General features: G+C 42.2%; 4 protein-coding genes and 1 long non-coding RNA gene across 10 annotated transcripts; 3 read left to right on the top strand and 2 right to left on the bottom strand.

Moving 5' to 3' along the window:
* Positions 1-4399: 4399 nt before the first annotated feature.
* DHCR7 (7-dehydrocholesterol reductase) lies at positions 4400-30497 on the bottom strand. The gene is made up of 8 exons (XM_054025937.1): positions 30449-30497; positions 15338-15438; positions 13445-13667; positions 11489-11579; positions 10701-10914; positions 10121-10325; positions 7975-8106; positions 4400-5829 (listed from the first exon to the last, which is right to left on the bottom strand). Exons 2-8 carry the CDS (start codon positions 15430-15432, stop codon positions 5365-5367), a joined length of 1425 nt encoding a protein of 474 aa, XP_053881912.1. The 5' UTR covers positions 15433-15438; positions 30449-30497; the 3' UTR covers positions 4400-5364.
* Positions 30498-34283: 3786 nt separating this feature from the next.
* On the top strand, positions 34284-62411 carry NADSYN1 (NAD synthetase 1). Of its 5 annotated transcripts, XM_054027857.1 has the most exons (22): positions 34285-34429; positions 35606-35666; positions 36182-36298; positions 38580-38633; positions 39075-39164; positions 39959-40010; positions 41033-41121; positions 42744-42861; positions 44272-44403; positions 45207-45281; positions 45455-45579; positions 47441-47489; positions 48997-49099; positions 50351-50519; positions 50929-51064; positions 51308-51414; positions 53642-53773; positions 54992-55061; positions 55900-56028; positions 57030-57206; positions 58080-58124; positions 61336-62411. In XM_054027857.1, exons 1-21 carry the CDS (start codon positions 34345-34347, stop codon positions 58098-58100), a joined length of 2091 nt encoding a protein of 696 aa, XP_053883832.1. In that variant the 5' UTR covers positions 34285-34344; the 3' UTR covers positions 58101-58124; positions 61336-62411. The 5 variants fall into 5 exon arrangements, with proteins under 5 accessions (XP_053883834.1, XP_053883832.1, XP_053883830.1 ...); XM_054027855.1 differs by lacking the exon at positions 58080-58124 and having other exon boundaries at positions 54992-55092; positions 55874-56028; XM_054027856.1 differs by lacking the exon at positions 58080-58124 and having other exon boundaries at positions 34286-34429.
* Positions 62412-69564: 7153 nt separating this feature from the next.
* On the top strand, positions 69565-134317 carry TPCN2 (two pore segment channel 2). 2 transcript variants are annotated; one of them, XM_054025974.1, is made up of 25 exons: positions 69565-69798; positions 79890-79954; positions 80621-80697; positions 81320-81497; positions 86229-86345; positions 91253-91359; positions 99613-99685; positions 102616-102715; positions 103474-103539; positions 104607-104671; positions 109397-109494; positions 109935-110016; positions 115650-115736; positions 117183-117302; positions 117760-117819; positions 117903-118031; positions 119774-119823; positions 123735-123834; positions 126716-126787; positions 128779-128852; positions 129350-129440; positions 129546-129628; positions 130626-130707; positions 132407-132492; positions 133181-134317. In XM_054025974.1, the coding sequence occupies exons 1-25, from the start codon at positions 69666-69668 to the stop codon at positions 133257-133259; spliced, it is 2274 nt and encodes a 757-aa protein (XP_053881949.1). In that variant the 5' UTR covers positions 69565-69665; the 3' UTR covers positions 133260-134317. The 2 variants fall into 2 exon arrangements, with proteins under 2 accessions (XP_053881949.1, XP_053881951.1); XM_054025976.1 differs by lacking the exons at positions 69565-69798; positions 79890-79954; positions 80621-80697; positions 99613-99685 and having other exon boundaries at positions 81408-81497.
* A 48022-nt stretch (positions 134318-182339) lies between these two features.
* LOC128835527 (uncharacterized) lies at positions 182340-190928 on the top strand. Its single transcript, XR_008444666.1, has 3 exons — positions 182340-182454; positions 182996-183093; positions 185911-190928. It is a non-coding gene; the product is annotated as an uncharacterized LOC128835527 (long non-coding RNA).
* A 6540-nt stretch (positions 190929-197468) lies between these two features.
* Positions 197469-202726, bottom strand: LOC128836147 (uncharacterized). The gene is made up of 3 exons (XM_054026165.1): positions 202183-202726; positions 200757-201187; positions 197469-197516 (listed from the first exon to the last, which is right to left on the bottom strand). Exons 1-3 carry the CDS (start codon positions 202583-202585, stop codon positions 197469-197471), a joined length of 882 nt encoding a protein of 293 aa, XP_053882140.1. The 5' UTR covers positions 202586-202726.
* Between the last annotated feature and the right edge of the window lie 85632 nt (positions 202727-288358).

Genomic DNA, 288358 nt, shown 5'->3' on the forward strand with positions numbered 1-288358 from the left:
CGGTTGGCCCCACTGGGAATGGCCATAGGCTTCGTAGTTCCTGCTAGCCTGCGCCCTATGGGCATACCCGCCGTACCGGCCCGAGTCAGTCTCCGAGACCACGGACGGTGACCTGGAAGGCCACGGCGGAGCCGTAGGATGGTGCTGGTCCGGGTTTGGGGAGTAGCGCCTCCGCGACCAGGACCTGGAGCAGCGTCTCGCCGACCTGGACCTGGATCGGTACCGGTGATCGCGGGACCGGGAACGACTACGGCTGGTCGGCCTCGGGTAACGTACCGCCGACGCCTCGCGGTGCCGACTCGTGCTTGGTTGCTGAGTCGGTGCCGACCGCTTGTTGAAGCCCGACTGCTGCGGTGCTTTCTGCGCCGAGGGCAACCGGGAGTCTACCGAGGCGGAGCTCGACCGGGACCGGTTCCCTGAACGGTGCCGAGACGGCGACCGTGATGGGCGCACCATCACCGGCTTGCCTCTGTGTGGCAGCTTCGGTGGAGCGTCCACAGTACGTGTAGGGGCCTCAACGGACAATGCGATGAGATCCTTAGCTGCCTCAAATGTGTCCGGAGTGGAGGGCTGTTCCAAGAGCTCCTCCAGCCCTTCGTCCTCACTCGACGCGCCTATCCCGGGGCTCGACGGGCCTTTCGGCGCCGGAGCCACTACCAGGGTCTGTGCCGGGGCCGTAACGGCCTTAGGCTCACTCGAGGTCTTCACCGGCGCCGCCCTCTTATGTGGGGAGCGTTCTCGGGCTTTGGGTTGGCCCTTCGATTTTGCCGGCGAAGACGACCGGTGTCGTACATGCCCCCGTTAGGTCAGTGCCGTGGGCTTTGGGTGACCGCCGGCACCGGTTCCCGCACCGATGCTGGGGCGCTCCGCACGGAGGCAGACGGTGCCGCCAAAGTGGAGGGCTGCAACGCCGTCTCCATGAGCAGCTGCTTAAGGCGAAAGTCTCTTTCTTTCTTAGTTCTGGGCTTAAAGGCCTTGCAGATCTTGCAGCGCTCTTTCTGGTGAGCTTCCTCCAGGCAGCGGAGACACGAGTCGTGGGGGTTGCTCAATGGCATAGGCTTGCGGCACGTGGCACAAGCCTTGAAGCCTTGGGCGTGCGGCATGCCCCGCCACCCAGGGCCAGTGCCGGGGTTGACCAAGCAACCACAGCAGGAACTTTAAGTACCTAATGAGCTGTTAACTACTAAGCTCAACACTACTACTACTAACTGATAACTGTTTGCTAAATAACACTAATGACTATGCTAAGGGACACTCTCAGGCGAGAGACAGAGTTGTTCCAACGCCGCCACAGACGGTAAGAAGGAACTGGAGGGGTCGGGTCGGCAGGGATATATATACCCTGGAGTGGGGCGCCGCTCTGGCGGGAAGGAGGGGGCCCTGCCGGCCCGACGGGAGCCGCTAAGGGAAAAAGTTTCCGACGTCTGTGCACGCGGCGCACGTACACCTAATGTGTAATGGATGTGAACAATCACTCGAAGAAGAAGTTACATTATAAAAGATTACAAAAGTCATATATAGAAAACTATACCTGTTCAAACAAGTCAGGGTTAAAAAGTTATACCTGACGTAGAAAAGAAAACAGAGAGAGAGAGCTGGGGGTCTCACCACTTCATGAAGCTTGAACTGGTCAGGGTTCCCAGGTGATAGTGGTAGCTCAGGGTCCTGAGTGCTGGACAGAGCCCCCAGCACAATCAGTCAGGAGAAGATGAAATCCCAGTGGAACTGATCCAGAGTTTGGATCCATACATCAGAACACTTACTTGAGCATGGGTAGGTTTTTTTTGTAGGGAAACAGCTATGGGTCAAGGGAGAACCCTAGATTTGTTTATGGGTAAACTGATGACTCAAGGGTTTTCTTTAGGCTAGACAATAGGAGCTGATCACGCCTAGCTATGGGTGGTGTTCCCTCCAGGGAGCTCACAATGCAATTAGGCAGCTTCAGTATTTTGGATATCAATCAAGGATTCATTACTAGAACTGGTCTGATAACTGCTGAGCTGGGTGTGTGCAGGCGTGGGTTCATTAACATCTGGAGCAGAGATCCCCCATCATGCAGTGCTTTCCTTTTTCTGGTCCCAGAGTTCAGTGCAGTTCTTGCCTTGGAATCTCTGTTCTCCATTCTGTATGCTAATGGAGATGCCTCCCTGTCCCATCTTTGATGCACATGAGGCTAGGGGAGTTGCCGTAATCCTATCACCCTTGTCAGGAGGGGTTTAGGTGTGTCTCCCACTGCCTTTTCATTGCTTTCTGTAAGTCTTTCCTCTGATCGGTTTTGGTTCAAGCAGAGGCTAAAAAGGGAGTGGGTCCTTCATGAGTCAGACAGTCTGGATACTGTGCCCTGGGTCCCCAAGAACACAGAGCTGACTGGTATCAGTCCACAAGGAAATGGCAAACTTTTGTGGATCCTGTCTTGAGGACCAATAAGGAGCACCTAAAGGACACCTTCAGGCTCCCTTCATCCCTTACCCCTTATAAATACACCATTTGAACACATAGGGCTAGAGATAGTGGAGACATGGGGGGAAAGTGCAAAGGGGCATTAATACTTCTTGGTTGTAGAGGATTATGCAACCTGCTATGCTGAGGCTGTTCCCCTCCACTCAATAAATTGTTAAAGGCCATGGTCAGGTTCCTAGTCCTGCTTTTCTCATGGGTGGACTTACCTACTGAAGTCCTCATAGATCAGGGGACTAACTTCACTTCCCTCCTACTGCAGAAGGCATAGCAGCTCCTTAAAATTATATCCCTCTGAACTTCAGTATACCATCCCCAAACTGATAGGTTTAGCTGGATTTTTAAGCAAATGCAAAAGAAATTTGTGAAGATGGACACCAATGATTGGAATAAGCTACTCTCTCCTCTGCCATATGATAGGTGCCCCAGGCCTCAAGAGGCTTCTTGCCCTTTGAGCTATTATATTGCCAACAATCTTGAGGAACCCTGGACCTCCTTACAGAGGTCTGGGAAGAGCAGCACTCACACTCTCAAAAAGTGTCTCAAGTGGGTAGGACAGTTTGCAAAGAAGACTCACTTGTAGGCCCAACAAACCCAGGACCAACACTATAATAAAGGTACCTGGGAGAGGGATTTCAGCCAGGGGACCATATGCTGTTGCTTCTCCCCAGCTTGGAGAGCAAGCTCCTGGCCCAATAAATTAAGATATCCCATCTCCTAGAACTGGAAGGGACCTTGAAAGGTCATTGAGTCCTGCCCCCTGCCTTCACTAGCAGGACCAAGTACTGATTTTGCCCCAGATCCCTAAGTGGCCCCCTCAAGGATTGAACTCACAACCCTGGGTTTAGCAGGCCAATGCTCAAACTACTGAGCTATCCCTCCCTCCCATTGGCTAGGAACAGCGACCCGTGGCCACTGGGAGCTGCGAGCGGCCGTACCTGCGGACGCTCAGGTAAACAAAGTGTCTCGCGGCCCGCCAGGGGCTTACCCCGAACAAGCTGCAAACCAAGTTTGGGAACTCCTGATCTAGAGAGTGCTTAGCTATCAAATAGGCTGTGGGGGTATTATGTAACTATCATTTAGAGGCTCCCTTTGACCTAATAACAGACAATATACCCGTTAAATGGTTGCAAGTGATGAAGCACACACATTCTCACATTATTCAGTGGTATTTGGCACTGCAACTATGTGCCTTTCCTGTGAGACACTGACAGGGTTCTCCGTACCTGAATGCAGACTTCTTTTCCAGGTAGGGGATGAGATTGGGCCCTTTGGGTCATTCTGTGGGTAGGAGGATGTGATGGGGGTCTCTCAAGTTGTCTTTCCCTGCTTCTAGAGACATCAGTGCCCTAATACTCCCCCATCAAGGAAAATCTAATCAGGCTACCACCAAGATAGTCCTCCATAGGCCTAGAGGAAATACTGACAGCTCAAGAGCTAGCGGGGCAGTTAAGAACACTTGCCTGCCTCTTCTCAGTAGTGGAGTTGGGTGACAGAGGAGGAGAGCCTCAGTGCTAGCCTAGAAGCAGGCCAGGGCCTTGCCTTCAAGTGCTGAAACTAAGCACTTTTCTTTGATTGTTTTCTTCATTTAAAGGCATTGACAACCAGTTCTGAGTTTTGTTACTCAACTGTTTAGAGACTGATGCCAAGCTTACGGCACAGACCACCCTATGCCCAGCAGATGGCCTAAAATTTATGGACTAAGGCAGGGCGTGCCTGTAATACCAAGCTTGGCCCTACAGTCGGTGCTATGGAGCAGCCCCACCTCCCACTGTAAATGTCAGTAAAGGCACAAGCAAGTTTAATGACTTAATATTTCACAATTTGTATTATCACTTTTGCATTGATGTTGCAGTCTCTCCTCTACACCAGATTGCAAAGCCATCATCTCCTCATTTAAATCCCTCACCAAGATTAATTTATTTTGTGATGCCTTCAAGAACCCAGTTGACCAAGTCATATATTTATTTGCTTATTGTAGGAGTTAACTATTCACGTAAGTGGAGAACTTAGTATTTAATGTACACGCAACCATCAGAGTTTTATTTGACAAGACATATGCTTATCAGCTTGATCACTTTTGCTTGCATACTGTATCTGTCTTTGCCTTTTTTAGGGTGTATACTGGTTAGGGCAAGGACTGTATTCACTCTCTTTGAACAGGTCTATCCCATAGTGGGGGATATTGTTCATGCAGTAATAGGTGGTCCAATGGAGGAGAGGATGCTCAGAAAGTTGAGGGGGAGGGAGGGGAAACATATCCATTGTTTTAAAAATGTATTTAATAGCATTGCTTCCCCCCCTGCCCCTTCATCCTGAAACCAGGGTTTTAGGCTCTTTGGTTGTGTCCACTTACAGATATGATTTTGGTCACAAGTGATAAAGATTCAAGTCTCTCACCTGCAGTGGAAAAAACTGTTTCCCATTATCAAATATTTGTTTAGAAACTAATTCACATTGCAAGCAAACTGTGCCAGACTAAAATCGGAACATCTGGGCTACATCCTCCACAGCTGCATATTGGCGTCTCTATTGGCCTAATTCCAGTGATGTCTGTCTATACCTGCTGAGGATCTTGCCCAATATTCCTCCCCCCACCCCACCTTCATCTTTTTCATATAAAGCAACACAATGTGGGAAAGAACACTTCAGGAGCTAGATTATAACAAAAGTTCTTCAGTCATTAATTTCGGTTTTATGGAGAGCTGGCCATTTTTGTGCTGCAATGTTCTAAATAGCTACTGGGAATGTGTTACATTAGAAGGTGAAGAGTTATTCTTCAAACCACGCTTTCTCCCCCACAAGATGTTCTACAGAAAACGGGAAATAGTTTTTGCTGGTGTCAAGCAGCGTGTGTGAACACCGCTGTCCTCAAAAAGGGGTATGTTTTGTCTGGAACTCTCAGTCTTAAAATACTCCTGGTATTAGTCGGTAAGGAACTGCAGTAGTGTAGCGCTTCCAGTCCTTGCCGTATTTGCTGGAGCAACGGTGTTCATCCCTGATGCAGCGGTGGGTCAGCAAAATGGTCATGTAAATGATGTAGAAATAAGGCAGGATGTGCCCAAAGCCACAAGTCAGGCAGTATGCCAGGGAGCCCATCAGGTCACCTGTGTAGTTAAAATGGCGCGCCACTCCCCAGAATCCTGAAATCATCAGCTTGCTGTAGTATTTGGTCCCATCCACTGACGTGTAGGAGCATTCAATATATTCTGGCTTCTTACCCCAGATCTTGCAGTTCCCATCTGTGCGACGGAAGAGATCTTTTTGGTGGTTGGTCATCCTGAAGATATAATAGCCAACCAGCCCCAACAGCAGGATCCCAACTGCATTAGCTGTTGAGAGCTGTACAGGATGGTAAACTAAATATAAACCCTGCAGAGTGAGGAAGAGTTAGAGGTTTCAGTGAATTTCAGTAAACAAATGTTTCCTCCAAACTGAGTGGCACCCCCTTTGTCTGGAGGATGCTAGACTACTTCTCTAAGCAAGTGGGGACCCAGGGTAGAGGAGAGGATCAGTGTAAGTAGGGAAACCTGCAAGACTACAGACCCACACTACAAATTTATGGCCATCTCTCCAGGTAAAGCCACAGGTGGTTCTTAGAAAACCACCCATTTCTCTCACTGTGATGGCATTGTAGGTGACTGTAGGAACAACTCATACAGCATTAAAAGCTCAGGCAGCAAGTAGCCTGTGTGCTGTACTCTGCTACCATGGCATTTAGCTCAATCTTGGATGGCACCAGTGATCTTCACACCCCAGAAATAATAAGCTTTCTGGTGAAGCTTCCTGGGGACCAGGACAAGCGAGAGGCTAGAGGGGTGGGGGGTGTGCACTGGGGAACAAGAAATAATTAGAAACAAAAAACAGAGAGAAGAACTAAAAAACCCTGAAAAAAATACACAAAAGGAAGACAGTGAAAAACAAGAAAGATGATGGGGGTTGGATGGGGAGAGGGGAAGGAAGAGGACAGAAAATGAACAGAAAAAATAAGGAAGATGGCAGGTAGGACAAGACAAATAGTAGGACATGGTGCTTGGAGACACAGCGGGGCCCCTATCCACTAAATCATCCCAATGTGGGGGTGTGACAGAATGCATCCCTGTATTCACACCCTACACACTCTTGTAATCACCTTTGTACAATGTGTGCCTTGTAAGGTGTCATGTGAAAACTCATAATTTGCTGGTCAGCACTGCCCTGTTAAAATATGTGTGGCAACATTGAATGTGAAGTTATAAGATTCCCCTTATGTTTCAAACTCCACAGCCAAGCCCAAGCAAAAGTTGGCAAACAGGTCTGTACTAAACAAATAAATGTGTGTGCTGCTTAATTTGCATTTAAGCAGTAAATAGAGTCATCAAGCAGGAAGGGAAGACAAAGGAAATTCAAACAGCTGAAAAAACCAGCAGGGAATATCCACAAAGACTCTTTGGCTCCTGGGTCTCAGCTGGAAATGTGTTTCCACACAGGTAACTGTAACTATAAAAAGGAGGAACAAATATTCAAGGCACCCCTCTCTCTACCTCTGCTTATCACATTCAGTGCATCTGAAGAGACAAAGGAAACAGGCACTGGACTCTGGGGGAAGGGTCCTGACCTAAAGGGGTTGGTCAGTTTAGACTGCTGAAAGCATGTACTGAGAAAACAAACTACATTAGATTCAAAGCACAGTTAAGTAAGGCACCAGGAGACATATCATCTTTATTTTTCCGGTAACCATTTCTGACTTTTATGCCTCATTATTTGTACATAAAATCTCTCTCTCTGTAGTAATACACTTATTTTATCTAACCCAGTGTGTTCAAGTTGAAGTGTCTGGGAAATGCCATTTACAATTTATGTGCATGCATATTGTTCCCTTAAGGAAATAACAGGCTCAATATATCTGTACTGTCCAGGAGAGGGCTGGGCAGTACAGGACATACATTTTGGGGGGAAGATCTGGGACTGGGAATGTGTTGGGGTTACCTTGTGGTAATTTTTAAGCCTGGTAAGACCCAAGGTGTGACTGTCTGTCTGCAGCACACACACAGACATATCTGGGAGTAAATTACTGGTACATGCTGGAGGCTGTTTGTGAGCAGCAAGGCATTGTAAAGGGCACCCCATGTCACAGGGTGCCTAACAAAGGAATGATAGCTAACAGTAGTGGTTCCAATCTATTACATTACTCAACTAAGTTTACCTAGAAGCCATTTACACCTCTACCCCGCTATAACACGACTCGATATAACACGGTATTCGAATACAATGCGGTAAAGCAGTGCTCCAGGGGGAGGAGTGGGGGGGGAGGGGGAGAGAGCGGGGCTGCGCACTCGTTGGATCAAAACAAGTTCGATATAACGTGGTTTCACTTACAACGCAGTAAGATTTTTTGGCTACCGGGGACTGCGTTGTATCAGGGTAGAGGTGTATTTCGGATGCTAGTCATGCTGCCAGGGAACACATTTTTAGGATTACTTTTAACGTCTTCTGCTTCCAGGAAAATGCTATTAACAATACAATTGTATTTTTTACCTGCAGAGTGTAGAGGTAAGGCAGCCAAACGCAGTCTCCCCAGCCCAGGTACCATCCAAAATGATCATGGCAGATATCAATAGTTTTCAAATACCAAGCTTCATTCCAGAAGAAGTCCAATACATAAATACCCTGGAAATAAATGTCTTGTGCTTAGAACAATGCTCTGTTGCTATTAAAACGTCTGTCATAGTCACCCAGTCTCATTGTACTAGAATCAGGCTGCTGGTTTTATCTTGTGGCAACAGCGTGATAATCTTTCTGCATTTTTACAATGGCAAAACAGAGTATTTTTTAAAATATTACCACAATTGTACTAATGCGCACATGTATAATTGGAATTCAGTACTTTTAAGGTGACTGCTAAACCAATGCTAATGTTCCTAGCTTATTACTTATTAGGGCCAGCCCATTCTAGGCAGACAACAGTAACAGCACAGCCCTGCTGTGGAATGGAATGTGATGTTTGCAGGCAAACAAAACCAACTTAAAACCACAGACACCCTTTTGGCATCTCACTGTACCTAGATAATGTTGATCATCTGATCACGAGATCCAGTGCTAACGTAATGTACACAAAGGCACAGTGGTGCACTTCAAGACACATTTGAGTGTTAGTCTTTGACTTTGTGTTGGTTTAAGTTAGATCCTTTATCTATGTAGTTTGTCAGCTTTTACCCAACAGAGATTTCAACATATCCTGGTCACAGCAGGACTGCCAACAGCCACAGCAGGAGATGGAGTGACTTTCTGGTCTTTCAGCCCATCTCCTTATTCCCCAAAATGGACCAGAATAAACTGCTCTGGTCCAGTGGTCTTGATTCACATGCCCAGGACCAACAGCTTTCAAAGCCTCATGGCTTGTCTACACTCCTGCTTAAATCGATGTAAGTTACGTCGCTCAGGGGTATGAATAAGCCCCCGAGCGACGTAACTTACATCGACTTAAAGCGATGTCCACACTAGCGTTATGTCGGAGGGAGATGCTCTCCCATTGGCATAGCACGTTTTCACCAGACACGCTACAGTGGCACATGTAGTGTAGACTAGCCCTTAGTCTCTTGGCTGTTCTCTTTTGCTACGCTCTCATCTGCCCCCTCCTTTATTTTGGTCAATCTAATGCCTTTGTCTCCTCTCTGTTCCAGTTCCTGCCTACTCCTTTCCAAAACCAACCACCTCTAGAAACATCTATTTTATCATTAGCTATCTCACTCAAAAAGCCATGTGATGATTTTAGGCTCCCAAAGCCATTCTAACATCTTTGGTGCCACATGGCTGAAAATGATAGCAAGTTTTTTAAAAACTGAAAAAGTTCTGTGCCTGCACAAGGCTGGGATTCTAGCTGTTATCAGCCAATATCAGTCCTCAGTCAATGAATCCAAATTATTAACTTTTTTTTTTTTAAAAAGCGTGCTTTTTTTGATTACACAAAAAATATATTATAAATCTGGAAGTCTTGAGATTTTTTTTTTTTTTGCGCATACGTTATAAACAAAGCAGAGAATATTTTTTAAAAAATGAGTTAATCATTTGGATACCAGGAGTCACGCCAAAGGGATTTTGCAGTTCCACAGGTGTAAACATCTACATAGAAATATTTAACCAACACATTTTTTTAGCAGTCGCTAGCACTATTTTAGGCTCCATGCTGGGAAGGTGCAGCGTCTTCCCCTACAGGGTGCTGAATGTCTTTTGGCAGTGAAGGCAACAGAAGTTCTGTGCACTGAGAATCTCAAAGGAGGGAGATCTGAATATGGTTGGGGAGGGAAAAAAGAAAAAAAAAAAAAAAAAAGGGACATGTGGCCTTAATCTTGATCCCATTGAAGTCAATTGGAATTTTGTCAGAGTCCAAAGGAAACAGTATCAGGCCTGTTTCTAGAATATAGACTGAAAGACAAATGTATTTCTTAGCTTAAATAGGTCCCTGATCCTGCATCAAGCTCTGCAGATGTGGACATGACTGTGCCACTGACTTCTGTGGGACTCTGCATGAGTGTAAGGGCTCACACTAGCAGGTCCCGATGCATGATCATGGCTGAGATTATTCTATGTCAACAAGAAATAAATTAAATTTTATCATGAGGATTTAGTCTATTTTAATATCCACAGTTTCCAACCAGGTTTAATTCCACCATTCCAGACTTACCTGTAGGACATTGACAAGGATCATCGAGTTGGTCACCTGACCATACAGTTCCTGTTGTTTGGCAGCGTAGGAGAGGTTAATTAGAGTCCAGGCTACAATACCAGGCCGGCCATTGAAGAACAGCTTGAAATCAAACCACTTCCCTATTCGAGGGTTAAATTCAATCCCCATCATATAGTCATAAAATAAATTGCCGGTGAATTTGCTAAAAGTATAAAAAAATTGAAAAGGTGATACAGCTGCATGTGAATGTAAGTTTGAATATAGGTTTCAGTTCATTTTCCAATACATGAACTATTGTCATTTTGTGAACTGAAGTTGTGTTAATACATAAAACCAAGTAATTATTAAGATGATACAGGTTGATCCAATGATATAATAAGTACATTATAAAGGTAAGTTCTGACTCTAAGATCTTCCTAGTTTAGTTTTGATATGATTTTTGACCAGTCATAGCATTTTCTAGCCAGATTAAGATTAGTCAAAATGCATTTTTAATCACTGTACTGAAGAAGATTCAATGTTCACATGTCAAAGTTCCCCATAACACTGCACTATATGAGTATTAACAACAACATACCAATCTTTGGGGTTACTGGGGAAAAGGTAGCTTTTAATCATGGCAAATGTGGAAGCTGAGTATCCCAGAATATTAGCACACCACAGGAGAGGAATCCAGTTGTCAAAAATGATGGTGGGTGAGAACCAGTGGAAGTAGTAAGCATTTGCAAACCAGAGAGCATGGGTAATGATCCAGGCTTGAAGTCCATTGATTTCATATTTATTTACTGTGCCTAAAGAGGAAGAGGTAAATTGTTCAACATTCTGTGATACTGCATGAATTAGGTATAAAAGAAGCATGCCTTTTATTAGCTCTGGGCATAGACACTATCCAGGAGTGCAGATCCACTGTCCATTATGAAAATGAGTCTTTACATTATCCTCTTTGATCCTCCTGAAGCACTTACGGATCTCCTTCTCCCAAACACTTAAGTCTTATTGTGGCTTCCATCCTTCAAACCAATGAAGACCTGATGACACTCTAGTGTAGTCATCAACATAGCTGCCTAGGCCTGGTCTTGACTTCAGAGAGGGGATTGGAGGTGAGCAGGGAAACATGTTTCTTAATTGAAGTTAAATAGCTCAAGATAAAATCCCAGTGAACACAAGGAAGTGTGTAGTTTTCACACAACCTAATTCTCTAAAGTACATTAGAAGAGTGTTTGTCTACATTTCCCACTTCCAAATATGTATCTGGATTATTATAGAAGTTCAATTAACTATAGCGGGTAAGAGATCTAATGGAAATATTCTTATTTAGAAGGAAATACAGATTGTATGTGCTAAGGGAAAAAAAAAAACCCTTACCAGCAGGAGTCAGAGCACCTTCTTGTACTCCTCCTACATATCCAGGTAGAAACTTGTGGCAGAAATCAGGAACTAATATATATAACATCACCTACATTGCAAAGAATGTAAGAACAATAAGTAATTGGCAGGGCATAAAACACTGAACACACACACACACACACACACACACACACACACACAAGCTATGCATAAATATTAACCTGTAAAAGACCTCAGTATTGAGAATGCACCTATGCAGACCCACCAAAAGGTCAATTCACTTTAAATGTCATAAACCAGCATTCCTTGCAGAACTGAATTTTTGTATACAATTAAAAGTATATCAAATTTATCTCAAATAATATTTTATAAAAGCTAATACAATAGAAACGTTTCCATGAAATAGAGGAAAAAATTGGAAGAATATTTTTAAATAAATGTTTTTCTTCAGTATTTGCAATCATGCGTTAATGGATAAGAATCTGAGGTTGATTAGGAGCGGACTATAAGCAAAGTTGAAACTAACCTACTGAATAAGATGAGAAAATAAAGCTCAATAAGAGAGAGAGAAAGAACTGCATACAATATTGCAAGTATATTAGATGTAAAAGTAGCTCAATTTTAGTAATCTAAGCATAGTAATAGTCTATGACCACAACAGCCAAATCCTGAAATATTTACTTAGCCTTTACTTAAACAGCTATAGAAGCTACTGGGATTATGCCCAAGTGAGAACTCCGGGTAACGCACAAAATTATGAAGCTTGATTTTTAACCTGTCTATGACCCTTTAAGCTCACTTCACCTGGCCTAGTGGATAAAAATTGATATTTTATTTAAAATCAGATTTTTGGTTTTGTTATTTAAATGACAATAAGTTTTTCTTTTCTAAAATAGACCTGTTGTATTAAATTCAGATTTTATTTTAACATATGTTACCTTACTATACTGTAGTTGTAAAATGTGAAACATGTTTTGATAAGAGAAGTTAATGTATCCAAAAGATTTAAGGTTGTTTTGTTTAATAAAAATAAAATGTATATGCTATTTTGTGTGCTTAATTAAATTCCAATTACCATCCTAATGCAGCTTGACACAAATCATGAGCAAATAATGAATTGGCTAGTAAATAACCAATATATCATTCACCATTAGCTAACATAGTAAAAATGTACAATTAACAATCTGAAACTATAAAGCTATATAATTAAGTAAATGTATGTTACAATGTACTGTCCTAAGTAGCAAAAAAGTATACCAAATCTAATGAAATGTTCTATTTAGTTGTAAATCAGCATGTTTTAATGGTTTCATCAAGAGAATGCACCTTTCTTTACAAAATAACTGAAGTACAAATGGAGCAGTTCAATGCTTTAGACTGATTCCATTTGGTGATTTAAATCACCTTGATTTAAATCCACCTGCCATCACCCAGTTATCTTGTGTAACCCCCATCAGAGCGCATTACATTGCAGTGCAGTCATATCACCTCAAGCTGTGATCTTGTCAGTTCTTGACAGAGGGGCTAAGTCTGAACTTGGATGAGATATTCTTTTTTTAAAAATGCACATTCTGCAGGAAGTGATGTTGGGGATTCACTTGATGGCATCCTTCCCCTTGAGTCAGTCAGTACTGACCCTAGTGTTCCACAGGGTGTGGAATGAGATTGGGGAGGAATGCTGCCTTATTCTAGAAGGCTTCCATCACATGAGGCATAAGTGATATCCAAACTACAGTGATGGTGAAGCAAACCAGAGCGCGTTACACTCAGTTTGCCAAGTACTTAAGATCTATTCGGATGTCAGAAACTATATTCATTTAAGATTGTTAATTTATTTCTTCTATCCTTTTCACATAATAGGGTTCACTAGAAAAGTAGTCATGAAAGGAGATACTGTAAGCAACGTATGTCTAGGTCAAAGATGTGGAGTAATTATCTGACTTCAGTCTGTAACACAGAAATGGAAAGATTTACCTGGAAAGTGACCCAACATATATAGATGTTAGCAGCTTTCCAGCTCAGGGAAGGTGTCTTGTTCCAGATGTCGGAGAGATGGGAATTACCCATGAGCACATCAACGACGGGGTCCGTCAGAGAGCAATGGTACTGATCACATGACATTATAAAGTAATATACGATGAGTGGAGAAAATGTAAGCAGGAAGAGGACGCTGGCCAAGGAAAACCAGTCTACTTCCCTGTAACAGAGACACAGGTTATCTTCTGAAAAGAATTTTGCACTGAAACAATGGGTCTGTCCCCATCAAGTTTTAGAGTTCGTCAGTTACACTAAAATGTGCTGCTTTGTAAAGCATAAATTCATTTGCACATTAGCAAAAGTATAGAGCACAGAAACTACTATGGTAAAAACAAAAGTCTGAAGAAAGCGAGCAGGGAGAAGTTGTATAGTTTGTGGAGTGCTCTCTAGGAAGTAGGTTTCAGAGTAGCAGCCGTGTTAGTCTGTATCCGCAGAAAGAACAGGAGTACTTGTGGCACCTTAGAGACTAACAAATTTATTAGAGCATAAGCTTTCGTGGACTACAGCCCACTTCTTCGGATGCATATAGAGTGGAATAAATATATTGAGGAGATGTATATATATCTCCTCAATATTTATTCCACTCTTCTTCGGATGCATATAGAGTGGAATAAATATATTGAGGAGATGTATATATATCTCCTCAATATTTATTCCACTCTATATGCATCCGAAGAAGTGGGCTGTAGTCCACGAAAGCTTATGCTCTAATAAATTTTAGTCTCTAAGGTGCCACAAGTACTCCTGTTCTTTCTCTAGGAAGTAGCTATTTGTTGCCAAGCCGAGGAGGTGAAGGCTGGGCTTGTGTTTAAGGCACGGGGTTGAAACATAGGCGACTTAGGTTCAAATTTCTGATTCTACCACAGACTCTGTGTGACCTTGGGCAAGTCATTTTTGTGTCTCTGTGCCCAGTTCACAACTTTCCATCCCAAAAAGGTGGTTTGAGGTCTAATTATTTAATCCACAGTGGAACAGCTTTAATGGGAGAAACCTACATCAGCACATTCCATAGCTCAGTGATCAGAACACTCAGCGAGGATTTGAACAGGGGTCACTCGCTTCTCCCTCTCTGGCAGGGGGGTGGGATGGAAATTGAACTTGGGGCTCCCACATCCCAGGGTGAGAGTGGGAACCACTAGGCTAAAAGTTCTAAGGTGGGCACTATTCCAGACTGACAATAGCCTGAATGAACTTACTGAATTAAGTTAAACCTTACTGAATTAGAGTTAATAGCTCTAGGGCACCTTATAGTAGAAATACAAATTTTTATGTACTATTGTGAGATTGTATGGAACTTCTTTAGTGGGAACACAGATTAATGCAGTCTCCAGGAGGGAGGAGGAAGTTCAATAGTCTTTTTTGGAACAATATGAGTGAAATGGATTTCCTAGGAAGTACCTCAAAGTGAGGGGAACGCAAATTCTCCCCTCCAAAGCCAACTTTTTGAAGCTACACCTTTGGGAGAGAGACCCACTGTATATTACATTACCTTCTTCTGTAAACTCCAGATCAAAGACCCCTGATCTGGACTAAATTTGTTACGAGTTTGGTAGGGTAACTCACAAAGACTCCCTTAGGGCGGGTGGGCTGAAGGATATAAACCATCTAATAGCCCCCAATAACAAGTTTGTGCTATAGCTGTACTTCAGATATGTTGTGTTTAGATCATTCATACTGTAATTCTGAATTGAAGGCTAGTGCAGCCTTTGTTTATTGACGGGCCCTAGTCTTTTGAATATTGGGGTCAAGTTTGTAAGGAGCGTGGTAGTAGCAGTAGTGGATAGCATCACATTTGGAGTCTGTTCAGTCAGAGTGACAAGCCTTTCTCACCAGGCTCTTCCCCATTGGCCTTGAGATGCTCCAGAACCATTTGGGATGCTCTTATGTTTCCTTTCTTCAGATTTTCCTTCGGGAAAGGCCGCCATTGGATCCTACATGAAAGACGATTACATTGTGTTATACCACCTGGTCCTCCAACAATTAGTTGTGCATTTTCCTTTATAAATGAAATTTCTGATAATCTTTAATTGTATCAGGCAGCTGGACTCTGATTAAAAACAAACAAAAAACCTTACATTTGCCTGCATATAAGACTGTAACCTAAGATGCCAAGGGGTCTTGTAAAACTTATTGCCCAATCCAAGTTTTTTATTAACACTGTACAATACCTGGGAATATTGTTAAAGATGACCTGCAAAGGAAAAATAAGATTGGGATTGTACCTTAACTGCCCCCACCTCCCACACACACACTTGGGTTTTTTTTAGCACCTTGCAGAGATTGCCTGAAAGGGTTCTGCCTCCCTCCACCTGTCCAACTAAAGAGGTTTATGCTGCTTGGTTTTCTTTACCTTGATTTCTAATCTCTTTGAGAGTTCAACCCCCATCTCCCCTCTAGGCTTTCAATCGAGCTGCTAGCCTTTGTTAAAAGCAGAGCAGTGTCTTCACTGCTATTTTAACCTGAGTTAAACAACACACCCTGAAGGGGTGAGACTGAGTCATTATTTAAAACAAAAATAAACAAATAAACCAGACCATCTTTAGGGTGACCAGATGTCCCGATTTTATAGGGACAGTCCTGATATTTGGGGCTTTGTCTTATATAGGCACCTATTACCCTCCACCCCCTGTCCCGATTTTTCACACGTGCTGTCTGGTCACCCTAACCATCTTACAAGTATGTCAGGCATTTGACAAAAGTTAAATAATTATTTGAAGTTTTATAGTCACACCTAAGGGCTTGTCTACACTGACAATTTACAATGCTGCAACTTTCTCGCTCAGGGGTGTGAAAAAACACCCCCCTGAGAGCAGCATGTTTCAGCGCTGTAAAGTTCCAGTGTAGACAGTGCACCAGCGGTAGGAGCTGCACTCCCAGCTCCTCATGGAGGTGTTTTTTTTAAGCGCACTGGGAGAGAGCTCTCCCAGCATTGCACCGTGACCACACAAGGCATGTTAAAGCGCTGCTACGGCAGCGCTTTAGCGTTGCCAGTGTAGACTAGCCCTAACACAATGCCAGAGTTTCAAGCACTATGGCTGGTCTACACCTACAATTTAGACTGTCCTAGCTACATCACTCAGGGGTTTGAAAAATTCACACCTGTGAGAGATGTAATTAAACCAATCTATGCCCCAGTGTAGACAGTGCTAGGTTGATAGAAGAATTTTCTGTTGACCTAGCTACTGCCTCCTGGATAAATAGATTTATTTCAGTGATTACCCCATTCCATCACTGTAGTGTCTACCACAGTACTACAGTGACTCCATGGTAACATTTTTAGTGTGGCCATACCCCAAAGATCCCTTACTTTCTCAAGTGCTCATGTTTCATTTCCTTTGTACTAGCAGACCATTATAATAGCCTTCCAGTCAACCACAGAGTTGTCCTTGGAAGACAATTACATGTAGTAGTTACCCTTCCCCCCCTGCTTACCCCAGCCTCAAAAAACATGCTTTCAGACCTTTGGTCATCAAAAAGAGCAGTCACCTCTAATGTATTCAAACACCATTTTTCAAAGTAATGGCACATACTCCTTGCCCAACTGAGGGCCCAACCCTGGGACCTTGCTAGGAACCAGTGGGCTACACCAGCTTTCCAGCAAACCTCCTCTTTAATTGAGTCTCCCCATCTTCAGTGTCATCTCTATTCATCCAGAAACATAGAAAAGGTCCCAACTAATCAAGCTGTAATCTATTACCAAGCAGAATTAATAATAATAATAATTAATAAAAAAATCACATTTACTTCTCCAGAGTAACTGCCTGGATAGCACAGTCTCCCTCTCCATACAGGCCCAGCTTGCAACACAACGGGGGGGAGAAACAATCACAGCAATATGAACCATCTCATTAGGACTCCTGTTAGCACTAGCTAAATGTCAGGTTGATAAGGTTGATATTCTTTCCCCTCATTTCTAGTTGTATGTGCCACAGGGTGCTTCTCCAGCTATCCCAGTGAGCAGCACTGCTTAGCCTGTTTTCATGGTCTCCCAGGCTGTTTCCTTTCCAGCACCCATGTATTTAACCTTCAGTTTCAACACATACAGCATATGAAAAATATACAGCTAGAGGAGACTTCCACACAGCTTCCCTCTTCTCCCCAGCTCACCCTCTGAACTCTCCATGACTTTCTCTCCCTCAAATATGTATCCACCCTGTTACTGAATGAACTGTCTTGTTATTAGCCCAGCAATTACCACCCAGTAATCTCCCCTCTTCTCCCCCCACCCCAAAAATGGTTAATTGCTTCCAAATAAGCCTGGAGGCCTCTCTGTGCTGCAGAAACCCAGTGACCAGGCTGCTACTACAGCTAGCACTGTCACAAGATGTCAGTTCATAAATACCTTTGTCCGGAGGAGTTAGCTGTCTGGGTGTTGCTTACCTAAACTTTCTTCTATATATGTAAAGGGGTAACTGTTGATTTAACACTCCCAGTGGACCCCATACACCTTACTTACACCTTCATCAGCAAAACTGCCATAGACTTCAATAAAAGTTTTGCCCAGCTAAGGAATGCAAATTAGGTCTCTACTGATAGCAACATTTCTGACCTGATCACGAGAGATGCCAAGTACTAGAAATCAGCGGAGTTACACTGGTGTAAATGACAGGATTATCCAATCCCTGATCTAGAGTTAAATTCAACAGACTCCTTGGTGTAGGGGAACAGTTTTTCTGCATAGACTCCCAGGACTAAATAGTACTTGGGTTGTTTGCTTGCTTGTTTGTTTGTTTGTTTGTAAGGGAATAGGAAGTGCTTATAAAATTTTATTGCCAAACATTTTCTCTTCAAACATGTTCAAAGCCACTAGGTTCTCACTGCATAGGAAGCCTAGGGAAAGTCTTTTTTTTTTTTTTTTTTTGTCAGAGTTAAACTGTGCCTCCCCCACAAAAGGCACATGATTCAAACAGCCAAATAGAATGTTACCATATTTGCCCAAAGTTATAAGTCTCTGAAAATAAGGATTTGTAATGAAATGCCTTCTTAAGCAAAATCGTTGCTAGTACACTGATGGTACCGTATGGCTTGTAATGTATGCTTCAAATTTGCTTTCTGAATGGTATGCTGAAGGGTGTTTAGTCTGCTCAATGCAGGCCAGCTACCCACATTCTGGTTCAGTGTGTGTTGAGAGCAGTGAAAACTGGAAAGTGGGGGTAGAGAGCAAGAAGACAAAGGAGAAGGTAAAGCAAATTAAGTATCGTAAAAATAATCAGAAGTGTCAAATTCAGCCAGACCTGGAATTAACATTTTTTTTCCATCTCATGCTTTCTTCCAAACTGTATTTCCTTCAACCTATTCCAAGGTTTGCTTCTTTTTCTTGTTCATGTAAACCAGTACAAAAAACTTTTAAGCACCACTTCTCCTTTCACCTGGTGGCAAATGCATCAGTGGCCCATGTACACTAAAGTTTCCTCCATTGTCAGCACTGGTAGAGCTGCACCTTTGCTAGAGCAACGAGGGGAAGGGAGGGGAAGGGCTACTGTAGACGAGGCGCTGGCTACATCAGAATCATACAAATTACAGATGAGACTAGGGTGACCAGATCACCAAAGACAAATATCGGATGCGGGGGGGGGGTGACGTGGGGGGGGCGGGGCGGGGGGCGGGGCCAAAAAAAAAACCAAAAAACCCTTCCTCCGCAAGCGCTGGAGGGAGGCCCGGGAGACTCAGGGGAAGCGCGGGGCCGGGGTAGTGAGAGTCCGGCCTGGTCCCTTGCAGGCAGGACTCAGTTGGGTGGTAGGGCGAGGAGGGGGGCGGCCCGCGGGGCCAGGCGGTGGCTGTTCTCACCCCCGGCCAGCGGGACTCGGGAGCAGCCGCTGCTGCAGCTCCCACTGCCGCGGGGGAGGAAGCGGCCATGGCGCTCCGCGGCTGCGGCTCTGGCGCCCCCGAACCTCCCGAGCCGGGGCCTGCTGCGGGGACCCAGCAGCGCGCACGCTGGGCCCAGCCCCTGGCCCGTCGCGTCTGGGCTGCTGCCCAGCTGGTGCTATCGCGCGGCGGCCCCGGAGTGGGGGCAGCAGGCCCCAGCCCCCCCGTCCCGCAGGGGAACGAACGGGGCTGGGCTGCCGATGCCTCCGCCCCGGGACCGCCGCGGGATAGCACCAGCTGGGCAGCAGCCCAGACGCGACTGGCCAGGGGCTGGGCCCAGCGTGCGCGCTGCTGGGTCCCCGCAGCAGGCCCCGGCTCGGGGGGTTCGGGGGCGCCAGAGCCGCAGCCGCCAAGCGCCATGGCCGCTTCCTTCCCCGCGGCAGTGGGAGCTGCAGCAGCGGCTGCTCCCGAGTCCCGCTGCCTGGGGGTGAGAACAGCCGCCGCCTGGCCCCGCGGGCCGCCCCCCTCCTCTCCCAACCACCCAACTGAGTCCTGCCTGCTCAGGGCCAGGCCGGACTCTCACTACCCCGGCCCCGCGCTTCCCCTGAGTCTCCCGGGCCTCCCTCCAGCGCTTGCGGAGGGAGGGGGAATGGTGAGCCCGGGGAAGAGGCGGGGATTCGGGGAGGGAGCCAATCGGGGGAGGAGGGGGCGGAGTCGGGGCGGGGGGGGGTGCGAGCACTTCCGGGCTCTAGGCTCCGGGGCATTTCCTTGTTTGTCCGGTTGTTCCGACCGCATGTCGGTCGGGACGCGGGACAAACAAGGAAATATCGGGACGGTCCCGATAAAATCGGGACGTCTGGTCACCCTAGATGAGACTTACTAGGACACATCTAACTACCTACAAGGACCACACACTTTAGTTTTTCTTCTGCTTTGTCCTGAATTTCCCTTTCCTTAGAGGTCACGATCTGGTAACTTGAAACATCCCTCAATTACTTTTGCACCTGAACTGCTCTTCCTTCTCCTTAACTCTGCATTTTCTCTCTCTTGACAACACAAGAGATAAGCAGATTTCCTCCCCAGGCAAGTCTAGATATTTGGAATCTGCTTGTTTACCGCTCAGACAGGAATGCGCTGGTTGCTACTAATGATGTAAGTTTTAGATATCTGAAGTTTAATTTAAATATATCCCTAAAGTTTCCCCCATTGTCAGCACTGGTAGAGCTGTACCTTTGCTAGAGCAATGAGGGGAAGGGCTACTCTATTATTCCTCCATGGAAACAAAGACCACCATATGTATGTATTTGACATAAAGGGAATTATATCTGGTTAGAAGGTGAAGAGATCTTAAATACCATCAGTAGGACCACAGGAATGATACACTTGTTGTACAATCAAAACATAGGGAAAAAAAATTTCTACCCCATAAATTTGAATTAAAGTGTACTTCCAGAAATAATTAAAGATGCATTATGTGTAATCTCCCTTGCTGCAGATTATGGCGATTACTTCTTGTCCTACCTTCAATGGACATTGAGAACAATTGATCACCGCCCTCTATCTAGTTAACATATGTGAAGACTGTTATCAGGCCCCCCTTCAGTCTTCTTTTCTCATGACTAAACATACTCAGTTTTTTTAACTTCTCATAGGTCAGGTTTTCTAAACCTTTCATCATTTTTATTACTTGCGTCTGGACTCTCGTCAATTTGTCCACATCTTTCTTAAAATGTGCTACCCAGAACTGGACATATAATCCAGCTGAGGCCTCACTAGTGTTAGAGCAGAACAATTATCTCTTGTGTTTTAGCCATGACGCTCCCGTTAACACCAACCAGAATGTTAGCCTTTTTTTTCTACTGCATCACGTTGTTGACTCATATTCAATTTGTGATCCGCTATACCTCCCAGATCTGTAGTACTGCTGCCAACCCAGTTATTCTCCATTCTGTAGTTGTGCATTTGATTTTTCCTTTTTAAGCGTAGTACTTTGCACTTGTCTTTACTTAATTTCATTTTGCTAATTTCAGACCAATTCTCCAATGTGCAAGGTCAGTTTGAGTTCTGACCTTGTCCACCAGAGTTTTTCTACCCCTCCCAGCTTGGTGTTATCCACAAATTTTATAAGCATACTCTGCACCCCATTACTCAAGTCATGAATGAAGTGGACAAGCAAGTGCACATGAGCTCCCGGGGTGATGCTGTGGCAAAAGAGGCTAATGGGTCTTTGGATGGTTTTCTGGAATCAGATTATGGACTTTAAAAACCTCCTTATGGAAAGGCAGACTGCACCAAATTATGCAACAATTTTATGCAGAAATTCATGAAAAAACTTCTCTTCTGTGCAAAATGAGGTCTTACACAAACCTTAAATGCTTAAGGAATGCTTAAAATATAGGGGTCACTAGTGATCAACACTAACCACAAGAGCAACTATGGCTCAGTTAATTACAGTATTTTTATTATAATAATTAGCAACTTCTTTACTTATTTTACAATTTTAGTGTCAAAGTAAACAAGTGCAATGGGTTATATCAATTGAGTACACATCAATACTTAATTAATGGAGAAGTATGCATCTTACTCATTTCACTTGCAGTTAAATCTGTTCACAGAACAATTCTAAAATTTGACCCTGGGCTATTTCCATCAGAGATTTCTGGTCATGAAAGTAAGTAAGTTGAAAGAAAACAAGAAGTAATTTTGGTGAATCATAGACTTTAGACAATCATAATGGTCCCTTCTGACCTTAGTCTGACCTCCTGCACAATGCAGGCCACAGAATCTCACCTACCCACTCCTGTATCAAACCCCTAACCTATGTCTGAGCTATTGAAGTCCTCAAATCATGGTTTAAAGACTTCACGGTGCAGGGAATGCATCTCAAGGTAGCAACCTCCATCTTTTAGCATACCATCCTCTGATTGTTCAGACAAAAATGAAATGTCCCTACTCCATAAAAATCCTTTATTTGCCCTCTGTGTAGCACTTTGCCATGCCACTTAAATATTGCATTAATATTTAAAATGTTTCAAATATTGATTAGTTCAATAAGTCATCCAAATTATTTACAAACCAGTAGAACTTATTAAAGCAAAGTTGTTTTCATTATAGGTAAAAAGTTATTGGGATAAGATACAAACACTGGGAACCATTTTGTATGTTTCCACAAACTTGGTCAGATTGAGGGCTGGCATTTCTATGATGGAATGTTGGAACTGAAAGGAGGTGGAGATATACTAGCCACAGACAGAATTCTCCAAAATTCTATGAAAGAGCACCAAGCCACATTGCTGCTGTATGTGTCTCACAGCAAATATTAAAGACTCTAGTTGGTTCAACTAATTGTAGTACAGTATATAGTAATAGGATACTATTTGTTTAAGCTGTTTGTAAGCACACTAGTGGTGTTCACTGTTTTCTATATTTGAGAAACTATCACAAATCACTCAGAGCAGCAGTAGGCATTAAGCAAGCCTTGTATTTTTACTTATAGTTGATAAACATGATATTAGGGAACAGGGTTGCCAACCCTCTGTGACAGATTCAGACCAGTGGGGTACAGGAGTCTGGTAGAGGGCAAATATACTGGTCACTGGATGAGTAGTTTTCTGTTCCCTGAGTGACCAGAGCAGAGGCTGCAGTAGAGTAATCAGGAACCTGCTAGAACCAGTTAAGGCAGGCAGGCTAATTAGGACACCTGGAGCCAATTAAGAAGAAGCTTCTAGAATCAATTAAGGCAGGCTAATCAGGGCACCCTGGGTTTTAAAAAGGAGTTCAGTTCACTTTGTGGTGTGAGTGTGAGGAGCTGGGAGCAAAAGGTGCAAGGAGCTGAGAGGGTGTGCTGCTGGAGGACTGAGGAGCACAAGTATTATCAGACACCAGGAGGAAGGTCCTGTGGTGAGAATAAGGAAGGTGTTTGGAGGAGGGCGCCCATGAGCCTAAAGCTGGCAATGCTAGCTGCCCAAGGTAAGCATTGCCTGGCTGGAGCCTGCACATATCCCAACCTCCTGCCCCAGCCCTGAGCACCCTCCTGCACCCAAACTCCCTCCTAGAGTCCACACTTCCTCCTGCAATCCAACCCATAGGTGCTGACTTCCCCTTTTTCCTGAGGGTGTTTGACCCTCCTCTGCCCCTGGCCCTGCCCCCACTCCACCCCTTCCATGAGGCCCTGCCCCTTCCAACCCTTCTCCAAAGTCCCCACCCCAACTCCATCCCCTCCCTGCCCCTGTTCCAACCTCTTCCCCAAATCCCTGGGCCCTCCTCCTCCCCTGAGCGTGCCGTGTTCCTGCTCCTCTTTCTCCCTCTCCTGGAGTGTGCTAATGCTGCCAAACAGCTGTTTGGTGGTGGCCAGGGTGGGGGGAGCACTGGGAGGTAGGCAGAGGAGTGGGGATGTGGTGTGCTCAGGGGGTGAGGAGGAGGGGGGGTGGGGAGAGCTTGGCTGCTAGTGGGTGCAGAGCACCCACTAATTTTTCCCCATGGGTGCTCCAGCCCTAGAGCACCCATGGAGTCGGTGCATATGGCCCAACCCTCTGCCCCAGGTTCAGCCCGGCGCTGCCTCCCACACTCTGAGCCCCTAGGCCCCACCCCCCAGTCCAGAGCCCACATCCCCTCACGCACCCAATGCCTTGGAGAAGGGGCGGGGCCTCAGGAAGAGACATGGCAAGGGTGTTTGGGTTTGTGGGATTAGACAGTTGGCAACACTATTAGGGAACCAAGAGTGCCCAAGAAGTGTTTACATATAATTGTAGCTGTATAATGAGCAAAAAACACACAATCCTAACAAAATAAAAGTTTTTATATCCACAGACTGGCTTGGACAGAGACTGGCTAACATAGTGAGGAGGGCTTTAAACTAGGTTGGATGGGGACAGGTGAGCAAAGCCCACAGGTAAGTGGTGAACATGGAGACCTAGGAGATGGATCGGAAACAAGAGGGAGAGTGGGCTATAATGGCAGAGAGAAAGGAAGGTCAGGGCAAAACTGGGAGGCAAGATCAAACCAGTATCTTAGATGCCTATATACAAATGCGAGCGGTATGGGTAATAAGCAGGAAGAACTAGAAGTGCTAATAAATACAACTATGACATTGTTGGCATCACTGAAACTTGGTGGGGATAATACACATGACTGGAATGTTGGTGTGGATGGGTACAGCTTGCTCAGGAAGGATAGATGGGGGGGGAAAAGGGAGGAGGTGTTGCCTTATATATTAAAAATGTACACACTTGGATATAGGAGACGGAAGTGTTGAGAGTCTCTGGGTTAGGCTAAAAGGGGTAAAAAAAAACAAGGATGATGTCATGCTAGGAGTCTACTACAGGCCACCTAACCAGATGGAAGAGGTGGACGAGGCTTTTTTAAACAACTAACAAAATCATCCAAAGCCCAAGATTTGGTGGTGATGGGGGACTTCAACTATCCAAATATATGTTGGGGAAAATAACACAGCAGGGCACAGACTATCCAACAAATTCTTGGACTGCATTGCAGACAACTTTTTATTTCAGAAGGTTGCAAAAGCTACTGGGGGGAGGCTGTTCTAGACTTGATTTTAACAAATAGGGAGGAACTCATTGAGAATTTGAAAGTAGAAGGCAGCTTGGGTGAAAGTAATCATGAAATCAGAGTTTGCAATTCTAAGGAAGGGTAGAAGGGAGTACAGCAAAATAGAGACAATGGATTTCAGGAAGGCAGATTTTGGTAAGCTCAGAGAGCTGATAGGTAAGGTCCCATGGGAATCAAGACTGAGGGGAAAAATGACTGAGGAGAGTTGGCAGTTTTTCGAAGGGACACTATTAAGGGCCCAAAGGCAAGTTATTCTGCTGGTTAGGAAAGATAGAAAATGTGGCAAAAGACCACCTTGGCTTAACTATGAGATCTTGCATGATCTAAAATAAAAAGGAGTCATATAAAAAATTGAAACTAGGATCAATTACAAAGGATGAATATAGGCAAACACAGGAATGCAGGGGCAAGATTAGAAAGGCAAAGGCACAAAATGAGCTCAAACTCCCTACAGGAATAAAGGGAAATAAGACTACTTTTTTATCAATACATTAGAAGCAAGAGGAAGACCAAAGACAGGGTAGGCCCACTACTCGGTGAAGAGGGAGAAACAGTAATAGGAAACCTGGAAATGGCAGAGATGCTTAATGACTTCTTTGTTTCTGTCTTCACCAAGAAGTCTGAAGGAATGCTTAACATAGTGAATGCTAATGGGAAGGGGGTAGGTTTAGCAGATAAAATAAAAAACAAGTTAAAAATCACTTAGAAAAATTAAATGCCTACAAGTCACCAGGGCTCAATGAAATGCATCCTAGAATACTCAAGGAGCTAATAGAGGAGGTATCTGAGCCTCTAGCTATTATCTTTGGAAAATCATGGGAGACAGACTTCAGAAGACTGGAAAAGAGGCGAATATAGTGCCCATCTAGAAAAACAGAAATAAAAACAACCCAGGAAACTACAGACCAGTTAGTTTAACTTCTGTGCCAGGGAAGATAATGGAGCAAGTAATTAAGGAAATCATCTGCAAACACTTGGAAGGTGGTAAGGTGATAGGGAATAGCCAGCATGGATTTGTAAAGAACAAATCATGTCAAACCAATCTGATAGCTTTCTTTGATAGGATAACAAGCCTTGTGGATAAGGGAGAAGCTGTGGATGTGTTTCAGAGTAGCAGCCGTGTTAGTCTGTATCCACAAAAAGAACAGGAGTACTTGTGGCACCTTAGACTAACAAATTAGCTTATGCTCTAATAAATTTATTTGCTGTGGATGTGGTATACCTAGACTTTAGTAAGGCATTTGATACTGTCTCACATGATATTCTTATTGATAAACTAGGCAAATACAACTTAGATGGGGCTACTATAAGGTGGGTGCATAACTGGCTGGATAACCATACTCACAGTTGTTGTTAATGGTTCCCAATCCTGCTGGAAAGGCATAACAAGTGGGGTTCCACAGGGGTCTGTTTTGGGTCCAGCTCTGGTCAATATCTTCATTAATGACTTGGATATTGGCATAGAAAGTACACTTATTAAGTTTGCAGATAATACCAAATTGGGAGGGATTGCAACTGCTTTGCAGGACAGGGTCATAATTCAAAATGATCTGGACAAATTGGAGAAATGGTCTGAGGTAAACAGGATGAAGTTTAACAAAGACAAATGCAAAGTGCTCCACTTAGGAAGGAACAATCAGTTTCACACATACAGAATGGGAAGAGACTGTCTAGGAAGGAGTACGGCAGAAAGGGATCTAGGGGTTATAGTGGACCACAAGCTAAATATGAGTCAACAGTGTGATGCTGTTGCAAAAAAAGCAAACATGATTCTGGGATGTATTAACAGGTGTGTTGTGAGCAACACGAGAAGTCATTCTTCCGCTCTACTCTGAGCTAGTTAGGCCTCAGCTGGCTTGTGTCCAGTTCTGGGCACCGCATTTCAAGAAAGATGTGGAGAAATTGGAGAGGGTCCAAAGAAGGGCAACAAGAATGATTAAAGGTCTTGAGAACATGTCCTATGAAGGAAGGCTGAAAGAATTGGGTTTCTTTAGTTTGGAAAAGAGAAGACTGAGAGGGGACATGATAGCAGTTTTCAGGTATCTAAAAGGGTGTCCTAAGGAGGAGGCAGAAAATGTGTTCACCTTGTTCTCTAAGGATAGAACAAGAAGCAATGGGCTTAAACTGCAGCAAGGGAGGTTTAAGTTGAAAATTAGGAAAGTTCCTAACTGTCAGGGTGGTTAAACACTGGAATAAATTGCCTAGGGAGGTTGTGGAATCTCCATCTCTGGAGATATTTAAGAGTAGGTTAGATAAATGTCTATCAGGGATGGTCTGGACAGTATTTGGTCCTGCCATGAGAGCAGGGGACTGGACTCGATGACCTCATGAGGTCCCTTCCAGTCCAGAATCTATGAATCATAACACAGTTAGATCCAAATTATATCCATAATACAAAGTTTTGTATCTGTACCTGCAGATTCCTGGGCAGTATACAACTAGGAATCTGCAGGTGTATATTGCCCACCAAAGTCACAGTATGTAAATATCCTTACCTGAGTGGGCAGAAAAATGGTTTCCTGACCCCACCAAGTGGGGCTGAAGAGGAAGTAGAGAAGTTCACTAGCTAGCAGGGTCTAGCCCCTGGGTATCAGACAACTTAATAGTAACCAATTCAGCCCCTGAAGAAAAATACTTTCCTATTTTAGTGATCTTTGAAGTACCTATGACCGCAAAGATTCAAAACTCATGAGTCAGGCCCCCACATAATCACGATATTTAAGTCATGAGATTTTAAAAATAAGCTTTGGGTTATTTTTATTTGCCTTTTGGTGTTTGAGTCTGTAGGAGTCATGCTTTCAAACTTTTCCACACAATTCTTTTTAATGAAAGTTTCTAGTTTTCATAGTTATCAGGTAACATGACTCTAGAAGCTGAGGCTTGAAGAAAAACACTAAATATTGAGATGTGATAAAACTGAACAACTTAGCAGCATTGTATTTGCAGCAGTATAACAATAGAGGTATATCAGCACAAACGTCTCATGTAGACATCCTACACCAAGCTTACTGCGGTGCTTACTCCAGTAACATGTGTAAAGCTAGCTTTACATTACTGCAGCATGTTTATGCTTGAGGGAAATTACTGCACTGGTGAAAATTTCTCCAATGGCAGAAAGATCCTTATTCAGGAAGGTGACTAATGCTTTCAGTCAGTGTTCCTCAATAAGAACAAGAGGCAGAAACAGAAACTCAAACTAGCTATAAGGGGGTAGGTGGCTGGATCCACAGCACTTAAACCTGTTCACCAAGATCAGAATTTTCATAAGGGCTCAGTTTCCATTTAGTACTAAACTCTTTGTGGCACTTATGACAAGATTTTTCTAATGGGAATGAAGCACTTCTGAAAATCAGACCCCAGTTGTGAGTGCCAAGCCCTTTCAAATCTAACCCTAGGTTCTCCTTCTCCCCAAAACAAGAGGTCTGGGGTGTTTGCTGATGCTCCTGCCCAGCTGGTCTATCATTAATAACCCCATAATCCACAGATATGTGACTAATTGACCTACCACCAAAGCACAAAAAATAGTTTGAAAACCAGATAGAAAGGAGAGAGAGAGAGACACATCCAGAGCAGTCATGCCGCCTCATTGGCTTTCAGCCCTCTACCTGCTAACGCATCTCAGCAACTGTCTACATAGGAAAGTTTTGCCAGTTTTTCTGACCTAGTTATTCTGGTATAATGGAGATGGACAGTCTAATTTCATATGAGTGACTTATTATGGTATGGCTTAAACCCCTTTCCTGACAATATAAGATAAACAGAAAAAACAAAACCCCCAACATTCTTATACTTAAGGCTTGGAAGGCCTAGATTTTTATTGGTATGTATCAGTAAACAGGATTTCACCATATACACACAATTGATTGAAAAATTTTCCATTGATAATAATTACTTTATCAGTAAGAAAAAATGTTGTTTAAAAACCTATTAGTTTGATTTAAGGATATTTACTTTCAATATTTTGACAAGTGATATTGACAATTTGGTTTTAGTTGATTTCAACCTTTAAATCTCAACATTTATTGCCATTAAATAATTGTCTAACTTCCCCATTGTTTGACCTACCCCCATAATTTCCCACAAATTAGAAAATTTAAATAGATGAAAATGCTTTAAAATAAACACCTATATTAACCATTTAAATTATAAAACAATTTAAAATCTAATTCTGCTAAGCCTACTTATGCTGGAATAAGAGTGTACGTGGGTGGGGTTTACAGATATAACAATATGGGGTTAAATTCACTTTCCCATGTAGACAAGTCCCACTTAAATAAATATTGCATTAATATTTAAAATATCATCAGAGTGCTTTATAAAAGATGTACAGCACTACTGAAATGCAACCACCTCTGGAATGGCCGGAAGCATTCAACAACTGGCAAAAAAATGCTATAAAACTGAGATAGGTGGAGAAATTTTGACAAAGGACATTTGCATGAAGTGTGGTGAGACTTTTAAGTCACAAAAATAAGACAGGACCTTGGTTATTTATTGATTTTTTTTTTGTTTGTTTTTAGATGAACCCTAACTCAAATCAGCTCTCCTTTAGGATACTGTAAACTATTTTGCAGGTTGAAAGAAAATAGCAGCTGTATGCAAAAGACTCATTCAGTAAAAATTAATGGATCATGGATGGTTAACTAAAAACCATGATAAGTTACAACGGTTTCACTAGCCTTGTATGTATTAAACAGGAATTTTTTAGCACGTCATACAACCTCCCTCCCCCCCCCCAAAAAAAACCCTACATAAAGCTTCTCTATTTATTACACAACAGTTTAATCTTCCAGTTTCTTTCACGCGGTATGGCTTCGAACATAATATTTAACAAAAACCATACAGTATATGTGCAGATAAGTCTTTAACAAATCAAGAATCAGCTAGTTCCTGCAAGCATGAAGCTTGTTTTACACAGTGTGTGTGTGTAAGTGTGTGTGTGTGTGTGTGTGTGTATATATATATATATATATATATGTGTATGTATATATATAACAGAAGTTGCATAAACATATGTTCTTCTTAGATTTCTACAGGGAAATTGGATCAGGTAGCACATCTTTTCCAACACCAGTCTCTTATTCCCTTGCTGTGTTGCGCAAATTGCTTTATTTAACTTTGCAAACAAATGCTGCTTTACCAAAAAAAGCTGTAATTCTCTATCAGAATTGGAAGATGCTGGCAAGGCAGAGAAACGAGGCTGCAAAAACAGCCTCACAATATGGAGCAGACTACCACCAAATCAGAAATAAACTGCAATGCAAAATGGTCACATTATAAAGGACCACAGCTACCCCCATTTCTAGCGCAGGTCAGAAAACAGGATCTGAGACAGAAGTTGAGGAAATCAAAACAAAAATCCTTTTTTGGTGGTTAAATTTTCATTTTTGTCTGTTTTCTATCCATTACTGCCATGAACCTGTTGTAATACATTTTGTAACATGTATATGCATACTGTTGCTTATTAAGACAGGAGTTATACAACTGATTATCAGAGTAAATCTGATACTGTTTCAAATATGTTTCTATTCCAATTAGAAACCCAATTATAATATAAATACTCCTTACCCCTTCTTTGCTTGTGCTTCCACCCAGCTGAACTCTTACAAGTACCCAAAAAAAAAAGGCTACTACAGGCTGGTTAAAGCTCTTTAGTCTTTGCCACTCCCTCAGGAGTTACATACTAAACCTACTGTCCAATCACCTGCATGTTCTCTTAAACATCACATGGTGCTACACAGCTGGATTGGTGCAACTGTTTCAAACCACCAGCCAGCTCATGAAATAACCATGACAACCACCACCCTATGAATATTTTATAGAAAAAAAAATCTAGAGAGACAGGGGTGCTGGAACAATTTGTGTGGGGGTGGGGAAGATGGGAGGGAAGGCTGAGAGCCATTGAACCAAACTGTAAACCCTATCCCAGCAGCACCTCCAGCACTCCTAGTTCCAGCATGTATGTAGACAGATAAAAAGTGAACTATTTATCTTTTAATCTGAGCACTCTATGCACTTGCAGTCTTAAGGTTAGTTCAAAGTACTGCATTTGTCTGTGCCATTTATGACTGCAGCAGAGATCTTTGCCTGTGCTTTGTGGTGCAAAACTTTAAGTTAATGATTACAGGAATAATCCATTTAATTTTTGAAGTAATCATACGTTGTACATCTATAGCACCTTCCATCTGAGAATCTCACTGAGATTCACAAACATTTTAAAAGTCTCACAAGATACTTAACTATGGATCAAAAAAGTAACATAAAAACATGTTGGTATTATTAACCAGTTGAGTCACAGAGAGACTAAGGCCTACATTTTATGATGTTTAGGGTGACCAGATGTCCAGATTTTATAGGGACACTCCTGATATTTGAGGCTTTTTTCTTCTATAGAAGCCTATTAACCCCCCCCCATCCTGATTTTTCACACTTGCAGTCTGGTCACCCTAGAAGTGTTCATTAAATTTGGGCACCCAACATTAATGGACATTTTGAAAATGCTGATTTTCACATATAAGAGAGTGGTGACTAGGGAAGCTGCTGTTTTCCGTGTTCGTCCATGACCTTTTATGCTTCACTGAGTCCCTTGCAAGCTGCTATGTTCTTTCAGCCTGCAATGTATTTTACTGTATTCTATTGGATAGCAGATTTGATTCAGAATTATTTAAACAAACCCTCAAAATCCAAGGACCTGTCTGCTCTGTGTGGATTAAAAATCCCATAGCACTAAATCCCAGTTTATCTGGCCAAAATTTCCACTGCCCATAATCACTCAGTTGGTTGTTGCCCTCCACCCTAGAACTGGCTGCATTTCAGTGGTGCAGTTTCAGTGTTGCTACTTTTGCAATTGTATTATGAGCCCTGTGATATCTGGTGTTTTTCTTAAAGTCACAACTTCTGGATTAACATGATTGCATGAGATTTTCAGCTTTCATTAAAAACCCTAGTAAGTTTCTGGCCTTCATGGTTGCAGAGAAGTCTGAAAATGTGACCTGAGGAGTTTTCAGCCTCAGAAGATAAATATGAAGCTCTCCAAATTATTAATTTTAAAAATCTTATGATTTTTACAGCAATCTGATGATTTGGGGGGCACAATTCATGACTTTTGAGTGGTTAGGTTTGGCAACACTGTATGTAATTTATAAAGTGCCTTAGGATTCTTTGGGAATGGATACCATCATATAAATGTAAAATATTTTTAAAATGTTCACATTGCTATTATTGCTGTTATTATTACAGTAACATGTTGTTATTATTACGTTAACATGTATAGGTTCCCTCTGAGATTGGGGCCCCACTGTGCTATGGGCTGTACAAACACATAGAGAATGTCCCTGCCTCAAAGAGTTTAGATCAGAATCTAAATTGACAAAAGAGAGAGGAAACAGAAGTGAAGTCACTTTTCAAAATTCACATAATAAGTGAGAGGCAGAGTCAATTAGAACTCAGTTCCCTGACTCCCTCTCTATGTAAATTACTACAGCACACTGCCTCACTACAATATATTTTCCACTGCAAACCCAGTTGTGTTCAGTAGTTCACACAGCTGGGGAACCAGGAGAGATTACTTCCATATCAAATGAGGGGTGAGATGAAAACATAAACCATACCAAACTATACCATTTTTTTCACTGGACTGTAACTAGGAAACTAATCTAACTTTATAATCAGTCCATACATAGAAAAATCATATTTATGCTTTTGAAATAAATGATGATGCTTCTGGATTTGATGGCTGAGCTGATGGCCACTACAATCCTACCATCCACAGAGTTGGCACGTTACATACAATGGCCACCTTAAGGGCTTGATTCAATGTAATCAGCGGTCAGAGGAAAAAGCACTAAAAGGCACAAAGGTTTTAAGAGAAGGAGAGATGTGATAGATGAGACAGCACAATGTAGGGCTTATCTACATGGTGGGGGCAATGCACTCTACAGGGGTGTGATTTCTTAAGCACTAATGAGTTACACATTAATTGATCTGTGCAGACCCTGCTGATGCACACAAAAAGTTCCCTAGTGCACTTTTCCATACTATGGAACCTTCAGTACACACTAGCAGGGTCTACACAGATCAATTCATGCACAACACGTTAGTGCATTTTAGAAACCACTGTCCTGTACAGTGCATTACCCTACCATGTGGACAAACGCTCAACATGACCCCCAACTGTGGAAGAGTGGATGCTAATGAGATTTGTGGGGGCTTTGAAAACCTAAAGGATAACTGGACTGAGAGACTGATTAGAAGCAACAAAATTAGTTTGAGCCCAAGCCCTAAAATTTGGGAATCTTGAATTGCCCCTGGAGTCTTTGGATCTTAGGTTTTGCTTTGGGTTCATCTCTATTAAAGAAGATAAAAGACAAGACAATGGAGTAGTGTTGGCAGTGTTCTGGGCTCAGTGGATTCAGGGAGACCATATGTGAGGGAATCATAATATCTGAGAAATAGTTAATACGTGAACAAAGATTCTAGCAGGAGAAGTCACGCTCAGGATTTTGGCTGCATTCTTCAGTAAGCTGCTATTGCACAAACCACTTTAATACCTAATAATTAGTCATGTAAACTGTCTGGGTGGGGAAACTTCATAGATCAGGGTGTGGGATGGGAGTACAATTAAGTTTCATAATACAGAACCTTATTCTATGATCTTCTGAACACCCATATCAACTGCCACTTAACGGAGTATGAATTGGGCATGTTCAGCACCAATCAGAGGGCACTTAGCCATTGGGCCCTAAATGAAGAAATGGACCCAATCCTGTTCCCACTGAAGTAAAAGGGCATTTCTGTCTTTGATTACAATGGGAGCAGGATTAGACCTACTATTTACAATCTTTCACCTTCATTTTATTTGTTAGAAATGTATATCAGTTGCCACCACTAAAGCATTTAGGGGGCCTTACACCTTGTATTTTAAACAACAAAACATAAGCTTTTTAAGTTGAAAAGCTCTATACCAGAACCCTGTATACACTGAATGAATGGCACAATCCAAATATTACATGGATTAGCTGGTCAAGCAAAAGCTTGCTTGTTTTAAAGGGGCCCCCTAAGATAGTTTAGACTGAAAGCTGTTTTTAAAAAGTTTTACTAAAACCTCTACTATTAATACATATGTTTTCATGACCACTCCCTCCCCTTCCCATACAATTTGCTTGGATTCCCTTGCGGAGTTTAGGTCCTTCTTCAAACATTGCAACCTGCTGCTAGGGCCTGAGAGCTGGAAACTGACGCGAGCAGCCGGGGAACAGAAGCCTGCCAGGGGCCCTTGGACGCTGTGCTGAAGGTTCTCGCCTCAGTGCCTGGCACCCAGCCCGAGCTCGGATCTGGGGGAGGAGGGAAGGCAGGAAGTAAAACAATGTCAGCCCCGCCGGAAGCGCTTAGTAGTGCAGTTTGTTGCTGCTGGCCGGGCGGGGGCTGCTTTGCGTGCAACCAACTGCAGGGGCGGGGCAGCAGCCATGGGCAGGACCGTGACTGTGGCTACCTGTGCCCTCAACCAGTGGGCTCTAGATTTTGATGGCAATTTGGCACGGATTTTAAAAAGCAAGTGGGGGCAGGTTAGGGGCAAGGCTTCAGCCGTCACCTAGCGCGGAAGCGGTGACGACTCGGGGGAGGGAGATTTCTCTCAACATCTTGGGACTGCAGCTGCAGTGGGGGAGCGGGGGGGGGGGGGGTGACTAGAGAACTGAGTCCCAGGCAGGCGGTCCATGAACTCCTGAGCCACACTGGTTTCTAGCTAAACTCAGCGCAGGGGGTGATGTTGTTGCCCTGATTGAATTAAAATGGGATTTTTTGTTTTTGAGCCAGAGTGGGTCAGCTGACAGGACAGTTTTAGGCTTTCCAGGTCCCCAGTGTAGCTCCCTGTGTCTCTTCCCTGCCATGGGAAAGTGATACCAGGAGCTACTCTGGGGACCTGGAAAGCCTAAGTTTGTCCTGCCAGCTGACCCACTCTGTATGAAAGGAAGGGAAAAGGAAGAATGGGAAGAAAGGAGGGAGGTGCTGCTTGGAAGGAGAAGAGTGAAGATTAAGGCCCAATCCCTTCCTGACCAGAGCAGAAAGGACCCTTTCTGAGCAGCTCAGAAATTGCCTCTATGATGCCCTCCTTTGTGGCAGGGCACAGAGAGGCAGCTGAAGCTCTCAGTGGTCAAGCCAGCATCAGTGTTTGCGCAGTAGATTTTTAGCCCCTCTTTTCCAGGAGGTGATCTGTTGTGCAAGGCCTGTTTTCTGGTTCTTGCACCTGTGGAACTCTCGCAGTATGTTATACTTGTGTGGAGGAGCTGCTGCAGCCTCAAGTGTGTAGCAAGCACTGCACCGAACCACTGCTTTAGTTTGTACAGCCCCTTCTGACCCATTTCCTTATATATTAGCTTCCCTCTGTCATGATAAGGCTCTAATGGCTAAGGCTCACAGTTAGGTATGTAAATGAAGAGGTTATTGCTAAGCACTTTGGAAAATCTGGCCATTTTGTTAAGGTGCTAAATGGAAACTGAGCTCTTCTGAAAAATCTGCCTCTAAATAAACTTGAGACAAAAAGGATAGTGACACTTCAAATGAACTAAAAGATTACAGATGACACTGTTATATGGATGGAGACCATTAAAAGAAACCTGGGACTATATGTCCAATGCTGGGATCCTCTCTGCACACTAACAGGTTAGATTACCATTTAATGTTTTCTGTCTTTTATCTCTTCCCCCCCCCCCCCTTGCCATTTTATAGGTATTGAAATAGCAAAATACAAAGGAGCAAGATACAGACTTGGACCAGAGCTTGAAATTTGGTGAGACCATCTTAATTACTGTATATTTGGTATCTTTTCAAGGGGGAGAAGTATATATTGCTCATCAACAGAATAACTAACAATAACAACGAATGGTCAAGAACAAATTGTAATGCAGAATACTCTGTGTAATAGTATGCAAATTGCAGTTTAAACCCCAGGATTGGCTATATGAGCAAAAATGTGTTAATGGTAGCGAAGGGTGCAGGATTGAGTTCTTTGTTTTACAACTTCCAGTGGCATCAATTATTAAGTTTATTGTAATGAAAATTCCAGATGGTAAATATAATGTTCAATTCTGTCCTTTAAACCATGTTATTTTTTGTGAAAAAGAATACTTCAACAACAATACTGTAGAATTTTAAATGCTGTCAATGTAAATGATAAACTATATAGTTTCTTTGTGTTCTGTGCCCATATGTTTGGGAGGTTGTTTTTATCTTAAGTGGTTGTGGCTTCTTGTGTCTAATTCTGATCTCATCTGAATTTTTTGGCTCGTATCTTTTTCTACACAGTGGCTATGGCTGTTCAGATCACTATTATGAGTCCGATACACTCTTACATTCATTTGAAGTTCTGGCAAAGCTTTTGGAATCTCCTGCCACTCAAGACATCATCTGTGACGTGGGAATGTAAGTGTTGTGTAATTATTACGGAGGGGTAGCTGCCTTGGAAAAAGATGACCTGGCTGTCTGAGCAGACACTACTGGATAGCAAGGACTCTAAAGCAGATGTGGGCAAACAACGGCCCGCGGGCCACATCCAGCCCACAGGACTGTCCTGCCTGGCCCCTGAGCTACTGGCCGGGGAGCCTAGTTCCCGGCCCCTTCCCCGCTGTCCCCCCTCCCTGGCAGCCACGTCTCCATGTGTAGGGTGACCAGATCAGAGGAAGAAAATATCTGGACACTGGGGGGAAGGGGAAAAAAAAATGCCGAGTGCTGCTGGCGGAGCAAAAAAAAAAAAAAAAACCCGCCGGCGGAGCGAAATATCAGGACAAATTGCATCCCGACCAGAGAGCAGTCGGGACGCGGGACAAACAGCTAAAAATCGGAACAGTCCCGATTTTATCGGGATGTCTGGTCACCCTAGCCGCGTGGGCCATGCTCTGGCCCACCGCTCCCGTTGGGCAGCGCAGCTGGCTCTGGCCAGGTGTCATGGCTGCGAGCTCCTGGTAAGGGGGCAGGGAGCGGGGGGTTGGGTAAGGGTCCTGGGGGGGCAGTCAGAGAGGAGGGGGCGGTTGGATGGGGTTGAGGTTCTGGTGGGGTGGTCAGGGGATGGGGAACAGGGAGAGTTGGGAGTGGGAGTCCCGGGGGGCCTGTCAGGGGGCGGGGATGTGGATAGGGGTCAGGAGGGCAGTCGGGACAGGGAGCAGGGCGGGTTGGATAAGGGGGTAGGATCCCGGGGAGCAGTTGGGGCGGTGGGTCCCGGGAGAGGGTGGTCCGGGGATGAGGAGCAGAGGGTGATTGGATAGGGGGTGGGGTCCTGGAGGGGCTGTCAGGGGGCAGGGGTGTGGTTAGGGGTTGGGGCAGTCAGGGGACAGGAAGGTTGGATGGGGGCAGGGGTGCCAGGAGGAGGTGGTCAGGGGACAAGGAGCAGGGGGGTTGGATGGGTTGGAGGTTTTGAGGGGGGCAGTCAGGAGGCGGGAAGTGGGAGGGGGCAGATAGGGGGTTGGGGCCAGACTATTTGGGGAGGCACAGCCTTCTCTACCCAGTCCTCCATACAGTTGCGATGTGGCCCTTCGGCCAAAAGGTTTGCCCACCCCTGCTTTAGAGCTACAGTGGCCCAGCTGTAGCATTGCAGCTGCGTTGCTGAGCACTGTAGCATAGACAGTACAGCAACAGAAAGGGTTTTTCCGTTGCTTTAGTAAATCCATCCCATCAAGAGGTGGTAGCTTGGTCGATGGAAGGGTATACAGTGCAGGTTAGGTTGACCTAACTACATTGAATGGGAGGTGAAATTTTTCGTAGCCCTGAATGATGTAGCTAGTTGACCTTACTTGTAGGTGTAGATAGGAACATTTTTCAATAGTGCCTTAGTGACTTAGACTCCTAAGCCCCACTTTGAAAAGTGATTTAGGCTTCCAAGTGCCTAAGTTGTTTTAAAAATGGGGCTTGGGCTCCTGAGTCATAAAGGCACTTTTCAAAACTTATCCTCTGTATTTAATGTTGTTGTCCAGTACCAGGAGCTTTGCTACTGTGCATGAAGTTTTTACATGGGAAGAGCTGCAGTATGAAAGTGAAAAAAGAACCATTAGAAATCTCTCTTTTTCTTCTGGATACAAACTAGGTAGTTTCACTATTTTTAAGTTTGAAAAATAAAAAGCCCAGTTTTTTCTTTTTTAAAGAGATTTGAGTGGAAGGATCACTAGGATTTAGAGCATACTCTTGGGAAAAGTCTGGGTTTTATTTCTAGGTGATCATGAACTTGTGTGATTATATGCAATTCTTTCAACCTTTCTGTACCTCAGTTTACCCATCTGTCCAGTGGGATTAATGCTTGCATATATCCCAGGAATGTTGAGGCTCTATTTATAAATATGTGTCAAGGGCTTTATGATCCTACCTAGCTATCACAGAGAAACTACCTTCATGAGTAGAAGCAACCTTACATTGACATTAGGGAAAATGTTTTCAATTATGTGCTGATCCCTAGTCAGGTTTCCTGAATTAAGTGAAGTGTTTCTGAATTGCATCCTTTAAATATATAAGGTCAGCTTTTCTACTCTGCTGACTCAGCTAGAGGTACCACACAAGTCAAATGTGGCAAAGGATGCTAAAATATATATCACATTTACAGCAGATCTCCTGTAATGTAGTAGATATTTTTAATTGGAGTGTTTTTCAATAATCAGCTTGTTTTATTAAATTAACTTAGCTTCAGGTAACACTGATTTTTTTTTTCTTCTTTGAACAGGCCTGTTATGTGCAGAAATGTTCGCTACAACTGTAGAGTCATCTTTTTAAACAAGTATGTATTTCTTATCTAGATAATACCTTTTGTAGTCACAGGTTAGGTTAACTTCTTGGTATATAGTTATCAATAGAAAACAAATCATATGGCAACACATTTATATTTAAAGGGACAACACCAGCTTCATGTCTGTTAATTTCAAAGAGATTAGCAATTTTTGTGAACTTTCTATTTACAATGACATCTTACTTTTTAATGGAAACATCAAAAATTCCCCACTGCTGCATGACAGACCCACAAAACCAAGAGAGGAAGCTGAAACAGACTATGCAAGGGAAAACAGTGAAAATGGCTATATACAAATTGCTTTCAAATATGCAAAGTAAACATACTGAAAAAATAAATAGAAACTTAGCATTTGTTAATACTCATTTGCCCTTGCTGCAGTGTAAGTACTTAAACTCCCTCTCCATATTTTTTTTTTTTTTTTTTATAAAGGAAAATTCTTCTGATCAGACCAAAGATGATACTGGCAAATGCAGGAAATTACAGGGAACTTCGATGGTTTACTCCGTGGAGCAGAGCACGGTGGGTTGTCTACAGCGTACTTCTAAGGCTGCTAAAAAGCATGGATTTGCCATTGCAGTCACAACAAAGGGATTGAAATGCCCATTCCAATGCATTATTTCTGTTGCAGGTTCAGCAGCAAGGGAAATCCATTTAAGCCACCTAATGGTAGCTTAAGGAGGGGGGAGGGATAGCTCAGTGGTTTGAGCATTGGCCTGCTAAACCCAGAGTTGTGAGTTCAATCCTTGAGGGGGGCAGTTAGGGATCTGGGGCAAAAATCAGTACTTGGTCCTGCTAGTGAAGGCCGGGGGCTGGACTCAATGACCTTTCAAGGTCCCTTCCAGTTCTAGGAGATGGGATATCTCCATTTAAAAAAAAAAATGGTATTTCATTTAGAAAGCTCTTTAAATAGGACTAAACTTATATCCCGTACTGCCATGCATGGAGGGGAGGCTCTTTGGCAGCAGACTCTCATCCTTAATGTGGCAGTGTTCTTCCCCCCATACCGCTTCCCCTGACTGCCTTCAGACCAAGCAGAAGCCTTTCCATGGAGTCTAGGGTTGGAAGGGTCCCAGCCTGTTTACGGATCTAAACCCACGTCCAGCTGGGTATCTTCTCTAGATGTTTACAGAAGATTCTACCTCAAGAATTGAGCATGGATTTCTGTCCACCTTGTGGCACGATCCACGTGTATTGATATAATGGTCCCTTCTGACCTTGAACTCTATGAAACATCAGGTTAGCATGGACTATAGCATTGAGTTAAAGCAGAACATTTATTTCTGAGAATTGCTGATTTGTATAATTTGTTTTAGGTTTGTGGAGGAATATTTTCTCCCCAGGATGATACAGGAGGTGACAGGACAGGTGCGTTTAAGGAATGTATTTTCTGATCTTGTTTTAGTATCAACTAGACATAACTGAATCAAAAAGAACTTAATGACAGTATAAAACTGTTAGGCCAAATTCGGCTGTCAGTCACAACAATGCAAATTCAATGGTTTCAGTGAAGTTTTAATTACTTGTGAGAATGAGTGAATAATTTAGCCTTATTTACTTAAATGTTAATGTTCTGCAGCAAGGCAAGGGGGTCCAAAGTTTTCCCAACAGAGGATCACATTGGCTGCTTACCAGGAGCTTGAGGATCAGACCTGAATTTCCCAAAATAGAACAGGTTTTTCTCCTTGCTTCATGCACAAGTGCAACCTGCAACAGTTGCATGTTACAGCACAAAGTGCTCCATCTTGATCTCTAAGGCCGTGGCTACACTGGCGCTGTACAGCGCTGCAACTTGTTGCGCTCGGGGTGTGAAAACGCCCCCTCCCGAGCGCAGCGCTGTAAAGCACCAGTGTAATCAGCGCCTGCAGCGCTGCACGCTCGCTCACAGCACTGCAAGCTACACCCCTCGGAGAGGTGGAGTACATACAGTGCTGCGAGAGCTCTCTCGCAGCGCTGGCGGCGCGACTACACTCGCGCTTCACAGCGCTGCCGCGGCGGCCCTGTGAATTCCCGAGTGTAGCCAAGGCCTAAGTAGACAGCTCTGATTTATGGCCACACCTTTTTGTTAAATCTGAGGGTGGCTTCTAGAACTGCATGAGCTACCCCTGTTCTCCAGAATCTTTAATTAAAAAGAGATGGGCCTGAACCAAAACCCTAGCTCCTAACACCATTGTAACTCTGGGAGAGGTAAGAATCTGATCTGGATTTTTCAGTTTGGCCCTATCTCTAAATAAAATCAGTTTGAGATTAGACAATGTGCATTGTGCTTTTGCTTTGATACTAATTTTATGTAGTTCAGTATTTTTCTTTTTTGGGGATTACTTTTTTAACTCCTATTAGACAAAGCCCCCTGTTTAAACATGCATGTCTGTGTTCTCTGTTTTCCTCAGGAAACTGTTCCTTTTGGTGATGCAGTGCTAGCAACCAAAGATACATGCCTAGGGAGTGAAATCTGTGAAGAGCTGTGGGCACCAAATAGGTAAGGCAGAGAGATGAATGAAAAATAGGATGAAACATGTTCTGAAGCTGCCAAAAGGAGAGGTGCCTCTGCAAAGCCCGTTAATGTTCCTCTATGGAAAAAATCTTTCAGAAAATGTCAGCATAACTTGGATTATCAAAACATAACAAGGAGCAAGAAATGCATGCGGGGTGTGTGGGGGAGTGTCTAAGTAAATGGGACAAAGAATTTTGTTGTCTTTATGTATTACAGTTTCAGTGTTGACAACTCTGTGTGCCCGATGGGATGACAGATGAACTTGAGAGTTTTAATTAACCAGTTCGTAAACCAGGAGTTTCATTGTACTACAGTGTCTCAAAGGATAATACATAAGGAACCAAACCTTTCCACTATGGTTTTGTGTGTCTTGTGAAGAATTAGGAAAGATACTCCCAATCACTGTTCCATATTCAGAGAACCTTACTAATTCCACACTGCAGAATTCTACCTCCCTCATTATATCACTTGCACACTCATCTACAGGTGTATTATTCACTCTTTAATTTAGGTTTTATTCATTTTTAATTATCAGCTTTATTTTTTTTAAAAACTTAATAGTGCAGGCAGTGCATAGCGAGATAGCTTAAGCTAACTCAGGACATGCAAAATTCAAGACATACTATTTAAAGGGTATTCAGCTGAGGTTCTGGAAATTTCTTTCCTCCTTATGGGGAAAGTAAATTCCAGTGCCCAAATTAAGTGCCCTTTAAATAGAGTGTCCTGAATTTCGTTGTTTTAATTTTTAAATTCCTTAGACTTTTATATAAGAGTTTTTCTGTTCTCCTGTAGAGGTTTAAAATTCTTTACAAGGGAGAAACTACCTAGGGTCCCGGTCTTTTCAGATTAGCAGGCAGGATTGGGGAACTAATTGACATGCAGGGGAAACAGTGAAACTGACTATAATACAAAATGCTGTCAGATGCATAAATTAAACAAATAGGAAAAAAAAAAAAGTAAATGTTTCTCTAAACTCTTCCAGTTCTAGTCATCCTTTGTTCCTTGTAGCTATAGAAAGTGCAAAATTTTCAATGATGTGATTGATTGTCCTTTTAATAACAGTATATTTTCAACCGATTTCCCATAAAAAATAATTAAAAATAAAAATGCAGCATGCTCATTTTCTCATCTCCATGTCATGTGACTGTAGTCGATCTATTTGTTTGTGCTGTGGGGTTTGCTGAGAAGGAGAGAGTAGAGCTACAGACCTTGGAGGAATGCTTTCATTTCCTCAATGTTAGAAATAATCTTTCTTCTCGAAGAAGGATCATCTGATCTTTTTGCTTTGCTGGGATCAATATATTCAAATATATGAACAGGTGACTTCCTTTGAATTAGAAGGATGGCATTTGATAACCTAAAGGAGGATGATGAAAGCCCCTCCTTTTCTCTGGAAACAATCCATCCATGACAAAGGAACAGAGCAATGCAGGGAAATAAATATGATGCTTTAGCAAATATTTTCATTATTTGAACTAACCAAGACATGTATTAAACTGGCAGTGGACTACTCTAGGCATGGCAAAGAGACAAAATTAGTGGCAACTAATGACAAATGACACAGAGGAAATGCCAGCTGAGTATTGTACTGTCTCTTATTTTTACAGCCCTCATATTGAAATGGGGCTTGATGGGGTAGAGATCTTCACTAATTCGTCAGGGAGTCACCATGTGCTGCGGAAAGCTCACACCCGTGTGAATGTGGTAAATTCTGCAACAGCAAAGGTAGGTCTTTTTAAAGACCAACTTATCTCTTCTTTACTTACCCCAGTTTTTCAGGGTAGTCTCCTCTACTCTGAAAGGGCATAGTTTTGCCTGCTTGTGCTAGTAATTAGGCTTGATGGCATTGGAAAGCTAAATCTGTAATCTTCTTTTCATATATATAATCTACAAAGGAGAGTCAGCAAAATCTTAAACCAGGGTGTATTTAATTCAACCAAACCCCAGGGAGGTGAGATCCAAAGAATGGGCACCTTTGATTCTTCTCTATCTTGGTTCCTTTTAAAAAAACGGAAACAAAAACAAACAAACAAAAAACTATAACAGTAAAGAGACAAAACCACCATTCAGAGTGACTAATTATTTTACTGTTGAAAGCATGAAATGTTGTATCCACTTTATGCAGAAAAAAATTGTAATCAATTGTAAACCGATATAGCTCTAAACAAAATATGCATGCATACTGTATGGTGCAAATTTAGCAGGATTGACAGCTCATTACTTGGCTATAATCCCCTCAGTGAAGGGGAGAGATTTCCTGGCATGGGCACAAGTCTCTGTGGTTCCCTTAAAGCCACAGGCTCCTTTCTGATCTTAATTAAAATGTTCATATTGACATGAGAGCTGAAGAAATATCAGTAATTATACCATTAAGAGAAAATAAAGATCTGGATTTACATTGAAACCTTGAGGCTTTTCCCTGCCACCTCAATTTATCCTTTTGCCTTCAGAGGTTTATAAGTGCAGAGGAGATTAGCAAGATGATAATTTTTTCTAAAGCAAATTATTTTTAAAAAATTAAGATGTTAGGATGTTTTGCATTTTTTATATCTAAAAAAATATATATTCAGTGATTAGGTAAAAACTGTATCTGTTTTTAATAGAGATGGGGTGGAGGGGGAACAAGCCAGTGAATGGCAAGCTAAGCCATGAAAAGTGATTAGTATGTGTATGATTGTCTCTTCATAGTAATTTAACATGCTTTGCTTGCTTAACAGTATCTGCTGTGGCCCCAAGACATCCAAATATAATTTCTTCCTCACTTTGCCAAGCTCTCTATTATAAAGAATTATTGTTATTTTTGCAACACCCGCTATCTTGAACTTTGAATTTCAGTTCTAAAGTAGAGGCCTCTACTACTTGAACTAAAGAGGCAACTCCATCTGCCAGTAGCAGCCATCTGAGGGAGATGTAACGCACTTAGCCAGTGTGTTATATTCTTTGTTTTCACAGGGCCCACAAAGTGCTGAGCACATTTTTCAAATGAAAAGGAAGGAATGGTCCCTAAATTAGTCACAATGTAAAGATGGAGAGTGGACTTGGGAGGGGGCAAAAGAAACCAGTAGTTTACCTTTTAACAATCCATAGTTTTCAAACTGTTATTTTGAAAAAAAATATATATTTTTTTCTTCTTAGAGTGGTGGGATTTACGTCTTAGCCAATCAGAAAGGCTGTGATGGTGATCGTCTGTACTATGATGGTTGTGCCATGATTTCTATGAACGGAGACACTATTGCTCAAGGATCCCAGTTTTCACTGAATGATGTGGTAATAAACTCAGGCTGACTGACACTGCGAGATTCATTTCACTCCTTGGTCTCCCTCAGCATGGCATTGCTATCCTTCTCTCAGACCTTGTTGCAAGGTGAAGTCAGTGGGACTGCTTCTACACTGAGGCTTTTCAGAAATTCTCCTGCCATTAGTCTAGCACAGGTTCAATTCCATTGGTGCTAGGAAGGCTGGATGTCCTAATATAGACCAGGCAAGTGCCTTTTTACTAAGTTATCCAACCCTGCTCCAAGGGGGTCTAGATGTCACAATGGCACAATTGGGGGCAAGCAAAATAATCACTTGCCCCCAATCCACACTAGCACTTCTTGTTTTGCCTGCAGCGATGGAACTGCAGAAGGGGAAGAATTTCTGAAAATCCTTATGTAGACCAGGCCTGGAGGTTTGGATATCACTGTGGTGAGGAGCAGGCCTTGTTGGTTTATATGTGCTTATTTAAGCAATTGGACACAAAGGTGTCAATTAGAGTGTAATAATTATAGGCTCAGTTTTGCAAACCCTTATGCAAACAAGAAACTTGTTAAGTCAGTATGAACTTTCTCGTGCAGGGATTGTGGGATAGTCTATTGTCCAGTGCATTCAGTATAAATTGTTCTTATTTAATTAATGTGAGGAATCCTATTGAAGTCACTGGTTTTATGCTCATAAGTAGATTGAGCAGGAAATATCTACAGTGTAAATGACTGAATCCCTTTTTAAACAATTCTTTGTACCGTACATTTGGGTTTGGAAAGCCATTCTGTACCTGTGTCGGATGTCTAATTTTAAATGCCTTTCACCAGGAAGTCTTGGTTGCTACACTGGATTTAGAAGATGTTCGAAGTTATAGGGCAGAAATTTCATGTCGTAACCTAGAGGTAAGAATTCTTCAAAAGTGTTTGAACTTGTGCTCTTTGATGAATTTCAATAAGTCATTGAGTCAACACATCTTCAATTATTGAAAGAGAGACTGTTGAAATACTTAATGCTTTTATAGATAAATGCTACAGTAAAACTGATGACTTTCTAAATTTTCTATTCTATTAATTAGGCAAGCAAAGTGAATTCCTATCCCAGAATAAAAGTGAATTTTGCTCTGTCATGTTCTGATGATATATATGTACCTATCTGTGAGCCAATCCAGTGGAGATATCATAGTCCTCAGGAAGAAATCTGGTAGGCATAAATGAGGTGGGGAAATGAATTTACTCAAAATAAAAATATAGTCTGTTGCATAGTTTATTGGTAAGGTTAAAAAAATTTGGACACTAAAATTATTTCTTGATGGTATGCAAAGTCCTAACGGGAAAGTGTCTAAACAAAGGAGATCAATAAAGATGGATTTTTAGATATGAAATAGTTCTTATCTTATAACTGTTCTGGAGTATTTATTAGGGCTGTCGATTAATCGCAGTTAACTCACACGATTAACTCAAAGAATTAATCGTGATTAAAAAAGTTAATTGCGATTAATTGCACTGTTAAACAATAGAATACCAATTGAAATTTATTAAATATTTGTGGATGTTTTTCTACATTTTCAAATATATTTATTTCAATTACAACATAATACAGTGTGTACAGTGCTCACTGTATTTTATTTTTATTACAAATATTTGCACTCTAAAAATGATAAAATATTATTTTTCAACTTACCTCATACAAGTACTGTAGTGCAGTCTCTTTATTGTGAAAGTGCAACTTACAAATGTAGATTTTTTTTTTTTCCTTTTTACATAACTGCATTCAAAAACAAAACAATGTAAAACTTTAGAGCCTATAAGTCCACTCAGTCCTATTTCACGTTCAGCTAGTGGCTAAGACAAACAAGGTTTTTTTACATTTACAGGAAATAATGCTGCTCGCTTTTTATTTACAATGTCACCTGAAATTGAGAACAGGCATTCGCATGGCACTTTTGTAGCTGGCATTGCAAGGTATTTACATGTCAGATATGCTAAACATTCATATGCCCCTTCATCCTTTGGCCACCATTTCAAAGGACATGCTTCCATGCTGACGACGCTCGTTAAAAAAATAATGCGTTAATTAAATTTGTGACTGAACTCCTTGGGGGAGAACTGTATGTCTCCTGCTGTTTTTCCCACTTTTTGCCATATATTTCATGTTGTAGTAGTCTCGGATGATGACCCAGCATGTTGTTCATTTTAAGAACACTTTCACTGCAGATTTGACAAAATGCAAAGAAGGTACCAATGTGAGATTTACGCAAAGAAGGTACAAATGTAAAGATAGTTACAGCACTCGACCCAAGATTTAAGAATCTGAAGTGCCTTTCAAAATCTGAAAGGGATGAGGTGTGGAGCATGCTTTCAGAAGTCTTAAATGAGCAACATGTCGATGTGGAAACTACAGAATCCGAACCACCAAAAAAGAAAATCAACCTTCTGCTGGTGGCTGGTGGCATCTGACTCAGACGATGAAAATGAACATGCGTCGGTCCATATTGCTTTGGATTGGAATGGTGGTTAAAGCATTAAGGGACATATGAATCTTTAGCGCATTTGGCACATAAATATTTTGTGACACCGGCTACAACAGAGCCATGCGAATGCCTGTTCTCACTTTCAGGTGACATTGTAAATAAGAAGCGAGCAGCATTATCTTCTGCAAATGTAAACAGACTTGTTTCTCTGAGCGATTGGCTAAACGTGAAGTAGGACGGAGTGGACTTGTAGGCTCTAAAGTTTTACATTATTTTGTTTTTGAATGCAGTTTTTTTGGTACATAATTCTACATTTGTAAGTTCAACTACAATACTTATAAGGGGGGAATTGAAAAATCCTATTTCTTTTGTTTTTTACAGTGCAAATATTTGTAATAAAAAATAGCTAGAAAGTGAGCACTGTACACTTTGTATTCTGTATTGTAATTGAAATCAATATATTTGAAAATGTAGAAGACATCCAAAATATTTAAACAAATGGTATTCTATTATTGTTTAAGTGTGCGATTAATCACGGTAAATTTTTTAAATCTCTTGACAGCCCTAATATTTATATTTTATAACTTTCAGCCTTGGCCCTGCATGCTGGCTTTGGGACTACTTAAGACGCAGTAATCAGGTAAGAACTCTCTTTTCAACATTGTCTTCTTATGTTTTAACCATAAGAACGGTATAGGTAGCTTGCCTCTACCTAGATTTCTTTAGAGCAAGATTATTCTGGGAGACTTTTCACTAGTATCTTCGGTTCAAGCTTAAAGCACTTATTCAAGGTGTGTCTAACTGTTCTCTTCAAATCTGTTAGTGCCCAGTCCTGCTTTCTTTAAATTCAATACAAAACCCCCATAGACAAAGGGATTTTTTTGTTTGTTTTTGTTTTTTTGGTAACCTAAGTTGGTGCTCCAGTTTCCTGCAAGCAACATATTTTTAATGGCATGATAAAAACATCCTTTCTACCCTGTACCCAGAAACAATACACCAGATTCATTGCTGACTTGCAATCTGATTAAAGTCAGTGGAATTGTGTAGGGTGTAAATCAGCACTGAATCTGGCCAGATTGTTTAGGATCCCTCAAGAGAAATTCCTTCTAAGAGCTTCATGCATGAATCTGTTTCCTTTGTGTATTCATGTTGCTGTTGACTTTTTTTTCTTCTGCTTAGTTTTGGGCCCTCTTTTCATCATGCACATCTCTATGCTGTACATCACACAAGTGCTGAATTGTGATGCTTGTATTCTTGCCAGTTCTGGGCTTGCTCCTGCACCCGTTGAAGTCCAGTAGAAAACTGATATTGACTTCTGTGGGAGTAAGACTGGGCCCATTATGGCTGTTATTGGGAGAGGCGCATTACTCATGCTTTCCCTGTAACATGAAAATGGAGGGTGACTATCATGTAAACTATTGATGAATAGGACAGTGAATTTAAGATTTAACCCACAACAACAGTTTATTGCATCTGCAACATATTCAACTATTGCTAACATGCACACAGATGAAATCTTAGTAGAAGTTGAGTGCCTACAGAGAGACATGAAAAAGTACTAGTCAGTTACAGCTCTCTAAAAATAGATGGTCCCTAACTATAAAGAAAACATACTGTATCTATTGCAAGGTAACTGCTTTTACCATTCCTTGCCAAAATAATGCTGATGATCACCTTCCATCTTCTCAAAAGCCATTTTAAGTAGATGAACAAAAAAAAGTGACAAACATACTAATGGCTTGATTCCAAAGATTGTGTTTTGAAATAAGCAGAAGATCACATTAAGCAATGATCCAAATTAAACAGCGTGGGTTGGATACTAAGAACGCCATCCTTCTTAATTGGCTTTCCTTAACCACGCTAGAGGGTGAGGATCTGTTCAGCAGCTTTTTCTAGCCGTCAAAGTAAAAGGTTTAACCTGAGACTTGGCTTGGTTAGCCAATGCAAAGTGATAAGGGTGTGAAATGCTTTGCTAGATCTGTTTTCCAACGAAGTACTACCAAACTTGACTGGCCCTGCTGGCTGGAGCATGCATAACTCACCTGAGGGAGGGACACAGGAATGGGCTGAACATATTGTTTCTGAAGGGTAAAATACATTTTTACAATGGCACTTCTTACAGCTTTTTCCATTGTTTGCTGTTTAAGGCAGGATTTCTCTTACCGCTTAGTGGTGGAATTGACAGCTCTGCTACAGCTTGCATTGTGTATTCTATGTGTCGCCAGGTTTGCCTTGCAGTCAAGAATGGAAGTAAGTTGGTGTGTATGTGTGTCCTTGTCAAAGTAACCAAGCTTGCTAATGGTTAGAGGTAGATGAATATTAGCCATTAGTATAGTACATAAGGTGCAACATACTGGTCATGTGCTTAATTAGAGATCAGGCCCAAGCGCTACATTTCAGTGGAGTGTGGTAGCTAATTGCCTTAGATGCCTTTTGAGAAACCCAGCCAAAATGTGGATCCAGATTTCAAAGATCCTCCAAATTGTATGTATGGGTTTTGGTCAGCTATGAAACTCAGGCTATGTCCACACTTATGGCGTGTGGAGTACACATGCAGCATGCCTGCTAGTGGGGATATAAATAGCAGTGTAAATAGTGAGGCATGGCTTAGGTGAATAGAATAGAGTGCCCTACATGCCTGACCCTTGAGGGTGTACTCTACATGGCTCTCTATATGCCCAAGTAGTGCCTTCTACGTTGACACTGCTGTTTTCAGCAGTGTAGTGTCTCTCTACCTCCCTGCTGCCAGAGCCTTTCCCTGCCACAATGTAAAGCTGCAGTGGGGGGAGGAAGGGGAAGAGCAGCAGGGAAAGGCTTCAGCAGGAGACGACAGCAGGGAAGGGCTCTGGCAGAAGGGAGCTGCCAGAGCCTTGCCCTGCCAAGATCCCACTGCCAGAGCCTTTTACTGCCGTGTGTAGCTACATGTGTAGTGTATATCTTCACTTATGGGCAAGGCATAGAATACATTGCCATGGATCTGGATTATTCTTTGGATTTATCATCCAAATTTTGGGATGTTTGGGTCTGGTGTTCCAGTTTATTGTGGGAGAGTTTGTTCATTTTGGGTGAAATTCAACTGTGTACATCGGCCAGCTCAGTTCTTAAGCCGTGCTTAAATCTCACACACATACTTAAGGAAAGGTAAGCCCTGAAATTGGGTTGAAGTAGTCCATAAGCTTTGTACTGGATTAGCATTTCATCCTTATGAAGCCTCTTTGTAATACATGGGACAAAACTTTTTTATATTTATAGATGCAAAACCAGCAGCAAACTCAATAATTCTCTTTGATGGAGTTGAGAACATTTGAAATGCCAACAAATGAAGTGTTACCTTATTTTGTGAAGGGTTGTTGGGAGGCTTAGTTCCTTTATGATTGTAAAGTGCTTTGAGATCCTCTAATAATTGGTGCTATGGAAGAGTGAAGTATTATTAGCAGTAGTACAAGGTATCTGTGATGGTTCATCTGATTTCTCATTTTACTTTTACTGCATTGTCTGCAGATCAAGGTGTGCTGGCCGATGTACGTAGGATAGTGAATGATGAGACCTATACTCCTGAGGATTCCCAGGAATTCTGTGGACATATCTTCACCACTTGTTACATGGCTAGCGAGAACTCCTCCCAGGATACATACAACAGGGCCAAATTGTTGGCTGAACAAATAGGCAGGTATACAATAAGAAATACTTGGATTAAATAATGTTGCAGTTAAGATTTCATATACAGTTTCAGGTTTTCTAAAAGACCAGTATGAGAGTAATAAAGGTGGTAAGTAGAATATTACAGCCCTTAATACCCGAGTGTATGTGTGGGGGTAGGCATTGGGGGAAGAATAAGGAAACCAGTCAACTGAACTTAAAAAGTCTGCATTCCAGGCTCCCCAAGTCTAGAAGCCAGATATTAGGTGGTGGTAGGCTTTAGTGCCTTAGTCCTGTGTCCTTGATTTACATGCTAGAGAATTGAGGGTTTGATTATTTTCTTCACATAAGGAAGACAAAATTAAAACCATTTGTTTTTATACTGTTTTACCTAGTCATACGCATGCAAACTGATTTACTTGTGCTTGTAATCTTCTCAGCTATCATATAAATCTAAACATAGATGTGGCAGTGAAAGCCATTGTGGGGATTTTCAGTATGGTGATGGGCAGATCTCCCCAGTTTCGTGTCTATGGAGGGAGCAGCAGGGAAAATCTGGCACTACAGAATGTGCAGGTATGCTTTTGTTGCCCCAAAGGAACCACCCCACACAACCCTTCTGATACTAACATTTGGGGATTAAGTGACACTGGGTTGCGGTCTTCACTAGTCAGCTGTAGAGACCGGAGTTCTAAATGTGGCTTAGTTCTGAAGTATGCTGGGCTCATCGTAGTTCCTAGTGGACATTTGAATTTGACTTTGAATTCTGTTTTATGAAATTTGCTTTGTAAATCTGCTTTTTCTCAATTTGATTTGTAGGCTAGAATAAGAATGGTCCTTGCCTACTTGTTTGCTCAGCTGAGTCATTGGGCTCGCGGGATGCCTGGCGGGCTTCTGGTGCTCGGATCAGCCAATGTGGACGAAAGGTTGGTGAATATTAGAAATCTATTAACAAGTCATTGGGAGTCAAATTCACTGCAGTCTTTTGTAACTCCACTGGATGACAGTATATACCAATGCCCCAGAAAATATAATTAATTTAAGAATGAAATGAGTGTACTGGAATCAATGAAAACATGAACTGAACCAAATCAGTAGACATTTTTCAGATGCCCATTAGAGAATTGGTGCAGTAATTTGATAAAAAGAACAGCTGTTCCTTTCTCAGTAATCTTCAGTAGCGAAGGTGACCCATATAGTAAATAGAAAACGAACGTGAAGCTAATATTTTGTCTTTTTAATGCCTTTATTATTAGAGATTTAAAAAAAAAAAAAACCCAACAACTTTGGAAGCCATGCAATATATTTAAAAATATCAGGACCAAGCTTAGTAGCTTGGTCACAGTATGATGGGGCATCACAAAGGACAAGGTGACCTGTGACTATGGGAGCCTGGAAAGGTGGGATTTTAGTTGCTATTGAGGTAAGTAAGGAAGTATTTTAGTTGTTTTTGTGTGAAATGCCCTGCTTCATTGGTTGGTGGAGGCATCAGAATTAGATTTACAGTTTGCAGATCCTCACATTGTAAATGGGGGAGTTGGGCATCAATACATTGCAATGTAATACAAAACAACAGTCAGACATACTTAAGTAAGCCCAGGGTTAGTGGGACTCACGTTAGCTGACTTGTGTTACAGAACCCTGGGCTTAAGTGTCTACATTGTATTTAAACCCTACATTGAGACTTGTCTAACCTAGGGCTCAGGCATCCACACTGCAGTGCGCAGACTTGAGTCAAAGTTACCATATCCCAAAGTCTCCTGTAATGTGACCACTCTAGCCTTAGGACTGTGATGCACTGTGGGAAAACTTTACTGCCTGCCCTGCATGCTTTACATAGACTCATAGACTTTAAGGTCAGAAGGGACCATTATGATCATCTAGTCTGACCTCCCGCATCACGCAGGCCACAAAGCCGTCCCAACCCTTTCCCTTGACGCTGCTGTAGAAGTCCCCAAATCCTGTGGTTTAGAGACTTCAATCAGCAGAGAATCCTCCAGCTAGCGATCCCCGCCCCATGCTGCGGAGGAAGGCGAAAAACCTCCAGGACCTCTGCCAATCTACCCTGGAGAATTGAGGGGTGGTTGTTACAGGAAGTTTGAATAACCCACCTAACCCAGGATGCTCTCTGACAGTGTGCTTGCAGATGGGTGATCAGAAGAGAATGGGTTAATGCTGACCTGAGCTGCTATTGTTAGCTAAGGGTATGGGGGAATGGCTTCCCTTTTCAGTAGAGTGGACTGCAGATTGTTGGGATAGAGAGGACTAAGGAAGTTGTCCCATGGAATTGTGGGATACTTTTGGATGAGTCCCAGGACCCAAGTCAAGCAGCGCTGCATCTACACTGCAAAGCAATAGGGCTTGGACCCTGGGTCCCGGTTTCATTTGAGCTTTGACCCTAGAGCTCTGCAGAGTCCTGGGACCCTGGGTCAGTGTAATTGGAGTGTAGACCCAAGTGGGGGTTGGCGTAAGCCTGGGCTAAAGCATAGTCTTATGTTGGAGTGTAAACATTAGAGACCCCAATCAAGATCAGGGCCCCTTTAGTCCAGGCTCTGTACAAACACACACTGCATTAAAGCTGTCCCTGCAGAGGGAGCTTACAGTCCAAATAGAGGCATAGAGACTTTCCCAAAGTCATGCTGAAGCTCAGAGGCAGAACCCACAGCTCCCAAGTCCTAGTTCAGTGTCCTATTCACTGGACTATTTTGCCTCTCCTCAGAGTAGCCTGTAAATTACTTACCCCTCTGATTTCCCAAGAAGATGAGATCAGGTGGTCTCTGAGTGGTTGGATTATCCAGGAAAGTTGAGACTTCAAGAGGGAAGGGCTCTAAGAAGTGGCTCATGCCAGTCCTGGGAGGCAGTCAACCTACATTGCTTCAGGAAATAGAGTCTTCGTTTTGTTTTTATTTGCAATTCACTTGTAATACATACAATGCTAACTGCAGTTGCAGTAGGCATTAAAATATTATCACCTCCCTGCCAGAGACATAATGGGCATTAGAGTAGCACTACCACATCCGAACAATAATCTGTTTAGCCCTTAATGTCCCAGTGACTTTAAAAAAATGATAGCCTTATAAATACACATGAAAACATAAAAGGCCCTATTTTTATAATCTTGGTTGTTATATAAAGTTCCTTATTCTCTTTCAGTCTTTACGGATACTTGACTAAGTACGATTGCTCCAGTGCCGATATCAATCCTGTTGGTGGAATCAGCAAGACTGACTTGAGAAGTTTCATACAGTATTGTATGGAAAACTTCCAGCTTACAGCACTCAGAAGGTGAGTGGTCAAGTAATGATTCTTAGGCCCTGTTTTAGCATCCAGACTCCTCTTCCTCTCCTACAGTGTGTGCACATTTGTAACATAATGGAACTCCAGTTCTGAACCTCTTACGCCACTGTAATACATGTGATAAATAATAATAACTTCTGTGTTTAAATGTAGCTGCAGCTAGTATATTTTTCCTGATCAGTGTGGACAAAGATTTTTCTCTGAAAACCAGGCAGCCTAATAGCACTATTAATATTGGCCCTCTATACCTACCAAAACTCTGTAGTCTTTAGCATAGCTTTAAAACAAGGATATATTATGGTTCTTGCAAAATAAATCCAAGTGAATATTTGTCAAGGAAGTTATGCCATAACTGTGCTAGCAACTATGTTTAAACATGATTGCTACTAGGGCTGTATCTACATCAGGGTTTATTTTTGGCAACTTTTTTCTATCATTGCTAACACCAGCTGGTTGAGGGTGCTAGTGGAGACCATGCTGCTATGACTGCCTACGTTTTTACACTATATTACCCCTCTACCCCGATATAACGCTGTCCTCGGGAGCCAAAAAATCTTACTACGTTCTAGGTGAAACTGTGTTATATCGAACTTGCTTTGATCCTCTGGAGTGCGCAGCCCTGCCCCTGCTTTACCGCGTTATATCCGAATTTGTGTTCTATCGGGTCGCGTTATATCGGAATAGAGGTGTATTTAAAAGGGACAGTGTTAATGCGGTCAGCTTCAGGAGCTGTTCTATACTAGCTTTCCCAATGTTGTTACCATAAGGGGAGCTTCAACAGTGAGAGACTCTTGGCAAAAACTCATTGTAGGCAAGGCTATGCTCTTTTTCAGCCTTAGCCTGGACAGGGATTTAGATGGACGCAAGACTGTTTATTTGCTGTTTCTGTGAATGTAGCACAAACTATCGAAAACTTTCAGTTGCAGAACTGATTGTTGTTGTGTTTGAATCCTGAGGTCCTTATTCCATTTATACTCAGACTTGACTCAGGAAAATATATTATAACTATGATTTTACAATAAGCGTCACTCTGTGCATCTGGGAGAGCTTTTGGCACAAATAGCAGTAGTCTAGTAGCTGTCCCATTTTCTTTTCGCGATCATTTTGCAGGTTGTGCTCCCCAAATGAACTTAAATAAAGCACTTGATATTTAGCAGGCCAGTCAGTTAACGGGATTGGTTTGAATGAATGCTTTTTCCTACACAGTATTATATCAGCTCCACCAACTGCAGAGTTAGAGCCCCTGGCGGATGGACAAGTGTCTCAAACTGATGAGGTAATGGGCAATGACTTTAAAAAATGCTCTGGTAAGCCTTATTCACAACTTGTTTTTTGTTCAGTAGTGGCGTTGCTGTCCCTCTTCAAACTATGACTAAGATAAGTTTCTCTCCTTTTTGAATGGTCTCATAACCCATTCCACAAAACAGGTCTGTAAACATTAATATCTGGCACCAGGCTTGTTTATACAGGCCAAGAGTTTCAAAAGTAATGCGTTTTTGGATGCCTTGAGTTTTGGGTGCTCCACTCAAGATATCTCAGGGGTCTGTATTTCAGAGGGTGAAGGCACAGCCCTTTCTGAAAATCAATCCCCTTCAAGGCCTCTCAAATTGGGCCCCCCAAAATGGGAGTCATTCAGAATCACAAGTCACTTTCGGAAATATTGGCCCCAGAACTTTGTTTCTTCATTTCCTTTATTTAGTTGGATATGAGATCAGTGTTCAAACTTACAGAACTCCCCTGAAATCAAGGATGGTCTAAATTCTAGGGAACTGTAGAGTGTTTCTAGGAAAGTGGAGGGTAAGTCAGGGCAGAAGTTCGCTTCTTGTCTTCAAGCAGAAGGCCAACATCTAAGTTTATCTTGCAGACTTGAAGCCTGTGTTCAAGTACCACAGAAGGAAAAATCCTTTTTATTCAAGAAGTGTTCTTGCTAGCTAGACGCAATATATTCCCATAAAAAAATTCTGAAATTCCACTGCAGTCCTTATTTTAAATGGAGATGGATTTTCTAATTAGTATTTCTCTGATTAACTGAATTTATTACAGTCTCCTATAAAATAATGCAATCTGACTCATGTTCTACATTTTCAGTGCCCTTTTTGTGTGTGATATTTCAGGAAGATATGGGGATGACCTACACAGAGCTCTCAGTCTATGGCAAACTAAGGAAGATGGCCAAGGCTGGACCTTACAGCATGTTTTGTAAGCTGATCAATATGTGGAAGGAGATCTGTACCCCAAGAGAGGTAACAATTAAAAAAAATCTTGTATTTAAAATCCTCCATTAACAGAATTTGCGCTTGGAAAAAGATCACGTGTAGTTTTCATAACTTAAGAGGAACAGCTTAATCAGTCTCTTGTATTTAGAAATACCCTAGAAAGGTTAAAGGAGAAAAGATCAAATTTCAAGAGAAATCTCTCTGTGGAAACCTGCCCACTGACACTGATCACACAGCAGCCACTGTCTGTGTTGTGTTTTGCTGTTTTCTGCTTTTACAAGCTGGCACAGATCCTTGAGTGATTCCAGCCTTTTGTCTATACTGCAGACTGTTAGATCAACAGTTAGGTATTCTGAAGGGAACTGTTTATTTTTAGATCTATACATGCAAGGCCAAATTCTGCCTTCCCTTATATGCGCCCAGTCCCCATGAAGTTAATGGGTGTACCATGAATATATTGCAGGAGAGAAGGTGGCTCTTGATTTTCAAAACACCTAAAAGAAATCCACGTCCACATATCCTGTGACAGAGTTGGTTGGAGGGGTGTCATTTCCATGACATTTCAATGGGCACTTGCTTTTATCCCAGCAGTGCCCTTTTTGGGACCTCTGTGAGGTAGGGAAGTTCTATTATTCCCATTTTACAGATGGGAAGCTGAGGCACAGAGAAGCTAAGTGACTTGCCCAAGGTCACACAGGAAGTCCATGGCAGAGCAGGATATAAAATTTGGGTCTCCCACCCAGGCTAGTGCCCCAACCCCTGGGATATCCATCATCTCCCTTTATAAGAAACATTTACAGCAAAATAGTACAGATGTGTGTTTCATTGTGACACTTTTGTGCATTCTGATACTTTAAATGCATATTACATAGCTAGCTTCCTCTGTAGTAAGATACATTAGTAGTGGTAACTAATATATATAAATTTGGATTTGTGAATTAGCTCTCTCCAGAGTAACTTGCTCATCTAGAATTGTGTTTAAGTTCTGAGAAATTTCAGTTGACCTGAAACTGTGTTTTGTACACCAGGTGGCATCCAAGGTGAAGCATTTTTTCAGGATGTACTCAATTAACAGACATAAAATGACCACCCTCACACCTGCCTATCATGCTGAAAACTACAGTCCTGACGACAACCGATTTGACCTGAGACCTTTCCTTTACAACTCCACCTGGTCCTGGCAGTTCAGGTCTATAGATAAACAAGTAAGCATAGTTCATTTCTTCTCTAGGTTTATTTTAAATCATTTGTGATGCGATAAGCTCAGTTCCAGTATGTCTACATAGACAAGTTTCCTATGATCTAATTCTTAGGAGAGCATAATAACTTTAACTGTTACTTTAACAGGGGCATGGAGGAATGTTTGGGGGAGCCTCCACGGAAGGGCGGGGAGGGAGTGCCACCCAGCCCTGCTCCTCACCCAGCTCTGCTCCAGCCCGGCCCTAGCCCTAGCCCCCAATGCGGCCTGGCCGGGGCTCCTTTTACCTCTGTCCGGGTGTCCCCACCCTGACCCCAGAGCCACGTCCCTTGCCACAGCTCCCTGGGGTGGGGAAGACAGGGTTAAGGGGGGACACAACCTCGAAAAGTTTGGGGACCACTGAGCTATGCTTATGAACTCCTGCCCATTCAGAGCAACGGGCCAGCACACAGTAACAGAAGTCTATCTACACGGACCTGATTGCAGGATTGGGACCTAAAATGGTGTGACAAATTCAGTAAGAGCTGGGAAATTGAGTGAAGGTGTCTGCCCATCTGCCTTTACAGCAATCCCCTCTTTGAACCTTGAAGTCAGTGGAGTTACACTGAGGATTAATTTGACCTTGTATGCCTGGATATAGCAACTGTTTTTAGACTGACACTGTGAGGTGTGTAGAGGATTGAGTGGTAGCTGTAACTACGACTTGCTTGGCTTTCTGTGGGCTTCAGTCACAACCTTAACATTATTTCATAAAAGTGCTTGGCTGAGGAATTTTAACACATCGGCATTTTCACTGCCAAAGATTTTACATTTCAGTTGCTTTTAAGAATATGTTTACATATGGAACAAAATATTGATTCCCACCTCTCTCAAATGTCAGGCATGCTGTACTAGTAGCTGACTCCCTGGAAACCTAGGATAAAAGGTACCATATGCTGCATTCCTTTTTTAGCCCCACCCCACAACTCATAATTTTGGGCCTTTTCCCATTAAAGCATAGGGCAAAACTCCTTTTGGCTTCAGTGGGAGCTGGATTGGATATTTTTGTAGGATCAGACTGTAAAAATCTGGCCTCTCTTTTTGTGCCTGTAAATATTATGGGCACAGTGAATATCACTTAGACTTGTAATGACCCAATGTGTTGGCATATGCTTCCCTGTGAGATCACTTGATCATTGCCTGTTAGGCTTGGTCTACACTACCCCCCCCCAATTCGAACTAAGGTACGCAACTTCAGCTACGTGAATAACGTAGCTGAAGTCGAAGTACCTTAGTTCGAACTTACCTTGGTCCACACGCGGCAGGCAGGCTCCCCCGTCGACTCCGCGGTACTCCTCTCACCGAGCTGGAGTACCGCAGTCGACGGCGAGCACTTCCGGGTTCGACTTATCGCGTCCAGACTAGACGCGATAAGTCGAACCCAGAACTTCGATTTCCAGCCGTCGAACTACCTGGTAAGTGTAGCCAAGGCCTTAGGTTCACTCCCTCTGGGGCACCTGGCATTGGCCACTGTCGGTAGACAGGATACTGGGCTAGATGGACCTTTGGTCTGACCCGGTACGGCCTTTCTTATGTTCTTATGTACTTGGGCCTGCAGGTATTTGCCATTGCAAACTGTGTGCAAAGAGGTGGGCTAGTTTAAAAAAAAAAAAAATCCATTCCTTAAGTTTTTCTTATCCAGTAGATTACAGCAGCAGCCTGTGCTGGTAACTGTTTCAGAAAGTTTTTCACAAGACTCAAAAATAAGGGCATGTTACAGGGTTCACTCTGCACTGTGGTGCCTCCTGCTGGCTGTTGTGGGGATTAGCTCTGTTCAGTGCACCCTCCTCTGGTGGTGTCTCGCCGCCGTCACTCTTATTCTAGGACCCACGTCTCTCCAAGGACCGTGGCATCCTCTTCAGCGACACAGCCCTCTGGCTATGCTGCACTCTGTGCTCCCCACTTCCGAGGGACCTGCAGTCTGCTGTTCAGACACTTCCCTTAGTGGCTACTGCAGTATATTGTCTGGCCACTTCCTCGTGGCCACAGCATCCTCTTTATCCTTGTCTTAGACATCCACCTGCAAACCCCAGCAGCCAGCCAGGAGCTATCTCTCGCTCCCCCAGCCGCTGCTAGCAGCACTGCTCTGTCTAGGATGCTGGCAGTTCTCTCAGCCCTCCAGAGACACAGTCCTTCCTCCCTGGGCTCCCTGCAGAGAACTGCCTTTCTGTGCTCCGCAGTTCCCTTTTTATATGAGCCTGCTTGGCGGCTGCTCCCTTCACCCCTTCTCTGATTGGCTGCCTCCGGTGCAGCCTCCCTAGGGCTCTATTAACCCCTTAGAGCCAAGTGTGGAGCAGATGCCCCATCACAGGGCCTCTTTTAATACTGCAAGGCAAGGCTGGTCTATTTTGGTAAGTGAGTGCACTAAGGGTTTCCCTTGGCCTGGAAATTCTGCACTTGCAGGCCACTCACTTGTAATTCCTAAGAGAATCATCCTCGAGGACAATGTCATGTGTTGTTTGTAGCACAAAGCCCAGAGATAAGATGTTAATTGGAGAGAACTTGAGACAATGGTTTTATTTAGATTCGCCAGACCTGCAGTTATGGCTCATTTCATCCTCCAGCACAAAGGGGCTGTCGCCCTGGTAGATTTACCAGTGTGAGGGAATTCCTAGGTGGTGCAGCTCTGATGCCACCCTCCATGGCCAGAGCTCTTCTGCACTCTACTACTACCTGGCTTCCAAAATGGCCCCTGGGGCCTTGAGCAGCTGGCATAATTTAGAGCAGTTGTGAGGTGATTGGGGCATGGGCTGACACAGAACCTGTCGGAAAGATCAGGGACTGAGGGTGTATGCAAATCTTTTGCATACACCTTTCTCTGCTGTTTCCAGTGCTTATTGGGCACAGCTGAGAATCTGGCCTATGGCTTATTGTTCCTTTGTTCATTGTTCATGCGGAGGTATAAGAAGAAGGGGATATACATCAGGGCCCAAATGGGGCTCTGGGTGATCACTGCTTCCCACCACCCAACACAGATGTAATGAGGTTAAGTGGTGTCCGTATAAAGAAATGAAAACTACTGATTATTCCTCAGGATAGGCTTTTAATGATTTACAGCTATAAATGCAACATAGAAGACAAGCACAAGTAAACTTTTACGACTATTTTTAATACTGCAGCATTAATATAATCTGAGATCAAATTATTCCGACACTTATTTTTTTAATACTATAGTGTTAGTACAACTTGAGATCAAAACAGCTCGAGCAACCCAGACTTCTTTACTCTGTTACCTTATTTTACATGCAACCAGACTATTTTACTTTAAAACCTTACCCTGCCGAGAATACGTTACCCTTTAGTCGACTGCTCTGCATTGGCCAGGTGCGGATAGTCGGTGCAGTTCAGGTTTCCTTGGTTCAGGGGGTGCGGGTCAGACTGATCAAAGAGAATAACTTCTTAGACCAAGACACACCCCCACCCCCACCCCCACCTGAGGTTCTACACATTTAATCTCATCTGCCCGTTGTGCTTTGAAGCAGTTCAACCAATCAGGTTAGGCCAAATTTAGTGTTGTCGCTTTGGCTGTATAATTCATGCTTACTTATTTTCTTGTAGCCAATTATTGTTTTAGTTTATAAGTTATGCTCAAGGAGATAGCTTATTTCTGTGTAGCCCGCTGTGGTTTCCCTTAGTTTTCTAGGTAACTTACCTCTAAATGGGCTATTAGCTTGATTGTGGGTGAGGTTATTTTGATGATCTAAAGGCCTAGCGCATCAAATCCACATAGGAATCAGTTTTTTGGCTGCAGCATCTCTTAACCACAAGTTCCAAAGGTGGTTTCAATAAGCCATACCTGGGGGCATGACCTATTATACCATATAAGAGTCAGCATAAAATGTTGTCTGGTTGTAGGTGTCTTTTGACCACAAGTTGTAGCTTCATTTTGCAAAGCTTGCTTTTTAAAGATAATTTTGCAAAAATTCTATAAAGCTTCCAGAAGTTTTAGGCCTAATACTGGTGTTCATCTTAAACTTGACAACAATCTTGCTCAAATTAATCACAGTTCACTACCCCAATTCCTTGTGTGAATCTAAAATTCATAGCAGAAATTAAATGCAGATTTGTTTTTACTTCTGTACCTTGTTTACTTACAGGTTTCCAATCTAGAAAGTAAGGAAGGGAAACCTGTACTTGAAGATGTGGACTGACTACTCTCCACTCCTATACTACTGACTTAATAGTGGTTCTACAAACACAACATTCAAGGATAGAGTATATTCTGAAGATCAGCATGGTTCCAGTGACTGAACAGACTATAGAGCTGGTCTATCTTTTTGTTACCAGTTATATTTGTAATTAATCAAACCCAAATTAGTTTGGACAAATAAGTTTCAAGCTGTATTATTCATGATTCTGAATGGTTTGCTTCAGCTATTCACTATTTTGTTCTTCATGGTGTGTGATTGGTCACATATTTCACATGGTCATGGCTGAAACTTTTAAAATGTAAAAATAAAGATTGGACTTTTGGGTTTTAATTTTTGGATAATTAATCATTCATGATTCATTAATATTTTCACATATACCCAAAGATTGTCTGAATACTTGGAAATAACAAGTGATATGATCCCTCCAATCATAGAAACCCAGGTCAGTACTTTTGTGTGAAAATGTGTGTGCCCATATAAAATTTGACTGGGCCTAATGAATGGTCTGCATGTGATTTTTATATAACATGTTGAACTGAAAGCAAAAATCTTTATAGTCTCTGGCACATGCTGCTGTAAAAAAAACTAAATTTTTATTGTGGAATAAATTCACATTTTTATAATGCTAATTGGCTCTGTTCTTAACATTTTTTAGTTACATAGAATTAACTAACTCATCTGGTTTAGTGATTGGAACAGCAGAGGAGGTTCCTAATTTAACAAAGGTATTTGAGCATGGGCCAAATTTTACATACATGAGTAGTTTCTAATGTGGCCCAGATCAGCACTCCTAAGGTCAGTTTCTGGCTCTGCCATCTACTTGCTGTGTAACCTTTGAAATTCACTTTAATCTCTGTGAGTTTCAGTTTCCTCATTCCTAAAATAGGGATACTGCCTAGTTGATACAATGCTGAATGCGCTCTGAGATCCTCAGATAAAAGGTACTCTACTATTATCTGTAAAACATTATTTAAAGGTGAGCTGTAAATAAAATTGGGCATGTGCCCTTTTTTCCTGCTTTATGATTTATAAAGAAAACTTTGGTATACATGACATGTAAAATGTTCCCTCAGTGCCTGGCACTTTTTGAAAAGAGATGGGGATAAGGCTGGTATTCTGGCTAACATTTCTGTTTCCACTTAACCTGGTGCTACTTTCCAAGGGTGAGTGTGCACTGTCATCAGTGAGTGAATAATGGCTGCTTTTACTTGCCTGTGTAGTCACTATGTTAATGAAACTGAGCTCGCTACTCTGTAAAACACTTGGGCACAGAGTGAGCATAGGAGAGATGGTTATAAAACCAGCTTTCCCTTAGCATGCAGTAAGGCTGCCTTACCCACCCTCCTCTTGCTCTTTGCTTATTTTAAGCTTCACCATCTCTTAAATGTGTCCTAAATTGTAGACAGATACAAAGGGAATGAAGGCAAGAGTGTTAGTCATATGTGTCCCTTTTCACCTGTTGCCTTAACATTTAGCCACTTCTTACTTGCATTCACTGAAGTTATGTATGATGCTCTTTGATTAGGACCTTTGTCCAGCTCTGAGCATAACAATGTTGTGATGTTACAGTAGAGAATTCTAGGCCTAAATCATGCCTGGATTTCTGCTGTTGAAATAGACTGCAGGCAAGGTGGTGGATGGACACAGGGCAAGTTTCCCACCATTCCCTGCTTGCTGCAGCCCCAGAAGAGAGTGGAGCCATTCATGGAGACAGCAGGCTGGTCCCATAAAGTCCTGGTTGGAGTCCTTCAGCGTCAGGTGGCCTTATTGGAATCCTGGGAGGTGGGTGGGCACAAGCCCGCCCACATCCAAAGGCTCCTTCCCCAGCCTTGCAGGAGGGACCACTGGACCTGGGAACCAACTGAATACAGGGGACAACGAATGAATAACAGGGTCAGGAGTGAAGGTCACAGGTTCAAAACCAGGGATCCAGAGGGGGACACGGAGCAGACAACCCTGGTCAGCGCCCACTGCTCCTCGAAGCTGTCTAGGGAGCCAGTGGATGCTATTCAGAGGAACTCTGCCTGGATGCATGAGACCAAGGAGGAGCAGAAATAGGCCCCACAGTCGCAGAGCACCCCGTCATCTTGCATCCTCTTCCTGGTGTTGAAGAGGGCCACTTTAGCCAGTTCCAGGAGGAGGTTGACGAGGAGGTCCCATGATTTTGTGGGGCCACAGACAGAGCGTGCAAATATAAAGAGGAGTGGGGAAAAGTGCAGCCAAAACCTCAACAGGAGGTTCTGGAGGAGCCAGAATAGGGGCTGTAACCTGGCGCATTCAAGATAAGTGAGCGCCAGATTCTCCCTCACATTGCAAAAGGGGCAGGTGTCAAAGATGGGGGTGAACCATGCCAGGTACGTGCCCGTGCTCATGGTTCCATGGAGGAGCCACCAACCAATATCCCCGGCGGGCCGTGGAACTAGGGTGGAATAGATGCTGGCCCACCGGGGGTTCCTCATCCTCCACAGGTGGTAGATAGTCCCGCCATTTGGTATCAGGGCAGGACGTGAGGGTGACCACTACAGCCACCTACTCTCCCAGTAGGGGAGAAACCTGGCTTGGATGCAGCTGCCTCTGCAGGCACAACAATTGATGCTCTGTGAGCCAAAAGCAGCAGAATTTAAAAACAAAGGTTCTGATCTAACTTTTCATTTTCATATGGCCTGGAATCTGTCAGAAATGAGAGCTCTTTCTTTTGCCAAAGTTATTGCTTCCTGCCTCTTTTGACAATCATAGGAGAAAAGGAACAATGAAGGGCTGTTCGCTGCAGGGGTCCTCAGTGTGTTTCCAACTTGCAAAGGAGAGAGTGAGAACAGCCAGAATCACATAACTATATCTTGTCAGGCAGACTTTCTGCTGCTACTCCTATACTATTAAGTATTTTAAACACTTAACAATTAAGATGAATCTGTCAGACTGTTCTTGTGTTTCCATTGTGGTACTAACACTGCAACTGACCATTCTCTACCACACCACTGTCAGATGCTGGTTGAACCAATCAAATGTATCATTTTAACATTTGTTTTTGAAGTTCTCTCAGTGTTGCCCTTAGCAGCAGATGACACCCTTCATTCAGCATTTACTAACAGTTAGCCCACAGTGCTATTAGCCATACCACCATTTCCCCCTCTGTTGTAAAGGGAAATAACTGTGGTCAGCTGTTGGCAAATGCCAAGTTAATCATGATCACTCTATCAGTAACTCACCAAAGGGAATGTCACGTAGTTATTTCCAGTGTTTAAGAAACAGGTGGAGAAAAGTGTTAGGCCTGCTGCTGCTCCCTTGGAAGTCAATGGAAAAACCTAATGAGAGCCAGTTCTGGCCCATAATAAATGGGAGCTAATGCTGTGTTTCTATTGCCAAAATATACCAACTCATTTTCCCCCTGTTGAAATGTCAAATTAAACAGAACAAGATAACACCTTCAAAATTCCACTAGGTGTCTCTTAATGCTATTTTTTTTTTTTTTTTTAAAATAAATGGCACGTTAGCACTATGTCATCATTTCTAATAGTTGAGTTCAAGTTCTGGCTGGTCTGGACTTGTTCTGAGCTGATTGTGGTGGAGAGAAAAGAGAAAGAAAAGGGGGAGAGTTGGCAACTCACCTCAGATGTCACAATCCTATTATCACCATTGAGTGTTTAGAATTGAGTGTTCAGACTAATTGGCTCTGTCTGCAGTTTTATCTTCCCTGCCTATTTGCTCTTGCAGACCATCTCCTTTGATAAGTTCTTCTCTCTCTAGTGTCCTATAAAAACAACCATGTCTTGGACTCATAAGTGATCACTGCTGAGGCTGGGTACACAGAACAAACCTGGTAGAATGCCTGGAGAAGGGGTGTGGTTACCTATTGAAGTTAATGAGACTGAACCAGAGTAATGACTGCAGCATCAAACCAATCGCTGTTAGAAACCAGCACACTGGGTGGGATATTGAGGCACACAGGTCTACTTTAATTTTTGAGTTTGGGACTGCATCCAGGTCAAGGATTTTGGCTGTCCCATTATAAAAACAGGTGATGTGAAAAATTGACATAGGAGTTCAGATCCTAAGCACACACCAAGGTTTAGTTCAGGCCCAGCTTTCATCAAAATGGATAATATACTTCTGAAAAGTTAGTGTTTCTAACTATAAATATTTCACAGTTGGAACACTGACTTGTACAATAGAAAAGATCTTTGTTGCCTAACTTACCCTATAGTTGAACTGTTATTCAGTAATACATCATATAATTTATTGCGTAATCTTAAAAAGAAAATTGCCTAAATGATTATTACACAAATCTCAGTTAGTTTTGGAAAGTGGTTTTTTTTCATAAGGCAGTAACTTACATTTTAAAAACAAAATCAGGGAAACAATTACATCTCAAAAATTTATTGACAGTTCAATGATGCTCCCACACAAATAGCCATATTGGTACCATTGGGTATGAAAAAGCTACTTCTCACAGTAGGATTTTGGCTTAATTTTTGAGGCTGTCCTACTTATCAAAGTAGGCTTTAAAAATTGAAAAAAGTCATTTAAACAGTGGAAAAGTTTCTTTGTTAAAACAAATAAACCATCCCAAACAATTTTAAGTGAACATTTGAGATGGTGAAAAATAGTGGCAAGATAATGCTAGAGACTGAAGTTGTTCTACTGAATAAATACAGCACATAGTGACATTGCAACCTTTCCCTTACTGCTCTGCAACCTCAATTCTGTCCTTATGGAACTGCTTCCAAGGGTAGGGAGATAGCAAGGACTACATGGGCATTGAGACTGAGCTGAAACTGCCAGCCCCAGTACTAATTACAATAGTAGTACCTGTCCACTAAGGATGATCTCAGACCATCAGTTCATTTCAGTGGAAGAATATTTTTAACATTGCATTTTTCAAAAGCCAATTAGGAGGAGCTAAGCACTCTGGGTATGTCTTCACTGCAATAAAACACCCATGCCTGACTCATGTCAGCTGATTCAGTTTGCAGATCTATAAAATTGCAGCACAGCTGTCTAGGCTCAGACTGGAGCCACGAGGATCTCAAAGCCTGGGCTCCAGCCCAAGGCCTACACTGAAATTTTATAGGCCCGCAGCCTGAGTCAGCTGACATGGACCAGACACAGGTGTTTAATTGCAGTGTAGACATACCCGGAGTGTCACAGCTAAATACAAGGTGGAACAGATTGTTAAGCATAAGAGAATAGACCATTCAAGGTGAAGTAGGACTACTATTGCAGGGGTGTTAAATGTCCACTTCATTTATTTAGTTGTGACACTCTGAATACTTTTCCCAGATCTGAAGAGCTCTGTATAAGCTCACAAGCTTTGCTCTTTCATGATGAGAAATTGGTTCAATTAAAGATATTACCTCACTCACCTTGTTGCTCTGTTATCCTGGGACCAACATGACTTCAACAGTGCAAACATTAATAATTATCAAACCAATTCAAATCACAGTTTGAAGATATTGAACCACGAAAAGTATACAAGAATTCCCCCTAAAACTATCAGAAGAGCATTCCTCTAGGTGATGCTTCTGTCATCTTTGCTTACCATAGTAGACATCTGAATATGAATCAAGTGACAAAAGGAAAAATATCACCTACTACAGGCCTTGTGAAAAACCCTCTTCTTCCCCCATCACTAAAGAGAGGAGGGCATATAGATTTAGAAAAATGGGCAGGTTGTAAAATAAATTGACCATCAGCTGTGACTACGTAGATTTATACTAACATTCCATCTTAAAAATATCATGGCCAGAATGGCTGTATGTAGTAATTTCCCCCAACATTCTCATATAGCTGGCAGATTTCTCTTAAATACTATATTTTGTTTATGTAAAATCAGTTCTTTGCTGATCTCTCAATTCTTTTATATTTCAAAATTACCTATATTTCTACAAATTAAAGTCTCTCAATCTGTTTTAAATTTTGGAGATACATTGTAAAGTCCATAAGAACTAGAGATGCATAGAACCTTGTTCAGATGAGACATACTGTTAATTTAATTACACTGGACATATTGCCCATTAATAATTTTACTATAGTTCACACTATATTTTACCCTTTCCAAACTGCACCTGTAGTTGAAACTGCATAGTAAAGAATTACAACAAAAAACTGTGTAATCCTACAAAGTCATCTAGAACTTTAAAGTATCAGAGGGGTAGCCGTGTTAGTCTGAATCTGTAAAAAGCAACAGAGGGTCCTGTGGCACCTTTAAGACTAACAGAAGTATTGGAGCATAAGCTTTCATGGGTGATGAAGTGGGCATTCACCCACGAAAGCTTATGCTCCAATACTTCTGTTAGTCTTAAAGGTGCCACAGGACCCTCTAGAACTTTAAAGGCATACAATAGAAGGGAAATCTGATGCAACCTGTGGATGAGGTGTGAGAATGGAAGGTTTAATTATTCTGAATCACACAGCCTGGTGGAAAATACACTGCTTCTGTGAAAACAAAGAGAGGTTTTGATGGAAAGTGTAATTTCCAGTGAACTCCTTGGCTTCCATAAATTGTTTGTTTCTAAAAACAATGTTGCAGGTAAGTTCAGTACATGCTTCAAAACATTTTATTATAATAATGAGCATACATTCTTCAGGGCGGGGACCGTGTCATCCTAAGTGTTTGTATAGTACTCTATGGTCCTGATCCTGATTGGGAATTGTGGGTGATACTTTAATACAAATAATAATCTATATTGTGCTTTACATGTTCAAAGCACTGCACACAATTAATTGTCACTAATTCTCAGAACACCCCTGTGAAGTGAGTGCATAAGTAGTCATATCTTCATTTTAGACAGTACAAATTGAGACAGAAGGTGAAATGACTTGGCCGAGGCTATACAGTGAGTAGGTGGCAGAGACAGGACTTTCCAACTCCCAACCCAGTGCTCAGTCCTCTGGAAAAAATGTTATGGATGATATGACAGTTAATAAATGAGGTTCTTAATTCCATCTGTGGTCACTCAGTGTATAGTAAGCCCACTCTTACCTCATGTTATTGGATTCTACTCTAAAGAAGTTTGCCTAATGCCATGTATCAAATATTAGTGAAAGGCTTTCACATAGGTCCAGATGCTCAAATATTTAGGCACCTAACTCTCCAATGGTGCCAAAATACCTTTAAGAACCTGGGCCAGGGTTAGGCAACCTATGGCACGCGTGCCAAAGGCAGCACACAAGCTGATTTTCAGTGGCACTCACATTGCCCGGTTCCTGGCCACTGGTCTGGGGGGCTCTGCATTTTAATTTAATTTTAAATGAAGCTTCTTAAACATTTTAAAAACCTTATTTACTTTACATACACCAATAGTTTAGTTATATATTATAGAAAGAGACCTTCTAAAAACGTTAAAATTATTACTGGCACGTGAAACCTTAAATTAGAGTGAATAAATGAAAGGTTGCCAACCCCTGATCTGGGCCATATTTACTGCAAATGAAGTACTGTGCTGTCTAGCTATACAGTGGTTTGGAGAGACGAATGGCAGCAGAACTACTCCAGGATCAGGCCAGGTAATTGATCTGTACTGTCCAGTTAAGCAGATTTTTTAAAAATTGGATGCTGATTTGCTGTCTTGTGCAGCTGTGACAATAGTGCTTTACAGACAACAATCATGATGATGTGTTAGCAATGTAGGCTCCAGCCCTTTAGGAGATTTATAGTTCTGCTCAGCGTGAACCAAGGCAGTAGGAGTGACTGTGGGATACTCTCCTGTGGAGAGATGAAAGTGTTTATCACCTATGTCCTGACTCCCCTGCACCAGCTGAAGCAGAGAGCCTGGTACAGCAGCGATCACGCTGATATATCTACAAAAACAACAAGGAGTCTGGTGGCACCTTAAAGACTAACAGATACATCTGTGAGTCACCCAGTCAGGAAGAGGGGCTCCAGGGCGTCACAGCAGCCACGAGACCCAGCCCCCCTACTATCTCCCGCTTCCACTGGCAGATCCTGCACCCCACTGCACCCAGGACCCGTCGGAGCTCCAGCCCGTCGCACACTGGAGCCCTTGGCTACCCCTGCTCCTGGTCCCCGCGAGTCCCCCTGGAGCGACCGCCGGTGGCGCAGGCTGGGGCGCTGCACTGCGGTCCCCCAAGAGTACCGGGCTGGGGTCAGGCGGCTCCTCCTCCCGCTGGCTGCCGGGTCACGTGCGGCGGGCGGAGCCGGCTCTCCCGGGGCAGAGCCCCAGGCGGAGTGCGCGCTGTTGCCTTCCTTCTCCCTATGAGCCGGGCGGCCGCGGCTGGGGACTGCTGCAGGGGAGCGCCTGGCGCAGCCGCCGCTGTCCATGGAGGAGGAAGCCGGCACCGAGAAGGAACCCCTGCTGCCTGCCCGGACAGCGGCCCGCGGCCACCCGCCCAGGGGAACCTTCGGGGCCGGCGACTGCCCCGATCCCGCGGCCTTCTGCGCCGTCCAGGATGGTGAGTATGGCTGGGGGAGCCTCGGGCATGGTGCCACGGGCTGGTGCGCGGCAGAGGGGTCCCGCTGGGGCACGGAGATGCTGGGGCGCTCCGCGGCCTGCCCCAGGGACTGGGCTCTGTAAAGTGGTACCTATATAAGCGCCTGCCCCTCTGGGGAAGCCCATAGTAGCTAGATTTTGTCCCGTAGAGCATAGGCACTGCAGCCCATGTGGGGGAGCGAGAGCACCTAGAGCGTGGTGCTTAAAAGACCCCTTAGATCAGCGATCTCAGTGCCCGGGGGTATTGCCTAGACAAGCCCACAGAACAGGGACTTCAGCGCCTGGCGGTGCCTATAGCATATGGACTAGAGCCTGCAGAACCTAGGCCTTGGTGACTCTAGGGTGGGTGGCAGCTGCAGAACAGAGATTCAGGGCCAATGGAATGATGCCCGTAATCATTCTAGACTGAGGGCTTGTCAGCAGGGGGAAACTGATGAAGTAGTTGATGGTGGAATAAAGTGCACTGATGTAGCTCCCCATCTGGACACTCTGTTCTGGGATAAAGGTGATTTTATTCTGGAACAGTTTGTTCTGCTTTGGAAGTGCACTGTTTATTCCAGAATAAAGTGATTGTTTATTCCTAAATAGAATGTCCACACAGGCAGCTCAGCTATTCCAAATTAGCTGTGGTGGAATAAGATAGTTCTGTCAATTTCCCAGTGTAGACAAGCCCTGGTGTATTGGGTTTAATGCCCATAGACTGATAGTGTATATACATAGCTGGCATGTGGATTTCAATTTAATTTGTCACATTGCATTACTTACTGTCACTATGCCACTGATTTATTTACTGACTTGTTTTGGATGAGCCTAGCTGACTGGGGATAATGAGTGAACAAAAGCAAGAAGACTTGAGGTTTAACCTATTTTCAATCCCCCATTCCTGCGTCATGCTGTTTTCTTTCAGATGTTTTTTATGTTAAGAGTTAAATGCTTTCCCCCTCTCTCTTACAAGAGATGTAGATGTCTTAAGTGGGCGCTTAAGATGGTCTTTATGATGAAGGGAAGGTGTCATGTGGAAAATTGTATAAACTAAACTTCACACTGTCTTTAGGCTGGGATTTTCAAAGGAGCTAAAGGGAGGTAGGTGCTTAATTCCTATTTGAAATTCAACAAGAGTTGGGTGACTAACTCTATAACTCTTATCAAATTTCAGTAGGAATCGAGCACCTAACTCCCTTAGGCTTCTTTTGAAAATCCCAGCCAAAGGCCTGGTCCACACTAACCCCCCCCCACTTTGAACTAAGGTACGCAAATTCAGCTACGTTAATAACGTAGCTGAATTCGAAGTACCTTAGTTCGAACTTACCGCGGGTTCAGACGCGGCAGGCAGGCTCCCCCGTTGATGCCACGTACTCCTCTCGCCGAGCTGGAGTACCGGCGTCGACGGCGAGCATTTCTGGGATCGATCCGGGATCGATTTATCGCGTCTAGACAAGACACGATAAATCGATCCCAGAAGATCGATTGCTTACCGCCGGACCCGGAGGTAAGTGTAGACCTACCCTTAGATCGCAAGCTTTTTGTAGCAGGCACTTTACATAATTGTTTCACAGCGGCCCAGTTTTTTGTTGAACTCAGTAGCACTCGTGAACTGAATGCCACTTACTCGCCATTGTGTGCCTTAGACCTTAGTCCATCCCGTGCTTTGATGCACATTGGGCTACCCACATTTGCCATTCTTGCCTGTCAACTGCCCTTCTCTCCAGATCTTCCCATTTCATGTTGAGGTGCTTGATGTCGTGCAGAACTGTTCGTTTCCATGTTATTCATGGTCTTCCTCTCTTTCTCCTTGCGTTTTCTGGCTTCCATTCAAGGGCGGTATTTTTGTTACGCGTTCTCTTTCCTTTCTCAGCACATGTCCCAGCCACTGATGTTTTCTTTTGTAGATTATTTGTGGGAGGGTGCCTTGTCCAGTAACTTTTCTGACTTCTTCCATTGTGTGACTTCTCGTGTTAAATACTTCTCAGTATAAGGGTAGAAGAATTGGGCCCAATCATGTTTACGCTACGGCTCCTATAGCTGCATTGCTACAGCTATGGCTCTGTAGCACCGTTGTGTAGATGCTTCCTACATCAACAAAAGAGGTTTTTTTTCTGTCACTGTAGGTAATCCGTCTCTCTGAATGGCTGTAACTAGATTGATAGAAGAATGCTTCCATTGACCTAGCTGTGCCTACGCTGGGTGTTACGTTGGCTTAGCTATGGTGCTATGACGTGTGATTTTTTCACACCCCAGAGTGCTGTAGCTATGTCTCCCTGACTTTGAGTGTAGACTAGGTCTCTGAGTAGCGCATTCTTGGTAGTGCATAAATCACTCACAAACTATCTTTACTAGAACTGCAAACACATTTATTTTAATATAAAACCTAAGGGTGGGATTTTCCAAAGTGCTCAGCATTGCCTTAACACTACTCTTACTGAAATCCGTGGGAGCGGAATTAAGTCAATACTTGGTGCTTTTAAAAATCCCATCCTAACCGTTCCCCTCCCTGCTTTCCCCAGTTCCTGACAATATTTCTGTAATCAACTTTGCCCTTATTGTTCTGTGGTCACACAAATGGGGAATCCAAGATTTAAAAAAATAAGACTAATAAAGGCCTTTTCTGCTGTTTGGAAGCAGCCTCTGTATTTTTTTCAAAGCAGTTTAATCCCTGTTGCATTTGTCTTCATGGTTGATGTCAGGGTCTGTTTAAAAAAGATGTGGTTGTTACGCACAAATATGCAGTGAAATTTTTAAATTGTTTGCTGACCTCTTAGGAATCAAGGGAGATTATGCCAGGCTGGGGAAGACGCTTCAGGAAATCGAGGCTCGGATCATCTTCAGTGGGATTCTGCCTGTTCCTAGAGAAGGGCAGTAAAGGGGTGACAGGATTGTGATGATAAATAGTTGGCTAAGGGAGTGGTGCTATAAAGAGGGCTTTGGGATGTATGGCCACTGGGAGGCTTTCGGGGACAGAAAACTGTTCTCACGGGACGGACTTCACCTAAGTAGGGAAGGAAATAGACTTCTGGGAGGGAGGCTGGCACATCTCATCAAAAGAGCTTTAAACTAGGAATTTGGGGGAGACGGTTGGGAGATGTCCAGTTAATCTCCACATGAGATTATAACATTGAGAGGGAGGACGATGAGATAAGAACGGATATAGCCGGGGGGAAGAGATTGGACATAAGGAGGAGGGGTAGTATGGATACTAGACTAATAGGTCATACTGGCGGTACGGTGTCCGTACCAAATTGGACAACGAATGTGAGAGAGGCCAAACGGCATAAATTAAGATGTTTATACACCAATGCGAGAAGCCTAGGTAACAAAATGGAGGAATTGGAGCTCCTGGTCTGAGAAATGAAACCGGATATCGTAGGAATAACCGAAACATGGTGGAACGGTAGTCATGACTGGAGTACAGGTATGGAAGGGTATGTTCTGTTTAGGAAGGACCGGAACGAAGGCAAAGGTGGGGGAGTAGCATTGTATGTCGATAATGAGGTAAACTGTAAAGAAATAATAAGTGATGGAATGGATAAGACGGAGTCTGTCTGGGCAATACTCACACTGGGTAAAAGGACTACTAGAGCCTCCACTGGGATAGTGCTTGGGGTGTGCTATAGATCGCCGGGATCTAGCCTGGATATGGACAGAGAACTCTTTAATGTTTTTAGGGAAGTAAATACTAATAGGAACTGTGTAATCATGGGAGACTTTAACTTCCCGGATATAGATTGGGGAACAAATGCTAGTAACAATAATAGGGCTCAGATTTTCCTAGACGTGATAGCTGATGAATTCCTTCATCAAGTAGTTGCTGAACTGCCGAGGGGGGATGCCATTTTAGATTTGGTTTTGGTGAGTAGTGAGGACCTCGTTGAGGAAATGGTTGTAGGGGACAACCTTGGCTTGAGTGATCAATTCGGTTTAAACTAAATGGAAGGATTAACAGAATTAAATCGGAGACTAAGGTTTACGATTTCAAAAGGGCTAACTTTAATAAATTAAGGTGACTCGTTAGGTAAGTGGATTGGACTAACATATTTATGGATCTAAAGGTGGAAGGCGCCTGGGATTATTTCAAGTTGAAGTTGCAGGAGCTGTCGGAGGCCTGTATCCCAAGAAAGGGAAAACGGTTCATGGGCAGGAGATTTAGACCGAGCTGGATGAGCGAGCATCTCAGAGGGGTGATTAGGGAAAAACAGAAAGCGTACAAGGAGAGGAAGATGGGAGGGATCAGCAAAGAAACCTACCTTATTGAGGTCAGAGCATGTAGAGATGGAGTGAGAAAGGCCAAAAGCCGTGTAGAGTTGGACCTTGCGAGGGGAATCAAAACCAATAGTAAGAGGTTTTATAGCCATATAAATAGGAAGAAAACAAAGAAAGAAGAAGTGGGACCACTTAAGACTGTAGATGGAGTGGAGATTAAGGATAATCTAGGCATGGCACAATGTCTAAACGAATATTTTGCATCGGTCTTTAATGAGGCTAATGAAGGGTTTAGGAATAGTGGCAGCATGACGGATGGGAATAAAGAAGGGGGGGTTGACATTACCGTATCCGAGGTAGAAGCCAAACTCGAACAGCTTAATGGGACTAAATCGGGTGGACCCAGATGATCTTCATCCGAGAATATTAAAGGAACTGGTGCAAGAAATTGCAAGCCCGTTAGCCATAATTTTTAATGAATCTGTAAACTCGGGGGTGGTACCGTTTGACTGGAGAATAGCTAATGTGGTTCCTATTTTCAAGAAGGGGAAAAAAAGTGACCCGGGTAACTACAGGCCTGTTAGTTTAACATCTGTAATATGCAAGGTCTTGGAAAAAATTTTGAAGGAGAAAGTAGTTAAGGACCTTGAGGTCAATGGCAATTGGGACAAATTACAACATGGTTTTACGAAAGGTAGATTGTGCCAAACCAACCTGATCTCCTTCTTTGAGAAAGTAACAGATTTTTTAGATAAAGGAAATGCGGTGGATCTAATATACCTCGATTTCAGCAAAGCGTTTGATATGGTACCGCATGAGGAATTATTGGTTAAATTGGAAAAGATGGGGATTGATATGAAAATCCAGAGGTGGATAAATAACTGGTTAAAGGAGAGACTGCAGTGGGTCGTACTGAAAGGTGAACTGTCAGGTTGGAGGGAGGTTACCAGTGGAGTTCCTCAAGGTTCGGTTTTGGGTCCGATTTTATTTAATTTATTTATTACTGACCTCGGAACCGAATGTAGGAGTGTGCTGATAAAGTTTGCGGATGACACAAAATTGGGAGGTATTGCCAATTCGGAGAAGGATCGGGATATCCTGCAGGGAGATTTGGATGACCTTGTAAACTGGAGTAATAGTGATAGGATGAAATTTAATAGTGAGAAGTGTAAGGTTATGCATTTAGGGATGACTAACAAGAATTTCAGTTATAAGCTGGGGACGCATCGGTTGGAAGTAACGGAAGAGGAGAAGGACCTCGGAGTCCTGGTTGATCGCAGGATGATTATGAGTCGGCAATGTGACGTGGCCGTGAAAAAAGCTAATGCGGTCTTGGGATGCATTAGGCGAGGTATTTCTAGTAGGGATAAGGAGGTGCTGGTTCCGTTATACAAGGCACTGGTGAGACCCCATTTGGAGTACTGTGTGCAGTTCTGGTCTCCCATGTTTAAAAAGGATGAATTCAAACTGGAACGGGTACAGAGAAGGGCCACTAGGATGATCCGAGGAATGGAAAATCTGTCGTATGAAAGGAGACTCGAGGAGCTCGGTCTGTTTACCTTAACCAAAAGAAGGCTGAGGGGGGATATGATTGCTCTCTTTAAATATATCAGAGGGATAAATACCAGAGAGGGAGAGGAATTATTTCAGCTTAGTACTAATGTGGACATGAGAACAAATGGATATAAACTGGTCGTTGGGAAGTTTAGGCTTGAAATTAGACAAAGGTTTCTGGCCATCAGAGGGGTGAAGTTCTGGAACAGCCTTCCGAGGGAAACAGTGGGGGTGAATGACCTCTCTGGCTTTAAGATTAAGCTTGATAAGTTTATGGAGGGGATGGTTTGATGGGATAACTTGATTTTAGTCAATAGGTCAATAACGTGCCATCGCTGGTAATTAGTAACAATTGTCAATGATGGGATATTAAAAGTTACTACGGAGAACTTTTTCCGGAGGGTCTGGCTGGAGAATCTTGCCCACATGCTTGGGGTTCAGCTGATCGCCATATTTGGGGTCGGGAAGGAATTTTCCTCCAGGGTAGATTGCAGAGGCCCTGGAGGTTTTTCACCTTCCTCCGCAGCATGGGGCAGGGGTTGCTTGCTGGAGGATTCTCTGCGAATTGAAGTCTTTAAATCATGATTTGGGGACTTCAACAGCTGAGTCAAGGGAGAGAATTATTCCAGGAGTGGGTGGGTCAGCTTTTGTGGCCTGCATCATGCGGGAGGTCAGACTAGATGATCATAATGGTCCCTTCTGACCTTAAAGTCTATGAGTCTATGAAATTGAATGCTGTTCAAATCAGTCATCGGGGAATTCTATTCAGTGGTGCATATTGCTTAGTAATGCGTTATGCTTTTGAACCAGGGATGTGGGCAAAGCTATACTAGCTATGGGATCAAATTTTTTCTCATAATGTCCCAGTCATTGGGACATTGACTCCTTGACTGTCATGTCCTGCAGGGGTAGTTTGTTGGTGCTATTACTGAACTTCTGTCAGCTATAGGAACATCATGGGGAGTTGGCATTTTCTCTTTTAAAATTCAGGCACTCTAGAACCTGTCGTTGGCATGTATTATGTGTGTGTCTGAGCCCTGTCATCATTTGTTCTCTGAGGAAGACTCTTCTCCTCCTCCCCTACAAGCATGGACTGTCTCTGGTTCCCTTCACTGGATTAATTACTGGGGCAATCAAAGATTCCTTGATGCCAAAGGCATATAATCAAAAGAAAGGTGGAAGGGCTCACTCTTCACTCTTGCTGTATATATAATTTACTACAGACTTTGTTAATGAATTTTGGATTGATAATTCCATAATGGGCTTAAATTGCAGCAAGGGAGATTTAGGTTAGACGTTAGGAAAAACCTCCTAACTGTCAGGGTAGTTAAGCATTAGAATAAATTACCTAGGATGGTTGTGGAATCTCTGTCATTGGAAGTTTTTTAAGAACAAACCCTGACAAGCATTTGTCTGACCTGTCTAGATAATGCTTAGTCCTGCCTCGGTGAAGGGTACTGGCAAGATGACCTATCAAGGTCTCTTGCAGTCCTACATTGCTATGATAATATAACTGTTACGTAGTGATGCTTTATTTTACTTCATTACGTGCTGTCAGCTTTTCCCTTGTTTTGGATCCTGCCCTGGCGGATGTAGTAGTAATAGCTGCAGGTAGAAAAAAAGAGGACCCAGTCCTCCTCCCATTTCAATCTGTGGCACCACTCCACCGAGTTCAGTGGGATCAAGATCGGGTGCAGAATTCTGAAGCTATATATCTTTTTTAAAAAGGTAAATCTGGATAACAGACTGAAGTTGTGTTGAACTATAGATGCTACCTAAAAGGAATTTGGCTGAGACTCTATTAAAGAGAAATTGTTCTGATTTTCTTTATCTCTGACTTTTGCTGACTGGAGATGCAGCCCTTTGTGCCTGTAATAACAACTGGGTAAGAGTCAGTCACTTAGAAATCATTCCAACAGGATTTATTTCACTTTTCCTTTTCTCTGATTAACCTCTCTATGAGCCCTCGTAGTGGAAGGGATGTTTTTGTCAGCAAAGCAGTAGGCTTCTGGGAATCAAATACTCAAATCCTGACAAAGAAATCCTGACGCTGAGTGCTATGTAAGTTACTCAGAGCTTAATGTCTACATGGGGCAACTTACTGGCATGATACAATTATCAACATAATTTAGCAACATTGGGTAAACTGAAAAAAGGCTACTATTACTCTGAATAAGAGTGTCCATGTGGGGAATTATAACTATAGCAGTAAAGTTATACCAGTATGTTCTGTGTTTGTACAGTGCCTAGCACAATGGGGTCCTGGTCCAGACACTCTGGTAATAAAAATAATTGACAATAGTAATGCCAGTAAATTTCCCTTTGTAGAGAAGCCTTCAATGTGTGGATGTGTGTGTTTTTTGAATAGACCTTGCAACTAGAAGTCCTGTCTGCTTGCATAGACATGAAAGTTCTTTTTAGAAGAGGGGTTATCCTTGTGTTCTTGTCCATAATGTCCTCTCCCACTCCCCATACTGTTGTGCACCATGTGAGTTCAGCTGATGGTGACCTTCATTGCCAACACATGGTTGTTTTTCAGTGAAGCTCTGTGTGTAGTTTGTGATAGACATTGGTGTCTGTCCTTTGTTATGAAAAGTGCTGTGTAAATGTAAGAATCTCATTCTTATACCACATGTGTGGGGGAGTATGTAATATTAATAGGGACTGAGATTATTCCTGTGGAGTAAGTGAGGGTTCAAATAGCAAGTGTACTATAAACAATTTATCTCCCGGATTCTATTTTTAAAGCCATAGCTACCTATTTTTTATGGTTTCCTGGTTTTATGGTTCTTAACTATGTAAGATATGGAAGGTCACTGTCCTGCTCTACTCAGCATCTGGTGAGGCCTCAGCTAGAGTACTGTGCCCAGTTCTAGGTGGTTCACTTTAGGAAAGATGTGGACAAATTGGAGAGTCCAGAGGAGAGCAACAAAAATAATTAAGAGGTTTAGAAAACCTGACCTAGGAAGAAAGGTTAAAAAAATTGGGTATGTTTGTCTTGAGAACAGAAGACTGATGGAGGCGACCTGATAAGTCTTCAGATACATTGAGTGTTACAAGGAGGACGGGGATCAGTTGTTCCCCATGTCCACTAAAGGTTGGACAAGAAGTACTGTAATGGGCTTAATCTGGAGCAAGGGAGATTTTTGTTAGATATTAGGAAAAACTTTCCAACTATAAGGGTAGTTAAGTGCCAAGGGAGGTTATGGAATCCCCATCAGAACAGATTAGATAAACACTTGTCAGGGATGGTGTTGGTATTCTTGGTCCTGCCTCAACTTAGGGGGCTGAACTTAAATGTTGTCCCTTCCAGCCCTACATATCTCTGATTTTGATACTACATTTTGAGCGATATTGTTCATTTTGGCCTCAGGGTTACCAATGGTCCACACAAAGTTTATGCCTCCTTGTTGAAAATGTTTACATCAGAAATAATGAAAAGGTTATAGAAAGAGCTATTTACTCTAAAGAACTGTTATACTGACAAAGCATTTTAAGTTTCCTGAATTAATAATTTTTTTTGTATCCCTCACTTTGGCACACTGCCACACATTGCATGCCACATTTATGCCTTGTTAAGTTGAGAGGCATGGTTCTTTGCAGGAGATGGGCCAGTTAGGAACACAGTTTGGACAAATTTTGTTCCAAATTTAAGTTTTGGAAAGCTTTCTATTGGCCTTTGGTTTTGTAAAAGATTATTTTTATATGATATCTTTTGACATTTTGATGGGGAAAGGTTGCTCTTCTCCCTGCCCTGAAACAAATGTCCTGGTATATCTTGTAACCCAAACACTTTACTTTAGAAAGGGGCTATAGGAGGACCTGAAAGTGAAATTGATTATATATAGACTAGTCTATATTCACTGCAGAATCTGAGTAAACCCAGAGTAAATGGTGAAAAGAAAAGTAGATTTCTTTATTTCGTATTCACTCAGTTAAGGTAGTGTTTATAAGATAGGAAAGGAAGCTTCATCTCTTCATAATCCACATTCAAAAACATGATAAAATTTGACCACAGTAAGCAAGTTGGTGTGCTGAGACCCCTGCATATTGTGCTGACTTTTATTATCTGGTTGTTTTTGTGCTCCCCTTTCTGTTATTGTCTCTTGTCTTATACCTATATTGTAAACTCTTTGTGGCACAGATTATCTTTTTGTTTTGTGTTTTGTACAGCATCTAACACGCTGGGGTCTTGGACCATGATGGGGATGCCTACTTGCTACCATAAATAATAATTAATCATTGGTGCGTCAGGTTTTGCCCAGGTAACATAAATTACCACTGTTTCTTTTAACCTCACAGCTGCTGGAGCTGACCATGATCTTTACATAAACCAAGCTGTAGTATTTATTGAAGATGCAATACAGGTAAATGGAATTTGTTGCTTTCTTACTGTGCCTACAGTGGTGTGTATTTGTTACATGTTATAATTAAGGCTACGATTTAGTCATGGAGGTCGCGGAAGTCACAGCTCTCAGGCTAGCTCTTATTTTCAGAATCACTTTATTCAACATTTACTTTACTTAAGGTATTTTGAACAAACTTAGACTGAAGGAACGCTGAAAAAGTGAGGGTAATAATTAGACTTGGTGAGAGTTTAGTGGATAGAGCAGGAGGCTACTGTCAGAACTCCTGAATTTTATTTCCTGCTCAGTTACTGGCTAATGGCACGGGTTTAGGCAAGTTAGCTAGCCTCTCTGTACTTCAGTTAACTGAGCTATATATGGCAATAATGATGCCTACCTCCTATAGGTGTTGAGGTATAATTTATATGAGTAACATGTTTTGAGGTCCTTGGATGAAGAGGTCTTTATAAAAGCAGTTTCATTCCCATATCACTTTTTCTTCACATGTGTGCAAGCTAAGGGGTAGTCATTGGTGGACTTCACTTTACGCAAACAGTAATTTTTCTTTTTTAGTAGCCTTTCTGTCTTAGTATAAAGCTGAAAGTGTCTCAAATTAGGTTTTAAATAGCTTGATCCCCCTCTTTGAGTGTCTGAATTACTTTTTTGTGCTTTGCCTCCTGCCTCCAGTATCGTTCCATAAACCACCGAGTGGACTCCAAATCCCTGTGGCTTTATCGATGGTATTATTCAAAAATTTGCCAGTGGTGAGAACTTGGTATTCTGCTCTTTTTGTCTCTCTAATTTAGCAGTGGGTATTGAAATGACTTCTTGTCTCTCTATTTTGTTAGTTTGAGTAGCTAATATAATAATTGTTGTTTTATTGCAAAACAAACTTTTCTAGCAAATCAAAATGAAGAATAAATGTGAAAGTGACGAGAATGGACAGTACCAAGTATTGTAAGCTCTTTCTCATGGAGATAGCTCTGTAGAATTCCATGGGGCTAGTCACATGAGTAAAGACTGTTTGCGGGAATTAAGGATTTGCAGGATCATACATTACAGTTATTCAAACTTGTATTTTGTTACTAGCATTTAATTAAGCAGCAGCAACTGTGTGTCTTCTAGTTCATCTATTTTTGGGTGCCATTAAAGGAGCAACATTTTCCAAGCTGTAGTATTTGGTTTGAGGCTGGCCTTTTTATTTTAAATGCAGACAAAAAGTCCTGTACTGCATAGGCGTGTGATATAGTGCTTTCAGGTGGTTTCCACTATATGCATTAAGCTTAATACCATTATGAAATTTGATATCCTTCTGATATCTCACTTAATTTTGTTTCCAGTGTCTGCTTCCTTTTATTCCTGTCTTTATGTTCCCCACCCTTCCAGGGTTTTGAGTTTCACCATTACTCTAATCCTGGCTCTGGCTTTCATTGAAACGCCTTCTTCGCTCACAGTCACGTCCGATATACGATATCGCGGCACAGCCTGGGAGCCTCCTTGTGGCCTGACTGAAAGTATAGAGCTGTTTTGTTTCCTCGTCTTTATAGCTGACGTCTCTGTGAAGGTGAGCAAAGTTATGGTCTCTACAGTATGTAAGAAGCATGTGTGCTTGTTCTGCATATTAATGGTAGACACGGTCAAAGTGATCTGTCTGTCCTTTATATTTTGGGAGATGGTGTGATTTGAAAGCATATTCAGGTTTGCAGGTTTTGAATTTGTGGTGTTTGATTATATCTTAAATTTTGGAAAAAATGCAACTTCATGTTAATGTATAAAAACAGTGCAAAAACGCTTCAAAATTAGGGAGATACTAGTCATGCATTTCCAAGAAATACAACCATATTTCCTTAAATTCAGACTGCTGTTCACTGACAGTAAATAAAATGATAATTGTGTTGCTAAGGGCCAGATCTGGCTGACCTTATTTGGCCAGGTATTCTTACTAGTTTTGTTAGGGTTGTAGAATTGGGCCCTAAATGATCCAGCTTGCTCAGATTCAGACTAATTTCTGAAATTTGAACCCTTAAATGCTTCCTGTTTTTGAAGGATCAGCATTTTGATCCCTACACAGATATTTACCATGTGTTTGTGTGTGTGTGTGTGTGGTGAGGTGAGGAACATCTGCAACTTCTGTTGACTCTTACTTAGCTCTGCTAGTAGAAGAATTCTAGGAGTCAGTGTTAGGGGTTTTTTCCACATTCTATGGGAAATATTTGCAAACAAACATTGAGGCCTTCTCTGCACTGGCAAGTTTCTGTGCAGTAAAGCAGATTTCTGGTTTTAACTCCCAAGGTGTACACACTGCCAAGCCACTTAGCAAGCAGAAACTGCACAGTTGCATCACTGTAACAAAACCACCCCGACGAGAGGTGTACATCTTTCTGCGCAGGAGGTAGAGCGCTGCAGTGCCAGTGTAGACACCCTGGTTGATTACAGCGCAGCGATTGGCCTCCGGGAGGCATCCCCCAATGCCTGTTCTTGCCTCTCTGGTCAACGGTTTGAACTCTACTGCCCTGCCCTCAGGTGACCAACTGTCATCCCCACCTCTTAAATTCCTTGGGAATTTTAAAAGTCCCCTTCCTGTTTGCTCGGTGACGCGTGCAGTGGTCTCAGCACATCTTTCCAGGTGACCTTGCCTGCTCCACACACCAGGTGATCCCCCGCTTGGAGCAATGCCGAGCTGCCGGACCTCATCAGCATTTGGGGAGAGCAGGCTGTCCAGTCCCAGCTGTGCTCCAGCTGTAGGAATTATGATACCTACGGACAGATTTCATGATGCATGACAGAAAGGGGCCATGACCAGGACACACTGCAGTGCAGGGTCAAAGTGAAGGAGCTGTGGAACGCTATTCCGGTGCTGCGCCCACGAGCTGCCGCTTCTACAAAGAGCTGGACACGATACTCGGTGGCGACCCCACCTCCACTGCGAAGACCACGGTGGATACTTCGTTGTCTTGTGTGCCAGTCGAGAGTGGACCGAGCCAGGAGGAGGAAATCTTGGATGAGGATGTGGAGGGGGAGGGGGACCCAGAGGCAGAGGACGACTTGGAGGTCAGAGATGCATGCAGCCCGGAGATCTTCTCTACCCCGCAGGAGGCTAGCCAGTCACAGCTGTCGGATCTTGGCGAAGCGCAAACAGGAGAGGACGCCCCGGTAAGTGGCTTTGATTTTGGAAATCGCTGAAGTGCAAACAGGAGGGTTGCAGAAAGCAGGCTTGTGTCTGTATGATGTGTGTACCACCACATGCCTAGTCTGAGCTGTGGAACAGGGTGTTGATTGACTCCCTCACTTCATGGGAATCTGCCTCAGAGATCTCCAGGAAACTCTCATGGAGATAGTGGGCAACCCACTGCCGCAGGTTCTTTAGCAGAGCTGCTTTGTTTCTTGCCCCATTAAGGGTAACTTTCCCACACCACTCTGCTGTCACTGTGGGGACCACTGCTGCACAAAGGCGAACCACATAAAGGCCAGGGCGGAAGCTGCACTCTTGGAGAAAACTCTCCCTTGATTCCCTGCTCACGAGTTATTCCTTAAACTATAAAGGCAAGAGGAATGCGACATTGATCTCGCCACGCATAGTAGCTATGACACGAGATTGCTTGTGGCATTCATGGAGGTGCTGACTACAGTGGAACGCTGCTCTTGGGCTTGGGAAACAAGCACTGAGGGATGGGATCACATCGTGATGCATGTCTGCGAGGACGAGCAGTGGCTGCCGAACTTTCGGATGAGGAAAGCCGAATGTGGCTTCATAGGACTGTGTGATGAGCTCACCTCAGCCCTGTGGCGCAAGGACGCGAGAATGGGAATTGCCCCGTCATTGGAGAAGCGCGTGGTGATTGCACTGTGAAAACTGGCTACCGACCAGTTCGGAGTAGGGAAGTCGACCATTGGACTCATGTTGACGGAAGTATGCAGGATCATTAATCACATCCTGCTCCGAAAGACCGTGACTCTCGGCAACATGCGTGACATTGTGGATGGCTTTGCGCAAAAGGGCTTCCCTGAATGTGGAGGGGCGATAGATGGCACGCATATTCCAGGTTTGGCAATAGACCACTTAGCCACCGAGTACATTAATCAGAAGGGGTATTTCTCAATGGTTCTCCAGGTGCTTGTAGATCACTATGGGCGTTTCACAGACATTAACACAGTCCGGGAAGGTGCATGAAGAAGGCATCTTTCAAAACACTGGCCAGTTCAGGAAGCTGCAAGCAGGGACTTTCTTCCCGGACCAGAAGATCACCGTAGGGGACGTCAAAATGCCCATTGTGATCCTGGGAGACCCCGCCTACTGCTTAATGCTGTGGCTTATGAAGCCGTACACAGGGCAACTTGACAGAAGCAAGGAGTGATTCAACCGGCTGAGCAAGTGCAGAATGGCTATTGAGTGTGCTTTTGACTGTTTAAAGACCCCCTGGTGCTGCCTATATGGGAGGCTTGGCTTGGCCGATGACAATATTCCTATGCTTATAGCCACCACATGCTATACGCTCCATAATATTTTTGAAGGGAAGGGTGAAAGCTTCACTCAGGGTTGGACTGCTGAGGCTCAGCGCCTGGAGACTGAATTTGAACATCCAGAGACCAGGGTTATTAGAGGGGCGCAGTGCGGGGCCATAAGGATCAGGGGTGCCTTGAGGCAGCAATTTGAAGCTGAAAGCCACTAATATTTGTTGCTATGCTTGGGAGTGCAGTGCTTGTAATGCTAGGAGGTGATTGAGATTGGTGTAGATGATGCACTATGAAGGTGTAAGAAAATTGCCTGTTGCTTTACAGGGCTCTGTTTGTTTTCAATTAATGGAATAAAGATTGCTTTCAAACCGAAACAATTATTTTATTAAAAAACAACCAGAGGAGAGAGGGAAACAAAAATACATATCAGCACTGAGAGGGCTGAGGGAAGGGGGGATCCCAGGAGTAGGTGGGGTCCCGGGACGGTTTTGTGTATATCCAGGTATCCTATCCAACCTTCTCCTTTGGATTACAGTGCAGCAGGTACTGTACTTCAGCAGGGCTAAACTGCAGAGTGATGGGTGTTGAGTGCAGTGGGAGTCCGCAGGGCTGGACTGTGATGGGGGAGGAGTGGAATGCAGCGGGTACAGACTGGAGCCAGGAGGTTGATAAGAGTGTGTTGGCGGTGTCTGGGGGGCACATGGGAAAAAGTTTTGTGACAATGGCTGCAGGGGAGGGCGGGCGTGGAGCTGCTCAGTTTGCAGTGCTAGTAGTGCCTGGAGCGTGTCTGCTTGGTGCTCCATAACATTTAAGAGCCTCTCCATGGCTTCGTTCTGGTGCGCCACGTTCTCCTTTTGGTCCCTCTTCTTGCTGTCCTGCCACTTCTTCAATTCTTGTTTTTCGGCTGCGGAGTGCATCATAACATCACGCAGCAAGTTCTCCTTAGTTCTTTGTGGCGGGTTTCTAATTCTGCGCAGCCATTCAGCCGCTGATAACAAAGAGGGAGGTTGGGCTCCCAAGGTCATATCTGTGAAGCCAAAATGCAACATTTTACAGAAACAGTATTATTTGCAACACACAGACCGCTGATTTAAAACACAGCCGCTGTTCACATACCTGTCACTAATTGGCTGACCCCAGGCAAGCACATGAGCCACAAGACCCCCAAAATGGTGAGTAGCCTCAGGGGCAGGGGAAATCAGTGTTCCAGGACCATACTGTACATGGGGCACGTGGCTCTTGGGGAGAGCCAGCACTGTACGGGGGGGGCCTTATCATTATTGTCCCCACATTTTCCACAGGCTGTGTTCATTATTATCTTGCTGCTGTTAGTGAGAGCGAGCAGCATATTGGTCAACAGTGCGGGATCCATTCCTCCAGACTGAAGAGGTAGGACGCACAGTACACAGACTGTTGAAAGATGGCGCCAAATGCGGACGGAAGCACAGGAATTGCTGGGATGCGAAGCAATGCATCACGGGGCATTGGGACAGGACCCAGGATGCCCCACGACACCCTCCGCCTTCCCACAATTCTTAGTGGCAGAAGAAGAGATGCTCGGTGGGATAGCTGCCCAGAGTGCACCACTCCCAATACTGCTGCAAGTGCCGCAAATGTGAACATGCTATTGCGCAGGCAGCTGACAGTGTGAACACACAATAGCAGTTTCCCTTCAGTGCTCTCTGAGCGGCGCTGTAACTGCCAGTGCTGTAACTCTGCCAGACATACCCTTAAAAATAACACATCTTTTACAGTGTCTTTAGATCAGTTTCCTTTTCAGTTTAGTGCCCACTCAACTTGTTATGGTTTAACAGTTGTTGAAATTTTGTTTGCCTTCCAGAGTTATTTAATTGGTTGGGAAGAATTTCAGAAAACGAAATGGCTGCTGGCTTATATCCTGACACTGGTTGTTTCCCTTATCGACTGGACTGTGTCACTGAGCTTTTCTTGTACAGAGGTAATAACTGTTATTCCCTCCATCCCTCCCCAAACTATCAGGAGGCTTGTGGCAGGGAGGGAATTACTGCAGAGAAGGCCTGTAGGAGGGCCTTTACTGTGTGGTGCCTAAAAATTACAGTGCTGGGTGGGGTGTCTTGTCTTCTGTTTGCTGCTAGAGTGAGCATAATGAGACATTAGGAAACACCTGCTGTAGCAAAGCTAGTCTTTTGCGACACTTAATTTGAGTTTCTCAATAAAGGATGTAATGGTCTCTGTAAAATTGAATACAGCTTTGCCAGTATAAGTAGTCTTTGTGATAATTTGAATGGAATAGAAAAGAATCTGACCATTTAGCAGAAATTTCATTGTGTAGGAGGAAGAGGACAGAATTTTCCATTGGATTTAACTTTGTAGGATTTACTGAAGGTAGCTGCCCATGGCCAACCCTCCCTCTCAAAATGTCAAGATAAATTAAAGTGTCCTGATTTTATAGGTACAGTCCCGATTTTTGGGTCTTTTTCTGATATAGGTTCTATTACACCCCATCCCTGTCCTGATTTTTCACACTTGCTGTCTGGTCACCCTAAGATAAATACAGTGCCAAATCTTGCTTTTTCAGAGGGAGTTGCAGTCATTTTAACCATGTGACTTTACAAGAGTAATATGACCAAAAATCTTGTGACATGCTTCTAAACACACATATCCTAATCATAGTAACCTAGCTTTTCTCTCCTCTTCCTCCACTGTGCAACAGCTCCCCTGGCTGTAAGTGACTCACACTGAATCATCATCATCATCATCATCAATCAGTGATTACAAAATATTCAAATGATCCAAATGTACAGGAAGAGAATGAGGCTGGAGTTTTGCATTTTGTGTTAATGCAGATTCCTGTGCCAAAGCCATTGTCAAACACCACTCACCCGTCCCCGACAAAGCATGTAAACCTTGCTTCAGATCATTTGCAGGAGTAGCCAGGGGTTTAACACAGGGCTGTTAGTGTTAAACTGTTAGACTCAAAATTTGTAATGCATATTTTAGTGACCAGGATACTAGTGCAGTGGCAAAGAAAGAATTGTTAATGTTGAATGGACATAACAGCTGAACTTGCATATGAAGCAGTAGTGTTCTGCTGTCCCAGCTAGCTTCTTTTTTATATTTTACCTGAGAGACAAGGTGGGTGAAGTAATATCTTTTATTGGACCAATTTCTCTTAGTTAAAGAGATACGCTTTTGAGCTACACAGAGCTCTTCTTCAGGTATAGAAAAGGTACCGTATATACTCGTTCATAAGCTGAATTTTTTTAGTAAAAAAGGGAAGCACCAGAGATGGGGATTGGCTTATGAACGGGTATAGCGAGGGAGAGGTGGGATATTGCTCCCTCTGTTGGGGGGAGGGGCTAGGAGAGGCAGCACAGCCAGCAGAGACAGAAGAGAAGAGGCGGGGAAGAAGCAGCTGCAGCTCCGGGGCTGCAGCCACGCCACCTGGCCCAGCCCGCTGGAACATGCTGCGGCCGCGCCGCCCTGTCTGGCCCGCCGGAGCAGGCTGCAGCTGCGCTGCCCAGCCTGCCGGAGCAGCTCCAGCCAGGTCAGTGACATCCTCCCCTGGATGCATCCGAAGAAGTGAGTTTTTTACCCATGAAAGCTTATGCCCAAATAAATCTGTTAGTCTTTAAGGTGCCACCAGACTCCTTGTTGTTTTTGTAGATACAGACTAACACGGCTACCCCCTGATACTTGACATCCTCCCCTGGCCCTCCCCAGATAAGATGGGATGGAGAGAGAGTGGGGGTCCCAGATTAGGGGTGGGGTCATGTGGGGAGTAGTCACAGGGGTTACTCCCCTGACTCCCAGCTTCTCCCCCTCCCCCCCCCCCCCCCCCCCCCCAAATTTCCCCACCAGTTGCTGCTGTCCTGGCCCATCAGGGTAAGCCGTTGGCGTGCCGGGACACTTTGTTTACTTAGGTTTACCTCCGTGCCTGGGGATGCTCGAGGTAAACAAACCATCTCGGCCCACCAGCGGCTTATCCTGATGGCCTGGGAGCCAAAGTTCGCTGACCCCTGAATTATAGGGTTGGCTTATGAACGGGTTATAAAAATTTTCCATTTTTACTTATCCATCTTGGGCGGGGGGGGTCGGCTTATAAACAAACCGGCTTATGATCGAGTATATACGGTAATCAGAATGTCACAGCTAAATACAAGGTGGAATAGATTGTTTAGCATGAATAGTTTACCCATAGTGTAAGAGACCAAGGTGAAGAGATAGCTCAGTGGTTTGAGCATTGGTCTGCTAAACCCAGGGTTGTGAGTTCAATCCTTGAGGGGATTACTTAGGGGTCCGGGGCAAAAATCAGTATTTGGTCCTCCTAATGAAGGAGGGGGCTGGACTCGATGAGCTTTCGGGGTCCCTTCCAGTTCTGTGTGGATTTATAGTTTACTGTAACAATGTCTTTATTAAGTTTGTGATTTCTAGTGTCTAGCAAAGTTATGAATGAAAGCTCTTCTTTTGAAGATGTTGTGCAAGTTTCCTTTGAGGATGAGGCTTGAGAGGTCAGATACGGAGTAATTGTTTTGTGAAGAGTGTTCACCCATCGGTGATAGTGTTCTTTGTCCTTTATCATTTTTGTGTGGGAGTTCTATATCTGACTCATCAGACCTCATCTTCAAAGGAAACTTGCACAACACTTTCAAAAGACAAGCCTGGGAGCTTAAATTCATAACTTTGCTAGACACTAGAAATCATGGACTTAATAAAGACAATGGATTTATGGTTTATTACAACAATCTGTAACCCACTAACAGCCCTGTGCCCTCTCCCGTGACAGGAGTGGTGTTAACAGGCCATTTCATCTTGAATGGATGCTTGAAATATGTGTTAACTACTTATGCTAAGCAATCTGTTCCACCTTGTATTTAGCTGTGACACTCTGCTTTCTATACACTGGCAAGTGAAAGACAAAACTTTTGTCATTCAGAGGTATTAAAAAAACATGCATCCCACCCCCAAAAGACAAAATTTTTGTCGATGACAAGCGCTGGGGTGAACAGCGCTTTGTCGGCAGGAGAGCGCTCTCCCACTGACAAACAGCGGCTACACTGTGCACCTTTTAGCGGGTGTGTGTCGCTAAAATCTGTGTAGTGTAGACATAGCCTCCCAGAGTATGTTTCCCAAACCTGAAGAAGAGCTCTGTGTAAGCTTAAAACCTTTTGTGTCTCCAGGGCCGGCATTTCCATTTAGGTGACCTAGGCAGTCGCCTAGGGCACCAGGATTTGGGGGGGGCGGCAATTCGGTGGCGGGGGGTCCTTCCGCGTTCCGGGTCTTTGGCGGCAATTCTGCGGCGGGTCCTTTACTTGCTCCAGGACCCGCTGCCAAAGTGCCCGGAAGATCGGGAGCGCGGAAGGACCCCCCCCCACCGCAGAATTGCCGCCGCCAACCGGGAGCACAGAAGGACCCCTGCCTAGGGTGCCAAAAACCGTGGTGCTGCTCCTGTGTGTCTCACCAATAGAAATTGGTCCAATAAAAGATATTACCTCACCCACCTTGTCTTGCTAATATCCTGGGACCAATGCTGCCTACTTTTGTGGTAGATTTATATACAATCATAATAACAACAATAAAAAGGTCATCAGACCAAAACCCTGGTTGAGGGAATGAGGTAAATGTCTTGTTTTGTTGCTGCATCAAGTTAAGTAGTCTCTATATTGGTTAGCAACTGCTTCTGTATCTAGATGGGTGTTAATATTTAGGCCTGGTCTGTACACAGTTTTTGTACATTTTTGCTATTTCAGAGAGGGGTGTGATTTTTCTACTGAAAATTGTATTATAACCTATTCTCCTTCTTTTATGGGAATGAGCTATACTGGGATAAACTCCTTTATAGCAGTATAGCTGCATCCAAACTTGGGTGGTGGTGGTGGGCTTGTACTTCTTTCACTATACAGGTATAGTTAAAATGGTATAGTTTTGTGTATAGAAAAGCTTTTTGGGAAAACCCTATGCACCCTAATGTACAAACCCTGGACCCATCTGTCTATAAACTAAATAAAACCTTTTGTGTCTAAAATGCTAGATTTACCTCCGTTCCTCATCCTTGTAGTGATCCTGATAATTTTTCAGTGTCCTAAGGAGTCCTTCAGCAAAACCAGAGAAGTAAAGACTTAATATTTCTAATGTAAAAAAGGTCTGTAAGGGAGAGGGAAAGCAGAAGTAAAAGATAAATACAACATGAAAAGTTTTGGACTATGTTCAAATATAATAAAAAAAAATCAGATGACAAAACTATTTTCCCCTTTGAAGATCACTTTTAAAAAAGTAAAGAATTTACATAAAGGCTGATTTAAAAAAAAAACAAACTAGATTTTTGTAAGTTCCTTTCCCCTGTGCGCAATACAGATTACCTTTTGTTTTCAGAATAAAACTTTGTAAAATCATATAGTTGGCAAGGGATTGACAACTAATGGTTAGAACAAAGGGGCTGAGTTAAGAATCCAGGGTTATGGCATGCTCAGCCACTGATTCACTCTGTGTCCTGGAGCAGGTTATGTATTAGGTGCTTTTGAAAATTCTACCCTTATCCATTGTGTGCCTCAGTTTACCTGACTGTAAAATGAAACAAATGATGATTAGGTGCCTTGCAAGGTGATTGAAAACTAATTCACAAGTGTTTGTAAAGCACAATGAGATCCTTGTGTACAAGGGGCTTTAGAAGTACAAAGTGTTCTAATCGCCTTCAATTATTGTCTGACCTTTGGACTGGGTTTAGCTATTGCATAATAAAAAAATTCCTTTTATGAAGTGTCATTATTTCTGGGAATCCATCATTTTCTTAATCTTTTCTAACAAAAATGCCAAAAAAATTAGTGGTGTCTGCTGTGTGAAACTTTGTAGGGCTCAAATACCAAACCCACTATTTTATTTTCACAGACTGTGAGAATAAGACGAATTCTCCGGCCTTTCTTTCTCCTTCAGAACTCCTCTATGATGAAAAAGACATTAAAATGCATCAACAGCACTCTGCCAGAAATGGCAAGGTAGGTAACAGCACAGTAATTTCCCTCAGATCTGTTGCAGCCTGGTACCTGAACATGCCTTTTAGGTAGTCTCGTTATTCTGGGAGTATGGAATCTGGACAGGTTCTATGTTGAGAGAGACCAGCTAGGTAAATGATTAGCGGATGAAAGAAAGTCCCTTACAGGAGCAGGCTATGGCCTACCTATAGCTGGGAAAATTATCTATGCAGTAACTTGAATGTTACCCCAGTGGTGAGGTGAGCTAATTCTGTTCTGTATAGTTTCTCATACTGCACTCATCCCCATAGTAGCTGAGTGCTTTTCAGTAGTGCATTAAACTATGTGACTAAGGGTTGGTCTACACTACAGAGTTAGGTCGACCTAACTCTGTAAGTGTCTACACTACAATGTTGCTCACGCCGATGTAAGTCACCCACTACACCGACCTAATAACTCTACCTCTGCGAGAGGTGTAGTGCTTAGGTTGATGTAGTCAGGCTGATGCGGTGTCTGTGTAGACACTGTGTTACTTACTTTGCCTGTTGGCTGTCAGCTCCTCACGGGGCTCACAGCTGGATCCCCCCCTGCCCCAGGGTCGACAGTCCCAGCTATCAGCCCTGCATGGGGCTCATAGTTGGAACCTTCTACCCAGCGAGGATGTATGTGCGCTCCAGCTTTCAGTGCCCCACACAGTTAAGTCGATGGAAGCGCTCCTGGTGAGGACATGCACCACCAACAGAGGGGGTGTAGTGTGGACATGAACCACCACAGTAATTACTGCGGTGGCTGTACATCAACCCATCTTAGGTCGACTTAATTTTGCAGTGTAGATAAGGCCTAAATCTGCACCTGTCATGTGGTGTTTGTTCTCTCATCCTCTTCTTCAGGGAGAGGTGAGTGCTATGGAGTGTTTTGTTTTGGTAGGATTTTAGGGTTCTTTAGGTTGGTTGCTTGTTTTAAATATGCATGTTACTATGCTTCCCATCACAATGGCCTAAGGTTCTCAAAGTTTCACTTCCTTTCTGGGAGCTTGAGGCCTAGTGATTGTGTACCTTATCCTGAGAATTGTGGATATGATCACTCCTCAGTATGAGACCACTTGTCTATTTTAAGTCTTGCCAGAAAGCATGTGGTGCCTCTAAAATGAGTAGCAGTACTGATGATTTGTGCATGTGAACGTGTTTGTATCTCACACTTGTATATAATACTTGGCACTTATCATTTTATATTGAAAGTACTATTGTGACCGGGGTCCTAGTGGGGAGCCAGCTGTAGTCACTCTAATTGAGTAAACTGAAAAGAATGGGGCAGACAATCCCCATAAAGCTGGTGGATATTCCAATACTTAGCATAAAACAGTTTTTTTATTACCTTACTGGTTACTCAGAAGTCCAAACAACACAGTTCCCTTAAAATGATCCAACCTCAGGCCTCCCTCCAGGTACCCATGTCAGATATGATGAAAATTTCGGTAAATCTTATTTCATCATATAAAAGAAAAGGTTCTGCCAATCCCAAAGGACCAGACACATTACCTCCCAGGTTAATGAATGTTTCAGATCTTACCCAAATACACGCTACAGCCAATTCTTACTAAATAAACTAAAATTTATTAAAAAACAAAAGAGAGAGAGAGAGAGAGAGTATGGTTAAAAGATCAATCTACATCCAGACATGAGTTCAGTTCATTGAGGTTCAGATTCCAGCAGAGATGGTGAGCTTTGTAGTTGCAAAGAGTTCCTTTAGAATTCAGTTCATAGGTCATAGTCCAATGTCCAAATCTCCTATTCAGGGCGTACCAGCATAACTGCGACCGCAGTCTTGCAACTCAAACTTCCCCTGCAGAAGCTTAAGCAGATCTGAGATGACAGAATGAGACCCAAGGATCTTTTATACAATTTCATGTCCTGTTTGACAAGTTGGGAGTTCCTCGGGGAACAAAAGGTAATTAGGATGACTTTGAAGGAGGTCCATCACCATACTTAGCTATACGAATTAACATAAGGCCATTTGCTTGTTCCTCCACCATTCACAGTACATTTCACAGAGAGATGAATATCGAGAGATCCCGTGTTTACAATTCATTTAAATGATATCAGAATACAGCATAGACAGGGACTGTTGATTACATTATTAACCCTTCTCATACATATGTAAATACACAAAAACACAGATATTATCTCCCTACATGTCTTTTGAGGGTTATTTATTTTGCAGGATGTTTAACCCTTTCTAGCCATGCATCACACCCCCAACGTGAGACTGGTGTGAAATGGCGAAATTAGAGCTCCGGAAAACTGAACAAAGGCTGTGGGAGGGGTCGCTGAAGGCAGAGTTTCAGGAGCTGGCTGGTAATGTGGCTGGGAGGCAGACAGGGCTCTGACCTTCCAAAGGGGCTGGGGCGCCCTGGGACCCCAAGATGGACCTAAGCTCCTGGATACACCTTAAGGACCTTCCAACATTATAATGAGCTGTGTTTACATTGAATTCTTTTTAAGGCCAAATTATTAATGCATGCTTTGGCACTAGCCAAAAACTTAGTCCATACTTTGTGAAACACTTTAGTGAATCCAGGGTTTGCTCTATGTGTTAACTTAACATAGCCCTTAATGTTTTTCAAAGAGCATTTACTCTGGCATTCAGCCATGAAGGCTGTGAGGTGTTCTAACTCAGTTTCCCTTTGTGCACAGCAAAGTTCAAGCTTGTAGTGGTTTTTCTGCTGTATACAGTTTCAAGATTAGATACAGGCACTAACTGTGAAATATCAGTATCACCAGGCCTTTTAACATGGTGTGTCTTGTCATGTAATGAAACAGTATAACCATGGAGGCTTTTACAACATAATGAGTTCTTATGTATTACCCCCAACATGTTCAAGGGTTTTTCCAAAAGACCAGGCACATTGTACATTTTTACAGTTCTTGGTATCAGCAACAAGTTAGTTACAATCATTAGCAGTAGCATCAGTTTTATCACAAGTGTACATTTAGTTATTTTTGTCATGCCAAGTCTTTGATTTAGACAAATCATTCTTTAGGTCAGCTTGTTCAATATCCCTTTTGAGCCTTTGTAGCTTTTTCTTGACCTCCGGGTCTTCCTTAACATAGGCTTTCAGTTTAACCACTTCCTTGGGGTTTTGGTATTTTAGGTTAACCTGTGGCTTTTATTTGCAAGGTTTAATCTTTCCCTTCCTCCCTATCCAGTAGGGTCAAAATCTGAACTCTCTTTGTAACATTGGCTGGCTGGGTGTGTCCTCTTTGCTACCAACTATGTGCAAGTCTTTCTCTCCCGAGTCAGTCAGGTAATTTGCATCAACATAGACACTGGCTTGTTTACTAATTTTCAGATCCTTAACTGTTACCAATACCAAGGCTGGACTCAGTCTTAAAGAGGTATCTTCCCTTTTCACTAGCATGTCTCAAGGTTCTTTTGTCCTTCCATGACCAACCTCTGCTTTCACATGGAATCAGATATCAAGTCCACTAAGAGACCACAAGACATGTCCAAACTGTCTAGAGATGAGAGTTTACCTGCCATTTTCACTCCATCTGAAACCTTCTCAGAGCTATCCACACTGGGTCTTTCTAAAGCAGTCAGTGGATCTATACACCTCAGAAAGACTCTGGCAGCTGGGAACTGAAACAAGTCTCCCAAACAAACTGCTGCTTTCTCTGTAAGTGATTCACCCTGAGTTAACTCAATCAAATCACTTCCATACCCATCAGTTGCAGCAAACTGCTTGCAAAAACTACCCTGAAGATTTTTCTCTTCAGGAATCTTTCTAAGCAACAACACATTTTTTAACGGAAATTCTGCCCTTACCCTTTTCACCTACGGCTTGCTCTAAAGGAACCTTTTTCTGAGCAACAACAGACTCTTTCTGGGTTTCACTTAAATTCAGAATCACCACTGTCCCATCAGGAGCATTTTCACAAAACCCCCTTTCAGATAAACTGCTAGACTTCATAGTCACAAGATTAGAAGTATTCTCTTCCTTGTTACAAGTTTCCACACTGTCAGTGGGTAACGTAGTCAAATCACCTTCATGCTTTCCTTATGCCCTGGCTATGATATCACCCTAATCAGACAAGATTGTCATATCTTTACCCAGCAACACACTAGCAACAGGCAAAATAGAAGCACCAGAATCGCTTGGTCTCTGGGAGCTATTTATGACATCAACTGGATGCAACCTAGTTACAATGTCACCATCCCTAGCAGACACAAACTTAGGAACATTCCCTTCCTGGGCTTTAGTTAAATCCAGATCCAACTCTAGAACAACTGATAAATTTTCAACTAGCATAAACAGAGAAACACATTCTGTCTGCTCTACAGACAAAGGACTGGAGAAATATTCCCCTTTAACAGACAAACAGCTTGGGATATCATTTCGCTTGTCCCAGCACACATGGCTGTTCATGGACAATTGCTTGGAGATTGGGGTAGCTCCCTTCATAGGCAAGTCATTACCCCAAACAGACACAGGAGCATTTCCTTCACTGTCACAATTCTCCACCCTGATAACAGGTAAAGTATAGGGATACTCATGTTCCACTAACCTTGCCTTCCCAAACTGCTGATTAGACAAAGCCATCAGCTCAGAAGTCTGCCTATGCTTATCTAAACTTCCTTTGCCTTCCCCTGCCTTAACAGATAAACTGCTGTTTTCCACAAGTAAAAATGCATATATGCATCCGAAGAAGTGGGCTGTAGCCCACGAAAGCTTATGCTCTAATAAATTTGTTAGTCTCTAAGGTGCCACAAGTACTCCTGTTCTTTTTGCGGATACAGACTAACACGGCTGCTACTCTGAAACCTGTCATTCCACAAGTAGTGTCTTATTACACTGAGCTATTTTAAGCACATCACTTTTAACTGGGTCAGGCTTACTTTCCCAAGCTTTACTAGTCAACAATTTATCACTTACCAAGAATGTACCCCTTCCTTTCTCAGTTAGGGCTTTAACCTGATCACCAATTTTAATTTGCTCTAGAGAAATATCTTCCTCAGCCTTATCTAATGCCAGATTCACTTCTTAGATACCAGACAGACACTCAGAAATTCTTTTCCATGTATGCACTGCTTCTTTGCACAGACAAACAGCCATCTTCCTCGGACAAACATTTGGAGAAACCCTCCATAGGCAAATCCTTGCCCCTAATAGACACAGGCTCAGGATTATTTCTTTCCTGTGACTGGTTTATGTCATCAGCTTGACTGAACAAAGTTTTAATATCATCCCCAATCAAACGATCCTTAGGAAATAATTTAATTACACCAGATATAACTTCATGTTTAACACCATTCCATTCAAGATGGATTCTGGCTAAAGGCACACTTACAGTAAACTCATAGAGGATTACAATATTCACACTCTGATTTGGTAAATAATCTTCCTCTTTGACAAGATCTGCTTTAACAAGAGTGATGTTAGAAGCTGTAATTTGCCCTAAACAGCTTTTACAATTGACTTTTACATTCTCTGCACAAGTTATGGGGTTACCTTGACCCAAGCTCACAGTAAAAGCATTTACATAAAAGGTGGCAATGTTGGGGTAAATTTGATTACACACGTCTGCTTAGAGTCAAACAACATACCAACTTTGTTACAAACTGGATAGATTCTATCCCCATCTTTGCTGTTGAGAGGAGCTAGCATTTCAGGATGATACAGTTCCTGCTGTTCCTTTATTTTTCTGAGTTGGAGCTTAAGTCTGTCCACTTCTGCCTTAACTTCTAGTTCCTGGAATTGAATATATGCCATTCTTTGTTCATGATCAAAACACAGGCATTTTCTTTCAGCACCTTCTAATCCATATCAGCTATTTTTTGTTTTTGTTCAAGTTCTAGCTGCTGGTTTCTCACGGCAAGCACTTTCGCTGGGTCTGCTTCCTTATCACTGGCAATTAACAGATTTTTCAGTTCCTGCTCTGGAGCCTTTTGCTTAAAATCCAACCTACTCTGTAAGCACAATTCTTCAGTGCTTTTTCTGTCAGAATCTTCATCCTGGGTCTCTCACTGTAACTAATTTTTAACTCTTACACTCTCCAATATCTAAATTAAATTTTGACAAGCATGTGGTTCTGATCCAAAAATCCAGTTAATCTGTGGTAATGTGTATTCAAGCACGACTGTGCCACTGTGAGCAGGGCCCTAGTGGGGAGCCAGCTGTAGTTACTCAATTAGGGTGAACTGCAAAGAATGGGGCAGACAATCCCCAGAAAGCTGGTGGATATTTCAATACTTAGATTTACCAAGCCAGCATAAAACAGCTTCTTTATTACCTTACTGGTTCTCAGAAGTCCAAACAACACAGTTCCCTTAAAAAGAACAGGAGTACTTGTGGCACCTTAGAGACTATCAAATTTATTTCAGCATAAGCTTTCGTGGGCTACAGCTCACTTCTTCAGATGCATAGGAAGTTGATGGATTTCTGTAGCTGTAGTCCACGAAAGCTTATGCTGAAATAAATTTGTTAGTCTCTAAGGTGCCACAAGTACTCCTGTTCTTTTTGCGGATACAGACTAACACGGCTGCTACTTTGAAACGTGTCATTATGCAAGGCACTGCATTTAGCCGTATGGAGTGGAAATCCATCAACTTCCTATGTATCTGAAGAAGTGAGCTGTAGCCCACGAAAGCTTATGCTGAAATAAATTTGATAGTCTCTAAGGTGCCACAAGTACTCCTGTTCTATTTAGTTCCCTTAAAGTGATCCAACCTCAGGCCTCCATCCAGGTACCCACGTCAGATATGATGAAAATTTCTGTAAATCTTATTTCATCATGTAAAAGAAAAGGTTCTGCCAATCCCAAAGAACCAGGCACATTACCTCCCAGGTTAATGAATGTTTCAGATCTTACCCAAATACACGCTACAGCCAATTCTTATTAACTAAACTAAAATTTATTAAAAAACAAAAGAGAGTATGGTTAAAAGATCAATCTACATCCAGACATGAGTTCAATTCATTGAGGTTCAGATTCACAGCAGGATGGTGAGCTTTGTAGTTGCAAAGAGTTCCTTTAGAATTCAGTTCATAGGTCATAGTCCAATGTCCAAATCTCCTATTCAGGCCATACCAGCATAACTGGGACCTCAGTCTTGCAATTCAAGCTTCCCCTGCAGAAGCTTAAACAGATCTGAGATGACAGAATGAGACCCAAGGATCTTTTATACAATTTCATGTCCTGTTTGACAAGTTGGGAGTTCCTCGGGGAACAAAAGGTAATTAGGATGACTTTGAAGGAGGTCCATCACCATACTTAGCTATATGAATTCACATAAGGCCATTTGCTTGTTCCTCCACCATTCACAGTACATTTCACAGAGAGATGAATACTGAGAGATCCCTTGTTTACAATTCATTTAAATGATATCAGAGTACAGCATAGACAGGGACTGTTGATTACATTATCGACCATTCTCATACATATGTAAATACACAAACATTATCATTATCCCTACATGTCTTTTGAGGGTTATTTATTTTTCAGGATGTTTAACCCTTTCTAGCCATGCGTCATGACTATGTACATTAATCCTCATAACCCCCTTGCATGAGGAGAAACAGGCATCAATTGGTTAAGTGATTTGTCCAGGACCTCTGAGAGAATCTGTTTCAGAGTTGTGAGTAGAACATAGGGAATTCTTGGCTCCCAGTGATGAACTCCAACCATTAGGCTACCTTCTCCCATGATGCATTTATTGCAGGGTGCTTTACTTCAGTATTTTCATTCTGGGGGAAGCGTTTGCAGTACAGATATTGCATTGTATTTTCTTATTAGAAGCCTTTAACTAGAAATCAAAGTAAGGAGTGCAATCACACAGCATGATGCTTTTTTAAAGAGACCTGTTCCTGCGCATGCATGTGTATGGTATATCCCCTTTGCTATATCCCCTCACATCTCTTTGATTGACACAGGGTATATTAATCTTAGAATCAAAGATATATATACACACCCACTAAGACCATATATTTTTGCCAAAGAAGGTCATAAGGCCTAATGCTATAGAAACAATCCTTATAATTAAGCGACAGAAGACTATGACCCTGATTTAGATGCATGCTTAAGTCCCATTGACTTCAGTCCTGCAGTCAATTTTGATTGAAGTCAATGACACATGCTTATGGGTCCTGAATTGGGATGCTTTGATTTGTTTGTTACTTTGCTCTAGCTTTTTTTAAAAACATTGATTTTGTTTAGGACTGTGTCCTCTTGTGTTTTAGCAAAAGAACTAGTGTTGACATATATATTTTCTCTCTGATAGTGTTGTTCTGCTGCTAGCTGTTCATTTGTGTCTCTTCACCATGTTTGGCATGCTGCTGTTTGCTCGATCAAAGGTAACTAATAACTAACATTTATGCTGTGACAAATCCCAGTGTTGTTTTTTCTCGCCGGAGTGGCTTTTGCATATGTTGGTTGTCTGATTAAGCCAGAGAAACCCATTCCCCAAGAACAGATAGGTTCCCCAACCTTCTTTGTCAGAACTCTTGGGATGGATTTATAATCTCTTACAGGAGGGTTGTTTTTAGAAACTGAATTACAAAACATACACATTCTGATGATTGTTGTACTATATATTTAAGAATGCATTGGAAGGTCACTTCCAAACCAGTTTTATGGTCTCTTCTTTCTCAGTCTCAAAATGCTATATCTCCAAAACTGAACTTCGTCTTCATTTCTGAGCTGTGACTACACTAACTTCCCTACTGCATTTTTTTTATCCCTTTGCCTAGTTCTGTTCATTAGCAATCCTGGCTGACATGGTGGTAAAAATGCCAGCAGCCTTATCCATGCAGGAGCTTCCAGTGCTGTTACAGTTGCATTGGTATTAGCACAGGTGAGAATTTTAAAGTGGGAACAGAAAGGCTAGTGTAGTAAAGGCCCTAAAATTGCATTATGTAAACAGGGCCTTGTATGTTTGTGTGTGTGTGTGTGTATGTAAATAAATATAAATATATATATATAGAGAGAGAGAGAGAGAGAGAGAGAGAACGAGAACACCCATGTGTCCTGGGTAAATTTGTTCTTGAGCTTACTTGAGTTCATTTAGAAATAAAGTACCCAGGTTCCAGGTGAGAGAGTGCAAGCAGGCCTATCTCTAGCAATGGGAGAAGCTATTTGGCAGAAGACCTGGGAGATGTCAGAGGGTCTCTGTGCAAGAAGGTGGGGGCTTCCTCCCGTATGAAGACTGTGCACGTGACAACTGTGTTTGAGAATCGTTCTCAGGCTGTGGTTTCAGGGCCTTTTTTCAACACAACTGTCACTAACATGGCTTGTTCTTCAGTGCGGTTAGGGCCCGAGGACCTGTGCATGCTGAAAAACGGAGTGTCGGCTGTCCGAAACTAATAAGACCTGTTTCTGCATTGTATTATAGACATGATCTGTTTTAATTGTATCCAAATTGTTCTACAGCTTTGCCTATAGAGTGCTAAGTTACTTGTTAATCATTTTACCACACCTTGACAGAGGAACCTTAGAATAAGAGTTTGGAAAAGCTATCGTAATTTAGGCCTTGGCTACACTTGTGAGTTACAGCGCTGTAACTCACTCTCCGTCCACACTGGCAGGGCACTTACAGCGCTGTATCTCCCTGGGTACACCGCTGCAGGTACTCCACATCTCCGAGAGGAATAACAGCTGCAGCGGAGTGGCTACGGCTCACTGGGTGTGAGTGTAAACGCTTGCAGCGCTGTACTAATCACCTTGTCAAGTTGCCAATCCTCTCCATTGTTGTGACCGGCTGCAGGAATGCAGAAGTGCAGGTTTCAAAGCAAACAGTTTGCAGCTGGCTTTGAGTGAGTAAATGAAAGAGCAGGGGGCCGGGAGTTCGGAACTTGCAAAATAGAGTGCTGACATGCTCCAAAAAGCACTCTCCCCCTCCCCCCCGTCACAATCCAACCCCCCCCCCCCCCGTTTTGAAAAGCACGTTGCAGCCACATGAATGCTGGGATAGCTGCCAATAATGCACCGCTCCCAACGCAGCTGCAAATGTTGCAAGTGTGGCCACACCACTGCGCTGGCAGCTGTCAGTGTGGACAGACTGCAGCGCTTTTCCCTACTCAGCTGTACGAAGACAGGTTTACCTCACAGCGCTGTACAGCTGCAAGTGTAGCCAAGGCCTTAGTTTGGAATCATGATTGGTTTCCCATCTGCAATGTAAGATAGAACTGTTAGGCCTTGTCTACACTGCCACTTTACAGTGCTGTAACTTTCTCTCTCTGGCCTTGGCTACACTGGCGCTGCAACTTGCTGCGCTCAGGGGTGTGAAAACACCCCCCCCCCCCCGAGTGCAGCGCTGTAAAGCGCAAGTGTAATCAGAGCCTGCAGCGCTGCACGCTCGCTTGCAGAGCTGCAAGCTATTCCCCTCGGAGAGGTGGAGTACTTACAGCGCTGCAAGAGAGCTCTCACAGCGCTGGCGGCGTGACTACACTCGCACGGCAGCGCTGTAAATTCTTAAGTGTAGCCAAGGCCTTAGGGGTGTGAAAAAACAGCCCCCTGAGTGCTGCAAGTTTCAGCGCTGTAAAGTGGCAGTGTAGACAGTGCACCAGCGCTGGGAGCTACGTCTCTCGTGGGGGTGGGTTTTTTTACAGTGCTGGGAGAGCTCTCTTCCAGCGCTGGTGCCGCGACTACACAGCCACGTTAAAGCGCTGCTGTGGCAATGTTTTAACATTGGTAGTGAAGACATACCCTTAGTGTCTGCAGACTGTACAGCTTCTCATACAGGCTTGACTTTTGCAGTGTAGATAGGGGCGTAAGACGCTACTGTCTGAATTAAGGTTTCTTATGTTGGTGATTTTATCATACTCAGAAGCCGATTCTTTCCGATGCACCGAGCTGCCCTCTCAGCGTGGAGGGGATGCTCTTTTCATTTTTGTGCCATTATCAGAATTGCTACACTCCCTCTTTCTGGCATTATCTTCCCTCCGATGTCCATAGACTTTAGGCAGACCTAAATCCTGTATTAACACTTCTACATCTTGTCGTTTTTAACTATGTTCTTTCTTACGTTTTAATGATGTCTGCCTGAAGGCGCTACAGCAGCATAACTGATTGATTGATTGTATCAGAACCTTGCATGTAAGTTGCCTACATCTTCTACACTACTCTCACAGCTCTCTTCCACCTTGCTTGGTAGACTTGGCTGTCTGTATTGTATCAAGCAGTGAAAAGGGTTCTTGGGTGATTCTTAACTGATTTTCCCTGGCAAGACACAGGCTTGTTGACACCTCAGTGTTGCTTTGGTAATAATATGGGTCTCTGTGTCTAGGATAAGCAGCAAGACAAGGAATGGGTGGGATATTTTCACAATTTGCCAGATTCACTGACTTCACTGCTGGTGCTGCTGACTACTGCAAATAACCCTGATGGTGAGCAATCCATTCCAAAGTCATTCTCATATCCTCTCTCCTATTAACAATATAAAATAGTTGATGGAACGGATTCCATTGCTCCCTTTAATTTACAGTCTGACCCAGGGGTTGGCAACGTTCGGCATGCGGCTCGCCAGGGTAAGCACCCTGGTGGGCTGGGCCAGTTTTATTTACCTGCTGATGTGGCAGGTTTGGCCGATCGCGGCCCCCACTGGCCGCGGTTTGCCGTCCCGGGCCAATGGGGGCAGCGAGAAGCCGCGGCCAGCACATCCCTCGCCCGCGCCACTTCTCGCCGTCCCCATTGGCCCGGGACGGTGAACCGCGGCCAGTGGGGGCTGCGATCGGCCGAACCTGCCGCGTCAGCAGGTAAATAAAACTGGCCTGGCCTGTCAGGGTGCTTACCCTGGCGAGCCACGTGCCAAACGTTGCCGACCCCTGGTCTGACCACTATCAAATGATCCTAAATATTCTTACTATTCTTCCATATAATGGTTCCTTCTGCAATTAGTGAGAAAACTGCAAGGGCTACTCCAAATTTGTGTCCTTTTTAACTCTTTAAAGCCTTTAAAGATTTCTCCAACTTCTGCCCCCATTGAAACAATTTAAACTGTCATAGTTTCATTGACTTAAGCTATTACAATTACCCCTACTAATTTGCCCCATGGTCTCCACCTATACCAGATTAGGATTTTAAGTGTTTGTTTCTTTCAGGCACAACATTCCTAATTCCCATTTGTTTTAAAACTTTTATACAGTGATGATTCCTGCATATTCTAAGAATCGAGCCTATTCTATCTTCTTCATACTCTTCACTGTGTTGGGTAAGTCACCTGTTCTCTTCAGTAACTTCGGATTTGTACACACTACCACTTATGTCAGCATAACTTATGTTGCTCAAGGGTGTGAATAAGCAACCCCCCCCCCCCCCCCGGAGTGACATAAGTTACATCTCCCACTGACATAGCTAACGCTTCTCGTGGAGGTGATTTTATTATGCTGATGGGCAAGCTCTCTCCCGTCGGCCAAGAGCATCTTCACCAGACATGCTACAGCAGCACAGCTGCAGCACTTCTAGTGTAGACTAGCCTGTAGAGTGCTAAGGTACTTGTTAATCATTTTACCACACCCTGACAGAGGAACCTTAGAATTGGAGTTTGGAAAAGCTGTTGTTTTAATTTTTTCCTGGGATTTATAACCACAATAGTCGTCTTTCCTTGTGTTTCTTTTACTTAAACTTTGCAGTTTTATTTAACTCTGTGAAGTATCTTGAAGTATAGTTTTCATGAAAGATGCTTACAGCAATTTTTCTCATTTTTAGATAGGTTAGTCCATGACCTGTTGTTAGTTCAAACTTTTGTAGAGCCATACATGCAAACTGTTGGCAAATTTTATTAGTTGGGCTGGCGGGGAGGGCAAGAATCAGATATTTGTTGTGAGGAAACTAATTGTGTTGAATTTTAAAGTCACTTTACCAGCTTACTGTGCAACATATGCAAACGTTGTAATTTAATTCTTATTTTTTTCTATCAAAGTTTTAAGATGTAAAGTTCTAGTCAGTTGAAAAGTCTTCATTAGTTTCTGCATTTACAAATACTTCTGTCTTAAAACCTGACTTCTTGTTATAGCTCTGCTTATTGTTTAAGTGATCAATAGAAATGTTGAGTTTGATTTCTCTCTTGGTGGCTATTGTAAAAATGTTGTAATGGCTCCTGTTTTATGAACTAGCAATATTCAAATCCTATAGGTCTGTTGTTTCACCAAAAAATGACTGTGTGTTTAGGTCCAGATTATTCATTGTGTGGCTTAGACTCAGGCAAACACGATATGATTCAAAGAAACTGAACTAAATGTCCAGTGGATCTCACTATATGTATTTCTTTTCTTAAAGGAAACCTGTTTCTGATGAACTTGCTGACAGCAATAATATACAATCAGTTTCGAGGATACCTTCTGGTGAGTAAAACATGCCTTTTTTGTGTGTTTCTATGTGCTAATCACACTATTGCTGAGCCATAAGATAGCTCTAAGTCTGAAATGCACGGGAGTGGAGTTTGAAATTAGCTGGTGTAGTCAAAGCGGCACAACCTCTTTGATTGAGGACACAGTTACAATACTATAAAGGCGTGTATCCTAGTGTAGTATAAAGGTGTGTATCCTAGTGTAGCTTCTTCCTGTAAGGAAAGAGGAGTAAGCTATACCCCAATGTAACTGTGTTCTCGCACTAGAATTTGTACAGATTTAACTATTGTAAAAAACCTCCACCCCTCACCAAAATAGCTGTATCAGAGCTCTGTGGCTCAGGCCTCGGTGTATTACTGTTTACGGTACCTAGCACAATAGGTCCCCTTTCTCGGTTGGGGCCTTTAGGTGCTATTTTAATAGATAAAAATAACAATAATAAAAAAAAATCACTGTTTTATATTTCTCCTGCATGATTCAGCATGTGAAATCAAGTCAGAAGTGGTGACTGGTCCTCACTACAAATCGTGTTACTATAACTTCTGCCTGTAAAGAGAACCTTTTCTCTCCATTTTATTTGTATTTTATGTTTAGACTGTATTGTGGCACATGCTGTAATTTAAAGTGCAAACCACTGAACTTGCTGCAGAACTTGAGTTCCATGGAAGTGACTAGCCAGTCAATTACAAGGAGACATTAATCTGGCTTGTTGCTGAATCTTCATTCCCCCTTTGCCACCATTTATTCATTGGGGGTGAGGGGGAGAGTTACTGCCTGAGATACAGGTATATCCATGGATACTTAAATTCAAATAAAAGGAGTCTATGATGTATAAAGAATCAGTCGTACACTATAAACTCCTCTGCACCTTTCAGTAGTGCATTAAGCAACATGGGGATTGTTCTCTCTTATCCTCTCCTCTAGGGGAGAGTTGTGTGTTCAGTGTAGTGCTTTGTTTTGGTTTGCTTTAAAATGTACATGCTGCTAAGTGTTTATATTGGAGAAGGCAGGTCAAAGAAACATGCCTTGCCCCTGGAGCAGGAGATAGTGAGACTTGTCATGGTCCTTAGCTCCTGGGGGAGTTTGTTGCACAGTCTTGGATGGACCACTGAGCATGCTCCGTGAATACAGGAAGAGGTATTAACATGATAAAGGAATGACTCCCACAGCATTTGACATGTTAGTGTCCATCATTTTTGAGTCTCTTGCATGTTGTACCCACATGTGGTCCTTGGCAGGCTGAGAGAGAGCTATGGGTAAGAAGAGTGAGTCAGTGAGAGGAATAGGGAAAGGCTCTCTCTCCCTCAAACAGGATTGGATATCAGGTTTTACACTCACTGCCTTTCCAGGTGAATGACTTTCAACAGTAAATGAGGATGCTTGATTTGCAATGTAGGTAGTCTTGGGACTGTTCAAGATTGGTGACATTGAAGAGATAAGCTCTTATCTTACCTTAAAACTAGGGCTGTCAAGAGATTAAAAAAATTAATCATGATTAATCGCACTGTTAAACAAGAATAGAATACCATTTATTTAAATATTTTTGGATGTTTTCCTACATTTTCAAATATATTGATTTAAATTACAACACAATACAAAGTGTACGGTGCTCACTTTATATTTATTTTTTATTACAAGTATTTGCACTGTAAAAAATAGTATTTTTCGATTCACCTCATACAAGTACTGTAGTGCAATCTCTTTATCATGAAAGTTGAACTTACAAATGTAGAATTATGTACCAAAAAAGCTGCATTCAAAAACAAAACAATGTAAAACTTCAGAGCCTACAAGTTCACTAAGTCCTACTTCTTATTCAGCCAATTGCTAAGAAAAACAAGTTTGTTTACATTTGCAGGAGATGCTGCTGCCCGCTTCTTGTTTACAATGTCACCTGCAAGTGAGAACAGGCGTTCTCATGGTACTGTTGTAGGCTGGCGTCGCAAGATATTTACGTGTCAGATGCACTAAAGTTTCATATGTCCCTTCATGCTTCAACCATCATTCCAGGGGACATGCGTCCATGCTGATGACGGGTTCTGCTTGATAACAATCCAAAGCAGTGTGGACCGACGCATGTTCATTTTCATTATCTGAGTCAGATGCCACCAGCAGAAGGTTGATTTTCTTTGTTGGTGGTTCGGGTTCTGTAGTTTCCGCATTGAAATGTTGCTCTTTAAAGACTTCTGAAAGCATGCTCCATACCTCAACCTTCTCAGATTTTGGAAGGCACTTCAGATTCTTAAACCTTGGGTCAAGTGCTGTAGCTATTTTTAGAAATCTCACATTGGTACGTTCTTTGCATTTTGTGAAATCTGCAGTGAAAGTGTTCTTAAAATGAAGATCGTTTGTTGGGTTATCATCCGAGACTGCTATAACATGAACTATATGGCAGAATGTGGGTAAAACAGAGCAGGGGACATACAATTCTCCCCCCAAGGATTCAGTCACAAATTTAATAAATGCATAATTTTTTTAAACGAGCATCATCAGCATGGAAACATGTCCTCTGGAATGGTGCTTGAAGCATGAAGGGGCACACGAATGTTTAGCACATCTGACATGTAAATACCTTGCAATGCCAGCTACAGAAGTGCCATGCAAATGCCTGTTTTCACTTTCTGGTGGCATTGTAAATAAGAAGAGGGCAGCATTATCTCCTGTAAATGTAAACAAACTTGTTTGTCTTAGGGATTGGCTTAATAAGAAGTAGGACTTAGTGGACTTGTAGGACTTGAAGCTTTACATTGTTTGTTTTTGAGTGCAGTTATATAGCAAAAAATACTACATTTGTAAATTGCACTTTCATGACAAAAAGATTGCACTACAGTACTTGTATGAGGTGAAATGAAAAATTTCTTTTGTTTATCATTTTTACAGTGCAAATATTTGTAATAAAAAATAATATGCACTTTGATTTCAGTTACAACACAGAATACAATATATATGAAAATGTAGAAAAACATCCAAAATATTTAATACATTTCAATTGGTATTCTCTTATTTAACAGTGCAATTAAAACTGCAATGAATTGCGATTAATTTTTTTGAGTTAATCGCGTGAGTTAACTGTGATTTATCGACAGCCCTACTTAAAACTGCTGCCACCACCTTCTTGAGCATAGATCTTGGAAGATGGCTTTTCGATTGTCTCTGAATTAACCTGGGTCCTTGCTTTTATTATCATAGAAGAGCTTTTCCTGGGACTGATTTATTGTATTTTGATGTATAGTAGGCTTTTAGGGGGAAAGAGGCTGCCAATCCTAGGCCATTAATTAAGAATATGTCAAGTGAGCACTGTGGGGTTGAGGAGAAGGAAGAATGAATAAGAAATAACAGTCTGGCAATGATTAAGATCAGTTCTTGGTATCTCCCACAGCATTCACTCTGCTTCCTCTTTCCCCTACTCACCCTCTTAGTTATTTTTCTTTAGAACTGCAGGAGGAGTTCCCACGTAAGTGCCTCTTTATATGAGGTGGTTGAGCGGGCCTTTGTACTGCCCATGCTTCCTTGATATTCCTTCTTCAGATCATGATCTCTCCTCCCATAGGGAACAATCCTACCATTTAGATATAGCCCTGACGAATTCCTCCTGGTGCTCAGAAGTGCACAGAGGGAATGTTTCTGCTGCTGTGCCCCTCGTGGAGTGCAGCATACTCCCTGCGATACCCAACTTACTCCAGGAATATGTGCAAAGGGGATGTTGCTCCCAGGCTCTCACACCCCTTTGGAGGCAATGTGCGCTCTATGGGGAGCGGTCTTGGGCTTTCCTTGGTGGGAGGGGTCTGTGAATGTGACAGATACAAAAAGTGGGGAAATGCCGTGCATATTCCTTTCCTGCTCACCAGGAAACCGTCTCAGTTTCCACTACAGAAAGATAGTGGAGAGATGCACATACTGACCACGACGGTTGCTAGTGTGAAAAAGTCTTATATAAAAAAAGTACAGATAAGACAAAAATGGCTAGGGGCCTGCTTTTGGTGGGATCTTAACTGACACTGTTCTTCTACATGGATGGTGGTGCACATTTATGCTTTTGGATACTCTAATACCACTCATCACCTGCACATTCTGGAGTTAGTTCCCCCAAAAGTGTGCTCACATCAATGGATGCCAGGGCTTGAAAATCTGGCCCTGGATGTTTATGTGAACTCAGATGGTCCCCCATTTTCTTTCCCTTTTACTGTCCAATCTCAAGGAAGAGGGGGTAGGAAATCTCCAAAAACCAGCCATGATTCCAGGGGATGCCAGAAGGCCAGTGTGTTCTCTGGTCAGAAGTCTTGGTCCTGTGGGGCGGGGGGGGGTGGTTGGGTGGCATTCTTCTCCTCTGTACCCTGTCTCCTTGCTCATGCCTAGCAATTGCAGGACTCTTATGTCTTCTTGCTCTCTCTGAGCAATATGTCTTCTCTTGGACTCCACTGATCTCAGCCTTGAAACTTTTTAAAGTTACTCTTTAAACTGCAGAGCAAATATACAATTGGACTCTGTAGATGGACTGCGGGTGGCTAGTGGTGGGGGAATTGGCAGAGAGTGGGTGACCTGCCCTTCCTGAAACCCACTCTTAACTGAACTGAAATGGCTCCTTTTGAGGCTTGCAGTTTGCTTTGGTTTGAGAGATGGGCAATGACTCAGGGCACTCTTCATTTCAGCTACGCGAGTTGCCTCTGTAATAGCTACTGAAAGGTAACTTCGCTCCTCTGTATTGTTTTCACTGTATAGAAATCGGTTCAGTCCTCGCTCTTGAGGAGACGTTTAGGAATCCGGGCTGCATTCGAAGTGCTGTGCTCCCTGAAGGAGAGTCCTGTCAGTACAAATGAGTAAGTGAAGAATGCCACAGTGTATGTTGCTGTGGGGGAAGAGAGCAATATTTTCCCTCCAGTTGTGTCTGTTACTTCTCCTGAGATTCCCTTTTTTGGGGGGAAGACCGATTATCACCCATCTGTTTATTTAATGGTCTGTTTTTCTGGCTGCCTCTCTCCTGCACCCTGTTATACTATATCCTTATCATTTAAACACAGTTCTGAGGCTCTCATTTGTGTCTGTCTTATAGGTGGGGGAAGATGGAAGCCGGTTTTTGCTTTCACACCTAATCTTCCATGTCTGTTGTAATTGCGTTAACAAATAAGCACAGGGCTGGAGTTAAGAGCAGCACTTTGATGGTGCCTTCATGAGAGGCAGGAGAGACAGATTATATTTCAAGATGCCCGTCAGAGTTAATTGTCTCCTCTTTTTTTTCTTTAATTTTATTTTTAAACAGATTGTGTGTCAGTGCTAATACCTTACTACAAGTGCTTCAAAAAGTTGAAATGGATTCTTGCTGCAAGCAAGCCATCTTGAGGGTAGGAATCTGATTTTGTTTGATTAGGTTCATATCAGTTAGGGTTACCATATTTTGTGCCTCCTAATGGAGGACACTCCCGGGGGGCCCGGCCCCGCCCCCAGCCCCACCCACGCCCCCGCCCCAACTCCGCCCCCTCCCAAAGTCTCCGCCCCCTCCCCTGCTTGAAGCCTGAAGCAGGTAAGGGAAGGGAAGGGGGGGAGGGAGGGAGAGAGAGAGAGAAGGAGGCGAGGCGCGGCGCGGCCCAGGCTGGCCCCCGGCGGCTCCAGCCTGGGTCGGCTCGGGCCCTGGCCGACCACCCCCGGCGCACCCCCCGGCTCCCAGCCCCGCGGCCCGGCTCCCGGCTCCCCGACCCCGGCCCGGCCCGGCTCCCCGACCCCGGCTCGGCTCCCAGCCCCGCGGGCCCGGCTCGGCTCCCAGCCCCGCGGGCCCGGCCCGGCTCCCAGCCCCGCGGGCCCGGCCCCGTGTGCCCGGACCGGCCCGGCACTGCGACCCTGGCCGGGCCTGGCCCCCGGCCCGGCTCCCGGCCGGGCACCATGCCCCTGGCCCCGCACAAAGAGGCCCCGGCCGAGCCTCCCGATTTTCCCGGACATGCCCGGCTTTGGGGGATTTCCCCCCGGACGGGGATTTGAGCCCCCAAAAGCCGGACATGTCCGGGAAAATCCGGACGTATGGTAACCCTAATATCAGTTCTTGTTAAAGGTTCTGGCCTGATAGCCCTGGAGACTGAAGTCTTCTGTTTAACCACAGAGCAGGTCTGAGAGTGATCACATCAGCAGAAGCTTCTTCCCACTGCCCTGCCAATATCGGAATCCCCTCTGAGTGTGAGAGCAGAGGTCAGGTTGGGCTGCAAAACCATTTATTTCTTGGCCTTCTTGCTGAGACTCTGAATGGTGGTGTGGAAACGGTGTGTGTCCAGTCTGCTCTCAGCTGGTCTTTGACCACCAAACTCATTTCTCTTATGAGTTAGTGAGCAGCTGTCTGATGAAAACAATTTTTGGTCACCACTGGCAAACTCAGTTTGAACCAGTGACCGAGGGCAGAAGGCTTTATTTCTTATTACAACCCCCCAGAGCCATTCAGCCACTTCTTAGTGTTGTTCTAGTTTGTTTTCATTAAACATTTTTGTTGCAAATTCTTTTTTAAAACACTATCTTAGAATATCAGTTTTTTAGGATTTTATAATGGAAAAGGGGCAGCGGTGTAAAAATGGTAACTAGATCAGTCGAGCAGACTATTCTCAGTATGGTGTGGCTCTCAAATCTTCTCTGAAGCCATTGACCAGAAGTTAGGGTTACTCACTCTTCAGGGTAGTGGGCAGGGAGGGAGGAGTTAGTGTTGTCTTTCCCATGTGAAGCGACAGAGAATGCAAAGGTTAGGGAAAGATAACGAGACTGTCCCAGTGTCAGACTTGCTCATTTGAATGCTTCAAAGCACATTTTAGTGCTAGGAGGAGAGCAGACCTAGATGTGCTAGATTGGAACATGGCTTTCTACAGTGTTTTCTTCTAGCATTTGAAATGCCCATTTCTAAGGAAAACCAGGGCTAAACTATGGGTGATAGCATGCCCATGGTTAGCTCCTTTTTGGCATTCGTAAGGCTTGTGGGAGGCTTAAGTTAAGCAATGAGGTTGAACATCTACTTCCTAAAGGCCTGACTTCTGTCACAGTTCAAACTCCAATTTTTAAGAGTGGAAGACATAAACTCTGATCCAGGGATGGACTTAACAAACCAGCAGTGCATGTGTTCTGTCACAGACATTGTCACAACATCTTTAACAGTGTGACCTGGTAATGCCTTTGTGACCAGGTGCCTGGATGGGCCACGCTAAGAATGGGCAGACTGCAAGGAATAGGGCAGACAATCCCCAAAACTGGTGGTCTATTCTATAATTAGATTCATAGACTCATAGAATATCAGGGTTGGAAGGGACCTCAGGAGGTCATCTAGCCCAACCCCCTCCTCAAAGCAGGATCCCCAACTAAATCATCCCAGCCAGGGATGACCTTAAAAACCTCTAAAGAAGGAGATTCCAACACCTCCCTAGGTAACCCATTTTAGTGCGTCACCACCCTCCTAGTGAAAAAGTTTTTCCTAATCTCCAACCTAAACCTCTCCCGCTGTAACTTGAGACCATTACTCCTTGTTCTGTCATCTGCTACCACTGAGAACAGTCTAGATGCATCCTCTTTGGAACCCCCTTTCAGGTAGTTGAAAGCAGCTATTAAATCCCCCCTCATTCTTCTCTTCTGCAGACTAAACAATTCCAGTTCCTTCAGCCTCTCCTCATAAGTCATGTACTCCAGACCCCTAATAATTTTTGTTGCCCTCCGCTGGACTCTTTCCAATTTTTCCACATCTTTCTTGTAGTGTGGGGCCCAAAACTGGACACAGTACTCCAGATGAGGCCTCACCAATGTCGAATAGAGGGGAATGATCACATCCCTCAATCTGCTGGCAATGCCCCTACTTATACAGCCCAAAATGCCGTTAGCCTTCTTGGCAACAAGGGCACACCATTGACTCCTATCTAGCTTCTCGTCCACCGTAACCCCTAGGTCCTTTTCTGCAGAACTGCTGCCTAGCCATTTGGTCCCTAGTCTGTAGCAGTGCATGGGATTCTTCCGTCCTAAGTGCAGGACTCTGCACTTGTCCTTGTTGAACTTCATCAGATTTCTTTTGGCCCAATCCAAGGAACAAAACAGCTTCTGTAACACCACATTGGTTAACAAGAAGCTATATACAGCCCCCTTTAAGCAGTCCAGCCCTTGGTCTCCATTTAGATAGGCAAGTCTAATATAGTGAGTGTTTACTGAAAGCCTGATTCGCCATATGTGATGTTCACCAATCCCAAAAGGACTGGACACTTATCCCCAGGAGAGTATGAGTCTCAGATCTTACCCAATATTCACATAGATGCCAGTCTATGTGTAAAACTAAAGGTTTAAAAATAAAAGGAAAAAGAAAGAAGAGAGTTGCAGTGGTTAAAAGATCAATATACATACAGATATGTGTAAAGTCCTTAGGTCAAGTTTTATAGCAGAGATGGTGAGGCTTCTGATTAGTAAAAGTTTTTCTGGAATCAATTTAAAAGGTTATAGTCCAATAGGCAGTCCAGGAATAGTCTGTTCAAGTTCTTCCATGAGAATTCCAGGGTAAACTTGGAGACCTCAGTCTTATGGCTTAGATCTTCCATGTTAAAGTTTTAAGCAGACCTGAGATGTCAGGGTCAGGTCTGGGGCTTTCCTTTATAGCTCCCTAGCAAGCTGACAAACCTCTTGTCACAGCAAGACCTCCCTTGAGATAGAATAGGCAGTGGAGATAGTTGCTTTGTAGCTAATCTTCTATTTCCTATGCATTCAGAGGTAAACTAGTTGCATTCATTCAGTAAAGGCAGTTAGCTGGTACTTCATCATAGCATAGATAATGAAGTTGAAGACAATATAGATAATATTATTAGTTTCTTACCCTATAGTAAAACCTCAGAACACCAGAGTTATGAACTGACAGGTCAGCCACAGACCTCATTTGGAACTGGAAGTATGCAATCAGGCAGCAGCAGAGACCAAAAAGAAAAGTAAATACAGTACAGTACTGTGTTAAATGTAAACTACTAAACAAATAAAGGGAAAGTTTAAAAAAAAGATTTGATAAGGTAAGGAAACTATTTCTGTGCTTGTTTCATTTAAATTAGGATAGTTAAAAGCAGCATTTTTCTTTTGCATAGTTAAGTTTCAAAGCTGTATTAAGTCAATGTTCAGTTGTAAACTTTAAAAGAACAACCATAACGGTTTGTTCAGAGTTACGAACGTTTCAGAGTTACGAACCATCTCCATTCCTGATGGTTCATAACTCTGAGTTTCTGCTATATCTTACATCTTTGATCTTAAGGTTAAATGGACCATCTGCATTCATAATATAAAGCAATTAAGACACCAAAGGGAATTCGCCTCTATAAGCTAATCTGGTGATTTTGTTAAACTTCTAACAATATATAGATAAACACAGATAAATACACTTAGCATCTACCCTTAATTTCTATTACTGTAGATAAATGGGTTAATGACTGCTGGTCTTTGAAATTCACATACAAGTAGATTGTCTTGATTACATTTCAACGCCTCTTGTTAAATTGTTATGGGTCATACCAAGTTGGCTTTTCTGTCCATGTCTCAGCCTTTTCTAGGGACACTCTCTTGCAACACATATTGCATATGACAGCTTAGGAAAGTACATTGTATATGAACATATGTCTGTGAAACTCTGCATAAAGCAAAATTAAAGACTCTTGAAGTAGGTTTAGTTAAAGTGCAGCAGGAGCCAGATGGCACAAATATGCTTGAAATGAAATGGAGGTCGGGGGGGGAAGAGGGGGAAGTATATATATTTTGTTTCCCTTGGTTGTCAGTTCTAGTCTCAGTTACTCAGAGCAGGATGTATGCGGGGGAATATAGAACAGAAGGTAGACACCTAAATCCATAGTTAGCCACTCATTCCAATGGGAGATCAGCTTCAAAGTCAATCACACTATTGGTTAAGTGTTTTAGGTACCTATGTTTTGAAAGTTTAGAGTTGAAGGCAGTGGTTCTCAACCTGTTTATCATTGAGGGCTGCATTTTTGCAGCTCTGTGTGTGTTATGTGGGCTGCACCCAAACAATATATACACTACCTGTATGGCCCTGAGGATGTCACATGGACTGCACAGCTGTGTGCTGGTTGGGCCGCAAGCAGGCTGCAGGTTGAGAACTATTGGTCGAAAGCTATGTCTATACTAGAGAGCTTATAGTGGCACCAATGCAGCTGCACCACTGTAAGCTCTCTAGTGTAGCCGCTCTGTGCCGAAGGGAGAGAGCTCTCCCATTGTCATAAGTAATCCACCTCCCAATGGGGGTCCCCTTCCCACCCCTGTTCCGCCCCTTCTGCCTGTGGCCCCGCCCACAGCCCCACTCCTTTCTGCCCCTTCCCCAGGGCCCACCCCTGTTCCACCCAGGGTCCCCCCATCCTTCCGCCCTCCCCACTGCAGTCCCGCAACCCCTTTTTCTCCTTTCTCTCCCCCCCCACCCCCACTGTGGCCCCGAGACCAGAGAAGCTCTATTCCCGCACCACGGCCCTGGGACTGCAGTGGGGAGTGAGAGATCCTCCTGTCTCAGGGCCGCAGCGGGGGTCCGGGTGCAGGGGCTTCCCCTGCCATCCCCTCCTTTCCCCCACCCCGTGCTTCTGCAGGGGACCAGGGTCGGGGCGCTGGGGCTTCTCCTGTCCTGCCTGCCTGGTGCTACTGCTGGAGAGCGGGTCGGGCACTGGGGCTTCCCAGGGTAGGGAGCTTCCAAAATCCTGCGGCTGCTGCCAGGGACCGGGTTGGAGGACGATGGGGGCAGGGTGTGGCTTCCCCCATCCCGTGGCTGCTGCTGTGGAGTGGGGTTAGGGCGTGGGGGCTTCCCATGCTGCCTGGTGGCCAAAGCCCCTGGGCACAGGCCCCATTGGCCCAGTGGCTAATCCACCACTGGTCCTAATCCAGTGCTTTGCCTACTGGAGCCTGCTGCCTCCCTGAGTACTGATATAGTCTTCAGGCATCTGCCCTCCGCTACAGATATATTAAACACAGATGTTGATTTGTGTTTCTCTTGTATGTAAAGACAGTTCGGTCATGCCCTCATGGCATACTGTCAGCTGCCCTGTTTCAGAAACTCTTTGATGAACTTGACAAAGATCCTGTTAAACAGGTATGTGCATGACAATTATTTATATAGTACTGTTAATCTGTGCAGTTCTGTACAACAGTAAATAGTAAGCTTTGGCTGTGAAGACATGAAATTGAGCAGACAGTGCATATATATATGGAGCGGTTAAGAGTCATCGATTACACGGTGTGTTCACTGTATTATTCCTAAATTTATAGTGGCAAATTCCATTGATTTTCAGTCATATGGCCACTTTTAAAGTGTTGTGCCTTAAAACATTAAATGCATCTCCCGAAAAACTTATCCAAACAGAAGCCAAACAAAAATGTTTGTAATGCTTCTTATCTTGGGAATTCTTAAGTGATTTAACTAAGCAAAATGGGTGTAAATGTTCCTATATTAGAAGATATGATTAGTAATAAGCAAGTGGAAGATGAGTTGGAGAGAGACTTCACATTTCCCCAAAAGTTCGTTTGTAAGTTAGCTGTTCTCTCTTATAAGTGCAGGAAACTCAAACTACCATGTATAAACTTTATGTGTAAGTGACTGGGCTATGCTAGATGAATTAAACCATTTCACATAAAAAAAAAAATCTGTCAATAGCATTACATCAAAGAGCATTTATTCAGTCTCCTCATCAGTTGGTCTCTAGACCGATAAATGCACTAGAAAGGATCAATACTGCAAATTTATAAGTATTGTTTCCATGGAGGAATAACAAGAAGATAAGCATATGGTGCATTATTATTTAAACACCATTTTTGATCATTAGAAGTGCGTTGGGGAATTAACTAAAAACACACATGGTAAATAGGTTTGTGATGAAATGTGTGAGGCATTTTAAAAGTTTTACCATCATGAGACAGTCCCATTTTAAGGTAATTCATTGTCCTCACATGTTTATTTTTTGGTGGACGATGTCAAAGCCTTCCTCAATAGAAGTCTTGCCTCACAGTCCTTGAATGAAGTCAGTTTTGCTTCTTGGCTGCCAGTGAAACATATAATCTTAAAGCTTGTCTGCACACAGCTGCATTGATTTTTAACTTAAACTGGTTTTAAAAATTTCTGATAAACTGGTGCAGACCCTTGTCTGGACACTCATATTTTGGTTTAAGGTGGGCTTACTTTGGTTTAGCTTAAACTGACTCCTAATCAACATAAGCTAGATCAAAATACACGTGTCCTAAACCAAAATAACAGCATTCACGTGGTTTTTGGCACCAATATCACTGAATTGGTTTAAAAATCACACCTTTAGTTAAACTGATACAACTTTATGTGTAGACCAGGCTTTAGGAACAAATTCAGTCCTGCCATAAATGTATGCAATGTTTCTGAAATTTGAGCTCTCTGGAATTTTGCTCCCTGCTTGCATTGGGGCTGAGTTTATCCTTTATTCTTCTCTTAAATTGGGCCTTTCTCCCTACTCCTTCTAACAAAGGTTTTAGACTCTGAATCTCAAAAATGACTATGTTCTTTTCTTTTCAGCATCCTCCCAAACCAGAGTACCAGTCTCCTTTTCTGCAGAAAGTGCAGTTTGCTTTTGGCCATCACTTCTTTGGCTACTTAGGGAACGTAGTAGCACTAGCAAACATCATTTCTATATGTGTAAGTATTGATTTTTGCATCAGAAACAGAACAGGATTTAGTTTTGTACATTACTCTGCATTCCTACCACCACCTTGTGTAGAGGTCTCTATTATGCATTGTTTAATCTTGCACAGAATATTTAAAACTAAGGAATAATTTCTCTGTTTGGAAAGGAGTCTGCAGAGTATAATAATAACTAGCTCTTGCATAGTACTTCTAATTAGTAGATCTCAAAGTGCTTTACAAAGGAGATCAATATCATTGCCCCCATTTTACAGATGGAGAAGCTGAGGCACAGAGAGGTGAATAAGCAATTGTATTTTTTTTCTTAGTTTTTAAAGTGCCCTACTATCTCGGAGCTGGGGGGTGGGAGTGGGGGTGGGGAGGAGCCCATCTTGATTTTATGTGGTGCATTTTTGCTCTCTAGGGTACAGCAGCCAACTGTTGATTCACCAGAGGTTTTTTGTTTTTCCAGGTCATCTTGGTAATGGATGCAGATAAGCAGCTTTCTGAACGGGATGACTACTTCTTGGGGGTAAGAAGTATGAACGTCTTATGTGGTTGCTGTTGCTCCTCAAAGCTTAATTCTAAGGATGTTCCTCATTTTACACCTTCTAGGCTATAAATTGTTTTTTTATCCTGTACTATCTGCTGGAAATGCTGCTGAAAATACTGGCAATGGGATTTAAAAGATACTTATCGTACCCAAGCAATAGATTTGATGGACTTCTGACTGTAATTCTGCTGGTAAGTTCATGGGTAACTTCCGCTAAGTTCTTGAAAGTGAGTTTCTAGGATGACCCAGATCTAATGTCAACATTATTTGGTTGAGTCAGAGAGATAACGATTTATACAGTCTTGGCACATGTGAGAAACTGACCAATACATTTTCATATTGAAATTAAATTTTGTCTTGATCCTTGTATCTCAGAACAATGCAGAACCTTTAGCGGACAACATTGTGGAAGCATTTTTCATTAATACTTGTTGGCATGTAGCTTTCACTTGGTCAAAAATTTACCCTTCCGTGATGAGATCTACTTGTTTATATACACTCAAACTATATTGATATTCCAGAATATCAATAGATATATTTTACCCCTCATTTTGGAGATAGACATTTGGAGTTTTGAGCGTCTCCATACACAGCCTCCTCAGTGTTTAAATCTGAAGAGCTCAAGTCTCTCAAACAAAAATAACAATAAGAGGAGCTATTGCATTTTAGGGTACATCTACACTACCCGTCGGATCGGCGTAGTGATTGATCTATCGGGGATCAATTTATCACATCTAGTATAGATGTGATAAATTGATCCCCGATCGCTCTGCCGTCGACTCCTGTACTCCACCGCGGCGGAAGCAGAATCGACAGGGGAGCGGCGGCAGTCGACCCCGCGCCATGAGGACGTGAGGTAAGTCGACCTAAGATACGTCGACTTCAGCTACGCTATTCTCGTAGCTGAAGTTGCGTATCTTAGGTCTATCCCTTCCTCCCCCTCCCAATGTAGACCAGGCCTTACATAATCTGTAATAACCTTGCCATTTGGGTGGAGAGTAGCAGACTAATCATTCATGTAGTTATTTGATGAAAGAAGGGAATTCGCTGGACAGCTGAGACCAGATTCAAGCCTGGTGTAATGGATTTACACTTCCTTAGACCAGATCTAAATTTGGTATTCTGTGCCCACGTAAGAGCTACCATTTGATTTTTTGCTTTTTGCCCAACTATGTTTGTTTAGATAGTTTTTGCCCAAGAAGTCAACAGGTTGGTGTTTAAACTTCTGGCTTTAAAACAAGAAGCCTTTTCCAGTTTAATGTGGGGGGAGAAGAATTAATTGTTCATGCCCGCTGGATTTAAATGGAGAACATTCTTCCGTTGCCCTTTGTAATCACCCAGACGTGGGAGCTGAAGGAAGTTAGGGCTTAAATCCCATTTAAATACAATAGAATCTGGGCACCTTTCTTAGGCTGCTCTGAAAACTTCCAATTCTTAATACCCTGTAAGATCTCTTAGTAGAACAGTCGTAAAAGCCTTTGTTTTGTTTATATTTTCAAAGTTGTTTCACTAATGGTATTCTTGAAGACTAGGTGAAAAATTCTAACTTATTCTAAATTCTAAAACTTGCCATTTTCAACATGGATTCCATAGAATGAGTTTCTCTGAAACTATTATTGCAGTTCTGAAACTGCTAATCTGCCTGCTGCTAGGTCCTATACATAAACAAAATCCTGCATGCACTTTAACTTATTTCTGTACAAGAGGTAAGTTTTACTTCCCACCACTGGATTTGGGTGGGGAGGCAAGAGTAATTTTGTGATCTGGTAGCTGATATTGACAATTACCTAGTTTTATAGCAAGTCAAATTAGTGACTAAAACTCTTGTCACTGTCCGTTTGGAAGAAGTTTGAGGTCAAGTTCTTGAGACTTTAATTCACAAAACAAACATCAGAGCTGCTGCAGTTTTGCCTCTTTTCTTTTGTAATAAAAGGTTTTGGAGGTCTCAACTTTTGCTGTGTATGGATTTCCTCATCCAGGCTGGTATGTATTCTTTGTAAGCATTTCTAGCTCTTTTGAAAATTATAGTATAAGGAAACTAACTGGTGTTGGGACTTAAAAAACTGGTCAAAAATTGCATGGCTCACATGTACTCTCTTTGGTTCAGTGTCCAGGGACAACTATTTATAAACATTGGTTGTTCTTATTTTTCAAACATGATACACATTAGGTATTTATCTACATATGCCTGCTGTAACTTGCCAGACCTACTAAAAAAAAAAAAACCTGCCTAACATAACTTGCCAAACCTGTTAAAAGCTACTTCAGTAATTCACCTCTGCAGTCACTAGAGGTCAGGCAATACAGAGAATTGGGAGAATACTGTTCTGTTAGATCTCTGACAGAATTCGAAAAAGCTATTCTGCTGTTCTGAGAGAAGGATGAGTATATGTACCGTGAGGGCTGGCTTAGAATGAAAGCAGAGCAGACTTAGAGAAATAGCTTGTGTCCCTATAGCGCTTTTCTAAAAGTATATGAAATGAAATGTAATGTAATGTAGTGCAAACATTAACTGGTGCTAACCTTGTTCCTTTTCTGTAACAGGCTACAGTTAAACCTAACTGTATAGACTCTTATCACAACTTTCACTGTAGCTTTAAGTTTGAGTTTTGTTGTAGAAATAAGTTGATGTAGATACAGAATTTCTCACATCTCTCTCTGTGTATTGGAGTAAAAGATTTTTAAAATATATGCACACAGTAAGCAAGCAGTAGTTTAATTAATGCTCTTTGCTTCTCATGGCTCTTGAGTTAAGACTGTTCAGTGGCTCTTTTCCCTTAAGTAGAAGAAAAAGAATCATAGATGCGCCTTTAAAAATGGCCTGCTGCTGCAGCTGGCTCTTGCTTTAAACAGTCATACAAGTAATCTGCTTCCACTTACTTTCGGAAAAAGAGTCTGTCCTCCATTTTCCTGTGACAGTCATTTGTAATGGACGCCGGCACTTACTTTCTTCATTCTGTGTTGAAGGGCCAATTTTTAAAAGAAATTTTCATTTGAATTTTACCCCACTTTAATGTAGGTATTTTCTGAGTCTTATTTCATATAGCAGTCTTTGAGTGGCACAAAGTAACTGGTAATTAGCTGTTATAGGTAGAAAAACTGTTTCGTTTGGAATGCAATTCGAATGACATATCAGAGTTAAATGTGATGCTTGGATAAGCTCTGTCAGAAGGATCTTAATAGCTGTGAACAAGCTATTTACAGTGGTTTCTCTGAATTTAATTAATTTCCCACACAAATTCATCTGATAAATTTGGGCTTAACTTTGCCCTTTGATTTGTGAATGCACATAATTATTATTTGATACCATATTTGTGTTGCAAGAGCATCCATAGGCACCAGTCAGGGATCTGAGACTCTATTGTGCTAGGCACTAACACAGTCACCCACTCACCGCAGAGTGAAAGGAATGTCCCTGCCCCAAAGAACATACAACCCAGGTGGATCAGAATGAATCTTGAGATGTCTGTTACAGTGTGTTAGCTAATTGTTGGGTCTGCATGGGTATATCTACATTGCAATAAAAGACCCATGGCATGGCCATGGATGGCCCAGGTCAGCTGACTAGGGGTAAGAGAATATAAAATTGCAGTGTAGATGTTCGGTCTCAGGTTGGAGCCCAGGCTCTGGGACCCTCCCCGCTCATGGGGTCTCAGACCCCAGGCTTCAGCCGGAGCCTGAACATCTACACTGCAATTTTATAGCCCCACAGCCTGAGCTCTGTGAGCCTGAGTCAGCTGACCCAGGCCCTCAGACTTATAGATTCATAGATTCTAGGACTGGAAGGGACCTCGAGAGGTCATCGAGTCCAGTCCCCTGCCAGCATGGCAGGACCAAATACTGTCTAGACCATCCCTGATAGACATTTATCTAACCTACTCTTAAATATCTCCAGAGATGGAGATTCCACAACCTCCCTAGGCAATTTATTCCAGTGTTTAACCACCCTGACAGTTAGGAACTTTTTACTAATGTCCAACCTAGACCTCCCTTGCTGCAGTTTAAACTCATTGCTTCTTGTTCTATCCTTAGAGGCTAAGGTGAACAAGTTTTCTCCCTCCTCCTTATGACACCTTTTTAAATACCTGAAAACTGCTATCATGACCCCTCTCAGTCTTCTCTTTTCCAAACTAAACAAACCCAATTCTTTCAGCCTTCCTTCAAAGGTCATGTTCTCAAGACCTTTAATCATTCTTGTTGCTCTTCTCTGGACCCTTTCCAATTTCTCCACATCTTTTTTTAAAATGCGGTGCCCAGAACTGGACACAATACTTCAGCTGAGGCCTAACCAGAGCAGAGTAGAGCAGAAGAATGACTTCTCGTGTCTTGCTCACAACATACCTGTTAATACATCCCAGAATCATGTTTGCTTTTTTTGCAACAGCATCACACTGTTGACTCATATTTAGCTTGTGGTCCACTATAACCCCTAGATCCCTTTCTGCCGTACTCCTTCCCAGACAGTCTCTTCCCATTCTGTATGTGTGAAACTGATTTTTTCTTCCTAAGTGGAGCACTTTGCATTTGTCTTTGTTAAACTTCATCCTGTTTAACTCAGACCATTTCTCCAATTTGTCCAGATCAGACTTGGTGCTGTGGGTTTTTTATCACAGTGTGGACATAACTGGCAGAGTATTAAAATATTTCCAGAGTATGCCTTCTGTGCTGGGATTTCTTAGTTCTTGTTTTAGGATTTGGATTGAGTATCTTTGTTACCTGAATCATGGCTTTGGAATTTTCACTTATTTGTTGGAGAGTTTCCCATTTTCTAGTAGCCTTTTTCCCTCCCAGCAACAGAAGCACACAATGTTCCAATGTAAAAGCCGACTATTATTAGCACTGAGTTTTCAAATGTTTCCCTGTAATGTGCAGAATGCTGTTTTAGTTTAGCAATAAGGCATGGCAGGATGTATGATAATTTGTGTGAATTCAGTGTGTAGTTTGAAGCCTGAGTCCAGCAAAACCAATTCTATTAGTGTATTAGTAGCCAATAATGCACATCCCTTCTGTAACTGCACTACTCTGGGATCTCTTATATGCACTGCACTCTTTGTATTTTTCATTGCTATTCATCGACTGTGAAAGTCAGTTACTACTTGGAAGGATAAAAACAAATCCTTATGAGTAAGGAATTATCACTGAAAATAGTAGAAGAGTTTGAACGTGACCGATGCTTTTCTTTTTCTTGGAATATTTTAATTAAAATATCCTATAAGATCATGAGGTCTGCCTGCTATCTACACACATTTTTAACATGGACTTTAGAAAAGGAATCTAAATGGGTAGAGCATTCTGCCAGTCTATCAGTAATGAAGTGCACTGCCATGATCTCGCTTCTCTCCTCCCTCACGAATTAGTAGTAGCTGGGCTCAGCATGGATGCAGCGTACTCCTAGACAGGTTCAGGTTTCCAAAGGGACTTACATCTAACCTATTCCTTTCACTTCCATCCAGAGAATTCAAACTACACAAAGTCAATCTCCTTTGAGGAGATAGGAGAAGGGCTGTCTGGTAGAAACAAAATCAGTTGACCAGGCATTTCAATACACATTTAAACAGCTAGAGATGCTGGTATGTCATGTCCGCATTTAAAATTGTAGCTTAAGTGATGGCAGCTATCTGTGAATCCCTTCCTTTTCTGTCATTAATGTTTCCTGTGGCCGAGACTCCGGTCAGGTAAATTCTCAGCTCTGTAACTGTCAGCATTAGGTTTATAGAGAGATTATACATGATGAAATAGAACTTCCTTTTTCTAAAAATTATTAACCCACAAATACTGAGAAAATTTGTGAAGAACAAATAAAAAATTATCATCAGTTGCTTCTCTGCTGATTTTTTTTTTTTTGTCACTAGCTATTTCTCTAATTTGTTCCATTATTTATGTGTCTTTTGTAGGAGACCCGAAATGATGGGGTTGCTGTCTCTGTGGGATATGGTGCGCCTGGTGAATATGCTAATTGTATTCAGATTTCTGCGGATTATCCCTAATATGAAGGTGTGTGTGCCTTGCTTTTTCTCACTTCCTGAATTCTTGACTAGTCCAATGATAAAACTTCCTAGAACCTTCTCAGAATAATAACCCTTTTCATCGCGGATGGGTTTGAATTGCATTGAAGAGGCATCGGAGTTGGGTTTACAACTTGGAAACTCCTCGCTCTGTCCCCCTCCAGCATGTGGAGTGATGTGGGGGTGGGCTATATACAATGATATGCTTGTTTGGATGTGGTCCGCAGTCACCAGTTGCCCATCGGGGGCCCTGCCTAAGATGGGGCCCTGTGCAAGTGCACCGAGTTGCCCATTGGTTAATCTGGACCCGAGTGTAGCTGTGGCAGCATAGGCTAGCTACTCGAGTAAAGTCCGTGAGAGAGCCTAGGTACATACTCAGGCAGCTGCCCGAGCTGCAACCAAGTCGCGGTGGCCACGCTGCTATTTTTAGCACACTAGTTGGATGAAAGCTAGCGCACACATGTCTACCCGAGGTGGAAATTCCAGCTGCAGTGTATGTATACCCTATAAGTGACCTTTTGTCTTATGTTTCCCCTCTTGAACACCTGGGTGGGTTCAACTAAAATGAGGAATTTACAATAGTTTCTAGGTGTTACGCTGGCTCCCCCACCTAATTTCGTTAACAAACCCTGTGTTTGAGGGCCTTGTATTGGGATTTTGTCCTTCATGTAAACAGCAACCTAGGATGAGACAACCACTTTTTCACTTGCAGTCTAGGTAAGGATTTGAACCAAGATTCACAAAGGTGAAATGCCCGTGCACTTATCCTTGTAACTGAAATTGCTTCCTGCATCCTCATACCCAATCCTACCCACCTACAACCCATGCCCAATTTCACCTCAGATTCAAAGAGCTGATTCAGTATATGGAAATTTTCCCCTTAAAAGTGCAAATCTTACTTATTTCTGGCTTGCAGTGTATCTGTAGCTGTATCGGTCCCAGGTTATTAGAGAGACAAGGTGGGTGAGGTAATTTCTTTTGTTGAACCAACTTCTATCAGTGACCGAGACTAGCTTTTGAGCCACACAGTGCTCTTCAGGTCTGGGAAAGGTACTCCGAGCTGAAGAAGAGCTCTGTGTGGCTCAAAAGCTTGTCTCTCTAACAGAAGTTGGGCCCATAAAAGATAATACCTCACCCACCTTGTCTCTCTTATTTCAGATTTGTATCAAGTGATGCCAGTATTAACCATTAATGATAATACAGTGTTGCTCTAAGATTGAGTCCTTCTAATTCTCTTAGCACTCTGGTCAGTTGAAAGCTTTGGTCCTGGACAACAGAGGCTAGTGTATAGCAAGTGACCCTGCTGTAGAAAGGCAAAAACAGCCAACATTTGGAGCTGTACACCTGGAAATAGGGAAGCTGCTTGGAGCAGTGGTGAGGTATTATCTTTTATGGGCCCTCATATGAGGGACAGATCAGCCAAGGAACAATCTGGCTCAGCCTTGTTGCGTGTCATATCCATATGGTATGCGCAGCTAGTACCAGACTGTAGGTTGCACCTGGGAAGAAAGCAGGCTTGGGTAGTTCCAAGAGAGACATTACCCTATTCAGAATTGGGTGAGGTCTCTCTGGCTGCCTAGGCTGGGAGATCCCTGGAGCCTTTGCATCCCAGTTCAGTAAAACAAACGTTTAGCTAATATCAGGGTGAAGTGCAAACTGGAAAGTGAGGAAGTGTGGTCTAATGGTTCAGACATGGGATCAAGAGTCAGGAGTTGTGGACTCCATCCTGGCTCACCTGTGGTCACCATCTGACTCTGGGCAAGTCACTTAAGGTATTTGCCTCAGTTTCCCAGTCTGTAATTATGACAGAAACGACAATTTCCTGCAGTATCCTTGACTATTAAATTTATGTATTTTTCTGGGCTGGGATTGTATATAACTCTTTGGGCGGGGGGAGAGGTAACCTATGTAACTACTTGGGAGTACAAAAGACTATTGAAAATGTGCCAGACAAGTGTGGACTTTTGGGACAATAAGTGTTAAGTGGATTTTCTGGGGATTCGCTAGGGTGAGGTTAATGCAAATTCCCCAACTCTGGGCATGCAAAACCCCAGCCTTTTGAAGTTTTGCCCTGAATGGGTGTTTGTCTGCTGATTTACCTGTTATTGAAGGCCAAGGTCAAATGTCCAAGCCAGTTAAAGAAACGGCTGTTCTGCCCAGTCCGAGGGGATAGGGAGTGGGGGACCCAGTTGTGGCTGCCCTTGGCTGGAGCTGGGGTGACCTATGGTAAGCTTTTCAGCATTTGTGTAGGTTCTTTTGTTGATTCAATATGTTTTCTCTGTAGTCTGTTTACCTTAAGAATAGATGTGTTTACTTAGATGGAGCTGTGTGGTAACATAACTGGCAGTATACTTCAGAGAAAAAGCAAAGTGCAGATATTGGCCTGTTAAGGCAATCTGGTTTGCTGGGGATATCACAGTGTAACCCAAGAAGCTGTGAAACCCCCATCAGGAGGGAGAAAGACAAGGGTCTTAGCTGAAGACAGGTGTTGGCTGGGAGCCTGAAAGCTTTAAATGGATGCCCTGAAAGGACCACAGAGAGGGAATACATGTGCAGTTACTGGGAAACTGTGACAGTACTATTGTAATAGCATCCACCTCAGAAGAGTATATGGCTTTATTCATTAGCTGTACTCAGTATGTGGAGATCCATGGATGAAAATCACTGCTATTATTTGTATTATCATAGCAGCTAGGAGTCCCAGGCATGAGTCAGGACCTCACTGTGCTAGATGCTGTATTAGAAATGCAAAGTATTTAGCTGCACTTCATTTTCCCAGCCTGCCATCATTTTGTATCATTTTAGTTACAATAGATTAGTGGGGCTTAAAAATGTATAATAAAATATAAAAATTCTGTGTTTTGTTTTAGTTCATGGCTTTGGTTGCCAGTACATTGCTGGATCTGGTGAAAAACTTAAGAGCCTTTGCAGGGCTGCTGGTGGTGAGTTACAATTCGAGATTGTCAGTCTTTCTATAATATGCTGCAATATAGAGTATGCTTTCAACAAAGTAAACCAGGGAGAGGTACATACATTGTCCCCAGTAACAATAGCAGAAGCTACATGACTGAGTGCCATCAAACAGCACATCAGATATTTGCTTCCAAGTGTTCATCTTGCCCTCTCGCAGTGCAACCCTTCCTAAAGGGTCAACAAACTGGTTGATTATTAAATGTGGAACTGGTAGCAACTTTCCATTCGAAGACCCTCCGTTCAGTTACTTATAACTTTACAAAACTTTAAGCATTCAGGCTGAAATTTCTGGTTTCTGCCTCAGGCCTTTTTTTTTAAGTTTCAGCTGAAACAGTTCAGCCATGTCCAAGAAGAAGATTAAGGAAATATACGTTGCCCACGTTAAAAACCACCCCAAACAACTAGAGCCTTGCGCAGATACAGAATTTATATCTGCGGATATAAAGTGGATATCTGCGGAGCTGCAGAGCTCTACCAGGAACTGCAGCGGTGAAAGCAGCAGCACGTCGGGCTTCGGCTCACAGGAGCCAGCGTCCAGGCCGGGCAGCTTCTCCAGTGTGGCTGTAGCGTCCCCAGCCCTGCCCATGGGGGCAGGCATCAGGTTCACCAGTAGCTGTCCCTGGTTGTGCTATTGTGTGCAAGCGGCTTGCATGCTCCCGGACAGGAGCCGCACGCAGTCTCTGCCCCAAGGAGCTTACAGTCTGAGACGGATCTTGCGATAGGCTGAGCACCCTCAACTATCATTAATTTCAAATATTTTTGTTGAAGTTGGAGTTGAGGATGCTCAGTTGATCTTCTTGCATGATGGGGCCTTATTACATTTGTTGTTGATTTGAGACTTATTTTTTCCAACGTTAGTCTGCAACATATACAACATGTTCATTATTTATTGGCCAGTTTCTCTTTTGACTGTTTATTGTGTATATTAGCTGGTGTTACAGGGAATAAAACTGGTTTATCATTGCTAAGCCAGATGCCCCACCTACTGGCAGACTATGGAGATGTAGCATCAACTGGATCCAACATGTTTAAAATCCTGTTGAATGTAGCTCAGAGCATAATACTCTTTTCCTTCTTTGGACTTTTTAAATAACAATATAGAAACATGAGAACTGAAGTTATCCTAGTATTTTCACTAGAAAGCTCATGTTGTCTCAAGCCAGCCTAGTAGCAAGTGATGCTTTCTTCAGTAAGAGTTGTGAAACATTGACAACTCTCTGAAGGTTATTTCTAAGGCAACTCCTGACATAAGGTAAAATTTTCAAAAGTACCTGAGTAATTTAAAAACATAAGTCCCATTTTCAAAAGGCACTTAGTGCTCATTGCTAATCAATGGGAGTTGGTCCTTTTTCAAAATGGGAATTATCAGGGCCGGCTCCAGGCAAGGTAGAGGGGCGGCACCTGCGGCAATTCTGGGGCGGCAGGTCCCTCACTCCCTCTAGGAGCGAAGGACCTGCCGCTGAACTGCCGCCGCCAATCGTGGCTCTTTTTTTTCCCCCCCCAATTGCCGCCGCCGATCACGATTGCAGCTTTTTTTTTGCTTGGGGCAACAGAAATGCTGGAGCCAGCCCTGGGAATTATGAATTATAAAATTGTTTTTAACAGCCACTCCTCTGCAGTGTTTTCAGTTCAGCCATCACAGCACTGAGAACCAAAAGGTGAAACTTATCATAAAGAAAAGTGACTTCATCAGTTTTTTTAACAATTCCCCACTGAATGGACTATAGAAAGAAAGCATACAGCATAGAGTGAAAAAATAGTGGGCTTTAAAAAGTTCTTTCACTTTTAATAACCCTTGGCATTGTTTTAAAAAAATTCCCTTACCTCTGTTACTCCATGAGTTTTAAGTTGATTGTGTTCCTTTTTAACATTGAATGGTCTCTGAGGAGCTTACCTTACAACACTCTAATTTAGTTTTTGAGTATTTTAGTGACTAATGCTAATGTGTATTCCTTTCCAGGTGGTTTTCTATGCGTTTGCTATAACTGGCATAGTGCTATTTAAAGGTGCTGTTGTTCCTATGGGAAATACTAGGTAAGGCTTTATTCTAAATGTCCAGTATTTGGAAAGATACTCTTGGTTTTTGAATCCCCACTTTATACCTCTGTTCTTATCTCCCTGGACTCTTTGATAAGTACCTCCATCCACAGTCTCCTCTTCTGTACACTCCTCACTGTTATAGTATACTTTTTAATTTGTGGTGGGCCAAGAATCTTGGACTCGCTTACTCTGAGCCCCTTGGTTTTCCCTCCTTATCTTTCTCTTCCTTTCTCTCCAGTCTGTCACTAGTCTCTTAAATCTTGCAGGTTTTCCTCCCCTGCTCACTATTCTATCCTTCCAACGTCCCTTCACTGTTTGAGTCTCCAGGAATGGTCATCCCCATCTTGGAAATTTCAGACCTTTTTTCTGCTTTCTCTCTAACTAATGCTCCCTTTCTGTCTGTGTGAAGGTACTCAACTCAATGGAAGCATTCTACCTATAGAACAGTGTATAGCATATTATAATAACATTACACTCTAATTTCATTGTAGTGTTGTCAATACAACATCTGGTAACAGCACCTTGCAGTGTGGCACCTATGAGCAGTTGGAGTATTGGCCAAACAACTTTGATGACTTTGCTGTGAGTCTGGTTGCTAGTGGATTATGTTCTGTGTTTTCTGAAGGTGTCTAAGTAGTGACAGTTAGTGCAATAACCACTCAACCTCTGTTTCATCTTGTTCCTTAGGCTGCGGTAGTAACTCTCTGGGATGTCATGGTGGTGAACAATTGGCAAGTTTTCCTGGATGCATTTTCAAGATATTCAAGTCCGTAAGTAATAAAACTGGTACCTAAGAAGGCCCTCCATTGGGGTATAATCCTGTGTTCTATTCAACATAGTTCTTCAAAGTAAATGGGCAGAAACTATAGACAGACCTCACATTATGATCAGGGAACAGGAATTGTGTATGAAACTACTGCCTGCCTGCTGCTATGGAACTGCCACTTTTCAAATCCACTTAAGTATCTAGTAACCAAAACTTGCCACTTAATGGACAGCTGTTTATTTGTCTATGTAAATTGGTAGTCTCAGTCCAGCGCCCAGTGGGCATCACATTTAGCAATAATTTGGAATCTTTGGCAGTTGACTTGACCCAGAATTGAATTGACCCTGGAGATTGGACTCCATATGAGTTTGCTTCACCCGCCTGTGCGCCTTCAAGGCCAACCTTGAGATGTGTTGGTAGATCACTATAGGGAAGCTTGTGTTGCTGCTGTATCAGTTCTGTGGATAAACGGAGGTGTTCAGTCTCCTGTGTTGTCAGTCTAGCATCTTTCATTCGCATTAAATAAACATAGGGAAAGTTTAAGAATCTTGATTTTCTTTAAGTTAATTTTTCCTTCCTTTTGTGTCTCACTTGGTTAAAGCACAATGCACTATACCGTGGCAGTTTTGCCATTGACTTTGGTGGAGCCAAGATTTCACTTCATATTTCTTTTTCAGAATTCCGACTCGGAAATTGATGTGATATGAGTGTGTGTTTGTGAGAGGGGTGGTTGGGGGCGGATTCTGATGGGGGACAGTACATTTATCTCTCAACTGATTGAGATCCAAACTTAACAAATGGTTTCTCCCAGACTTCTGTTTTTATTTATGAAAATGTTGAAGCTTTTCACGGGGAAAAATGTAAGTCCATAGCTATGAACTTTCATGGCTTTTTAAGGGATGGAGACAAGGGATAATCATTTTCATTATAAGATGGAATTGTTAGTCTCATAATATTGTACACATCTTTATGTTTTTGTCTTTAATATCCTCCTTCTCCAGGTGGTCAAAGGTCTTTTTTGTAGCCTGGTGGCTAATTTCCTCTGTCATCTGGGTCAATTTGTTCGTAGCCTTACTTCTGGAGGTAAGGGAATGAGTTTTAGCTGTAGATTCTTGAAGGGTGTGAGAATTTTTATGCAGATCTATTGGAAGTAGAGTTTTGCCATTATGTGAAGTTGAACACTCAGTGATGGAATAAATCCAAAGCTTGTCCAAGCTTAAGAGGACATCTAGTGATAAGAGTAATTATGGACATAATAATTAAATTAACTTTAGAGAATATTGTCCATCCAATATCCTCTAATGGGAATGAAAAGAGAACAGTTATTATTAGCATGAACTGTCCCAACTATTCTTGTGATGTCTGGTCACGCCTTAGCACACGAGAACTAGTAAGCTGGAGGGTGTATTTTCTGGATGAGGTCATACAAACCAAGGTCCTGCTTGCTTTGTGTAGATGTTAAAGACTCCAGAGCACTCATTGCAAGAGTAAGTATTTTTCCCAGGGTCTTTTGGACTGCATTTTTCCTGCTCCCTTGTTGTATGTTATACTATTTGCTGGTTGGCCATCACTATCTGCCCCAGAGCTGGTTTGCATTTTATTGGTGCTGAATGATTATAGTTTGTAAACAGCTTTGAAAGGTATAAATGTAAGGTGTTCTTATTTGCTATAAATACCACAGACTTGCCTGTGCGCTGTACTTACCTGTGTATCTCAAGTACTAGTCACCTAGGCTGCAGGTTTGTGGTGGCCATGCCCATTGCAGAGAGAGCTGGCTCTATAGGATTCCAGAAAAAGCCATTCCACGTTTGCAGAGGCGGAGCCATGACTTTCCACTCCTGCAAAGGCACTGAGGCCAAGTCCAGAGAGGCTGGCCTGATTTAAAGAGGTTGCTTTCTAGAGCATGGTGATGATGAAGCAGGTTTTAAAGATGGTGCTGAAATTAGTATATAAAAATATTGTCATGACAAGCCTGCAGCTTTACCAGTCACTTGCCTCAGCATCCTTTCTGGAAGTCTAAATAGCTACAAAATAGGCTTTGGACTGCCAACATCAAGTCCAAGCCTTATCTGTGAGCGTATTGGAAGATATTCTACCCTTGGGGACAGCCCTGCAGAGAGATCCATTGACTTTTCCGGCAAATATGGGGCATAGATCTGGTGTAGTGGCTTGTATGTGGCACTGTGTGGCAGGAAACTTGGTTTCTGCACGAGTTGTCCATCTGCCTCTTGTCATTGTGTAAATCAAAGCAAGCAAAGAGACAAGCCAGAAAATGTATTCCTTCTTTGATAAAGCTGTGACATTTTAACTTGAAGTATGTCAAAGAAATTGCTCTTCATCCAGGGGGAACTTAAGCAGGTGAATGCTAGCAGGGACATTTTAAAAATGTGACATTTAAATCAGGGAATGCAGTTTGTACACGGTATAGGACCCAGGAGTCCTTCAGTCCCTTTCCTCTATTTTTACCTCCACCATCTCACTGTGTGACCATGAGCAAGGTACTCATCCCTGTCTGAGGCATAGAAACGTAAACAGTGATTTACCTCAAAGCGGTGTGTTGAAGTGTTAAGTTAATTCAGTGAAGTGCAAAAGGAATATTTTTATTATTTGGTATTTTGGTTCATTATTATGCACCTCATATACATGTATAACTGGCTCTAAGAACATCCCTGTTCTGGGCTTTAGGGGGATTTATATAAACTAAACCATGGGGAAAATATAAAACCTTATATCTAAAGATGCTAACACTAGCCTTTTATTTTCTTTCACCTTCCAATTCCAGAACTTTATTCACAAGTGGGACCGTCACTCCCATCGGCAGTCTCTCTCAGAAATTGAATACCAGACAACAGTGGAATTAATGTTCAGGTGAGTCACATTAGGACTAGGTGGATAACAGCCTATTTTAAGGATGCTAATCTCCTTTTCAAAGACAGTGTTCCAGGTGGGAACAGGGTTTGCTTCAAGCCTGGTGAGTAAGAGTACAAATCTTTTAGCTATTAGCCTGGAGCAGTCCTGAAAGTGCTTTACCTATGCCTGCCCTGCCCTGGCTTAATACCTAACCTTTAGGAACATTCCACTCAGATGATGCTGGGAAAAGAGGTGCTAATAATGAAGGACTGCTCTGGGTGGGAAGGGTAAAACAGTCCGCATTCTTGGCTTTGTGTTAGACTGTGGGTGGAGAGTTGATCGTGTTGCATAAGTAGAACTTGTGGTACAGATTTAATGTGCAATGGCTGCACTGGGAGCATGTTCTCATTTGACAAGTTTTTTCAGGAAAACACATCCATTAACCTCAGTTATGTTGTACTGTGTGCAGGAAATTGCTTCCCTTCTCCTTATGGGAAAACAGCTGCTGGTTTCGATGACACATCTGTAGTGTAGAAGGATGGATCACTCAAACTGGATGCATCATTAGGAAGCATCAGCCTGTTGTAATTGTAATTATTTGCTTCAGTCTTGAAATAAGGATGTTCTATCTCAGTATGTAGTTTGCAAAAAAATGTTGAAAAATCTCCTTTGCTGCCCTATGCAACTTACGCTTTTTTCTTTGTAGGGATGTTTTGGAAGAACCTACAGAGGAAGAGCTGATGCAAAAACTGCACCAGCATCCACACCTGCAACTGTGTAGATGACAGATTGGTGGGAGGACCAATTTAGTCACGCCTTTTTTGCAATAAGATTGTCAGCTGGAGGACTGATATTGCAGTGAAACGGAATGGATTTTCTGTAAAGTGCTATTAACCTGAAAGCGTACAGGAAAGCATGTAACATTGTAGTTGGCATTTTGATTTGACTCTTGAACACCACCTACAATGCAGAGCACTCTGCAGGGAGAACTTTTTTTTTTTTATTTTATTTTTAATCGGCTCCTTTTAAAAAAAAATATTTAAATTCTTCTAATTTGACTTGATTTTAGAGTCTTTTATGGGAATATGCAGCTGTTATTTTTATTAAGTGTCAGGACAAGGAGTTGTAGACCATTTTATTTGATTTTTTTTTTTAAGAAGGAAGAGAGTATTAAAATGACAGTGCACTTTAATGCAAACACTTATAACCACTATGCCTGCTGCTTTTTTGCACCATAAATAATGGAACTGCCTATTTTGGCATTCAGTGTGTGCCAAGGACAGTGCCTTGAAATTCTTGAATGAATTAGGCAGTTATGCTCTAGATTCTCAACCTTTTTGTAATAAGGGAAATTGAAACACTGTTTGTATTGAAATATGATGCCAGCATTCTTTTGTTTACTAAATGTTCATAATTATACAATCCTGTTCAAAAGTTCAGGTCGAAGGTGGAGATAGTCTGTATCAGTTTCCTTTTTTTGGCCAGTGTTAAGGGCTGTGCTCATGTTGTGGTTGCATTATATTGATAACATTATCAAGATCAGTATAATTTTGGATGGAACAATCATGCCCTTGGTTTACAATCTGGAATAATTAAGCTCTACTTTGGAGAAAATATCCTCATGTTGCTTTGAAACTGAGCTCTTCCTTTTTGCATTCTGACAAGTCTTGTTTTCCCTGCGTTCATACTGAGCCAGAGTTTGTTTACCTTTGCAATAATTTTAGTGGAAACCCAGTGTAAAATAGAGTTATGTATCCATCTTGGGTGGATGGGGAACAGGCAATCATGTTCAGGCTTCCCCTTATAAACTATACCTGTATATAATAAATTGATTTTTAATTCAGGGGAGTGGATTTAGGACAATATGTGGCACCAAAATCATTGGGGGTCATCTTACTTTTTTTTTTTAGTTGGATAGGACCAATCCTTCAAGGTGCTGGGCTCCCTCAGTTCTCACTAGTCCACGGAAGTTTGTGAGTGCTTAGTATCATGCAAGATCATATCCTTTGTGCTCTTTCCATTTGTTGTGGTCACATACAATGCCACTAGTTTTGGTCACCCATGTAGCCTTTGGTGACCCATCTAGCTGTTGGGTAAATAACTTTTTGATAATACATACAGACATCCTAAAATATGTTGTAAGTGGTAACTATATGTCCCATTTATACCCTAGTATCACTCCTAATAAGGCATTTCACCTTGACTCTTCAGGTCAGGTAACCATTAAATTACCTAATGTATTTGTGATTGATCCTATATATAATGTTTGTTAACAGTTCTCAAGTCCCTTACTTGAGATATTTACAACTAGAATAGACAAATCAACTTCAAATACATGGTTGGGACCAGTCCTGCAGTGATAAGGGCATGGATCAGATGACTAGATACAGTAAGTCGCTTCTGTTTCTAATTTCTCTGATCCATTTAATCACCAAAGGATTTTAAGTAGCTCTGCAGTTGTCATCCCCGTTTCTTTTCCTTTCCCAGCCATTCCCTTTCCCAAATTAATCTTCTTTCTTTCCTATTTTCTCTCTAATGCTGGCAGCTGAAGCAAATTTTGGCTGGGGTTCTGGGTCATTTGATCTCAATAGCACATTTCTGCACCATCCATTTTCCAGCAGTGTCTAGAACATGCTTTGGGAACATAGGGTTTCCTCACCCACTGTGTAGTTGTACTTATGAAACGAATATGAGTTGAACTTTAAGTCACTCAGGAAATCATTATTTGCCTGTGTGGTCACCTGTTAAGCCATCCTCCTATGCAGTTACCCCTGCGTTTTCTACTAGACCACTTCTTAATTCACTTACTCTGCACTCTGCGGCATCAGAAGCTTTCTTTTATTTTCACGCAGTCTCAACCTACTGTCTGTCCCCATTTCTATCCTTTCTATTTCCAGCTCCATCCTACCATGGGATGTCCTCTTTGTGGTGTACTAGCTGTTTTCCCCAGTTCTGGTTAAATGTTTATTGTATCATAGATGTCAGAGATCGGGGAAAAAAGGCCTCTTAGGTCATCTAGTCCATCGCCTTGGAATCAACACAGGATTGTTCCCTATTTTCTATCTTTTCCCACAATACAGTTCCACAGCAAGACACTCGCACAGTTGAATAGGTTCCACTATCTGATGCATCTCATCAGTAGGAAGTTAGCCTAATTTTTTCTTAGTTTAGTGTAAGCCAATTACTCCTGGTTATTATTACTCTTTAAACACATTAAACAGTTCCTTGCTTTCCTTGTTGTTTCTATCCTCTATATACTTGGTGAATTAGGTACGTCCACCCTGACAAGTGGGGCTGTCAGTTTCTGTATGCCTGGGATACTCACGTTTCTATTTTGGCTTTTCTTCTTTTATTTGGCCATTATGTTCCATTGTTTACCAAAGTAGCATAACTTGGTGCGATATTCATATAATCTTCATAAATCATGTCTCCTGTATGCAATCCTTGCACGTGGACAGATGTGCAGAGAATAATCTATTTTAGTGCTTGTTTGTTTGTTGTTTATATATTGGACTGGGAATGGAAATAGCATGTCTAATATAAATTGTACTGTAAGAGGTAAATGACTGTGTGATATAACTCATGCTTTAAATGCACAAAGACACGAACAGGAGTATATGTAACTATGAATAGGAGTAAAACAGAAGGCTTACTTGATAAAAATGTCTTTTTTATTCCTTTCTTCCATTTACGTGTTCTAAATGTTGAAGGACATCATATGTAGTTTGATCATCTGAAGTGCTGTGCTCTTCCCATGACATGTGGAGCACCTTCCACTCCCATTGATTTCAGTAAGAGTTGCGTGCTCGGCACTTCTTTGGCTCAAACCTACATAGAATTACCATGTATGCTGAGTTGCATAATCTGGACATAGGTGGTTACTTGGCTTGTTGAGGGTGGGTAGATGAGAGACAGACAGACAGACACCTGGAAGAAATGACCATTTGAAAGCTTTGGAAAAATGTATTAAAACCATAGTTTGGATTCTCATATGTAGATAGAAAACCAAATTTGTTGCTGTATCTTCACAGGATCTTTTTTCTTCTGGTTTGCTTTCTAGTAAGTACAAAGCTGTGGAAATGGCAAAAAAAAAAAAAAAAAAAAATCATCAACTCCATTTTAACAAAACCATGACCCAGGGAGAACTTTTCAGTGTGATTACTTTGCTTACTGTTGCCATCCAAAACTTTTTAGTGACAACAGGATTGTACCCTAGATCTTCCTGTTTCAAAATCACTAGCCTCCTCCTCCCCCCGTCCCCCACTTCAGCTAAAGGAGAAACGTCTATACAGCTATTGCAGTATCAGAGTTTAGGGAACGAAGCTGAGGAGTTCTGATTCCATTCAGTAGGAGACAGTACAAGCACACTGCTCTATGAAGAAATGTATAAAAGAGATTCTGTTCAGAGCTGCAAATGAGACAGGTGGTATAATTCCCGTTACTATGCACATGTTACAATACATAGAGAAAAGCCTACCATTAGCAGGTAAAGTCATAAGCGATTGAGAATGGGGGAAACAGACTATATTTCTCTACATTTTTATTAATATCTGTATTGTGTTGCTGTGTGTAAATCTTTTCAGCTGCAGTTTGCTGCTTTTGGCGAGCATATATTTTCTAGGTTTTTGGAGCAATAGAAAAAAGGATTCCCACTATTCATTAGTTATCCCCAAATGGCAAGATCAGGTTGGCTTAAACACTTAAGTATGTGCTATCTTTTATCCTGTGTAAGGTACAGGGTTTATCTTTTCACTTGCTGGTAGACCACATGTGCTGGCAGCTGTGCATACTGTTATGGTCTTAGAAGCTGATACCACTGCTTATTGTTCCTTTATCCAAGTAGAGCAGAGGTTTTCAAACTGTGGAGCATACCTCGTGGGGGTGTGTGGAAGAATGGGGGGGCGAGCCGGGCGGGACCTGGGCCAGGCCCTGCAGGGGAGGGAGTGCCACCTCCACCCCGACTCACCTCAGCAGGTTGCTCACCCTGTGGGTCAGTGGCAACATCCGCTACAGCCGCTGATTTCCGCTTCTGGCAGCCTTTGCACCCAACACTGGCTCCACCCCCAGAAACAGTCGCACGTGCCTTCCCCAACCCTGAAAACACGAGGTGGCAGGAGCAGAGGGGCAGGTATTGGCCCTGCCCTAGCAGTGCAGTCTGGCTGCAAGGTAAAAGTAGCCCGGCTGCTGAGAAAGCCTTGGCTGTGCCACTGGTAAGTATCTGTGTATTTGAAACTTGCAGGTGTAGATAATTTAATGAAAGCTGTGGTAAAGTTTCTGTTAGGTTTATGGGTAGGCCATCAAGCATACCTTTGCATGTGTCTCTTTTGTCTGGGTTGGGGGGAGACAACCAAAAATTGAAACTCAAAGGGGGGCTCAGTTCAAAAAGTTTGAAAGCTGCTGAAATAGAGACTGTTTCAGTATTCCACCTGCATCTTTGCTTTTTATGAAAACCAACTGACCAAAATAAAAGTAGAGTGTGTCAACCTGCTCTTCTACTTTTCATAGGGTTTTACCATCTTAACTTGATTGTATATGGGCCCAATTCAAAGCCTGTTGAAATTGGTGGGGGGAGTTCCCATTGGTTTAAAGGGCATTGGCTCAGGTCCTATATCGGCATTCCTGGGCAAACACTTTCAAGCTTTCAGTGTAAACCTGTAAACTCTGAGGAGGAGGATTTGGGGTGTATGTGAATGAGATGGTGTGTGTGTGGGGGGGGGATGGAGGGAGTAGATGGGACTTTGTGCCTATTTCCACTCTGAGCATCTTAATTCAACATTTCATTTTCCTGGTTATTGCTGAACTAAATCCTAACTGCTATAAACAAATCAAGCATTAACTGGTAAGTCATTTACTTTTGTTTCTATCTCATATTTCACAAAGTTACACATAAACATTTTACACCAACTATCAGGAGCAATGGGTGTGCCCTAAATGGTCATTTTCTCACATCCTTCCTTAATCCTGTTGTGTATAGTTAGCTTATTCTGCAAATTTGTTATGAATAGTTTTTCTGTTTTGTCTTCTCCTCCCCTGACCCAGTCTCCCAATTGTTCATTGACTCACCAATTTATTTATGTTTGTTTTTCTAGGATGAAATGTGCATATTTGTACACAGTGGTGAAACCCTACAAAAATCAACAGGGATTTGATAATGATAACCAAATTAAGACTTAGGATAAAACTTTGTTTCCTAAACCGGAAATGAGAACTAAGCACTTCGGAACCTGAGACACTCCTGAAAATTAGTCACATAGGCATTTTTTAAAATTTTACCCTTAAAGCTTTTTTTTATGTGCAAATTTTCTGTTTTTTTGGTAAATACATATGAAAAAAGATACATAAATCATTAACAGTAATGTAACGTGGTGTTTTGGATCATTACTGTAGAATATTATAGTATTTTTTTTTAATAAGAGTTTAAATAAAACACTTTCCACCTGCTGATCTCTTCAGCCAAAATTTTTAAGAGTGACTAACAATTTTAAAGGCCCAGTTTGAGATACCTTAGACTGGGGACCTGATTTTCAGTAACTGCTGTGCATACAGCCTCTGAAAATTACTACCCTTTTATAAAAATAACAAGGAGTCTGGTGGCACCTTAAAGACTAACAGATTTATTTGGGCATAAGCTTAGAAGTGGGTTTTTTATCCACGAAAGCTTATGCCCAAATAAATCTGTTAGTCTTTAAGGTGCCACCGGACTCCTTGTTGTTTTTGTGGATACAGACTAACATGGCTACCCCCTTTTAGTTGTCCCCTTTTATAGTCTCTCAAGTTGAGCACCCAAAAGTTGAGGCACTCAAAATCATTAGTCATTTGTGAATATCTAGACTAACAAGTTTCACAATCATTAGCTGAGCGTCACAACATCCCTGTAAGCTATTTTCCCCGTGCTACAGATAAAGTGAGGCATGAGAGCTTAAGGGCTTGTCTCCACTGTCACTTTACAGCGCTGCAACTTTCTCACCCGGGTGTGAAAACCCCCCCTGCCTGAGCGCAGCAAGTTTCAGCGCCGTAAAGCACCAATGTAGACAGTGCACCAGCGCTGGTAGCCACACTCCCCTCATAGAAGTGGGTTTTTTTAGAGTGCTGGGAGAGCTCTCTCCCAGCGCTTTGCCACAACTACATAAGCCACGTTAAAGCGCTGCCACGGTAGCACTTTAACGTTGCCAGTGTAGACAAGCCCTAAGTAATTAGCTCAAGGTCACATGAGAAGTCTGTGGCTGAGGTGGGAATAGATCCCAGATCTCCTGACATCCTTAACCACAAACGTAGCCTTTCTCCCTGACGATTGGAGTGTATGTGCCAGAATTATTCTCTCTGTCTGCAGAGCTGTTGTTTTCCCAACATGAAACTAGGGGAAATGTTCAGAAAACACAAGTCTAAGAGACTTTATTTGTTTTTAAGACTAAATACATAGTGATGTATGTAGCAAACTGTTTAAATGGCCACCTATAATTATCTCCTTTGCAGAGTATGTGAAGAATTTCAAGACTGAATATAAAATGTAGTTGTTAGGTATAAGAAGTGCGTGTGGGTTTTTTAAAAAGTGCATTAGAGGGCTAACAAACTATTGCATTCCTGGGGGAAAATGATGGTGTGCAGTTGCCACCACTGGGCATGCATGTGGCTGCCAAAGATGGAACTTATGCTAAGTCATGAATTACCCATGTTACTTATTATGGGGGAAAACCAAAGAGTCTGCTATTGCTCACAATTATGATTCCAACCAACAAAAATATTGACTTGAAAGTACAAATGAAACACACAGGCTCTAAAACATTCCAGAGCCATTTAGATTTCAGTTCTGTGGTTTCAGTGAGACAGACAATACAGTAATCCTAAAGTCACATTATTGCAAATGCTAGAATAAACAAGCTGGCAAGAAATCAGGGTTGTCAATGGTTTTATTAAATTGGACTTGTCAGAATTTCAGGTTTTCATGAAATTTATTAGCACGGACTCTTATATCCAATTTTAAACTTTGAAATGTTCATACTGAGCGTATTAAAAAGTTTGCTCTGAATTCAAGATATGAATTTTTGTAACTTAAAACAGCGATTGCACAAAGACAGATCCCAGACTGTCTTGTTACTTTTTTTTTTTTAAAGCTCAATATTAAACATTTTCTTAAAAAATACTGAGTCATCTATATTGCAGTAAGCTAGCAGAGCAGGTGTCTTGGCTTTGTTCTGTGAATACTTGGATGCCCCCCTTCACAGTAATATCGAAGCACCTCCCAGCTACTTACGGATTTTCCTCAAAACATCCCAGTGAGGTAGGAATCTATTCCTATCCCTCTTTTGCAGAGGATCATCCAAGATATTTGGTGGCCTGCCCAGGGTAACGTTGGAAATCCAGGGGAGAACTAGGAATCGAACCCAAAGTCCCAGTTCACAGCCTTAACCACGAGAGAGGCTTCGTTCTTTCTTTACAATAGCTGTGAATTTCAGGTGTCTGTTGTAAAAAGATGTTGACACTTCCATCTTAACTGGTTCGTAATTTTGCCACTATGCATCCTTAAGTCTTCTGTGTACTCTTGTTTGTTTTTGTGTAGCATTTTGTTATTCTATTTTAAGTCCTTCCCAAGATGAAGCTCAGTTTTTAGACAATAGAAGGAAATCTGGCAGAAATATCTTGGAACCTACAAACATGAAGAACTAATTGTGTCTGTTCTACCAAAGGGAGAATTTTAAAGATTTACCATCTGATTTACAAGCATTTAGGCTTTTGACTGCACTTAGGCTTTTGACCAGATCCCCATCCCCATCTCCTAGAACAGGGGTCGGCAACGTTTGGCACACGGCTCGCCAGGGTAAGCACCCTAGCGGGCCGGGCCAGTTTATTTACCTGCTGACGCGGCAGGTTTGGCTGATCGTAGCCCCCACTGGCCGCGGTTCGCCGTCTCGGTCTAATGGGGGTGGCGGGAAGCCGCGGCCAGCACATCCCTCGGCCCACGCCGCTTCCCGCCGCCCCCATTGGACCGGGACGGCGAACCGCGGCGAGTGGGGGCCGTGATTGGCCGTACCTGCCGTGTCAGCAGATAAATAAACTGGCCCGGCCCGCTAGGGTGCTTACCCTGGCGAGCTGCATGCCGAACGTTGCCGACCCCTGTCCTAGAACTTACCGCATATCCAAGATTCAGTCACTTGTGCAAATACTGTATTAAGAATATACACAAACTGAAGGGTGAACACCACCCAAGACAAATACTTGTCAGTCTACTCTCATCCCTGGCCCGCACACTCGCTTTAGGAACATTTAGATCCATTTCTATAGGAAGTGGGCCAGGCTCATCTGCACTTCACACAGTTGATATTCAGTTATGTTTTTTAAATATAGCTTTCATATTCTAACACATGGGACATAAAAGCAAAGGATCTGATTTTTTTCAGAAGTGCTGAGCACTCACAACTGCAAATTGAAGTCGATCAATGGAAACTGTGGCTCTGTGCCTCTGTGTGTGCTCTGTGCTTGCATCCAAATTGTTGAATTCTTCTGCAGAATCTAGCAGACATAAACATAACAAGATCCCATGGCTGGAAGATGAAATCAGCAAAGTTCAAACTAGAAATAAGATGCATGTTAACAGTGAGGGCAATACACCAGATTGGATATCTTTCTAAAATATATGCTCTAATTCAACTGTATTTATGTTGGGCTAGATGCAGGATTTGGTCCTGCCATGCGGGCAGGGGACTGGACTCGATGACCTCTCGAGGTCCCTTCCAGTCCTATAATCTATGAATCTATGAATCTATGAACTACTGAGTGAAATTCTAAGGCCTGTGTAATGCAGAATGTCACACTACATGATCATAATAATCACTTCTGGTCTTACCACAGGCTTATGGTCAACAGAGTGGGTTCTGTTACCCTCCTGAAGAGGAGTCTGTTTTTGTTCTATCGAGAATTGTGATGCAAATCTGTAATGCTCTGGCATCGAACTGCTGCAGAGTTGGGCCATGTCAGTATGGCAGGGTTCTCTATAATAAAGATTCTATTGAGGTGAGCAGGAAAGCCAGTCTAACCTGTATTATTTTGCTTAAGTTTCTTTTCTGCATTTTGGGTTGAATTGGTTCCAAATCTAACGTGCTGAGCTGTTGCCAGTGCTCATTTTATTAAGTAATGGTCTTAGAAAGTAAAACCTGAGTCTTTAATGTGGCCTCTCCTACCTGTTTTAATACCGGTGAGAATAATCTTATATTTCACCAAAACTACATGTATTTAGTTTCCAGCATCCTGGATAATTGATGGTTCCTATTAAAAGACTTGAACAATCGGCTGCTATAGAAAAACAACTCTAAAGAACTTCAACTTTAATTTTACAGAGAAGGTGTTAAACCCAGACAATAAAACTCAGATCAAAGTAGCCAACAGAAGGGGCCATAAGAAGAGCAGATTGTCCTTTAAACTTCACCATGTTGTGCAAGGTGCCACCTCCCTCTCTCTTTCTTTAATCAAATTTCATGAAAACGCAAAGCTATTCTTTCCTAATGTAATTCAATCGGCGCCCCTGGCTGGATCAGCAGGAAAAGCACCTGCCTTGCTTGCTTTAGGTTTGGATGACAGACCCTGGTTGTCTGATAGCAGTTGGTTAATCCATAACCCAGGCATGTGGCCCCAACAACACCTGTCATCCAGGTGAGTGTTTAACCGTATTAATACCAAATATAATACACCTTCTTGACTTTTTTATATTAAACACACACGTGCGCCCAATGATGATTGTCATGAGTAGGAGTATTCAATAAAATGAGATCATAAATGTCTAACGTGCTTTTTGTTGAGCAATAAAATTGCTCACAGGCTGTAACTGAGGTTTGAAGGTAACTTGCTCTCTGGGGCTTCTCTTAGGTAGATTACATAGGCTAACAGAGAACACTGAAAAAAAATTTCAAAGGCTTTTCCCCCTATGTTTATCCTTCCTTTGTCCCCTGACCCTTCCTCCTGCCTCCATGCTTGTTGTAATATCTACTGCCATCAAGCACTGCAGTGGGTTGTTGTAATATCTACTGCCATCAAGCACTGCAGTGGGTTGTTGTAATATCTACTGCCATCAAGCACTGCACTGTTAACTTAGGCTCCCATTTGAAACAACTGCATGTTTGAGACCCTCCATGGTGCCTGTTAAATCTTTGTCTGAGACATTTTCCAAAATCCCTGCTTCCTGTCTAGTCTCTTGAGTGACTTTAATATAGTCCTCCTGGGACCTGTAAAATAGGCTCCTGTACTACCTAACTGTGTAGTGAGGTTGGAAAGTAAAGTGTAGCTGAGAGTTTAGATCCAGAATCAAATTTTCTAAAGCTTTCAGCATGATTTGGTTGGCCTCGTATCATAGTAGGACACTGCTGTGAAATTAAGCTTTGAATTTCTCCAAAGTTTAGAGTTCTTCAGTGTCAGGAACTCAGTGGCTGTGGGCACAGTCGCCTGGCAACCCAGTGCTGGGCCCAATGAGCGCTCACTAAGTGGCTGTGCTTCCTGATTGGACAGAAGAGCCAGCAGATCATCATTTAAGCCTCATAGCAACAGCGGCATAGCAGCTGCTCAAGGCATTCTATGCCGGCAGCTGCACCAGACCTGCTTCCTGCACCGGTTCTTGCTCCAACCCCCACCTGTTCCTGCTCCAGCCCTAGTCTCTACGTTCCTCTGAATGCCCGACTCCTGGCTTCAACCACTGGCTTGCTCCTGACCATGACTCCAGTTCTGGTCTGACTCCTGAATCTGAACTTTGGCTTGTCTCCTGACCACAACCCCAGTTTCTCCGTCTGGCTCTGCTCTGACCTCTAGGCCTGACTCCTGTTCCAAACCCTAGATTGCACTGTCTAAAACCTGGTGTGTGACAATTTGAGCAGCCCACTAAAAGATAAGAAGGGATATCACTTTGTGGAATGGAAATCCCCTCTGGAAGGGTCCTGGTAGGAACCCAACTCACCCTCTCGGAAGTTGTTGGGATCATGCAGGAATCGCGGGCTCAGGTTGCCATGCTGTGTGACCAGAATGCAGTCCTTCCCATGCAGGTACAAGCCCAGGCAGCAGTTCCTGTTCCCCCAATTCTTGCATCCACATCCTGTGAGCCCAATGTGCCCTTACCCGATAAGTTCAGTGGGGACCGTGTCGAGTGTCATGGGTTCCTTAATCAGTTCTGTTTCCTGTTTTATGTTGTGGCCACAGGTGTACCACATGGATCAGTCCTGAGTGGGATTAATAATGAGTCTGCTCAGTGGAGAGACCCTGAAATGGGTGTCCCTGCTGCTGGAGATGTCCAATCCTTTCCTTGAACATTTTGAGAACTTTGTACAGGCAATGGTGGGTATCTGTCTTGACCCTCATTGGGAATGTACTGCAGAAGCTGTTCTCCATGCCCTCTGTTAGGGTCCCCAGTCCGTTGCTAAGTATGCAGCTGAAGTTCCATATCTGGCTGCAGATAGTTACTGGATTGAGCTACACAGTGACACCACTTTGGGCAGGGGCTCCATGACTCAAAAATGAACTAGAACAGGTGGGACATCTGCCTAACCTGGAGCGTTAATTGATCTTTGCACTAGGATTGATGTCTGGCTAACAAAGTGGATCCAAAAAAAGGTGTGTTCCCCGACTTCTGTCAGTCCGAACTCCATCTCCCAGAGCCCCAGCTGCCTTACCAGATCCTGAACCGATGCCAGTCGACGGAGTCTGGCCCCATCTCTCCAAAGAAAAGAGCCATTGCCAGACGTTAGGGTTGTGCCTGTATTTTGGAATGCCCAGGCATGTTGCAGCAGGATGCCCGGCCCAGACCTGGCCAATCCCTGGGTTGGGAAATGCCAGGAGGGTTGGGTTGGGCCAACTCCCCACTCCTCCCCATAGTGAAGCATTCTACTGCCTATCCAGCAGAATCTTGGCAATATCTTTTCTGAACACTGCCACTCTTCGTCTCCTTCATCTTTGGCATTCTATCCTATCTGATATTCACTTAGAAGCCTTGCTCAATTCGAGTGCCTCCAGCAATTTCATTGACCAGAACTTTAAGAGGCATCAGATCCTAATCCTCTGCAAGAACTTTCCTTAGCTCATTGGGGCTATTGACAGTCCTTTCTCCAGGTCCCATCACACATCAGACAGGACACTTGGCGATCATAACCCTTGGTGGTTGCCAAGAGACCATGGGATTATCCATGCTCCGCATTTGCAGGTTGTCTTTGGTGTCCCCTGGCTTATCACATGACCCCTGAATCCACTGACAATCATGGTCTATGCTCTTCTGTTCCCTGTAGTGCCCACAAGCATGGCTTGCCAGCCAAGACTGATCAAGCTTTGTTAGGCGCTCACTCCAGCCTCTGAGGGGTACAGAGCTGCAAAGCATGGCTTCATCAGCAGTGCCCAAAATTCTTGCCAAATACAGGGAATATCTCAAGGTATTTGACAAACAGAAAGTGGACATTCTACTACCTCACCGTTATGATTACCCCATTGATCTCCAACCAGGAATGGAGGTTTCTTTTGGACACACATCCTATCTGAACCAAAGTGCAAGTCCTCTGGGAATATCTGGTGGAAAATCTGCAGAAGGGGTTCATCCACCCTTCGACTTTCCCAGTGGGGGCACCTATCTTCTTCATGGCTAAGAAAGAGGCTCCCTCTGACCTTGTGTCTATTATTAAGCCCCCAACAAGATCACTGTCCACAGTCAATACCCCTTCCACTCATAAACAAACTAATGGAAAGACTGTTTGGTTAGGTCTTCACAAAGGTAGACCTGCATCAAGTATACAATCTGGTCAGAATCCAGCAGGGGGAAGAATGGAAGACAGCATTTTAAACCAGATATGGCCATTTCAAATACCTGTTCATGCTCTTTGGCCTGTGTAACTCCCCTGCTACCCTCCAGCATTTTATGAATGTCGTCTTCAGAGATATCCTCAACCAATTTGTGATCTTCTACTTGGATGATATTCTCATTTTTTCCAAGGATCAAGAGCTCCATGACCATATGTTTGTATAGTTTTGATTGGCTTCACCAAAATAAACTTTATGCGAAACGCAAATTTTAGCAAGGATACAGTGGAGTTTCTGGGCCACATTATCTCTCTGGCAGGATTTGCCATGGCAATAACCTTGTTGGGGGTCCATCACTGAGTGGTAGGTGCCCTTGAATGTACGTGGGGTGCAGTGGTTCCTCGGTTTGCAAATTTTAACTGGTGATTCATCAAAGGCTTCGTCAGCTTTGTCACTCTTCATGTTCCTATTCAAAAAGGGGGCTAAGGTCACCTGGTCCACAGACATGCAAGCGGCTTTTGGCTGCTTGGAAAAAGTGTATTGTCAGCCCCATTTTGACTCAGCTGGACCCCACAAAGGTCTTCATAGTTGAGTTTGACCCCTTGGACTTTACAGTAAGCATTGTCCTTTCACAATTCACAGGTCCTTACCAGCTGCTCTGTCCCTGTGCTGCCTTCTCCTGGAAACTGACTCATGAAGAGGAAAATTATGACTTATGGGATAGGGAGCTCCTGGCTATCAGGGCTGCCTTTTGAGGAATGGCATCATCTCCCTGAAGGGGCCAAAGCCACTGTCTAAGTTTGGACACATCACAAAAATTTGAAACATCGATAGACAATATGACAAAACCAATGTCAGATTCAATGACCCTTTTTCCTCTTTCAATTTGACTTCACAGTTATGTCCAGGGACTAAGAATGGGAAGCAGATGCCTTGTTCTGCAAGGACGAGTACACCTCTACCACAATATAACGCTCTCCTTGGGAGCCAAAAAATCTTACCGCGTTATAGGTGAAACCGCGTTATATCAAACTTGCTTTGATCCGCTGGAGTGCCCCTTACGTAACCCCTCGGAGCACTGCTTTACCGTGTTATATCGGGTCGCGTTATATCGGGGTAGAGGTGTACTTTGAAGTGGGGCAGGAAAACTGCCATGTTTAAACCCTCCCACTTTGTCTGTGGGATCATCAGTGGTCATCTGACAACTACATTCTCTTCTCCCAGGTGGTCCGTTTGCAGCCCCAATCTCATGGGCTGTGAGAGCCACCAATGTTTCTCCAGATGCAAGGTTCTGCCTGCAACAAGATTTCCTCTATTGTGGGGATCACCTCTACATTCTAGAGGGCAGCTCTGGGCTCCAGGTGCTAAGGTAGTGCCATGACTCCCTCATGGTGGGACATTTTGGCCAATTTAAAAACTGGAATCTGATTACTAAGTACTTCTGGTGGCCAACCCTACGAATTGTTCTTAAAGGTGTTAGATTGTGCATCCTCAGCGCCTGCATGAAGAAACCATGATTAAGGACAGTGGGCCTCCTTCAGCACCTCCATACCCATGGTTCACCTTCTCTATGGACTTCATTTGGGAGTTATTGTGCACCCAAAGGTACTCAGTTATCCTGACTCTGGTGGACCTCCTGACACAGATGGCCCATATTATTCTCTACTGTGTCATTCTGTCTGCCCATAAAACTGAGCATGTCTTCCTGGTGCCATCTTCCGGTATCACGGCATGGACACATGCATAATTTCGGATTGAGGGCCCCAATTCATTTCTCAGTTCTGGCAGGAATTCCTCTATATTCTTTGTACCAAGCACCTCATCTCAACAGCCTACCATCTGCAGACAGATGGCCAACCTGAAAGAGTCAGTCAGACCTTGGAGCAGTACCTCTGCCGTTTTCTGAATTTTCATCAGGATGATTGGCTTCCATTGCTATGTTTGATTGAGTTTTCATACAACAATTCACCCCAAGCTTCAACTCAACAGATTCCATTCTTTGCAAATTTTGGTTTTCACCCCTGGTTTTATCTGGTCCTACCAGAAGGCTTCTACCATCTTGGCAGCCATGGACTTGGTCCTCCACCTTCAATAAATACATCAGGTGCTCAAAGAGCATTTGCTTATAAGACTCTCTAACAGTAAATATTACATGGATCTACAATCTGCCCATAGCCTTGCCCTAAGGGATAAAGTTTGGCTCTCGACTCAGAACTTGAGAACGGACCACCCTTCTGCCAAGATCGATCATCAATATGTGGGTTCTTTTGGATCATGGAGCAAGTAAACCCAGTGGCCTTCAAACTTCAACTTCCAGAATCCCTCAAGATTCACCCTGTCTTTCATGTTTCCTTCCTCAAGCCGTTCAGAGATAACCCTTTCCCTGACTGGGTAGACACATCTCCACCCCCAGTAATAGTGCAGGGGTACGAGGAATATGAAGTCCATCAGGTCTTTGATTCCTGATAGGTATGGGGAAAATATCTCATAGACTGAAGGGGCACAGGCCAGAAGAGCGATCATGGTCTTGACCTCCTATGGGAATTTCACCACAGATACCCTGAGAAGCCAGGGCCCCTAGGAGCAGTCCTTGGGATGGGCGCAAAGAAGCGGTACTGTCAGGAATTCAGCTGGCTCTGGAGTCTGGGTGCTGTCACCTGGAATCCCGATGATCTTGGCTAGGTCCAGTGAGCTCTCACTAAATGACTGTGCTCCCTGACTGGACAGAAGAGCCAGCAGATCATCATTTAAGCCTAATTGCAATAGCAGCACAGTAGCTGCTTGATGCATTCTATGCCCGCAGCTGTGCCAGACCTGCTTCCTGTTTCCTGTATCAGTCCTTGCTCAATCCCGCATCTGTTCCTGCTCCAGCTATAGTCTCTATCGTCCTCTGACTCCTGGCTTTGACTGCTGGCTTGTCTCCCAACCACAACTCTTTCTGCTTTCTGGTTCTTTTCTGACCACTATGTCATACCGCCTACCTTGGTGTGTGACATTCAGTTCTGTCGATTTGTTCAGTTCCATCTATTTCATACATGGGATTTCTGCTTTATGCACTATGGTGTTTTACATGGGTTCTCACCTGGGAGTTGTGAACAGATGTTGGGGTGGAGTTCGGAGGGCCATTACCAACCTGCTAAATGAGAGGGAGGTCCTGGTTAAGTCCTGGCTAGACAGGGTGGTGTGTCCTGCTACATGGAAAAGGTTAAGAACCACTGATGTATGTATGAGGGGGACTTTTGCATACTTCCACCCTAGTTATATAACATTACAGGGGTGGGCAACCTATGGCACGTGTGCCGAAGGCAGCACATGAGCTGATTTTCAGTGGCACTCACACTGCCCGGGTCCTGGCCACCAGTCCGGGGGGCTCTGCATTGTCATTTAATTTTAAATGAAGCGTCTTAAACATTTTAAAATCCTTATTTACTTTACATACAACAATAATTTAGGTATATATTATAGACTTATAGAAAGAGACCTTCTAAAAACGTTAAAATGTATTACTGGCACGTGAAACCTTAAATTAGAGTGAATAAATGAAGACTTGGCACACCACTTCTGAAAGGTTGCTGACCCCTGTAATATTACATCTTAGCTCTGTTTTGAGAGGTTACTGTAATGTTAGTAAAAATACAGTTGTCAGGAAAGAGCCCATTTTATAGAAGAAATTCTTGATCTAGTACTGGCAGCGTTGTACACTGTATCACCTAGTTCATGCCAATTATCTCCAACTTTATGGCTGCAGTGGGTATCTCCTTCATCATTGTGAAGTTGTCCCCAGAACTGGTGCCATCATGTAAGTGTCAGAAAGGGTGTGATCATGTCCTGTGAGGATGGAAAGTGTGCAGTGGCAACATGAAGAGGCCATTTACTCCAATAAGAGCACCTGTTCTCGGTGTGTCTTAATCTCACTGTTCTAATTGCCTTATTTAGAGTTGACTGCTTCTTTTAAGAGCTCAAAACTGGGAGTCATGCACTCAAGCGTTTCAACCCCGCTTGCCACTGATTTTCTATGGCCTTTGGCAAATCAATTCCACAATGTCCCTACCTGTAAAATAGGGATAAATGGCTGCCCTCGTTAGGGATACTGTGAGGATTATTTTGTTTCTGGGCCCGATTCTCATCTGCCTTGCACCATGTGTTGTCACTTACACCTGTGCCAGGTATGTGTAAAATGATGCTGGTCTAAATAGACCAAAGGTGGTAGAAAGGGAAGGATTATTATTCCCATTTTATAGGTAGGGAATTGAAGCACAGGGAAACTAGTTGGTTTACCCAAGGTCACACAGGAAGTCGGTGGCTGAACTGGGTATTGAACCCAGATAGCCTGAGTCTCATAAAACTCCTTGAGAAGAGATCAGTCCAAGCAAGCTTGTGAGGTCCCCACCAAACATGTCCTAATTTTCTGTCAGTTCTATGCTGGTGTATTTATTTCCGACATCACTTACGCTTCTTCCCTTAAAGGTGTGCTCAATGCATGACTGACAGTCTGGCCAAGGAGAGGCATGCTGACCTTTGGGGCCCATCAGTGAATGGGTGGCGGAAGCTGCTCATGAGGGACTGACCCATTTCCAATGCTGAGCAATTTCAGGTCTTTTTAGAGAGCATGGGAGATTTTTGCAAGAATTCAGGAGGCTCAGGAATGTTTTCCTTTTTGGCCACTAGAGGATGCTGTGTTTGCAGACAGATGAAGCTGCTGGGAGGGCCTGCCAGAGGAGTAGGTGGATGCAGCAGATTGCTGGGGGAAACAGGATTCATAGAATCATAGAATCATAGAATATCAGAGTTGGAAGGGACCTCAAGAGGTCATCTAGTGCAACCCCCTGCTCAAAGCAGGACCAATTCCCAGCTAAATCATCCCAGCCAGGGCTTTGTCAAGCCGGGCCTTAAAAACCTCCAAGGAAGGAGACTCCACCACCTCCCTAGGTAACGCATTCCAGTGTTTCACCACCCTCCTAGTGAAATAGTTTTTCCTGATATCCAACCTGGACCTCCCCCACTGCAACTTGAGACCATTGCTCCTTGTTCTGTCATCTGTCACCACTGAGAACAGCCGAGCTCCATCCTCTTTGGAACCCCCCTTCAGGTAGTTGAAGGCTGCTATCAAATCCCCCCTCATTCTTCTCTTCTGGAGACTAAACAATCCCAGTTCCCTCAGCCTCTCCTCATAAGTCATGTGCTCCAGACCCCTAAACATTTTTGTTGCCCTCCGCTGCACTCTTTCCAATTTTTCCACATCCTTCTTGTAGTGTGGGGCCCAAAACTGGACACAGTATTCCAGATGAGGCCTCACCAATGTCGAATAAAGGGGAACGATCACGTCCCTCGATCTGCTGGCAATGCCCCTACTTATACAGCCCAAAATGCCTTTAGCCTTCTTGGCAACAAGAGCACACTGTTGACTCATATCCAGCTTCTCGTCCACTGTGACCCCTAGGTCCTTTTCTGCAGAACTGCTACCTAGCCATTCGGTCCCTAGTCTCTAGCAGTGCATGGGATTCTTCCGTCCTAAGTGCAGGACTCTGCACTTGTCCTTGTTGAACCTCATCAGGTTTTTTTCGGCCCAATCCTCTAATTTGTCTAGGTCCCTCTGTATCCGATCCCTACCCTCTAGTGTATCTACCACGCCTCCTAGTTTAGTGTCATCTGCAAACTTGCTGAGAGTGCAGTCCACACCATCCTCCAGATCATTAATATATTAAACAAAACCGGCCCCAGGACCGACCCTTGGGGCACTCCGCTTGAAACCGGCTGCCAACTAGACATGGAGCCATTGATCACTACCCGTTGAGCCCGACGATCTAGCCAGCTTTCTATCCACCTTACAGTCCATTCATCCAGCCCATACTTCTTTAACTTGCTGGCAAGAATACTGTGGGAGACCGTATCAAAAGCTTTGCTAAAGTCAAGGAATAACACATCCACTGCTTTCCCCTCATCCACAGAGCCAGTTATCTCATCATAGAAGGCAATTAGGTTAGTCAGGCACGACTTCCCCTTCGTGAATCCATGCTGACTGTTCCTGATCACTTTCCTCTCCTCTAAATGTTTCATAATTGATTCCTTGAGGACCTGCTCCATGATTTTTCCAGGGACTGAGGTGAGGCTGACTGGCCTGTAGTTCCCCGGATGATCCTCCTTCCCTTTTTTAAAGATGGGCACTACATTAGCCTTTTTCCAGTCATCTGGGACCTCCCCCGATCGCCATGAGTTTTCAAAAATAATGGCTAATGGCTCTGCAATCTCACCCGCCAACTCCTTTAGCACCCTCGGATGCAGCGCATCCGGCCCCATGGACTTGTGCACGTCCAGTTTTTCTAAATAGTCCCGAACCACTTCTTTCTCCACAGAGGGTTGGTCACCTTCTCCCCATGCTGTACTGCCCAGTGCAGCAATCTGGGAGCTGACCTTGTGCGTGAAGACAGAGGCAAAAAAATCATTGAGTACATTAGCTTTTTCCACATCCTCGGTCACTAGGTTGCCTCCCTCATTCAGTAAGGGGCCCACACTTTCCTTGATTTTTTTCTTGTTGCTAACATACCTGAAGAAACCCTTCTTGTTACTCTTAACATCTCTTGCTAACTGCAACTCCAAGTGTGATTTGGCCTTCCTGATTTCACTCCTGCACGCGTGAGCAATATTTTTATACTCCTCCCTGGTCATTTGTCCAATCTTCCACTTCTTGTAAGCTTCTTTTTTGCGTTTAAGATCAGCAAGGATTTCACTGTTTAGCCAAGCTGGTCGCCTGCCATATTTACTATTCTTTCTACACATCGGGATGGTTTGTTCCTGCAACCTCAATAAGGATTCTTTAAAATACAGCCAGCTCTCCTGGACCCCTTTGCCCTTCATGTTATTCTCCCAGGGGATCCTGCCCATCTGTTCCCTGAGGGAGTCAAAGTCTGCTTTTCTGAAGTCCAGGGTCCGTATTCTGCTGCTCTCCTTTCTTCCTTGTGTCAGGATCCTGAACTCGACCATCTCATGGTCACTGCCTCCCAGGTTCCCATCCACTTTTGCTTCCCCTACTAGTTCTTCCCTGTTTGTGAGTAGCAGGTCAAGAAAAGCTTTGCCCCTAGTTGGTTCCTCCAGCACTTGCACCAGGAAATTGTCCCCTACACTATCCAAAAAATTCCTGGATTGCCTGTGCACCGCTGTATTGCTCTCCCAGCAGATATCAGGGTGATTAAAGTCTCCCATGAGATTGTGTGAGCCAGGATCAGCATTTGTGTGTGAACATATTTATGTGCATTTCAAGGCTGAATTTGCAACCCTAGCTGTCCCACACATGCTGGAGATAGGTAAGGAGAAATGAGAAATTGGAAGACAAAGCAAAAAAATAAATAAAAAATTATTCTTTGGCCAAAAAATCATGGTTTTTTATTTTATTTTAGGATTTTTTGGATTTTGGCTCATGATTTTATACTCTTAGGGAAGTCAAGACTTCATTTCCCTGTGCATGTTGTCACCAAAGGGAGTTCCGCACCCCAGCTTAGACCCTCTGCAAGCAATAGGGTGACCAGATGTCCCAATTTTATAGGGACAGTCCTGATTTTTGGGTCTTTTTCTTATGTAGGCTCCTATTACCCCCCACCCCCATCCCGATTTTTCACATTTGCTGTCTGGTCACCCTAGCAAGCAATGTATTAGGCTGTTTGATCAGTCCATATGAATACGCTTAACGGAATGCTGTCAACACTGTTAAGTGCTGAGGTCCGAAACTGAAGTTCACTGTAACACGAGATTTAAAGTTTTACAAAGCCAAATCTTAATAGAAATGTTTTCACACAGTTCAAAAAATATCAGTACAAAGTGTCTGTTTCTGCTGAAGCATTTCTAGCCCAAATACTGCATTTGTGCTTGCAGCATAAAAACCAAAAAAGGAACCGCACAATCAACAGCCCAGTATAGTTTCACTATCCTAGGGGCCTGGCTACACTGGAAAGCGTTCAGCAATACAGCTGCACTGACACAGTCGCGCCGCAGCAAGCTCTCTAATGTAGCCGCTCTCCCGCCAACATAGTGCTGTCCACACCGGCGCTTGTGTTGGTGTAACTTACTTGTGGGGTGATCTATTCACCTCCCCTGAGCGACATAAATTATGCTGACATAAACTGTAGTCCAGACATAGCCCTAGCTGAGTAAAATGTAAACAAACAGTATAAACTGTGAAAAGTAAATGAGACTTTAAAACAATCTTCACTTTCAAGAATCTAAGGTATTATCATCACAGATAAGAGTCAACATTCTTCACACCTTTTGTGGATAGTTTTAGAGAAATGAGAATTTTATTTTATTTGTTTCTTATGGGTATAGATTTTAATTCACACTTTTGGGAAAAACACAGCGAGCACTCTAGGGAACCGTGCTCTCTTTTACATTGGGAAATTGCCAGCATATTTTAGGTGCTACTGAAAACAACAGTAATGAAAAATCTGTTTAAAGAGGAACTAAGCACTTTTAAGCTATATTTAAATTTACTGGCCTAAACTTTCCAAAATGACATATTTTTGTTGCCTCAGTTTTTGTATACTTAGTTTAAGTCTGTTGGATACTCAACTTGAGTCTATTTAACTATTGAGCACTGGCCCTATGAAAATCAAGCCCCTTTAAAGTGTCTCAATCTGAGCAGCCGAAAACTGAGACCCTGAAAATCACAATTGACTTTTGAAAATTGACTGTTTTCTAAGAATTCAATATATAATCTTGTACCTTTTAAAGTCCACTAATTTGAGCAGATACACGTCAGCATTATACAAACATGCCACAAACCTTGTAAAAAGAAAATGACTTCAAATTGGAATAACTTGTTGGTTCACTTTCTCTATGCGTATTCCTATGTATTACGATAGCATTTCTTTGCCATTTACTTAGCTTCCTTTAACATATATTTTTCATCAATACTCTAATTTTCTATGTGATTTTTATTATTAACAAAGCTGAACTGTTAAACTGTTTCACAACAACTTTTGAAGACTGCCCTTAAAAATGATTGGAGGTGGGGTTAATCCCAAGATTCAACCAGGGGTGGTTTCCTTTTGTCCCTTAGATCTGATAGGATACTACTTGTATTCATATAACATTGCCAACTTAATTTAGGTGCAGTAATAAGGACTCAAACAAGTTGTGCTTTGTAAAGAAACCAAAGAAAGAAACTGAACAGGGCCAAAGTGAAAACAGTGAGGGAATCAGTGTGTCTGGCATTGACATAATACTGCGAAATCAATGCTTTGATCAACTATAAAGCATAACAGCTGTGTGCAAGGTTTGCTGTGGTTAGCTGGCATTATCTCTTGTGTAAAGTAAGTACATTGTAAACCAGTAAAAATTAACTGCCAGAGTACAATGCTGTTTTTGTGATGGGGAATTCAGATGAAGTTTTGCTTCTGTTGGCAGATTGATAGAAAGAACAGAGGTATTTGCATACAGGTGAAGAGAGGTTGCAATGTGCCATGCAGTCCAAGTCACTGCAAGTATTCAAAGTGCCTCCAGCTGAGAGCACTGTCTTTTAATTAACTTGAGAGAAGTCTTACCTGGCCAGTTACGGAAGTGGGGGAGGCTTAAGAAATGGGCAATACCAAGAAAAGTCATTGGATGGCAGCAAAACATTTATCAGTTGGTGTTGCGAGTATTAAAGCTCCTACAGGGTTAAGCCAAAAGGATTGTCGCTTGGCATAATTTTAATGCAGGTAGCTGGGAACAGTGTATTCTAGGACAAGATTTCAGCATGGCCTATGTGCTGAGAGAAGCCTGAGGGAGAGTAAGAACCTCTCCTTCCCTCCACTCCCATATGTGCACACACCTTGTTCCTACGTGGCCTCAGCGCTTTAGGTTCCCGGGGCAGCGGGGTAAGCAGGTGCTGTGTCCCCACTGTGGCTCCCACTCCTGAGCAAACGGGCAGGGAGAGGGGAAGGGAGTCAGCTAATCAGGGATTTGATTTGCATAAACTTTTATTGCATAATTTCAGATAGGCAAGTTATTAAAAGGGAAAGGACTACTAAGGCCTACTTGTCTACACAGGGAAATTGTCTGGCATAGCTGTTGCGGAATCAGCTTCGGGAGTGGAGTAATAATTCTGGAATAAAGTGACTTTTATTCCGGAATAGGGTCTGTATGTGAAGCTAATCTGGAATAGCTATTGTGGAATAGTCTATAGTTTCTTCTTCACACATGAAGAGCTCTGTGTAAGTTCGAAAGCTTGTTTTTCTCATTGACAAATTTGGTCCAATAAAAGACATGACCTCTCCCACCTTGTCTCTAATGTCCTGGGACTGACATGGTGACAACTACATTGATTATTACAGAATAAGATATTCCAGATAATTTTCCTCTGGTAGATTAGGCTTTAGAGGGAGGTCTAGGCAAAGCATATGTAACTAGCGTTAGTTGAACTTTTTAAAATTTCCCTAGCTACTGAGCTAGCTTGCCAGTGCACTTAATCCTGTTTGTTGCCCCAGGTGTTACAGTCCTGGATTGCGTCTCCATTAGAGAGAACCAAGTTTTGAGGTGGATTTGTGGTTATGACCATCATTTGCTAGTTTCAGTTCCCAACTCCTCCTAATATTTTGAACTGAGTCCAGTGTGAAGTTTTCTATTTTATAGAGCTGAGTCTTTTGAGAAGCAAGAACATTTGTGTCCTTTGCTCCGTTAGGAAGTAGAAAGACAACATCAGCACTTGTATGCATTATAAATATCAGGTCTCTCTTTTTGCTGGAGGACTTTGCCAATGTTTGGAGGTCTTGGCTAATCAGATCCTCCATCTTGTAACTGGAGGTTAGGAGCTTATACTTCTAACTTGCGTGTCTACTGGATTTATTTTTAAAAGCAAATAAAACTTTTAGTTCGCATTTATATACGATACCAAAAAAAAGGGGGGGGGGCAGGAAAGACTCTCCCTTTCCCTTTTTTTTCTTTGTGTTCACCTTTAAAACCTTTCTATTTGTACATACTGAAGAATGCAGATGCTGTACCCATCAGTGTAGCTCATAGAAAGGTAATGTATTACAGGATTAAGGAGAACACAAAAATCTAGCTCTACAGTGTGTAAGATACAGAAGTGCATTTCTTTTTCATCACATCACAAAGATGTGGCTGCCCAGGTTGTCTACCCACCATTTTTACTCTGAGGAAATGTTATTAGCTGAGTACTTTATATGCACTACCACTGTAGGTGTTGTAGCTGCCTTTTTAATGGCTGGAAACTCAGTGACTGAATGGATTTAATTTAGCTTCTCTCTCTGCTGTCTTACTGGCCCAAAAGCTACAGCAACGCGACAGAGGAGATGCAGCTTGCTAGAGGGGTTTGGATTTTGCTGTGGTTGGGAGGCCTAACTTAACATTCATACATTAAGAAAAACAGTTCTGTCTGGAAACTATTTTAAAAAGGTGTCTATAAAATAATACCATTGTGTTATCTCCATGTGTTATTGTAGAAGATTATTATAATAATGCTATAAATGAACACCACAATTTATAAACAAGCAATAAGACATTCCCTGCCCTGAAGAGCTTACAAACTAAGTCAGACAAGACAGGACACAGCAGAATACTTCAGATAAGGCATGGTATGGTTTTATTTTGTTTTCTTAGATGTATGCACTCAACCCAAACAAGTATGAGCTCATCCTGTATAAATACCTCAATTAAAACAACTATTCAATAAAACTCTATGAACAATAGTAAGCTCTTCATATTCCACAAATTCTCAGCACCCCACCCAATAACCTAATCTTTCCTTCTCATCCAGAAAAAGCCCTGGAGAACAAACGGGGCCTTGCAGTGTGAACTGAAGGTCAACAGATTCAGACTCTAGAAAACCTAGGCAGGAAGGAAATTCCCTCCACCAACTACACTTGCCCTGCTCCTTTGTGATTTAAATTGTGTGGAGGAGGTGTTAGCTCAAGTGTCTCAGAGGATTGCAACTGTCATGGTAATACATGGAAAAAGGCAATCTCTGAGGCACCAAGGACCCAAGTTATTTAAGGTGTTAATGATCAAAGCCAGTGCAGCTCTTGGAGCAATGGTGTAATATGCTTCCTACATGAAACATCGGCTGTCACACTGAAAGTGAAGTTAGGAGGTGGAGGGGATGCGAGTTGGATGTTCCAGTCAAAGGGGCTGCAGGATAGAAGGCATAAAGCAGAGAGTGGGAGAAGGAGACAAAGGCAGAATAAAAGCAGCCATAAATTTATCATGTCACTTGTATTACTCAGTGCACTTATGCACAATGTACAGAGCTGATGCATCTGACAACTTTGGATTTCTTAGGGTATGTCTACACTGCAAAGAAAAACCATGGAGCTGAGTCTCAGAGCTAGGTCAGTTGACTTGGGCTTGCAAGGTTGGATTGCGGGGCTAAAAATAGCAGTGTAGACATTCCTGCTCAGGCTCTGAAACCAAGCAAGTGGGGAGGGTCTTGAAACCCAGGCTCCAGCCCGAACAGGAGCGTCTACACTGCGATTTTGAGCCCAGCACCTCGAGCCCTGCGAGCCCGAGTCAATTGACCTGGGCTCTGAGACTTGCTGCTGGGGGCTTTTAGTTAATTCTACAGATCCTGGAAAGATTTGGTCCCTGATCGTAAGTCCATTAAAGCCAATAGAAAGACTCCCTCTGACTTCAGCGGGCTTTAGATCAGACCATTGATGAAATGTGAAAATAGTAGTGGACTTCACGGGTTCAAACTTCATGGAAGAATAAAACAAGTTGGCAATGTACCCATCAGATATCTGTTTACAATCACAAATTACTGTGCAAACAAAATTAATGTTAATAGTAAAAATGATTTAAAGATTTTAAAAATTATGCAAAACTTTTAAAATTGGATTTTAAAATTTGTCTTCCCATCATCCTAAAAACAGCTAGTTTGGCTGACTCTTTTGGATTCGTGGAATTCTATTATGTCCAAATATGACATTTTACATTAGGAGCTAGCAATTTTGGAGGAGTGGAATGCTTTCCCACTTTAAAACCCTTCTTCATTTTGAAGTTTATCCAGACATTTCTATGTGGCGTGAATGTTGGAAGGTGTAAATCAGTGTTCAATGGAGCTACATTGATGTATAGTCGTTGACCCAATACCTCTGGTTCCTGAGCTGATAAAAATGAGCAAGGCTTTAATAAAAACACATATGCCACCAAGACTTGATATTTCAACTGTATAATTAATGAAAATATAAATATATTGACTAGTTTTCCTTAGAAAAGCATCTATCCTTTTTTTATAATAAACATTTTCAAAGGTAGTGGTAGTATATTTCATATTATATTGTGCATGTATATAATACATTTATTTTAAGGATTTCATTGGCAAAGTGATTAAATTGGTTCAAAGTAGGATTATCCCTATTTTAGAGAGAGTTTAACTGCAGCAAAGGTAGCTTAATTCATTCTTCACATCTCGTGAATTGTATGTTACTATTTTCCTGATTTCTAGGTGAACATGTCTGTGAAGCTCTGTACCTTGGGGGAACACCCTACACCCCCATGTTCATCTTTATAAAATGATTATGTGATATCCAATGCAAAGTTTGTCATGTTGGGTGTCTTCAGAAGGCTCATGATGCATTGAGCATGGTTGTTATAGTGATGTTATAGTAATTGTTACAGTAATGTTATAGTAAGGTTATAGGTTATAATTTCATGTATAGAGTTATGAGGCTGAAAATGTATCCTCATGGCTTAAAGCAAGACCATGCAAAACTCTCCAAGAACAGAGAGGCAGTTCACACCTCATCAGGGCATGGATGGGACAAACCCAGCCCACCCTCACAGGAACAATGGACGCTGGCTTAGGCAGCAACAAAAGAATCTGTTAGGCCCTCGAGGGAGTCACTCCTCTTCCTTTGGTCAGTTTGGAACTGTGATGAAGTAATGCTCACCTGACTCTGACGGGGTGGGAGCAAACCCCTGAGTAAAGAAAAGACATGATAAAAGGGAGAGACATTTGCTATGCTCTCTCTCCTCCACCTCCATCTACAGACATCACCACCAAGTGACTGAAGTGCTGATCAAAGGGGAGAGCCTGGCTGAAGGGCAACCAGCCAGCCTGTGGTGAGAAGCATCTATGTTTGTAAGGACATTGAAAGTGTTAAGATCAGCTTAAAATGTGTTTTGCTTTTATTTCATTTGACCAAATCTGACTTGTTCTGCTTTGATTTATAATCACTTAAAATCTGTCTTTATAGTTAATAAATCTGTTTGTTTATTCTACCTGAAGCAGGGTGTTTGGTTTAAAGTGTGTCAGAGACTCCCCTTGGGAGAACAAGCCTGGTACATATCAATTTCTTTGTTAAATTGATGAACTTATATAAGCTTGCAGCATCCAGCGGGCATAACTGGACACTGCAAGGCAGAGGTTTCTAGGGTTGTGTCTGGGACTGGAGATATTGGCTAGTATCATTCACTTGCAAGTAGCTGGGAGAAGCTTACATGCCAGAGGCTGTGCGTGAATGGCCCAGGAGTCGGGGTTCTCAAAGCAGAGCAGGGTAAGGCTGGCTCCCAGAGTCAAGGATTGGGGTGACCTAGCAGATCACCAGTCCGGATACCACCAGAGAGGAACATCACAACGTCATCTTTCTAGCTGTTGAATGTGCCATGCATCATTGTAGCATGGGTATTAAATCTTTAATATCTTCACCCTGTAAAACTGGCAAAGACAGAATAAATAATATCTGAGAGGTCCAACCCATTTAATCATAGTTGTCAAAAGTGCACCCCTTCCTCAGCACTCTCATTCCCTGCTGGTCAAGGTGAAATTTTGGCCCAGCGAAATCAATGGCAAAAGTCCCTACAGTCAAGATATCAATGGCAAAACACCCCACAGTCTTGGGGTGAAATCCTGGTTTTATTGAAGCCAATGGGAGTTTTGCTAGTGACTTCAGTGGGGCAAGGATTTCACCCTAAGAATATTAAACTAACCCAGATTTCCTGAGTTTAGCAGCAACTTGAGCCCAAAAAACTTGTTAATTTTTGTGTGTGGTGTTATCATATGATGTCCACCTATAACTGTTAATTTCCTGGACATTTTTCTCCATTCAGGAACAGTTTGAAGATGTACAAGGTTAATGCTTTCAATATCTCATCAGTGTTATCGTCTGTATCACAACTGTTTTTAATTGCTTTTTCCTTCATTTGAAAGAAAACCCAGGTAATTCGGGAATTTTCTTGAGTTTCAAAAACCAAAACTCACAAGGGCCTATTCTCCTCTCAGTAAATATCTCCTATCCAGCACTCAGATAAAACACGAAGGCATGAAATACTGGATTTGTTCTGCAGATTGGGGATGGGGAGATGAGTTTGGCATTTTTTTCATCCAGCCAGCAAAGTTGATTATCTTTAATAATGCAACCTCTAATGTTTCATTGTAATCTCATTTTAAGGAAATGTTTGAGCATTAAGCATTTTCCCACAGCACTGAAACAATGTGCCTTTCCCTGCCAAAGATCACATTCATGTATATCCTCCTCATTCCTGTAGCTTGAAGGTAAAGTTTGAAATTTTTCCAGAAGACTAGCTGCCAACTTACCATCATTGATTATTATCAGTATTCATTTGACTGAATTATCTGATGTATAGCAAGGCATGTTCTTGGCTGTATGTAATATTTTAGCTGTTGTACAGTTTGGGACCAATTCTGCTTATGTGTATTTTGTTTCCCTTAAGGCTTTTTTTCTTCATGATATATTTTTCCAAGAGAGAATAACTCCTATAATGCAATTAGAGTACAGCATTGTGATCAGTAGAGGGGTAAGTTTCTGCACCCATACTGTAAAGAAAAGACTTATCCTGTTTCTTGAAATTAAATGAGCCTTCAATGGGAGCAAGAGAATGCCTAAGTACTCTTGTGCCTTCTTATAATTCATTGATTTTTTTTTTTTAACTCTGCAGATATTTTGGACACACATTTTGTTACATTGACTTCTTGATCACTTGACTGGAAGATACTGTCAAAAGCAAAGCCAACCTCCTTGCCAACCAGAATCCCCTAAGATTAGTGTTATTTGAGGAAAAACAATCATTATAATATAATGATGTCTCAGAGCACTGAGGAATCCACACAGTAGATAGGCTGGTGAAGGGAGATCGTAACTTATCATATAGTGTTAATGAAGAAGGTGCTGCAAAGGTTCTGAAGATTAATCTGGATCAATTAATAAGATACAAAAACTAGGATTAGCAATAATTATTCCATAGCAATTTAGCAATCAAAATTAAAAGGTCACTGTCATCTTAAATCACGTGTTTTTAAAACACTTTGTTTTACCTAGTTACTAATAATACTATAGGGTATTAAACAGAAAGAAATGTAAAAATACAATTTACTTCTTGCTACTTTATGCTCTCTATTATTTATTTATTTTTATTTTTCTCTGCTTGGATGGTAAAACTTAGTGATGTCCGTTTCACTGTGGGGTTCTCAGTTCTGCAAACACTGTAGGGAAACTTTTTAAACAGTTTTGGTTGGAATTAAGAAAAAAACACACAGAGAAATATTTGTTATTCTTAGGTTTTACAAAAAACTTGTTTTTCCAAAATCTAAATTTGAGGCCAAATACGAGTTGTCCTTTAAAGCCATAATGACTTCTGGGGAGTTTGCTAACTGTTAATGAATGGCTGGAGGAGTTGTCAGCCCTCAGACAAGTGGGCTTGAAAATACTTGATTTGCCCTTCATGATCTTACCACCCATGGGATTATGGGTCTAGAATTTTAGGTCTTACATCCAACCTAATAGATGTTTTAATAGGTTAATCAATTGTTAGTCGAACAAGTCGATAGATTGCTAATAATCATGGCTTATATCCACCCATAACCAATACTATTAATGTATTTCAGCATCTATTAATCATTTATTAACCCTTTATAAACCATTTATAAATGTACCCTTAATAAAAAAAAAAGTGACCATTTAATTTTTCCTTCAAGGTTAATATTAAAGACAAGTCCAAGGTCAAGATGGGCATAGGCAGGCTTTAGAAGTTGGAGTAGCTTATATTTTGGCAAGTCAGCTGAAGAACCACGTGGAACTAAAATTAGTAAAGTGAATGCAGTGAAGAAAGTTCACACGGTGTAATGTCCTGTGGGCAGTATTAACGTTGATTTACCCAATCTGTTAATGGTGTGGTCCATCTAGACCTTTGGAACATTCCTTAGCTCCTTATTTAATGTAGGAAGACTCATTTCTGAAATTAGCATATAAATTGGCCAGAGTCAGCAGCCCTTTTAAACAGTATTTTACCCTTGCGTCATGGCACGATAACTATTGCTATTTAAAAAACAGCAAACAAACCCCAAAACAATCAAAATATAACGAGGGGGTAATCAACTTTCACAGTCACTTACCCTTTAAATAATTATTGAAATGAGAACATAAAATCAGTGAAGTTCATTAACTTTAAGAGTTGGGATCTTAATAAGGAGTTTGGGTAAATTTCACGTATTTAGTAATGAGAAATGCATTATTATAAGCTAACAGTTGGCAGGGCTGTATTAGGATTCAAAGATTTGTGTATGCAAAATTATAAGTGGAGGTTTTTCTGTTTCACACCTACAATTTCTCTTTCTCTATTCTGTGATCTTACACACAATTCAGACCATATCACTTTCCCTGTCCATTACATTCCTTCAGGGAGCCAATTGGACTGAGACTTTTATGGGAGTTGGGCCTGATTGTAGGAGGTGCTGAGTATCAAATCCTTGAGGAAAGAAGGAGCCAGGCACCCTTCAGAAGCAGGTCCTTAGTCCAGCCATTAATTTTTGTCAGTCTGAAATTCAGTACTTGATTGTTCTGAATTTATTTGCCCAGAGTAGCATCCAATGCCCTGTTCTCAGGATATCTTGTTAAAGGAAAACTAATTTAACCGATTCAACTCATGCATTTGTTAAATAATTAGGAATTTGCCTGTGTGTGTGTGTGTGTGTGTGTGTGTGTGTGTGTACACAATGAGAGAAAATAAATAATGGTATGGTGTGGTAAAAAGGTTTTCTTGGCATGAGTCTGAGATGACCCCATTATGTGTAGTGAAGCCACAGTAAGTTATATGTGCCAATAAAATCCTTATGCCATGCCCTCGTGTTCTGTCCATGCCACATATCCTACAGAAATACTGTATTAGGAATGCTGCTGGAGAGTGTTATAAATTTGCATGGGACTGTTTTCCATCTCCCTTCAAAAGGCAGGTGCTTCAGTAGCAATAAGTCCTACTGTCCAAAGTCATGATTGTAAGGTTGGATACCTTTCAAGGCTTAGATGCTATGTGACCTACTGAAAGATTGGGAATATCTCCTTCCAGTGCTATAAAGCTCCAATTTCTAGCCGTGATGGGTTACGAGATATTGGACCTTAAACATGTCATGGTCCATTTCCCTGTCCTGTACTTCAGACCAGTGTAATTTTGGGGGTTGAAGAGGAAAGGAAGTCCTTCTTTAGTAGTTTGCTTGCAAACAAGTCTCTTTGTGACATTAGAATAAGTCTCTGGGAGGAGCAATTTCAACCCTCCTCACTAGCCCCTGTACAATTGACTTTAAAATTCCTTTTAACTTGGACAGTCCGTGTCCCCAGGCAAATTCTCTTAGTTGTAATTTTTGCAGTTATATCACCTGACATCTGAAGATCTCAAAGCACTTTTACAAACCTTCATTAAAGACTCCCAACCCAGATGGGGAAACTGAGGAATAGGCACTTCTTCAAGGTCAATGTGAAGGGACCCTATTTGTGATATCTTTGTATAGCTTCTGGCACAATGGGGCCTTGATCCATGGTTGGATCATGACAAGAGGGCAGTACTGCTGGGACTCAGAAATTCTGGCTCTCGCTCATATAATCTGCAATGGGCCAGGTGGGTATGCTAGTCCTTCCTATTTGAACAAACAATAGCAGTTCTTTTGTGATTCTGAACTTGTGCTGGTAACTGAACTGCATTCATTTCACAGGCTTTAAAGATTATCTGATCCAAAGATAATTTTTGACACTTTGAGACTAGTCACCGGATGAATCAGTGGATGTTGTTTATGCAAGTGAAAGACTGATTATATTGCTTTTGGACAGGCACAGTTTCAGATAGATGCTATGCTATGCATGTTTCCCAGAACACCTCAACCCAGACCCACCGTATTTCTACTATTGCAGTTCTTGGCCTTTGTTTAGAACACAGTGCTGTCTCTGCCAGATTTGCAGTGGTAGTTGTGATTTGGACAGTAAAAGTACCTTTTAGGGACCAGATTGAGATTTTTGCTCATTGCATTCATGGCAATTTGAGCCTATGACATGAAAAGCTAATGCATTTACAGAGGGGGTGCAGAGTGTGAAGAGGGTGAAGTGTGGTTATGTATTCATAGTCTACATCTCCGCATAATAACTGGAGTTTAAACCTGCTCCCAGAGGAGAAAGGCCTTTCAATTTTCTTATCTACCTATTTTGGTGATGTTTTGTGCCATATGGTAAATGACGTATGTTTGATTTTATTTTTTCTTTTGAAACTTTTCTTGCTTGAATGGCATCTTAAATGTTTGGGTTTTTTGTCCCTTATTCCTCAGTTTAATTGGAATTATGGTGCCCATCAAAAAGCATTACTGCAGGGTGACCTGGAAAATAATCATTTCCTTTCATCTGTACCAAACATTTGTAAGTAGTTAAAATGTCACAAACCAGAAAGGCCTGAGTCACAAAGAAATGGCTTTATGTGAGCATAGTAAAATATGAGATTTCATTAGGCAAAAAAAAGGCTACAGATTTTATTCCTGGTCCACAAAGCAAACATCCAACACATGTGGAATGTATAGCAGGATGTGGGTCCCTTTAAGGGTTGTATACAGATCTGTGAAGAAAAGCATTTGTGGGTCTGAGGGAATAACCTCTTTCAGTAACAAATGGAGCATCTGCTCTGGGCCTCTGGAAGGATTTGTGTTGAGATCTTACTCTCCGAGTGCACACATTCCTCTGAGTCAGACAGGTGTTAAAGTGAAATGGTGCCCAGAGGATGAAGGCTCCTGATATGCTATCAGCAGCCTAACCACATGACGGATGCAAAAGCTGCCAGCACAACTGCTGAGGAGTTTGCCAGGAGTTTAGATGCCAAATGCTGGGAGAAGATCTTTGCCAGCTTGGCACCTCTAGGACATGTGACTGCTGCCTGGGAAGGTGTTGTCTTTATAATATGCTAGGGAGAATGGAACCATAAACTCCTTAATAGTTCATCTTGAACAGGATGTCTTGATATTGCAAATATAAAATAGTAAGCATTTTACACGTATATGTGTTTGGCACGTGTGCTGGATTTACAGAAGCAGTGCCATGGCATTACATTCCTGGTAGTGGAATTAGTTGGCACCATCACATTACACTCCTGGTAGTGGATGAAGGGGTCTGATTCAAGTCCACTGAGTGGAGACTTCCATTGAGTGCAGTGGCGGGGTTTGGATCAGACCCTTAGCTGTGGTTATGGAATTGCACTCCTGGCAGTGGATTTAGCTGGTGCCATAACCTTCTGACGCCGGTACATTTTTTGGCAGTGGCACAGTGATGCATTGATTGCATTATGACCGAAGCAGACAACATAGGGCTAGTGGCCATCCCCATAGACAACAAAGCATTCCATATTCCTGTTCTGTTGACTTTTTTCCCACTTTCTCTCCTTCCTTCCTCTTATTCAATGGTTGTTGTTATATGTGAACATTAACCAACATCTCCAATGTAAACAAATGAAGCAAGGCACAAAGAGAGAAGGGAACAGATTGCCAGATTTTAACTAATTTTTGTAACTGATCACAAGTTCTTCATCTCACGCTGAATTCTAAGAATTGCAGTAAACTAAGGGCTGCTGGCAAAATTATACACATGCAGGCATATGCGTGGCAATCAGAGGAGGATATTTGTATTTCATTTTGGAAAGACCTTTTAAAAATCCATTTTCAAGCAAGGAACTCAGTGTGACCATTACTGAAAAGATCTGCCTCTATGTTCCTTTACTGGTTGTATCCCTGGGTTATAGCCCCAATCTGGCAAAGCACTTAAGTATTGTAAGCCTGTGAGTAATTGCACAATGGTGATATTCACATGTATAAAGTTAAGCACGTGCTTACATGCTTTGCTGGTTAGGGTCTAAATGGCTAGTTTCATTTCCACTTGTGTTCACTGTTCCAGCTGAGGGGATCACAGAGCACAGCCAGTCCACCAAAATCATTTTGTTCCTGATCTGCTGATGGAATTGGGGCTGGCTGGAAGCACCCCCAATACCCTTCTCCATTCCTCTTGAATTTTGAAGGACAGTTCCAGTTCTCATGGATCCAAGCCACGCCCAGCAAGGCAATTATAGTCCTGAATTAATTGCAGATGCTGCACTGCAGCAAAACAATGTCATATCTTTGCATCATGATATGTCAAAATGGAATGATGGACATTATTAATAAGGAGGCGAGAGGCTTAGATTTTAGGTGGGGAGGTGGGTACAGCAGCCTTGATGGCGTTTCCTGAAACCCTAACATACTCCTTGAGATTCCACATTCCACTGATGTTAGAGCTTTCTTATGCAACCTGTGTTCATGTCATATGAGTAATCTGCATACCAACATGAGCAATGGCTGCCCAGTTGAGCCTTTACAGTGCAATTATTAGAGCTCTTTGATGTTGGACGTAGAGGATCTACCAAATTGTGAATATGATCCCATGGTCATAGTGAAACAGATCAAATCTGACACTAAGTAACTTCAATGTCTGACAACAGCATACCACGCAAAAGGAGAATACAGAGGGATGGGGAAAATTCCATCAGTAACAAACAAATGTATTCATAGGTAAAGTCCAAGTGAATGAGCCCTGCAAGATATTCTAGCATGTGCTGTTCAGAGTCCACAGAGATATTTTCAAGACTACCATCCGCATCGGAAAGCTCCTGGTCAAATGACTCTGATTCTCTCCAGTAGTTTCCTGGTATGCCTGGGGTGGGGTTCCAAAAAAGGAGTGACTGGCTGTTGTTTTCTTTGTAAAAGCCTGTTTGTCTGATTAGGATTAGAATGCATCCCTGGGCTTGGGTACTTTTATTTATTTATTTTTGTAAAAAAGTCATCTCTTGACTAGTCAGAGCACAAAAGGTATAGGTGGGGAAAAATCCTTCTCTGAAAAAACTCTCATCTTCCACATTTAAATACTTTTAAAATGGCTTATGAAACAGACCAAAGAAATATACTTGTTGACTGAGATAATTTGGCCCCAAAGGCCATTTAAAAAAGAAAAAAGTTAAATGTCAGAAAATGTAAGTTTAGAAATAAAGAAAGATAGTTTAAATATATCTACAGGAAGAGAGAGAAATGGAAAGTACCACACGTGACAGATAGTCATCATGATGTTTAATGCATTACTGAAAGATGCTCAGATACCATGGTGATAGTATAAGAGTTGTTTAAACATGAAAATTAATCCAGAATAAGGTAGTGTGTGAATTTGAAAGATTAACTATTCCTGATTAGCTCCATGTCTGGATGTTTTTATTCCAGAATAGGAGTGCATTATTCAGAATATCATCATCCAGAGGTGATTAAACTAAATTGGAATAAGGCACTCTTATTCCAGAATAAGAGCGTCCACACATGAAATTAATCAAGAATATTTATTCCAGAATAAATCCCTGTGTAGACAAGATCCTGAACAGAATAGATCTACTGCAACCTTCGCAATAACCTTGCTACTTTCATACTATGTAATGAGTTTGTAGAAGGGTCAGCAAATTGCTCCCCTACACTCTGAGCATTTGGGGTAACTTCCCTGGTTCTTTGAATACTGCAATTCCTTATAGCTACCACAGGATCATAATTGCAGGGGAGTAGAGAGAGAGGCAATATACACTCACATCACTTTGAAACCAAATTAAACCTTTGACTACCCACTTCTATACCAGCTCCACACAAGCATTTCTATAGGCTCAGTTAAAGCCAAACTAGAGGCCATGGAAAAGGTCTTACAAAAGACTAGCCAGGAAGCCAGTCGCAGACCCAGATCCTGCTGCTACAAAATACAATCTGCCTCTTGGCACCTAGGTCTTGCAGCTGCCAGGCACTCTCCTTATGTGGTCACTGGTATTGGCTCTGGGGCTGGAGCAGATAGAGGAGGAGGGCTAAGGGGAACACATTCATCATTGCCAGCAGCGAGTGGAGGCAGTGCCAAGTCACTATGTAACTAGGCACTTTGTGCCAATTTGCTCGGTAATTGGATTGCTATTTGAAAAATTGAAGTGGTGTCTAGAAAATTCTAACCTTTGCATTAATGTATGAAGTTTGCAGTTGAGTAGGCTGAGCATGCAGAATGTAGGTGACCAATCAGGCTGTTTGCACAGAAGTTTGGAACAGTGACTTTAGGAAGTAATTTGATTCCTTTCAAGAAGATTACATTGGTTTCAGAACCGGCTGGAGAAGGAAGAGACAAAGAACAAGATACAGTACGATGGAAAGCTGAAATGTCATAGGCAAAATGTAACCCACTGCTCACTCAAGGAAATTAATGCAAAGTTGCCATCCAAGAGTGAATTTTTGAATTGAAAATAAATATTAGAGAAAAAGCTAGATATGTTTGTTGTCATTGTATTGTCTCCCCCCCCAAAATACAAATTAACATAATTGCATAATATCAATATTCTGCACCGTCAAACATTGTTCTTCCGTATCAGTACATGCATATTGCACTCAAATGCATTGGACACTGCTAGTATTTATTGAATAAAGTATATATGCTAATACTAAATAGGAATATTGCATTATGTCGGACTATCCAAGTCCACAAAGCCATTCCTATCCAAAAATATGCCTAGGCCATGAATCCAATACTGTTCCCTTTGAAGTCCGATTCAAACCACCTTTTGACTGCAGCAGCAGCAGGGTTGCGCCCAGTGATGTTGTTACCTAAATTGCCCATCATGCTTGTTGTTATTCTTTGCGGTTGAACTAGCCCCTATACATATACACAAGGTGGATTATTAATCTCCAAGGATAATTTTTGTAGTTTAAAATACAGTCCATTTGTTGGTACATAGAAAAGTGTTATCTGCCATCTTCCTAAATTAGAGGATACCCTCTATGGCTTTCTTTGTGCCTAAACTGAGAACTGCGCATTTAAAAAAAAACAAACAAAATGCTACTATGGGCTTGTACTGAAGAAGAATTTTTTGGAACCTCTGTGAAATGTCTGATTATTTCTCATGCACTCAGTCCTGCTAGAATGAGGTTAACACATGTCAAAGCAAAGGCTAAGGAAACTTTGGATGAAATTTCTGCCCCTAGATGGAGTATTCTGCACACTGGTATTTTTGACATTTTGAGAGAATGGAGCTGTGTGTTAGAAGCCTTGAAATGTCTCTTGTTCTGAATTTCCCTTACTGTTTACCAAGTACTGTCTGTTGGGGCTGGAATAACTGACTCCCTCAAACCTTTGAGAAGAGGAAATCCAGAATAGGGCTTGTATGTACAATAAATTTGGGGACTGTGAACTAAAGGGCATTGCAGTCTTAGTGACTCTTATTATTTGGCATGTAATATTGTTAAATACTGTATGCAAAAAATACAGAAGCCTATAACTTAGTAAATGTATTGGCGATTGCCATGAAAAAGCTGACATTTACTACTTGCATATATTTAATGTTGCTGTGGTATTTATGGTATTCTCAGTGCACTGTGAATATTGTGGCAACATTAACTATTTGCAAAACATTTTAATAGCGACCACTGTAATATAGGTTTCAGAGTAGCAGCCGTGTTAGTCTGTATCCGCAAAAAGAACAGGAGTACTTGTGGCACCTTAGAGACTAACACATTTATTAGAGCATAAGCTTTCGTGGACTACAGCCCACTTCTTCGGATGCATATGTTCCACTCTATATGCATCCGAAGAAGTGGGCTGTAGTCCACGAAAGCTTATGCTCCAATAAATGTGTTAGTCTCTAAGGTGCCACAAGTACTCCTGTTCTTTTCACTGTAATATAGGGGGTGGGTGCTGACAGCTGCACCATTGGCTCAGCAGCGTTTGTTGCTTTTCGTCTTCAGAGTGATCAGAATAAAATGTCAGTTTTCAAGAATCCAGCTGTAAACGTCTCACATATGAGGCAGAAAGAAGGTTTTGCCATCTTACAGTTTCTGTGCTTCACAACCTCTAGCATTTTCACCTCTCGTGACAATAGAAGCTTTATGTCAGAGATAGGTGCCTATACTGCACTCACAAATTAGGTGGACAAGAGCTCCAGGAAGCAGAGAGTTGCACAGGCAACATGGGTGCTTTAGAAAATCTGGTCTTCGTCTGTTGTGCTTTGATGGATGAATAATACAGAATTCAGCTCTGAACTTTCTCAAAGCCCAGGATATTCACATTATAACAGGAGGGACCAGCTGCAAAGCTTTTATCAGGAGTAGGAGCCAAATGCCCCAGAATCTAGGGTTTTGGTTTGGGCCGATCTTTTATATGATGTAAACACCAGCAGGGTTTAGGGTAGGAATCAGACCAAACCATTGTGTCTTGGGAGCAGTTGCACAAGCTTTTTTCTTAGGATGGAAGAAAGAAAAGAAGAAGGGGAAAAAAAGAGCACTAAACCATCTGACTAGAGTCCTGGAAAATACTTTCCAACTTTCAAAGAAAGAAAAGGGGGTCTTAATTCAGATTTGCCGGAATTGTCTAATTAGTCCCTTTAGTGCCGTGCACCTTATAGTCTGTGCCACCGGATTCGTCCTATAAATGAGACGATGGGCTAATTTATCTTGGCAGCGGTAAACAGGCCTTGTGATTGCCCTCCTTACAAATACCGGCCTGATTTTAGGAAAACACTTTGACCAAGTCTGTTCCCTCCCCCCCCCCCTTTTTCTGAGCACGGCCTGTGCTTCTTGCCCTACTTCCTTGCCACCAACCCAACCCACCCCGTCTCACACACAGTGACATACCTCACACATTTGCCACTGCTAACAACAACCTGTCAACTCTTTCTTTGCACCGTGCTAGGCGCCCTTTGTTTTTGCAGCCCAGCAAGCCTTGCAGCTGTTGTCCGGGGCCTGCTCCGACAGCCTGTGATCAGTCAGCTGCAAAATCCTCCCTGAACAACTCTGTATTCACAGCTCTAATCGGGCCAGCGGACTGTTTCCTCCTCTCTTGCAGTAAATCTTTATCACTTGCGCTCTGCTCGTCAGTTAGTGGCGCCAGCTCTTTGGGCTGCTCTATCCCTTTCCCATACTCTGCTGCACTGTGTGCTCTGAATGCTAACTCCAGCCTTGTTTAGACTCACGGCTGTCTCAGTGCTGAAATCCACATCTTGGGAAGGTCCAAATTTCTGCTCCCTCCCTCCCCATCCTTAGAGCTGCATGTATAGCAAATTTATCTCTCTCCCAACTTAAGGGCTCCCTCTGCCTATTTCATATTTTACCCATATAAGTTAATTACTTGATTATCTTTCCATTTCTCCCAGGCAGTCTGTCATGCTTCTATTGCATAGCTGTCTTTGGTAAAAGGATGAGGATGAGCCATCCAGTTCAGGGTGACAGCAAAGCAACCCCTGGGGGGAACTGGCACAAAACTGAATTTGAGTGCATGCCCAAAGCGATTAACCTACCTCTCAACAGTTACTCGTAGAGGGAAGGAAATTTCCCTCCATCTCCTCATGACTTGTTGCCATCCCATTCCTTTAAACAATGTACATCAAAAATGTTGAATCATGAAACAGATTCTTAGATAAAGGATCAAAATTCTGCTCTCTCAGGGCCCCCACTGAAGGCTGTGGGAGTTGGTGGTGCCCAGTTACTTATTGGTTGGGATTTGTGTAAAATTGGAGTGGCTCCATTGAAGACATTGGAGTCACACAGCATTCGCGACAATGTAACTCAGAGCACAGTTTGGCCTGTTGCTGTTTACACTACAGAATAAAAACCTCTTCTGCCCCCTTTACCTTTACCACTCATTGTGCGTGTTTGTCCCCTCACGTATTGAGGCTGTTTCAGGATTCTGGAAATGGGACCTTTTCTGGTGAAGGAGAATGATTAATACTATTAAACAGCAAGTTTCTTACCATGGACTGAACTAGCTTTGGGTTAGAGCTCACGTGGGATTAATTTTAGAAACAAGCGATTGTGAAATGTAGATGAATGGCTTCAGTTCATAAATAAATTGCAAGAGGACTGGACTGAGCATTAGATTGGGAGCCAGGAACTACTGAGTTATAATCCTGGCTCTGATGTGGACTCCCTCTTTGGCCTTGGAAAGTTCACTTAACCTCTTTTCCTCAGGCCTGTGTTCCCCACCCCTCAAATTAGGGATGATAGTACCTCAGAAGGGCAGGGTTGTGAAGATTAGCCTGTTAATATTTGTATAGTGCTTTGGTGAGAAAATGCTAATTATTATTAAGGAATTGTTTGTAATTGGTCATTGTTAGAGGCAGTTGTAAAATATAGGCAAAGGTTATGTGGGGAAGGATGGTCTTGTGGTTAAGACACTGGACTGGGAATCAGCCAATCTGGGTTTAATTCACATGTCTGCTACAGACTTCCTGTCTCATCTTTGGTAAGTCATTTAAACCCCTATGCTTCAGTTCTCCATTTGTAAAGTGGGGACTACGTGTACCTATCCCCCAGGAGTGTTGTGAGGATAAATTCATTAATATATGAGAGAAGTGAATATACTGTGTTCATGGGGATCATATAAGAACTGAGAGAGAGAGATACATCATGGTAAACATAATGACTGTATCAGTCAATTTGAGACACAGAGTAAAAATATAGTCGAATGTAGCACACAGAGTTGCTCTGCAGTGCTGCCAGTGCTCATTAATTTAGCTCATAACGCAATGCTGGCAGCTTTAGGAATATACCTACATATATTCCCTGTGTGATTCCATTTAGATGCAGTCAGCTCCTTCACTTCCTATCCTTAACTGTCATGTGTAGTATTGGAGTGCCTTGTTAAACAGCTATTGGATGCTTCCCCAGATGGGATGCATTCCACTGTTGTGTCATAGGATCTATATATACATTTTGGGCTTGATTTAAGAAGCTACATCACACCCTCCTGATTTTTGCCATAGAGGCATCTAACTGTGGACTTTTGTGGAGTTGTGCCTGCATACAAGATTTGAATTTGGGCCTTTATTTTCTGTAGGCCAACCACAAGGGAGGCAGTGGTATATATGAGCCAGGACAATACACGTTTCCCACAAACTGGCTGATTATGTCATTTTTGGAGAAAAGTTTACTGCAGAGGCTGCCATGGTGATCATGAGAGTTGTTCCAGTCTGGAATTCCAGCAACATAAGAAAAAGGGGTAGGATAATATGTCAATAAGTTCCCAAGCATACATCTTAGAAGTAACTCTTTCCCTTCAGCTGATCTACCATCATTTGATTTCCTTTAGTAGATGCCCTCCTTCCCTCAAAATCTGTTTTAGCTACAGAGGAACACAGGTTAGGCAGCTTTGAAGAGGCTGTGTTCTGCTGGTGAGACTCTCCCAGAGCCGTCTATGAAGTCCCACCAGCCACCCTGGGAATGGTGGGGTCAGTAGACATGGGAGGCACTGTTGGCTGTTTTCCCTTGTCCCTAGCAGCAGTGGATGTGAAAGCAGATTCTGGCCCATTGCTTTCAATTAAAGTGTATGATGTTGTACCCAGATATTTTGGAAAATATGTATGCTAAAAACAGTATGCTTAAAAAAAAGTCATCCAACTTTCTCGCTACAAAAATCAGCTGCTCTTAAAGACCTCAGCAAAAAACTGGATGTCTTGTGAAGATGAAGACTCTCTATATTTGTATTATATAATGGTTGTTTATATGAAACTTATGGGGAAAAAGAGTTTACCTGTAGCTCAAGATAGTGTAAGTGACTGTCCCAGCTTTTTACATTTGTGGGTGAGTAGATGAGAGATGGTCATTTCTGACTACCTTTTTGCTAAAGTATGCATAAGGACAGCTAGTGCCTATAGTGCTCAAAGGGAAGGCAGGATGCTTCTCAGGAGTTCAGGTGTTGACAAAAACAAACAAAAATCCAAAGAATTTTATACAGTTAATAAAAATCACTCCCCCCCTCAGTTGCTCAGTTTGCAGTATCTTGGTACTGAGAACTCAGTCCTATTGGTTCTGCAGGCTTCTATAGCGTTTTCCAGGACGGATCAGGTCTGCATTAGTAATGGCTAAAAAAAAAAAGCAGACCTCTTCCCCTAAAAAAATATCTTCGATTTAAAACAACCCAAATCACAGCACAATATTCTGGCCTCCCTAATGCATCAGAAAGAAACAAAATAGGACCAAACCCAATTTATTCTTCCCTTTGTAGGTTACAAGTAACCACAAGATGATCCTCTTCCTTCTCTGTCTAGTCATTGGTGTTGCTGCCTTCTGAATGGAGTGAATATTGGAGGTTAGACTCTGAAAGAGTAGGTAGCATAGATGTAAGAAGTGGGTGCTGCATACATATGTATGATGAGTATGGGACAGTGTTAGGGAGTGTTATGGCTCATTTTGCATAATGTTTCAGTGCATCTCCTTAGCAACACGGAGCACATCAGACTTGTCTTCCACTTGCCACACTGGATTCCCAGAGAATGTTGAGTCAAGTCCAAGGTCTCAGTCCTTATCTTCACGGTGGTCCAATTGTCAGAGTGCTGCTGGAAGGCACTCAGGTGCTATAGTGAGGAGGATGGTTAAGAACTTGAGTAGAATAGGCTGGTGAACGTAGTCGGTGTGGGTAGACATGTGGGGAAGACAATGTTGTTTTATGTATTTTACCTTTGCATTTCTATTTTATTCAAAGGCTAACCTTAAAATAATTCTTCCTAGTTTTCAACCATCTGTTTTTTTTAAAACAACATTCTATTAAGTTCTTTCCCTCCTTCGTTATTGATAATGTATTTACAATCGTAATTCCACCTTAATGGAGTCTTTAGCCTAGGAATTTCCATGTCAGATTTGCCTCAAACTTTCCAGAAAAATTCCACCGTGGCATAAGTTCACACCTATACTAAATGAGGTGGGATGTTGCCAGAATCAGGCTTAAAATGTAAAGTTAGTTTGAATATAGGGAGACTCTAGTTTCTCCATAATTATTACATAATATTAACTTATAATCAGACCCAGAAAGAACTTTTACAAGTAGATTGATTTTGTTTTGCTCATGAAACTGCATTCATCTTGCTTCTTTTCTGACTATCCAAGGGGGAACACTTGATATTAGCTCTCCTCATTTAGTTTAGCAAGGCACTTTATTTGCAAATTTCCTGTTCATCTTTAACAAAAACATGTAAAAGATTAATAAAGAATGAAGGGAAAAAATTATAAATGGATCCATGTGACTGCGTCTTCTCCAGACATGAATCTTTTTTTCTCACTGAAGAAGTTGAGAGGGAATGCAGGCCATGAAGTGCTTGTTAAAACTGATGCAATATCTTCCCCCTCAGGGTATTTCTTTAATCAATGTTTCTTTATACCATTAGGTCATCTCCTCTTTTTTTTTTTTTCCAGAAGAATCCTTGTTTTGTATATTTCTTGAGCATCCTGACATTTATTCTCAGAATTATGGCCTGATCACTTCCTTTCCTTCCCTCTCAACATTCCTGTTGTTTTATCTATTTCAAATGCCTCAACACAAAGATAACTCCATCCTATTCCCCACCACCACCACAGCAGTCCTCCCCCCTCATCGAAATATAAAAGGTCCCATGGTCTTACAGATTTTCTTTATGCTTATTTTGGCCTATTTGCAACCCAAATACATCATCATGCTATAAGACGCCTCTCTAAGGCTCTTGGATCAATTAAAGGTAGCCCTATTCATTGCCAGTACAAATCTTTGCCTATTAACTCTTTCAAAGGGCATTTGTCACAGCAGAAAGCTGTGAATGCCGTCTGGGTTCATTGATTAAAAAAAAAGGTATTGTTTTTAGGCCACTGAGTATCTTAATTAGTTGTAATCAGAGGGTAGCTTGTGCCTGTAAAGTGATACAGTTACCTTTCACCTACTTGTATTTTGTGTTTTCTTTTTTTAAAAAACAAAAACAATTGAAAAGTAATTCAAGTATATTCTTTTTTCAGAGACCTAACAGAAGAGCCTTGCTGGTCAAAGTATGATTTATGACACCATTTCATAAGGGGGGATGTTTCTTATTTAACCTAGCACATGACTTGAGTCTTGTCTTATGCTGTATGCAGTTTTTTCCACACCTATAAGAAGTAGAGTGGAGTGGTGCTCCTAACTGCTAGCATCATCAGCCTTCATTCATTTAGAACGAATATGAAAATACAGAAATCCAAGGTCCCAAATCCTGCTAACACTTACACACACGCAGTACATTACACATTACAGTACAGCAAGTATATAAGTATTTGCAGGTTTGAGACCTTAGCGTATAAGAAGTTCCCTTCCAGTGATGTGTTTCTAATATTTTAATTAGAGGGTCTCACAAAATTCTTCTCCCTTAGCCTCTGTGTAGGGGAGGCACATACTTACAGAGAAGAGAGGTTAGGGACCAAAGACCATCTTCATTTGTTCTCCCATTTATACAAACATTTTCTCATAGGGAGGCAAAAGTACTTGGCAAAGAATCTTAGATCAAGGTGCAGTTTGCTGAAAACGTTTAAACTTTGTTCCTGAGGAATATACTGGTATATTGATTGGACAGCATTTAATGTGTTGGGTTTTAGAACAGAGAGGAAGGGGAGCACTGGGAGTGAATTCTAGGACAAAACTCGGATGCTCTGAACATGACAAAGGTAAGAAAAGGTATGAAAAAGTTGATCATAAGAAATAAGCCATCTTGGGCAGTGTCCACAGAATGAATGAGTCCAGAAGAGGCAGGGAAATCACTCCAGTGCTCCTTTCAGTTTGGTGATTGAATGTTCTCAAGAGGAGCTTTCTCCAGCACATGGTTTTCAGGTCCTATTGAACAGACATATAAATGCCTGCAGTATTGCTTTCAGTTTAAGTTCCAATGGATTTTAGATAGTAAACTTGTATGTGCTCTCTCAGGGCTATGGAGGGACACTTTTTGAAACACATCAAAATAAATAAGTAAAATGATCTGGAGTTATAGTATCTTTGTGAATACAGAGGAATATTCCATAGTCAAGTCAGCTTTTGTCTTTCGTTGTGCACGGATAGATTCTGGTTAACGTGACCTTCTGAATACTTATATAGCCTCCATTACTATAGTATCAGAGCACCTCGCAAATACTGATCATTTGCTCTTTAACACCTTGTTAGGTAGGATGGTATTATGATCTCCATTTTACAGGTGGGAAACTGAGTCACAGAGAGATTAAGGTCACAGAGAGATTAAGGGACTGGTCATGTGCTAAAATTTAAGCACACGTGCAAGTGTTTCCATGATTATGGCACAAGTGACTTGTCCAAGGTCACACTGGAAGGCTGTGTCGGAGTTGAGACTAGAACAGAGATAATTTGAGTCCTAATCCAGTGGTTCAACCACAAGTTTGTTCTCATTCAATTTGTGTGTGGAGATGCATGGATTTTCTCCTCTTCTTCACTGTATGTGGGAAATATGGGGTGGTGAGATATAAGACTTATTTTAACAATATGATTGTTTAATTGGGTGATATATATTCTGCTGTTTGGGCTTGGTTTGGATGGGCAAGTCATTGTAATTTGTCTTTTTCCTTTAGGTTTGTAAATTTTTGTCAAAGTGCCTTGTGCTTTGGCATGTGCTTTTGAAATAAATTGGAAGAAATAAAATAAATATACAAAGCTCCACAATAGCTGGATTCACTAATAACTGTCTAATGCATATGTGTACATGTTTGTTTATGTACATACGCATATAACCGTTGTGTGTGTGTGTGTGTATATGTGTAGCTCTCTATAGTAGTTTTAAAAGACAAATATGATTTATGAAGTGTGACCCATTTTTTTCTTTCTCCAAACTATTCCAATGGAAGATCTCTGACTGAGATGAGAAAACGTAATAGACATTATTAAGAATTCTGATAAAGTAGGCTGAATAAATTTGTTTTCTTTGTAAGCCTTAATCCTGTGTTGTATTGGCTTCTTGGACATGGCTAATTTATTTGGAATTCCATTCTGTTCCTGACAGCATTCCTGATTAGCAGTTTGATCACCCGGAGCAAAGTTACATACCAGCTTTCAACTCTTGTAATCCAGCAGTGTAATTTTTTCAAATAGCTTCTTTCTTTCTTTCTTTCTTTCTTTCTTTCTTTCTTTCTTTCTTTCTTTCTTTCTTTCTTTCTTTCTTTCATGTGCAGAGAGACGTTAAAAATAATCAGGATTGTCTGTTAGTAGAACGAAAAATCTATTCAAAGAAAACCATATCGTATGTTGAATTTTCCTTACCAAAACCTTTTTGTTCTATTGGGTGTTGTCTTCCTTTGTAATAAGGAAATGAATTAAATTCATCTTGATTTGGGTGGCTGGGGTACAGTGAAGTGAACTGTAGATTATAATGCAGTATTAGTAAAGATGTAATGAATCATAATAACCATGCAATTCTTGCTCCAAGAGTGTGTTGTCTGAAACGGATGATAAGATTTTTGGCAAATCCCAGTGTAAATCAACGTGCCACGAAAGCCATTGTGTACAATCCCAAGGAAAGGGAGATGGATATATAGAACAAAAATTAGAAATATAGTCAAGCTTCAAAATTTCAGAACTGTTCATTAATCTATGATTGTCTGAATCTGTAAGTCTTCTTCAGCCTCTCAGAGAAATGGGCCTTGTTCAAAATTTGGGTCCAAAACATGGAGCACCCCAAAGTTCATGGATGTTCAGATCAGATCTGTATATAAATATTTTTGTTTGCCAATCTGTTAAAAAAATAGTAATAAGAAATATTCCAATAAGTATTGAGGGTGAGATTTTCAGAAACATCTAAGGGACTTAGGTACAAAAGTTCCCTTGAAATGAGAATGAGACTTGTGCCCCTAAGTCACTTAGCTGCTTTTGAGGATCCCACCTCCAGTCTAAATTTGCTTGTAATTCACTGTAGTTATGATAAATTTGATAATAATTTATTTATCATTCATGTGGGTATTATGTCCTATTGACATCAGTGGGGTTACGCATATAGTTAACATTGCTTGAAATGATTAATAAGCACTTCGCTGAACTGGGCCACATTTTTGATCCTCCACCTTTAAAGTTTCAGAGACCCTTACAAAATTTCCAAGTAAAGTTTATGGAAGAAATCTTTTAATTATACCTTGAAACCAATGACATTTTATTTTGAAATAGGGAAACAAAATTGGGAGCTGTTCCATTGCACTGTGGAAAATTTCACAGTCCTTTCCCCACTCTAACAGAATATAGCCAACTTGCTCAGGGATGACATTTTACCGTGTGTGTGTGTGTGTGTGTGTGTGTGTGTTTGTGTGTGAGAGAGAGAAATTGGATCCCATTTTCCCCAAACATTCTGGTTTACTGGTTTACAAAATTCAGTATTTTTGCTCACAACATGTTTTATGACCTTTCCTTACCACATGCAAACTTTATAACAGCAATTTTTGCAGCACTCTAGAAACACTGTGGAATCTGCAGTTGTTCCATGCTTATCTCCTTCTGGTAGACGTAACTTCAGACTTATGCTGTCAAAGCTTTCTAGTGTGGGATAAAGACAAAGTGATAAATTGGAAATTGAAATTTAATGGTGAACCAGAGTTAGATTTTGACCAGATACCATTTTGAAAAAAAAAATGGCATTCTTTAGGACTAAACTAGATGAAATGTAGCATGTAGTAGCCCATTCCTTACATGTTCTAATCTCCTAAGGGCGTGCAACACAATGAATTCACTAGGGAAAAAGTGTTGTCTAGTGATGAAAGCACAGGACTGGGAAATGACAGACTTAGGGCCTCATCCAAAGCCACTTGAGGTTATTGGACTGTCTCCTATCCACTTTAATGGGCTTTGTCTCAGACCCTTAAAGCCTGAATCTTACACTTACATTGGTGTAAATCCTGAGTAATTATTAAAGCCAACAGAATTACACAAGCGTAAAACTGGTGTAAGTGAGAAAAAGATGCATACTTGGTTTATAATTAAATTACTTAACCTCTTTGACTCTTAAGAAAAATGGACATAATAATACCTACCTCATGGGACATTATACTGCTTAATAAATTGCTTGTACAGTACTGTATGATCATTACAGTAGAGCTGCTATATAGGTCCAACTCTATTAGTATTTACCTGAGGCTTGTTTTCCTCAAGTTGCCTAAGTATTTTTGTATTTTCATCTCATTCATCACTAGAGCTTCTTTGTATAGACTCTGCTGTCCTTTTCATTTATTAATGTTATTAAATATCATTGCACATGCCTGATATGTTCTGATTCTGGCTTAGAAGTTCAAGTGGTTGCTTATGGATTGCATTTCAGCCACACTTAGAAAAAAGCAAATTCTACAAACGCCAAGGAATAATAGACAGCATAATACCATGTGTAAGAGGCAGATGTGAAAATACAATCCAAGTTTCTAAGGTATCCCCAAATCCTTGTTAAACTGCCAATTGCTTCAGAAAATATCTTTTTAAGGTAGATTTCTCAGTTTAATCCCTTCAGTTCCTCCTAGTCCCTTCTCCCTATTTTGTTTGCTATTGTTCTTCCTACACTGCCCATGTCTGTTGTTCTTTCCTTGTATCTTTGATTTACCTTAAAACAGGGACCTCGTTTTTAAATTCACCAGTAAATTCCAAGAATACTGGTGGCACTGTCAAAATAATAAATAATATACTAATGTAAGGACCGTAACCCTTTCCCCACTCTTCCCTCTAATCATCTGATTTAGAGATGGGAAAAATTAATGCACCTAATTTGGCTCCTGACGATGTTGATATATTGTTCCTTACCATGTATTTTCTAGGAGATTCATTTCAGTGGAAAAGCAATAGGAAAGGTGTTGTGACCCTGTGCAACACTGAAAGAACTTGGTATGTACATATAATCACAAGATTTTGAACTAGTTGACTTTGCATGTCAGATTTTGTCCTCTAAAGATAAATACCTTGAGCTAGTCTTTAATGTTGCTTTTTTAAAAGGTCACATTCTTTTCAATCTGACGTAGAGGACTTTGTGCAAGAGACTTTACGTAAGTAAACTGAAATGAGATGCCTTTACCTTTCCACTGTGATAACTACAGCAGACGTGCCATGCTAAGTAATAAGTGTTGGTCCTGGGGCTTTTTCTTACAATGAAATGTGTTAGCCATGCTGAATCGTGCAGGTTTCCCTTTGCAATATCACCATTCTCGAATGTGTGATATATCAAGTAAGTCAAATATCCTATTTTCTAATCATAATTCATTTTCTGTCTCTGTATATTTCATAGAAATGACTACAGCAGCCACCAGCTGTTATACCAGTTATTACCTGATGTAATACCTGCTTATTGCTTATGTAATATCACTGAGTATTTTAAATAGTTCTATCATTTTTAGCAGTGTAGTGATACTCTGCTTAGGAAGTAGTAGTGTAGTTGGATTCAGAAAAGTAATACAGGAAATATGCATTTTTACCATTGCATTTTGAAGGTCACTCATGATGCATAATTCAATGGTTTGGAACTTTATTGCTTCCACAGGTACCATCAATTATCAAGACGCTCAGTTACTGAATGATAGTTTTAAGCTAAATGCTGTCTGAAATAGTCAATGCTGAATTTATCTTGGGAAATAGTTTGGAGTTAGAAGATTTGCACTAAATATCGGTGGCAAGAAAATGGTGGTGATGTCAGTCACGTGAAGATGGACAAATAAATATTACCCATCTATTTAGGGGCATTATTTTTTTGTGATATTTATTCTCTCTAGAGATGATCAGCTGAAGAATGATTTAATAAATCAGCAACGGCCAGAGAGAATGACTGAATACATTTTCATGTATGATACAGAGCAGACTGTTTGAAGAGGTAAGTTATTGAAACTGATGCCAGCACTAGGAAAAAATTGTCCTATTGGAGATTCATGGAAAATTTCAAATAATACCTAGCACTTATCTAGTGCTTTTCATCAGTATATCTCAAAGCACTTTACAAAGGAAGAGGAATCATCATCCATGTTAAACTGTATTTTATGCAGTTTGCTCACATAAAGTTTTCATTTGGAATATGGAATTATCTTGCTTATGCCATACCATTAATCTTCTTGTTGTGTAACCTTACTCTGAAGGCCTATATGACTTCAGGAAAGCCTTTTTCTTTTCCTCTTCAGCAATTAAAACGTAGAATTCCTTTGTGTGAATAAACATCGAATGAATGAAAGGTACCAACAGCTCTGGTATACAGTCTTCTGTTTATGTGCAGAACAGGTATTGACCAGGCAGCAATAGTGCACACTTACCCAGCACCATGCCTCAGCCTCTCCTGAAGGGACCCCCCCTGCTCCAGGCAGAAGTAGTTGTGCAGTCTCTCTGTCTGTTCTGTTTTTGACATCTCTGCTGAGGAGCCAGCAAGGCATAGATTAGAACCAATTGTGTTTGTGTGCGTGTCGGGGGGACACCTGTTTGCTAGGGGCTGGAATGAGATCAACAATTCATTTTGCATAACTCTTAAATGGTCATTAGAAGAGAATGATTCTTGGTCATTGGCAACTTGAGATGGGTCTGATGACCTAGAAATGGAAAATGCAGTCCCATGAGCTATCAGGCTTGAACTCTGTGAATAAAATCCTGCAGTCCATTCTCAAGAATTCTGCCTGAGTAAGGACTTCAGGATTAGCTCACAGTTAGCGAAAAGTAATTGACACAAAGGATTTATTTATGTGGATTGCTGGGAATTGCATCCAAAGGAAGCAGAGGTGCAGATTTACACCTTTCTAAAGGAGGGTAAGTATCATTAGCCTCATTTTGCAGGTAGGGTGAGTGAGGCCCGGGCCAGCGTTACTTGTCTAAGATCATAGAATGAGGCAGTGGCACAGCTGGGGTTAGACCCAAGGTCTTCTGACACCGAGGGCTGTATTGTAGCAGATACAGTTACTAACAACTATTTTTCAGCTATTTTTTACTCATCAATCTACAATGATAAATTGTAAATAAATAAAATATCACCTCTATGGAAGTGAGTTATGCACCACTAGCCAAAATATTTTTGTTCTCTGCAGTTCCTTGCATTTTTTAAAGAAAAATCTACCTTGTGTCATATGAACTACCTGCAAGAACAAGCCCCTTTAAAGTCATCTCCCTTTGAAGTTTGTATATATAAGAAGATACGTCTTATTCTATACATTTCTACAAATATTCCTTCTTAATCCTGATTATTCTTTTTCATCCTTTAGTTGAGAATTTCCATGCTTAGGAATTTTGATTGGCTCACATTCCTATATAAATGCACCCAAGAGTAATTCATCAGGGTTTCTTTGTTTTAAGCAATCTGATCAGTTCCTATACCTTCTCACTCCCTTTAAAAATCCCCCAGGGTAGGTAAGGGAACATTTTTCTAATCCCCCGCTACCGAGAATGAACTCCTGGACCCTTTTAGAGCACTAATGTCACTGAGCCAAAACAAAACACATTTACAGAGCCTGAAGCTTTGCTCTTGCTGTGCAGTAGGTATAACAGTGACTAGACTGAGATTTCTCTCTGCAAAATGATGGCATGTCTATGTGTGCGTACAGTTATGCCATGTCTGTGGTTACCTGCTGCTGTTCACTGTCCTTGTGGAAACATAATGTGCTGGATCTCACAAGGTTCTCTCAGTCAGAACAATTTTGAACCACATTTGGACTGGTAATTTTGGGGTGCAACATTGTTTAATGCATGGCGTACTGGGCTGGGAGTCGGCACACGTGCATGTTGTTCTTAACCTGCCATTGCACTGCTGTGTGACCTTGGCCAAGTCACTTCACTTGTCTTTGCCTTTTTTTTCCTCCTTGCCACCATTTGTCTGTTTTGCCTATTGGCCTCAATTCAGGAAAGCACTTAAGTGCAGTTGCTTAAGTTCATCCCTATTCAGGACCGCACTTAAGCACATGCTCAAGTACTCTTCCTGAACAGAGATACTTTCCTGAATTGGGCCTTAGATGGTAAACTCTTGAGGGCAGGCACTGGCTCTCACTTTGTGTTTGCACACTGCCTAGTCAAATGGGGTCCTGGTCTCAGTCAGGACCTCTACACACTATTGTAATATAAATAATACATAATAATAAGGTTCTGGTTCAGGCCTGTTCTCTAATTTAAAAGAAAAAGAACTGAAGTTCTAAGTTTCGCACAACTTTAAGGCTCTGAATCAAACCTTAATCTCCCTTTTACATGGAAAGCACAACTTCTGGGGAAAGAATCCTGCTAATTGTGCCTGGTTCAAACAAGATTCTAGCAGTTCCAGTAATTACACATTTTGTCAATCCATCTATGTTTAAAGTGAGCAAAACCAAGTTCCTTCCTGTCACGTCGGCTGCAAATAATGCTGCTTTCCATTTGGAGAGCTGAATAGGGAGACATAGCATAATCTTCCAGGAGTTTCTTTCCCTTTTAGTTCTTAGAACTCAGAGACTTACTATAACAAGAGTCCTTTCTGTGAAACCTGCTTAACATACTGGTCTAAGCAAACTATCTCCTAAAGAGAGTGTGAGCATTTTTTGTGTGTGTGTGCGCCTTGCTCTGGGCTTGGTCTTGAGGACGCTTTTGCATTTGTCGATGTACTAATTGAGCAATGCATTTTGGACAGCTTCTATGCTCTGATTTGTTGTGGGTTTTTTCTCATTCTCCCTTCTTCCCCTTTTAATTTGTCTAGGCAAAAAATCCCTTCCAGTGTTGTTTCCTGCAAAGACCATTCTTAAGAGCCTGTTGGACAGCGCGGGGCTCTTGACGTGATAGCTAATTGGTGAAAGAAAGGCCCTGATTGTCTTGAGGGAACTGGAAAGTGCTGCATGTGCTGCTGAAAGAGCCTAGGGAGAAGGTGCCCGGTTTCGCTGAGCAGCTGCTGCTGGAGATGTTTGGAGATTACATCAGCATTGGAAAAAAGGGGCAAAAAAAAAAAAAAAAGTCCAACTTCACAGAGATGGAGTTTATGGAGATTTTTTTCCTTCCAAAGGTCTTCTGACAATACTGTCATTGTCAATATAAGAGTTGTTAATTCTTTATGAATAGCACATGGGGCCTCTTGACTAAATAGTACGTTACATGTCCCAAATCTGTCAGCTGGACTCTTCTCTCACATGCTAGTGAGATCACTTTGATTGGAATGTAACAGGAATTGCTGGGCTAGCCACACAGCACTGAATACTGCATTATATAATTAGATCTCCCAGAGTATTTTTTTCACATTACTTCATTATTTTAATTTAAATATGGAATCCAGCCTTTTGCTGATTTTAGTGGTTATAATTATATTAATACGATTCATTTTATGGTCCTGTCTCAGTGCTTATTTAGATTATAAACTGTCCCGAAGATTTCCTGACAAGACAGAAAAGGAATAGGGCTCTCAAAAGGGCTTGAATACATTTGAATTGACAATGGAGAGGACTGGACAGTTTAACAAAACGGAACTAGATTTTACCTTTAGGATCAGAGGTGGCTCTTTCCCTGGCTGGAATGACCTTGTCTAGACAAGAGTTCAGTGAGGATTTTTCAGGAGATCTCACACTTACAGAGGGAAAAACTAACTCAACTGACTTCTTATCAAAGTAGGTCATGAAGTTGCATCTGGAACAGGCTTGTGGACGTTTGCCAATTAAATGATCTGGATGGGCTGAAAGAAATCCTATTGTTGAGCAGCCCAAGGCAACCAATGCCGTATATTAATAAGTGAAATGTAATGGCTTGCTGCCTGCTGGCTGAGCTGCTGATCTGTTCTTAAAAATGCCAGCTGCAATGATAGCCTGCATGCAACAACTGACCAGTGTCTGGATGAATATGAAGACTAGCCTCCCACCTCAGCATCCATGCGTATGTGACTGAACAGCAGAAGTAACAGGTTTACCTGCCTCGTTCACTCATTGCTGAGTTCCTTTTCTAGCTCCTCCGATTCAACTGTGCCCAGAGCTGGTTGAATGAAAATGTTATTTGATGAATGTTGCCATTAGTCATCAAATGACTTATCTGAATAATAAAGCAAGCTGAATACCACCACCAAGTTAGTAACTTGAATAACCTATCCAGTGGAAATCATCACTACACATCCAACAGGTGTAGGCCAACTCCAGCAAGCACAGCCAGGCAGGCGACTGGGCATTTAAAATATGCAACACTTCATATCTTCAAAGCACTGTGCACAGAGTTTATTAATCTCCATGACACCTCCATGAAGTAGGTTAGTTTTCCAATATTTAAAATGCAGATAATGGACACAACAGAATTAAATTACTTGACTAAGATCACTTGGTAAATCAGTGGCCCAGTCAGGACTGAAACCCCAGATTTTCCTGCTTAAGCTTGACTCAATATGAAAAGTGAGATGGGAGACTGGATTTTATTTTCAACCTCCAATTGGATTTTGCACTTAGTCAGGACATCTAGGATTTTGAAAGAGACAAGGTGGATGGACAAACATCTGGACCAACTTCTATTGGACCAACTTCTGTTGGTGAGAAAGAGAAACTTTTGAGCCACACAGAGTTCTTCTTCAAGTCTGGGCTTCTCAGTTTCTCTGAAGTCCATCTGCAGAGTGGTTTAGCATACTTGGAATTATATGGAGTGGTCAGAGGCTTCTAGATGGTGAGACCTCTGGGGATGATGATTTATTTATTGCATTTGCTCCAGAAGTAGATGTTGCTGTTAAGTTTTGCTTCCTTTTTCTTCATGTTGTGGAGTTTCCATTTCAGATGGCAAAATTTGATCTCGTCCATTGTAGTATGCAGTGTTGTTGAAGCTGTGTTGATCCCAGGATATTAGTAAATCAGTGGCCCAGCCAGGACTGAAACCCCAGATTTTCCTGGTTATTATTGTTAAAGGCAGTTTAGTCTTTCTTTGGGAAAGAGTGTATCACAACTTAATCCAAATCAACATATCTATATTTTTCTACAGTAAAATTAGGAAAACAGTATTTTCCCATGTGAGAACCTAAAATGCAGATTGTCCTTGGCAAGGTCACCTTAATAAAAAATAATAATCCTGGGTTGGTTCATTATGGTAAATAAAAGTGGATGCTGCCACTTCACAGGCTGACTTCCATATCTCTTGATGGCTCTTATGATGATATCAGAGTTCAGCCTAGGTAAAACCATAGTACACCCATAAAGAATATCTTTCACCCTTGTATAACTTACATTACCATCACAGGCTGTGTCATCAGTAACCACTAATCAGCAACTTTCATTTGTTGTCTTTTGAGACCTCCTATAATGCAGACCCAGGAGACAGTCCTCCCCCTACAATGTGATGGAAAAAGGAAATGCCAAGTCAATTGGCTTCATAGTTCATGCTCACATTCTGTTCTATTGCTGGTGGGTGACCAATCTGAGAAATAGAGTCCCTGCTATTTAAAGACACATTGTCAACCTGAAATCTAGTCAGTGAAAAACAAATTAAAAGTAGTTTCTACACCTACCCAAGTACCCCTGCCCATTTTTGTGGTTCCTATTTTTTGCAATATTTCTCTCCTTTCTTGTTGTGTGAAGAAACTACACTAGCAACTAGGGAAACCTACTGACTGACCATAGAGAGAAACAGTGAAACTGACTATACACAATGTGCTGACGTACAGACAAAGAAAGTTAACGGAAGAAAATACATAAGTCCATATTATTATTTTTATTTCAGCTACAGTGAACTCAGGTGTTATCTATAACAAAAGGAGGTTAAAAAATGTTTTGATAGAAGTGACTTTTTTTTTTTTAAGTGAGGATATCTGTTTTAAAAATGAGGCTTCATCTAATTTAATGTCCTATACTTTTTCAATTATTTTAACTATTTAATTGATCTTTTAGGACTGTGGTTACATATCTTTTAAAATTAATCACTTAAACTATCAATTTAATGGAAGGTTTTGTGATGGAGATTTTAGATTAATGCCTGTGATATTTGTTAATATGGGAAAAAAGTCAGCTTGTGGGATTGACATGATGGGGCCAGATTCTAATATCTTTACTGCCATTGGATAGCACCTTACTCCACAAATAATCAATTGACTTCAGTGAGTCTAGTTTTGATGTATGGGATTATATCACATGAATAGGACTATCCGTCTGGTTATGGACTTTATGCCAACACAGGCAAAACTCTCACTGACTTCTGTGGACCCGTGTAAATACATAGGGTCACCAGGATGTTGTTAGATTAGAATGTTATAATGCATAATCATTCTCTTCAATGACCTTTGACGAAAGAGTTGTGGGTGAATTTATTGATTGGCAGAAGGTGTGGATGGCGGGTTTCCACATTCTACAGGACTACTGTCCCCAAATTGTTCAGCTCAGTGGAATGTAGCCCATAGCCTGTAGCAGTGATGGTGGCCTGGCTGCAGAGGTGCTCCTCTGCTAAATCCTTTTATTTGGGCTTTGCATGGGTGACGTGAATTTTACTCCCATTAAAAACATGCTGCAGTCAGTGTTTGGCACTATCCTGCTCTGCATCCTTCTATGCTGAATCTGCCCATTGACTTTATGCAACATTGCTACAGAGCTTAGTAGAGACTGATCACCTTGTTATAGTTTTTGGGCCTCCTAAAGAATTGGATAAAGAATTATACACAACTACAGAATTCTACAAGCTGTTTCAAAAATACTATAGAAAGGGTCTTATTCTCTATTAAATTCTCTAGGTGTTTAGAGTAATTTAAATAGAATCCTATTCAGTTTCTATGGAACCTTATTGGTTTCATCCCCGGAGAATTCTATAGGACCTTTCTATAGGGACAGACATCTCATTTATACAGTCACTGTGAAACTGTGACTACCATCACACTATGGGTGTTCAAAGTGATCAGGGAACCATGATCTCCCCCACATTCTCCTTCCCAGCATAGGGTGACCAGATGTCCTGATTTTATAGGGACAATCCCGATTTTTGAGTCTTTTTCTTAGATGGGCTCCTATTACCCCCCACCCCCATCCCGATTTTTCACATTTGCTGTCTGGTCACCCAATCCCAGCAACACACTCACTCACTCTCTTTGTGCACCAAGATAAGCAGTAACCACAGTCTAGGCCTTTGGACTTCTGTTTTGGTAGGACTGAAGTTGTCCAGTGCTGACAGTCATGCTGACCAACCCAAAGGAGGTGAGATGTGTCAGGGCGATGGTCTTGACTACTGTACCACCTTGGTCAAGGGAGCAGAGCTGGTCCATTTGGGAGCACTCTTTTTAAAAGGCAATTTCATCTCTCATTCTGGTATATGCTCCCCTGATTGGCTCATTCAGGGTGCCTCATGGAACATGCACTAGTACACAGCCCCTTTGCATCTGCCTATTCTCAAAAGTGGGCTCTGCTGTAGAAGCCAGAATAAATTGTTCAATTAATTTTGGAGGGGCTTTTTCTATGTATTGTTAAGTGTTACTCTTTTAAGGGCCAGATTCTGACGCCCATACTCATGTTTGGTAGCATCTTCCTCTCAAGTAGTCCTATTGAAGTCAACAAGACTATTCAAGGCAGAAGCTAACACCAGTGTGTAGCAGCATCTGGCCTTATATTAATTTTTGCTCCCTTTGAGATATGGAGAAAGGACCTTATCCTTTGAACTGCTGAGTGGCCTCAGGTGCTGTTAAAGTTGGTGGGAACTTAGGATGCTCAACACCTTGCAGAATTATGCCAAAAAGTATCTGAAATTCTGATTTACTCAATGAGAAGAATTATAAAAAGCTTAAGTGATTCATCTTATTGCCCTCTTATTCCTTTTATTTTATTGTATATTTGTTTTTCTGATGGAAAATATTCAATAAACATAATATTTTAAAAACATACCTAGTAAATGGCTGTGCCTGGCAAGTTATTTTCTGATTACCAGCATATTTAATGATATTGGCTTGAAAGATGCGAGAATACTTGAAACCTGGCAGTTAGTGGTACTCTGTTTAAAACCCATCCCTGTAGTCCTTATTTCAATTAGAATGTAATAGCCTTGATTGGAAAGCACTTCAGAACATATTCAAGTTAATCTCTATTCAGCACAGCATTTAAGAAGGTGCTTAAATCCAATTGATTTCAGTGGGATTTAAGCATGTGCTTAAAGTTAATCATTGGGTCCACAGTACTTAGTCTTCAAGATAAGAAAACAGAAATGGATGGAAAGAAACAAAAATACCAATAAAGTATCATGAGTATATTTGCTAACATTTTGTATTACAGAGTGACAACCGTGATAACCATATACTAAGCCATGCCTGAAATTACAGTAAAACCAGTATAAGAAACCAGCAAAGATATTTCACTGTGTGATGTAGTTTCTTCAACCTCAATAATGCTACATATTCAGACTATAATAGTCCCATATGATGCATGGATGTAGAATTACTCCTACACTTTCCATCACATAGCTTTCTATTTTCTTTCAATTATAACGTTATCCTTTGTTGTTTTAATCAGTGATTGGAGCAAGGAATGGGAGTCAGTGTGCCTGGGTTCTTTTTCTTATGCCAGGTCTCCTAAATCAGTAACAGAGTAAATCATTGTACCTTTCCCTGGTCTACACTGGGGGGTGGGGCATCGACCTAAGATGCGCAACTTCAGCTACGAGAATAGCGTAGCTGAAGTCGACGTATCTTAGATCGACTTAGAATCATTTACTTCGTGACCTCTCGGCGTGGGATCGACGGCCACTGCTCCCCCATCAACTTCGCTTCTACATTTCGCCGTGGTGGAGTTCCGGAATCAACGGCAGAGCGATCGGGGATTGATCACTACTCGCCGATCCGCGGGTAGTGTAGATGTACCCCATCATGCCTGAGTTTCCCCAGCTGTAAAAGGGGTATAATCCTGTGTCATGGCAGGGAGAGGGGCATTAGGGCAATTAGTGAGAGTTTATAAAGTGTTTTGAGATCCTTGGTTAAGAGTTCACATTTAAATACAAAGTACGTTAATATTTTTACACCTTAAGGCAACCAATCCTGCCTCTCTGTTGCACTATAATGCCACACATAGTTCTGCAAAAAAATTTACTAGGATTTGTTCAGGTGGTGGACATTACAGATGAGGGGCCAATTTCTGCTTTTAGTTACGTTGATGTAAATCAGGAGTAAGTTAATTTATATCGAAGAACTTTTTTTCTCTGGATTTGCAGTTGTGTAATTTCAAACAAATTTGGTCTAACTTGGGCAGCTGCTTTAAACTTCCATTACAAATATTGTGGAATATTTTTCCAGGGCTCTAAAAGTTTCTGAACTGTAAAACTGAATTCATTGTAAATATTCAGTCTGCTGCAAATATAATTTCTGTCCAACATTCTGCAATGTGCACAAAGTTGGCATTATGGGCTAAATTATGGTATGGAAAACTAATTACAGATAAGCTCATACTCATGCTCTGATGAGCATGTAATTATATTTATTGATTAAAATAAATCTACAGTTTAATTTTGCAATGTCATTACAATGGCATCCACTTACACAATTACTGTCAAACCATGTAAACCAAACTGCAGCAGGGGCTCCCTTAAATGAATCTGGCGATGCAACAGGTGGTCTAATTACTTTAGGTAGGTCCATTACAACAAACAACAGAGAGGAGAAGCTGAAGACACAAGCAGGGATACAATTATGTTGACTCTCACGAAGGAATCTGAACAGCTGGGGGTCCAGTGGCCTGTTCGCCAACTGCTTACAATGAACTGCCACATCATGAACTATGGCTCAGGAGAAACTGGGCAACCGAGTAGGGTTGTCACCCTAGTTCATATATTAAGGCACATTACTAGGGAACTGGAAAATATCACTAGGATCTATGTGGGTTCCCTTAGTCATCAAGCTGTGGAACAATTAAAGGGCCAAATTCTGGTCTTGGTTATGCTGGTGGAAACCTGGAATAACTCCATAGACTTCAGTTGTTATTCTAGATTTACACCAAAGTAAACTGAGATCAGAATATGGCCTTTTGTCTCTAATTACAGATGGTACTAGCAGCACCATCTCTTATTAAGGTTGTCCGACAGTACCCATTAAGAGACTATGCTTTCCATTGCTTATAGGTTTGGCAAACGTTAACTGGGTTGAAATTTTCTATTATGGGCGTCTGCCTTTTATGAAAATTTCAGCCAGAATGGGTCATAGAAAAAACCCGGGGAAAAATACATTGTTATGTCCATGTAAAAATAAAAGCTGGCAAACTTTATGTTAAAAGTTTTAGTGATCCAAAGCTTTGCCACAGGGGAGTGGCCTGTGTGTCAGTGATGTGCCTTTTGCTGTTTCTGTGAAAATCTGCCCAAATTTGGCCGGAGCAGGGCTTGAATAGAATACAGCAAATAAGACCTAGGGCTGCACATTGAATGAGAGGAGGAAACAAACTTTTGAATAGCTGCTCACTAAGTGAGCACCATCCATCCTGTGTACTGAATGACGTAGAAGAAGAAGAATCATAGAAGAAGATTAGGGTTGGAAGAGATCTCAGGAGGTCATCTAGTCCAACCCCCTGCTCAAAGCAGGACCAACCCCAACTAAATCATTCCAGCCAGGGCTTTGTCAAGCTGGGCCTTAAAAACCTCTAAGGATGGAGATTCCAACACCTCCCTAGGTAACCCATTCCAGTGCTTCACCACCCTCCTAATATCCAACCTAGACCTCCCCCACTGCAACTTGAGAGCACTGCCCCTTGTTCTGTCATCTGCCGCCACTAAGAACAGCCGAGCTCCATTCTCTTTGGAATCCCCTTTTGGGTAATTGAAAGGAGCTATCAAATCCCCCCTCAACTCTTCTCTTCTGCAGACTAAATAAACCCAGTTCCCTCAGCTGCTCCTCATAAGTCATATGCTCCAGCCCCTAATCATTTTTGTTGCCCTCCGCTGGACTCTCTCCAATTTGTCCACATACTTTCTGTAGTGGGAGTCCCAAAACTGGACTCAATAGTCCAGATGTGGCCTCACCAGTGCCCAATAGAGGGGAATAATCACTTTCCCTGATCTGCGGCCAATGCTCCAACTAATCAGCCCAATATGCCGTTACCCTTCTTGGCAACAAGGGCACACTGTTGAATCATATCCAGCTTCTCATCTACTGTAAATCCCAGGTCCTTTTCTGCAGAACTGCCACTTAGCCAGTCGGTCCCCAGCCTGTAGCTGTGCATGGGATTCTTCCATCCTAAGAGCAGCAATCTGCACTTGTCCTTGTTGAACCTCATCAGATTTCTTTTGGCCCAATTTGTCTCGGTCACTCTGGACTCTATCCCTATCCTCCAGCGTATCTACCTCTCCCCCCAGCTTAGTGTAATCTGTGAACTTGCTGAGGGTGCAATCCATCCCATCATCCAGATCATTAATGAAGATGTTGAACAAAACCGGCTCCAGGACCGATCCCTGGGGCACTCCGCTTGATACCAGCTGCCAACTAGACATTGAGCCGTTGATCACTACCCATTGAGCCCGACAATTTAGCCATTCATCCAATCCGTACTTCTTTAACTTGCTGGCAAGAATACTGTGTGAGACCGTATCAAAAGCTTTGCTAAAGTCAAGGTATATCATGTCCACCGCTTTCCCCATATCCACAGAGCCAGTTATCTCATCACAGAAGGCAATCAGGTTGGTCAGGCATGACTTGCCCTTGGTGAATCCATGTTGACTGTTCCTGATCACCTTCCTCTCCTCCAAGTGCTTCAAAATGGGGTCCTTGAGGACCTGCTCCATGATTTTTTCTGGGGACAGAGGTGAGGCTGACTGGTCTGTAGTTCTCCGGATTCTCCTTCTTCCCTTTTTTTAAAGATGGGCACTATATTTGCATTTTCCCAAACATCTGGGACCTCCCCTAATCGCCATGAGTTTTCAAAGATAATAGCCAATGGCTCTGAAATCTGCAATCAGCCAACTCCCTCAGCACCCTCAGGCGCATTGCATCCGGCCCCATGGACAAGTGCATGTCCAGCTTTTCTAAATAGTCCTTAACCTGTTCTTTCACCACCGAGGGCTGCTCACCTCCGCCCGATAGTGTGCTGCCCAGTGCAGCAGTCTGAGAGCTGACCTTGTCTGTGAAGACAGAGGCAAAAAAAGCATTGAGTACTTCAGCTTTTTCTACATCATCTGTCACTAGGTTGCCTCCCCCATTCAGTAAGGGTCCCACACTTTCCCTGACCACCTTCTTGTTGCTAACATACCTGTAGAAACCCTTCTTATTACCCTTCACATCCCTTGCTAGCTGCAACTCCAATTTGCTTTGGCCTTCCTGATTACACTGCTGCATGCTCGAGCAATATTCTTATCCTCCTCCCTAGTCATCTGTCCAAGTTTCCACTTCTTGTAAGCTTCCTTTTTGTGTTTAAGCTCACAGAAGATTTCACTGTTAAGCCAAGCTGGTCACCTGCCATATTGGCTATTCTTTCTGCACATCAGGATGGTTTGTTCCTGTGCCCTCAATAAGGCTTCTTTATTATTCTGCTGCTCTCCTTTCTTCCTTTTGTCAGGATCCTGAATGCGACCATCTCATGGTCATTGCTGCCCAGGTTGCCACCCACTTCTACTTCCCCTATCAATTCTTCCCTGTTTGTGAGCAGCAGGTCAAGAAAAGCTCTGCCCCTAGTTGGTTCCTCCAGCACTTGCACCAGGAAGTTGTCCCCAACACTCCCCAAAAACTTCCTGGATTGTCTGTGCACTGCTGTATTGCTCTCCCAGCAGATGTCAGCATGATTGAAGTCCCCCGTGAGAACCAGGGCCTGTGATCTGGAAACTTCTGTTAGTTGTCTGAAGAAAGCCTCGTCTACCTCAGCTTTCTGGTCTGGTGGTCTATAGCAGACACCCACCACGACACCACTTTTGTTGCTTTCACCTCTAAACTTAACCCAAAGACTCTCAACAGGCTTTTCTCCAGTTTCATACTGGAGCTCTGAGCAATCATACTGCTCTCTTACATACAGTGCAACTCCTCCACCTTTTCTCCCCTGCCTGTCCTTCCTGAACAGTTTATACCCATCCATGACAGTGCTGAAGTCATGTGAGTTACCTCACCACGTCTCTATTATTTCAATCATGTCATAGTTCCTTGACTGTGCCAGGACTTCCAATTCTTGCTGCCTGTTTCCCTGGCTTCTTGTGGTCATGTTCAGGCACCTAAGATAACTAGCCAATTGCTCTACATTCTCAGTATGAATCAGAGGCCTCCCTTGTTGCACCATCCTCCTTATATTTCCTCCTGGTATCCCACTTTCCCACTTACCTCAGGGCTTAGGTCTTCATCCCCTGGAGAACCTAGTTTAAAGCCCTTCTAACTAGGTTAACAAGCCTGCCTGCGAAGATGCTCTTCCCTCTCTTTGTTAGGTGTATCCCATCTCTTCCTAGTAATTCTTCTTCCTGGAACAACATCCCATGGTCGAAGAATCCAAAGTTCTCTCTCTGACACCACCTGTGTAACCATGCATTTACTTCCACAATTCGATGGTCTCTACCTGGGCCTTTTCCTTCAATATGGAGACCAGCTTGCACTTCGTACAAACAAAGTTGCTTCTATCCTCTGGGAGAAAGACAAACATGGCACATCCTGTGCAGGTCACAACAGCTGCACAGGTAGAGGTCCGGTGGAAAAATTAATATGTGATCATGTAATTAAAGACTGTACAATAACAGATAAGTACAAGAGGGGTGAATTAAAGTTATATAGATTAATTTTCACATTTCCTAAATTTGGAGTGCTTGACTTTACACTCTTAATAGTGTTCTTTGAGCAGTGTGTGTGTGTGTGTGCGCGCGCGCGCATATGTCTATATATATTTGTCTAGATAAGGGTAATTGTTATCAGCTATGAAAAGGGGGAATTATCTTTCAGGAAATAGTGGCATCCCCGATTAGTCTTTTTGACCCATGGACAAATGAGGCACATAGCCAGTGAAGAATACAAAAATCTGCCTTTATTTCATCGGCCCCTTCAAACCCTTTTGCTCTCTGACTGATGGAGATGCAATGGCTCTTTTCCAGTGGAAAAAAGCTGCTTCAGAGGTAGTTGAGAAATGCTTGATTTAGGGTGGTCATTCTCCCTCCTTTCCACATCTTACTGCTGCCCATTGAAAAAAATTGTGCACACTTGACATAAACAATCATCATCCATTCTCTTCCCATTTTGAGCACTGTGAATGTGTCCTGGAAATGGTGGCTGAAGGGAGCTAGTATGGTGTATCTGGGAAGATGCCAAATATATTGTAAATTCTCTGAGGCAGGATACTGTCACTGGGGTTCCCCCAATGTACAGGTTCTTGTATATTTGTGACAATATGAAAATAAAAGTAGCTAAAGAGTAGTGAGTAAAGACTCAACGCATTCAGCTGGCAGATTGGACTGAAAATCAACCACAATAAGACAGATATCATGACCTTTAATATTGCATCACCATCACCAGTACAGATAGAGGATTATGTTCTCACCAGTGTAGAAACATTCACATACTTGGGCAGCACCATCAGCCAGGACGGTGGAACAAGTCAGGACATTCGGAACAAAATCAATAAAGCCAGGAACACCTTCAGGAGCTTAAATACAGTCTGGAAATCATCAAAATACAACACCAAAACCAAACTCAAGATTTATCAGAGCTGTGTACTTTCAACACTACTTTATAGTGCAGAAGGCTGGGGAATGAGAAAGTATGACAAGTCCAAACTGTCTTCATTCCATACAACCTGCCTCAGAAAAATCCTCTGTATCTTTTGGCCCAGAACAATCTCAAACCAAGATCTATTGACACAGTGCAGCCAAGAGGATCTGAGCATCATTGACAGGAGATGTTGGAGATAGATTGGTCATGTGCTTCGGATGGAACCTGATTCCATCACCAGAGTAGCAATAAGATGGACACCTGAAGGCAAGCGAAAACAAGGCGGCCCGAAAACAACATGGCGAAGAGCTGTGGAAGCTGAACTGAAAAACCTGGGGTACAGCTGGGGAACCATTGAAAGACTTGCCAGAAACAGACAGGCGTGGAGGAGCTTCGTCACTGCCCTAAATGCCAGAGGCATAATAGGAACATGATGCTGCTGATGAAAAAGTAGTGTGGTCTGCTGGAAGGGAATGATACAAAAAAGGGCAAGAGTAAAATTTTCAAAAGTGCTTTAGTGACTTAGGAGTCTAAGGCCTTGTCTACACTACGAGAGTAGTTCGATTTTACTTAAATCGAATTTTTGGAATCGATATTGCAAAGTCGAACGTGTGTGTCCACACTAAGGACAGTAATTCGACTTTGTGAGTCCACACTAACGGGGAAAGCGTCGACATTGGAAGCTGTGCACTGTGGGCAGCTATCCCACAGTTCCCGGAGTCCCCGCTGCCCATTGGAATTCTGGGTGGAGCCGCAAATGCCTTCTGGGTAAAAAAAATGTGTCCAGGGTGCTTTTGGGTAACTGTCGTCATCCGTCCATCACTCCCGCCCTCCCTCCCTGAAAGCGCCGGCGGGAAATCAGTTCGCGCACTTTTCTAGTCAGTGACAGCGCGGACGCCACAGCACTGCGAGCATGGAGCACACTGCGACCATCGCTGCAGTTGTGGCCGCTCTCAACGCCTCGCAGCTTATCATACACCTTTCCCTGAGGCAGATGCAGATAAGTCAGGCGAGGAGGCTACGTCACCGCGGTGATGGCCTGAAGTCTGAGAGTAGCACAGACCTCTCAGAAAGCAGGGGACCCAGCGTCGAGGACATCACGGTCGCAATGGGTCATGTTGATGCCGTGGAACGGCGATTCTGGGCACGGGAAACAAGCACTGAGTGGTGGGACCGCATAGTGCTGCAGGTCTGGGATGAATCCCAGTGGCTGCGAAACTTTCGCATGCGGAAGGGAACTTTCCTGGAACTTTGTGAGTTGCTGTCCCCTGTCCTGAAGCGCAATGACACCCGGATGCGAGTAGCCCTGACTGTCCAGAAGCGAGTGGCCATAGCCCTCTGGAAGCTTGCAACGCCAGACAGCTACCGGTCAGTCGCGAACCAGTTTGGGGTGGGCAAATCTACTGTGGGGGTTGTTGTGATGCAAGTAGCCAAGGCAATCGTTGATGTACTGCTGCCAAAGGTAGTGACCCTGGGAAACGTGGAGGCGATCATAGATGGCTTCGCAGCGATGGGATTCCCAAACTGCGGTGGGGCCATAGATGGAACTCACATCCCTATCCTGGCACCGGACCACCAGGCCAGCCAGTACATTAACAGAAAGGGCTACTTTTCCATGGTGCTGCAAGCACTGGTGGACCACAGGGGACGTTTTACCAACATCTACGTCGGATGGCCGGGCAAGGTTCATGACGCTCGTGTTTTCAGGAACTCTGGTCTGTTTGGACGGCTGCAGCAAGGTATTTACTTCCCGGACCACAAAATAACTGTTGGGGATGTGGAGATGCCTATAGTCATCCTCGGGGACCCAGCCTACCCGCTAATGCCCTGGCTCATGAAGCCCTATACTGGCGCCCTGGACAGTGAAAAAGAACTCTTCAACTACCGGCTGAGCAAGTGCAGAATGGTGGTGGAGTGTGCTTTTGGCCGTCTCAAGGGGAGATGGAGAAGCTTGCTGACTCGCTGTGATCTCAGCGAAACCAATATCCCCATTGTTATAGCAGCTTGCTGTGTGCTCCACAATCTCTGTGAGAGCAAGGGGGAGACCTTTATGGCGGGGTGGGAGGTTGAGGAAAATAGCCTGGCTTCTGATTACGCACAGCCAGACAGCCGGGCGATTAGAAGAGACCAGTGGGACGCGCTGTGCATCCGGGAGGCTTTGAAAGCTAGGTTCCTGAGTGAGCAGGGTAACCTGTGACTGTAAAGTTTGTGTACAGAGAAGCCGAACCTGCCCCCGTTTCTTTACCCAGTTAATGTTGACTATCCTCTCCAGTTACATACCCCCTTCTCCCCCCCTTCCAACACACGTTTCAAAATAAAATCAGTTCTACTTTGTTAATGAACACCGTTTTCTTTACTACTGTTTTCGCGGGAATTTTTTAAAACTGGGACGCGGATTGTGGTGTGGAGCGGGTGTAGTGTAGTGACGCAAAGAAAGCTTCTAAACTCAAGGATTGACAGGCTCCGCTGTGGTGGGCTGGTTCTTTCAACGGAGCCTGTCACCCCTCCTGATCGGGACTGTGTGTATGGGGGGGCTATGTGACTTTGTGGCAGGGGGAGGACGGTTACAGATCTCCTGCTGTGTGGCTCTGTGATCCTGCATAAGGACCGCCGCTTAAGATCTGTAACTGCCCTCCCCCGCCACAAAGTCACAGAGCAACCCACCCCCCACTACAGAACATGAAAACCACCTCCCAGACTGACCAGGGCAACTAGTCACTGCACTGTGTATGTGCCCTGCTGCTGTACCTGCCCCCGCCTATGTACCCTGCCAAAGGTGACTGTCCTGTCCAATTACCATCCCCCTTTCCCCCCCTCCTCCAAAAGAACATGATGGAAACATTAGTTAACAGAAACATATTTTTTATTATCAACTACACATGGAACTGGGAGGTGAAACTTAGACGGGGGCTTGTGTCAGGCGGGAAGGAAAGAACTTGTCAAATTTTGGGGAATGAGAGCCTTCTGCTACTAGAGCTCTCTGCAGGGGTGGAGTGAGAGTTTGCGTGGACTCTGCCGCCTCTCCTTCTGTGCACTTTGGGTGAGGGGGGTATGGGACTTGGTGGCGGGGGAGGGCGGTTAGAGATGGACTGCAGTGGGGCTCTGTCCTCCTGCCTCCGTTCCTGCAGAACATCCACAAGGCGCCGGAGCGTGTCCGTTTGCTCCCTCAGTAGTCCAAGCAGGGTTTGAGTCGCCTGCTGGTCTTCCTGCCGCCACCTCTCCTCCCGATCCATGTTTGCTTGCTGCATTTGGGACAAGTTCTCCCGCCACTGGGTCTGCTGTGCTGCCTGGGCTCGGGAGCAGGCCATAAGCTCTGAGAACATGTCCTCCCGTGTCCTCTTCTTCCTATGCCTAATCCTCGCTAGCCTCTGGGAGTGTGATGCCAGGCTAGGTTGTGAGACAGTCGCAGATGGGGCTGTGGGAATGGGAAAAAGGGAGTGAATTCCTCAGAAAGATAAATGTAGTTGTGAACAAAGAACATAGTCTTTCTCTGTGAACAAGACCATGCACAGCACCTATCACATGCGCACTCAGCACAAGGTCGAATTCTCGGCCTTCGCATTCAGTGCCTGGGGTCTTGCACAGCACATTTGAGAACCGTGTCAGGACAACGGAATTTCTGTTGCAGGCAGACATGGTAAGCCGTAGACTCGTGGCAGCTTAAAACTTTAATATTAGCAATGGCCTCATTTCACATTGAAATCAATGTCGGTCCCTGCTGCCAGCAATCCGGCAAGCAGGAACTCTGCTCCTGTCCCACACCCTCGCGGCTGTCCCCGGGAACGATCCCTTTCGGCTGCCCCTCTCCCGCCTCCACCGCGTGGCTGCAAACCAGCGGTTACAGTTCTGTAAAGGAACGGTAAAGCAGTCCCAACACTAACATTCCCCTACCTCATTCAAAGCAGGTCACCATGAGCGACATCACCCTCATGAGGATCTCTGACAGCGAGAAAGAGAGAATGCTCCGGGAAAGCCTCCAAAGACCAGGGCCGTATGCCGCCCTGCTGTGCAGAGCAATGATTCCCGAGTACTTGCTTGTCTCGTGGCGCGGCAACGTGTCGTACTACGGAGGACCCAATAAGGCCGCTCTCCCCAGGAACCTAATGCAACGGATTTCCAATTACCTCCAGGAGAGCTTCCTCGAGATGTCACAGGAGGATTTCTGCTCCATCCCCGGACATATAGACCGCATTTTACTCTAGCTGCTGTAGCAGTGACTAAACAGTAGAGCGGCTTGGGCAGGACAATCATGCAAAACTGGACATTGCTAGATTTCTTTTTCAATAGTTGCACTGCCCATGACTGAACCGTTAAGCGCCTAGGGCAAACTAATCATGAGAAACCCATTTTTTTAATTGTTAATATTCCTGTTCTGTTAAAAATAAATGTTTAGATGTTTACAACACTTACTGGCTGATCCTTCCCCAGATTCTGTGTCCGGGGTAACGGCTGGGGACGGTTGGTAGGGGATCTCTGTAAGGGTGATGAAGAGATCCTGGCTGTCGGGGAAATCAGCGTTGTGAGTGCTGTCGACTGCCTCGTCCACCTCTTCTCCTTCCTCATCTTCCCCGTCCGCTAACATGTCCGAGGATCCGGCCGTGGACAATATCCCATCCTCAGAGTCCACGGTCACTGGTGGGGTAGTGGTGGCGGCCGCACCTAGGATGGAATGCAGTGCCTCGTAGAAACGGGATGTCTGGGGATAGGATCCGGAGCGTCCGTTTGCCTCTTTGGTCTTCTGGTAGCCTTGTCTCAGCTCCTTGATTTTCACGCGGCACTGCGTTGCATCCCGGCTGTATCCTCTCTCTGACATGTCTTTAGAGATCTTCTCGTAGATCTTTGCATTCCGTTTCTTGGAGCGCAGCTCAGAAAGCACGGACTCATCACCCCACACAGTGATGAGATCCAAGACTTCCCGATCAGTCCATGCTGGGGCCCTCTTTCTATTCTGAGATTGCACGGCCATCACTGCTGGAGAGCTCTGCATCATTGCCAGTGCTGCTGAGCTCGCCACAATGTCCAGACAGGAAATGAGATTCAAACTGGCCAGACAGGAAAAGGAATTCAAATTCAAATTTTCCCGGGGCTTTTCCTGTGTGGCTGTTCAGAGCATCCGAGCTCGTACTGCTGTCCAGAGCGTCAACAGAGTGGTGCACTGTGGGATAGCTCCCGGAGCTATTAGCGTCGATTTCCATCCACACCTAGCCTAATTCGACATGGCCATGTCGAATTTAGCGCTACTCCCCTCGTCGGGGAGGAGTACAGAAGTCGAATTAAAGAGACCTCTATATCGAACTAAATACCTTCGCGGTGTGGACGGGTGCAGGGTTAATTCGATGTAACGGCGCTAACTTCGACATAAACGCCTAGTGTAGACCAGGCCTAAGTTCCACTTTCAAATGTGACTTAGGCACTTAGGCTCTTAAATCCTATTGATGCTCAATGAGTCTTTTGAAAATAAGTCTTAAGCACTTTTGCAAATCCTACCCAGCATCTCAAATTAGTCATAATACATGAAACCCTATCTCTTTCTTCTGTTAACTCCAAGAACCCCTGAATAATTGACATTTTTTTCTAATAAAAAATAAATAAGTAGATCATTATTTGGTGGGTAATATAAATTCCTCTTTCTTGTAATCATTCCACAACTTACTCAGATTTCCCCCCATCTCTTACTAATGGGTGTTGCTCGTTCTTTGCTTTTTTTCTTGTGAATAATCTCCCCAAATTAACAATTAGCAAAATGCAGGGATTGATATCTCCAGCTAGGACCCTTTGTATGGCTCTGGCAACTAAACATCTCTCCAGCAAAATGTTCCCATGTTATTTTAGCAGCAACTATTTAGTGTATAGCCTATGAGAATGGTGCTTTCAAAGGGTGGAAAGAACTGGATTCTGTCTGCTGGTTTTTTTCACTAAAATGATGTCTTCGCTGAAGTGAAAGAAGAAAGCATGGTGGTAATTAGAATAATGAGAATTTATGGGTTGATACCTTTTCCCCTGATATGGCTTTAAATGAATGTTTTATATACCAAAGCCAGATCCAGGAATCCCCATTTTCCAATGGCATCCCTTTCTGGCTCTGGTGGTTCATGAGATATCTGATCTTATGCCTATGCTCACTTGTTCTCTCTCTCTAGAAGTGCTTTTTTTGGCACTCATACAGGATTGAATATAGCAAGTTCCAGATTTTCTGGGCCTGCAAAATGCCTCCTACCACGCCTATGTTTGAAAAGGCAATGGATCCAGTTAGCTAATTCATTCCTAGCCAGTTAAACTACTTTATACATTCTCCAGATCACAAAGTACATTTAACACATTATTTTAAGGACATGAAAACTGCAAAGGGGGACATATTTGTCTCTGCCTTAGGGTGATTATCCCCCTTTAACTGGAAGTCATCTTTGTGCAACCCTTCTAACATTTTAGGTTATTTTGGGAAACCCTGTGGCCCAAGTACTATGGAATGTAGTCAGGAAAAACTGTTTTTTCTCAAATATTTCAGATGTGGAATATTTATTCTGTAGCCAGAGAAACTTGTTTTGTTGCCAAGCAACTGACCATGAGAAGGATCAACTGCCAACTGTGCTTGAAAAGAGGGAAAAAAACCCTGGAGTTACCTCTCATCAGTCTGTATGTGCCCAGACTTGAAGAAGAGCTCTGTGTAGCTCGAAAGCTTGTCTCTCTCACCAACAGAAGTTGGTCCAATAAAAGATGTTACCTTGCCCACCTTTGCTCATACAGGCATTGACAATGCTGTGAACAGTGACTTTTAAAATAAAATCTATGCTACAGATATAGTTTTTTTAGTGGCTGGGGGCCTCTGGCACCAGAATCATAGAACTGGAAGGGCCCTCGAGAGGTCATCTAGTCCAGTCCCCGGCACTCGTGGCAGGACTAAGTATTATCTAGACCATTCCTGATAGGTGTTTGTCTAATGTGCTCTTAAAAATCTCCAATGATGGAGATTCCACAACCTCCCAAGGCAATTTATTCCAGTGCTTAATCATCCTGACAGGAAGTTTTTCTTAATGTCCAACCTAAACCTCCCTTGCTGCAATTTAAGCCCATTGCTTCTTGTCCTATCCTCAGAGATTAAGAAAAACAATTTTTCTTCCTCCTCCTTGTAACAACCTTTCATGTACTTGAAAACTGTTTTCATGTCCCCTCTGTCTTCTCTTTTCCAGACTAAACAAATCTAATTTTTTCAATCTTCCCTCATGGGTCATGTTTTCTAGACCTTTAATTTTTGTTGCTCTTCTCTGGACTTTCTCCAATTTGTCCACATCTTTCCTGAAAAGTAGCCTCCAGAAGTGGACACAATAATCCAGTTGAGGCCTAATCAGCACGGACTAGAGCAGAAGAATTACTTTTCATGTCTTGCTTACAACACTCTTGCTAATACATCCCAGAATGATGATTTTTTTTTTGCAACAGTGTTACACTGTTGACTCATATTTAGCTTGTGATCCCTTATGACCCCCAGATCCCTTTCTGCAGTACTCCTTCCTAGGCAGTCATTTCCCATTTTGTATGTGTGCAACTGATTGTTCCTTCCTTCCTAAATGGAGTACTTTGCATTTGTCCTTATTGAATTTCATCCTATTTACTTCCTCTTTCCCATCTTTCCATTCACTTCTCCTGTCATAGTTGGAAACCACCATTGAGTCTCCTTGGGCAAGAGATTACACCAATGTTTTGCAATTTTTGAGCTATGATTCAAGTATCAGAGGGGTAGCCGTGTTAGTCTGGATCTGTAAAAAGCAACAGAGAGTCCTGTGGCACCTTTAAGACTAACAGATGTATTGGAGCATAAGCTTTCGTGGGTGAATGCCCACTTCGTCGGATGCATCATAGGACTCTCTGAGCTATGATTGTCTCTTTAGACAACACTTGGTGAGGTAATGTAGTCTTTGGTTTGAGCTAGGCTTCTTGGCTTCAAGATACTGTGTTACTGATTACAGTCAGGTGCTTAGCTGAAGTCAGGATTCCTTGATTGTGTTTCGTGCTATGCTGTTGACATGCTATGTGAACTGGACCAAGTCATGTGGGTCCAAATTTCCAAAAGTCTTTCCCTCAGATTTTGTGTGTCCAGGCTAATGCCTGGGTTTTCAGGGGTGCTGAATACCTCCGCTCACTCATGAAAAGAAAGCCAAAAGCAAGCAATGCATCATTTACAGGGAAGCTTGAAGGGATATAAATTGAATTACTTCAACATACACAACATTTTTAATAATCTCCACTACACAATTCAGCATTTCCATTCTAAATAATTCACAAGGCTCCCTCCCCCAGCCTCCATCAAATGTAGGAAAACAGATGGTCAGCATGAAGCATGTGGACTTCAGGTAAATTGAAGCATATAGGGCCTGATCCAAAGCCAACTGAAGTAAATGGGAATTTTTCCATTGACTTCATTGAGCTTTGGATCAGGCCTTAATGAAGGACAGTCAAGAGATGTTTGTGTCTACTACACTCTTGAATCACCGAGAAGTGCTGCTTTAAGAGGGAGCTGGCAGTCTGAACAGTATGGGCCAAATTTTTCTCTCTTATACCTGGAGTAATTTTGCTGAAGTCAATGGAGTTACTCTGGACTAACCCTGGTGTTACGGAGATCTGAATTTGGCTTTGAAGTTGTTAGACCTGTAATGAGTACTTCCATCCTCTGCTGAGCCAAAGTGTGAGGAACTCTTAGCTTGCGCCTGAACATGGGTCTTTACCAACTGAAACAATAGCTTAGCCAGCATCTCTTTGGGAAGAGGGTCAATTAGCTTTTATTTAAAAAATAATAAATAGCAGCATTTAAAATGCCTGCATGGCCACAGGTCAGCACTGTAGAAAACCCAGAGACACCTGGGCAAACAAAGAAAGAGGAAAAATAACATTGTTAAATAATATCTGGCTTGCTCTTGAAGGAGGAATGACTGTAGTTAGAGGAGAGGGCCAAGAAGCTGCAAAAGATAGTAAGAGGGAGCTGTGAGGAAGACCTAAGGGAATGAAGTTCCATTTCTCCTGGTTTTGATTATAGTTCCATAGTGAAAGCTAAGATCTCCTGGAAAGATGTACCGATATTGCCTCATGCAATGCTAAAATAAAGTGACAGTTCTCTTTCTGTATTGCCTTTTGGTTTCTTGCAACTCCATGGGACACCTTTCACCTGACTTTGCAGTGCTACTCTCTGTTAGTTTATTTGTTCCTCTGTCTTGAGTATGACACCAACCAGAAACACGCTGCATTTTCCCATGCTTCACAGACTACTCACGTTCTTGCTCTGTACACTATGGCTGGCAGTGCACAGATGTCCAAATTCTTTGTTTTCAAGAACAAAAGGAGCTTGCCCTTGATGATGCTGTTCAGCCTCCCTATCCAACCTTGGCTATTCTTTCTATCTCAGTTTCCTGCTTCAGAATAATGCGTGTCAGTTGACCTCATTAACCAGTTGAAGCTCCACATGGTAACATTGCCTACAGTATTTAGAGTCACATACACTGCAGTGTGATCTTCACTCACTGATGGAGATTGGCTGTGAATGCAACTTTATATGTTAGTTTTGCCTGCTGCCATTAGCTATATTTAAGGCATAATAATCATGCCACAAGACTATTTGAGGCATTTAAATGTCTCTTGCTGAGGATTAAATTCCAAGGCAAATTTGAGGCATCTGATTACTGCAAAAGCCACCTATTGTAAGTGTGTTTCAGTACTACAAATATTAATGCTATTCTCCAAAAAGAAAAATGCGCATGCACACACACAAACCCACAATCAAGATATAGAAACAGAGCCAAACTAATAGTGTTACCTGATAGGAATCATAGCCAGAGGTGAATTTTCCCCACGATGTGTTTCTTCAATTATGAGAATTTAAAAGTTCTGTGCTGTTGCCTTCTGAGACTTACTGTTGATGTCATTTGGTAGAGGGAAGGCTTTAGGTTTGAGCCTGAGTTCAAAAAGTGAATAATTGTTCAAGGGACAGATCTCCACGGACAAAACAGAGGAAAATGTACTACTGTGTAAGCCAGTCCAACTGTATTGAAGTCTGTGGGGCATGTACTATCATGTGCCAGTAGTGAAGTCACTCCATATATCTAGGTGTTATCTATTGTGGTATTATCTGCAAGATGATAAAATATTATTATCACTCCATTCAGATCCTTTTAAGATCTATATCAGCTGTCTTTGATACCATTGGTTAGCAGACTCTGGCGGGTATTATCAGGACTATAGTCCTATCACATTTTTCATCTTGGAGAATTCCCAGAATACTGCTGGGCAATTGTCCATCCTCCCAAGATCTCTCCCATGTAGGAGCCTATATTCTTGATAATAATTTTTTGTATTACAGCCGCCCCAAAAGGCCTCAATCAAGATTGGGGCCTGTTGTCCTGGATACTATATATGCATACAGTGAGATATATATGTGGAGTCTCTCTATTACAGAGACTACAGCTCCAAGAACAGTGGACCCTCATGTATGAGGTAATGGAGAATCTTTATTACCTGTAGTAATATTAGAGTATAGTGGGGTGGACACCCGCTCCTGCCTGAAAAGGCCTGAAACAGCCCTGGGAGAAGGCTGGTGGTTGGGAGCTGCTAAACTGGGCTGATTGGGGAAGCAGTTGCAGCTGGGCCATGCCCCAATCAGGCCTCAGCTGGCTCTATATAAGAGGCTGGGAGCCAGGCGCTCAAGAGTCTCTCTCTGTGTTCAGAGAGAGAAGGGCCTTGCTGCAGGGAGTGAGACAGGGTACCTGTAGTGGAGCAGGGCTGGAGAACGACTGGGGAGCTCCAGCCTGGATAGCCCCAGGCTGCAGCCTGGTAATAGGCCAAGGGGTACTGGGGGTTGCAGAGGGCAGCCCAGGACTAGGCCAAGGCAGCAGGTCCAAACCCAACCTTGCTATGATGAGTGGCCTGTACTGCAGTCTGCCCCAGAGAGTGGGGGCTAGATGGGGACTGGCAGTGGCCTTATCCTGAGGTGAGGTGGGGTTAGTGGGTGGGGGTTCCCCTGGGAGGGGAGACCTCGCATGTGTGGGTATTGCCAGGGGGCAGCACCCAGAGCAAGGGGCACCGGGGTCCTAGGAGGGACACGGGAGCTGAGAAGGAGAGGACAGGTGGATCACTGGCCTGCAGAGGGCGTTCCAAAGGCTGGTGAGCTAATTCCCTGGACAACCAGCAGGAGGTGCCGCAGGGGTGAGTCCGGACCCTCTTACATAGAGCTTATAGCCTCTGTTAGTCTACTATTAGAATATAAGAGAGCTAGTCTAAAATTCTGGCAGAAGATGGTGACATACTCACTCTCCCTGAGCTAGATTATGACTAGCTCTGGTGGGTGTACACAGGAAGTAGGGAAAGCACAAGGAGATACCTCACCTTTTTTTGTTCCTCTGTGGAGGGACAAGGCAAAAGTTCAGTGTCAGCAGTTCTAACAGCCTTAGAGGAGGTGGGATGAGTCAAGACAAATTGATAAGTGGGTGAAGGAGATAAGTAAGTTGCCGGCTCTAATGGGGTAAAAATATGTTGACTGTGCATGTACTATCTATACTCCCAAAGTCATGGTGCTCCTACAAGCTGCCACTGAGGAAGAGTTCTAGAGCTGGGCAACATTTTTCAGATTAAACATTTTTCACCAAAAGTTACAGATTTGCATCAAAATTTTGTGAATTTGGGTTAAATTTGTTGAATTCTTTCAAGAAACCACCTTTCAAACCTCAAAATCAAAACAAGCAAAAACAAAAACAACAAAACCCTGACAAAAATTTCCAAAAAGTTAAAATGTTTCATTTTGACATTTTTTGAAACAATTTTTTTATTTATTTGAAATAACTTTTTGGTTAGAAATGTACTTCAATTTTATTTTTTAAAAATTAAATGAGTGTACGAAAATCTCAGAAATGAAACAAAACAATTCATTTTGGGTTGAACAAAATAATATTGTTCAACCTGAAATGATTTCTTTTTTGATTTGCCCAAAAATTCAAAAGAATTTTCATTTTGGGTCAATCTGAAACAATATTTTTTGACTGGCAAGTGAAGCCAAAAAAAAAAAAAATCAATTTTTTGCTCAGCTCTAAAGAACATCTCCATCATAAGAACTTGAGAACATAAGAACAGCCCTATTGGGTCAGAACAATGGTCCATCTAGCCCAATATCCTGTCTTCCAACAGTGGCCAGTGCCAGATGCTTCATAGGTATGGCCCTACCAAATTCACGGCCATGAAAGACGCAACACAGACTGTGAAATCTGGTGAAATCTGGTCTTTTGTGTGCTTTTTGCCTATACTATACAGATGTCACAGGGGAGACCCACATTTCTCAAATTGGGGATCCTGACCCAAAAGAGAGTTGCAGGGGTATTGCATTATTTTAGGGGGGTCATGGTATTGCCACCCTTACTACTGCACTGCCTTTAGAACTAGGTAGCTGGAGAGCGGTGGCTGTTGGCCGGGCGCCCAGCTCAGAAGGCAGAGCCCCACCAGCAGCAGAGCAGAAGGCTGGCAATATCATACCATGGCACCCTTAATTCTGTGCTTCTGCCTTCAGAGCTGGGCGGCCGGAGAGTGGTGGCTGCTGATGAGGGCCCAGCTCTGCAGGTAGCAGTGCAGAAATAAGGGTGGCAATATCATACCATGTCAACCTTCTGGGCTGCCGCTGGTGGTGGCTCTGCCTTCAGAGCTGGACTCCTGGCCAGTAGCCACTGCTTTCCAGATGCCCACCTCTGAAGTAAGGGTAGCAGCACTGCAACCCCCTCTAAAATTACCTTATGACTCCCCCTCCACCCCCCCGCAACAACTCTTTTTTGGGTCAGGGCCCCTACCATTACACCACCATGAAACTTCAGATTTAAATAGCTGAAATAATGAAATTTATTATTTTTAAAAAATCCTATGACTGCGAAATTGACCAAAAGGACTGTGAATTTGGTAGTGCCCTATTCATAGGGAATGAAGAGAACAGGGAATCGTTCCATAGGCTGTATAGCATGAGGCATCCATGAGCCTCATCATCTAGACACAATCTAGCCTAATGTGTGGGAAGGTAGAATGATGATCTCTAATTTTCTTTTGCTTGATTAACTCAAAGGCGAGTGCTTGCATTCAAACTCCACAGTTCTACAGGTGGTGTTATTTATAGCATAGTAGGAAATCCAAGTAAGTTCTTGCAGAAACTGTAGCAGGTTAATTCTCCTTACCTGAGTGGCACCACTGACATGGAAGATCTCGTCTCTTACTTCTTGATATTTAATTCCATCAGCAGCAATATAATGTACCGCAGACTGCATTTTATGCCATCACACACACAAGGTCTAATTCTCCTCTTGTTTACACTGACTTCAACAGAATTACTCCTGATCCAGAAGAAAGCCTCTAAAAGTATTTCTCATTCCTTCCATTTTGTTATATATGGAGTGTGGTTTAAAAAATGAAATTGGCATGTATTTGTGTCTGTGGTGTCTGCTCTATGCCAAAATTCTGTGCTAGCCTACTCTGTGTCCCACCTCATTGGCTTCAGTGGGATGGCACATGGTGTAGTTATGTGAAGAATTTTGGCTTATACTTATTTGCCATACACTGACAACTTATTTTTAAGCACATCAAGTTAAAAAGATGCCACAATCTGTCTTGATTATTAACAGTTGCTGTTGTTCTCATTGAGTCAAATTCTGCCCTCAAATAAGTGTGCACTGTGCCAACTGGTTTCAATGGGAATTGTCTGAACATATCTGACAGTAAATCTGAGGTGAAACCTCACATCATGTAATGTGTCACTTCTACTGTATGCCTGTGGGGTGTATGTGGGTGTGTGTAAGAGAGAGCAGAATGAATACTGGGGAAAATGTGACTATTTCTCTAGCTGACATTGACTTTTTATCCATTTCCTGCAAACATTTGCAACAGTGTTGTTTGGTTGCAAAAATATACATTGCCAGTCTCATGAATACACATGCAAATACGAGTTTCTATAAAGGTTCATGCTGGAAATGTCTGCAGAGCCATTTTAAAATCTCTGGTTTCTTTCCTCTTGTTTATACAATGTAGTTGTATGTTTGGGGAGCAGAAACAATGGAGTATGACCTAGCTAGCCAGTCATACAGCAGTTATAACTAATAGTGTATAGGTGAAGGCACAGTTTAATTGCTTAGTTTGTAAAAATCCCATGGGCTGAAATATGATTGCACAAAATGTTTGTCAAATAATTCTGCATGATGGACACATTTAATTTTGAAAAATGGACACTAGATCAAAGTTTATGAATGAATCAGTTGAGAACAGAAAAAAAAAAAGGCAAAAAGGCAACGTTAATCAAGTAACTTATTCATTACAAATTGTTTCCCTGGCTCTAATATGTATATAACAGAATTACAAGGTTATGTATAACACAACCTTGCCATGTGCAGTATATTGTGCACATTTTTTTCTCTTTTTTTTTTTTCAGATTTGTATTTTATTTTCACATGCTGCTGAGAAGGTCAGCATTAGTCACCATGGCCCTGGTTCTTGGCTGTGCTGAAGCTGCTGTGCACTGGTTTGTTGGATCCAGCCAGTGAAAGATTCTTGATGCTCAGGGAAATCCTTTGGTGTCACGTGGCTGCCATTACAGTTCTGATGCCACATGGACAACATGGCTGGAGATAAGGGCATATGGTCAGGGCATCCCCAGCAATTCCTGGATGCTGCAATGGCCCTGGGTGGCTATTGGTAGCTGATATAAAGTAGAACAACTCCAAAGCTGATCCACTTTATGTGGGGGTCTGGCCAGTCCCAAGATCCAGGGGAGTAAATGTGGTGTAGACCTAAATTGGCTGAGCTGTTTGTGTGCAGCTTGGAAACAGTCCAGAATATGGCTCTATGAGCACATGCTGGCTTTTCATAGATTCACAGATTATAAAGCCAGAAGGGACCACTGTCATCATCAAGTATAACACAGGCTGTCAGACTTCTGTGAATTAATTCCTGTTTGAACTAAAGCATATCTTTATTTTAAAATTCCAGTGATGGAGAATCCACCATGAGCCTTGATAAATTGTTCCAATGGTTAATTACCATCACCATAAAAATGTGTGCCTTATTTCTAGTTTGAATTTGTCTAGCTTGAAGTTCCAACCATTGGACTTGAATATCATTGTCTGCTAGCTTAAAGAATCATCCATTATCAAATTTCAGTTCCCCTTGTAGAGACTGATAGATTATTATCAAATCACTCCGTGTCTTCTCTTTGATAAACTAAATAGATTGAGCTCCTTGACAATATCACTATAAGGCAGGTTTTCCAAACCCTAATTCATTCTCATGTTTTTTTTCCTGAACCCTCTTCAATTTATCAACATCCTTCTTGAATTGGGGACATCAGAACTGGACATAATATTCCAGCAGTGGTTGAACCAGTGTCAAATACAGGTGTAAAGTAACCTCTCTAACCCTGCTTGATATTCCCCTGCTACTGGAAGGCTTTGGATTTTGGAGCACTCATATTCACACTGTTTGCAGCTTGGAACTCTGCAAAGTACTATGAGCCATATTCCGTAAGTGCACACATCAAAGAAATCCAAATGAATCAACAAGCATAAATATCTTTTCACACTCTTCCTGGATTGCATTCAGTACTAACTGCATGTTTTACAGTGAAATTTACTGGTGTGTCTAAAGCAAAAACAATGAAAACAAACTTGTGCGTGACTAATCTAAAAGCTTAGCTCCTCTTCCATTTTTCTCATGGGCTAGAAAGTAGCACAAATATTTTTACTTTCTTTAAAAGATGGTATTCAAGGGTCGCGACGGCCCATTAAAGAGGATATATTGTTACTACTTGTTCTATATGACGCTTATATTTTCTGCCTTTCCTCTGCAGAGTAGAGAAAATGGGCTATGCAGCCTTAACAATCACCTGTGGAATAGTTTGGGCTAGTGTAACATTCTGACCCTCTGCTTTCTCAACGTTTCCTGAAGGAGTCTCTGTTTATCATTCAGCCTGCAATGCCTGTATTGGGTTACGGCAGGAATGTGGAAACCTAAATGGTAAAATATGTCAGGCTGTGAAAAGGTCTTAGGCTTTGAAATTTTATGGACCACATTTGCTAATGCACATTACATATTTCAAGGAGTTCGGCTATCCGCTCATACATACGTGTGTGTGTGTGTGTGTGTGTGTGTGTGAGATAAATGCTACTCAGCCAATAAACAAGAGCATATCCATGGGGAGTCACAGGCACCGGGAGGAAATCCCAACAATGGGATAAATTATAGTGATACCTACTAGTGTTGTTATAGTTAAGGGTCAGTTGCCACTTACAAACCATGATCTCTGATCCTGCAAAAATCAGGAATATAGCTCCTTCTCCACAATGGAGTCCTACTGAAGTCCCTTTGTAGGAATGGGTTCCATTTAAATAATAGTCAGTATGTAGATATTACAGGTTAGATGCTCAGCTGGGGTAAATCAGTGTAGTTTAATTGACTAGAGATTTGCACCATCAGAGAATATTGCTCAACTTGTATAGAGAGATAACTATCCTGATTATGCATTTATTTAACATTAATGGCCATATTTCCAATGGCATCTCAACCTGGCCGCCAAATTTGCATGCACAATTTTGTGTGCATAGTCATTTCAGTGCACAAATGGATTCGGAGCACAAATGGTTAGGTATTCTTGCATCTGCAATGCATATTTAGGGTGTTATGTAAATAAAAACGATGAGAAATTCCATTTGCACATGCAAATGATTTTACGTACTTATTCAGAAGACATTAAAAATGGCCCCAAATCCTTTGGGAGATATTCAGTTTGTAATAGATTGTGCAGCCGAAGATTTTTGTATAGATTTCATTTTGATTTTCCATATAGAGATGCCTAACCTAGATGCCCTGATAAGACATTGCAAATACAGGTCAATACAATATAATAAAAAGCTTAGGAAAAGGGTGGAAGATCCCAACAAAAGGAGCCACCAAAAAAATAACAAATACCCCCAAAATATCCCCCGCACACCCCCCTGTCCACCAAAAACATCAGCTCTCCTGAACCTTCCTTCCCCTCCCCCAAAAAAGTGCTTTGTGGTGTGCATTGAAGGTCAACACATTTGGGTTATTTCAATCCATGAGCATGTCGGGGGTGATGATGAGTTAATTCCGAAATTGAGGGGATTTCTGGAGAAAGCCCTGTCAGTAATTCCCTCTCTCATAAACTCCAGGGAGTTCCATTGCCTCCATTAATTGCAGCTTTGGGCAGTATGGCACAACAGGAAGAAAAGGCAGTCTCTCAAGTAGGGAAGTTCCAAACTATCTGGGTCTTTATAGATCAAAATCAGCATTTTAAACTCCATCTGGAAACCAACAGGCAGCTAATCTAGATCAGATCTGAGTGAGAAACTTTTCCTGTGCTTTCAATATTTTTGAGAGTTTGACATTTTATCCTATCTTGAATTGGGACAAAAAATCAATCTCAAAAATATTTGCAAATTGACAAAACAATTCTTTTTTGGTTTGGGTCAACTGAAACATTTTATTTCAATAATTTCAAAATGTTTTACTTAGATTCCAACCTTTCTTCTTTAGCCTTTTCCCAGTCCAATTAGTTTAAATTTCAAAAAGAAAAGAAATTTTGAACGTGGAAAATCAGAATTTGTCATTTTCAAAATCAAAACATAATGTTTTGATAACTTCAAAACTTTTTCTCTTGACGTTTTGTCGAGTTGGGAAATTTGTCAATCCTGACCCTGTTTCACGAGCAGTTTTGGTTTCAACTAATCAGCATGTTTTGATGAAAAATAATTTGTTGAAAGATTCCTGACTAGCTCTAATCCAGAGTCTGAAGCACCGGTGTTGTGCTTCCAGTGCTCCTCTTATAAGCAGTCCACTGCTGTAGATATATAGGAATATAGAAAAATAGTTTCCTACACTGCAGGGTGTGTTGGATAAAATTCTATGATTTTTATTTTGCAGATCAGACTATATGAGCATAATGGTTCCTTCTGTCCTTAAAAATCTATGTATATATCTCAAATCCTCTGTGTATTCCTCTGTTCAAACAATTTATTTCAAACAATAACAAATTATAAAATACAAATAAAACAGCTTAAAAATAATATGATGGAAGGATATTTAGCCCCAAGGCTACTACTCCCCTATTGTCTTGTGACATGGTGTAAATTCTGGTCCCACTGAAGCCAATGACAAAACTCCCATTGACGTTAATGGAGCCAGGAATTCAATCATCATGCCTATGTATTGTATATGATGGGCATGTCCCTATAATACCTAGGCAGAAGTGTTTGGATTATTGGGGTGTATTAAGGGGTGATGGGAAATAGCTTCCTTTGCTTTAATTTTCTTAGTATTATTTAAACATATTTTTTGCTTAATATATGAAGCAAGCACATTGTCAAAATGATATATTTCTGAATAATTTTGTCATCAGGCAATTAAAATATCTACTACAAACATCTCTAAGACGTTATGGGTGGGAGAGCTGCCAGTTTCATGGGTCACATTGCATTCAGAATTACAATGAATGTACAGTACTCAGACCAGACTGGAAATAAAAATCATTTTCCAGCTCTTAAAATTCTTTTTAGCTTTCTCAGTGCTCTAATGTCAGATTATGATTATTTTAGAGGCAGAACCATTAAGTAGCAGTGATTGGTCAGTACTGGCACATTTGAATACCAAGGGATGTGGCTAGACCCATGTTTAATACTTCAATCATACATAAGACATCCTTTAAAAAATGCTAACCAGAGTTCTTTATAAAAAAATATTAATGCTTGTTACGATTTTGGGGAGTGTTTTCTAGTCAGTTATCGCTTCCAACTCCTATGTTGTTGTTTTTCTGTGACTTTGATCAAGTCATGTAGACCAAGGTGTTAAAAACTGGGTACTTAACGTTTGGCTCTTAAATCCAAATTTTAGGCACCTAAATGTGTGCCTTGATTTTCAAAAGTGCCGAGCAATCAGCAGCTCTAATTGACTTGAACAAGTTGGTTTAATCTTATAAATAATTAGCAAAAAGAAGAACAGGAGTACTTGTGGCACCTTAGAGACTAACAAATTTGTTAGTCTCTAAGGTGCCACAAGTACTCCTGTTCTTCTTTTTGCGGATACAGACTAACACGGCTGCTACTCTGAAACCTGTCATAAATAATTAGAAAACACTCCCAGAAATCCCAATCCGTGTTTTCTGTGGGGGCTGCTAGGTAGTCAGTGCTTCTGAAAATTAAGTCTCTCGTTTAGATGTTCAAATGTGGGTTTCAGAACCTAACTTTAGGCATTATTTTTTCGCTTTGTACCTCAGTTTATCCATTTGTAAAATGGGGATATTTCTGTGCCATGCAGAATATTGTAAGACTCGCTAATACTTATATGGTAGAGGAGGAAGGGTGGTAGCCTGGAACTAGTGAGACCCAGGTTCACTTCCCTATCTGTGTGACCTTTTGCAAATCACTTTTGTTTCTCTGTGCACCAGCTCATCATCCATAAAATAGGGGATAATAGCTAGGGTCCTACCAAATTCATGGTCCATTTTGGTGAATTTCATAGTCATAGGATTTTAAAAACCATAAATTTCATAATTTTCAGATATTTAAATCTGAAATTTCACAGTGTTGTACCTGTAGGGGTCCTGATCCAAAGGTGGGTTGTGTGGTGGTGGGGTCACAAAGTTGTTGTGGGGGGGTTGTGGTATTGCCACCTTTACTTTTGCCCTGCTGCTGGTGGCGGCACTGCCTTGAGATCTGGGAGGCTTGGGAGCAGCATCTGCTGGCTGGGAGCCCAGCTCTGAAGGCAGCACTGCTGCCAGCAGCAGTAAGGATGGCATGGTATGGTATTGCCACCATTACTTCTGTGCTGCTACCTTCAGAGCTGGATCCTCGGCCAGCAGCCATCACTCTCCGGACACCCAGCTCTGAAGGCAGTGCAGAACTAAGAGTGGCAATACTGTGACCCCCGTCCCCACAATAACATTGTGACCCCCTTTTGGGTTGGGACCCTCAGTTTAAAAAACCCTGGTTCCCACCCCCATGAAATCTGTATAGTATAGTGTAAAAGTACACAAAAGATTTCATGGTCCATGATGCATTTTTTATGGCCATGAATTTGGTAGGGTCCTAATAATAATACTTCCCTTCCTCACAGGGGATTTGTGTTGATTAAAGAGTGTGAAGCATTCAGATGCTACAGTAATAAGAACCACAGAAGGGTGGGATTTTTCAGAAGTGCCTAAGAGACTGAGGAGCACAGGTCTCATTGATTGACTGACTGCTCCTAAATCACACGGGTGCTTCTGAGAAGTCTGCTTTTAATGCACATTAAGATGCTAAGAAGAAAGGCATAATATAAATTTTGTTATTAGCCTTACCAGCTCAGCAGGAGAATTCTTCACCAGAGCACACTAAATGAGAGCTTTGGATAAATTACAAACCACTTTGACAGTGTGAAAGAGTCCTGAAAGTGGGTGTAAACGTAGAGCCACTCCAATTGCACTGCCAGAACAGTGTAAAGGGGCCTTAGTGTCAATGAGAATCAAGCCCAGAGTGATTGTGCTTGCACTGCATGCATCACTAAACATTTAATTATGAGCTGCAATTCTTTGTAAATTCGCATTTGAAGTCATTCTGTAGGCAATCACATTAGGAGAAAAAAAAGCAGTGAGCGCTTCCTTCTGACATTGAGTAACAGGGCATATAAATATGACTGAACAAATGAGCATGGGATTTCATTGCAGGCACTGTGGGAATAATAGATGGGAATTAGCAAAGGAAAAGAGGGAATGAATGAAAAGATCTAATGAATGTTTTTCTCTTTGAAAGATGATCTCTTTAGCTGAGTTACGACACAGCTAATAGCTGATACAAATGGTTGTAGATAGGATGGATAGATAGCCTAAAGATTGATGGCTTACTGTTGTTATTCTAGCTCTTTAATCCAGGCTCCTGCTGGAATGCAAAGTTCCCAGCTCAAGACCAATTATATGAGGACATCAAGAAGAAAAAAGTTAGCCATGTCATTTGTCTGCTTCTCAAACTTCCCAAGATGTGAAACTGTTTTTGCTTGCAATGACATGCCTATTTATGCTTTGCTTGCATTTAAAGGTACTGAACTTTTCTCTAGCAGTATATGTTCCTTGCTACCTTGACCTTTGTAAAGAATTATGGGTATGCTGTCCACTCTTATGGATCTTGGAGAACTGAGATGTCATAGGAATAACAAAAAGGTGTCCAAAAAATCTGAGTCTGTGGCGGGTAGACTACATGATAATATCAATACCATAAATCAAGACTCGTTTACAACTTTTTGCAGAAATACAAGAGTATAAAAACTGACACAACTGAGGGGAGTGATGAGAACAGTAAGAAGCAGAGGTGGGTTTGAACCAAACCCTGGATATGAACTTTGGAGATATTTGAATCTAAGTCCATATCTGAATGGTGCAATTTGGTTCTATCTCTAATGCTAAGCAGCTTTCATTGGTGTAAGGAGCTAAGTGCAAGCTTTGTGAGAAATCTAAACTTTCAAATGCAGTACCAGGAGCAATGAGAACTACTTGGATAATGCCCCACAAGGCTGCCCTTGTAGGCCTCTGGCTTTAAGAAATGGCAAATGTGGAGGGTTCTTTTCAACACCACCTGCTGAGCTTTATTCATTTTCTGTTACATGAATGCCAATAGACAGGAACATTAGTGAGAGGCGGAGGAGAGAGAGAGAGGTTTGTTTCTTTATCTTCAGACATATTTTAAAGACAAAATTTAAAATGGTAACTAGAAACTGAACTGGTGGTGGTATTTTTTGGTGGTTTTTGTCATGTTTTCAAAATTAGATGCATGCAATTGCATGCATGAACTTGCCTACTTTACCAAACCTTTATTACACCAGAATTCAAGGTGGAAATTTTCATGCAGTTGTCTTGAAAGCTATTAGTCCATTTGGCAGTCAACAAAAGGAGAGTGAACAATACCACGTCTTAGATGACCAATCAGACATCAGATTCCAAACAGTGAGGTGACATAGTAGGCCATCAATTCATAAATTGTAGTATGTTTACATAAAACATTCAGTGAATTACTTATAATAAATTAATAAAAATGGATGTCTGATGTCACAACAAGAAAAGGAAACTAAATTATTTGAAATTGTTATGAATAACTCAGTCAATTCTAGATACACTTAGATCTGGTTCAAATTTTGATTTTTTTGAATGAACTTTTTCATCAAAATTTCAAATTTTGATGAAAAGTGGGGATAATATTTTGCTGATTTTTTTTGATTCTCCCACCATTTTTTGACCAGCTCTAGTCACAATTCTGTATAATCTGAGCACTTTATTTTCAAAGATGAAATAAAAGATAAGTTTTAAATATTTCTCTTTTTTCTCTTAGCTTATGTTCAATATTGTAACAATTTCCAATTGACCAACAGCACACTCTTATTTCAAAATGAATAGTCTCTCCTACTCAGAATTTCTCTCTTGTTCTAAAGGAAAGAAATAAAAAAAATCTCAAAACTAAGGTAGCAAAATGACTGTATTTTACAATACATTTGTTTGGCATGGTTTTTGGAGTTCAGATAGCACAATCAGAAATCCATGCAAGACTCATAGGCAAAGAGCAGCATCTCACAAGACTCAATGCAACATTTCTTTCTGATTCCCTGGTAGAATGATCTCAAAAGATCACCTAAGAAAAGCAGCCAGAGTTTATCCATTTTTTTCCCCCTCCTAATGGGCAGATCCTAAGTTATATGTGTGGTCTGGTGTAGAGAATCTTCTGATTGCACCTGCATGGAGTGTGTACATGCCCTCCTCCTGGAAGGAAAGCAATTGATTTGAAGACACAATCTTCTCTCCTCCCCCCCACCCCCCGCCTTTCCCCCGATCCTTAATTCATAAGGTTTAACTCTGAGACAAGACATCCTGTGCGATTTCAGCAAGCCCATATGGCTCTTGAATGCTTTTCCCAAGGTGAGGATTAGAGAACATCAAATGCTGTTTGAGGGAGAGAGGAAATCTCATGTAATGCTTTTGTTCTGCTAACATCTATGTAAAGAGCTGCCTGGGAGTTTTGGAATGGAATCTGTCATCACTATAATCCGGTTCTGGAAAATCGTGATGGAGACAGCAAAGAGTGATATCATTTAAGTCTGACACTAGAATTTCCCCCAGCAAACTCATCCCCTATCCAATCTTCCCCTCTTCCTTGATATTTAAGTGCCCAATTGGCAAGATTATTGGCATCTTGTTTTTTCCACAGCTGTGTTAAAATTTGAAACACAGATATGCGAGAAATAAGCTAATACAGAGGATGGTCTGTTCAATGCTCTCCACAGACTTAAGAGGAATTTTTGTGCACTTTTGGCGTCATGTGCAGGAAATTCCTCCTTGGTCTGTACAATACAATAAACAAGCCTCTTGTGTATTAACTTAAGCTTTTAGCACTTCCATCTCAGTCTATGATGAGCAGCAAAACTGTAAGGAAAAGGCATTTGCTTTGTAAGGGTTATGATCTACCCTTGTTCTTATATGTACATACAGTATTTGCTTGACACCTGTTCCCACTCAGGACCCTCATGCTGCTATTCCAGTATACCCAAATGGTATTGATTCTCTGTGTACAAGCAGATAAGTGCATCTATCCAACATAATTATTCAACTTCTTCCCCTTTAATGGCCTGTAAATTGATTGATCACATAGGTGAAGCACGGTGATCGAGATAACTGAGCGGGAGACTGGGAACCAGGCACTCCTAAATTCTAATCTGGGGTTGAACGTGGATTTACTGGACTTATTGGATGTCTGTTCACCTATCTGTAAAATGGAGGTGGTTCTCCACAGTGGCGTTGTGAGGATTTATTAACGTTTGTACAGCACTCATATAGTACTCGGCCATTTTCACACTGCTCTCCAGACTGTAACTTATTACGTCTCACAACACCCCTGTAAGACAGATATGTATTTTGCTAAGCAGGAACGCAGTTGGGGGTCTTCTATAATGTATAGACCCTGATGTTCAGAGGTGGTGGTCACCCTGAACCCCATATCACTTTAATTAACACTGTGGATACTCAGCACCTTGAAATCAAGGCCATAGAGGCTACTATAAGGACAAGAATACAGCTTCTTCATGTAACAAGAATCCTTTGCACTCTTTAGCCTCTTCCATATGAGGATCCCAAATGTGGTGTTACCACAAATTAACAAGTTTAGACTCCCCTCAGCCCCTGGAGGTTGGTAGGTATAATTTTTATCCCAGTTTTACGGAATGGGAAGTTGAGTCACAGAGGGGTTAAAGTGTATTGATTCAGTGAGTGTCAGAGCCCATAATGTGGGAGGTCCAACCTAGTGGCTGGGGCCCAGAGTAGAGGCAGGGTCAGGCATCACACCAAGGGTCACAGCCAGAGTGAGAAGTTGCACCAAAGCCATAGCCAGGAGTAATGCCAAGGGTCAAGCTGGAGTCAGTAACTGGAGTTAGGGCAAGGAGGCAGCAACAAGACATGGTAACAGGAACAAGGAACGGGAGCCAGGAAAGAAGACAGGAACTTCCTCTCAGGGGTCTCATCATCAGCAGGCCTACAAACCAGTTGTTCGGGTAAGGGGGCGTGGCAGGAACAGGAAGCTTTATGCTAGGAGATGTCCAATCAGCAGTCTGCTGCTAGTCTGCTGAGTCAAGGGCTGCAGCCCCTGTTTGTGGGGTATTAGCTGCAGTTTTCCTAGCTGGCCTTGCAATGTAATCCTGTGGGCTGAGGTTAAAGAGTCATGGTGCCCCTTATTTCTCCCATCTTCATAAAAAAAATTGATGTATGTATATCTTCATTTAGTGTTGTGCCTTCTAATGTGTCTGATTTCTTCCCTCTTCAGGTTTAAACTGAGAGCAGCGTAAACTGTATCTTGTTACTTTCCTCAGTGGCTTCCATAGCAAAGGAGCAGAGGTACCGGGGCAGCTACTAAAAGAGGGTGGTTAGTAGCGAAACATAGGGTGACCAGACAGCAACTGTGAAAAAACGGGACAGGGGTAGGGGGTAATAGGCGCCTATATAAGAAAAAGTCCCCCAAAATGGGACTGTCCCTATAAAAATGGGACATCTGGTCACCCTAGTGAAACATGCCTTGGAGAATATGGCATTTCATTACTGTATCACAACAGTAACATGCAGAATGCTGTGGAAGAACTGAATGCTGATGGCACAATGGTCACCATTGCATAGTCTGTATTTCCCACAAATAATATGATACAGTTAGCATAATTATTTCCGATTCTAAAAACATGGAGAAACTGTGGAATCTCAGCCTCTATTGTGATGACTCTTCAACTGTAAAATGGGAGTAACAATACTCACCTATGAGTTCAGTGGATGAAAAGAGCTGAATCAGTGCTTCACTGTGACCCAGACTTGGTCCTCTTGAGATTAATAGCAGAACATCCTTTCACTTTGGCAGAATCAAGATTTGCCCTTTAAGCAGAGTTTCTATTCACTGTAGTTGGAATGAAAATCCACTGAAGCAATTTGGAACTTCACTGTAAACAGGGGTTCTCCATTAGCAGGATCCACTGGATTTTTTTAAATGTACGGTGCAGTAAGCAATAATTATCAAGGCTCACTATTGCAAGTATTAGACAAGAATTAAAGTATTTAGCTTTATAGCCCTTGAATAACCCTGAAGGACAGTTATGGTGCCACTAATTATTTCCTGAAAATGTCTGTGAGTGACCGATATTTGTCATAAATAGCATTGAATCCCCCTTTGACACTTACAGTATATTTTCCTGCTTTGGTTTTGACGCTCCCAGAGCAATGCTGCACTAGGAGGGCTGAGCAGCCAACTGGGAATTTTCAACAGAAAAACTATTAAAGGGTGATAAATCATTGGCGGCCCAGCATGTGATTAAAAGCTGCGGCCACCAGCAGTGACCCATGGGGATGCAGGTATCAGTGACAGCGAGCAGGAGGAGGTGTTTGGCATTCCTGTTCAGAGGCCTAACTAGGGCACAGAGGTTTGTTTATGTTTCTGTTCCACTGACTCCTGTGAAATGCCCTCTGTCTGAACAAGGAACACACATTGAGTCAGGGAAAGTATCTCTGGTATTTCTTGAAACTTCAGGACACCGATACTTCAAGGTAATTTGTGAAGAGAATTACGTGGGTTTAAAAAGTAGGCAGCACATGTTTGGGCAGTTGGGGGCTCTAGGCATCATTCAACGGCATTACATAACTTGAAGTGTGTTTAGCACAAATGGATAGAAACACTGCAGCTCAGCCCCAAAATATCCCAAATATTCACCACATAGGTACTGTTAATTCTGGTTGGGCTGAATATGGAGATTCTTTCTGGGATTCTACTCAGTCCTTGGTATTAATGGGAGTTTGCCTGAGCAAGAACTGAGGAAAATCTGAGTAAGGTCTCTAGGAGTTGGCTCACCATGATTTATTATGGAGTGAGTCCCCGCGGCATGCTTGGTGGCTGTACAGAACACGGAGGAAGATATAGTTTCTATGGTTATCATTTTATTTGTTAGTTTTTTGTACAGCCAAAACAATGTGTTTGTAATTGTCTGTCAGTTGCATAAAATATGGTCCCTGGGGTGAGGTCTTGCAAGCTAAATAGACAACATAAAAAAGGGGATACGGATAGAAGGCAACAAGAATCAGGGTGAGTAAGATTTAATCTTATCTAGGTACTTAAGTGGTCCTCATTGCTGTAGTATCTGAGAGCCTATGCTTGGTGGGAGATGTGTTTTGTAAGAAGGGACGGACTTGGAGGTAGGGAATGTCCAGAGGATGTGGAGGACCAGAGGAATGTATTTCAGTGGTAAGGCCATGATAACATTTCTTATTGTATGTCAGATTGTTTTATGAAACTCTATTACAGTATAGACATACCCGCCTTTCTCTTGAGCACTTAGTCCAGGGATGAATAATGCTCCTTCTCTTGCTCCAGAATAACTCTGGAATTGCCATAGAGGATCAGACCTGAGGTCCATCTGATCCAGCATCCTGTCTCCAACAGTGGCCAGCACAAGATGCTGCAAAGGAACATGCAAGAAACCTCATACATGTGAATGTGGAGTAATCACCCCCTACCACTAATTGTTAGAGATTGCCTTATGCCCTGAATCATGGGGATTTATCTTCCTTCCAATACTCTTTTTTCATTAGTATGAGCTATTATAACTGGATATCCCCATTCACCATATACATCTGAACTACTGGGAAGGATAATGTATCCTGCTTTACTGAACACAGTTTTCACTAGCAATAGGCATATCCTCCAGAAAGTGTCACTGTGCAAAGCTGTCAGGGTGACCGTTATAATTCATGTGGCTGAAGGGTATAAACAGGGGAGAGATGGACACACCTTGAAAAGATAAGACATAAAATGAGGAAGTTGAGAAGAATTTGGTGTAAAAGGCTGATACGAACCCTTGTCTAACTTGCAAACATTATGGATACCAGATGTGCTTTTTCAGATGTTAGGATTTCCTATTACATGCTGCTTCCAGTTGGGGCAAGAGGATTGGAGAGGAGGTTTCCATGATAACATTTACCTGGTCTGGCTTTGTACTCTGCTGCTGCATTAATTTCCCCTTCTTGGGATTCTTAAAAACTGCACCCCAGCTGCTTGCAAGTCAAATAACACCCCTTTCCTGGGGTTCAGTATATTAAAACATCACAGTTCAAATGTCATCTTAAATCAAAATAAGTCTCTCCCCCTACTCCATAGTTTCTTCACTCTTTGCTGGGCTCTGCAGTGCTTTCTAAAACCCAGGTCCTGCTGCCTGGAGTTTCCTCAAGCCTCTTCCCTCTTAAGACTGTTGCTTCTGTCCCTTACTGCAGGTAGCTACAGACAGATTCTCTCTCTGGCAGGTATGGAGAGCTTCTGCTCCTGCCCCTGCTCATCACTGAAGTTTGCTCCAGTTAGACCTTTATATCTGGGTGGTGTGGAGAGAGCTCCTTGCCCAGTTCTCTTTCTGATCCTGGGCCCTTCTGGATCACCTGCAGGAGCCTCCCTGCAGGTCTGTCTCTTTCCCAGTTACCCATGCATAAGTGCATCACGCTCCAGGTCTCAGCTCTCTATATCCCTCTGACAGAGGAGATCTGCAGGCCCTATTCCAGACTCTGGGCTACTCTGGAGAGACCTCCCCTAGGTTCCTCCTAGCGCCTGATCTTCCACAGAAGCCTCCCTTCTCTGAGGGACCAAGGACCCTGTAATAAGAAGCCCTGCCCCCAGACTACCATCATGTAATGCCTGATTCAACCACCATCCTAAGCCTAAACCCATATTCTGGGACCACTTGACAAATCATAGCTGGGGCTGTGCCCAAATCCCTTAAAGGGCTAGCTCACCTTGTGGCACTCACAAACATTAAAGGCCTTATTCAACATTTCCTGGCAGCCCTTTTGTGCCAACTAAGCTCATGCAAAGGAGCTATAGGTCGGGCATAAACCTTGTTTCCCCATGGGAGTGCCTCTGGCACAGGGTTGGCAGAGCTGGTTCTTCCAGTTTTTTTGCTGGCTATTCATCAGCTCCCATTGCTACAGGCCCCTGGCTGTCTTTTAATTGGGGAAGCACAAGTTGCCTCTCTCTCACTGATGATGCAGGGATGAACCTGCCTCAATGGGTTCTTCTGCACAACACCTCTGTAAGGTAGGAAACTTGTTCTCCACATTTGTAAAAATGGGAAACTCTGTCACAGACAAATCAGATGACTTGATTGTAGAGCCAGGGAGACAGATCTCCTGAGTCCCAGTCTAGTGTCCAAACCATGTGGTACACGTGCAATATTTATACAGCATGTATATTATTTACACACTTCATCAAGAGCTTATGATTATAAGTGGGCAAATAATTCTTAGCAAAGAGTTTATTCAATTAATCTATCTTGGGGGGGGGGGGGGTTGTTGACTTGTCTTCCGACAACTTGGGATTTTTCTCAAATGTATTCACTATTCAGAAGTATTTGTTGAATGTCTGAAGAGTTCATGATTTATAGTTATCTATCCCAAAGTAGGGGACATTCCTCCTGGGGGAGGGAGGGTAAGAAGGATTATATGGGGGAGTCACAGGCAGACTTCTCAAGCCTCCCAGCTTTCATTTAAAAAAATTGTCTCTAGATATTATGGTTGAAGAGAAAATGTTCAGAAAATGAAGTGAGTGGAACCAATGTCAAAATGTCTGCCTGAGTTTACAAAGAGCCTGAAACAATAACTTTGAGTTAAAATTACCTGAATTATTTCAAGTGGTATTAATTCATATGCCAATGATGATGGTTGAATGTCAATATTATCTATTTAACTGCTCATCAAAGAATGTAAGCAAGGAGAAGTATCATATTATGAAGATCTACACCTACATTTCCTGATGGGGTGTGAAGGACAAGCAGTGGGGTGTGAATGAAGGATGTATAAATTAGGAGGGTAGGCCTTTAACCATTCCTAGAAAGTGTAAAGGGTTAGCTGTGCTTTGCAGGCCGAGGAAGCCCCACCCCTCCGACTCTTCTATGCATGCTCAGCCTGGAGGGAGAGTATAAAAGGAAGCAGCCCAATTCAGTCTGGGCAGGCTGCTGAAGGGGAGGATGCAGACTGCAGATTCTCTCCAGGGAGTCAGCTTAGACTGCAAACTCTTTGAGGCAGGGACAGTGTCTGCCTGGTGCTGTGCAAACCCAATAACAATCCTGACTGAGACCTAGCAGTACTATTGCTACTAATATATAATAATATCTGGCATTATCTTTAATAAGAATTGGACATTTTTGTTTTCCTTTTAGTTTTATGTGGTTGGAAGGGATTTTTGTGTGTGTGTGTGTGTGTGTGTGTATTGTAGGTCCTGGTATGGTTAGTTACATCTCCATTATGTGCTCCCTGTGTACTTAGTGTTTCCTTTTGGCACTGGTTTTCATTTACCTGCTCATGTGGCCTGTGATTCTGGTTGAAGAGCTGTTATGTTTTTTTAATCATGGGATCCATGAGTCAGACCCTCCAAAATCAGGAGTTTATCTTGAAAATGAAAAATAATACATTTGGGGTTCTTTTCATTTCCCTTCTGGTTTTTGATCCTTTAGGCTTCATCTTTTCAAGTTTTTCTCTGCAAATATGAGGACTAGGACTATGCCTTCTGGGTATTTCAAATAAAAAAGGGAAATTTAGATTCTTAATTAAGCACTTGACTTCAGGAGCTGGAGCTTTAAAGAAAAATATCGAATGTCAATGAAACTTGTGTTAAAATCATGAGACTTGGTAAAACGACAGTCTGATCCATGTGGGCCGCTCTTCAGCCTATGCAAAGCCCCCGTGAGGTCAGTGGGATTCTGCACGCGCAAAGCAGTCAATTCCCATGGCTCAGAGTGACAGGTGTGAGGCTAATTCTGTAATCCTTACTCCAATGAGTAGTACTTGCTCACTTGAGTAGTCCCGTTGATTTTTAAAAGAATTACTCAGGTGAGTAAGAACTGCTCACATGAGCAAGGGTTTGTTGGATCGCGGCTATGTTAAGAAAATTATTGTTTGAATGTTATTGCAGTGCTTTGCATTTGATGCACATTACAGCCCAGGATGCTGCTGGGAAATACAGGGCTATCTCTTTGTAGTTAGCTGGATGTACTGGCCCCCTCAAAGTGTCTTTTTTTACCTTGTCTGTTTAAGGTACAGCCATGCAGTTTGTTGTAGAGTAAGGCATCCTTTTGGTTTTCTGCACTGCTTCTAGAAATGCAAGACACCCCACTGTGTACAAACTATGAAAGCCACCTTATTGCAGAGACAAAAGGTCAAAGCAGTAGCTTGGAAGTGCATTGGGGTCACTGTGTGGGCAGGAGAGACCTTTTAAAATTACATTTAATTTGACTTGCAATCAAACAGAAGTAGAAGGCAAAACAGGAAATGGTATCTTTAGGCATGACATGAAATAGTATTGCTGTCACCTTGAATAAGAAAATCTGACATTTTTTAAAGTGACTGCATATTTAAATAGCCTGTAGGGTCAAACTCTGCTTCCTACAGCCCTTTGATAACTGTGCTGATAACAGCACATGCACTATAAATATCCTAAATCCATAACCCTGTATCGCTGCTGAAGGCAGGCGTGTTCACATATCACAGCAGATGGGAAGAAAGCAAATAATATTTGTCTTGTCTTTCAAATTGATTTCCTGTTTTTAGTGAGGCAGAGTGTGTCCATATGTTAATCAGATTGCTAAGAAAGATAGCAGAGTTCAGGTCAACAGCCCTCCACTTGACATGTTGTTAAAAAAACCCAAAACCCTAGGTAGCCATAAAGTATCTACGGTAGAAGCAGTTTTACAAATGGCAGCAATAATGCAAGGGCTGAGGGTCCTTAGCTCTTAATGGCCACCATCCTGGAAGGAGCTCAGTGCCCCTAGATCCTACTGAACCAATAAGAACATTGTCCCGGGGACACTCAGCAACTTGCAGGATTAGGTCTGACATCCTGTTCAGTTGCAGCTATTTTGAAGTGATGGCTTCTTTAATCAGTCTTTTTTCCCTGGGAAATATTTGCTATGATAAAGCATTCAGGTATCACGATGCTGGACCTAGTATAAGAACCTGAATAGAAGAGAATAGCCTCAAATGCAGTTTAGAGCTGTATGTTCTTCTCTCCAGGCAGAAGACCTTACTTAATTTTAACTGCAGGAATACTCTGGAGACTACTCATCCTTCAGAATGTGTGCATGCAACACCTACGGATGTTCAGAGGCATTCAGGGGTGGCTCCCGCCGCCCTGGCGGCATTACACAAGTGTATTGAGAGGAGGACATTGTATACATGCCCCTGGTTTTAGTTACTGTAATGCAAAGGGTATTTTGAGTAGAGCTGGGCAAAATTTTTCAAACAAAACTTTTTTTGGATGAAAAAAGCAGATTCAATGACATTTTGCCAATTTGTGCTGATTTTGCTGAATTTGTTTGTCAACGCAGCAACCTCCCCCCAAAAAACCAAAATAACCTCAATAACTGTTCAAATATTCTAAAAAAAAATTGAAATGTTTTGTTTTGACATTTTCAGAAAGAAACATTTTGATTATTTCATTAAAAAATTAAAAAAAACATGAAAAATGATCAAAATAAAAAATAATTATTTTGTTTCATGTTGAACAAAATGTTTTGTTTCAAGTTTAAATGATTTTTTTTTTTCAATTTGCTGAATTTTTTTTTTAATTTGTTTTTGGTTTGCCCCAAAGCAATTTATTTTTCAATTTTTCAGAATGCCCAAAATTTTTGGACCTCCTGCCTGACATGAAAACCTCTTCTGCTTTTCCTAACATCAATGTAGAACTTGATAGATTGCTTAATTATCAAAGAAACTCATATTTACATTTCTCCATGGAAAGAGAAATGTTGCTTTAAAGGAAACTGCCAATGACTGGAGACTTTTGGCTTCTTTACAGGACAGAGTCAGATCCTAAAATAATCTATGGCTTGAATGGAGACTGAGAGATCCATTTTTCTTAGCTTATTGTGTGGCAGTTTATTCTAGCTGCACTTCAAAGGTGAATTGCAAAAGTCCAGAGAGTAGAAACTGAGCAATGGAGGGTGTAAAAGATTTTTAGTCAGGCTGTTATAAACTCAATGGTTTATTTTTATTTAAAGGTTCTCAGCACTCTTCCCCATCAACTGAAGGGTGAGAGTGCACAGTAAGAGAGAAAGATGCCCTGAGAGAAAGATGTCCAAAACCAGGGAAGACCAGAGCTGACATTCCTAATATTTCTAAAGTAAAACAAGCAGAACCCCTTCCTACCACTCTTTTCATTTAAAATAAATAAAAACAACTGTTTGAAAGGAAGGATGAGCTTATGGTTACGGCTTTGAACTGGAATCAAGGAGATCTCCGTTCTAATCCTGCTGCTGACACAGACTTTCCTGTGTGACCTTGGACAAGACTCTTATTGTGTCTCCGTTTCCCATGGGTAAAATGCAACAATAATGCTTCCTTGCCGCATAGGAGCATTGTGAGGATAAACTCCTTAATGTTAGGCACTCTGGGCCGCATTTTCAAAGGTTTTAAGTCATCTAAAAATGTAGTTAGTCACTAAGTGGGAATTTTAAAAACAATGATGTTGGTTTAGATATCTAACACCCATTGATTTCAATGAGAGATAGGCACCTAACCTCCTTAGGCACCTGTGGCCACATGTGCTCATGTATCTTTAGGTGCAAAAATACCTTTGAAAATCTGGCCCTCATATACTGTAGTGATGGGCAGCATAGAAAAACCCTATGAATAAAAAATACTTCATAACAAAAAATGGGTTCAAGCAATCAGATTAAACCCATTAAAAATCCTTTGCGGATCACTTTTGTTGTTTTATTTATTATTTGAAGCAACTGAGAAAAGCACTGTAATCACAAAATGATTCTTCCTACCTACAGCCTAAATAGTTTATAATCCAGATAAAGGTCCTTTAAAGGGCAAATGCTGAGCATCGGCCCAGCTACAGGCACACTGTTGGGGTTGAGTACTGAGCTCAGGGGTCACATCTAAGTGCTCACTGCACCCTGTATCTGATGGAGTAGTTGGGCTCAATATTTCCCACTCTGACAAGTATTCTTCATCTTTATAATACCAGCCATTTGAAATTCTGAAATGCAAAAGAAAGATGGATCTCAACCAACACCTCTGCGTTGAACACTTTATTATTTGTATTACAGTAGTGCCTAGAGGACTGATGAAAGGTTGGAGTCCCATTGCTAAGCACTGCACTAACACATGGTAAGAAACAGTCCTGGAGCTTACCATTGAAACATACATGACAGACAAAGGGTAGGAGGGGAAATAAAGGCAAAGAGCAGTGAAGTGACTTGCTCAAGGTCACTCAGTAAGTCAATGATCAAACCAGCAATAGAATGCAGAGCTCCTGATTCCCAGTCCAGTGCGCTATCCATTAGGTGATGTTGCTTCCCAGATTTTGGCCAGGTTCAGAATCTAGATTCTCATTTTGTGGATTTGTCTTGCTTCGCTTTCAAATGACTGGCATTCACAACACAATGCCAAAACTTTTTTGCTCCTTTTGCAAATTGTTTAATTTGACTGTGTTTGGCTGCACATCTGATTCTTGGTGGACACAGATACTGTACTCTATATGCTGTTATCTGATCTATTTTCTAGAGTGCATGCGGCTGTTTTTGAAAGCAAATAAAAAGTAATCCAGTTAGACTTTGTTTAAATCCATTCAGTAAAAACAATTATCTGAAATGCCCGAGCTTCTAACATTTATCAAGCCAGAAAAAGACACAAAGATGTGTATAAATATGTCAGTAGTGGTCGGGGAACATAAGAATAGAATTGTGCCGTCGTTTTCATTGATTTTGTGTGACTAAAATAAAATACTTTATTTTCATTATACACAAATGTTGATTGTAATAAAATAATCTTTGAAAAGTTTGCAATTTGCATGGAGCTGCTTTGCCGTTTCCAAATCAGCAAATCTTACAATGTGAGGGGGCGAAAAAGTGTTGGCTTTAACCTTGGGTGAATGTAATACACTAAATTATGTAATGTGACAATGAATTTGTAACTGCTCTGCCTTGGGTTAGCATTTAAGCCTTCCCCCTTCCGTTTTATAACCGTTAAGTGGCTGCTGAGAAACTGGAACCTTGTCAAACAAACTTGACGTTACGTTTCAAATTATTTTTAATCAATATGTGAAGGGGCCAAGCGCTGCCATATGTTAGCCACCAGCCATTAGTTGGTAGCTGGTCATTAAACTCTCACTAAGATTTTCTAACTGTGACTATTGTGGTGGGGTTTTTTATTCTTCTTTGTAGAGTATGGGCAAAGGGGAACATTTGTGGCAGATTGCCTTGAGGACAATAAAAACTCTTATGTAGTATGGTTGTTTGTTCAGACACAAACAATAGAGACATTTTGCTATTACCATTTGCCAGCTATCAAGGGGTTTTGAATCCCCTCCCCCCCTTTTTTTTCCCTCCCCCCCTGGTGCCTACAACTCAAAACAGATGCAAAATCTTTCTTTTCAGTCCCCTTGAAATGACCTGTGGTGTTGCAGTGTCATTTAGAGGAGAAATTATTGGAGTGAGAGTGGATCGTAACAATAGGGGCCTTGTGCCAGGCACATGACAGAACAGTGAGGGGGCTGTTGGTAACTTTATTGGGGAGGAGAACGGGGATCTGGCAGGTGCTGCCATTGTTAAAGGTCTCAGCTTCTAGACAGTGGTCACAGATGAGTTCATGTCACTTTGTTCAGACTCTTTACATGGAGTTCAGTGATGTGACACTGGTCAAGTAGCCAACCTAGCCTTTCTGATCTCCTCTACACAGTCCTTCTGTAATATAACCCTTTATTGCTGAGATATATCAACATGTCTCCAGGCCATATGGCTTCAAGTTAAAGTAACTTTTGTACTTTCTGAAAGGAACATAAGAACTTAATGTTTACTCCGCTAATACAGGCTGGACAGCAGCTATTGATCCTGGCATTATTGTGTTAAAATGTCATTCAGGAAACCAATTAAAGTTTGATACAAAATATATCAGTTAGTTTTAGTGCTGAATTTTACATCGTAAGAGGTTACTGCATCTGAGTTAAGAGCTGCTGTCAGCTATGTTTGGAAATATGTAACATCAGCTTAATTATTTTTATAGTGGTGGGAATGCGGAGTTTTTGATGGTATGATCACTGCTTAGCAAGTTTGATGTTATAAAGTTTGAATTTTATTTTTACTCTCAAAAAATAACACAAGTGATGCTAAAAAAAGAAGTCAAGCATGTTCAAATTAATTTATTAATGTATTAATTTTATCCATGTTGTCTCCAGTCTAGATCTTGGGTAATACTATAATAGGTACATCTGTTTCTGTTATACACATTGTTTAGTTCTACTTTTTCGCTCATAGAATTTGTTCTTGTAAATTTCAAATTATTTATTCACAAAAATGGCAATATTGGCAGATTGACCAGATCAGCCAGATGGAAATTGGCAAATTTCATGTGATGATTGGAAGTGGATGAGAAACAAGTTTATTTGCTATAGCTGCTTTCATGCAAAGTATTCCAAAATAGTCTAGAGCGTTAAGTAGTGCTATTACAGAAAGGAAGAATGGAAGCAAACAGAAAGAAAGAGAAAAATTGAGAGGTGTTGCCCTGGGAGAAAAAGATATGTATTCAAATTAGATTTTAATTGATTAAAAACAGGAGACTGATTTTCAAAGTCACCTAAAGGACTTGGATGCCCCGTTATCATTAAAATGGGAATTGGATCTCGTAAGTAGCTTTGATAATCCTACTCAAGGACTTTTCCAAACAGCATGAGCTGCGTAGAAGAAGGCTCTTTGGCCAACAATTGTGTGAAGAAGAAGAGAGGACTCCTGAGCAAGATGGGTAAAGGGATTATAAATGTCAATAAAGCCAATTGCATTGCAGAAATGTTTTTTGGGGTAGAAATTCCTGCCTATATTTTCATTGTAGATACAAATGAAAAATAAGACTGTCCACGAACAGCTCTTGGAAATTTCAAATTGATATACATTTAAAAATTAGGTTAGTTACACCAAATAAAACTCAAGCTATAAAATCAACAAAAAAAGCAAAATTACAGATCTTGCTGCTGTTTAAACCCAAAGACTTGGGTGAAACATGTATTTGCATTATGTGCAGTATTTCGTCACTAGTGTCCAATATGCTCTTTATGGAGGGGAATATGGTGGGAGTAGTAGTCCATACACATGTCTGGCTACTCTGCAGAAGCCACTGCAGTTACTGTAGCCTTAAGGCTGCTGTGCTTAGTCCTACATTATGGGGGGACTGGCTGGTGGATCTATGTTGTTGTATATCCAACAGCGCCATACTCCTAATTTGCTACCTCCCTCATACCATATGCTGTGTGAGGGCAGACTGAGCCTTGTGTTCTGCAGACAGTACAGAAAACCAGCAGGGCCAGGTGGATTCTTGCATGTTAATACCAAATGGTGCCAACGTTTCTTGTGGAAATAAGCCACGAGAAAACCCAAACAAAAAGTTTTCTGGTTAGAATGGGTAGGTGGGGTAGAGGAAACATAATTAATTCACCATTCTGCAGTCTGGGAATATAATGGGAGTCACCTCTATGCTTTACAATGTTTAAAGATCCATTAAAAAAAGGTACTTAAATATTTAAAATCATGAATTCCTATAATTTCAAGGACACGTCATCGTTAGTGGTTAGAACAGGGCCTGAGAATCACAACTCCTGATGTCTACTTCGATTGGGTATGTCTGCACTGCAGCTGGGAGGTGTGATTCCCAACGTGGGTAGACAGATTCATGCTACCTTAGCTTGAGCTAATGCACTAAAAATAGCAGCGTGGGTGTTGCTGCTGCTCTGCCTCAATATCGGCAGTGCTATGCTATCATGAGTCTGTCTATCTGTGCTTGGAATCACACCTCCCAGCTGCAGTGTAGACCTATCCGGTGACCTTGGCAAATGATTTGACCATTCTGTACCTCAGTTTCCCTACCTGTATAGTGGGGGTAAGCTAGTGTGTGTAGCAAAGCTTAATTAATTTTTGTAAAGCACCTTGACGTCCTTGGATGACACAACTAAAGACCTCTGGGGAGTTGAGCCACACAATTCTTGTGAAAGTTATTGGGTCAAATATTCCTTCTTGCCCACAGCCTGAATAGCTGAGCTTTGTAATGGAGAATTCTGTGGCAGTGTCAGGGGAAGGAACAACCAAGACTGTGATCATGCCTAGAGCTGTGCAAATAACTGATTTTTTTGGTTTGGTTGCTGAACGAAAATTGAAGAAAACATTGTTTCAGTTTAACCCAAAATACATTTCTTTTGAATTTTTTTGGTGAATTGAAAAAAAAATTGTTTTGATTCAGACAAAACCTTTCATTTAATTTTTTAAAAACCTTTTTTCAATTTTCAATACATTTGAGGTAAAATTTGAAATGAAAAGTAATTTTGAATTGAAATGTTTTGTTTTTAATATGTCAAACCAAAACTTTTGATTTTTTTTTTCTGAAAAAAATCCTGGCATTTCCTAACTTTTGAGTGCTTGACTTTTCAACCTGAATGTACTATTAATGTAGGGTTTTGTGTGGAATTTCCTACTTTGTTTAAAAAACAAACTGACTAAACAGAAATTCCACCATGATCTCTGCTACTTGCGCTACGGGAGTAACTGATAGCAATAGTAGGTTGTCATCCTCTATGTGAGCTAGCACTAGAAGGGGATGAGACACACACTTTGCCACTGGGTTTCACAGATATTTGCTGACAGCAGAGTTAGTGGCGAGACTTGTAAGTCTCTGGTTATATTCCTGGCTCTGGAGGGGAGAGTGCTCCTTTTTCTGCCTGTACCTCATCAGGCTTGAGCCCTTCTTTCCCATTCCCTCCAATCTGTCTTTGTCAGTCCTGTCTCTTCCTCACCCTGGTTTCTCATCCCATTCTCATTCTCCTTGCACAACTTGTCCTACTCTGCTCCTCGGCGCTCCCTATCCAAGTCCCAGACTCAGCTCCAAGTCTTTCCCCCCATCCTTCCCGTCTTTTTGTTTAGCTAGTCCCAGTTCCCCCCTGCCCCAACTTTTCATCCTGTCTCCTTGCCCATCCAATCCCAGTTTTAACCTTGCAGGTCCTCATCTGATCTCTCTCTCTCCACTCCCACTGGCTCCCAGTCCTAGCCTTCTTGTCAACCAGTTCCAGCCTCCCCTCCACCCACCTCAGATCCCAGTCTCCTTGTCCATCCAGTCACAGCCTCCCCTTGGTCCATCCTGGCTCCCAGTCTCCGTGCTCTTGCTTTACCTTCCAGGTCACCCACTTATGCTCTCAGTCCCAGTCTCCTTGCTCAAACAGTCTGTTTGCTCCCTTGGCTCCCAGTCTCCCCTTCCAACTCCCAGTCACAATATCTCCCTTCCTGCTTCTTCCTCCCAGTCTCATTCTTACCAGGAGTCTTGTCCCAAACTCCTCCCTGCACTACCCTATGGTTGGGCTCTTGTCTCCTCTACATTTGAGTTGGGAGGCTTCCTCTTCCAAGTTGCCTGGGCCCAGCAGGTCATTGAGAGCAGAGGAGAGACAGGCTCCCTGCTGTCAGTCCTGGCACCTGGGACCATCCCTGTAAGGAGTTGACATTACAGGGGAAGTTTGGCTTGGCTCCTCTAGTCCTGGGCAGGAGCATGCTCAGTCATTCTTTAGTGATGGAGCATGCACAATCTGGTCAGCACTAGGAACTGTAAGAAGCTCAGTGAGGATGAAATCTTCAGCGATTTTTAGCTGTCAAAATCTAAGAAGTCTCTATTGAGCACGTGCAAACTGGTGTTTTTTTCAAAGGCTCTCAGTCTTGAAACTTGGCCAAATTTGGGCAGATTTCCACAGGAACAGAAAAGGCATATCCTTGATAGTAAGGCTAACCCCCTGCCAAATATCATGCCCTACTCAAAAACATGGAGATGCTAGAGTTATTCAAAGAAAAAGTCACCAGAATTGTTTTAACATGGGTAAAACTATGTATTTCCCCTAGCCTCATTCTTAGACTGGGCTAAACAGCTTTGGTGCAAACCTTCCAAATAAACAGCCCGAGGCAAACACTTGGCATAGAAAATTTCAGCCCAAATGGTTAAAACTTGGCAAAATTATAAGCCACTGTGGTTTTATAATGGGAAGTGTCAAGCAACCTTAATGGGTGGTGCACAAGTCCTGCCTATAACAATGTTTTAGAAACAAGTGTTTGGCAATTGGTCCATTAACATCTTCTAATACACTCCTTGTCTACTTATAGGGATACTATCAGGCTTCTCGGAGATGAAGGCAAAAGGTGAAGGGCAAATTCACTGCTCTTTGCCTGCATACATTGAAATCATCCCAATACATGTGAAGCTGAGCTGTCAGACTTTATTGCAATGGGCCTCAAAGAGGCAACCGGTGTGAAAGCCAAAAAAAACAAAACAAAAAACACATTCCACATTGCCTGGCATAGGAATTTACACTTGCAAATATGTATTTTCAGTAATTGATAATTATTTTGCCAAAATGTTCCTAAAAGTTCAGATTGTCTGATTGGAGAGCTAACCTGTTCTTTTCTTATCCTTCATTGGATACCATATATAGCAAGATGACGCATGTTGCCAAAGAGATTACACGAATTGGCTTGTGGAGAATTGGATGCCAGATACATGTGGCAATGTCACCATACGAATGTTGTAGAAAGGGTGCATTGCTGAATTTGATGAAGCTGAGGAGCATAGATGAGATACTTTTGCTTGTGAAATCAATGCATGTGATATGCCTACATCTATTCCCAATGAGTCCAGTTTAAGTTAATGACAAAGCTTCTGTTCAAGCAGAAACTCTATTTGTGTTTTTCAAAACATCAGCTAAATTGAGACATAGTGTAAGTAGGTGCAACCTCTGAATTTGGCTTTTTGAATTCATATGGAGTATCCCTTCTCATGTTGAGTATTCTTTTCTGAAGTATGAGAGATTTAATTGTCTCCAGACATAGTAAGATTATTAGCTTCTGGCTATGCCTCTTGTTATTCAGACCTCCCTGTTTAATTTCATTTATGTGTATATGAAATTCTCTTGTAATTCTTATGCTAGATAAAATCACTCTGTGGCAATGATAGTTTCAGTCATATTCATAGAGCTTGTCTTCACTGAAAAGTTAACTCACATCATAACTAAGGTGTTGCTCCTAACTTGAGTTCTGTCCACACACAAAACCCCTTAATTCAAGTATGGTAGTGCTTTTAACTTGAATTAGTTGGCTTGAGAGGAAGTATAGGTTAAAACTCAAGTGAGCATAACTCATCAGCTGAAAATATGACCTCTCTGAAGTGTGGATGTAAGTTAGTGTCATTTGAGTACCGCTAGTCCTCCAATAGCTTCCCACTTATCCCCTGTGAGCCCAGAAAAGAAGAAAAAAGTTCTCCCACAATTCACTGGGAAAGGATTAATAGAATTCAGCTTACTGCATCATTTAGAATCATGGGATGAGCTCTTAGAAGTTTTCGCATCACACACCAGTGAGTGCAGCGCCAATGTGAACTCAGCAGCAAGTGTTAAGTTGCAGTCTGGTTGCTCTTACTTGAGGTAGGCTAATTCCAGAGGAGTAATTCGAATACAGGTAACTTGTATTAACTCTGCAGTGAAGACATACCCTTAGGTTCATTAACCTGAATTTTGGCCTCACACAACTGCTACTGAAATCAGTGAGAATTGCACATGTACAAGAGAGGGCATATTTTGTCCCTCTTTGATTATGTTATTGTGATGCATTACCAGAAAGGGTTATGCTTCCTGTGGGATGAATGACTCAAATTCAACCCTTAAAAACATATGGGGAGATAATGTTTCTGTGTATTTACATATATATTGGTAGTGGTCAACAATATAATCAACAGTCCCTGTCTATGCTGTATTCTGTTAATTTGGAGATCAAAAGAATCTCTTAGCATTTAAATTAACTGTAAACACGGAATATCACTGTATTCATCTCTCTTTGAAATGTATAGCCAATCATCCATGAATGGTGGAAAATAGGCAATTGCCTTATGTTAATTCGTGTAGCTAAGTACCAGTGATGGACCTACTTGCCTATTATAAGCCAAAGGACTCTGACTTGTCAAAGAAGGCCAGAAACTGTGTAAAAGAATCTTGGATCCTGATCTTGGGTCATCACAGATCTGCTTGAGGTTTCATGCAGGGGAAGACTAAGACATCTGATGATGTGGGTTTTAGCTCACGAAAGCTTATGCCCAAATAAATTTGTTAGTCTCTAAGGTGCCACAAGGACTCCTTGTTGTTTCATCTCTGCTATGAATCTGAATCTCAAGATTGACTTGTGTCTGTATGTATACTGACCTTTTTAACCTATACTCTTTCCTTTTTTAATAAATTTTAGTTTAGTTAATAAGAATTGGCTGTAAGCATGAATTTGGGTAAGATCTAGAATATTCATTAACCTGGGAGATAATGTGTCCGATCCTTTGGGATTGGTAGAACTTTTTTATATGATGAAATAAGATTTTCAGAAATCCTCATCATTTTTGACTTGGGTACCTGGATGGAGGCCTAAGGCTGGGTTACTTTAAGGGAATTATATTGTTGGCTTCTGTGCAACCAGTGAGGTAATAAAGAAGTTGTTTTGTGCTGGCTTGGTAAATCTAAGTATTGGAATATCCACCAGCTTTGGGGATTGTCTGTCCCATTCCTTGCAGTTCACCCTAATTGAGTGACCTCTCTTGGCTCCCTCTGGGATCCTGGTCACAATTCTAGATGAATGTTAGTGCAATACAATTTAGACCACACACTATGGTTTATATATTTTAGGTTCCAATACAATAAAATTAACAATGATAAATTAAAAGAAAATCTTTAATTATCATGTTGGGAAAAATTGTGGTAAAAATTAAAGGGCCACCTTTAGGTAGGTTTTTTTTTTTTAAATTTCACAAAACCTAATATTAATGGACATGTTTCCATGAATTTTTGTCTATAAATGATGACGATAGATGATACAATTATTTTCATGGTAATAACGAAGTGATGTAACCTTACTGGATTTTCACATTCCCCGCCCCTGTCTCATTGTGCTAGTGCATGAAAACTAGAAAATGAACCTAAGTAGAAACTGGCTATGGACTAATTCCATTTCATGGCCAAAGTAGAGTGAAAAACATAAAGTGAATGAAATCTAGTTGTTAAAAATAAAACAGATGTTTAAAATTCTTTGCGTGTAATATCTTAAAGTAACATTATGAAAAACTGCTACATAATTAGTATTAAATAGTTTTTCTCTCTTTCCTACATCAGGCTTGCAGTCCTGGAAATATTTTTTTTTCCGCTTGTGCTTGACAGAGTACATTTCAAGAGATGATAACAGCAAAGCACATGTAGTTTTTTTTAATCACTCAGAGGAAAGTTTCAAAAAATGTTTACATACAGTGTCAGTGCACTTGCCAGCGTTGAGGATTTTATGGAAGGAAAGGACCACAGGCTGGACAGGGTTGAAAGGTTGACCATAACCAGACTTTTTGTTCTTGGGATTGCTGAGGCCATTACTGAACAACAGACAAAAGTGAATAAATTATGGGCATCTTGGCTTTGCCGCTTGCTCCTGGTTTAAGGATACACTTGTCCTCCTTCTGCCCCTTACATATTTGACAAGTTTGCTTTCAGCAGATATGACAGGCACTGGTAGGGGTCACTGGCCCAATTCCACATTTCCACACTCGACTTGCTCCAAGTTCACTGGCCTGAACTAATGTCTCCAATGGAGGTCATACTACTGAACATTATGAGTTTTTATACATTAAACATGCATTAGTGATTTTACCCTGCTTATCTGACAGCTGTAGAAAAATAAAGAAAATTCAGTTTGAACTTTAAAAGCTGGGGCTTAATTTATGTCCGGTACCTTTGTTCCCCAGTTTCTTTTTCATTTGCCAATTGCAAAACTCAAGGGAGATAATAAAATGGAGGAGCTGCTATTTTATACTTCCACGTGCCTCACTGTGCCCGTGCCTAACTGGTCGAGCCAACTCTAACTCTAGGAGAAGAGTTTTCAGATGGAAATTTGATTAAACAATACAATCATCTGTCTCGCAATCTGCTTTTTTTTATAAAGTATTTTTTTCCAGGGGGAATTTTCTTTCAGAGGGTTTTGTATGAAAAGACAGACATCATGAATACTGATGGGAAGGGCTTGGTATTTTGTTATTTCTGGGTAACAAAGACAAAATGCCTTAATAAAATCAGACAACACAGATGTTGCTTTGAGTATATTTTCCATCTTTTCCTTTCTTTTTTTTTTAAAGTTGGAACAATCCCTCTCTCAGACAGAAAATAGCAGCTCATGACAGATAAAATTAGTTGCTGGAAACCTAGCCAAAGTTTAGGCTTTTTTGGTTTGTTATTGTTTGGGATTTTCTTTGGTGGTGAAAGGCAACTCTGAAGGAAAAGGCACGTATGAACTGAAAGCTCTTGTTTCTCAGTGTCTGAGTAGTTGCCTGGATATTAGTCCTTACAGAAGTGTAAAATGGTAAAAATTGACACTGGTATGTTAATAAATGAGCCAAGAAAGTATTGCTTATCCGTGTGAGAAATGTAGGGAGAAAATGAAATCATGATATGATAGTGCTTCACGTTCAAATTAGAGCTGAGACATCCCTTTATTTGTTTTAAAAAAATCAAATTAGCAAGAAAAACTGGCTTTGTGGCTAAGAGGCAGAAGTGAGACAAAGCGGATCTGGGTTCCAGTTACATCTTTGCTTCAGTATTCCCAGGTGACAATGGGTGAATCACAGGACTTTACATTTTCAAAAGTCGCCACTTTTTTGGGTACCTCAACTGGGGAAGTAGGGGTTTTGAACTTGAGACGTGAATCCCCAAAATGAGGCACTGAGAATCATTAGCTAACTTTTGAAGATTGCGATCCTCATTTCATTACTGTTGATATAGTGCTTTGAGATTCTCAGCTGTAGAACTGCAGAGCTGGAGTCTCTGATCTGCTGTGGCCACTTTGTGCTGCATAAACCATAAAACAGCCAGAGATGGCCAATGGAGAATTTCCACTGCCCAGAGGAATTCTCTGCAGGATGTGACCTGTCAAGCCTGGCCAGTTTATTTTTATATTTTGTCTTTTAAAAATGTAAGCTCTTCTGGGCAGGTACTCTACCTTCTGGACGTGTACAGCACATAGCAAACTATGGGAGTTACTGGGGAAATTATTTTTTCAACACCAAAATACAATATTATGGCTTAGGCACTGGACTGGGGTTTGGAAGATCTGCCTTCTTTTTCCAACTCTACCCTGGACTTCCTGTGTGACCTCAGGGAGGTCAATAAGAGTAAAGCTGTCAGAAGTATCCTTTAATTTTGGTTTCCTCTGTTTCTGGGTTCCCACTTTGAAACATCTCCAGCCAGGTGCCGAGACAGCTTTATAACAGTACAGTAATTTGAAGAGCTTGTGATGTAAACACCTGATCTCAAAAGAGATATGGTAATAGAGACAGAGAAAATCTAGAAACTGTCAAACAAAAATCATTAGTGATGGCTCTCCAGAATGCTAGTTGGGATGCTATATAATCCCTAGTGTATCCCCAGATACTTTTGTGCTATGAAAGGCGGTTCAAGTTCAAGGTGATTTCTGCCCACTCATTCCTGAAGATTTTTATGGATGATATTTTGCAGAGAGAGTATTAACCATGTGTTCATACTCGTTGCTTTCTATCTCTAAAACAGATTTTTAATCCATAAAATGACTGTACCTTTCACTCAGTGGTTAAACAGTTTCATTAATTGTCTCTGGTAAGGGACTTCAGCTAACACATTTTGGAGGTGTAAACATTCACTAGTTTTGCTTTACCTATTTTTCATAACTTCTTCAAAAGACGCTATTGGAAGTCTAGAGACATGTGCCATGAGTTAGCATAATTGATAATTAAGGTACCAATATGGGTGAGTTCGGCATCCCCTGAGTATCCAAATAGCTGACTAGTTAAGTGAGTTTTGAGTATGCCATAAATAAAAAAAAGTCAGGCCCTTACATTCTGATGCTGATATATACACAGATATGGCATATAGTTTGCGCCACTTGAGAAATCATGAAGTTCCTTCTACTACTATAGCCAAAACTATCAATAACAATGAGTAGACAATCTTATTTGATTAGTAAAATTAAGACATTTTGTACCTCTATTACTTTCAGGACTCTGCTGTGGGTAGAAATGGCAGCACACAGTATCTTTTGTAGTTATTGTAGCATACAAAGCTGTGAAAATGGCAGAGCTGGTGATCTTAGTTATTTCTGAAGTCTGGATGAAACTCAAGTGAACTTTTTTTCTTTACCTTCTCGCCCCTTCCTTTTTTTCCTGTGGTGCAGGTGTAAAATATCAACACACTGGGATTATTCGGATCTTGGTCTGTTTCTGAGCCTGGTACCAATGGCATTTGTCTCCTTCAGTGCCACTTTCTGTTCTAGTTCCAAAGCTTTTTCAGTCAAAACTTGACTAGTGCTGCCACTGATATAGGTTCTTTTTCTATGCACTTGTCCCCTTGAGGTACAGGGGACAATGAGGTGACACCAGCACCCAGATAATGATAATGAAAACCCTCTGTTTGATTCTGCTTTTTAAATCCATCTTTTGATGAGTAAATGGCATATAATAATGATAAATCAGTGCCAGAGTAGTAGGAGAAGCTGGAAATAACTGCCATATGCACATGAAAATATGAGTTACGGCTGAGTTGCCATTTTCCCCAGGTCCCTGGCTAGAGTCCTGAGACTGAAGGGAATGCTTTCACTGCCTGCTGGTCTATTACTTTTTGGAAGGTTGTTGCTAGGAGAATCTAAACGTTCTAGGAGTGCTTGAGTGGGAGATGGTAAAGGTGGCCTCCATAAGATACACATGATAACTAAAGTAATATTATTTTGCCTGGGGAGGATCTTATATGAGGAAAACACAGATGTACTTACTGAGAGAAACTCTACTCAGCTTTCTGGCTCTTCACACAACCTGTTAATCAAGACCATTCCCTATCATTTCTATTTGGAGACATTACTTCACACTTGCAACTGCACAAGAACAAATGGAGCAGAAGAGTCTAATTAAAGTTACAAGGACTTCTTTATAATGGAGCAAATGTCAGTTTAATGATACAGTTACAAGTCACAAAGAGATTGGAGCAGACTCCCCAAGTTTTATACATTTTTGGCAAAGTAAGTGGGAAACTAAGTGCTAAAGTGAGGTCAACAGATGGGAAAAGAGAGGTCCTATAGGGGGAAAAAAGCAACAACACGCACACACACACAAAAAAACAACCAAAGAACAAATCTTTGGAAGAAACAGATTTTTAAACAAAGTTTGCCAAATAAGTACACTTTTTTTCTTGGAGGGACAGATGTGAAGTGCCCTTTCAGTTAATTTTGGACAGGAAAAAATGAGCACATGCTAGACTTCAATAAATTTTAGTGCAACCACAATAGGCAAGTTCAGACCATGATGAACAGTTCAGCATTGGAGGTTTGGGGTCATTCACTGATGGCTCTTCATGTTCCTTCCTCTCTTCTATTTTAAAACATATTAACTGAACAATCAGAGAGATGCAGAGCTCGCTTTCTTCCCCCCTCATCTCTCCGCAAAGAAACATGGCTTGTGTGAAATATATGCTGTTTATTACATGGCTGGGAATAGGTGCTTCTCAACTATCAGTGCGACTAGGGGAAAGGGATTCAGAATGCTTAGGATCTGTTCCCTCAAGGTCACTGATTTTGCTGGCTAGGCAAGTCAGTTAGGCTAAGATCTTGAAGCTTGGATGCCTAGATTAGGCTCCTAAATTCCTATTTGGGCCATACACAGGGAAAGGTAAAACTAAAGGGATGCCCAGTATATTATCCCATTTGATAGATGGGGAAACTGAGGCACAAAGAGGATGGAGGCAAAAAATTTCAAACTTGAGGTTAAGCACTTAAATCTATACTTTGCTACCTAAATAAGTAGCATGATTTTCAGAAGCACTGAGCACCTAATATTCTAACTGAAGTCATTGGGACATGTGGATGTTCTGCTGCACTGAAAATTGAGCCACTTATTTATGTAGTTTGGATTTAGGTGACTAACTTTATGGCATCCAAGTTTACTTTTACCCTTTTCTATTTTGTCATTTATTTTATATATATTTTTGGAACAAATAATCAACTGTGCTGCACAATACCTATGAGTAGCCACATCATACTGATGCTGTGTCTGCTGACACTTCCCCCTCCTGCCAATGTTCTGCTATGAATTGCTTGTATTGAAGCCCCTTTAAGACAGGGACCATTGGTGCCTCACCGAAGTCACTGACAAAGGTCTTAGCAATTTCAATAGAGCTAGGATTTTACTTCACATCTCTTTATATGCTTGCACACTACAGCAATCCATAATAATAATAATTAGTTAATAAATATAACTGAATCATGTGAGGACCCCTGCCAAACACAATGGATAAAGTTTTGGTGAATTTGGACTGTGCTTAGTCTCAGACTAGTATAACTGTATATACTGAGAGAGAATAGTGAAAAAGGGTATATTGCCCTAGCCAAGGTGATCCTTAAGGCAGATCACACATTTATACAAATCCCTAAAATTTAGTAAAATAGACATCTGGCAAATTCCTGCCAGGCTATTTTTCTGAGTTTGCCATAACACGTGGGAAGGTCATTTAAAACACACACAATTCCAAAAAGCTCCCAACCGTTGGATCTCATACAAATTCCATGGTGTATGATTCAAACATATCAAGAGATTAAAGACAGAATGAACAGGGAATGTGTGACCTGAATGAGTCTCCCAAACACACTACTGTACTTGCTAGAAAATGCTTGTGAAATACTGGCTAGTGTGTATGTGTATCTCAGCCTTCTAATGGCTGGCCGTGCTGCTATAGGCAACCAGTAGAGTCTCCTTAGTTAAAGGAGGGATTGGGCTGTGTTTTGAGCAAAATGTCCTGCCATGTTGTATGTGTGCATGTAATTTAGTGGCTGATTAGTGCTATCTGTGAATGATAGCATGGTCCAAACTGTTCAAACCACCTACAGAAGGTACTACTGAACCAGATCCTCAGAGTAAATTGGAGCATCTCCAGTGAAATCTTTGGTTACACCAGCTGAGGATATGTATGTAATGCACTGATCTAGATGCTGCTGTATACTGCATAATACATCAGTCATTTCCTCTGGATGCACATTGGGAAGAACTTACTATAAACAGGAAATGTACCTTATCAGCACACTTTTTCCACCAAGGAAATATTCTACTGTTGCACTGAAATTCATCTCAGCGGAGACTGATTGACAAGTATCTATTGTAAAGTTACTAATGCAGAAGTGTGTCCGGGAAGTATTCAGATCTTTTAAATTTATGGTGATCAAAAAATAATCCAACCTCCTCAACAATGTTTATGTGTATTAAAAGGACACTGAACCATTGTTTCCTATGGTTAACACATTACTTAGGCGCTGATTCAGGAAAGCACTTAAGCATATGCATTGATAAAAATGTTAAAATTCAGCATGTGGTTAAGTTCTTCCCTAAATAGGGGTAGAAATGGAGCCTTAGTGAGATCTTAAAGTAAATATCTTTCCATTTCTAGACTGATATGATACAAATGTGAGTCACTGGTTTATACATCTGAAATGATCATGGGGTCATGACTGGGAAGGATAATGGTATGAGTGACTTCAAGCCTAACTGCTAAATGAATAACTAAGGAAGGGTCATCTGTTACTTTTACATGCCAGAATTCTTTCAATTCCTTTTTGGTCAGAAGAGGGGAATAATTGTAAATTGCTCATTGTAGGCAGTATAACATCTTCAGGAGTAGTCCTGGGTACCCAGATGAGGCCAAGTATTTCAGAACTGTCCCATGTCTCCCATAAAGCTCCTTATGGGATAAATGTCACAAGTGAGATAATCCCTTAGTTTTCAGGCCAAAAATAGAGGAATTGGCTGAGACTTTTTTTTTTTTAAATTATACTTTAATTAATGGGTTGAGTTAACAGAAATGAAATACTTCCTTCCCTGACTGTTAGCCATCTGTGCAGATATAATGCATACTTGATTTTCCACCTGTCTAGATTACATTACTCCTAACCTATAATCAAGCTTCTGTACTTGAGCATTAACTATTTAATAGATGTGACTGCTTGCTTGGTTTTCATTCAGCAGGTTTGATCATGACTGTATTTCATGCTGTATTATAGGCACATTAGCATATAATTCAGTTATTAACTACTATTGAAATATTGGAAACTGACTGGAATTAAGCACAAATATTTCTTGCCAATAGTAACAAAATAAAAGCAGATACTGTATCCGTATATTTTTCACAACATCACTTTCAATACGTAAAATCATCCATATGGCATGAATCAAACATTTCACCAAATGGACTGTATATGTTCAAAGGGGGCATATAGTGGCTGCCCCTCACCTTCCACATTGTATTCAAACTTCTTGTCTTTACTTTAAGACACAATTACTACACAATACCATTCCCACCTGCATCTCTCTGTGTTCCTTATTCCATTCCACTGTCTATGCTCTGCCCAAGACTCCCTCCTAATTACTCCTTTTTCCACATTTCATTCTTGTTCCAAATCTACTTCCATGTTGCCTCTTATGCCTTGGACTCTCGTGCCCTCCCAGTGTGTCAAGCAACCACTATCTCTTTGTATAACTCTCTCCTTAAAATACATTTCAATTCTAAGTCACCAAAGAACAGAAGTGTTACACACACACACATACACATTCTCCTATATATATAGAATACAGGATAGTGTTGTATTAAGGGTTTAGCAGCATGAATTTGGTGTTCATGTTACTCATAAGTGGCAAAGCCATAAATATCCATGGCATCACAAAAAATAAATAAAACCTTTATTCCACATCATACCATACCACCATGGATTCTATATATGCCACATATTTTGCAGAACAGCTATTTTAGAATTTTGTATAGGTTTTCAATACATACATATGTGGCACTATTTCTCCATGTGTAAAGCTGGGTAGGCCCTAGTTATCATAAAACCAAATGTGCAGAAAGAGAGAAAAATTAAAGGTAATATATTAAACATATATCAAAAAGTGACTTGAAATAAATTTTGTGTATCAGACCTTAAACTGTCACTAGTCCAAAATTGCTTATTACTTGGCCTGGATTGTGGGCTAGTGTAACTTTTTTGGCTGGGGTGGGAGGGAATCAGTGTGGGTGGAAATTCCACAGTGGGAAAGGAAAGACTGAAATATTTTGTTAATAGTTTTCTTTGAAAAATGGTGGCTGTTTGCAACTGCTGTGCTGAGAGGTTGAAATGTTAGAATAAATCTTGAATGAGACAGATTAGTGGGATGAACTCAGATGAGATGGTCAAGATGCATGATAAATACAAGTTACCACAGGTTCTGTAATTTATCACATGGATTTCACTGCTGTGTATGTGGTATATATTTATATGTGTGTGACTACAAAAATGTGTATGTGTTTAACTATAAATGTGTGTGTATATACATGCATACTTATCTCACTGTATGTGTGTGTGTACATATAGCACACAGTGATAAGATATTTGTGAAATATCTGCTTCTTTATCCTGGGTAATTTAAGAATTTCTATTTAAATACCGAGAATTAAACTAATGCATAAGATTTTAGAATATAGGGGAAGTCAAAGTAAAGAGATTCTGCTTGGGTGGAGATCTTGGGGAGTGGGGATATGGGCATATATGGAACATTCAAAGGGATGATAAGAAACTGTTCACCCTGAAATGTTTGTTATGTCAAAGGGTCTGCTCTTCAGTCTGGAAAAAACATATTTAGCATGATTGTAAGTTGTCTTGTGGCCTCATGTTGATGTCCTATACAAAGCGAACTCTGCCTTTGAATGTTAGAAGGATGTTCTAAATTCAGAAATCAGAGCTGAAGAAATATTTTACATTCTTTTTTTTATTCTCTGTCCTCAGGCTACTTTGCTTGCAGTGATTTCTATTGTGAAGCAGTGACTGGATGCAGATGTATGTCCACATCGCTCAACCTCACCTTCATTCTTCAGTATTTACAATGTAGGGTCACACAAAGCTCGGCGCAGCAGCCCTGGATTTGGGAAGGAAAAAATGGATGCACATTTGGACTTAGGTCCACAGACGCCAACTTTCATTGGTGCCGGTGGGTGCTTGTGCCTCCCCGGCCCCGCCCTAACTCCACCCCCTCCCTGCCCCTATTGGACCCTCCCCAAATCTCCACCCCAGCCCTGCCTCTTCCCCGAGCGCGCCACGTTCCTCCTCCTCCCTCCCACCGCTTGCCGCGCGAAACAGCTGTTTTGCAGCGCAAGCGCTGGGAGGGAGGGGGAGAAACAGGACATGGTGGCGCGCTCAGGGGAGGAGGCGGAGGTGAGCTGGGGTGGGAGGGTGTGGCAGGGAGCTGCTGGTGGGTGCAGAGCACCTACCAACTTCCCCCTGTGGGTGCTCCAGCCCAGGAGCACCCACGGAGTCGGCGCCTATGCTTAGGTCTACAGATATTTCATAGTTGAGCATGTAATTAATGTTTAACAGGCCAGTCCAGGGCTTGTGTTACACAGCAGAAAGGGTGTGGTAACCTTTCAACATCATATGTGCTAACTTTGCTTATAGGGAAGGTTGGGCCCGATGAATAGTGGAAGGAATCTGTGCTCAGTCTGCTGTTGGGGACTGTAGTACCTATTTGGGGGTGAAAAGAGAGCTCACTTGTAAACCTCTCTCAGTTCTTCCCAACAGTAACTGTGACTAGATCTAGAATCTCTTTCTGTCTTTGCTGGCTTGTGAAGGTTACTGCAGCTTTAGAGATGGGGAGGGGATCCTTGCAGTTCTATACTGTGCATTCCTAAATTCCCCAGGAAATTTAAACGGGATACAATATTCCTCAATATCCTAAGAGTTTGTGCAGTTGAACTGCTAAAGAACTGCCATGATCCATCCATGAGCTGTCAATATTTCAATGGTGGGTAAAGCAATTTCTTTAAATAGTTTCACATAGTGCTTTGGAATCCTTTAGGCCAATCAGTGTGATACATACATGTAAGTTACATATTTAACTACCAGTGATGGCTATATCTGGGAGCACTTGGATGCCCTTGCCAGGTAGTTGGTAGCTGACTTGTCTTTGACCCAGTAGTTAACAGATCCCTGCCAAGTTGTTTTTCTTTTCTTGAAACAGAGAAATAAAGGGCTGACCCTTGCTTGAAAGCTGATTTTAGATACAGTTTGGCTACAAAAGTGAAACGTTCTGCAACATTTTCCATTGTACAGCCACATTTTTTCTTAGCTGGGCAGCATGATAAATTGTTAATTTCGGGTCATGCAACTAATAGTACAGAACAAAAACAATGACACCATGGAAAATGAAAAAGGAGTCTAGAGGATTGAGTTTAAATTTAAATCTGGCACTCTCAGGAAGCAGATTCTAACAAGAAGGGTGGAAACACCTCAAAGGAATAATGTACTAAAGCCTAAAGTAGAAGAATACCTCTCAAAACCATCAAGGAAAACTAGATCACATTTTTTCCTCCTTGAAACTGCACGGACACAATTTGAATGTTCTTCTGCTCTGACTTTTCAGACCTGCATAATTTTACTTTGTGTGACGCTCTGTAACTCTCTTCTATATCAAGAATTCACAAGATATTTTTTCTTCCTTTTTAAATGAATTTAGGGCTCATGAAAGTGTCAAATTGACAGCAATAGAAAATGAAGTCTGTAGATGACACTAATTGTTTTCATAGAATAAAATAAATTGGAAATTGATAATACCTACAATGTTAGGTCATTTAGTCCATTCCCCTGCCTGTGCAGGTTGGGCCCTACAATATATTACCCAGTGCTGGCTAGTTTAGAGATAAAAGCCTCAGAGTAAAATTTTCACCTAAAGGCCAGATTATCAAAGGTATTCAGGTACCTAAAGATGCAGACAGGCATCCAGTGGGATTTTCAAAAGTGGTTAAGCAGGTTAAGTACCTAACTCATATTAATTTCAGCAGGCTTTTTAAGGGTATTTAGATGAGGATAGGTGCCTAGTGGAGTTTTCAAAATCACCTAGGTGCCTAACTCCTTTTGGGATTTAATCTTTAGGCACCTAAATACCATTACAACTCTTGCCCTAAGTCCTAACCTACTTAGGCACTTTTGAAAATCCAACTAGTTGCCTATCTGCATATTTAGGCCCCTATGAAAATCTGGCCCTAAGTCCCATTTTCAAAACTGCTGTAGGCAGTTAGGGCTACAGTCACAAAGAGATTTAGGGCTTGTCTACACAAACAATTACTTCATGCAACTAACTTGCTGGAGACTGACCGTGTGAACCCTACAGATATGCACTAACAGTTTGATAATGCACTTTGGACTAGATGAAAATGCAAATCAGTGGGAGAAAGAATTTAACCAGAAAAATGTGAAAGACAGCAGGAATCATTTAAGAACTCCTTACTAGATGCTCCCAATGTCACAATCCCACAACTGAGTAAGAAGGCCATACTGGTTCAAAAACTGACCTGGTTTTGAGGTAAAGTGAAGGTAGTTATATTTTATATATATTGTCCTTATCTTCTCTGGCCATAGATTCCTCCTGGTATCCCTTTGCTTCCCTTATCAATTCCCTTCAATTCCTAACTTCTGATTTATATTCATGACTATCAACTTCCCCTTTCTTCCATTTGTAATATCTAAGGAAAGAAATGGAAGAAAGGGGAAGTTGATAGCCATGAATATAAAGCAGAAGTTAGGAATTGTAGGAAATTGATAAGGGAAGCAAAGGGACACCAGGAGAAATCTATGGCCAGAAGAGATAAGGACAATAAGGAATTAAAAAAATATATTAGAAACAAAAAGTATCCTGACAATGCTGTTGGTTAATTATTAGATGGAAATGATAGAATTATGAGTAATAATGCAAAAAAAAAAAAACCAAAAAAAAACCAAAAAAAAAAAACAAAACAAAACAAAAACTAGAAGTGTTCAGTAAATATTTCTGTTCTGTATTTGGGGAAAAACAGATAATCTAGTCTCATCATATGGTTATAAGACTCTTTTCATTTCCCTACAGTCTCTGGAGGATGTTAAACAGAAGTTACTAGAGTTAGATATTTTTAAATTAGTAGGCCCAGATAACTTGAATCCAGCAGTCCTTGAAAATCAACATTAATGGCCCAGCTCTACTAGAAGTCTTGGAGCATTGGGGAAGTTCCAGAAGACTAGAAGAAAGCTAATATTGTGCCAATTATTAAAAAGGCTAAACAGGATGATGTGGGTAATTGTAGGCCTATCAGCATGACATTGATCCCAGGCCAGATAATGGAGTAGCATGGGTTTATGGAAAACAGATCCTCTCAGACTAACTTGATAACTTTTTTTGATGGGATTACAAGTTTGGTTGATAAAGGTAATAGTGTTGACATAATATACTTAGATCTTTGATTTGGTGCAGCATGACATTTTGAGTAAAAAAACCCACAAACAATATAAAATTAACATGGTACACATTAAATAGATTAAAAACGGGCTAAGTGATAGGTTTCAAAATGTATCAATGAGTGGGTGTGTTTCCAGTGGGGTCCCGCAGGGAGCAGTTTTTGGCCCTACACTTTAACATTTTTAATGACTTGCAAGAAAACATAAAATCATCACTGATAAAGAGTGCAGATGACACAAATTGGGAGAGTGGTAAATAATGAAGGAGGACAGGTTGCTGAGTCATAGCAATCCGGATCGCTTAGTAAACTGAGTGCGAGCAAACAATATGCATTTTTATAGGCTAAATGTATACATCTAGGTACAAATAATGTATATCATACTTAAAGGATGCTGGACCCTATCCTGGGAAGCAGTGACTCTGAAAAAAATGTGGGTGTTGTGGTGGATAATCAGCTGAACATGAGCTCCTAATGTGCCACTGTGTCCAAAAGAGCTAACACTATCCTAGAATGCATGAACAGGGGAATCTCAAGTAAGAGCAGAGAGATTATTTTACCTTTGTATTTGGCAACGGTGTGACTGCTGCTGGAATACTGTGTCCAGTTCTGATGCCCAAAATTCTAGAAGGATGTTGATAAATTGGAGAAGGTTCATAGAAGAGCCATGAGAATGATTAAAGGATTAGAAAACATGCCTTATAGTGATAGACACAAGCAGCTAGACCTATTAAGCTTAATAAATAGAAGGTTAAGGATGACTTGATCACAGTTTATAAGAACCTACCCGGGGAACAAATATTTAACAATGTGCTCTTCAATCTAGCAGAGAAATTTATAACATGATCCAATGTCTGGAAGCTGAAGCTAAACAAATTCAGACTGGAAATAAGATAAATTATGAATGGTGAAAATAATTAACCATTGGAGCTATTCATCAAGGCTTGTGGTGTATTCTCTATCACTGAAAATTTTTAGATCAACATTGGATGTTTTTTGAAGGATATATTCTAGGAATTATTTTGGGGAAGTTCTGTGGCTTGTGTAATACAGGAGGTCAGACTAGATGATCACAATAGTCCCCTCTGGCCTTGGAATCTATGAAACACAAACTGTTAATGCGCATCAGCAGGGTCCACACAGACAGTGAGTCTGCAGCAGGCTAGAGTTGGGTAGATTCATCCCCCAGCATGCCACAAACCAATTGTTTGTGGAATCAAGCCCTTAGGTGTGGTGACAGGTGCGGCAACACTCAATATCTTCAAGGTGCCTAGAGAATCACTGAGATTCACAAAGCCTGAGTTTGGCACCTAGGCTCCATATACCACAAAGAAGAAGAGATAGGTGCCTCAGAAAGGGATTCACTGAAGCCAGCATGCTGAGCAGCGCCTTACCTAAAATAGCCAGTGGGACCTGCCAAGCCAGGAGGGTGTATGTTAAGGCCTGCCCCTGTCTCGGATCGGGTGCCAAAGTTTGGGCTGCAGGGCATTACCTCCCGTAATGCCATGGTAAACTGTATTATACTGTTCAATCACTAGGTGGTGCTGTATGTAAAATACCTTATTTAAAGCTAGCTATAGCCATACGTGGCAGAGTATTAAAAGATTTTCTGATGAACACATCTGGTGTATATAAGCAAGCTCTGCAGCCAGTCCATATGAGATACAGAGGAACATGATACCTCCTTCTCAGCTGCAAACCTTCTCTTGGCATTAGGCACATTTGCTGTTTAAGTGAGGAGCTGGACTTCCCTCATAACTCTTAGCCCAGTTATTAGGGTAGCCACCTGTGATGTGGGCAGAGGTGAAAGTAAGCCAGTACGGTACGTCAGACCGGACCTGCTTCCCCTGGCCAGCGATTTAAAGGGCCTGGGGCTCCTGGCAGTGGCTGGAGCCCCGGGCCCTTTAAATGGCCACCAGAGCCCCGCTGCCAGTGGGTAGCGGAGGCAGCCGGGAGCCCCGGGGCTTGGGCGGCTATTTAAAGGGCTCAGGGATTTAAAGGCCCTGCCTCTTCCAATTGAGGCCATGCCCCTTCTGGTTGAGGCCCCACCCCCTGCTCAGGATTCTGGCGTACCAGTAAGTCCTTTAAGTTACTTTCACCCCTGGATGTGGGAGATGCCTAAATGGGAGAAGGGATTTGAACTGGGATCTGCACCTCTGAGGCACTTGCCTTAACAACTGGGCAGTGGGAGTTTCTGATGTGGGGTTCCCTCAGTCTCTCCTGTTGAAGCTGTTCCACTGTGGATAAATAATTTTAAAAAGTGATTGGCGCAGAGGACCTGGTTTCCGAGTCTGCCACGTTTCAGGTGAGTGCTCTAATGCTTGCTTGCTAGCTCTTTCTCTCTCTTGCCCAAAGCTGAAGCTGTTCCACTGTAGATAAATAAAGAATCACTGGGCCAGAGAAAGAGCAAGCATGGAGAGGTGGACTTGAGCTGGTGGTCTCCCACATTCCAGGTGAGTACCCTAACCACTAAAAGTTATGAGGGAATGCCTCCTCCTCTCGCCTTGGCATTTTGTGTAGGCTTCTCTGATCATGCCTACCCTATTTGTCCCTACAGGCAAGTTAGGCAGAGCATTGCCTATCTTCTTGTGCTTCACTTTGGGGCTTAGGTGTCCGGATGCCTCGCATGAGGCCGCAGAGTTCATGCTCAGAAGCATAAGCATAGGTCCCTGGGGAGCTGACTGCAAAAATGTAGGTGCCAAGCACATTTAGGCATCTAAAGAGTTCAGGGGCCGCTGAATGGGGGCTTTGTGAAGCCCAATATGGCCTGATTCTGGATTTAGGTTCCTAAAATGGCAGTTAGGCACTTAAGTGCTCTTGTGAATCCAGCCCTAAGGGTGAAATTTTCAAAAGAATCTAAGGGCCAGGGACCACATTTTTAAGGACATTGATGTGCCTAAAGATGCAGATAGGCACCTAACGGGATTTTCAGAAGTGCCTAGGTGCCTAACTCCCATTGTAGTCAAACCTAACTCACTTTGAAAATGGGACTTAGGGTCCTAAATCACTGAGGTGCTTTTGAAAATGTTACTCTCAACCTATGGGGTAACTACCTATTTCCATGGGAGATTATATCACAGATTAATAGATCCCATTGTCATGTAATTTTCTGAAAATTCAGTCTAATTTTTCCCTTTCTTAATTTCATCCTCTTACTCCTAGTTATACCCTCCTGTATACCATCCTAAATTACTGCTATTCCTTCATGCTGTTTATATTCTTCAAACATTTGTAAATGCTGTTATTACTGTAGTTATTTAATTAGTTATTAAAATAATTAGGTATCCACCGAATCAAGCTTTGAAAATTTAGCTTTTAATCTTTTTAAAATTAATTATTCCAGCTTTCTGATCATTTTTGTTCTTCTCTGAACAACTTCTAGCACAACATGATCGTTTTGGTGATGAATCGACCAATAGTGAATGCATAATTGCAGGTGTGTTTGCATTAAAGCCATATGCAGATGAACCATTTCCACCCTGCTACATGGCATGGGACATCCACTCTTTCCTGTCTACTCCTTGCTGTGTAACAGTCAAACTGTTGTCCTTTTTCCTTCCCTGCCTTATCACATTGCTAACTTATGCTTAATCTGTTGGACACTATTACACTAAAATTTTCTACCTCCAAGTTAATAACTCTGTACTAGGTGATTTTTCCTCAGATATGTTGTATTTTCAGAGAGACAGAACAGTTCCAGTCCAAGCTTAGTGCAGGCTTTTACCCTGTCCCACAAATGTGCCTCACTCATGACCTGTGACCATCTGTAGGGATGAGAGAGTTTTTCAGTTTCCATGCCAATTCCATCCATTGTCTTCCTTTTTGACTGCCAGTAAGGACTTCAGTTAGTGCCAAATGTAATGATGTGTTTTGTGTGTTGTGAACACCTGTCCATTAGGAACAAAACAGAGACTTCCAACTCATTTCCTGTAGGCTAGTGAAGAGCTGTCAGATGGGAACAACAGTTGGTCACTAGCAATCTGGTTGGTGCTCATTCAAATTGGTGACCTAGAATTGAAAGCCTCAATATCCCATCACCAAACTATTTTTTGTGGGGAGACAGAAGCTACCTGGATAATATTGTTTTTTGGTCAGGTAATGAAATGGTACAGTATAGCTTTCAGACGCAACCACTGTGCCTCTTTTTAAACGTGGCACCAGTTTTCAACTGTCCTCCTTCTATAGGAATCTTCTTTATGTTTGAGATTTACTGTACTTACTATTTCTTTCTAAATGAATATGTGTAACTGGTGTGTATCTCAAGGATAATATAAATCTGAGCAAAGATCAGAATGAATATTTTGCTACACACAGTTCCACCTGCTAGTTTGTTTATTAACTGACAATTACATTACTCATGAGAAGGTAGGAATGGTCCATCTTATCTGTTTGTTTTTCATTTTGTTTTCACTTTCAAGAATGGTTGTTTTTATTTTAAGAGTCATAAAATTGAGACTTGACCATTGGCCTGCATTAAAGATTCTATGACCCTTTTTTGGGCTGGAGGGAAGGAGGGCCGCAAGAGTTTGGGTGACCCAGCCAAATTTCAGCTTCAGTAAATATATTGTGTTTACCAAAAATTCCATCTGTAGCTTCACTCAAATAAAGGGTTTCTTCTTTGCTTTTGGTCCCAAACTATTTGTTCTCCATTAATAGTGCTGTGTTCCACCCCAGAGATGGCTGCATCTCAACAGTGAGTGCATTTTAGTTCTGTGTATTGTTTGCAAAGGTGCTTTGGGACACATGGAATTATTATTACTTTTTAAAGTGCTCATATATGTACTCATGCTTTGCAGAGCAAATATAAAGGCAAAGATTCCTGCTCCAAAGATTTTACAATCAAATTTTAAACACAATGCTACAAGTGGGAGTAACAAACAGTAGGGAAGGGATGAAGTAGAAAGACAGTCTTTACAGCAATAATATCACACGACTGCTCAATTCAGGCATACACATCTTGGTGGTTCAACTAAAAAGTTTTCTTAAAATAATAATAATTAATTTTGCTGACTCATTTCTTATGAACATTGTAGGAAAAGAGAGTCTTAAGGATTGATTAGAATGAGAAGAAAGTAGTGGGTTGCTAGACCAGAATTGGAGGGGCAATCTGGCACTAATTCAGCAAGTTATTTAAGCATGTGCCTATCTTCTGGTACATGAGTAGTCGCATTGACTCTTGGCATTCCAGCTCTTGCTAAAGTTAGGCACCTGTTTAAGAATCTTGCTGAATTTTGGTCTCTGTGCATGAAATGAAAAGCTATAGATAGATGTAAGCTACTACAATTCAATATCATTCCTTCCTGGGTATAGGAAAGAAGGGGAGAGACTCAGGAGGTTGTTGAACAGTGGGCTATTCCTTTTTATTTTGTACTTTATTTTGGCCCTTTGAAGAGGCAACAAATGTACCATGAAAGCTGAGCTTTTCTAATGACTGACTTCTCCAAATGATTGACATAATTTTTGAAGCAAGCGCCTCCTTGAAGTCAATGAGGGCTGGCAACAGGTAGCATTTTCTGGAAGAGATTAGATAAAATCAGAAGGTTTGGTGGTTCAGAAGAATTGGAACAAAGATCTGATTTGGGCTTCCTTGGCCTATTTCTAATTTCCAGTAACTAGTCTCAGAACAAATTTATTTTCTAAAGTGGGCAGGATTTGGCCTCTAATGTCCAGAATAAGAACAAGGGGAACTGTGGAAAGCATGAGGATTTTCCAGTGTTGTCAACTTGCTGTCATATTTTCTTGTATCCCATCTAATTCCCTTTCATTTTGTTCCTTTTACATTCCCCCCTCCCCCCCCATGCGTGCTTTCTCTTGGCAAACTTGTTTGCATTTCCGTCTCCCATTGTGGGATCTATAGCCAGCACACTTATCAGCTATAAAAAGGTAAGAGCATGAAAGTTTGTCCTTAACAAACCCAGTGGAGGGGGTGGGGGAGAACAATTTCCTCTGACTTTGTTCTGTTGGTAGCTGCTGAAAAAGGTTGCCAAAAGGAGCAGTGGCTGTGCACAGCTCAGCATTGTAAAATAGTGTCCTGCCATATTTAAGAAAATGATTGTTACTTCCTGCAGAATTAAGTAGAAAGAACATGACTGTGAACCTCATGAAGAGGATTAGCTGCAGAAGACTATTTAAGGTCTGCGTTGAAAGAGGGTGAGTGCTGCAGCTGAGAGAACTGAGGGGGATGGAGAAATAAAGGGGTCTTTAAAAGAAGCACAGTGGCCTACAGCAGGGAACTGGATTCTATTCCAGGCTCTGCCATTGATTCAGAGTGGTTTCTGGTGAGTCACTTCATTGCTCTGTGCAGGAGAAATTGCTCTGTGGGGAGAAATTGGTCCTTATCTCCTAAAGTGCTCTGCCATCAGTGTGTTGAAAGCACCATATTGTGTATGTCCTAAGGATTACCATGATTTTTTAATACTAATGATGTTATCACACTGAAAGCTGAGTTATCCTGTACAATCATTTTACCATTAGTTTAAGAACATTGAACATGTGATCGATACACCTAGGTTATGTCTACACTGCAGCTGGGAGTATTCTTCCCAATACAGGTAGACAGATATGTGCTAGCTCTGCTCGAGATGCACACTCAGACCAGCATTTTATGCCCACACCACGCACTCTTTGTGCGCACATAAAAAAAGATATAAATTGTAAGGCAGAAGAAATAAGGCCCAGAAAGGTTGCCAACTTCCGACTAGCACAAAACTGATCACGCTTGCCCCGCCCCTGCCCCTCCTCCAAGACCCCGCCCATGCCATGCCCTTTCTCTGAGACCCCGCCCCTGCTCACTCCATCCTCCTCTCCCTCTGTCACTTGCTTTCCCCACCCTCACTCACTCGCTCATTTTCACTGTGCTGGCTCAGGGGGCGGTGGTGCAGGAGGGGGTGAGGGCTCCGGCTGGGGGTGCGGGCTCTGATGTGGGGCCAGGGATGAGGGATTTGGGGTGTAGGAGGGGGCTCTGGGCTGGGGCTGAGGGTAGGGGTGAAGAGGTGTGTTAGGGCTCTGGCTGGGGGTGCAGGCTCTGATGTGGGGCCAGGGATGAGGGATTTGGGGTGCAGGAAGGGGGCTCTGGTCTGGAGCTGAGATGCATGTGGGGGGGTGAGGACTCTGGCTGGGGGTGTGGGCTCTGGGGTGAGGCTGGGGATGAGTGCTTTGGGGTGTAGGAAGGTGCTCTGGGCTGGGACTGAAGGGTTCAGAGGGCGGGAGGGGGATCAGGGCTGGGACAGGGAGTTGGGGTGCAGGGGGAGTGAGGGCTCCGGCTGGGGGTGTGGGCTCTGGGGTGGGGCTGGTGATGATGGGTTTGGGGTGCAGGAGGGTGCTCTGGGCTGGAATCGAGGGATTTGGAGGGGGATCAGGGATGGGGCTGGGGGTTGGGGCGCGGGAGGGGGTCAGGGGTGCAGGCTCTGGGTTACCTTTACCTCAAGCAGCTCCCAGAAGCAGCAGCATGTGCCCCCTCTGTCTTCTACATGGAGGCGCAGCCAGGCAGCTCTATACGCTGCCCCGTCTGCAGGTGCCATCCCCGCAGCTCCCATTGGCCATGGTTCCCAGTCAATGCGAGCTGCGGGGGTGGCGCTTGGGGCGGGGGCAGTGTAGGAGCCGGAGAGGGGATGTACTGGCTGCTTCCCAGGAGCTGCAGGGAGTGGAGGCTAGCAGGGTGCCTGCCAGCCCCGCTGAGTGGTGCTGCCAACCGGACAGTTAACAGCCCAGTCAGCAGTTCTGACTGCAGCTGCCAGTCGAAAACTGGACACCTGGTCACCCTAGGCCCAGAGAGCCTGAACTGTGCTGGGATGAGAAAAAAGAGGGCCATTGTATGCACAGTGGGCATGAAGGCCTAATTCTGCTACATGTTCTAGGGAGGTGGAGCACACATACCAGCTGGTTTGGCTATAGCTGTGGAGAGGGTCTGGGAGCACCCTGGATTCTCTCTCCTCCCAGTGCACCCACACAAGGGGACATAATCTGGTCAGAGTGGGTCGGGTTTACTAATCTAAGACATATGCTGTAACTGTTCCAAAGCTGATCAGTGACAGACTGAAATGCACTTCATGGTACAAACTTGATCTAGTCTTTTTACCACTTTGAATGGAAAAACAAAGTATTGTGGAATTAAAGAATGACTTCCTAGAAGCTCTGTTTATAAAAGATCCACCTTGTTCTTAGTCTTCAGGGGACCTTAAAAGCCAGTTGCTTTTTGGTTTGTGTGTTTTACATTTCAGTGCTTTTATACTTCAGTTGCAGGATGGATGAGATCTTTAGCAGAGTTGGGGTCCTTCAGGAAATTTCTGAGGCATTCATGCTGGTCATCACTTTAACTTGAAAGATCCATTTCAGCAAGGCCTTGGCTTATTCTTCTATAAACGCTGTTGTTGTTGTTGTTGACCATTTTTGAATCAATGATGCTAGCAATTTAAAAAAAAATTGCAGCATCAGAAAAAGCTGTAAAAAGAGGTATTTCCAAATTTAACAGTAAGGTATTTGTATGTTTATGTGGAATTTTTTATTTTATTTAGGAGGATGTTTAAACAACATGGAGTCACAACAACTATACTATATATAAATAAAATGTTCGTCAACTTTCACATGAGCACCCGCAGATCTTTAACACTGTGTCAAGCTTCTCAAGGGCTCTGTTAGCTCCAGGATCAGTCTGCTCCAGAATGAGTGGCAGTACTCAGAGGTGTGTCCTGCTGTTGCACAGTGACAGTGGTTGGGGTCAGGGGGAAGGAAGTTGGGTCTGCCTCTTGCACAGAAGGCAGCCCATGGCAACTTAGAGCTAAAGTTTTTTTGCAAAACATTGGTGAAATTCACTAATATGTTATGTTTCAGGGACAAAATTTTACAGAGTTAGAAAAAGGGTATTTTGTTTCCTGCCTCTAATTACCACAATCACTGTCATAGAAAAAAAAAAAGTCATTTGAAAAGGATTCCAAAATGATTGTCACAGGGTATGGCTTCTCCCCAGCTTCCAGACATTGCAGAAGGCCCGTCTCCTTTAAGAAGGTTTATTCTCGTAACACAAGCAAATAAAACACAAAAAATATTTTTTTAAACTCACTCCTTTCTCGCAGGCTTCAGGACTATTCTCCGTCAGGGACCATGGGTCTTGAACGCTTGTCGACAGGGGCACTTAAGAGTCAGTAAGTTCTAGCCTGCCATCTGGTGACGGTTGCCGGAACTAGAAGCTCAGTTCCAGTTCTGGGATCTGATTGGTGGCATTTTGGGGGCCCTGGTTGGTTCTCTGCTTCTATTTAAACCAAGCACATGAATAAGGAAGTTGATATTGTCTATGCAGTTGAGTTTCCCCTGCTTAGGAATGCTTCCCTTGTGGTACCTGCTTCTATGGCCTGATTCTGATCTCTTGGTAACCTGACCTTGCCTGCCTTGGGATACCTGACCCTCGTTCTGCCCTCTGGCATAGCTCAGACTCTGCTTTCCTAGTATCTCACCTGGCCTGGCTGCCAACTCCTGCTTTGACAACTAGGTCAGTTTTCTCATGTTCCAGATGTGACTCTCTCCCAGGGGTCTCTGGCACTCCTGCTGCTGACAGCTTCCCAGTTCTAGTCAGCTCTGCTCCCTCCCTGGAGCCATAGCCCTGAGGATGCTTCCCTGAGAACTTGGCCCCTTTCCCAGGAACCTATTACAGGTGTTAGAAAGCCATGCTGGAGTGGAGCTTTCACCAGCCACAGCCTGTTCCAATCACTCCTTTCTATCTCCTATTTCCCTCCCTCTGGGAACCCTTTACAGGCCCATGGGTAGCCCAGTCTCCTGGCTGGATTCAGGGCTCCTCTGCTTTGACACAGGGGAGCTGTCCCAATTCTACTCACAGGGGCCAGCTGTCCTGTGACAGTGACATTTTAAAGCCCTCAAAGATTGGAAAAAATGTTTGCTGATGCCTATTCTGGGCAAAGCCGAAAGCACAGCGTTTTCCATGGGGACTCTTTATAACCAGAAAGCTATTCTCCCAGGCAGCATGAGACTGTTTGTAATTCCTAGAATTGGTGGCTTATCCGAGCATGTTCACCCCTACCCTGCTTCCGGCGAGAGCAGTATGTATCAGTGCAGGAAGATCAGTTTCTCCTCCACCAGTCATAACAATCTTCTTTCACATGTTTCACCCACACAATAAGATTTGTAAGTAACTAATACGATGGAGATAGCGTGTATGTTAAACAGAGAGGGTAATTTAACCACAAAATCTGGAATAATGACTTCTACTTCCTCCTCTATTTTGTCCTTGTATTGATAAATTGCTTAGTTGCTGCTACCATGGAGGATCATTTAAAAGATCAAAGTGGTCAAAAGTGGGGTTACTATGTTATACATACTTTCACTTAGTATTAGTTTAAAAATGATTCTCATTTCAAGTGCAACTGAAGCTTCCTTTAAATTAACTAGAGCTCTGCAAATCTTGAAAATTTCAGTTCAGGAAAACATGCAAATATTTCTTTGGATTTTCATAGTAATATGCCTCCTGAGATCTGAAATAAAGAATCAAAGTGACATTCAACAACACTATCAAGTTTAACTGGGTCTTGAGACCACCAGCCATAAATTGGTCCGCATTCACATGGTTTTGACTGAAAAATTCAAAATCTCACAAATTTTCAATGAATCTCTTTTGAGCTTGCAATTTGTAATAAAACCCCAAACCAAACTAGTTTTGTAATGGTGGTTTCTCACAACCCTAAAATGAATTCCATTCTGCCATTGTTGCAATGTGTTTTTTGCTATAGATAAGTAATGTATGGAGGCAACAAATTAGTTGCACTGATTGGAGCAGAGGCCCACAGTGGCTTTATTCTTAAAATATGCTGTTTCTAGATGGTGTGTAGTTTAAAAAGAAATGGAATTTCTCACCCCTAGGAAATTCCACTGTTTTGGCATTTGTTTTCATCTCAAATTGGGACAAAAAACTCAGGGGGAAAATGATTTGGAAATTTAGAAATGTTTCATTTGGACATTTTTGGTTAAAATAAAACATTTGACTTTCCCATATCAAAACATACCCTTTTAGTTTGTTGACTCCATGATGCACTGAGGCAGCTCAGCCACTGGGAGAATCCCTGGCACAACAAGGTCAATATTGTGTAACTGAGGACCAAGGCCCCTAGAGTATAATGGGCGAATCAGGGAGTCAGAAGCATCGGGGAGCCAGGGCCCATGAGGCACTGCAGTGACTCAGGTGGACACAGATATTAACATTGACCTGAAACTAAATATTTCATTTCAGATCATCAGACAAAAACATTTAGTTTCGGGTTGACTGGAAATACAACATCTTTTTCAGTTTTCTTGGAAATGCCACCAAAATCTGCCTTTTCTTGTGCAAAATTTTAATTTTGATGGAAACCCATTTTCTGATAGAAAAATGTTCTAATCAATATTTTTGACCAGCCCTAGTTTTTTCCTTTTAGTTTGGTTCATTATAGTATAAGAGCCATAAGTTCCATGTGAACTCTGTCCTCTGCTTGCTTGTCATTGTCCGCAGTATATTATTTTCTACTACTTGTATCTTCTTTTCTTTCATCTTCATAAGACCCACTGTTTCCAAACCATAAAGCAGGGACTCAAATATATGCTTATTCTTTCAGTTTGTTCCTGAGCTGATGGTCCCACAGTAGTCTTGCCACCCTTTTCACTGCCGTTCATGCACAGTAGGTTCTTCTTTTCAGTTCTCCAGGTCTCTCTCCAATGACACTAAGTACACCTCCCAAGTATGCAAGTTCTTTCTTCTGATTCAGCTTCTCTCCTGAAACTTCAATCAACAGCTCTTTTTCCACCATCCCTTCTTGCATAACTTCAGTTTTCTTTGTGTTTACCTTCAAACCATGGTCTTCCAACACAGATGTCCACTCTGATACCGTGTTTACCAATTCCTCTATGCCGTCAACCAAAAGGGCAAAATTGTTTACATACATTAGTTTTCTCTGTCTCTCCAAAGAGGTGTGGTTCTCCTGCTAATTAACTCTATAACAAAGATGAAGAGAAGCTGATTGAGCATACTCCCTAGTCTCAATCAAGCCATCTCCACAAAACTCTCTGAAATTCTATGTATTGTTACCACTTTAGGTCTTGACCTTTCATACAGTTCCTCTATCATCTCCACTTCTTGAAATTCCCCTCTCATCCATCTCAGTATTCCAAATAGCAGCTCCTATGGAACCAAGTCATATGCTACATAGCAGTTATTCCCTCCATTTATCGTTCTTTCAAATGTCTGTCTCGTTGTAAATATTGCATCTATAGTACTCTTTCCCTTCCGAAAGCCATGTTATTCCTTTCCTATGTCCCCCCCCCCCCACTTGCACTTCAATCTTGCCTCCAAAACTTTCTAAGGACTTTAAGAGGCTGACTTAATAAGGCGATGCCCCGTTAGGTGTTTCAATTATTTGCATCACCTTTATCCTTACAAAGAAGCACAATCAATCCCTAGGTTAAAAATTTTTGAGTGTGGACCCCACACCGGGGCTCCAAAATCCTCATGCAGTACACAGGCCCGAGTCCAACCAACCGTATCCCAGACTTCCTCGCACTGTCCTGAAATGGGTAGCACATCCATTTTGTTTGTTTTGCAGTTTGGGAAAACTTGACTGTCCACCCCTCACATCACAGGAAGTTGTCACAGCCCGCAAACACATCTTCCTAAGCCATCGTTTTGGTCTGTATGCTCCTAGCAACCAAAGCCAGCAACATGGAGGAGTCACCATGGAGGAGTCACCATTTCAAGAACTTCTCTTCCTTGGGCTTTCATTCCTGTTACAGGAAACAGACAGAACTTCCATGAGGTGCTGGTGGATGTTTCAGCAGCATTTTCTGACCCACTCCAGGCACCAGATGGAGCTAATGATGGAACAGGAGGAGGATGATACAGACATGCAAGACACAAACTGGCTGATACTGCTCATCACTCTCAGTATGGCCAGTGATGCCCCCCTATTCAGACAGCTGCTTCTAGAGCAGGGCCACAAGCACAGACTTGTGAATTCACATCATCATGGAGACCAGCTGATGGGTCCAGCTGAGGGTCCAGAACTTTCTTATGAAGAAAGCTACATTTCTGGATCTTTGTGAGCAGCTTGCTGCAACCCACCAGTGTCATGAGACACATATGAGGGCGGCCATATCAGTCTGGCATTGGGTTGCTGTAAATGTCTGGAATCTGGTTACCCCACACTGCTACAGATGTGCTGCAAACCAGTTGGGTGTTGGGAAATTAACTGTGGGTACAGTGGCCAGGGCCAGATTAATGCAGGGGCTTAAGGGGCTGCAGCCCAGGGCCTCGGGCTAAGGGGGGCTCTGCAGGCCGGATGCAGCCCGCTGCTTCTTTTCATCCGTCCTGTGGCAAGTCTCCGCTCCACAGGCCGGACACTGGTCCCTGAGCCTCGGCACCTCCCCCGGGGCTGGAGCCACGAGCACTGGCTCGCTGATGTGCCCCTATGGTCCCCTAGGCACGGGGCATTCAGGAAATCTCTGTGCACTGCCCCTGCTCCCAGTGCCAGCTCCGCAGCTCCCATTGGCCGGGTACTGTGCAGAGTGGCCCCTCTGCCTAGGGGCTGGACATGCCACCTCGGGGAGCAGAGCAGTGCAGTGCCAGGGCAGGCAGGGATCCTGCCTTAGCCCTGCTGTGCCACTGACCAGGAGCCGCCCAAGGTAAGCGCCTCCCAGCCGGAGCCTCTACCCCAGCCCGGAGCCCCCTCCTGCACCAAAACTCCCTCCCGGACCCTGCATCTCCACCTGCACCCCAACCCCCGTCCCAGCCCTGAGCCCCCTTCCTACACCCAAACTCTCATCCAGAGACCACACCTCGAACCTCCTGCTGCATCCCAAATCCCATCCCTGTCCCATCCCTGGCTCCACCACAGAGCCCACCCTCCTAGCTGGAGCTGCACCCCCTCCCACATCCAAATCCCCTGCTCCAGCCCTGAGCCCACTCCCCCACTCCAAATCCCCAGAGGCCTCACAAAATCTAATAGCCCTGGGGCCCCAGGAGAGTTAATCCAGCCCTGACAGTGGCAGTGGAGGTTTCGGATGAGATCAGGCAGGCATATGATTTACCCAAAGGTGGTGGGCATAAACTATATTCCTGAGGTAATGAGAATGGGGCTTCCAAACTGTGCTGGGACCATTGATGGGCTTCATGCCCATAGTTTGCCCTCCTCAGGTGGCAAATGAGCAGATAAACCCCAAAGGGTACTACTCCATTCAGGGCCGGCTCTGGCTTTTTTGCCGCCCCAGGCAAAAACACTTCCCGCCGCCCCCCCCAGCGCGGCAGGGGAGGGCACCGAGCCCAGCCGCAGGCCGCTCTCCCCAACCGGCTAGAGTGCTGGGGGGAGGCGGTGAGCCTGCCGCAGCTCCGCTGGCGGCTGGAGCCCCAGGAGAAGGGCGGAGAGCCCGGCCGGGGCTCCGCTCTCCCCTGCGGCCAGAGCGCCGGGAAGAGGGCGGCGAGCCTGCCGCGGCTCCGTTCTCCCCGGCAGCCAGAGTGCTGGAGGGAGGGCGGAGTGGCGGCCAGAGTGCCGGGTGTAGGGCGGCGAGCCCGCCGCGGCTCCGCTCTCCCCGGTAGCCAGAGTGCCGGAGGGAGGGCAGAGTGGCGGCCAGAGCGCCGGGGGGAGGGCAGCGAGCCCGCCGTGGCTCCACTCTCCCCGGCGGCCAGAGTGCCGGAGGGAGGGCGGAGTGCCGGCCGGGGCTCCGGTCTCCCCGGCGGCCAGAGTGCCGGGGGGAGGCCGGAGAGCCCAGCCGGGGCTCCGGTCTCCCCGGCGGCCGGAGCACCGCGCCGCCCCCCTCCAGGTGCCGCCCCAAGCACAAGCTTGGTGGGCTGGTGCCTGGAGCTGGCCCTGACTCCATTATTATACAGGCATTGTGGATGACAGAAGCTGACTTGTGGATGCCTGTGTGGACTGCACTGGAAAGGTTCATTATGCCAGAGTTTTCTGCCTATCAGGAATCTGCCTTCATGGACAAACTGGACACTAGTCCCACCAAATGACATTGTCATAAATGGAATTACTGTCCCCACTGTTATATTGGGGGACCCTGTGTACCCTCTTTTGCCTTGGCTTATTGTCTCAGTGAGCCTGGCAAAAGAAGGTTTAATTACAGGTGTAGAATGGTAGTTGCATATGTGCTTGGCCGATTGAAATCCTGTGGGTGCTGTCTACAGACCTGTTTGGATTTCCGTGTCATCAGTGCTGTCTGCATTATTGTGGCTTGCTGTGCTCTTCACAGTCTTTGGGAAGGCCAAGGTGAGCCATTTGTCCTGGTTGGAGCTATGACGGTAATGGACAGCTGAACTAGTAAACTCTGCCAGAAAGTGCAACCATCACAGCTGGAGCAGAATGCACACAGGCAACAGAAATCAGGGATGCACTGTGCTCCCATGTAGCAGGGTGGTCACCCGCTCCTGCCCTGAAGGGCTTGAAATCAGCCCTGGGACAGGGCTGAGGTTGCGTGAGGGCTGCTACTAGGGAGAGCAGCAAGCCTTGGCTGATTGGGGAAACAGCCACAGCTGGGGCCATGCCCCAGTCAGACTGTAGCTGGCCTTATAAAGACCAGGGAAACCAGGAGCTGGGAGGACTCTCCCTCTGGCTGCCTGGGAGCTGACAAAGGTAGAGTGGAGCAGGGCTGGGGAAAGGCTAGAGGAGCTGGGGAGCTCCAGCCTGGAGAACCCCCAGGCTACAGGCCTTGATAAAGGCCAGAACAGGTACTGGGGCTACAGAGGGGTAGCTTTTATTTGTATTACATAAATAACAATGCTAAAACATTGCCAGACAGGCCAGCTGCCAACTGAACACTGCTACAACAGTAAGAAAGCACCACCACAACCAGTAATAAAACAAAGTGCCTAAACCAAACACTGAACAGTACAAACAGTGCTATCAAAAAAATCCCCTAATCTTGCGTGTCCCCTGCATGTTCTCCTTGCCCCTTTTTGTGCATTTAGCACTCACTTGCCGCTGTTGCTTGGGTGGGGATGTCTGCAGGAATTGGTGGATTTCAAGGGGCAGGGGATCTGCACGGGGTGGATGCGTTCAGTGGGGAGGGAGTCAGCATGGAGGTGGAAGTATTCTGGGAGGACACTTGCCCTGTTCAGTTGCTAAGTCCCAGTTGTCTTGGCCACCCAACCATGGAATTGTCTAAGTTGTTCCTAGTATGCATGGTATCCATGGCACCATGGAGGGGACTCAGGCCGTGGTGTAGGTATGGAAGGAGCCTGGACACTTGTGGCCATTAGTGAAAGCAGCCACTCAAACGGGTCTTTCTGCTTGGCTAAGTCTTCCTCCCTTAAACGATGTTCCTGTTGTGAGAACTGTGATGCAAGTGTCTGCTCCCATGCCTCAATTCTGTCTTAAAGCTTTGCAGCTTGCCCGTGCCTTTTGGCTTGCCTCTCGGCTTGCCTCTCGATTTGCCTTTCCACTTGTTATGAATCCTTCTCTCTTTGGTATTGCACCAGATTGTTGGCCTTGACCACAATGCCAACTATAAAGTTCACAAGGAAGTGCTTCCTCTTGAACCAGTTTGTGATGGTACGGAGATGCAGGCTTCGTATGGAGCGTGCTTTAGCTGCTGACGTACAATGGCCAGTTGAGATAGAGGTGTCTGCAAGCATATATAAAACAGAAAATTATTGTCTCAGTGATTCACAAACAGTTCAGTGCATGAGCTCAGGAAAAACCCTTGTGGAATCTCAAGGACAAAAAAATGATACTTTAAAAACAATGTATTGTGAGAGGAATGTTTCAGATTCCAGCGGCTCCATGGACACAACCAGATTAACCACAGTGAAAAGAGTGCACAGAGAATGGTAAGTTAAAAATCACAATTTTGTTGAAAAATTGCAGACTGCTTTGGGGGGGAGGGTGACCGCAGAGTATTACATAAGCCTTCTCTGGCATTTCAGGCATGCCACATTTTGGAGGACAGAACAGCTCTTGTGGTTTCTGAATGGCAAAGAGATTTTATTCCAAGCTTCTGGTGTCGAGGCTGTCATGTCTGCCACCAAAGTACTGAAACTTACGGTGGCTGAACAGTACATCTATGAGTAGAGTGGGCTGGACAGCTACCATGGAAGACATGGAAAATATGCCATTCCCCGAAATGTGATGATCTATCTGGAGTTCTTGCTATGGGAAAAGTTTGCAGCTATTAGCACAGTGATCTCCAACCTTTTTACGCCTAAGTTCACTTTTTGAATTTAAGGGCAAACCAGGCTCTACCCCTTCCCTTCCCTGAGGCCCCGCCTGCTCACTCCATTCCTCCCTCCATCGGTCGCTCTCCCCCACCCTCATTCACTTTCACTGGGCTGGGGGGGCAGAGGGTTGGGGTGCAGGAGGGGGTATGGGGTGCTGGCTCTGGGAGGGGACTTAGGGCCAGGGTAGGGGCTTGGGGTGCAGGAGGGGGGTCAGGGTGCAAGAGGGGATATGAAGTGCTGGATCCAAGAGGGGGCTCAGGGCTGGGGCATGGGTACTGGCTCTAGGAGGAGAGCACTTACCTCGGGCGGCTCCCAGTTGGCGGCGCAGCGGGGCTTGGTTCCACTCAGGCACATCGGCACTTCCTTCCCATCACGAGTCGGGCCACCTCTCCCATCCTACCAGTCAGTAGTGCACCATGTGGCCATGCTGCTCCCGGAATGGGCCAACGCACCTCTGCGGCCCCTGGACCAATGGGAGCTGTGGGGGTGCTGCTTGCAGGCAGTGTGCAGAGACACCTACCCCTGCCCCCTGCGGGACCTGGAGGAGTGCTGGCTGCTTCCGGGAGCGGTGTGAGGCCGTGGCAGGCAGGGAGCCTGCCTTAGCAGCAGGGAGCCCCGCTGCACTGCCGCGGCTGGAGATTGAGATTGCCTGGGAGAGTCTCCAGGATCGACCAGTCGATCAGAATCGACGAGTTAGTGACCACTGTATTAGCACATGGGATTGGGGCCAAATTCATGGGGGAATCTACAGGATGCTGGATTAGCATCTTCATGGATTACTGCCTCCCCAGGGCTTCTGATACAGCCTTTTATGACTGCTTGAAAACACATATGCTAATATGGACTTGAAAGAGCTCCATAGCCACCCCCACTCTGGCACATTTCTGAACTACGTACAACCCCCCGGCCCTATTTTGGACAAATGATTCATTACCCATGGACTACACATAACTTAAATGGACAACCTTCGTAAATGGATACATTTCAACCTCCTCACCTCCTGTATAGTTTATGGTTTACAGGCAACTTGTCACACAAGTCAGTAAAGTCAGCAGATATGACGCCAGTACACATACGGACTGAGTATGCTGAACAAGAAGGTGCAATTTTATTTGCTGATCTTATTGATCCTAGAAACTGAACATCAGCAAATGCTGGACCTCCAGCACTTCACATTTTAGATATTTTAGAGCCAGCAGCAAAAAGGAAGCTGAATGGTCTAATTTTCTGCTTCTTCTGTGTTGAGACTAAATTTATATTTGTAAAGCTAGCTATTCCACATCAGGGTTAAAGCTACAAATACTGCATCCATAATAATAATTAATGTAATATTTATTATTATTTTATTACTGTGTCCATAGTAATAATTGAAATATTTTCAATTGGCTCTAAATTTATGAAATTTCCATGAATTTTTGTGTGAACTTGTTTCATGAATTTTTTTTGGTATTTTTCACCAACAAATTGTACTCTTTTTTTCCCCTTCCAAATTATAATGATGCTGACATTTTTCAAAAATTCAAATTTTCATGCACATTTTCATGAAAAATGTCTGCACTTTTCAACAAGTGCTCCTAATAAGAATGATCCTACCTCAGTTGCCCTTCTATTTAGGTGCTTCTGCCAATAAATCTGGAGCTGATTTACCACTGGCACAGCTTAAAATTCATTGCCTTGGCAGTAAACATTCTTCAAGCATTGCAGGTATGTTCCAAAGATGTGTTGTTATTTTTAAATGATTCTAACACAAGCTGCGGTTAAACTAGGTGCTTATTTCATGTGATCTTTTTGGCAAAGCTCCCAACTATTCAGGAAATATTGTGGAGCCTCATACAATCCATGCAGCCTCTTTGAGGCTATGAGAAAGAAACAAACCAAACCAGATGAGGGTTTTTTTGATTTTTTGGTTTTTTTTTTAATACCCTCCACTTGAAACATTTGATCTAGAAACGTTTGATCTGGATCTAGATTGTAGAACTGGTCCTTACATCTACAGCAGGCTATACCAAAATCCCAGGTCCAAATATGTCATCAAGACTTTGGAGAAGTTCAGTTCCATCCTAGCATCCAAGAGACCTGTTCTAGCCGTAGAACAGGTGCAGCACAGAGAGTAACAGTGCAAGCTACAGTAACTAATGCCCTGCAGGCTTTTGATGTCTGTCAACCCTCAGCAGGAGTGAGAAAATAATCATCAAACCTATTTAATGTGTGTCCTCTCTGCTGAGATTGCTAAAAACAGGATAATCTATGAAGGTGTTTTTGTGATGTGAACACTTGTCTAGTAGGAGTTTGATTTCATGTAAGCTAATCAACAGTCGTCAAATGACAATGACCTTCAGTCACTACTAGCTTGGGCCAGATTCTAATTGACTTAGTGGTTCAAATGCCATAACCAGTCTCCAGGATCATATCATTATTAACTTTTGATACTCTTTTTAGGGATAGCTGTCTGCATGTGTGTATTTACTGGTTTTTGCATTAAAATTGAATGGAAATCAGCTGAAGTGCTTTATTTCCATTCTAACTTAGAAGAATGCATGAGGTCAAAGGGCTTTCTCACTTGAGCCTTAGTTAAGCAAGGTGCCTAAACATGTGCCTCACTTTAAGCACAAGACTAATCCCATTGACTTCAACAGGGCTACTCATATGCTTAAATTTAGGCATGTGCTCAAGTACATTGCTGAATTGTGTCCTAAGGTCTGAGAGTCTAATACCTTGGGAAAGAGAGAATTTTTTCACTGGAATATATAAGGATCTGAATTAAAATTGCACCAAAGCAATTCCATGTGCTTATAGACTTTTAAGTTCCTAGGTTGGCTTTTTCTTTTCTTTTTTTTTTTTTTTTTGGCTTGTTATGTTTTGTTGACATGAAGTCCAAGGCTGAATTCCAAAGGAAATAAACTTATGCTCCCACTGAATGTTGATTTAGTTTAGGCTCTCTTATCTGTGGGTGTGTTTTGGAATTAGAGCATAGCATCACTGTGGATCTACACTGGCACTCCTGTGCTGGATTAAGTCACTTTTTTTTCTTTTACAATGGATGAGATGTGTTTAATTTATTGTAGGAAACTCTTAAAGATGCAGGATCCTTTTTAGAGCCTCCTACAATAGCCGTGAAGCACTTATTTAATCCCATTGAATGGAGGCTAGATTTACTAGCTGGGTTAGACGTGATTTTTGTTCAGAAGTCATCTCGGAGTACATCGAAGTTTGAAGATCTTTACAGAAAAAACAAGGAGAAACAAAAGGAGTAAATTTTAAAAGGAACTTTGTCAAGGAGTTTTAGATGTTAAATAGAAAAAACACGGTGGCTTCTCTGAAACGAGTGTTAAGATTGCAGAAACTTTATTGATCTGGTGAGAGATGCTAATGAAGCACTTTAAATGCAAGTTTTATGGACAAAAAAGGGGCAATTTCATACCAAAGTGCAGCAAGGTTACTGAATCAAAGAAGGTGCTCTTCAATTCTGCAAAAGAGGACAAAGTCCCATTGTCAGATCTTTTCTCTTTTGACTTTAAACATGTTTTAAATACACTATTTACTAAATTGTGCAACCTATCTTGCCCACTGATTGAGAATTTATGACCAGAAACAATCCTGTTAGGAAAAAAGAAAAACTGAGTTTGATCCTTACTGTAGCTGTATAAAATAGATTGAATGAACTTAACCTGAGCTCTGTGGGGGGTGCCCAATATGTTTTTCAAGACCAGAGGCCTAGCATTTGAGTTCAAATGGAAACTTGTCTTTCAATAACAATTTAAAAAAAAAAAAAAGAGAGAGAGTGTGTTTGGAGACCATCTGTGGCCTCTTGGCCTGTGTTAATGTGAACTGGCTCATTTTCCCCTTAAAAAACCTGATTCTGAATCATGCCCCATTGATAGGGTTGCCAATTTTGGTTGGCTATATTCCAGGAGGTTTCAGCACATGATATATTTTTAAATTAAATATTAATCTTTAATTCCTGGAGACTCCCGACCAATCCTGGAGGATTGGCAACCCTACCCTTTGACACTTCCCAGTTGTGAATTCTTTCGGTTTTTAGACTGAAATTCACAAAATTCTTGTTTTAATTGAAGCTGTCACGTCAAATTTTACAGATGTCCTGGTCCTCAGAATAGAGGGCCTAATATATTCATGCCTCATCTTGCTCCCATGGAAGTCAGCAGCAAAATGTCCTTTCACTTCTGTGGGACAGGATCAAGCCCATTATGAGGATAACAGAGTAACATTTGAACAAGATTACTACCTGGTAAATTTACCAAAATGCATTAATTGTATCTTCCCTGTTCACTGAGCCAACGATTAAAGATGAGGAGAAATGCAGCTCACTTTCCCCATCAGATTTCACAGGGCCACCTTGTTTAGCTACTTGGGGGTAGGAACTGTACCTTACTGTGTGTATATGTGTCTCACATAATGGGGACCCAATCTCAGTCAGGGTCTCTAGGTACTACCGTCATACAAATAATGAATAATAAATTTCCAAGTGTGGACTATTTAGCCTTTGCCCTTTGACATACTTGTGACAATATTATAGGGTGAAATATAGGGCCTGCTTCTAAACTGCAGCTCCCACTGCAGAACCAGGAACTGCAGAGATGGCACAAAAATGAAAATTATGCAGGAAAAGAAAAATCTTAACATACTTCTTCAAATGTTGTGTGTTTTTTAAATTACTTAATTTGTTTCCATGTTTATATTATTTTTTATGCTATCTCTGCAGTTTCTGCTTCTGACTGAAAGACCAGAAGTAGAAATGGTGAACTATTGCAGTAAAGGTTCTTCTTACATTTCTTGAAATGAGGAGTACATGAAATCTTATCGGGGAGCCTTTTCTTGCAGGATTTCTAGCCCAGTTTTGGACAAGCATCAGACTGGAACATTTTCCAGACCAAACCAAATGAAAAAGTACATATTACTGTTTGAAATAAAATTTAATTTGAAATATCTGTTAGAGATGGCACCTAATTGTGAAGTTCTGACCTGGATCTAAATTTTCCCAAATATCTGAGGTGCCCAGATCTGGGATTTTGTTTGGCCCATTATAATAAAAGGGCTCAGCTACACTTTCCCAGAGTGTTTAGAACTTGAACTGGTAATATCTCTAATATCTTTTACATGTTATGCATCCAGATTTCAAGCATTATCCTTTTAAAATGCTTTGTGATTGCACATACTTGCATTGTTTATACATGTCATGGAATGTATATGGTATGAAGCTAAAATGAGCTATATATCTTCTTACTCTTGGGAAATATCAGAGTCCAGCACATTTAAAAGAACAAAAACAAACAAACAAAAAATCCTCCTGAAAACTAGATGGCAGTAATAACCAACCATTCAACTCTGCCTATGATCAGACTTTTCTGAGTAAAATTAGTTAGCAGTAGTAACCAGTCATTCCGTTCTGCCTGTGAATGATGATGTGATGACTCATACTTTTCTGAAAAAAGAAGAACAGGAGTACTTGTGGCACCTTAGAGACTAACAAATTTATTAGAGCATAAGCTTTTGTGGACTACAGCCCACTTCTTCGGATGCATATAGAATGGAACATATATTGAGGAGATATATATACACATATACAGAGAGCATAAACAGGTGGGAGTTGTCTTACCAACTCTGAGAGGCCAATTAATTAAGAGAAAAAAAAAAAAACTTTTGAAGTGATAATCAAGATAGCCCAGTACAGACAGTTTGATAAGAAGTGTGAGCATACTTACAAGGGGAGATAGAATCAATGTTTGTAATGGCTCAGCCATTCCCAGTCCTTATTCAAACCAGAGTTGATTGTGTCTAGTTTGCATATCAATTCTAGCTCAGCAGTCTCTCATTGGAGTCTGTTTTTGAAGTTTTTTTTTTCTCTTAATTAATTGGCCTCTCAGAGTTGGTAAGACAACTCCCACCTGTTTATGCTCTCTGTATGTGTGTATATATATCTCCTCAATATATGTTCCATTCTATATGCATCCGAAGAAGTGGGCTGTAGTCCACGAAAGCTTATGCTCTAATAAATTTGTTAGTCTCTAAGGTGCCACAAGTACTCCTGTTCTTCTTTTTGTGGATACAGACTAACACGGCTGCTACTCTGATACTTTTCTGAGGAATTTTGAGTGTGCAGTACCCCATAGTGACTGATTTGCACTATTACCAATCACTTAGAAAAAGCACAGGATCAAAAGAGCATGTAGATTTATTTACTTGGCAAATGGAAAACATTATATTGTCCTCTCCTTCAGTAGATTAAGAAGAATGGTAAAGATCAGAAATGCAAGTCCCAGAAGAACTAACAGATGCAACTGGGCTAGATAAACTATTTGTATACAGTAGAAGCACCGACATTTTTATTTTCTTTGAGTGATAGATAGATATGGAGGAGCTGAAATTTTCGCTGAGAACCACATACATTGTGGTTATGGCTGAGGTGAGGCAGGTATTTTACCATCCATAAACAGCTTACCATCTTCACCTGATGGTTCTATAGTTAGTCTATGGGACTAATATTCCACTCCCGCCACTGTAAACCAGAAGTAACATTACTAAAGTCAATGGAATTACATTGGTGTTAGATTGGTTTCAGTAGGGAGATATTAGCCCCTGAAGCTCTCAAGAGTTCATGATGAGCATTCTCATTATTCACAGGCTTTGCCTGAGGCATCAGTGCTAGAAGATTTATTGGCAGCTTGCATTGTTTAGCTGTAATATTCTCTCATTATGTTCACACAGAGTAATTGGATGTGCACGCACTGACTTAGGCCTGCACTTACAAGGTAAGTTGAAAAAAACCCATACCTCAGACCAACGTAGATATGCTGACCTAACCCCCAATGTAGATACACCTATGTCAGTGGAAGAATGCTTCTACCAACGTAGCTACCATTGCTCAGGGAGGGGGTGTTTCTACATCAATGCACAAACCCCTTTTGTCTGTGTAGGCTGTGTATACACAGTGTAGGCTTTGTATACACAGCTATGGCAATGTAGCCATGCTGGTATAGTTTCCGTAGTGTACATGTACCCTAAGTTACAAAGGATTCTGTGAGGTCTTTTTCTGACTCATTTAATTGCTTGAGTGCTAGGAATGTGGAGAGAAATTTAGGGACTCATATCCACTGCTCTATGAAGCAGTGTCCTATCTGCTGGTACTTGAGCACACAAGTTTATCATTTGCTTTACTCTCAAGCATTGTTTTGTGGAAAACTTGATAACTTACACATGCTCAGAAAGTGAACACAAGAAGGGACCAAGCTTACTTAAACAAATTTTATTTTTTTCAGTTTGAGTGAACAATTGCAGAGAGGTGGGTTTTTTTATTTTTATTTTGTCTTTATGACAAAGATCTTTTGCTGTCAAATGAGATTTCCCCCCACGAACTGGAAACTTAGGTCCTAGTTATTGCTTGCTCTAGCAAAAAAATGTTCTTCAAGATCTCAGGCTGAACTCTGAGTAGGTCATTATTATTGCTGGCAGTACTGTGATTAGAACAGGTTTGAATTTTTCAACATTCAACAAAAAATAGCAACAAAATTCTAACAAAATTTTAACATTTTTGACCAGCGCCTACTGGGATACAACAATGAGCCCAACATAGATAAATATGCATCAAGAAATTTCTCCAGTTATTATATCTCCAGCTGTGATATACTTCGGGTTATAAGTAAGGCTAGGTCAGTGCTCTGAATTGTCCCTTGAAACTCTGTTTAAGATTAATCCAGCATTAAATCATATTAAATTGATGCATTAGCTCAATCTGTGATTGTTTAAAACTGGTGCCACTAAATCAGACAAATATTGGCATTGTGATTCAGTAGGTGCTAACTTAACCCATATGTACTGGGAATGCCCCTACACCCAGGCAGAACTTAATTGGAGAGTTAATTTTTTCCTGTCAAATAACATTGTGTTACAAGCTAAACATGTAATTTTAAACCTAATGGATGTTTAAGCTGAATAAATCTGAAAACCTTTGGCTAAGCAGAAGATTAAATGTTGCCAAAAGACTAGTACTATTAATCCAAAAAGCAACCAACAACTGAAGACTGGAACATTCATGTTGTAAGAAAAAATGGAAAGAATAGTATACAGTAACAAAAATACCCCCTGGAAAATTCTCAGCAATGTTGGATGCTTTTCCTGGAAGTATCTGAATGAGTCTACTAAATGCCTGAGCCTTCCCCCCTTCTCTATTCACTTCCTTCCATTCCCATCTCCAGCCCCCTCCTCTGAACTTTGCTTCTATTTTTTATCTTAACTTAATAATTTTTCTTTTACTAGCTAGATTTTTCATAAACAAATTTTGTTTGTAAATTGTGCAATACAGATAATTGATTTATAATTTATCCATGTATTTATTTTTATATATATATAAAATGTTTCAAGGTTAGGTAGCAAATGGTTAATGTATTATGAGAAGTTTATGTATAATTTGTTTTTTTCTCTGTAAATATATTAAAAAATAACACAAAGTTACCGTATTTTCCGGCGTATAAGACGACTGGGCGTATAAGACGACCCCCAACTTTTCCAGTTAAAATATAGAGTTTGGGATATACTCGCCGTATAAGACTACCCCTCTTCCAACGCACACCAAAAAAAAAATTAAAAAAACATCAGATTTGATTTCAATATGGTAATTTTAATTCAAATGCTTATGACATGCAGGTACTTAGCAGGAAAACTGTCACTTATAAACATAAGGCTGTTTGTCATCAAACATGTAAACATAAAACAGTGCAAGTGGATTAAACTTTTCCTAATTCACTCTAAAGCTGAAAGGAAGGATAAGACAATAAACCCATGGGAGCTGCCATGCTGTTTGTTTTCTAAGCTGTCAACCAAACTGGAACTGATGATGATAGGAGGAAGATAACAAACAAGAGAGAGAGAGCAAGTGCTGGGCAAGTCCCTGGCGAGTTAGCAACGCCCATCATAACTGCAAGCTACGGTATTTTTACAGGTTTTGCTGGCGTGACAGTTTCCCTTTAAAAGCCTTCAAAATCCTCCTGTTCGTCATCTGATATCATAAGTACATCAATGACATCTTGTGATACATTTGTAAGGCAGTCATCGTATGGATCGAATTCCGTATCAGATGGTGTGGTCTCAGCTTCGGCTTCCTCTTCATCTTGCCACAAGTAGTCGTCCTCCATACCATCTAATGAATTTGATATGCCACACTCCTTGAAAGACTTGATTACTGTTTCTGCATCAATATCATTCCAGGCTTTTATGACAAACTTGCACAAAACATCCAACTGTGGAGCACGCATGTTTCCTCCTTTTGTGAATGACTTTTCGCCGCTAACCATCCATTCATTCCACTGTTCTTGAATGCGATCTTTAAATGGCTTGTTTAGGCACACATCCAGTGGCTGTACCAACGATGTCAATCCTGCAGGAATAACTGCCGCATCTGTGTTTAGTCTTGCAAGCATTTGCTTGGTGCTGGGAGTTAAATGAGCCCTGAACATATCCCACACCAGTAGACTACATTTTTGAATAAGTCCACCTGGTCGCCTGCTCCATACATTGTCAAGCCATAGCTTTACCCCTTCTTCATCCATCCAGCCTTTTTCATTCACATGTACAAAACAACCAACAGGGAACTTGAATTTCGGCATTGTTTTTCTTTTAAAAATAATCATTGGTCTCAGTTTGGCGCCATCAGCTGTGCATCCTAGTACCACTGTAAAACTGGACTTCTCATGTCCTGTTGTTTTAATTAAAATTGTTTTTTCACCTTTTTGATGGACAGTTTTATTTCCAACCATATCAAAATTCATTGGAGTTTCATCCATATTTCCAATACTACTTAACGCATAGCTATGTTTAGTGCGCTGTTGTATTACGTATCGATGGAAACTATTTACTTTGCTATCAAGATCTGCAGGTAATTTTGGGGCAATTTTCATCTTTTGCCTCAGTACCATATTATGCCTTCCCATGAATCTAGTACACCAGGATACAGTGGCCTTAAATCTGTTGCTGTGATCTGGGTTAGATTTGGCCCACTGAAGTGCAAACAAATGTATTTTATTTCGTGTCACTACATAACCGTTTTGGCGATGCTCATTCACCATGTCTGCTACATGTTTTTCGAGTTCTGGCCAATGTGGAGTGCCTCTTCTTAATGCACACTTACCCCTTGGCATACTCTTTAATGCTTTTTCATTTGCTTTCCAGTCCCGAACCATCTTTTCTGTTACTCCATATTGTCTTGCAGCAGCGCAGTTATTATGTTCCATGGCAAAGTTTACAACTTTAAGTTTGAAACTGGCTTCATATTTCTTTCTTCTTGCTGGTGGAGCCATGATGGGGTTTTGACTGTTGGACATTTGTATACTGTACTGTATGTACTGGTGCTATACTGTATGAACAGGTACAGATACTGGTGCTGTACTGTATGTGGTACCCAGTATACAACAACCAGCCAATCACAGCAAGCGATGTACCTTACCGGCGATTGGCTGGTTGTTGTATACAAAGCCTGCTTGGATTGGTCAGCTCTCCCTGCCTGCCCAGCCCTCCCTGTCTCCAAGACTATCAGAGCGGTAGCGCAAACACGCCTCTTTCACCCGTCTGGCCCGCCCTTGTATCCTATTACCTCCTTCTTTGCCTCTCAGATCTCGCACATGCGCGCCTGCGCCGCTTCACTGCAGTCCTCAGGAGCGAGATCTGAGAGGCAGAGAAGGAGGTACGGTAATAGGATACAAGGGCAGGCCAGACGGGTGAAAGAGGCGTGTTTTTCTGGGCACAGCGCCGCTCTATCTCTTTTTTCCATACCCCGGGCGTCCCGGACGCCTGCAGCTTGCTCCGCCCTTCACTTACACCTTCCCGGTGAGGCGCCCCCTCACCTCGTCATCGGGCGGGGATGCGGCCGCGGCCGTTTTTGAGCTCCCCCCACCATATGCGGCGACCGCAGATTCTCCAGTCCTGCTCGGAAGTTTCAGCACCCGCCCTATAAGACGACACCCGGCGTATAAGACGACCCCTGACTTTTGAGAAGATTTTCCTGGGTTAAAAAGTAGTCTTATACGCCAGAAAATACAGTAATAGAAAAAATAAGTAGGGCTAGATAAAAAATTACTAAAAACTAATTTAAAATAAATTTCTCTTTCGGTTCAGGCATTACTCAGATTTTTTTTTCTCTTTTTTTGCGATTTTCTTGAAATTCTTTAAAAAGAACAGGAGTACTTGTGGCACCTTAGAGACTAACAAATTTAGTTGAGCATAAGCTTTCGTGGGCTACAGCCCACTTCTTCGGATGGATGTAGTGCATCTGATGAAGTGGGCTGTAGCCCACGAAAGCTTATGCTCAACTAAATTTGTTAGTCTCTAAGGTGCCACAAGTACTCCTGTTCTTTTTGCAGATACAGACTAACACGGCTGCTACTCTGAAACTTGAAATTCTTTAATTCAAAATTATTTCTGGAATAATTTTTGTCAATTTTTTTTATCTCTAGATTGTTTGTTCAGCAGTTCATTGGGAATATTTGATGTTCACAATTTGAGCTGTATGGGATAATTTTGTTTGCATATATAGGTTTCACAATCTATTTCTGTTGCCTGATCAGATGAAACTCTTGGAATCATATTTCCAGTATGAATACTCATTGTTACATATTCATAATTTGCTTTCTCCAAGTCTTTAAAAATAAGCTGTTTCTGTGAATGTTCTTGCTAGTACATTCATTTGCTAGCATATGGATGGAAAATAAACACATAAGGAGCGTGAAAATAGTCACAGTGAAGTTACATAAATGTCCAAAGATATCTGCAGTAATTGCTCAGTGGTGGTGCTGACTAAGGCTTTGTCTACATTAGCACTTTTGTCAGTTAGGGGTGTGAAAAAAACACACCCTTGACCAACATAAGTTTCATCGACAAAAGTGCGGGTGTGGACAGCGCTATTTCAGTGGGAGAGCATCTCCCGCCTATATAGCTACCACCATTCATTGAAGGTGGCTTAGAGCAGCTACATAGGAGACCTTACAGCGGTGCAGCTACAGCAGTACAGCTTTGCCACTGTAAGGTCCGTACTGTAGACATAGCCTAATAGACAGTTGTTTGTTACCCCAGAAATCCAGCTTTGTGCTTGGTAACTTCATACATAACAACGGTTCATGAAGTTTTAATTTAAAAGTAATTGCTCATTTTATTTCAAGTTATCCTTGCTAGCCAGTGCTTCCATTTTCACTCATTAAGTATGCACTGTACCTCTCTGCCACAACAAATGACAAATTATACCTACATTCCTTATTTGCATAGCAGTGATATTCATGAACACAATCTTTCTAGGGCTTGGAAAAAAGCAAGAGATAAGATGTATTATTTTTTTCACATGCTTGGCTGTTACCCTATTCATTATATTTTGCAAAAAATAAAATTATCTGGCACTGAGCCAGATTCACTATGGACTCTTGTTGTAAATTATATCTCCCTGCCCCAGTATAGCCTGAGGAAGGGCAGAGGATGGTATAGCTACTATTCTGGGAGGGGCAGCATTTGAGCCCTGTCAGTGGACATTGTTGAGGCTTAGCACTGATTCAGCATATTCACTGAATGTCTGGGACATGGCCCCTCTGCAGACGGCATTGCCCACTTTTGGTTCTGTGCCAGTACCCCAGCAGATGGGAGGTTGCAGATGCTTTTCTTAACGTCACCTAAAACCTGCACTCAAGCTTATGCATACGTCAAGCTTTTATATTTCAGTGATGTGGACCATAGAACAGATCCTGCTCCCACCAAAGTCTATAGTTAAACTCTCTACTGACTTCAGTGGCGCAAGATCCGTTTTCTTTTCATGAACGGAGCCTAAAGCCCCTGGGAAGTGTTCCAGCTTTTCTATCTAACTTTGCATTTACTTTCACAGAGGTATCCTGTCACGAGTGTCAGTTGCTTTTAAGAATCTGATAAAATAAACTCCTGATAGGTATAGTATATCAGTAACACAGAAATCTTCTTAGCAGATCGCTGATGGCATAAAAGTAATTGCTAAGTAATTAACATATATTACTCTAAGATTGCAGCCACTTTACAGATATCCTACACTTTTTATGATGTGATTATAATCTCTTTCATGTCCTGCCATTCTGGTTTTGCTTTTACTTAAAGTGTTAACCAGATCACACTTGCTGTTTCTGAATTCCTTCTGCTGACCCCCTGAGTGCCACACTTCCTGTTGATGGAAGCTTTGCCTGAGCGAGGAGTGAGTTTCAAAGGAACAACTTGAGCAAATATGATCTCAAAGTGAAAAGACTGGACTGGGAGATAGAAGATTTGGGCCCCTGTTCCCATCTCTGTGTAATTATTCCTTATTGGATTCTATGTTAACTTTGCTTGATCATGGGGATGGCAGGATCTGACTCACACTGAATAACAAAAGAGAAATCTTTATGCTTTCTGGGAAAAGCAACGGCACCTTTCTTATGTATGGGAAACCAAAAGTAAATATTTAACTTTAAAGACTTGGAAATAAAAGCCCTTGCATATCTTTGAATCACTATATGAAGTTTTCTGCTGAACAGATTACCTCTGGCCATGCACAATGTGAGCAGTCCCTTTATTCACACATTTCAATTCATGGATTTCATGCAGAAAAAACCTGACAACCAGTGTCCATTGCATATCTACAGCCATGCAATCCAGGTCCTGTGTAGTCGAGAGTTTGGCTGGACAGCATAGTGAGCAGCCCTCAACTCTTGTTCTATGATGGGGTCTACAGCTACCCACCAGAGCCAAACAGCAGAGAAGGTTGTTTGGGAGATACACTGACTCAATGGATCTCCCAGTCAGCTTCTGCCAGTGGGCCTTAAAGTGATTCTTCCCTGATGGAATCTTGTATCCCACACAGTTACTCTTGGAGGTGCAGATGCAAGGGATAATTTTCACCTTATTCCACCAATGTGGGTAAATCAATGAGCAAAGGTATAGTAGAGACAACTTTGTACAGACCATGTCTGTACATGCTGAGCATACTGCTTTGGCTACTTATCACTAGAAAGTACTGTATGTGTCACCCACAGTAGAGATATTGCAGCATTATAGAACTTTGCTTTTGAAATCTGTCATTAAATATATGCACAGTTATAAAAATGATTTTCTATAAACTGCCCTCATTTAACAAACATTCTACTTCCTGTAATTGTGTGCGCTCTTGTTTGAACTCACCAAATATGTGATTGTTCTCCTCTATCATAGAGATAAGAAATCCACCTTAAGGAAATGCAGGATGGTATTGTTGTATAATGCTTCAAAGGGAGATCCACAATAAACAGTATGTGTGAGCCATTGCTTCAGATTGGTGAGGCAGCAGAACTCCAAGAGAAAGCTGGGAGGGGAGAGGAAGAGAACGCTCTGTTTAAAACACAAAAGCAGCTAATTTTCCCTTTGTCAGGCCCATGAAAAACTTACTGTCATGTTTTTTTACCAGAAAAAATGGACTGTACCTCAGGTCAGGTCCACACTTAATAGTTTTGTTAGTATAGCGATAACAAGAAAACCCTTCTAGTTTACATGCAGCTGTATAAAATGTTTTTGCCAGCATAGTTTATACCAGTTCAGTGAGCGACGTAAGGCATACCAGCAAAAGCATTGTTATGCTGGAAGAACTGCATCTACCCTCGTGCTTGTATCAGCAAAGCTATGTCAGCAAAAAATCACACCCCTAATTGACATTCAGCTAGTACAAGTTTTAAATATAGAGCAGGTCTCAAAAACATTTTTCTCCCTTTTCCTATGAGTTTTACACTTCTGAAAAGGGCCAGCTTGACAGCCCTAAGGGAATAAAATCCTCTACCCACAGAACAAGTACAGCAAGGGCAGAGTGGGGCAAGCTTCCCCACACTGCCCAGCTAGTGTGTCTTAACCTTGGCAGGGAGGGACCAAATCTCCACACCCTTTGTATCCTAAGTCTCTTATTTGAGACTGCCTACAAGGTTGCATGGCATTATTGCCAGTTCTGGCAATGTTTTAGTGCTATAGACACTGTCAACTGGTCTGGAAACACCAAACTCATTCCACTGAGGGCACGAATTCACTAGAGGACACATGCAGAGTGTTATGTGTATAAGCACAAGGACAAATGTGATGAGTAGGACAGGAAATGCATGTCAACCCAATTTTGGCTTACTGAGAGAGCTGCTGCCCAGCTGCCAATTTCTGCCTAGTAGCAGAAATAAGGTATAAGAGGAAAATGCACAGTTAAGCATCTCATTAGCACAATAAAAATCACACCTAAGCCTAATGTCCCTTCAGGCATTCCCATTCTCCCCCCATGACCTGTTCCCTTCTCACCTTGCTCCCTTGAGGAGACGGGAGAAAATGTGCAATGGGCTTGAGCTTTCTTACCACTCAATGTGGAAGGCCTAGTGTTAAATCTTGTTCCTATATGTTACCTCCACTTGTACCTGAGCTGCAATGCAACAAACTTTGGCTCACTGCTGCACGTCAGTCAAGGTCTTGAGGGACCAAGGCCCAGACAAGTATTGTATGGTAGAGTCATTCAGCTACTCATAATATTGTCTCATGCTAGAATAGATCAAAATTTTTTTTTCCTTTTACACCTGCCACTTCACCACAATTACCTGAGTCATCTTTTTAGACCTTATAAAGTGGGGTAAAAAAAATTTAATGAGATGTTTGGCATTATTTGTTATCAAGAAGTTTGGCTCAATATCCAAATTTTGAGTGCTTAGCCAAGCCAGCCCCTGAATTCTGAATGCTTGAGGTGTGCTCATCATTAATATAGTGTTATGAGCTGTGTGAAACCTCATTCAAATTGATGCTTGAAAATCCCCTTCATTTAAGATAGCTGTAAGAGATGGTTAAGGAGCCACACCTAAAACAAGGCCTAATAGTCTGCCCGGAAACTACATCATGTGGGTGATAGGCTCCACTGGGTATGTTGTGACCAGGGTGTGACCAGAACTGAGTTGAGGCAGAGGCAAAATGCAAGAAAGTCAAGCAGTAGCCTGTAAGCACAGAGTGACCCTGGAAAAATCAAAAGAGAGAGCTTTTGGCATAAGAGGCTTGAGGCTGTAAACTAAGATACTGCTTCTTTTGTTCTTGGTTCCTCCTGCTTTTTTGGAGAAGCAGGACTTTGTACATTCTTTGTAAATAAACAAGATTGCATCAAAGAAAATACCAGATTCCATCTATTTTTACTTCCAGCTGGAACATCCCCAGGGCTCCAAAATTTGACTAGCCACTAGGGTTGAAAAGGGGCAACAATAGAATTTACATTTCTGTTGAAATCAGTGAAGTCAAACACCTATCACTTTACTATTAACAAACATCCTGGGGAACGCCTATATGTATCATACCTTGCAGTGATTAGAAACCGTTTTCTACAAGCATGTGTTTTTTCTAATCTTTCCTCAAAGTAAAAATAACAAAAAGAAAAGATGGTACAATAATCCAGTGGTCTGAGAACTTTTCAGGCAGTTGTATCCACTTACCAGATATAGGCCTCTATTCAGGAAAGCACTTAAACACATGCTTGAATCTGTTTCTGTTTAAGAAAGCACTTAAGGATGTGCTTGACACGCTCAAAGTTAAGCACATGCTTAAATGCTTTCCTGAAGCTGCGTCCAGGACCTCAGCTGTACTACCAGTGCAGGCTGCTTTCTGTTCAGCTGTAGGCTCTCTAGCATGCACCGGGATTACAGAACTGAACAAGACCAATCCTTTTTTGAGGGCTATTGTGCTGTAGTGAGTGGCAGATAGGCAGGAGTGGTGCATGAGGACACTCATCTTTACAACAGGAAGGGACAGTTAGAGCAGCAATCACAGCCATTTGAATGACTAGTGCTGGTTCATGTACCAGTGGCCAGGAACAATCTTTACTTCAGGAATATGAGTAGTCTTTGTGACTTCTTGTCTATGCTAAGCAAGGTAGTTTAATTTCTCATCACTCTTTTTCTAAAGAATAAAATGCCCATCTTTTGTAAAACTTTCACTGAATGATTATCTTTAGCATATTAACTATAAATTCAATGGAAGTGATGTATTAATTACTGGAATAGTGAAATATAAGCCTTACCTCTATGGAATCTTGACTTTATATGTTTGTACACTGGTGCTAATAACACAAATTCAATGGAAAAATTTTTTTGTCAACATTTCAAACCTGTCTGCTTGAAGTTGGGCTCCTAAATCCATATTTGAATACCTAAATATAATCAGTTTTAAGAAGTGCATTGCTGAGCACACAACAATCAATATTAGCTGAAGTCAATGGGAGCTGTGCGTGCTCAGCACCTTTGGAGATTAAGCTACTGTTATTTAGGATCTTAAAGATGGATTTAGGGGACTAAGGGTTTCTCCACACTTGCAAATTGTTTCTGATTAAGGAGAGTGTGAATTTAAAGTGCAATAGCTATTCCTGATTTATTCCAGAATAAGAATGTCCACACATGGAGTTGATTAGGAACAACTCCATGTGTAGACAAGCCCTCAGTTTAGACGCCAAGGATTGAAAATGTTCTTTATTTCTTTGAGCAAATTCTGATTGTATTGTTTCTTATAAAATAAAGTCAGCAGAATTACTCATGGAGTAAGGTATTATTCCGCATGAGTAAGGATATCAAAGTCTGGCCCTTTGTGGACATTAAAGCTCTGGAAGCTTTGAAAGCCTATAAACCCTTGTGTGGCAGATAGTTGGATATGCTGCCACTGATTATCACTGCATTGAATTCTAGAATACTGCTCCATCACCTCCTCACAATCCTGATTTCATCTATCTTCCAGGGATCTTAATATATGATGTTTCTCCTCTACTTCCAAAAAGTCCTTCTTGCACTTTATTTCCAGACTCTTTTCCACTGAACCTCCCACTTATCCTTTGATGATCTTTCATTAAGGCCCACTAACTAGTGGTTTCTGTTCTCTAACCTCTTTGTGTCTTCCTCATCTCTGATACTTTCATCCTTTACTCTGCATGCAGGGCCGACGGGGGGGGGGGGGGGGGGGGGAGTCAGTACAAATTACTGGGGCCTGGCGGTCCTGAAGGAGGCCCGCAGCCCGGCTTCGCCCCCTCTTGTTGGCCCTGTTTAGCCGGTCCGCCCTTGCTGGGGGGCCCGAAAAAATTCCGGGCCCGGCTCCCCCCCTCTCTCGTCGGCCCTGTTTAGCTGGTCCGCCCATGCTAGGGGGCCCGAAAACATTTTTTCACCGGGGCCCGAACCCGCTCTCGGTGGCCCTGTCTGTATGTTCACTTGACCTTTATGATCCTCCTCAAGCATTTGTACCAAAACCTATCCCTAATCTCTTTGTTTGGGTTTAAACATGAACATTTTATGATGACTCTTCATTCCTGGCAAGTCTGCTGAAATCAGTCACTCCCAGAAGAATATGATGGTGCTTTCTCAGTGGTAAGAGAGGGGCAGAACTCCAACAAAAAACATGTTTGTGCTAAATTTTTTCTTGATCTCATATGTAATGACCAGTTTATCTTTGCATACATGCAAGAAACTGCATAATAAATTGCCTAAATCCC

The sequence above is a fragment of the Malaclemys terrapin genome, chromosome 4 (genome assembly GCF_027887155.1).
Source record: "Malaclemys terrapin pileata isolate rMalTer1 chromosome 4, rMalTer1.hap1, whole genome shotgun sequence".
Lineage (NCBI taxonomy): Eukaryota > Metazoa > Chordata > Testudines > Emydidae > Malaclemys > Malaclemys terrapin.

What these genes read in the sequence shown, in the direction of transcription:
- DHCR7 (XM_054025937.1), bottom strand. Translation starts at nt 15,432, where the DNA reads ATGGCGGCCTTTCCCGAAGGAAAATCTGAAGAAAGGAAACATAAGAGC. An exon ending in GGCCAATGGGGAAGAGCCTG is followed by an intron (nt 13,668 to 15,337) that starts GTGAGAAAGGCT and finishes TCTCTGTTACAG; the next exon opens with GGAAGTAGACTGGTTTTCCT. An exon ending in AGGTGCTCTGACTCCTGCTG is followed by an intron (nt 10,915 to 11,488) that starts GTAAGGGTTTTT and finishes CTTCCTCTTTAG; the next exon opens with GCACAGTAAATAAATATGAA.
- NADSYN1 (XM_054027855.1), top strand. Translation starts at nt 34,345, where the DNA reads ATGGGCAGGACCGTGACTGTGGCTACCTGTGCCCTCAACCAGTGGGCT. An exon ending in GAGCTGTGGGCACCAAATAG is followed by an intron (nt 41,122 to 42,743) that starts GTAAGGCAGAGA and finishes TTATTTTTACAG; the next exon opens with CCCTCATATTGAAATGGGGC. An exon ending in AGTTTTCACTGAATGATGTG is followed by an intron (nt 44,404 to 45,206) that starts GTAATAAACTCA and finishes GCCTTTCACCAG; the next exon opens with GAAGTCTTGGTTGCTACACT.
- TPCN2 (XM_054025974.1), top strand. Translation starts at nt 69,666, where the DNA reads ATGGAGGAGGAAGCCGGCACCGAGAAGGAACCCCTGCTGCCTGCCCGG. An exon ending in TTATTGAAGATGCAATACAG is followed by an intron (nt 79,955 to 80,620) that starts GTAAATGGAATT and finishes TCCTGCCTCCAG; the next exon opens with TATCGTTCCATAAACCACCG. An exon ending in TTTTCAAGATATTCAAGTCC is followed by an intron (nt 129,629 to 130,625) that starts GTAAGTAATAAA and finishes CTCCTTCTCCAG; the next exon opens with GTGGTCAAAGGTCTTTTTTG.
- LOC128836147 (XM_054026165.1), bottom strand. Translation starts at nt 202,585, where the DNA reads ATGTCAGAGAGAGGATACAGCCGGGATGCAACGCAGTGCCGCGTGAAA. An exon ending in ATCTGGGGAAGGATCAGCCA is followed by an intron (nt 201,188 to 202,182) that starts GTAAGTGTTGTA and finishes CCATTCCCACAG; the next exon opens with CCCCATCTGCGACTGTCTCA. An exon ending in CAAACTCTCACTCCACCCCT is followed by an intron (nt 197,517 to 200,756) that starts GCAGAGAGCTCT and finishes GTTGATTTTCAG; the next exon opens with TCCAATCTGCCAGCTGAATG.